Source organism: Pygocentrus nattereri, chromosome 20, assembly GCF_015220715.1.
Source record: "Pygocentrus nattereri isolate fPygNat1 chromosome 20, fPygNat1.pri, whole genome shotgun sequence".
Lineage (NCBI taxonomy): Eukaryota > Metazoa > Chordata > Actinopteri > Characiformes > Serrasalmidae > Pygocentrus > Pygocentrus nattereri.
Genome location: NC_051230.1, coordinates 15,096,749 through 15,385,106, shown reverse-complemented (window position 1 = coordinate 15,385,106; position 288,358 = coordinate 15,096,749). Strand labels below are relative to the sequence as shown.

General features: G+C 38.8%; 5 protein-coding genes across 23 annotated transcripts in view; 1 reads left to right on the top strand and 4 right to left on the bottom strand.

Moving 5' to 3' along the window:
• The window catches only part of LOC108423613 (potassium channel subfamily T member 1-like), a 134,711-nt gene extending 102,718 nt beyond the window's left edge, over positions 1 to 31,993 (bottom strand). For 5 of the 16 annotated variants that reach the window (XR_005129233.1, XR_005129234.1, XM_037531850.1 and 2 more), the window contains exons 1-3: positions 31,870 to 31,993; positions 26,181 to 26,226; positions 24,304 to 24,471 (exon numbers count right to left, since the gene is read on the bottom strand). Coding sequence is in view for 14 of the 16 variants with exons in the window: in XM_037531850.1 (XP_037387747.1) it covers positions 24,304 to 24,471; positions 26,181 to 26,226; positions 31,870 to 31,936 (281 nt within the window). In the remaining 2 variants the exon portion in view is untranslated. Of the gene's footprint in view, positions 1 to 24,303; positions 24,472 to 26,180; positions 26,227 to 28,760; positions 29,241 to 31,869 lie in introns of those variants that run through there. The other 11 variants (XM_037531853.1, XM_017691016.2, XM_017691021.2 and 8 more) reach the window with 4 other exon arrangements.
• A 2,810-nt stretch (positions 31,994 to 34,803) lies between these two features.
• Positions 34,804 to 63,510, bottom strand: LOC108423570 (kelch-like protein 20). Its single transcript, XM_017690964.2, has 8 exons — positions 63,372 to 63,510; positions 61,483 to 61,625; positions 57,743 to 57,926; positions 41,801 to 41,941; positions 37,782 to 37,915; positions 36,516 to 36,727; positions 35,430 to 35,536; positions 34,804 to 35,248 (listed from the first exon to the last, which is right to left on the bottom strand). Exons 1-8 carry the CDS (start codon positions 63,392 to 63,394, stop codon positions 35,188 to 35,190), a joined length of 1,005 nt encoding a protein of 334 aa, XP_017546453.1. The 5' UTR covers positions 63,395 to 63,510; the 3' UTR covers positions 34,804 to 35,187.
• Positions 63,511 to 128,191: 64,681 nt separating this feature from the next.
• col27a1b (collagen, type XXVII, alpha 1b) lies at positions 128,192 to 248,958 on the top strand. The gene is made up of 61 exons (XM_017691028.2): positions 128,192 to 128,688; positions 132,878 to 132,948; positions 140,065 to 141,368; positions 150,936 to 150,989; positions 170,413 to 170,466; positions 176,465 to 176,518; positions 176,694 to 176,747; positions 187,344 to 187,388; positions 190,922 to 190,975; positions 195,018 to 195,062; positions 197,960 to 198,013; positions 200,069 to 200,113; positions 205,272 to 205,325; positions 208,657 to 208,701; positions 209,807 to 209,860; positions 210,411 to 210,455; positions 211,972 to 212,025; positions 212,138 to 212,191; positions 212,315 to 212,368; positions 213,413 to 213,466; positions 213,854 to 213,907; positions 214,537 to 214,581; positions 216,079 to 216,132; positions 217,171 to 217,215; positions 217,307 to 217,360; positions 217,552 to 217,605; positions 219,325 to 219,378; positions 223,192 to 223,245; positions 230,006 to 230,059; positions 231,665 to 231,709; positions 232,125 to 232,169; positions 232,298 to 232,351; positions 232,940 to 232,993; positions 234,151 to 234,204; positions 235,080 to 235,133; positions 235,217 to 235,270; positions 235,379 to 235,486; positions 235,843 to 235,896; positions 236,023 to 236,130; positions 236,233 to 236,286; positions 236,443 to 236,496; positions 236,943 to 236,999; positions 237,134 to 237,187; positions 237,284 to 237,337; positions 237,425 to 237,478; positions 238,501 to 238,554; positions 238,676 to 238,783; positions 238,897 to 239,004; positions 239,658 to 239,765; positions 239,897 to 239,950; positions 241,604 to 241,666; positions 241,760 to 241,813; positions 241,922 to 241,957; positions 243,764 to 243,781; positions 243,910 to 243,945; positions 244,289 to 244,315; positions 244,493 to 244,558; positions 244,684 to 244,852; positions 245,170 to 245,279; positions 246,251 to 246,469; positions 247,476 to 248,958. The coding sequence occupies exons 1-61, from the start codon at positions 128,636 to 128,638 to the stop codon at positions 247,620 to 247,622; spliced, it is 5,103 nt and encodes a 1,700-aa protein (XP_017546517.1). The 5' UTR covers positions 128,192 to 128,635; the 3' UTR covers positions 247,623 to 248,958.
• Positions 248,959 to 257,092: 8,134 nt separating this feature from the next.
• Positions 257,093 to 284,346, bottom strand: LOC108423616 (spermatid perinuclear RNA-binding protein-like). 4 transcript variants are annotated; one of them, XM_037531960.1, is made up of 17 exons: positions 284,175 to 284,344; positions 278,067 to 278,214; positions 277,739 to 277,941; positions 276,210 to 276,369; positions 274,995 to 275,139; positions 272,628 to 272,722; positions 272,179 to 272,274; positions 271,257 to 271,368; positions 271,078 to 271,175; positions 270,878 to 270,977; positions 270,725 to 270,793; positions 270,494 to 270,606; positions 269,047 to 269,181; positions 262,771 to 262,911; positions 262,201 to 262,303; positions 260,488 to 260,532; positions 257,093 to 257,893 (listed from the first exon to the last, which is right to left on the bottom strand). In XM_037531960.1, the coding sequence occupies exons 2-17, from the start codon at positions 278,085 to 278,087 to the stop codon at positions 257,793 to 257,795; spliced, it is 1,737 nt and encodes a 578-aa protein (XP_037387857.1). In that variant the 5' UTR covers positions 278,088 to 278,214; positions 284,175 to 284,344; the 3' UTR covers positions 257,093 to 257,792. The 4 variants fall into 4 exon arrangements, with proteins under 4 accessions (XP_037387857.1, XP_037387856.1, XP_017546523.2 ...); XM_037531959.1 differs by lacking the exon at positions 257,093 to 257,893 and adding an exon at positions 257,907 to 259,672 and having other exon boundaries at positions 270,725 to 270,790; positions 284,175 to 284,346; XM_017691034.2 differs by lacking the exon at positions 257,093 to 257,893 and adding an exon at positions 257,907 to 259,672 and having other exon boundaries at positions 284,175 to 284,345.
• A 1,537-nt stretch (positions 284,347 to 285,883) lies between these two features.
• Positions 285,884 to 288,358, bottom strand: part of cfap157 (cilia and flagella associated protein 157) — a 6,904-nt gene continuing 4,429 nt past the window's right edge. The window contains exons 8-9 of the mRNA XM_017691039.2: positions 286,617 to 286,772; positions 285,884 to 286,089 (exon numbers count right to left, since the gene is read on the bottom strand). Of these exons, the coding sequence (XP_017546528.2) occupies positions 286,029 to 286,089; positions 286,617 to 286,772 (217 nt within the window). The 3' untranslated portion in view covers positions 285,884 to 286,028. The remainder of the gene's footprint in view (positions 286,090 to 286,616; positions 286,773 to 288,358) is intronic.

Sequence of the window (288,358 nt, the reverse complement as noted above, 5' to 3'; positions counted from 1 at the left end):
GAAAGCTTTAAGTGCGTTTTATCTAATGGTGAAAGTTGTTTGGAATGCCATTTTCTCTATGATTCACATTTTCCTTATGCAAGCAGCTTATTTTATATCTCATCTTAACAGAAAAATCTTCTGAAAAAATGAATAACCTGTTTTTATTGGCTTTTTTTTATTGGGAATTAAATGAAGGGTGATCTATAACTTTTGTACAGTACACAGTTCAATCTAATGTGCTTGATATGTATGACAGTAGCCGGTTTGACAAACTTAGAGATTTGTGCCTTTTTCAATCTGTAGTCCTAATACTGGTGAATCCCAGACATGATCAGTAAATGTATTTGCCAAAATGTAGGCAATTTAGCACATGTAGAACCAGAGTATCGGCTTATGTCTACTAACTTGTTCTGGCATGTATTTAACTGATGCAACAGCTTCTTTGACTGCATACCAAACAGTCACTAGGCACCTGAATATGTCCAATATGTAAAACTGTGGACCAGTAAACTCACAAGAAGAGCACAAATGCCCTAGAGCTCAGCATCTCTCTCAGAAGTGCTTGAATCTAGCGTGACAATGCACAGCCCCCATCAGCAGTCACGCTTCACTTCTCCAGTGGAAACGGCAGATGGAAGTGGAGAGCCATGTTATAGCTCTGCTGTCGCTGTGCATTAGTTCAGGGCCCAGAGCCCCGCGGCTGCCCCGAGCAGCTGGCTGAATGGCCAGCAGCCACAGCCTCTCAGGGACAACCGGCTAGTGCCACCAGCAATTGTTCCAAAGAGGAATAGCCATTTGCCTGCCAAAAAGAAGAAGCTCTTTTGCTGTAATCCAAGACCTTCACTACAAAGGACTGCAAAATGGATAGTACTTAGAGTTTCATGTCTGCTAATACACAAGAGCACAGATTCTAGCTTCTGTACTTCTGTACTGGAGCTGAGAGGCTAATGTTGCTAAGAAGTAATGGAAGCATATATCTCACTACTTAGCCCTGTGCAAACTGCATACATAAATCAGACACACTTGCCTCAAACTATGCCAAGTTATTATCCACTATGACTTGCTTATGTGGTTTAGGACACTATATGATATACTATTTGCATAAAAATGGAGAGAGGTACATTGCATAGCTATTTTGAAGCTTGAATTTTGTCTGCACTTGTCCAAACTTTCATTACTTGTTAGGTAAACACCAAGAACATCTTGGCTGACCAACTGCATAGGGATAGAAACTGTGTACATTTAAATTTTCACCAAACTATTCCTTTATTTATATAATAATTATAACCCTGGCATCATAACTATAGTCTCATCTGTGACCTATTCAAAGACTTTTATATTCACAAGGACTTGTTAATGTCAGAAGACAAAGTGCTTCCCTGTCTCACCACAACCCAGATCCTTCTTTTGGGGTTGATTGACAGTTTAGATGGATTTACTTTCTTCTTGAATGCCGTGCTTAGATGGTAGCTGCTATGCCTGTGGTAAACATTGAAAGTGTTTGTGATGGTTCAGCCAACTTTCTCCTTACCCTAAATGTGGTCAATCAGCCAAGACATGTTTGGTGTCTGACGTTTGCTCCTTAAAGCAGCCTTCAAAAGGTTTTTTAACGTGCCAGAAAAGTACATAGATATGCATTACTGGTTTGTTGTCAGAGTGTTTGTGGGTGGAGATTGATGTGAGCGGGAAACTCATGCAAATGTGAAAGTTTGTTTGTGAAAACCTGATGTTTTTTTGTTTTTTTTTCCTAAAATGAAGCCGTATGAGTTTTACTCAAACTGGTTGCTGTTGTACTGGACATTCAGAGCTGGATTTTACAGTCGTGGATCTTAGCTGGCAGCAGTCATTTGTGTCTCTTCCATTTTGTTTAAAATCAACATGACTGACTGAAGCCCCCAGCAGACCATCTCTTACTGGCTGATGAATGTGTACATCAGAGTAAGCTCTGTCAAAAATTCAGCTCTGGTGAACATTTTTAATGGATACAGTAGCATTATTTTCACACTTTGCTGAGCACTGGTGCTTCTTGAAATCAATGGCAAGACATTTCAGATGGGAACTCGTGCAAACATGGCAAGACATACATGTGAGTGAGAAACTGATACTGAAGTGACCTCATGAACACAAGTGAGCCTTTAGCTCTGACCCTTTGAAATCATAAAAATTGATGTTGCTTCAGTTGGGGTGAGCATGTCCATGTTGAGCATTAAAATATATATATCGGCATATGGAATTGGAGCTTTGTGTGTGCTACATTCATTTCATCCATCATAAAGTGCAAATGCATGTTGATCAACTTAGATGGCATTCTAGGCATTTGGGAAATGAGAATCGACTCCAAATCATTTAATAAAAAAATAAAATAAAATAAGACGCATTAAAGTTTGCCTGCACCTGTGCACACAGAGTGTGAGACATTCTGCTGTTACACAAAATGTCTGAAAATGCATCCTTCCACAAGACACACACATCACTTGATTTTGCTTTGGTCAAAGTGGAAAACAAAGTAATATGTAATTTGTAACAAACAAGTGGCTATTCATAAAAGGCAGCAGTGAAATGTCATTGAAATTGACAGAGGAAAATCGGGTGCAGTGTAGCTGTTTCTCAGTGGCCAGCAAGATAATTTGGCTAGGGTTGGCCCTCTAAGCTGCCTTGCTAATGTTAAATAAGATATATAATTAAACTCCCCAAAGAACAAAGCGAATATGTGAAATTCATTCAAATCAAGACTCATAATAGTGTATTATATACTCATTCTTGTACATTTTATGTTGCCAGATCTCCTTTTCTACACTTAGATTTTGGAATTGAGAAAAGTACTATGTGGAATTGAGTCTTGGAATAGATTCCATCAATTCCCATCAACTGGAATCAGAGTCAGTATCAAATTATCTGGAATCAAACAGCCCTACCAGCGAAAGCTCATCCTTTTGGATGTTTGCAGAACTTTTCATAGCATTCTTACAGCCCTAATGATCAGCTTCTTTGACCTAGTATTTAATATAAAGCATTGTCATGCATACATTTTTCTGATATAAATGACCTGATTATAAATAAACTCTACAACAATCACAATTGCACTTAATAAATGTGAAAGTAAATGTGTAGAGAATGTAAAACATGGTAAATAACTTATTCACTGCATTTTTAAAAATAATTCTATGTGATGACATCGCTCTAGTTAATGACACCATGTATACAATGCAATTCTGGTAGCTTTGGAGGGATTCTAGGGGAAATCCTAGAGCAACTGCTGCGAAACGTTCTATCACTAAATAAACGACGCACAATGCTACATTTATTGATGGAAGCCCTGCGATAGGTTCAGATCACTATTTACAAGATTATTCTTCAGAATCGTGGCTAGTGACAAGAAAAAAAACAAATGTATAAATTATTGGCTATTGTAGATCAGGTTCTTCACATAGAACAGCATTGAGAAATCACATTTTTAAGGAGAAGAGCTGCCAAGTTAGTGACTTCATCTACCCATGAAATTAAGTCGTACCACTTTCTTAAACCTTTACTGGTGAGCAGTGTAAACTTATCTTGGTGAGAACTGAACTTCTTCTAACCTCTGAGTTCTAAGCAGCTTCTAAGACTGGAGACCATAATAACCTGAAGTTACCTTGAAGATTAAGTCTTAACACGGTACCATAAAATCCACAGGCATGGTATTACGAGGCGTGATTAATATGCAAATAAAAAGTCAATGTAGCGGTGTAGCGTGATTAGGGCTACAGGGAGAGCCGTGTAATACATACAGTGCTTGGCTCACCAGTTAAGGCCGATTTACATGTTTAACATACCGATCCCAAGGGTGGAAAGAAGAACATTAGATTAGAAGTCTTGCATAAACAAACTGTTCATTTTCAACATACCTAGCAACACTAAAGCACTTACAAAACATCAAGCAACAGGGGACGGAGCTGTCAGCATGAGGTTTTCTGTCCGTACTGCCCACACACAGTGTCCCTGCAGACACAGACTCACTACTTGATTAAAGGAAAGTGAATAGACACAAAATAAGGGCCTCCTAAGGGCAAGCCTGACAAGAATACACAAACTACAAGGTTTGGTGGTGGTGGAAATGGTGGTTGGTGGGTGTGTGTGTGTGTGTGTGGTGGGGGGGGGGGGGGGGGGGGGGGTATTTATCCCTATGCTGTTGTCTTTTCTGCTTCAAATATTTCTGTATCATAGACAACCTCTGTTTTTTCAACAAGATGTAGTAATTAACGATGTAGTATGGACAGTTTCAAAACTTAATTACATAATATTCACTCTCAAGTCCATTTAATCCACATAAAAAATAAGCTTCAAAAACAGTCTGTGCATTTTTGTGATGCCACATATGACCATTCAACCTACAGCACTTTAGCCCCATCCATTCATGCTGAAGATATAAGGAGCGTTTCAGTGTAGACAGCTTTTTAAATGAAACTATGGTTGTCAAAGTTAAACTGATAGCATGATTTTTTAAAGACATTTAATAGTTTGACTTTTCAACCTTCTATAGTACAGGCTGAAGCCCAGCTACAGAGTTCTGTATGTTGCTGGAATCCACGATTACAAATACATCTTCTGGATGACTTTTAAAGCAACCCCTTCAGCACCTAGTGGAAACTACAGTTTCCCACAAGAATCCCCACAGTTACAAGAAGCTATGAGCTCTATGGCGAGTGAGAGTGAGAGGCTGCAATCACAGAGGAGATGAAACCACCGACTGTATCTTTGATAGATAGTCATATATACACTCATTGATTGGAACATGCAGCCACAGTTTCCAACTGGACAACTGGAACCTTACGGAAACCAGATTTTCATGCTCTGGTTCATGTAGACACTGTGTTCACATAATAAATATGATGCAATTGTGTTACTGAGTAACTGAGTAATAACTGCATTTTACTTAAGCTTATTTTGTCCATGCATACAGATTTAACAAAGGGAACTGCTTTTTAAATGGCTGTGCCTTAGGGGCAAACTTGAGCAAATAAGAGAACTAATTAAAATGGATTATTTCAATTGTTTGATAGCCCTAAATGAAGTACAGTACAGGACAGCTAATCAAAACAAATGTTGTAAAAGCACAGCAAAAACAAACAAACAAAAAAAAAAACAGCCTGTTTAATTTTGGACCATGCCCCAAACTAAGTCTGGGACAGAGGAGAAGAACTCTGAGAAAGAGTTATAAATTTATATTAAATTTATAAGAGGTCTGTCTGTCTGTCTGTCTGACCTGCGATGGACTGGCGACCTGTCCAGGGTGTACCCTGCCTTCCGCCCGATAACTGCTGGGATAGGCTCCAGCACCCCCCGCGACCCTGATGGAGAAGCAGCTTGGAAAATGGATGGATGGATGGAATTTATAAGAGCAGGAGTTTTGGGCATGGTCCCTTTCCCGAACAAGCTATTTCATAACTACAATTAAATTTTAAATAGGCTACAAAAATATTCATGTACAACTGAATTTTGAAGTGCATGAAACCACACACAAACATACAATACAAATGTCATGAGTGGACAGTGTAGGTAGGATATGAGCCCCTATAAACCAGGCACAGTATCTGCAGCAAACATTTGCTCAGGTGGTGGCTTCTGTGATTACAGCTTTTAATGAAACGATAGCACTTGAGGCAAAGAGTGAAAAGGAAGCAGACGAATGGAGAATATTAAACAGAAGTGTTGATTGCAGCTAATTATTTTGGCGGGCACTGCTTGGCATGGAATTGTTGAGCAATCAACATAACATTCCAAAAATATCCGGGTGATGTCTGCTCTAAATCAATGGCATTTGCAAATCTATTAGTCTGAGGGCTTTGAACACTGATGATCCCATTTTCTCCCCTCTGCAAGAGGCAGATTTGAAATGGAAAAATATTATGAAAAATTATCATTTGTCCCATTAGCATTCCTGCAGTGATGGTATGGTATAGAGGTTCTCCAGAGGGTACCTCTTATGATTAACAGTACCTGATTATGTTATAGGAACAGAAAGCGCAAAGGACAGGAAGTTGTAATCCCATCTTGAGCTCAAACAGGACATTTTATCCATCATCTTTTCATACAGTACCTAACATTCTGTTTATGTCTGACAAAATCAATAATCTATCAGATAGTTTCCTGCCAGACGTTCAAAATTAGTCACAGGCTGTGCCAGACTGTTTTTCTATTTGATCTGAGAGCCTCTGCTTAAAGCAACAGTCCACACAAAAATCTAAAGTACACAATGTGCCCTTTACCCCAGACGCAGTTGATCAGTCAAGACGTGTTTGGTGTCTTAAGTTGCTTCTTTAGTTTTGCCTTGGAGCTACAAATGTAATGCAGCTAACAAATAATGGAAGCTTATCCCCAGTTAGAACTGTGAAAACTGCAGGCCGAGATCACCACACACTTGCCTTAAATTGCATTTTTTTTGTTAACGACTTACTGCATGATATTACCTTCTGGCAAAGATTAACCCTTTAAAATCCCAGGTTTATTACATAGTTTGTGCTGTCTGTGGACCGCTGTCTGTGGACCGCTGTCTGTGACTATTTAAGGGATTAATTCCTTATAATTACCTGCCTGACTATATAAAAGAATCTTATACAAATGCAATGTACACTGTTATTGCCATATACCAACAAAATATATTTATTTTTAGATTTCTATTCATTATTACCATTTTTAATTAGAAAAATATTAAAACGTTTGTGTTTCATAATTCATGCAGTAAAGGGTTAAGTTATCTCAAATAAACATGTTTATATGGTAATATTCATGTCTGTAAAAAGGTTAGAAGTACATTGCTTATCTACTCAGCCATCTTCAAGTTTAAATTTTATCTGTACTTTTCCCCATTTTCATAGAAAACAATGTGCCATACAGAGTCAGAAACCACTTAAGCAAGCATATTTGAGATTACTGAACAACTTGACATGGTTTAAGAAAGTGAGATTGAAGACTTGCAAAATTTTTGCAGGAAAAGAAAAAACCTGAACAAAACTGATTATAGTGATAATTGGGACCACCAGCTGTAATATGATGAACAAATAAAACCTTTTGTCTCCAACTCTACATGTGTGACTTTGCATGTCAGTCATATGCAGTACAATGTCGTTCTCCTGCAGCTTGGAGCGGCATTGTGTTCAATATGTTGTCTAATAATGTGCTTTTCATGATAGAACAACCTTCAGTCCACTGAACAGTGCTACAAGTAGTAAGTGTGATGTTTAAAGGAAAGTGACACCACAACTTGAATCTGTTGGCTTCGATGTAGCACAGTAGTTAATTTAAGCGAAGTTGTCAGTTTATCTAGCTGAGGTTTTAGTAAGATATAGCCTTTAAAACGTACTAAAACTTTAGCTGGATTAGTTGTGTTGGCTAGGTAGTATACTTGCTACACGATCTACAGACTAACAAAGTGTTGCTTCTTTCCCTTTAAATACTGCATTTACAACATGCACTGCATGACGCTAATAACAAGACTAAACGAAAATTTACTACTAAAGACTTGACACTTAACTTGCATGCAAATCCCATAGACTCAAAATCCAACGCAGACACACGGCCTGGACACTCGAGACTCAACTGAAACTGTCACGAAGCAACCTTTGAACATCTACAGCCTATGCTGATGGACTAAATTTGGAGCAAATTGTATATATTTGCTTTGTTTGTTCCATTTGCGTACTTGTGTGACTTGCATCCTAACTAACATCCTCAGTGCAGCCCAGGGGAACATGGGTTTCTTTTTTGGGGCTTGGTTTCTCTTAATGCTTCTTCTGCATGTTCTTAGGTAGTTTTTTCTACCATTTTTGCCCCCAACTTGCTTGTTAGAAGAGTTCTTGAAAGTATTTCAGTAAAAATTTGTGCAAAATTCCTGCTATAAGGACAAATAAAAATAAATAAAATGGAAGTGAACTGAAGTGAATGTTACATAGTGCTAAAGTAAACTGCATTCTCATATGCATAGACTATAGTGCATGCAGGCGTTTGCTGGAACATCATGTAAATGTACTTCCAATACATTCTTCAGAGTAAATATAAATGAATGTAAATTACATGCAAATAGCTTTGAAAACATTCTGGCAATTGTAATAGCTTCAGCTGCTTTAAGCCACAAATACCTACAGTTTTACAAATACCGCTCAGTGCAAACTAGGATATTAGCTGTTTTTGTAAGCTTTCCATGGAGATTTGCATAGAGTGTATCTGTTTAGTTTCATGAGAGGACGCAATTTCCATCTGCACTCCTCTGCGATCTTCTTCTATCCAACCCCTGAGACACCATCTCTTCACACTGCGTTGAGCACTATGACACACATAATACCTCTCTCTCCTTCATTAAACTAGCTCATTACATCCAACAGCCAGGCCCTCAACAATGTCAGCTAATTTAATTGTCAAGGCAAGGCTTGAGGGCTCATTTGCAACACTGCCAGAAAATATCATACTGAGAAAGTAAAGTTGTACTAAGTGTACCCTACCATTTACATAATGGAGACGCATTGGATATAGCCTATAATAAAAAAATACTGTTGAAGGATTCAAAAGATGATATTCCATACAAGCGGTCACTGCCATTAGATCAAGCAAGTTAAAATGATCCAATTACTAGTCACTCACATGGATAATATGGGCTTATATGAACCTTGGTCAATTTCTGAATCTGCCAGCACCACACAAACGCAATTAAAATGGATTTGCTGTAAAGCATGCTAGGGAAGATCCGCCTTAGGACAGTGGTCATAAACGTGGTGACGCTATGCATTGATTTATTCATTTTTGAGAAAATCTTTGTTACATGATCTTGCTGTAGCCAGTGGCTGTACGGCAGCAGACGGATTTTTTGACAGTGAGCCTGTTGCCCACCCACTCACTGTACAGTACATCAGTGACTAATCTGGCCTTTAGTCTAGACTGCAGTGGATGACGAACCGCCAAAACTGCCATGCACAGCTAGCCGACCACTCAGCTCCCATTAGCCATCCATCGGACTTGCGCACAGGCTCATTAAACACCTCCAGATTCATGCTGGCAGAAAAAGAGGCTCTAAACACTTCTAGACTCATGCAGGTAGAACATGGGAGCAAAACATTTCCAGACTTCTAAAGGTTAAACACTTCTAGATACCTACAGGCTAAATACTTCCAGACTCCTACAGACTAAACACTTCTAGACACCTACAAGTTAAACATTTCCAGATGTCTAAAGGCAAAACACTTTCAGTGTCCTACAGGCTAAACACTTCCAGACTCAAATGCAAGCTGAACACTTCCAGACTCAAATGCAAGCTGAACACTTCCAGACTCAAAAAAAAAAAAAACTCCTACACAGGCTACAGGCTAAAGACTTCTAGACACCCATAGGTTAAACATTTCCAGACTCCTAAAGACTAAATACTTCCAGGCTCCTACAGGCTAAACGCTTCTAGTCTCCTACAGGCTAAACGCTTCCAGACTCACATGCAAGCTAAACACTTCCAGATCCCTACAGGCTAAACACGTCCAGACTAATACATGCAGTGGACTTCAGTGGACTACAGGTTAAACATTTCTAGACTCAAATCCATTCTAAACAGGTCCAGGCTAATACGCAAGAAAACTTGAGGGCTAAACTCTTCCAGACTCATTCAGGCAGGACATAAGGGCTAAATACTTCCAGACATATACTGACAAAACACGATGTTGCCACCTTAGCCCAGTAAAATTCCTGGACGCTTGATCAGTGGCTTGATTTTTTTATTTATTTATTTTTTAAACTAAATTCAGCAGAAATATTACTCCAGCTACAGAAGCTAATTTTCTTAGTGTGTTAAAGTGCCTACACATGTCACTAGCAATGCACCTTTCTTGAACAATTTTCCGTGTTCCTATCAAACCCATTCTTCATATACAAATGATTTGATGGAATAAAAAGAAACAGTTCAAACATCATAAGAAAAATTAACATCCAAGAATGGATTTCTTTCCTGCGAGGCAGGAAAATCATGAATGGGTGCCAACCCTAGCAGAACATGGGGGCATTAGACTTAATATGGGACCATGAGGCCTAAATAATTCTACACTCATAAAGGCAGAACATGGGGACTAAATTGTTTCAGGCTAATCACTTCCAGACTCCTATGGGTTAAACTCTTTCTGAATGTATGTGATGGCTTAAGTCTTCTAGACTCAAGCTTGCTCTAATGCTGCTTGTGGAAGAAGCTAAAGACCGTCAGTAAAGTCAGGTGAACAAAATAGGCACACTTACTGCCTCCAAACTAATACCTGCTGAGTAAGAATAAACACAATTAAAACACTATGGTCATGAGTATGCCTGCAGCTTTTATTAGCCATTAAACAGACTCACAGTGCTAAAGATAAATATCTCCAGAAAGGACAAATGCTTCCAAAACTGTTAGTTACTGAGGGCTACCTCATGATTTAACTACACTGGTCACAAGTGGTTCATAAACTATGGATCACACACATGTTTATGCTTGGTTGCCAAATAATAAGGAGGGATGAAGGAAAGTAAAAAAGTTTAAGAATCTTTGCTGTAAACTGTTTTGTGGCTTGGAACATCACATTAGGCTGATCCTTCTTCAAAGGTGGAAGAACTTGGTGCGACATTCAGTTTGGTTCTACTGAATCTACTCCACCTCCATGTGTCTCCATTAAACCTCTGAGTGAGGACTGTGACTTCTGTTATTGGATTTTCTGCCTCTTTCAGTTTCTCCAAATCATAAAATTTCAACTTCCAGTAAAAGTATAGTCATCTTATGACTAAATCTGCCTGCACGTTTTATGGACACCAGAACAATCGATCTCGTTGGGGTTTAATCAAATGCCCAAATGCCAAATCAATGAAAGTTTTCAATCATATCTGACCTTCGTTGTTCTTTTTTTAATGATTTTGTGAGAAACACACATTAATGTCATAATTATGTAGCTGTCTGAAAACTTTCATCTTGAAACTGCTGACCTTTATTAAGATATGAATATTGCATACCCTGCCCAATATATATATATATATATATATATATATATATATATTTATTATTCTCATCAAGCTTCTGGTTTGCTGACATCTTAAAGTGCTGAAATAGTTTAAACTGAAGCAGAGGGTGCTCCTTATTACAATTGTAAGCTGTATAATCAGTCAGAAGCTGTTATGCTCATAGACATGAGCTATTTTCCCTTTTATTTCTAGTTTCTAAACAAATTACTGTTTCACTTATGTAATGAAACATGGTTGACAAACAGTGTTGCTGTGCATCCCCATAGAGTTATTATAAAATGATTGCAGTGGGTTCCCGAGAGACTAGTCATAAAACAACAACAACTATAATTACACACTTATGATCACATTTACATTTTCACTCTTCTTCTTCTCCTTTCTTAAAGTGAATTTTCTTCTTCAAAACAGTGTTACCCTCACATGGCACGCTTGTTCTATTATGTGTTGTTTCTTCTAGTCTTTTTTGATACAGAACTGAATTGGATTTGGGGGGAAAAAAAACTTTCCCTTTAAATGATGTGTATGTGTACATTTATAGTGATGTGCAAAAATAATTCACTTTCCAAAAGTTGAGATCAAAAATGGTTAAAGGTTGTAGAGAAAACGGACCTCTAGCAACCCTGCAAGACCTGGTAGACCATGAAAACTGTCGGCCTCAATGAAACAGCACTTCAAGCTTTCATCTTTGAGTTATAGGAGAAAAATCCACAGGTGTTCCTGTTGTTCCACTGTGACAAGACAATTCAACACTGAGTCTGAAAGCATGTGTAGCTGACAAGAATTTGTTACTGAAAAACGGAAAACAGAAGAAGAAAATTAGCAAAGAAGCTGTTTGTGTGTTTGTAACAATGAACTGTCAGATTCCAGACGCAACATCACTGATTGGGTTTTGGATTATTTCAATTGTGAGAAGAAGAAAATGTAACCAACTTCTAAGACCGAACTTTGGAGGTGTGAAAAAATACCTCTATTTCTTTGAAAAACTGAAAGTGAGTCTCCTGAAAAGAATGAAAGCAGTAAAAGTCAACGTGTGACACACTAAACAATAAAAAAAGATATTTTATGTAGTTGATGAGGCTTTTGTGTCATTTTCTGTTAAATATATATTTTCTTCTTTTTTTTTGTTTACTGATGCTGAAAAATAAACTAATTGAACAACTGGTACTTAATGGCCATTTTGTAATTGAATACACAAAGGGTGGTCTCTGACTTTGGTATAATACTGTATTTAGGTATATTTCAGTGTTAAAATGGTGTAATAAGTAATCTTTTTCCATGCTGGTCTCAAATGGGACAAATCCCAAAAATATTCAAATGCATAGTGATGCTAAGCTAAATGCTAAGCCAAAGTAACTATATCAAGTTCCCCATAATTGCTACTTATAGGGAATTCATTAAAGTAGAATGATCTCAAAAGACATTTGCAGGAATCACAGTAGGCAAGATCAATTCCTCACTAATGAAGTCTGACTGTGGGCTTAACCTTAATCAATCAAAGCTTGTCCATTGAGCTGGGTCAGGGTAATCTGACAAATTTTATATTCTGAGACAATGTGGAGCACATGCTATCTAATAGTGCATTCAAAATGTTAGCTGAGCATGTATGGCTCTACCAGTGCTGATTTCAATGATTTAACTGTTGTAAAATGTGACAGCTTCAGAGTTTACAGTTATATCTAGAGACAGACCAGACACCTCCATTCAGACAACACAGGCCTATCACAGTAAAAGTGACTAACAGCATCTCACTTAAATAAAAGATGAACCATGACTAACACAGTAAACAAAGTGTAAGTGCATCTAGTCTCAATTCCAGCTGTCTTGAATTGATGCTTGGATTACATCAGTGTGATTTCAGGAGAGAAGATCTAATTGGTGCTCTTCTCGCCTCGTATGGTGGGAGGACTTTTGACTGACAGCAGTAAGTCCTCGCTCGTCACGCCTCCGTGTTCATTTTGAGTTCCTAGATGGATGCGTAGCACTAGAAACATGCTCCTCTTTCCCCAAACCTCGAGGACTGTTTCTGCTTCAGTGGTGCAGGATATTCCAACTACTGACGCTGTCACTTCTAACAATGAGGTTTCTTCAAGAAAGAATATTTTAGCACAATTATATAGCTGCCAGTTTATTACACTCACTGTCATTTTGATCAGAAATAACAACACTATGGGTGCACTTTGTAGATTTAGAAAGGCACTGTAACTAACGTTGCACAATTGATCAGCCTATCCATCAATGGAAAGGGACCACCTAATATGTGTTGGGCTGATACAAGCATATTAGGCACAGTCCACAAATATCCAGCCAATACAGGGCTAGATGATGACTAACACAAATTGTTAATGAAGAAAGATAAGCTATAGTCTTTACTATACATCTGTAGTGTACCACTATGGTAGGTGTTTCTAATGAAGTGGCTGTGCTGTGCTGTGCTGAGAATCAAACAATATCTGGTCAGTGGTGGTATTATACTGGTGTCTTTCCTTTAATGGATGGGTTAGAGGATAGTGATAAATTGTGCAGCAACAGGTGGAAAACAGTGATAAAAGTGATACACAGGGTAAAGTGGGCAATGTGTGGAGACACAAGTTAGGTGTACCTACTAAACTGGTTCGTTATCACAATGCCAAATGACTTCTTGACAGAATGAGCCATTTTAACACAAATTCTAAAGCGTACACACTGTCAAAACAAAGTAAAAGTACCTTTAAACAGCAAACCAAAGAGCAGAAAACATTTGCATCTCTTTGGCATTATGGAGGTGCAGTGACATCTTTGGGAGAGAACTATTGTGTCCTCTCCACTAGAGTGATTCAGTTCAGTAAATAAGGAACATGCCTCAGAAAGAGAAGATTGATATGACTGAGTAGAATAATGTCCCATTCCCTCTGACTTTTTTAAATGATGCGAGAAAGCACAAAAAAGCTGCTGGTGTTCTGGAGTTATTTTGACATGAGTAATTTTCCCTTTCCACTCGTCAGTTATGTGGCTCTCCAACTCCCACACACTTAAACACAGACACACACAGAGACACACACACACTCACATACATCCAAAGACATACACACAGACCACACATACACAAAGAGAGACAGAGAGAGACCGAAAGATCTCTCTCTGCCTCTTGTCTGTGGAACAAAGCCCGGGAGATAACCACAGTGCACAAACCACACACACACACACACACACACACACACACATTTATACAATGTCAGGATGTGGGGTTATGGATATCTTCATATGTATTCTATATATGTAATTACGTTTGTATGCAATAATGTCCTATATGTATCCTATGCTTATATGTATTAATAATAATAATAATGTCCTGTATGCATTATATCTAGTGTAATGTGCAAAAGTCTAAGACCACCCTTTAAAATGGCCATTAAGTATAAGTTATTCATTTTTCAAGGTCAGAAAAAAAATTGAAAACATATTTGACAGAGGGCGGTACGGTGGAGTGGTGGGTAGCGCTGTCGCCTCACAGCGAGGAGGGCCTGGGTTCGATTCCCCTGCCAGGTGACCGGGTTCCTCTCTGTGTGGAGTTTACATGTTCTCCCCGTGTCTGCGGGGGTTTCCACCGGGTTCTCCGGTTTCCTCCCACAGTCCAAAGACATGCAGTAAGGCCGATTGGACATGCTAAATTGCCCCTAGGTGTGAGTGTGTGAGTGACTGTCTGTGTCTGTCTGTCTGCCCTGCGATGGACTGGCGACCTGTCCAGGGTGTATCCTGCCTTTCGCCCGAAGACTGCTGGGATAGGCTCCAGCAGCCCCCCGCGACCCTGACGGAGAAGCGGCTTAGAAAATGGATGGATGGATGGATATTTGACAGAAAATTACACAGAAGCCTCAAAAAGTAAATGTAATTAGTTTTCTCCCCATTTAAAGTATCACCTTTACCCATTTTACGGTTTCTATTCTTTCAAGAGACTTACTTTCAGTTTTTTAAAGAAATCTGCAGTGATGTTGTTCCTCACTTCCAAACTTCAGTCTTAGGCCCAAACCCATTTCTTATTTTTACCCCTTGTTTTTGAGTGTAACCCTCCCTTGAAACTGAGTTACAAGGGGTAGTGGTTGAAATCTTCTGCCTATGAAATGGGACAACCCTTCAAGAACCGGATACATCATCAATTGTCGTCAGCGACTATTACATTAACAGAGGAGACGAGGTTTTCCGGCCATTTCCAACACACACTCCAGCTGTGGTGATCTCGCTTGTGTGTCACATGACAGGACAGGTGAATCATATTCAAAATAGTCTGGAAAAACAATCAGGATGTGTTTTCCTGCTGTGTCTCCTTACTACAGCAATAATGGTATATCACACTGACATTTGTCATTTATCCAAAGGAGACTGAAAAGCGTGGGTTGCGATTCATTCACAACTTCAGTTTTACGCGTCATTTAATCAAACGAGTCACAGAATATAAAAGAGCACAAACAAAAAACTACATTACTTCATTAACAGCTACTAGCGCTGCTCTGTAGGCAAGGTAACGACTGAGACATCAGCGTATTACTAGCCATTTTTATGCATTTTATGAAGGAAATGACCATAAAACACTATTACAATGATTCTCTTACAATACAGCGGCTTTTTAACAGAGAAATACTTACATTAATGTGTCTCTTTGGTCGCTTGTGCAGCCATCTTGCTGATGATTCACATAGGATTCTGGGAATTTTCTCATAACCCTCCGTTTGTAGTGCACCTCTGAAAAATATAAAGGGCCACATAGCCCTAACACTTCACCCTACCCCTCCATCTCAGCAACAATTGGGACAACCCTACCCCTAGACGTGAACACGCAAAATGGAGGGGTAGGGCTAAGTGTTAAGGGCAAGGGGTGAAATGGGATTAGGCCTTAGAAGTAATCACAAACACACTGAGCGCTGTTGAGCTCTAGACTCTGGGTGGTCAGCTCATTTTTGTGATAATACCAGTAGTTTCTTTGTTTGATTTGCAAATTTTCCTGAAAATACACAGACACACACACACACACACACACACACAAACACACACACAGATCATTCCTAGAAGCCAGACATCTCCCACCTCAGTTCACCCACTTCACCTCTTCAGTGCTTAAAATGCGCACATTCACAGAACTCTTGGCATGATGGCTGCAGATTGTGGAGATTCCCTCTCTAAACACCCACGCACTGAGACCAAGCAGAGGTGGAGAGAGCAACCAAACCCTGCTCTCAACAACTTCATAAAAGTACTCAAGAAGAAAAGTGTTCCTCAAAACCAACCTGAGCAGATGCACATCAGAACAAAAAAGTACTGAGTACCAAGTCGGTTCATTTGTTCAGTTCAAGTGATCTTTCAAAAACCTGCAGTACAAATACATGGATCATGGAGCAGCAATTGACATCAAGAGTGAAATCTGTTTGGTGTTGATTTTGACTGTAAGACTGCCAACCTAACACTACACACACACACACACCCATACTGCATTCTTTATTTAGGTCTAAAATTACACACACAATAGCAGTATCTAAAAATCATAATCGTATTGAACCTTTTTATGGATAAACAAAACATCTTTTCCTCTGAATGTGGAAAATTCCCAGTGATCTATCCCTGCCTTCCCTCAAATGCATTCTTTCATAGCAAATACTGTAAGGTTAGACCTAATGAATGTAGGTTGGTGTAAAGACTCATTACATAAAATTGAGTTTTCAGTTTAATTTAAATGAACTGTTATTCAGCTCAGCATTACAGCAAGAATCACTTCCCTCAACAACTGCTGGCTACTTTGGGGGTGTGTTGCTAAAACACAAGCAGGTTAAGGTGCAAAGAAGGAAAAAGTATGACGTTATAGATCAGTTCTGATCCTCAAAGCAGGGAACTATTTTTTACCTTATAAAAAAACAAAGTAATCATGAAGTTTTAATCCAGAAAATGCTCTGCTCTGCGTCCATTTCAGAGATGAACCTCGCCTAACTTAAAATTTCAGCACTTCCAGCTTAAAACATCTTCCCACATCCCAGACTGAAGGTATGCTAGTTGGACACAACAACATATGTACCACCAAGCAAAAGTTAGGTCAGTAAACCTTGACACTCTGAGTGTGATTCACACATGTAATTTATTCAGACATCAGTATTGCAGACAGTGAAAAAGTAACATTTCATTCACTCTGATTTCTGCCAACCTTCTGAGACATGAACTCATTTGACCAATCACTGTTGTCTCTGGCATTGGCTTAGTGACAACCAAGATGACAGATGACTAGATGACTAGAGTTTTTTGTTGCAAGCCAAAAGGATTAGTCTTCTGCTTCACTATGTGCTGTTCTAGCATCTACAAAAGCAGCCCAAACTGAGTTACAGATCTCTGCGATGTGGACAAAAGTGCTAATAAAGATTCAGCCCCTGGATGAAGAAATGAAACTTTCCATGTTCACTTTTCCAAAATGGAGAGTTGCCTACCCAACATCACAGTTTGTCTCTTTTTTAGGGAGTAAATTGTATTGTTTTGCATTTGAAGATGCCTGTTTGCTTGTTTGTTAATGTTGTTGTGTTGATTCGCATCATGTTTGGAGGAAATGGGGAAATATGACAAATTTAATAGCACACTACTTCAAGACATTTTCATGATATTTCACAATATTTATTATTTTCTGATGTCTGAAATGTAGGAACAAACAAAAAATAGGCACAGTAAAGAATAATATCAAAATGTATTACAAATTAATTTTATGTTGGAATCAATTCAAATAAATATTTAAATAAATAAGATAAAATAATCCCTTCCTGGATTGGGGCCTTGTCATGGCGGAAGTGTGATCTAGGGATCTTCAGAGCTAAGTTGTCTGGAGCAATATGCTCCTGGTAGAGCCTCCCAGGGCGAGCAGGTCTGGAGTGAAGACCCAGACTAACGCAATCCAAAAACTCCATGATAAATGGACACAATCATGTTCCCTGCCTAGTAGGGGGTCACCAGGACCTAGCCCTGGAGCCAAGTCTGGGCGTAGCATCCCTCAGCAAGTGCCTGGTGGCTGGGCAGCCTACATAACCCGGCCGGGCTCAGCCCAAAGAGGCAACGTGCGCAAACCATGTGGGCCCACCACCCTGAAGGTCCAGCATGGGGGAGTGGTGCAGTGCCGTATAGGCAGTGGGAGATTGCAGGGAGGCCCTTCGTGGCCTAGGCCCCTGTGGTAGAAACTGGCTCTTGGTACATGGAATGTAACCTTATTGGGGGGAAGGAGCTGGAGCTTGTGCAGGAGGTTGAGAGGTACCAACTAGATATACTTGGGCTCACCTCCACCCACAGTGTCTGCTCTGGAACCAAACTCCTGGATAGGGGTTGATCCCTTTCCTACTCTGGGGTCACACAAGGTGAGAGGCGCAAGGCACTGGGGATGAGATTCGTCCAGAGATGCTTAAGGCTCTGGATATTGTGGTGCTGTCGTGGCTAACACCCCTCTGCAATATTGCATGGACCTCAGGAACAGTACCCTTGGACCAGCAGACTGGGGTGGTGGCTCCTATTTCTAAAACATGAGACTGGATCGGGGTATCACACTACTCAGCCTCCCTGGGAAAGTCTATGCCAAGGTGCTGGAAAGGAGACTTCGACAGATAGTTGAACCTCAGACTGAAGAGGAACAATGTGGATTTCATCCTGGCCATGGGAACAATGGACTAGCTTTTCACCCTCTCACAGGTTTTGTGGACTTGGAGAAGGCTTACGACTGTATTCCCTGAGATATCTTGTGGCAGGTCCTCTGGGAGTATGGGGTGCCAGGGCTACTACTCCGGGCCATTCAATCTCTGTACTCCCAGAGTAAGAGCTGTGTTTGTATACTCTGCATTAAGTCAGACTCATTGAGTGTTAGCGTTGGACTCCGCCGGGGTTGTGTCCTGTCTCCACTCCTGTTTGTGATATTCATGGACAGAGTGTCAGGGCGTACCAAGGGTCAGGAGGGCATTATATGTGGAGGCCGGAGGGTGGCATTACTGCTATTTGCAGATGATGTTCTTTTGGCTGGATCTCATGGATGCCTCCAGTGCTTGCTGGAGTGGTTTGGATGCGGATCAGCACCTCCAAGCCTGAGTCCATGGTCCTAACCCAGAAAAGGATGGCATGCCCACTCCAGGCAAGGGGAAAGGACTTGCCCCAGCTGGAGGAGTATCTTGGGGTCTTGTTCACGAGTGATGGGAAGAGGGATTGTGAGATCGGCCACAGGCTGGGACAGGTGGCAGCAATAATGCATTCACTGTACCGGACTGTAGTGGTGAAGAGGGAACTGAGCCATAAGGCAAAGCTCTATGTTTACCGGGCGGTCTACATACCAACCCTCACCTATGGTCATGAGCTGTGGGTAATGACCGAAAGAACGAGATAAGCTTTTTTCGCAGGGTGGCGGACTACACTCTATTTGACAGGGTGAGGAGCTCAGTCATTGAGAGGAGCCAGCTATGGTAGTTTGGGCATCTGATCCAGATGCCCCTTGGATGCCTTTCAATGTGGGTGTACCAGGCACGGCCTAATGGGACAAGACCCTGGGGTCGTCCTAGGACCCACTGAAGAAATTATATCTCCAAGTTGGCCTGGGAGTGGCTTGGGGTCCCTGGGAATGAGCTGGAGGAAGTTGCGAGGGACAGGATCGTCTGGGATTCTCTGCTCTCTCAAATGCTACTGCAAACCTTTCTGGACTAAGCAGTTAACGATGACGTTATTATGTTGTCTTTTTAATTAAACATGCGGTAGGCCAGTCTTCCGGGAGTAGTGAAAATATCCATAATATACTTTATTTTGACATAATGTAATGTAATTTATCATAGTAACAATAAGTGTTGTCATATTGTCCAGCCCTATGACAGACAAAACTACACCTATGCTTTGCACACACAAGTACCATTTGATATAAATAATATTGGTATAAAATTTAGCAATTTGACAAAAGCTGAGAGATTCCAATGCCTTAGATAAACACTTGTGCCAGCATTGTTTCAAACTTTGTAACAGTGGCTAAGAAAGAATACATTTGTAGGTGAAGCATAGATCATATTTTGAAGACATCAAAGAATTACATGCAAGTTTTTGAGAAGCCAAAGGTTGGGAGACATCTACACACCCACACAAACATTAAAGTATTAATAGCTCTGACGTCAGGAACTTAACTGCGGATAATGTTTGTCAAGTACACTCCACCTTAATGACACTCAAGATCCAGCATGAATACATCTCCTCATAGACTCAGACAATAATGATACTAAACAGCCATAATCACACGACACAATGAGCTACTGATTACACCACACACAAGCAAGCTCTCACTGATGCATATGAGAAAGCCCCGGCTATCAGTTCTTCATTCCGCTTTACATTCTGCAAGGGATTACTCTGAAAATGTCTTGCCATGTCATTTTGCAGTGCTCTACATGCAGAATTCTGAACCAGATTTGGAATCTCTTTGCTGGTCCCTGATGCTGTCCAACCACAGCACAGATTTAAAATGGTTCATATCTCTAGAGAGTAAACACAACCTCTATCTGTCCTGAGTTTGCCTTTTAAGGCCATGCTGGCTGGTCTAAGTAAGACAAGCTGCATTATTTATCCACTTCAAACTGCACGAGTGATAAGAGCAGGTGTGCTCTGGCAGCAATTTCCTCTTTGTGTGGTCATGCAAACAGTAATGACCACAGTGTAGGTTTCATGCCTTTTGGACCCAACATTAAGCACAATGATAAACATTATTAGCCATGCCCATTCACCCTAAAGTGTGTTTTGGTGTCAAATGCTCTTAGCATGAGGTACAATACAGGGCAGCCAAGCAGAACTGTGCTCATTTACATATATCAGTCACACAGGAACAGGTACAAAAACAGCCTGTTAAAGGATAAACACAGGGTAGGCAATATTCCTGTAGAAATGAATGATCACTGTCCTGTGTGGACATGTGGATGGCAAAATGAAATGAAAAAAAAAGTCACATGTAGGCTTTGGGCTCTCTAATATCATACACTTTATATGACTCCACATTTGATAATAAACATCAGCCTAGAGTGAACTGAGCAATTATGCTCCTGGCTGTATGTAACTCACTTAAGCAGCGGCAATAACAGTGCTTGTTAATTAAACCTGGCTAGTAAACCTGCATAATGAATGTCTGCCTTACTTGCAGTCATATGAAATGAAGAGAACACGCTGTTCTGATGCAGTGTAATCTTAGCAGACACTGATGACCAGTGATTTGTGATTTACAACCATAATGATGACATACAGTAATGCCATTTATCATTCATTACACATGAAAAGAAATACCAGGAGACATCCATAAGCATTTAGAACTGACAATATCTGAAGCCAGGGCTCCCATAAAGTATATGTGATATTTTAAAGTTGTTGAGGGCAATTAATCACAGTATAGAACAAATCATACAGTAAAGCTTCACAGACCATATACTATTTGATGCTATGCTAGGTAGGAAATTTGTGTCTGCAAAACAATGTTTTGAGAAGAAAAAAGCTTGGAACCACTTCTATTGGTCCATTTATCATGAAATGTTCACACAGTGTAAGGGGAATTGCAGTGTTCAAATGATACAGAAAAATAAAAATGGAGATTTTTTTCAACAGCAGCAATATTTAACAAAAATATACATAAAGAACTAAAAATTTCTGTATTTGTCCACACTTTGCCTTTATTACAGCTTCTTCATAGTTTTCCACATTTCCGAAATTCATTCTTAGAACTTAGGTACACTTTCTGCTTTTCACCATCCAAATAATCTAAAACACATTCATTAAAGTTGAGATCGGGCTCTGGCCAGTCCATTGTTCTGAGAACATTTTCTCAACATTTTCTTGACAGCTACACATTCTTTCAGACTCATAGTGTTGAGCTGTCTTCTCACAGTGGAAGGATGGACAGAAACACCTGTAGATTTTTTTCAGATCTGAAGCAAGAGTGGAGCTTGATTTTCTCCTCTCCCTCAGAGATGAAAGCTTTAAGTGCTGTTTATGTGATGGTGACAGTTTTCATGGTCTACCAGGTCTTGCAGGGTTATTAGGGGTCCCATTTTTCCAATATTTTTTGTATGTGTATCTTTGTATTTGTATACTTTTTGTATCTCTTTATCTACCAATAATTTTTGACTTTCCCCTTCCTTGTGCAAGTCTAATCCCATCAGAAATATCTCTGAAAAAAGGGAATACTTGTACTTCATAGCCTCTTTGTGTTGAAATAATAAATGAAAGGCAATCTCTGACGTTTGCACAGTCCTGTACTGTAGCCACCATACCGATTTCGCAGATAAAGATTAGGTAAAGTGTCAATTTTATACAAGTGGCAATGTGACACAAGTCAAAATCTGATGCCTATGGGATTAATGAATAAACCAATAGATCATTTCCAACAATGACCAACATTTAAACCATCATGCATCTTCATTCCAACTTCGTTTTACAGTTTTACTTCATGTTTAAATATAAATTTTTATGAATACATTTATTTAAAGCTTTTGTTTGTCTGTGTTTGTGAACTTCTTTGAATTGCCACTGTCTACAAAAGGTGCTGTACAAATATTCTTACCTTGCTTCAAGTTTGCAACACTCAAGTTTCATTTTCACAGCCGTGGACAAGAAATCTTAAATGCAAATTTGAATCAAAACTTTCTTTTCTCTTTGTGTTTTTTAGGTACGTAATCACAGGCAATAGCTTTCAGCCATTTAAATAAGTCGGAAAAAGTCTCTGACGCCCCCGGTGGTTTTGATGGGATGCCATGGCCTTGAATCCATCACAAAGGATTGAGTCATTTAGCAAGACGCTGTAGGTACATTCAGACACTATTCTATTCAGCCCTGCTGCCTTTCAACCTCTTTCTCTCTCACTTTCTCACACATTTCAGCACCACAGCAGAGGACAGCTCCCTCCGAGCACATTTTCACTCTGCACAATGGTCACATTGAACACTGACGCAACTGCATTCTGCGGCGAATAAGTATTCAAGCATTACAGCTGTATAAAAATGTACACACAATGCATGTCTGTTGTTCTAAACATTGCTGAGATATGATCCCTTTCCTGTCCATTTTTGGACAAGCTTTGAAAAATTGGTGGATTGGTGGAACTATTTCTTACATCCAGCACTACATTACAAACAGCTGAGGTTGTCATTCCATGAGTGCTCCTTTAATGAGGTCTTGTACAAGCAGTAAGTAATAAGATGCTTGTTAAACAAACACACCTGGCCCCCTGGTGTATGGGTGTGGCTTAAACCAGAAGTTAGTACGAGTTACCATGTTGCTGTGCTAAGAGCTCCAGTGATGGTAAAAACCTGTTTATCACCAGTTTCAATAAATGTTCTTCGTTTATTGATTTATGTCATGCAAACCACTGCAAGGCTAGTATTCCCATGCACAATTTAACTTGTTGGATGATATGATATACATCAGTAGTACATTTACTGTGCTTAGCATAAAAGTTTGTTCTAGAAAAGTGACATGTTGAACACTGTAAATGTCTGACAGGCAGATATAATGGCATACAATTGCTTGTATAGTATAGTGTTTATTTTAGGACTTCAGACTGCAGCAACATGTTTCAGACATCTGACAAAACAGCTTCAGGTCTCAGGGAAAAACATGAGTAAAATCGTGCCTCAGTTGTGGTATGTTAGGCAAACCGAGCTGTTTCAATCAGCCGCAGGCAAGATGGCTTTGGAGAATAATGCATCAGGCGAAGCAGCTACAAACTCTAGATGATTCAGTTGGTGTGACATTCACAGTTCTGTGGCCAAATTGTAGATGATAATATATTACAACCACAACTTTTACTGAACTGCACTTTTTATGTTGCTTTATAAGTTTCAACTCATGCTATAACTGTATTTGCTCCCACATTCACTTTAAAGGTGGGAACCATCTCAAAATTACTGGATGAAAATTGTTGGAATAATAATAATAATACTTATTATTATTATTATTATTATTGTTATTATTATTATTATTATTATTAGTAGTAGTAGTAGTAGTAGTAGTAGTAGTCTGTGTGTCTGCCCTGTGATGGACTGGCAACCTGTCCATGACATTTTTGGACTTCCACCTAGTGACCCCTGAGATAGGCTCAAGCACAACCCCCCTACCCGTCGCAACCCGGAAGGATAATCGTCTTACATAATGTGTGTGTGCGTGTGTATTTGTGTGTATTAGTAGTAGTACAGTGTTTGTAAAATTTCGCAAAAACATGTACAAAGGAATAGAAGGAAAAATCAAACAGATAGTAAAAATGATGATTTAATTTATAATGATATCATCATATTGGCCTCTGCTCTACCTGAGCGTATTCTGTAGAAGAACAGAACCATCATTTACCTGTCATCATTCTGAAAAGACTGATCTCCCAGCAGCAAGTCTCTGAAACGGTAGCGTGGAGGTAGTGGAGGAACCTCTGAGTCCACATCGGCCATCTTCAGCGTGGAGATGTCCAGGATAACTCCACTGTTACTGATGCTGTTCTTCTGGCTTATCTCTGCAGATGACCTGAGGTGAACCATACAAAACAGTTTATAATGGAGGAGTAAATGTCTGAACTCAATGAGTTATTTATATTTATTTATTTATTTAGGTACAATTTAGAATCACATTTAAAAATACAGCAAGTACACAATCATGAGGAAATCATTAATACAGCAGTGGACTATAGACAATATATTTAGGCTTTTTTGAAGCTTAAGATTTTATAGCTTGTCTTTTGCCAAAAAATAAACTTCTACTTTAGTAAATAATATAAATTTTTAAGCAATGCATTTAAGACTGATGCATTCAATTTTGCATCCCTAGCTGATAAACAAACAGAACTGCTCTGCTTAATTCATTTGATCAATCCAGAAGCCACAGTGTATGCAGGAGGGACAACAAAGCAGAAATTCTGCGTGCGGAACCTGCCTGGAGGCTTTATATTCCCACCCTGAACCATGTTGAGAGCCTGACAGTGACATATGAGGCTAGGTATTTGCACATGAGTTGCTATTGATTCATGTTCTCTGCCTTTGTACTCTGTACTTTGTAATGAAAATTTCATTAACGTGAACATGTGAAAAGTGTATCCTCAAATACACATTACCTAAAATACAGATGCTGAGTGGCGGCTCATAAACAGTTTAATAAAGTGTACTGCAGTGCCCAGCTCTCCTGCTGTCAAGGCTTCAGGAAAAACTGCACCAATGCAAAACAGTGTTCCACAATACAAAGAGAAACTTTATTAGCTTTTACACAAGCTACACTCTTAAAAATAGAGGTGGGGCATACAGTTGTAGGACAAATCTTTAAATGGAACAGATGTGCAAATTAGGACTGCACAAGAAATTGCATTTTTTAATCATTATCATGATAAACACAGCATTAAGGCCTGTGGTGACAGAATGGCTCACATTACCACATAGTGCAATAGTGATATAATTATACTGCCGGGAAGACCGTTAGAACCAGCAAGTGTTTCTCTGCAGTGGGCTTGAGGGCGGTTCTCCCACTTGGAGTTAGCCCCTTAAGAATTGTTCCAACCATTCGCATTGAATCTCTGTAGCTACTGAATAATAAGACTGTAAAAAGCCTGGGATTTTCCCAAAATTCAATCCCAAAACTCACACATGCAAAGCTCAAAAACTACTATATCCTGTTATATATAATGTTAAGCAGTAGTGGCTGCTGTCACAGCAAACCTGCATCACTATAAGGAGTTTGTTAAGGATTTAAAAATGTGCAAACAGTTCTGATATAAGAACTTGCAGTTGTAAGCAAAAGTATACATGCCCTTGGTCTCCTACTGGAGATTTCTCACACTAGCGGATCTCATTCACAAATATGGCTCATTAAATAAACACCTATTTAAAGGTAAAATTTTATTACACACTTCTAAGACATAAGAAGTTTGCCACTGTAGTTGGTGAATAATAAGCCTTAGTATGTAATAAGCCTGGGATTTTAATGGGTTAAGGAGCCAAAAGTGGTTCTTCTATAGCAGCCCAAAATTCCGTTTTGTCACCTTTACTTTAAAATGCATGTGTCAGGGGGCAGCAAGCTGTCAGTTGTAATTATCAGCTGAAATTCCAAAATCAGACAGAATTCTTTTTCCCATTTATCATTAAATAATACATGCGCTAATTATACATTGTGCATCCCTAGCACTGTGCCAGTTGTTACATAGACTACTGCACCTAAACTCTGTTTATAGTAGGAACAGGACTGCATACCTGTCAGCAGGATTTGAGGAACGCCGCGGAGGGGTCATACTCGCCTCTGAGCCGCATGAGAAAAGAAAGAAAAGGAAAGAACCATTACTGTTTATGTGCCATTCACCAACAGGCAGTCCATGCAGACTCCCCTTCACTCATGAAAGAAAAAAAACATGACATTTTGATGAAAGATGAAATATATTCAAGACCTTTTTTATATTTTTGGTCAAAGTGTTAGATCCTAAAATGACAAATCCACTTCCTCAAGTGCAACTGTACTGAAGTCACAGCGTGTGACACGTCAACTCCCATCTCTGCCTATTCGAATATGAAGCCGGTGAATCACCAGCAATTAGCAGGTTGCCTGTTTCTTTCCTGTACATCATGTTCAGAAACGCTTTAAAGGACAGCCTGCCTCTTCAATAATCAAAGGTCATTTCTCAAAGCGTGTTTAATAGACCACTTACAGTGATTTGTTCTAAACTTCACCTTTAAGGCCAAAAACCATGTCCAAAGACTAATTCCCACTGTTCTCCCCCGCCCCTGTGACATTATGTACCGTGCAACACAGCAGCCAGCCTATATCATCTAGAACATTCTCTGTATGGGCTTTGAGTAGCCTCAGGTGTATGTATGTGTGGACTGTGCAGAGCTATTAGTGTGTAAATCAGAGAGGAGTGGGTGTAGGGTAGCTTTAATGGCAAAGACATAAACAAAAGTGAGAAGCGCTGTGTGAATTGTGTTCTTCCTCTGAGGGGACACACTCACAACACTAAACCATCTGAACACAACCAATCCTTATAAGAGAACTTCATAACAACACCTACATAAGGAAAGAAACCTGTGGTGTGGTGAATGGAGAATTTTTGACAGACACTGTGCAACATCTCTGTCAGAAGAAAAATATCAGGGTTTTAACTTTAAAAGGCCCATATTTTAATTTGTCTTGGATTTTATTTCTTTTATTTTATGAAAGTCTGCAGATAACATTTGTGTGAGGTTATGTCCCAAAAAAGTTGTCATTAGTTTTCACATGACCATACTTCATCTTTTCTTTAAACCCCAGAATTAAACAAACTATTTTTGTTGTGTCTTTAGGGCTAATATATGTAAATGACCTCTGCTCTGACCAGCTGTCATAAGCTGTGCATCATGCAGAAAGCAGTCCAGGCTGAAACACTCCTTGAATCTTCAGCGCAAATGGATCGGCAAAGCTGGCGTAGGTTGAATCGGTCAAACACTGTTGCATTTTGTGATATCACAAAGACAATCAGTTAAAAACAGACCATTTTTGTAGCTTAGTTTCTACTTATGGACAATAAGAACCAAAGAGTAAATGATACTTTTACAGCTTTACAATGTTTTCCTGCTACATCAAGCTCTTTCACTAAAATATATAAGCCCTTTCAAGCAGTACATCTGCTGTAGTCTCTTGTAATGGAGAATTCTACCAATTTTTGAAAATATCAGCATAGTTTAATCATTCAGATGTAAATTCAGAGCAGTTTGATGTGAAATGGTTCTTTGTAGAGACACATACTGACTCACATTTCTTTACAGTGGTGGTGATGAGAACCAGGGGTCATGATGTATACAATACAAATATAGCCATTTTATTTAACATCCAAAACAATTGGGCAACCTACATGTCTACTGAGTTTTTATGGTAAAACAGTGATTAATCTGAAGTTTTTTTTTCTTACAGTGCCTCTCACCACAACGAATGTGTGTAAAAAAAATAATACTACATTTTATGCCAAAATCATATTACACAACTATTATGAAGCAATGTCTCAGGCATCAGGCAACAAGTTGACTTCACATAATAACATGTCAGTTCGCTTTCAGAGGCTCTGAACTGCTCAGACGTCTGGTTCCTACCACCACCACTGTGAGCAATTCTGACTCAGTAGGATTATTTCATATCAAGCCCCTTGGAATGTCTTTGTTTACATCTTAACCATATATTATTCACAGATCTTGAAATATCAGCGGAGCTCCCCTTTGATATTTAGTCAGGAGATGAGAAGCTGTGAGAGGAAAGAAAAAGTGAGAGCAGAATAACAAAGTGTTTAGTGCAAAATCACATTATTCAAATTCAATTCTGAGTTGTTTCCTGGAAACCCCCTAATACAGCCAATCATGATCTAATATTCATAATGAGCTGGTTCCTAATGAGTTGATTGGTCAGTCGTTAAGGATTCAAGCGCATATATTTCCAGCCTGTCACTTCAGTTTTTACGGATCAACAAAAATCTTCCACTTTTGTCTTATAATTTAGTTAACCACTGTATGGTTTTGCGAGGGAAAAAATACAAACATTGCAAATGAGCTTTGATTTTAACACTTGTTAGTCAAAGTAAATGCCGTGACCGAACAGTGTAGAAGACTACTCTTTTCTCAGGTGGTCTGATTTTGAATTTCCTCTCACAAGCTCACACATTCAACACACAACACTTACACATACATTGAACGGTTGAACATGGCCACACTGTTTCGTTCGACTCGGTCTTTTCCGAAGGCGAGTAAATGTTATTTTGTACATATACGTGCGCTGGTACTCTGCTAATCCACTCTCAGCCGTGTGTAATGTCTCACCTGGTTGTGACTGGGTGCGCGGTCCCATCATTGTAAATCAACGTCGTGCTGGCGAACCAAGCGCCACACATTTTCTCTAGAAAGCCTGAGTCAAGGGTCCTCTGAGGACTTTCGACGATAATGTCCTCTTGACAGCTCCGTCCTCCATGGACAGTCGTCTCAGAGGGAAGGGCTGCGACCCCGAGCAGAAAGCCCAGAGAGAGATACCGCTGGGAGCAGTCTATTGAGCAGCATCTTCACCCGCGAGCCAGTGAGTGAACTATGAGTCCGGTACACCACCACTACACGCTATGAATGAACGACAGAGACGCATTTTCCCCTCATTTTTTCCCCTCTTGAGCAAGTTCTCGTGATAAATTTGCTCACGGGCATCCAACAGTCTCAGAAAGCTTCCTGTCACTGCTCAGAAATACAAAAAACGGCGCGAAGCGTGTTGAGGAATAAATAGCTGATAACCTCATCTCCTCACTGCGTGTTCTGTCACCTCTGTATGAGTGGCGGTATAATTATTTATTTTTCTTTTTTTTCCACCTGTATTCAGCCAATCCCCGCCCTCATGCGCCTGGAATGGCTAAGCGCTTCATTCTCAGGAGCCACGCGCCGTTCTAGAACGCGCACTGCTAGCCAATCCTGGCGCAGGAGGCGAAACACTGTCAGCCAATCCTAGCGCAGGAGGTCGGCGTTTGGCGAAATACGGGTGGGGAAAAAAACGGAATGAGTCAGGTAGAGCCTAGTCCTTACCGCTCGCAGCCCAGCGTTACTCAGTCAAAGCTTATAGCGCCATCTGCTGGACCACCTTGAAACGTTTTACACCATAATCATGACCTCAGATGAAACCTGCTGTTCACAGAAACACTAGATCACTGTACTGCACCACAAGTCCCATCTTTCATTTAAATACGTTAAGCTTTGTTCCTCCCCACTGTTCCACTGTGTGAGGGAGCAGGCCTTACCATCCAGAAGTGCCTCCAGATTGCGTTAAACTTAAAAAATGCTTGGTTTTATTGCCATCATACTTGCCTGCACCTGAGAAGGCAAACGGCCCTTATTTGTCCTGTCAGGACCATCAGAAATATTAGTACCATTCTACCGTACAACTGCCAACTCTCAGACAATTCCATCAACGCCTGTTCATCGTCACATCTCAGTGTGTAATGTCCCATTTAATACTGCCATTAGCTGCATCACTGATGAATAAGAGAACTAGCTACAGATGGCTTCCTCTTGAGGAATCATCCATACATGTAATGTCCATTTTTCATATGACGCCCATTTAAGCAAGACGTATAGAGTCGTGCCAAGAATACAGGACACGCGTTTACTTTTCTGCATGAACAAAAAATAGATGTTTTGTGATGCTGCTTTATAGTCTTCCATCATTTTACCTTTTTATTTCTACATAATGAAATGTTTAAGATGTAAACAAAGTCATTCAGAGTGAATTGATGTGAAATGCTTTGTTCTAGAGAAATGCCAAATACCGAATTGTTCACAGTGATGGTAGAACCAGATGTCTGCTGAAGGGTTTAATGCAGGGAAGAGACGTGTATATATGTGGTGTTATATTACAAAATAGTGCCCTAGTTCAGATTTACCACTATCATCATCAACACTACAGGTACAGAACTGTGAAAAATCAGAGACCACCTTTATTTATCTCACTTGCAGGCAAGAAAGCCAAGTACAAGTACATCTTTTAGTACTTAGTGTGTCCACCCATTACCTTTATTACAGTTTCCATTCTTTTAAAGACACTTCAGTTTTTGAAAGAAATATGCAGTGATACGTTTCCACACCACTAAAGTTCAGTCTTAGAAGTTGGTTGCAGTTTCTGCTTCTCACCATCCAGGCAAGGTCAAAAACACATTGATGTTGGGGTCTGGAAACCAACGTTAAAGGTGGACGGTCTTATTTGACAGCTACACATCCTTTCAGGCTCATAGTGTTGAGTTGTCTTCTCACACTGGAAGGATGGACAGAAACACATGTGGGTTGTTTCAGATCTGAAGTAAGAGTGGAGCTTGACTTTCTCCTCTCACTCAAAGATGAACTCTTTAAGTGCTGTTTATCGGACAGTGACAGTTTGGGTGGTCCACCAGTTCTTGTCCAATTTTTAAGAGTCTCATTTTTTTTCTGTATCTTTTAATCTATGCTTGAACTCCACTTTTGGAAATGTTCCCTTATTTTCCCATGAATTTAACCCTAACAACCCACGGGCCCACCAGCAGGCCCAAAGTTTTATTACACACTTCTACAATCCAAGAATAGCTCCATTATTTTTTTATTGAAGTGCCTGTAGATTCTGAATAACAAGCTGTAGTATTGAATAAGCCTTGATTGTTAAGAGGTTAACCTTCCTGATGGAGATTGATTATCTTCTATCTAATCTCCTCAAAAATATCTCCTGGAAAAAATGAATAACTTGAACTTTAGGGGCAGTCGTGGGCTGGAGGTTAGGGATCTGGCCCTGTGACCGGAAGGTTGCCGGTTCGATCCCCAGCGTCGACAGTCCATGAGTCCTTGAGCAAGACACCTAACCCCCAATTGCTCCCCGGGCGCCGTGGATAGGGCTGCCCACCGCTCCGGGCAAGTGTGCTCACTGCCCCCTAGTGTGTGTGTTCACTAGTGTGTATGTGGTGTTTCACTTGCATGAATGGGTTAAATGCGGAGATGGAATTTCCCCGGTTGTGGGATCAAAACAGTATCACTTAATCTTAATGACAATTTGGACTGGAAATGAATTAAGTGACAGAGTGGTCTCTGAGACATGTAGGTTTAGTAGTGGTTTTGGATCCTGAATAAAATGTTTATGTTTGGCTTGTAGACATTGCAACGCCACCTCCACTGTGATAGGAACGCTTTTCTACAATGCACCATTTCACTCTGAATGACTGTTTACATAACAACAGCTGAATTATGCACCAAAGTACCAGAATCCCCCTTTAAAAAGAAAGGTGCTGTAAAGAGTTTGTTCGATCGATATCATAGAAGAACTACATTCGGTTCACTCAGTTGAATGGCTCTTTAGAAGATCCACTTTTGCTCCTTTAAGGTGTTGCTCCTAAGAACTCCTCATGGTACATTTATTGTGAGGAGGGTATGAACTTACCTGCTTTCAGTCTGTTGTCAGCTACAGGCAGGGTGAGCCTCCTCCTCGGGATGTAGAAAGTGTTCATGTCCCTGGATTGGAATTACAGTTGCCTGGTCCTCTCCGTGATGCCAGTGCATAATGACCCAGCCGACGTTTACTCAGTGTACTGGGCTGAAATTCTTTGCGCGCTGATGAGACCTGCATTCAGTTTTCAGCTTGGCCTTGTGGGAATATGCGGAAACACGCCAGAACTTTTCCCAAGCTGGACGACATGGTCTTTTTTTTTTATTAAATGCCACCTATTCTCTTTCCCATACATGCAGTTCTATAGAAGCTAGGCTGGAAAAAAGTAGTTTTATTTTTTTGGTGCAGCAGAAAGAACGTGGCTTGTTTTTTTTTTTTTTCTCCTTTTATGAAGGATTGTTTTGATGAATCATGGTAATACGTGGGCACCTGAAACCTGTCGCGCTCTCTCTCTGTCTGTCTGTCACTCGGTCCCTCTTACATAAACAAGGTATATTTTGATCAAAATCATCTAGTATTTACCATCATATTTATGTCCAGTTTCTTGTTTATTGATAATAACATTCAAAATCCACATTTTCCTGTTTCTATCTATCTATCTATCTATCTATCTATCTATCTATCTATCTATCTATCTATCTATCTATCTATCTATCTATCTATCTATCTATCTATCTGGAGCTTTCTACCGGACTTCAGATCAACATACAAATAAACACGTCATGTACTTGTTTATATTTTTGAGGAAGGGGGGGGACAGTATCCACACAAATTATTTCAAAATAGTCATTTTCTGTAAACCACTCCACTTTCCCAGACATTTTGTAGTGCAATACTGTTTAAAATGATTACGTGATGTGTTTATCTGTGTATATTTGATATTTAATTTTAGAACAGATATTCTGAACATGTCACGGAAGTAAATATAAGTTTTGTAATTATTCACCATTTATTTAAAATGTAGAATTTATGCAAAATGTAAAAGAAAAACTACACAAATGGAGCTACAATGTTTTTGCACAACAGTGACAATATATATTATCTATAATCAAATGCCTGAATCTAATTTAATAATGAAAACACTTCATTTTACCACATGGAGTGAGGATTGTTTTTCAGGCAAGCCCAGAAAACATATGAACATATGAAATTTAAAACTTTGGATATGAATATCAAAGGTTAAGACTAGTCCTGCACTTTAACCTTTAGTTAATATGCTACTGTTTAAAAGTTTAGTCCTTGGTCAAAAGTTCAGATTCAGGGATTTTATTCAGGACATTTTCAAAAAATTGTGTAGTATATTTTTATTTGCTTAGAAAAGTGTTAATATTTGAATAATATTTTATATATATATATATATTATATATATATATATATATATATATATATAGTGATTTTATGGATGGTGTGTTTGTTTAACCATTTTCAAACCTCTCCTTGAGGAAGTCCAGTATTATATGTAGTTACAAAGCAGCTCCTGGTTTGACCAGTTAGTGCTTTATTAAATTCTGCTCATGATGTAATTGATGATATTAACAAGTCTCTGATGTGGCCGTGCAGATGTCAAGGAAAAATATGGACCCAAGTTACTTGTTACTTTTTATTGTTTTTATGTTTATTTGAATTATGAATATGACTTTACTCTAATGTATATTGTGATAAACTCACTGCTGAAGTAAATTTTTAAAAATTTGCTTAGATGCCTAAAACTTTCGCACAGTACTATATGTTTCAAACGATTAGTACAAAGCTGTAAAAAAAAAAAAGCAAGACGTGTTGTGGAAGAGATGCACCTAGAATGAACAGAGCTGTAGATTCTATTGAAATAACTATGAAAGCTGTATTAAGCTGTATAGAGAATTCTATGAGAATGAAGATCAAATTAAAGAGGAATTCCTCCCATTTTCAGATTGTCTGCATTATTCAGTTTCTGAAATATAAACTAAGTTATCTGAGGGGTTTGATGTGAAATGCTCTGTCTTAGAGAAATTTACTGACTCTGATTTCTTTATACTGGTAGTGATAGGAGCCAGGTGTCATGATGTCTACAACACATATATTTTATTACTATCCAACATGACTAGTCATCTAACATGTCTTCTGAGTTCTTATGTTTAATGGTCATTGCTATGCCCTGCACCTCTTTGTCATTAATCTATTTGAAATTAGGCTCAAAACTTTCAGAAAGTAATGTCTGACATCTTTCGACATAGTTCTCATTTCATGTAATGACTTTTTGAAGGAGCTTTTACAGAGAGTAAAACCTTCAGATGTCTGGTTCCTATCACCACCACTGTGAACAACTCTGACTCTGTAAGTTTCTCCAGAACAGAGCATTTCATATCAAATCACTCTGAATGACTCTGACCGACTACATCTTAACCATTTAACTGTACATTGTGTAAAATCAGTGGACCACCCCTTTAATGTCAAAAATACCTCATATTTCCAACATGGTGATCAAATCATGATAACTAGACAACTTGATGAAACATACTGGAAGTAGTTCATAACAGTGTATTATATATAATGTATAATATCTCAAAATCATCAAAGTTTTCAATAAAACATCTAAAAATCTCTTTGGTGTTGAGCTTTTAAGATTCACATTAACACTGGATGAGTTACTGTTGCATAGAAAACAGCACTTCCAACTTTTGCTCAGTAGTGTTTGCTGAAATGTTCAGTTTGGGTGCATTTTGCATGTTTTTGATGTTCTCTTGATGATGGTGTTTTGCATTTAGATTTACCAGTTCAGCTTGTAGCAGAAATGTTAGTGCTAACAGTTGGTAAATACTGGCCCCAAGCAGTTTCACAACAGAATGGCAAATATATTTAACCCATTTAAAACTTCAGCAGTGATTAACGCTCGTCTTATCTGGATTTTTATGACTGTATTTAAAAAAAAAATAAGACAATATGCAACTATTGGATATGCAGCCATTTGTTCATTAGTTTATGAAGCAGTGCAGTTAAAATAGTGGAGCTGTTTTACAGACAATGCGTCTCACACAAATAAATATTTCCAGCATAGTGCATTTAAATGAGAGCTTACTGCCAGCTATTTACACTCACTTGCTGAAGAAGTGTGGATTACTGAAAAATAAAGTTATTTAAGCTTGGAACAGAGTTAAGAAACATTTTTATAAGGCAATATATTTGTGTTATGTAATAATTTTAGGACTAAGTTTACAATACAGGCCAATTTCACAGGAGCAATTTAAGAATAATGTACTGAGACATTGCAAAGTATAGACTGACCATCAAAAAGTAGACTGGCAGGAATATTTAAAGGTGTAAAAAGTGATTTTGTTAGGTTTTCACCAAAACACCCTGTCCTCCTGGATGTGAAGCCTTCATGCTTCCAAAGTGTCTGTAAAGAGAGGGCAAAAAAAACAGAAACGTTAGAAGACAGAACTTGAAGACTGGAGGAACAGTAATCTGGATGGATGGAAAGACAAGCGAAACAGATGAGCGACAGATGAATCAACAATTGTTTGGCTGGGTGGCAGTGAAAAGCGACAGCTGAATAAATGGATGGAAAAATCTCTCACCTCCAAGTATTAGTGTCAGGATTATAAGTCTCGATGGTTCGGAGATTGGACGTGCCGTCACAGCCTCCTACAGCCAGCAGCCTTTCACCAAATACCAGCAGTGACACCTAGACAAGGTCAAATTTATCATAGGCCTGCATTTACCGCTGACTCAACATGCCAGCCGAGCGACAACCTGCACTAAACACAGCACTCTGCCTGCAACGTGAGTGCAATACCTCAGGTACACTACTGTTCAGAAGTTTGGAGACGCTTGTCATGTAAATGGCTATTTTATTTACAATGCTAATGCCATATATAATAAAATATAAGTTTAAATATTATTTAAAGCATTTTAGAGGTTCAATTCAATAGTTTGTAACATTGTGAAGGCTGCACAGGCCTCATAATACATGCATAAGCATTGAATAACATAGTTATAAAGCACTACTTAAATATTTATATACAGCTTATGCCAGTAGTCATGGAAAGGTTTTATGAGGTAAATGGCATTGTATTGACATCAGGGATCTTAAACTAACAGACAGATTTCCTTTAGTAGCACTGTAATAAAGCATTATTCCCAAGTAATAGCACTACATACATTAGTTTTGCTTATGTCTATGTGAGTTTATGCACATCAGTACAATTTCATTAAGTAGAGTTGTTTGGCTTCTGCATATCTCCCAAATTGAAATTATAATTCATAATTTTATGATGACTGTAATAATTAGAACACAGTCATATGCAAATTCAGCCAATAAACAGTATTCCTGAAACAAAACATGCAGCGGTGTGTTCTCTGTAGAGCAGAGGTGTCCAGCGTTTTACAAAGAGGGCCATGTCAAAATCCCTGAGGGCCCAAGGATTTTTCACAAATAATTCTGATTGAGAAAAATACAACAACGTAGAGAAATGAATTAAACTGAGCATCTAAATCTTTAGCATATTAGAATAATGTTATTCATGTGTAATTTTCATATACATTTTATACATTTATTTGTAAACAAATTGGCTTAATGTTCTTGACTTGTGAACAGTAGTGCAAGTGTGGACTGTATAGACATGGGAGTTGAAACACTGCCAGACAAGCTGCTGACAACTCACTTGGTGGCGCTTGTTCCTCATGCGTGGGATGGGTGTCCAGTGGAGGGTGTTTGGGTCAAACTTCTCCACAGTGCTGAGCTGCAGCAAAAGCTCATCCCGACCCCCTGCCACGTACAGACAGCCCAGATATACAGCACAGCCTGGCCGCTCTCTGGGGGTCCCCATGGGGACGCAGGTCTGCCACGTCCCATCCAGTGGGTTAAAGCGTTCCACTGGAGATTGGAATTAGAATCAGAATACGTTTGTATTTGCCAAGATGTACTGGATGTATTTTTAATGAAAACACAACATGCATTATTTTCCCAGTGTGGGAAATCTAGGTGTTCCCTAACGTAAGTGGAATTTAAAAAGTGATGACTGAGTGGATGTACAAGAAGATGTTTCTAATAAAGTGGCCAGTGATGGCTGCTGAATGGGTGAACAAGGATAGTGTTTTTAGTTAAGTGGTCTGTAAGTGGAATTACAAGGTGGCTAATAAAGTGGCCAGTGAGTGAATGTAAAAATGTAGTTGTTGTTTCTAATAAACTGGCCAGTAAGTAAATATAAAAGTGGATGGTTCTAATAAAGTGGCCAGTGAGTGAATGCATAAGAGGTTGTTTCGAATAAAGTGGCCAATGAGTGAATGTATAAGGTGGGTGTTTCTAAAAAGGTGGCCAGTGAGTGAAAATAAAAGGTGGGTGTTTCTAATAAGTGGCAAGTGAATGAATGCACATGATAGGTGTTGAGTGGCCAGTGACTGAATTGATCCCGACTACAATATTGGTCAGCGTCCTTCTTTTACAACTTAAAACTCAGAACATAACTATTTTTCTCATCTGTTATATAACCACGCCTGTATAAGAACCTGAAGAAACACTTGCCTCAACCTTGTAAACTTTGGAGAAGGGTCATGGGAGCTTCCTCCAGCCAGCCTTCTCACAGACAGAAATAAATGGCAGCAAAATTATTTTTTTTCCCAAGCTATTCTTGGACGTTCCATTTACGGGAGAACTAATGTCTGTCATTTGTGCATGTTGTGGACTGGAAGAGTATGTGGGCGGATATATACTGTTAAGAGAAGACTTAATATTACTCCTGATGCAGACATTATGAAAGCTGAAGAGCCATTACCGATTGTTGAGCGCTCAGTGATGATATTTTATTCTCAGTTTGAGTAAACAGTGGAAGACAACCGTCCATCACTCGTAGATTGTGGGATAGTGAGATAAGATAAGAATGGGAGTCAGATGTGTTGAGAAACAGATGGCTGGGTTTCTGAGTACTCACCTGAGCTGAGTGGTGTGTCTCCATCTGTGCCACCCATCACATACAGGAAACCGTCCAACACCGCAGCAGCGGCTCCTGTCCGAGACTGCCTCATGGGGGACAGTTTAGTCCAGCTCTTTAGCTCTGGATCAAACCTGTGTGGGGCATTTTAACCATTGCATTTCATGCAGTGTAATTATGATGTGTCTGGATGGGCCACTACATCTCATAAAGTTGTAAAATCACTTGCTTGCATTTTGGTTGTCATTAGCAACTGGTAAATTATAAATTTATCACATTAAATATTTGTTAAGTGTTATTGAAAAACTCTATATGTCCAAAAATGTATAGACACCTGCTTATCCAATGTTTCTTACAACATCAAGGTTATTAACAGTGTTGCTGTAAGGATTTGATTTCATTCAGTTACAAGCGCATCAGATGCTGATGATGGATGATTAGCTGTGGATCACACACACCACTCCACCTCATTCAAAAGGTGCCAGATGTGGCTCCATCATTCTAGAGAACAGAGTTACACTGCTCCTCAACTCAGTGCTGTGCAGTTTTATACCCTTCTAGCTGTGCTTGGAATTTGTCATATATTGTCTTCATAACATGAAAACATACATCTTCCATTTTATTCAAAAAGTGCCTTTATCAGATGCCTTTATATAAACATCTTAGCTGAAAGCAGCACATCAGAACAGAGATGGCAGCGCTAGATATCAAGTCAGAGAGTTGCAGTGGTTGTTAGTGTTTTGCAATTGTCATTGCAACCACCTAGCCACACCCTAACAACCACTTGGGATACCATATCAACTTTTTTGCTTCTGTAGATCAAATCTTCAAAGATGTTTTCACATTAAGATTTTCTACTTATATGTATGTATGTATGTATATATGTCCATCCTTCCATTCATCCATTTTCTAAGCCACTTCTCCCTCAGGGCTTGCAAGGGGGTGCTGGAGCCTATCCCAGCAGTCGAGGCGAAAGGCAGGATACACCCTGGACAGGTCGTCTGTGTGTGTGTGTTTTTATATATATATATATATATATATATATATTTTTTTTTTTTTTTTTTACTACAAACAATAGCCAATGGCTGTTCAAAATGCTCATTACATTATAAATGTTAAAAATAAATCTGTTCATCAAATTATACTGTATTTGATGTGTATTATTTGATTTATTCAAATGCCTTGAGTAATAATTAATGGTTAAGCATTGAAAATCAACTATTGTTGCTGTTCACCTATGCTAGCATGTTTGTATGGACTTTTGTGAGCAAGGAATTTAAAGTGCCTTCATGATTTACTGGAGCAGCCCTGCTCTATAACCTGATTTATCATATTCCACATTTCCCCTGTACAGTAGTGCTGGGCATTGAATATCACAATATTTTCCAAATATATCGCAGTGTTTGAGATTTACTAATTGTGCATTATAAACTAGGAGACGGTGCCTCCTAGTGCTTTATGCTAAAGAATGTTTTACAAATCTAACGTACCTTGCAAAGTGCTGGATACAATATGTAAGACACTCAAAATATAATTTAAAAAATTAAAGTTGCTTGGCAGTTGGATGACTTCTGTTTTATGAAGAATATTTGCATGAATTTAACACACACTATCGATCAGTGTCACTGAAACTTAATAAAAGAATCACAGTCTGACAACAATACACCAGTATAGCCCAGCAATATTTGTATGCTTGCTAAAAGTCTAGTGCACTTGCTTATCTTGTTATGTATGTTGCATGTTATATACGTATATTCACCAGAACAGAGCTCCTTATATGCATAAACATACTTGGTGTACCTGGTCAAAAAAACCTAATTCTGGCAATACTGATACCCAAATATCTGAGATTAGTTGCGTACCATTTTAAAGATCCTCTCACCTGTACTAAAGGATTATCAAACATGTTAAGAAGAAGAGCTTTGTGCTCTCTAATTGTTTAGGTTATCACCAGATGCTCTGCTGCACTGTTGATGTACATGGAGAGGGGGGTGAGCTAGCATGTGGGATTGACTGATTGTTGTGAGGTTGCCAGTTGAATTACTTTTATAGAGGGATAAGATACAATGACAACAGGCAGGGGCTCAATAGCCAGGACAAAAGGCAAGAGAGAAACTGGACAGCATTGCTTGCAGCTTCTTGTCACATGAAATACCCCTGAAAGGAGACCATTAATCAGGATGTGGGCATTTGAAAGAATCAATAAATGTTTTCCCTACACCCACTGTTGCCACAGTTTGAAGGAGAATGCTGCGTTACTGAATGCATTCTATGCATCCACTGACAATCAAGACAGTTGAAGTACCGTGTAGTAATAGATAATATGAAGGACTCTCAAGATGACATCATACTGTTGCTGATTTAACCTTGATTTGCATTGTGCGTCCACTATAATGTGTCTAGATGCCCCCTTTAATTAGTGAATGAAGCTCTGTAAACGAACAGGATGCTCTGGAGCAGCCATGCATGACCTTAAGGTCACCATGACCATTGCTGAATGTCGCTTAGAGGGGAATAAATCCTCCCAAGCATTGGGCTGTGGAGAACTAATCATTCAGTATCAGTACCTGACCGAACAACAGCAATGATAATTTGTTTTTTACAAAACATAACTGAACCTCTACAATCATCTTTGGAATTACCTTTTATTATCATACCAATTCCACAATTTTCTACTCAGCATTGGACAGGGTAAACCCCTTTATGGCTGCGGGCATGCCGGCAGGCCAAAAGTTTTATTATACACATCTGTAAACTAAGAATAGCTCAACCAGTTTTGATTGAAGCATCTGTAGTTACTGAATAATAAGCCTTAGTATGTATCCCTCAGTAGCATCTTCATTCTTTTGCCTTCACGAGGCAGATTTCTGGGAGACGTAGTCCATCAAGATTTTTAAAGAAAGCATTATTACCAATACATTCTGATCAATAAAACACTTTTTTTATATTGGAGTGATCTGGTCAATTAACTATTACATGCTATTTACAAAAGCTACATTAGATTTTGCACTACTGCTGTGAGGATTTGATTGCATTCAACCCCAAGAACTTCAGTAAAGTCAGGTAGTGATTTTGAGTGATTAGTTCTGGATCACAAACTCCTCTCTTGCTCATCCTAAAGGCAATGGATGGAGCTCTAACACTTCAGAGAGAGCAGATCCATGGCCCAACACCATGTACTGCTGCTTCAGAGCATCTCATTTTAAGATTAAGATCAAGATTAAGTGACCCTTATTAGTCCCACAATGGGGAATTTCACCTCCGCATTTAACCCATCCGTGTAGTGAAACACCACATACACACTAGTGAGCACACACACACTAGGCGGCAGTGAGCACATTTGCCCAGAGCGGTGGGCAGCCCAATCCGCAGTTCCCGGGGAGCAGTTGCGGGTTAGGTGTCTTGCTCAAGGACACCTCAGTCATGGACTGTCGGCCCTGGGGATCGAACCGGTGACCTTCCGGTCATGAGGCTGGATCCCTAACTTCCAGCCCACGACTGCCCTAATTGCAGTGCTTTTCTATGGAGACTATACAAACTTTATGTGGGAAATGCAAATGCCTGTATCAGCAATGGGTATACCTTAAAGTAGCTGAATTCAGTAATTAGATGTCTGAATACTTCTGGAAATACTGTGCATCTATGGGGCTATCTGTGTGTCTATTTCTCTATATATGATAATGGTATTTTGGCTTCAGCTACAATTTTCTCCCTTTTCATTTGAAATATGTATGATATTTGCCTTTCCTGATAACAGCTGACAGTTAGATAGCCAGCTGCCTGTCTCTCTCCCTCCCTCTTTCTCTCATTTCACCAAAACACACTCTCTCTATTGTCCATATGGTGCTTTCAAACACCGGATCAAGAATTTCACATTAATGTGCTCACTTTTAATATTCTTATTATAATAATGCTGCTGCGTTCACAATACACAATCTCCATTTGAAACCCCCCGGAGCTTCAGTTGTCACACTAAGTATGTATGAGTGGCAGATGTCAGGTATATTTAGGCAGGTTACCTTTCCACAGTGTTGGTGCAGGCAGTGCCATCATATCCCCCCAGGGTGTACATGTACCCATCCATCTCCAGCACACACACACCACTACGGGGGCTGCTCAGGGATGCCTCTCTGCTCCACTCATTTGTTTCAGGGTCATACCTGAAGGCACAGGCAATATTGTTGACATGCTTTTCCCCCTCATTCCAGTATATATCCCTTAAAATGCCAGACTTGTTACATACTAAGGCTTGTTATTCAGAATCTACAAGGATATCAATGCAAACTGGTTGAGCTACTCTTACATTATAGAAGTGTAATATAACTTTGGGCCCACCAGCAGGTCCTGGCCATTTAAGGGGTCAGTCATTGGTATCAGAAATTTAATTAGAACAGGTAAAAATGTCATTAGTACTAGTAATGATAAGATCATGTCAAAATGATAGCACTTTATTTTGGGAGTCCAGTGTTTTGTAGATGCTCACTTATTAATTAGGATGAATGTGTTTGGGATAGTGTAGTGGTTAACACCTCTGCCTTTTACACTGTAGACTGAGGTTCAATCCCCACCTGGGCAAACACCCTACACTATACCAATAAGAGTCCTTGGGCAAGACTCCTAACACCACCTTGGCCTACCTATGTAAAAAAATAAGCAAATTGTAAGTCGCTCTGTATAAGAGTGTCAACCAAATGCTATAAATGTAAATGTAGTATGTTTTCTTGTAAATTCTTCAACCCCAAACCTAATGCTAAATCTAACACTACACTTTTAAAAATAGTTCAAGAGTTCTTGAGTAAAGGCAATGAATTGTTATAGAGGCATGAACCATTTGAATGTATTTTAATTTGCTAGTGAAATGATTCTTCTCTATGATGGAGAAAGAGTTAAAGAGTTGTACATGGTTCTTCAAAGAGCCTCTTTAAAAATGCCTCTATATAGTACCAAAAAGGGTAAAAAAAACCCTTTCCAGCACTCTTTTTGCTAAGAGTGTAACTCCAGATAAAGATATTATAGACCATGTGTGTTTAGAGCTTGAACATCTGTAGACAATCTATAGGTAATCTATATTATATGTTAACATAACATTTCAGTGTTTACTACCAAGAATTCCTGGCTTTCCTAGTTCTATAATTTGTAACAGAGAGGGAGAGAAAGAGGTAGGATAAAAAAGACTAAAAGGCATGAAATAAACAAACAGGGGGCAACAAAACAGGGCCTAACAAACCGAGACATCAATCGAAGCCAAGACAAACAAAACCAGTAGTACAAATACACAGAGAGGGCGGGGCTACAGATGGGGTTACAGATGACAAGGAGGCAGGACAAGGGAGGAGACAGAGACCAAAACAATAAAACCCCACACGGTGTTAACAGAGTGAAGACTTTTACTAGTGTGAATTACACTGAAACAAACAGAAACAAAGAAAGACAAGGTCAGGGCAGGACAAGATGTTATAATTTTAACAGAGTGAAGACTTTTACTAGTGTGAATTACACTTGGGCTAATTTGAAATCAAATAAATTTGAATTGATTTGACTAGTAAAGTGTTCAATTACTACATGTTCATATTCAATATTGCATATAATGATAGAATGTTTAGCTTTTACATGTAACTGTTAACCTTTCATTTGAAAAATCAATTCAAATATTTGAAATTCATTTCACTTTTCAGTGACTGAATTAGCACATGCTAAAATCTAATTCATGCTGCTGCAACACATGGTGACAGATGACAGATGCATTCCCGAGTTGTTTTTTAAAGGTCCAGGGAAAGCAGAAGGCACAGGGGATTTAGAAAAGCAAAGAAACAATGAAAGACTATACTAGAAAAACATGACAAAGAACAAAGAGACTGAGTAAACAAGAACAAAACAATGAGAGCACTGAGCTAACAAATATAACATCAATACCAATCAACCACTTGAGTGAGACAAAAGGCTACAAATACACAAATACAAACACTCGAGGCATTAATGCCTGGGTGGGCTTACACACAGGTAAACATGAGAAAACAAAGGTGGAGCTAGAGGGACTGGAGACAGCAGAGAGAATACAGCAGGGCTGAGACTGGACATGGAAACCATGACAACCATGACAACACATCTTTTAAAGTGAACTGAGAAAAGCTATGAAATCTTTCATGTGAAATCAAAGTCCTAGTAGTTACTTTTTTTTTTTTTAACAGGAAATCTAATTTTTACATATCAAAATAAGCATTTTCACTGGTATTCCTAACATTTTTGCTGCTAAATTCCCAATTTTAGAAATTGTGGATCAAAAACTAAAACAACTTTCTATAGAAATCCCTCTCAGGATTATTGTGTGCAATGATTTGTGACATGACCACGAGGCCTTAAACCTTAAGACGTCATGTTTATTACTGGAGGTGGCAAAAATATGTAAATCTATTTAACTGTTGCTCACTTGTCACTGATTGCAACAATTGGCAAAGTTTTATTGAAAGTGTAAGTTGCTCCAGAGTGGCACAGCATTCATCTTGTAGTCAGGAGGTCAAGAGTTCAATCCAATTATACTCTCTTGGACATCAGTGGCTGGAGTCCACAAGAGTATAATTGCCCTCACTCTCTCTGGGAAGGGTAGGATGCCCCACCGCCCCCTCACTCAGCACAGTATTAGCCCATGTGGGAGTCTGTTAGCTGATGTAACAGAACTGGCACTTAGTTTTCTTCTCCAAGTGTGTCGAGATGTCCAGTGACATGTGTTATCGACAGTTAGAGGTGAAGGGTCCAGGCCGGAGTGGGATGTGTTTTCAGACCAGGAGTTACATGATGCAGACCGGCCCACCCCAAACTCTGACTATTTCTCCTGCTACACACACACAAACAAAATACGTTGTTCTAAAATTTGTAAATCTTCATCTTCTTCATTTCTAACTCTTGTTTATCATTTATATGCTACACTGAGATAACCAATGCGGTTGGCTAGTGATAAAATGAAAACTGGCGAAAACTTTTATCTCAAATGTGACGTAATCATGACGAGCAATACGCTACAAACTAAAGCTAGCCTTAAGCATTAAGTTAGCCTTAAGCCTAAAGTCAAGGTCAGCTTTTCTCTCTGCCCAGCTGCTTGGATTTGTCCTCATCCTTCATAAGTATCTTTTTTGTCTTTTTGGTGGTAAGTTTTTTTTTTTTTTAGGTTTTTAATGCTGCTGTCCATCTTAACATGATTAATGTAAAATAACTGCTGCATTGGTAATGCTAAAAACAGTAATGAACTCTGTGGAGCCCTGACTGTTGTGTCAGCCAGTACCAGATTCACTCTGTCACGCTGAATTTCATGATTTATATTTCATATGTTAGTGTCTCAAGGCTGAGGTTAGCATCTTATTCAAATTTCTGTTTCACCTGAAATAGTGCAGCAAAATACATCATCAAACCGTTTTGTCTTGTTCGGACGGCCATGAGAAACTAGCCGCATTTGTTTGCTGTCAGAATGAATCATCACGAGAAGCTGGAGAGCAAAATGTAAAGCTTCTGTTGACTCTGTCTGTCTGTATGTCTGCTATCATTGTTCAAACCAGACTAAATAAATATTTTAGATTGATAGCCAGTATTTCTAGAAATCTCATTCTCTACACTCACTTACCTTCCTGTATTCAAAGACCATACATGGTTATTAGCCTCCCCTCCCCCCTTATACCTTCATTATATGGAGTGTTCTACAGCAGTAGAACAATTAAGTGCTTACTCCTTAGATATTCACAAAGATTATGTTAAGTTATGTGTTTAAAAACAAGTCCTGACTAGTAGTAATACAATGAAAAAGTACAAAATTGTCATTTCTAGCATATTTTCTGTTAGACAGTGTCTGTCCCAAAATCTAACCCCTAAATGTGAAATACTTGTGAAAATATTCATTTAAAAATTTTTAAAAATTTAAGTGACCCACAATGGGGAAATTTCACCTCCGCATTTAACCCATTTGTGAAGTGACCACATACACTCTAGTGAGCACACACACACTAGGGGGCAGTGAGCACACTTGCCCAGAGCGGTGGGCAGCCCAGTCCGCAGCGCCTGGGGAGCAGTTGGTTGGGTGTCTTGCTCAAGGACACCTCAGTCATGTGCTGTCGGCTCTGGGGATTGAATTGTTTGGGGATTACTGACATTTGTTTCCTTTTTTCAATGTTGCATTTAAAAGCTATTTTAAAATTCTTTTAGAGGGAAGATTTAGATTTATCAAAAGTATTTATTTATTTATTTTAGAGTTTTAGTCCGTGGGTGGAGCCTTGTTTAGCCACACCCCTGCATTTTAGAGCAGGAAGTGAGACTGTATCCCTGTCCTTTATGGCCACATGGCATAAATGTGCCTCAAACTGTAAAAATCAGTGTGTAACGTCAAAAATTCTCACTACTGAGACAAATTTTCTGCAATTATTTAAACATTTTTTCTGTTTTCATGAAAAATATTGTGGTTTTTGATGTGTGCAACTGCTCAAAGCTGTCTTTGCCAGCTGTGTACTGGCTAACGCTTTTGAGTCCTGCTAAAATTATTGATTATATAAATACATTTCTACACATTTATTTGCACATTTTCTATTTATTTGCTGAGTTTAATATATTTTCTCCAATACGTTAAATTCCGTACTATAAACAGTAATTGTGCATTAAAATGTGTAGAAGTGCGTTCTCTGTAGAGGATGTGTTCACTTACTTTCACAAGAAAACATAAATCAAGGGTGCCAAAACTTCAGCACAAACCTGACCAAACTATCCAGCCTACTGTTCTGCATTTCAGCCCCACTCATTCACAGGACAGGTATAAGGAAGTTTCAGCCTGGACTGTTTCTTGAATTAGGTGCAATACAGGGCAGCCAGTCAGAACAATTACATGGAACTTATTTACATAGAGAAGTCTTAAAGACACTGTAATACAAACAGCCTGTGTGACGGAGACATAGAAGGATGCTAGAAAATGGAAAAATGGTCATGTAAAATTAATTATGATTCATTTGGTGCATAAAACCACACATACTATAAGAGGATCTCAGTGACAACCGTCAAATACAGGACAAATGTAGTATAGGAGCCTTTAGTATCTACTAAATTGAAGATGACATTCTGGTAAATCAGTAAGCATTTTTGTTTATGGACATGCTTTTGTTTTGCTCCACTTTTGCAGTGCCAGAAAAATGATTGGTGAGCAAAGAGCAGAGCAGGACATCATTACTAGATGATTGGATTATTCTCTCATCAGCTACAAGGCCAAGAGGGTCCTGCCTGAGTAGCAGGAAGCCGAGAATGTGTATTTGTGTTCATGTGTGTGTCTGAGAATCTCCCATGGCTGTCATTTACTGTCAGCACTCAACCCAGGGCTTCAGGTTACTAATTGAAAGCCCATTTTGTTTGTGTGTGTGTGTGTGTGTGTGTGTGTGTGTGTGTGTGTGTGTGTGTGTGTGTGTGTGTGTGTGTGTGTGTATTATTCACACAGACACACACACAGACACACACACTGCTGTCTGTCAACTCAGTCTCACCATCAGCCCTTTCAATTTGCTTGCCAACGTGCTCTGAAGAAATGAATGCTGTGACTTTACTTGATGCAAATGGGCACATTAATAATTCCAGTATTAAATGTCATCACTGTCCAAAATAAACCAAGTATCTCCAAAATGACAGCTTTACAGGAGAAGGCAAAAATGTTCTTTACTTTTACTGTAAATTTCAAGAAATATTTCTATTGGTCAATCCATCATGACATGTACACATAATGTAAATGACAGCTGCTGAGTTTGAATGATGTAAAAAATAAATAAATAAATGAATAAAAACTAAAGAAAGCAAAAAATTAGATGCTTAATGTTCTGTTTCTCAGAGTATAACTAATTTCCAAACACTTTAGTGATGCTGAGGTCTGGACTTTGGGCTGGTCAGTCCTTTGATCTGAGAACACCAGCAGATTCTATGATTTGCAGAGTTTCCTTTTCTCAGTAAGGTCTTCTTGACAACTGCACGTCCTTTCAGACTCATATTGTTAAGTTGTCTTCTCACAGTGGAAGGATGGACAGAAACACCTGTGGATTTTTCAGATCTGAAGCAAAAGTAGAACTTGATTTTCTCCCCTCTCTCAGAGATGAAAGTGTTATTACTGTTAATACTTCAAATAAACAGTTAATACTCTTTATTTGATGCTGAATGTTTTGTTGGTCTTCCAGTGCTTGTGAAGAGCGGTTGTGAGGAGTCCCATTTTCTCTGTCATTTTTATTATTTTTTGAACTCCACTTTTGGGAACTCCTGTTTTTTCATTTACTTTCATTCAAGCAGATTATGCTATATCTAAATTGTTGGGTGGTGGAGAGAAAATGCTATGGGGTTTTCCAGGGGTTGGCCCAGTTAGGGAAACCTAACGCTTCAGCATAACAAGACATTTTGGACAATTCAATGCTTCCAACTTTGACCCTTTTCTCTTCCAGCATGACTGCCCTAGTGGATAAAGCAAGGTCCATAAAGGCATGGCTGGGTGAGTTTGGTGGGGAAGAACTTGACTGGTCTGCAGAATGCTGTGACCTCAACCCCGTCAAACGTCTTTGGCATGAACTAGAACATAAATTGTGAGCCAGGCCCTCTTGTCCAACATCAGTGTCTGACCTCACAAATGCTCTTCTGGATAAAATACCCCCACACACACTCCAAAATCTTGTAGAAAGCTTCCCAGAAAAGTGGAAGTTGTTATAGCTGCAAAGGGGTAGCAACTCTGTATTAATGCCTATGGATTTAGAATGGGATGTCATAAACGCTCCTGTAGGTGTTTATATGTCCCAATACTTTTGTCCCTATAGTGTATATTTGTTCACAAAGAACATAAACTACCATTCAGTAGTTAAGAATCTCTTTTCATATTAGTAATTTGAAAAGTTATCTGCCTGAAATTTGATCAGTACATTTAAAACACGAGGCATCCTGGACATTTTAGTCTTTAAATTTTATTCTCAGTGTTATTCAGCGTCCTCATTTTAAATTACTCCTTCTCATCAGTTAAAACCTATTTACAGTAGTGGCATCACAAAAGAATTTTAAACATGTTTCTTAAAATTTTGCACATTCATGTATTTTGGTTTTAACAAAGACGATTTAACATATCAAAAAAAACACTGCTTAGATTGTATAAAGACTGCAAAGCTGAAAGAAAAAACTGTTAAATGACAATTCAGTATTTACATTTAACAATAGTCTGAAAAGACTTTTCTAATTTGATTAAGCTATGCAAAAGTTTGGGAACATTGCATTCAGTTGAAAAAGATGTTGATGGAAGTATGAATTCATGATGCTATTATTATTGTTAAGTGCCGTTAAGTCTGTTCTGACTCCTGTCATCCATATGGACAGTGTTTCTCCAGAATATCCTGTCTTCTGTTTGGGTCTTCAGGTTTCTGAATGGCTGATTCACGATTCCACATTTACCTTCATCTCTTTCACACATAATGGTCTTTCTTAATGACTTAGTTCTCAGAACAGGCTTCATTTGTTTGAGGATCCATAATTTTTTTTTTGCCATTCAAAGAATTCTCCAAAGCCTTCAGCAGCATCAAAGTTCAAAAGCATCTATTTTTTACCTGCCTGGCTTGTTTACTGTCCAGCTTTCACATCCATAAACTGCAGAGAGGAGCAGAGCCAGAACAATTCTCATCTTTGTTTGTGGAGACAAATCGTTGCATTTAAAGATCTTTTCCAGTTCCTTCATCCTTGTTCTGCTGAGTACCAATAATCTGTGCCATATTTCTTGAGTGCTGGATCCTCTGGTGTTAATAATTGGTGCCAGTAGACAACAGTTGTCCACCATTTTCACATCTTCTCCATCAGTGGTAAAGTTAGCATATTGAGCTGCTATGACTCTATAATTTCACATAGTGCAACTCCTTAATAGGAAGCTGTGAAAAATGCTGGGTGTGTTCAGAATGATAAACAGATCTGACTGAGAAATCTGTGTTACACTGAGAATAAAGTTTTAATTGAAATGAATCTCCAGAATGCCTCCAATTTGACAAGTGGTGATCAAATCTGACACAGATAAGTTATCAAAAATGACTGTAAATCAGTGATTGTAGTATGTCATTTATCATTCAGTAACTTTTTGGTGTTCCCAAAAACCTAAAATGTTAAATAAACATCTGAAATTCTGTAAACTATGGTGTGCAGCTAATGATATTGGTATGTATGCTATATACTTAAGTAGTGAATAAAATAACAGCACTTCTTAATATGACAAGTGGGTCCAAACATTTGAGCGCTAGTGAATATGTTTACATCCGGTTCTGCTCCATTTAATTAAACTCATTATGTTAGGAGCAGTTCAGTTTCACAAGAAACAAATGGGTTTCATTAGATCTGCCTTGCTGGCCAGCTTACATGTTTTTCTCATTTTCTAAGTGAAAATAAGTTAAAACATACTCTACAAAAACACATTTAAATATGGGCTCATCATGTTGGGCAAAAAAAAAAGAAATCAGAAAATATGCTCTAACTTTTACAAATACCACATTTTATGTTTTATTTTTATTTCCAGTATGTTCAATTCAGTGAATAAACAATAACTGTGCAGTGAAATGTGGAGAAGTGTGTTCCATGTACAGGATGTGTTCACTTACTTTCACTAAGAAAATCAACAAAACATCATTTGTCCAGGGGTGCCCAAACTTTTGCATACAGCTTTACCTTTGTAGAAATACACTCAGTGAGCATTTTATTAGTAACACAACAGATTCAAGACTCTTTTTTTATTTTATTGGTTTCACTTACATATACGTGCACTTTGTAGTTCTACAATTACAGACTGTAGTCCATCTGTTTCTCTGCCTACATTTTTAAGTATTGTGTCCACTCACTGTCCACTCACTGGACATTCCTACCCGTGGTCCACTTCAAGATGTAAAGTCCATGATGATAGCACATCTGTTGTTGCACAGTTTGTGTTGGTCATCGACTAGATCCTCATCAGTGGTCAAAGGATGCTGCCCACAGGACACTGTTGGCTGGATATATTGGGTTGGCTGACTACTCTCAGTCCAGCAGTGACACTGAGGTGTTTAAAAACAGCAGCACTGATGTGTCTGATCCACTCAGACCAGCCCAACACACACTAACACACCACCACCACATCAGTGTCACTGTAGTGCTGAGAATGATCCGCTACCCAAATAGTACCTGCTCTGTGGTGGTCCTGTGGGGTTCTTGACCATTGAAGAACAGGGTAAAGGGGGCTAACATATGATATGCAGAGAAACAGATGGACTACAGTCTGTAATTGTAGAACTACAAAGTGCATCTATATGTAAGTGGAGCTGATAAAAATGGACAGTGAGTGTAGATAGAAAAAAGTGTTCCTAATAAAGTGCTCAGTGAGTATGTATGTTCATGTGTTTTGTTATTCACGTGGAACCAATGTATGTATTTGAATCATGTCAGACTGAAACACTATTTCTATCCATGCATGTTTACAAAGAGACACATTGTACTGCCAGTTCTTATTAGCTCATAAAACCCAGTCTGGAGCTCTGATGAATAATCTAGACTGACTGTCCCCGTGGCTGGTGTAGTCAAGGCTGCTAAACGTTCAAATTGATATTAAACCTCTTCATAATCATCACAAAGCATAGATGAAGTGGAATATTTTAAGTAAGAGACACATCTGAAATGAAAAGCTGTGAGTTATTGATATATACGGGTGACTGACTGATCTAAAAGACACCATAAAGGGCCTATATCTTATGTTTTTCCTGTCTTGTTCCTGTTCCTTATTACAACTCCAATTCCAAAATAAGTTGTGACGCTGTGCAAAATGTAAATATGAAGTCACGCAATGATGTGCAAATCATATAACCCCTATATTTAATTGAAAATGGTACAAAGACAACATATCAACTGTTGAAATGTGATTGTGTTTTGAAAAATATAGTATAAACCCATTTTGAATTTGATGCCAGCAACACATTCTAAAAAAGTTGGGACAGGGGCAACAAAGTGGTGTTAAAGTTGTGTAATGCTAAAAAAACACTTGGTGGTTGATTGGCAACAGATCAGTAACATGATTGGCTCCCAGAGAGTCTTTCAGACATAAAGATGATGGTTCACTACTCTGAGAAAGACTTCGTGGACAAATAGAATAATGTTTCTCAACATAATATAGCAAAGAACTTTTGCTTTTCATCATCTATGGCACATAATAATGCTAGAAGATTGAGAGAATCTGGAAAAATCTCTGCATGCAAGGAACAAGGCCAAAAAACAGTATTGGCTGGCCATGTTCTTTGGGCCCTCAGGTGGCACTGCATTAAAAACAGACAGGATTCTGCAGTGGAAATCACTGCATGGGCTCAGAAATGCTTCTGAAAACCACTGTGAAAACAGTTCAGCGCTGCATCCACAAATGCAAGATAAAATTCTAAAACACAAAGAAGAAACCAAATACAAACAGGATCCAGAAACACTGCCACCTTCTTTGGGCCCGATTTGTCATTTAAATGTACTAAGAGAATGTGAAAAAGTGTCCTGTGGTCCAACAAATCAATATTTTCTTTTTACAAATCATGGACACTATGCTGAATTATATCTTCACTTTTTGGCAACATATGCTGGCATCCAGATGATGTCTTTTGCACAGAATGCCTTGCTTATTTCAGCAAGACAATGTAAAACCACATTCTGCACGTATTACAGCAGCATGGCTCCATATTAAGAGTCCAGGTGCTAAACTGACCTGCCTGCAGTCCAGACCTGTCACCCACTGATAACATTTGGCACATTATGAAAAGAAAAATACAACAAAGGAGGTGCTAGACTTTCCAAACTCTCTTTATCTCTTAGCTGTTTTTGATTCTGTGCATTTTGGATTGATAAATGTGATGGAACTTATGTACTAATTGATTGCCCTGTATTGTGCCTCATTCAAAAAGAAGTACAGACTGAAACATCCCTTCTAACTTCAGTGGGTGGAGCTAAACTGCAGTGGCTGAGTATGTAAGTGTATTATTCTAACTCAGTTTAATATCTGTATAAGAAGGCAACTCTCAGAGCCTCTGTTTTTCTCCATGGTATCCAGGTAGCTAAGCAAGTTCTCCACTTGGTTAAGGCATGAAGCAATATCATAAATTGACAGAGGAATCAACTGATCACATTTTAATTTCCACTGGGTGGGGCAAATTTCATGAGAAAGAATGTCACTCCAGGCCTTCTGGAAGCCCTACACACGTCACTGACTGTGATTACAAGCATCAGGGGGTTATCAATTAGTTGATAGCACTGGAAAACAGCAGCAGTGGCTCTAAAGACCACTGAAGTCATGTGTAATTCTGTAGTTGCCATTATGCTAATATTTGGAACTCTGGGTCTAAGCTTGAATTTTCTATGGCAAAAATGAATGGGGTTTTCAAAAAGTCACCTCTGTCACGCCCTGTGATAAATACAGTTGTTCAGAACCTGATGCGTTTTGTCTTGTGTACATTTTTCTCCCATATGCCACTGAATCCTCTGAATTCCAAGAGCCTTAATGAGTTGTAATGATAATATAGCTACAAGCAAGCTAATGCTGCTGCACATCTATTTGATGTCACTAAGGTACTCAAAGGTAAGGTGGGTGTTCTGATGAATTGTGCTGAGGTTACCTTCATATTTATAGCGTATTTACAGGTAGCTTCACACAGAAAAATTCACCTATCAAGAAATACTATCTATGAAGCTAAATTCAGGTTCATATTTATCTTTTTTTCTTGTTTTAATGTTTTGAGTTTAAATGGTGCAACATTTGTTATTATAACAACTTAGGCACCAGAATGCAACTGCTGCACCATTTAAGGTGGAACGGGACCATTCAGAAATGAAGCTGGTGAATGCCTATATCATAAAAAGTCACCAGCACCAAAAGGATAATAAGGATATTGTGATAGCCTAAATCAGCTTATCAGGGGATAAGCTGAGTCTGTACTGAATCTACATTAAAAACACACACAAAAAACAATTAAAACACTGTAATAATGATATGCGAATGCTCTGTCGGACCACTCAATGGATAGCATAAATTGCCAGAACATGGACTATGGTGGTCTTATCAGGTGAAAACCACTTTCAGTCTAGTCATGTTGAGCAGTGTAAGCTTATAGGGCTACCATGCTGGTTTGCACAGTTTTAAGGAGGCTGCCAGTCTAATGATGCCAATTCAGTATGCAGTAGCATTAGCTTACATGTAGAAACAATCATATTTCATCTTTTTAATGACCTCATAATTCATAAAATCCAGTGATATTTGAGAGAAAAAAGGTCCATGGGACAGAATGTATCAGCTTTGGGACATTTTTGATTACCACATGATGTGACAGAGACAGTTGTCGAATTAATTTTTCTCACAGACAAATTCCTTTTAGACCCAGAGTTTCTTAGGTGTGCATAAGAGTCACTGTGAAACTGCTACAAGGTAAACTATAGGCTAATACTGCATTTCTGTCACAAACTTCAAGTAATGCATGCAGTACCTTTTAGAACCTTCAAACGTCCATTTAAACCTAGAACTGACAAAAAAGTTGTGAATCACATTTAGCTTGGTGCTAACATACCACTAGAATCCTATAGAGATGCTAGCAGAAGTTAACATTATCATAGAAGTATTTTTTCCTAATGTTTTGGCTGAGTTTTGACTTTTATGGCCTGAAGTGAAGGTCTAGCACTACTAGTCATGGTTTGTCTCAGCTATACAAGAACTGCATGGACTGGGCAGGGAGTGAGTGACATGTCATTAAACTTATATACTACATCTTTTATTTAACAAAAAGTAATGGAAAATCACTTTTCCATGGGCCCATCAACCCCTTAACAGGCCACCAAAGTTTTATTACACACTTCTATAACTTAAGAATAGCTCAGCCTTTTTGCATTGAAGTCCCTGTAGTTAGCTGAATAATACGCTTTTGTATGTGAAAAGCCTGGGATGTAAAGGGGTTAATTTGGCCTGTATTTGGCCTGCTGATGTTTTGTTTATTAGACCGCCTGATTTGATTAATGGAATGCTAATGTATCAAGACAACAAACGAGCCAAGCAGACACGTTATAAACTAATCTCAGAAGAACCAGAGCAACTGCAGTCCTGTCAAACTCGATTTGCCATGTGCTGTAGCCTGAGCCTGACGACACTACAGCAATCTGCTGTTTCTTAGTGGGGAAAATGAGTGGAGGGGGAGCCTAATGAAAAATACAACACAGCAATGCATCACAGCACAGAATTACCATCCCGATATGTGCCACCACATCCAGCTGCTTAATAAAAAGCCTGTCTATTCTTGCTGCTGTGCAAAAACAGAGCAGGTGCTTGATCTGTTACAACAAAGCTATTATAGTCCAATCGATATTCACCATCACTTGATGTCTGACTGCAGTTGTGATTTTAAAGGGCCCATATTGTGGAAAACCACATTTTTTCTCACATTTATAAAGGGCTCTTATCTTACATTTGTCTTGCAAATTTTGTGATTATGCATCAAAACAGTCATAATTCATTTTTACATGACCATTTTCCATCTTCTCTTTATCCCTTACATTTGATCAGGCTGTTTTTGCTACTGCACCTTTAGGACTGTGTATGTAGGTGTATATTAATGGCCTCTGTTCTAATTTCCTGCCCTGTTTTGTACCCAGTGCGTGTGTGAAACACCTCCTGGTTTTTGAGGGGTCCCATGTTGGCTAGCTTCTCCAGCGTTGGTGTCATTGTGGCATTGATTGGTTTAAGAATTCATGTTCTGAATGTTCTTTTTTCTAGTTTGGTAATGTGGTCCTCTGTGCATTAATTGTCTTAAATGTCTACTCTTCTCTCTTTGGTTTGAGAAATAAGTGACAGCCCACCCCAGGACTCCCTGTATTTCATTTCTTGGTTGTGTCATTTAAAAAGCATTTTGGGGTAAAACACTCCTCATAACTTCAGTGTGAATGGGTGGGGCTAAATCGCTGCAGGCTGAACAGGTGGATATATTGGATTTTTGACATCACAAAAAATGCATTCAAAATGAGCTGTTTTTGCAACTATGTATCCAAATGAGGACTGAATAGAGTGAGGAGTGAATGGTACATGTTTAAAGTTGAACTGTGTTTACATACTACAATGATCATGGAAATCTTATCTCTGATTTGAGCCCTTAAAATAGTAGTGCTGAGCAGTTCAGCAGTTTAGCCCCCCATTTCATTTTGAAGTTGTAAGGAGTGCTTTAGCCTAAATTTGAGGCACAATACAGGGCAGCCAATCACAACAGAAGTCATGTATATACATTGATCTTAAAGGCACAGTTACAGAAATAGCCTGTAACATTCTAAAAGATAAAATGGTCATGTAAAAAATAATATTAACTTAAACACACACAAATGTCACAAGTGGCCCTCAAGGAAATAAGCAAATATAAGGAAACTGTAGAATATGGAACTTTAGTGAAGTGGTTGGTGTAGGACTATGCAGGATAAGAGTAAAGGCCATGCAGTCTGATCTGGTTTCTTCTGATGATATCTGTAATTAAACAAGTATGTGTGGTAATTAATCAAGCCATGGGATTTGGATTTCTGTCTAAAGGGGTGGATTTATGCCAGGATGCTTTGGATGCTTCTCTGAGGTTGGAGATTTGTGGGATTGAACAGAGACAGATATGTGGCTCACAGCAGTGAGAAGGTCAGTCTAGCATCCAGCTCTCCAAAGGACATCACTCACCTTAGCAGTGGACTCTATAAATAGAAAAACCTCCAAGTTCCAAGGAAATACACTATCATTTAACAGTGCTTTCGATAATATTAAGGCAGTTTAGTTGCAGAGATATGAATATGCTGATAGTCCTAAACAACTTCACAACTTCAGGCTGTGAAGAGGGCAGATTCTAAAATGACTATGAAACCTGTATAGCATCAAGAAGATTTTACATTATAAATGAAAAAAAGAATATTATGAAAATGACCAAAATCTCTCATTATATAATGATTAAATCTACAAGTAATAATTGTAAGTATATAGTTGATATTTAATAATTGATCATTACAATTATGCATCATATTCTTATGCATCAGTATTCATAACTGAGGGAGCTTTTAGAGGCAATAAACTCATTCAGATGTCTGGTTACTATCACCACCACTGTAAAAAAATTCTGACTCAGTAAGTTTCTCTAGAGTATTTCACATCAAACCACTCTTGATTTAATCAGACTATTATAGAAAAATTTTGAAAAATTACTGGAATTCCCCTTTAAGATGTAAAGAATTGTTCAGAGTGGTTTGATGTGAAATGTTGCATTTTAGAAGAACTAGATTATTTACAAGAATAGTGATAGGAACCAGATGTCTGAACAGTTTAATGCCCCTAAAGGCTCCCTCACAAACACTTAATACATGAAATGGTTATGAACACCATCTGATTCTGAGGCGCTGCTTTATGAGAGAATGTTTCAGACACATTAATGGTGGAGAAGTACATTCAAAGCATTGTAAGGCAAAATAGCATCCAAGGAAAACATACTTCCTCAGATATACCACTATTTTATTATTATCAACATTACATATAAAAACTCAGAAGACTCATGTAGTTCACTGATGGTTTTTGATGGTAAATAAAATGGCTGTATTTGCATTGTAGACACTGCAATGCCTGGTTCCTATTACCACTACTGCATAGAAATCAGCATGTCAGTATATTTCTGTATAATGCACCGTTTCACATCTTCTCTGAATGACTTTGCTCACTTCTCACTTCTGTAAATTCTACAGAAATAGTTCTTCCCAAAATAGTTGAAATATTGAATAAAACATCTAAAATACCCTTTTTAACAAAAATTTTTTAACATGCATATCTACATAGTTTAAGTTAGTGTATATAAACAAATATTCATATGATTACTCATTACATACTTATAAACAGTAATATATAGAGTGTGGTTTACTCGCTTGTCCATTCAGAAGACCACCACCATCGCTAACGTCCTTACTTTTCCACGTTGCTCACACAGGTGACATCATCACGCCCGCCTACAGCATAGATCATCCCAGCCAGGGCGCAGACGGCCACGTCTCCACGGCGACCAGGCATGGGAGCCATCAGCCTCCACTCATTATATAGTGGGCAGAATCGCTCAACCGGGCATGAGGGGTCCTTTGGGGTCCAGCCACCAACTATCATAAAGCCAGAAGAGAGGGGGAGGCAGTTTGGGACTGAAAGCAGAATCATAATACTGACAGAATGACTTTAGATGAGGTCAAGAAAGCCTCAGAGACACAGAGTCAGTAAGGAATGAGGTGAAGAGTGGATCAGCACGTACTTATTAATGGACCTCAACCTTCGTCAAGCAGATCCTGTTGTCAGTTAAGATTGAGAGTCTGATGAAAAATCTGATGTTTGCTTCTTTAGTTTTTCACTGAAGCTGTGAAGCTTATGTAGCTATTTTTCAACCACTGAGTGGAAAATTAGCTAATCAGGAATTGTTTTTCTCTATGGGATCTAGTTAGATATAGATCAAAAAGCTCTCCTATTGGTTAGGACCTCAAGAGCTGATGAGAAGTGCTAACACATAAAATTAACCAGCATAATTATAAAGTGACAGAGGAGTCAAACTGTCTTTAATTTCATTTGGGAAACAGGTCACACTAGGCCTTCTGGAAGTCCTAGATACATCAGTGACTGTAATTACAGGGGGTAGTCTCATCAGTGGGTTCTTAGAAATAGCAGAGCTCACTACTGAAAGAATATCTGTCACAAGCTTCAAGTAAAACAAGGTATGTCTTTTAGAGACTTTAAAGGTCTGTCTAGAATGGCAAAAAGCATGAATCTGTGAAAGCCTAGTACTGAAAACTACTACAGTCCCATAGGGGCGCTAGAAGAAATTCCATTTCTGTTAAAAACATAAGTTTTGACGATTATGGCTCAAATTGGAGCTCAGTCAAGGTTCTACACTTGTAATTAGGTACATATGCATTCATTAAGGCACAGTATCACAAAGTGTTATGAACTCAACTGATTGAGCAAGAGAGAAAGAGAAAAAAATCTTCTGCGCTTTGAGATTTGTAACAAGTTTCAAATCTCAATAAAAATGTAACTAGTAGAAAGTGTTGTTTTTCATAAATATAAAAGTACAAGTATTCTGTATCAATAACAGTAACAGCACAGTAACAAAGTACTTTCATTTAAATAAGTTAATCGCTTCTTCTTGGGATTGCAGGCTAGCACACACATTTAAGATACCAGATGTAAAGTGAACAATTGACAATATAGCACTGCTGTCAGAACAAACCTTGTACCTCCAAAATTTTACAAGAGAAGGAAAAACATACTTTACTTTCAACGTAAGTCAATGGAACCAGACTTCTTTCCAAGTCATTTTGGGCCATTTATTTTGGTCCATTTTACATGAAATCTGCAAACAGTGCCAAAGGCAACAGGCATTTTCAAAGTATGCCCAAAAATTGAGATGAGGTTTCGTTCCAACAGCAGCAATATGAGTTTTCTTCCTTTTCATTTATTAGACAGATATATTAACATGTTACCAGTGCATGTTTACATTTCACAATTAAATATAACCAATGGATATATAATATATAATATAACCAACTTCTTTGTCCTTCCTTGGTTTATTGCCCACTAAAATGGACCAATGTCCTGTTAGTGGACCCTCTGAATTCCTTATTTCAGGTGGAGATCTCTGGGTTTTTACCAGCAGCTTCTCCCTATGTTTCTTAAATAAACATATTACTGTGGAGATTCAATTGTGACTGATAGTTTAACTGATTTCTTGTGTTTATGAAGGATGGTTATTATACTTAACAACTCATTGATGATTTAGGCACAGATGCTGGTGGGATGAAAGATTCCATTCTTCTTCTTTCGGCTGCTCCCTTCAGGGGTCGCCACAGCAGATCATCTGCCTCCAACTTGCCCTATCCATTGCCTGCTCTACTTTCACACCAACCATCTCCATGTCCACCTTCACTACATCCATAAATCTTCTACCTCTTCTCCTTCTACCCGGCAGTTTCATCTCCGACATTCTTTGCCCAAGAAATGGTTTAGGCATAACAGATTAATAAATAACAACATCTAACTTGTCTTAGGTTCATCATTTGCAATATGTTTATAATAATAACTGTAATTTACAATCATAAACCTCAACACTTTCGTCCCCAGATTCCTCCGACAGGTCTGTCAGGACGCTATTGAAAGTGACATCACAGCGGAAATTTACTGTCCATTAAATACTTGGAGCTGGAGCTTTCAGAGTTGAATTAATATGAAACGAGTTCCAAAAATACCAGCGCTCATCTGAGCGCAGCTGCTGAGAATTTATGGCTTTGTTGCTGGGCCTGTCTGCAGTCTGCTCTCTTATACACCCTTTCATACTGATCTAACAGCAGCTTTTAAAGTTCAAATCTTCACCTAACCCTGATGGATCCAGAGTGCATGTCTCATAGCAGCATGGGGGCCACTGTTAAAGATTCTCTGAGCAGGTAACATAAAAAAGCTGAACTAATAGTACAGGATATGAGTTCTGGTTACAAATGCTCAAAATGTGGAAACAGAAATGGCTTTTGAACCTGGATGAAATAATTCATGACATGATTTAAACTACTGACTCAAGTAATAGTCACAGTCAGAATAAAATCCTTTAACTCTCAAATAGTAACTTTACAGGACAAGGACAATGTTGGAACATAATGTAACATTTTTTATGTATGTATAGAAAATATGGAGGTCCATTCCTGCCAGAAAAAGAACTCTAGTATCTTGCAACAATTTTCTCAAAATATTGTGTCTTATTTTCTTGAGATTTTGACTTAAGATGAGATTCTGATGTACTGTGTAATGAGTTATTAAATTTAAATAGAGAAAGTGATTATTTTGGGATAATAAGTCATTATTACAACAATTAGTAAGTCAGATTTTTGAGACAATAAGTAATTATTTTGACATAGAAAGTCATTGTTTTGAAATACTAAGTGATTATTTAGACAAAGTAATCATTATTTTACATTGTAAATTATTATTTCAAGATAATCAGTTGTTATTTTGACATAGAAATATTTTGAGAAAATAATCCATATTTTTAGATAAAAATCTAAACTTTGCCATGCTACTGCTAGAAATAGAGAAAATGTGATTCATAGGCTTCCATAAAGAATAAATAAAAATATCAATTAGCAGAATATTTTTGACAAAGTTCTTCATCAACTGTGCAAGCCAAGTGCTTGTAAAACAATAGGACTTTTTAGTTTTTATTTTCTGTTTTTGACAGATTTTAAATGGAATAAATGATCTAAAATATATAAGGTATTCATTTTTTGTTATTAATGTTATTCTAAAAATAATGCACATATGCTGAGCAATGAGTAAACACTGACAATGGCAAAAAGAGCCACATTTAAAAGTCTTAGGTGGCCATAGAGTCCACCTCTAAATCGTTAACAGTGTAGCTGCCAATAGGATGAGAAATTCAAAGTAAGGTTTACCCGCTGGGAGTACTAAAAAGCAGTGCAATCCATATGCATCCACAAGAGATATGTAAAATAGATCCCAGAGGAATCCTGGGCCTATAAAAAGCCTTGGTGCAGACACGCTTGCATGTGAAGCGGATAGGAGTGCAGCATTACTCTGAGGTAAACAGAATGGGCTTCACAAATCTCAGATTGCGTCTTTTTTATATCTTTGTCTTGACTTTAAGTACACAGTCTGAACACTGACCTATAAACATTGTGCCAGGGAGCTGCTCTCTGAACTGGCCGGGTCGCTGGGAGCCATGATGACCTCTCACTGTCCGAGGGCCATTGAGCTTTTGTTTGTGCTTCTTAAGTGTGACATCACTCTGTTGTTCAAGCAGAGCTGGCCTAAGATGGAGATTCAACACAAGCAATTATGAGTTATGAGTTTTTACTACATATGTACATGTTTTGTTTAGGACACATTGTCACTGTGGTAATGAAAAAACTCAATTTTAGCTTTAATAACTTTAATAACTTATAATGTTGATGCTACAAGTTGTTATTCCAAGTAATTTTGGAACATTTCTATTTGACTCTTCATCATGAAATGTTCACACAACAGCAGCTGGCCTTTTCAAACAGTTTAGAAAAATGAAGCAGAAGAAGAAGAAAATAGAGCTATGAAGTTTTGATTGAGACAGAGAATGGAGTTACAAACAAGATATGAAATACAGGGGGTCCTGATGGGTCTGGGCTCCCCTTATTAATCTTATTACTCTCTTGGTTCCCCCGATTGTCTTAAAACCAAAACAAACTTATTATGAAGTTACTCTGTTGGAGAAAAATCTTTAAAGCTCATTTTTTATCCTACTCCACAACCTGCATTCTCCTTTCTTTAGTCTAACTATGCAGCACCAGTCTGCCTCAGGGTGGCGCTGTAGCAAATTACTTCACCCTGTTGGTTCTACATAGAACCATATAAAACCTGCCCAGTAATGCAAGCGTTTGGTGTAAAGAGTGAATTTTTTTTGTTGTGTTTTGGTGCCATTGAGCTAGCACCACCACCGCTGAGTGTATTAGCAGTTAGCCAATGTTGGAGTAGCCAGCCAACATGGGACCCACCAAATAAAAAAGAGCATTTCACACACTGCTCATAAAGTTTTGTTGAGACATAGAACATCAAAGGCACAATAGCTAAAAAAAAATAATTAAAAATCCAACTAAACAGAATTGTGAATTATTATTTTTACCAAGTTAATTTAGTAAGAACCTTTTAATGTCAGAGTGATAAAAAGTTTTAGAAGCTATATAAAGATTTCTTTATTACAATGAAAAACATAAGAGTTCATTGCATATTCCTCCACCAGCTCATCCTGAGTTGAGTCAGCTGGATGGATTTTTGCAGATTTTTAGATTAGACTAGATAGGTGAAAGGTATCTACCATGATATGTGTGATATTCATGAAATCTGCCTTTGTACAAAAAATCTGGAAGCTATCTTTCCACCATACAAAGGTCAAAAAATGTACAAGATTCAAAAGCGACTTGACCTGTATATCACATCAGTAGCTGTACTCAGCACATGGAGTATAAGGTATACATCCTCCATTAATTGACCCAGAGTCTTATTTGTTTGTATGTTTGTTTGATTATTTTGGCTTTGTAGCTATGGTGTAGCATATTAAGTAAGACTGCTGAATGTGAACAGAGCTTGAATCCCTGATTGGGCAGGAACACCATGCTATCCCAGTAATAGTCCTTGGGCATGACACCAAACATTACATTCCTATATCTCTGAAACAATGATAAAAAAAGCCATGACTTTTATAAGTTACTAGATAGCTATCATAATGTACCATTCACGGCTAGATATGGTACAGATTATGTTACAGTAAAAATATCTCTGTGTACGAATCGAAAAGTCCTCATCAGCCATATAACCCTCAGTAATCTCAGACTGAGAATCAGTTCAATTACTAATAAGCATGCAGTCAATGTCAGAAAGGCACGTTCTGTTCTTGTCTATACTCCACAATGCAATTACTCTGGGCCTAATAACATTATTAGCTTCATCATCAACTGTAAACAGCCACATGTAGCGTTACATTCCCTTCATCAACACCAATCACTTCAGCACATGCTAGTATTTACCCCTGCTCACAGTATATCCCCATCCTTCTGCAACACCACTCTTCAGAAAGATCCAGTCCTGGTTGTCTGGTGCTAAAGGACCAGCGAAGATCAGCTGTTTCTTATATATGTGGGTCAGCAACCCACCCTGTTCAGTGTGGTTACAGCCTGCATCTTCAAGTGTGTGGGAGGTGATCATGTATTAAGCTCTTCATAGAGACCAAATGTCCTTGTGATAGTGGAAAATGTGAAAACCTTGATACTGAGCGAACATTTAGTTGGTCCCCCACAAAGATGATAAGCCATTTTTTATTACAAATATTCCAAATAATGTAGTTTCTAATAAAAAAAATGTCCGAACCAAAAGACATCCTGGGGTTATGTAGTCATTAGTTACAGTCATACAGAAGAAAATGGAAATATCCCACAAAGGCAGGAATACAAATGTATGTGTTTGTAAGTCTGTGTTTGTTCAGATTAACTGATGTTTCCCCTCTGTAACTTCCCCCAGTGATAATTGTGCCTTTCACGCAGCTGAAGAAACATTAGAAGTCCAGAGATGCCTGCCAAGGCTGCTCTATTAATCCAGTATCTCTATAGCTGATGACATTAACTCTGCTTAGTTGGCACTGATACAGTGGATGGTGGATATGATGCGTACAAATAGAATGGAGGGAAATCCTTTAAAAGGTATATACACTCATAGGAAAACAGGTTTGAAATGGCTGCATCGTGTAGTGACGTATTCTTAAAAAGGATTCAAAAACACTGAAGTTGTTGCTAAAGCCTGAGTGGACTGATAAATTATTCGGATGATCAGTTATTATTCTCAGAGTGACTAAACTTTGAGCAGTGATGGAAATGAACAGATCTCCCATATTTTATTCACAATACAACCTAGAACACACTGGATGGAATGGCATAAAGCAGACCACCCCTGAACTCTGGAGCAGTGGAAATGTATTCTGAGTGAGGAATCATGCTTCAGTCTGATGGACAAGTCTAGGATTGGCAAGTGCCAAGAGAACATTACCTGTCTGACTGTGTTTTGCCAACTGTAAAGTTTGGTGGAGGAGGGATACTATGGGGTTGTTTTAAGGGGTTGGTCTGGACCCCTTAGTTCCAGTGAAGGAAAATTTTAATGCTTCAGCATAACAAAAGTTTTTTGTACAATTGTAGCTTCTAACTTTGTGGGAACAGTTTGGGGAAGAGTCTTTTCCAGCCCAGTATGATTGAGCCCCAGTGCACAAAGCAAGGTTGATAAAGGCATGGCTGGGTGAGTTTGGTGTGGAAGAACATCAAACACCTGTGGGATGAACTAAAACAGAGATTGCGAGCCAGGCCCTCTCATCCAACATCAGTGTAGACATATGGGGAAAATGTATGGTTGAATTTGGATTATCTTAAGGAGACTGCAGACATAGCAAACATCCCGAATTCATTTCAGTAGTTTTAAGAACACACAAACATGTTTTAGATCTACAGTGCACAAACCTTCCAAACAGTGTGGGTGCTGGATGTGACACTTTGGTCTTAAAACTGGGTTGAATGAATCAATTTATGGCGTTTATGGCAGGCTCGCTGATTTAACTCATTTGGCTTATTGTCATGCCACCCTTTAAAAATGTAAACATCTGCATATTCATTCCCATGAGGAAGTGCAACTGAAAATGCTCTCTCATTTGGCTTTGTAAGTGACTGTAACTGGACAAGAGTGCTTTAAAACAAAACAAAGGACCTTTGCCACTCCTGCTGAAACTAACTCTCTATTTGGATACTTTCTCTTCAAATAAGCTGACATAGTTTAGCTGGTTATGATACTATTGATTGGGTTGCAGCAACGGAGATATTCAATACTTCAAAACGTATATTCAGATAATAATAACAATAATCACAGTAGTTTTAAGTGCTTTTTCAAACGCATACTTTATGTAACTTCTTCCTCGTCTATTTAGAATCTGGCAGCATCCATGTACAGAACACCATGGCCTTTAGATTGCATAACAAGATCTCCTCCAGCCACAAGCCTGCTGATGAACACTGGACAGCAATAAATCATCCTTTATCTGAATATGTGCAAGGCCTGTTTATTGGTGTCCCAGAGTCAAAGTGTCGTACCTGTTAAACTTTCATACCTGCTGATAAGAGGGAGGAATCCAGTTCACTAAAAATGTTAACAGAGTCAAATCAATCAAAGCTACCAATCTTTAGTTTAAAACGTTTTTCAGTGTGTATTCCGATACTCCTCCACTGCTACGTGAGAAAGAGCTAGTGTACAGTCATTAAAATACTGTGGTCACATACCACCAAAGCCATGGTGGGCACCCCACCCTCAGCTTCTCCATATACTCATTAGTGAGAGGTTAATGGTGATTTGGATATGACACAGTCACTGACACTGTCTGTTCCACACTCTGTTAGGACCTGCATTAAAGGAGAATTAAAACATTAAACTTAGGGATCATTTCATAGTGAATTCTTCACTTAAAAAAAAGAGTTTGATATAGTTTGTAAACTCCTTTATTAAAGTTTGAAACACACTATTCACCTTGAAGTTATAAGGAGCCAATCAAAACAGAGGCAATTTACATGTTTATATATTACATTAAATACATGGGCAGGAAAAACACTAGATTTTGTGGGTGTAGGTGATGGAATCAAATGTGGCTGAAAGGAACAAGTGCATCAGTAATCAGGCCTGTACAGCTATTTTATACACTATCTAAAATCACCAGTGTTTTATATGTAATATTGATAATAGTAAATTAGTGGTAAATCTGAGAAAATACATTTCCTTTGGGACTATTTTTTCCTCACAACACCCTGCACATACCTCCCCTCTATCAATGTACGTAAAAAGAATATATTTAGAATAATTTAGTTTTAGAATATATTTTTAAGAACTATCATAAAACAATGTCTCAGATATCAAGCACTATATTTATATGTAATAGTTTTCTGTGAGGGAGCTTTTAGAAGCAATGAGGCATCCGGTTCCTATCACCAACATGGTAAACAATTCTGCTTCAATTCTGACTCCGTTTCTCTGAGTATTTAACATCAAACAACTCTGAACGACATTGTTTACATTGTATTAACTGAATTATGTGCAATTCATTTTTTAAAAAATGGTTGAATTCATTGGAAAATGGTGTTTGGAACCTCGCACACACATGCCTCAAGCCAAGGCCTCTTCTACACCCTGCCAATAAAAAGTCATCCCAAGAGTTGCTGATCTAGAATCAGTTGCTCTCTGCCTGTATAGTCATGTTAACATGTAAATAATGGACAATAACTAATCATACTTCAGCTACAAAAATATATAAAAGAAAAAAGGAAAAAAATAATGACAGCCTTGGGAAGCTGACTCATTTTTAATACAGAGCAGCGAGAAGGTGGTTTTGTAAGCAAGCTCATGCTGAAACTAGACCTTAGAGGGGAAAGCAACATTAGAGCAGCATTAAAAACTGAGACGAATACCGGCACAATCTGTGAGAGCCGTTAGAGTCAGAGTTCAGGCTGTTGTTGCCAAAACGATGCTCCAGGATGCTTCTTAAAGGCTGACTTGAAAGCAGCGCACAGCAAATAATTACAGAGCAATACTTAGATTCACTGACTCAGCAAATTCAGCACAAGGTCATGATGCAACCACATGACTGATTGCATTTCACCACTGTATAAAATTAACCACAGTGTGTTCTCGTTTTGCCAGTGTAAACTGCCGCTGGTCTTTCAGCAGCTTGTTACAGACCCTGTGAATTACTCCTGCAAGCAGCAACCTTGCTTTAACTTTTTTAATTGTTGTTGCTTGTTTGTTTGTTCACTCACCCATACAGAAGAAAAACATGTGTACATATATTTGCATAAATCAAACCTATGAGCATTAAATGCTAATATACACTCACTGGGCAGTCGTGGGCTGGAGGTTAGGGAGCTGGCCCGGTGACTAGAAGGTTGCCGGTTCGATCCCCAAGGCCGACACTTAATGACTGAGGTGTCCTTGAGCAAGACACCTAACCCCCAACTGCTCCCTGGGCGCCGTGGATAGGGCTGCCCACTGCTCCAGGCAAGTGTGCTCACTGCCCCCTACTGTGTGTGTGTTCACTAGTGTGTATGTGGTATTTCACTTCACGGATGGGGTAAATGCGGAGGTGGAATTTCCCCGGTTGTGGGATCAAAAAAGTATCACTTAACTGAGCAATCTGGATAGGTCCTCCCTTTGCTCTCAAAACAGCCTCAATTCTTCCTGGTGTGGATTCCACAAGATGTTGGAAACGTTTCTTTGAAATTCTAGTCTACATTGACTAGATTTCATCATGTAATTCTTGCAGATTTTTCAGGTGCACTTTCAGATTCAGATCCGGTGCCTGGGAATGCCACTGAAGAACACTGTATTCAATGTCATGTCCACAAAACTGTTTTGAGATGACATTTGCTTTGTGACAAAGTGCAAAGTTTGCATTGTAATGCATCACTTTGTGATGGCTACATTTTAGAGATGCACTGTATATTATGGCAAGATGAATCAGCCAACAGATTTCCTAAATGGACTGACCCTTGGAGACCCTTGGCTCAACTGCGGATTCTCTATGGTACAAGTTGCTCCTTTGGATTAATCTCACATATTAATCGCTCTCTATTTTCCTTATTTTTTCCAGTGCATACTTCTTCAAGAAATGCATTGAAAGGTCCTTAAGCCCCATAGCTCCAAATGCACTTTGTTTTCATTTCTTCATACTGTGCCAAATTAAGTGTCAGTTCAAAGTCATCAACTTGCAATAACTGTCATCCATATTACATCAGTATCACAGATGGAAGGGACCAGACATGTGTAAGTGGAGCTTGCCATTGCAAATTTCGAAATACCCACCAAACAGCAAAGAAAGACAGGAAGTGCTCACCTTAGAGACCAAACTGATGGGCAGGGGGCCATTACATCTTATGGTGAGAGGAAACCATGTCAATCAGTCAGAATTGGGTTAAAGCGGCCAGCAAACCCATAACCGGACCTCAACTTATATATAACTTATATATGTTATTAGATTATTTGTCGTAGACATTCTTGACATTTGACATTTTTCCTTATCACTTACTACTTACTAATCATTTATTAAGTGATTTTGTCAAGGTCATTTACTTCTTTCAGTCATTATTCGTTTAAACAAGCCAAATAATTTTCAGTGCAACAAGATAATTTCACTTAAACCTTAATTCATAAAATTACTTAAAATATCTTGAAAATTTTACAAATGTCTGTAAAAAGTTGAAAAAAAAATCACATTATATTCTTATAACAATGTCATAATGAGAAATATTAAATATGCTGCCTACGCTGAAGACATTTAAGACTTGCCAAGATGTGATTAATCGCAGTAGATTTTAGTTCAGGTCCGGGCAATGAAAAAATTGTTGCATTGAATGCACTTGATTCAAATGTGTACATTGGTTGTTTTTTCTGTACATTGCCTGCAATTACATATTTCCACCAGAGAAGTCTCCCATTCCCCAAATTTTACATGATGCATTCCCAATTCTCCCCAATTTAGATATGTTTGATTCCACCCACTAGTTAGGAACATAATGCAGTTTTAATAAAGAACCAAAGATGTCTTGGCTAATTGTATTATTGGATTATTTATTTATTTATTTATTTATTTTTCTGAATCATTCCTTTAATCAAAGTATTTTTATGGAAGAGTAAGTAACTCATAGTGAGAGCTAGTGAGACTAAAGTATAGCCTCCATATAACGGGGTTAGTTCAAACTAAGCCTCCCCTAATAAACAGCACTAATCCTGTTTAGGTGGGATGGTTCAACTGGCCTGAACAGAATTGTATTGAAGTAATTGCACTTGCATTGATTTACCAGACTCTAGAGAATGTCATTCCCCAGTTATGTGGATGTTGTTTTTAAAACAATGATTAAATTTGCTTGAATACTTTTGAAATTATTAAGCAAAAACTAAAATGTTTTTGTTCTCTGCTCTCTATCAACATTTTCTAAAACTGTTCTTCAAACAGTCCTACATTGCATAGTGGTGCTTTCACTACTGTAGCACACTTAGTTTAAACTCATGAATGGCTCATCTGTTCACGCACAGTTTGTCAGCCACCCTCTACCCCAATTCATCAGTGGTCAGTTTATGACCACATAACTGCTCACGGCTGAATATTTTTGGTGGTGGACCACTTTCAGCCCAGCAGTGACAGTAAAGTGTGTAAAGACCCCAGCAACACCATTGTGCTAGAGAAACTTTACCAGTACCAGCTGTGTTCCTGTGGTCAGAAACTGACCAATGGTGAAATGGGTAGAGGATGGCTGACAAGTTGTGCATGACAACAGATGAGATACAGTTTGTAACTCCACACTTCCAAGGCCCATGGGTCAGTGTAGATGGAGTACTACACTAAAGTATGGGCCTGGTTTTCTAAATATGGTCCTGGACTAGCCCTGCACTGCATATTAACATTTTCCCCACCTGCCTCAACTCATCAACTAATTGACAAATCTGTTGAATTTGAACAAACACAGTAAAAATATTTAAATGTACAGTGATTTTACCTGTATAGTGGACCTAGATCCATGGAGTGTACAGTGAGACAAGTGCACCTAGTTCAAATGCTTTTTAATCTCCATCTCCAGCACACCATTGGTCACTCAGATAAAGAACAGAAAATTGCCTCTGCAGAGTTTCTGTAGTCAGAAACTGGAGACTGAAGAATGGCCTAATTATGCATGACCACAGATGGGTTGCAGTCTTTAACTGTACACAAGAAAGGTGGACCTTTCTAAGACAGTTGAAATCATTGTGCATCAGTGATGAAGCATGATTATTACAGCTAGGCCTTCAGTTCAAGCCATAAATGACAAAAACTCACCTACATATTGCTAGTTTTTGCTAGCACCCCTATGAGATTATAGTAGAATGTTAGCCCTATGCACGTTTTATAGGAAAGACTGTTTACTTTATCTTGCCAATGTCCTCAGGCAGTTATTTCCATTCATGCATGACCAGGCTTCTACCTCTTTGAATGGGTGGAAACCTAAAAACTAAAAAAAGAGGCCAAATTGCCAGTTCACAAACATATTTGAACTTACTGGTGCAATCTGATAAAAACCTCATAAAGAGTTTGTAGCGTTTAGTTCAGTAACTCACAAAAATATTGTTTATTTATTTATTTTTATCTACTGCACTTGTGCACATCTCCAGGTGGAGATTAGCAAACTGCTTGGCTTCTTTTCTTTTTTCTTTTTTTTTTTTTAAATGTGAGACATTCCCATATACAGATGCCATGTTGAATGCTATGTGCTTCCTCATTCCTATTTCCCATGATATTGAATGTTTTTTTTTCTGCCATTCAATATTAAACATTGACATTAAGACATTTAATGTTTTACCTGAAGCTTTTAGCAGACATATTAACACGTTTTAGTTTGTATGTATCTGTTTTACAGTGCCTCAGTAAAGAGCCCAGGTATATAGTGGCCACTATTGTTTTCCACTTCTATCATCTGAATGAAACCTGGTTAGACCAACACTCATATTCACAGTCAATGATGTATGTAGAATTTCCAGTAGATAATGTTAGCGAAATAATGTTTTTTTTTCTAACAAAATTTGTCACATTGATTGGAAATCAAAATGTTGGTGGGTAATATGACAATGAAGCCTTTGGTCCAGCTCTGAGGCTTGACCAATGGGACTTTTTCTGTTGACTGGTTGATTCTATTGAACAAAAATGTTAAATTACAGACACATGTTTTTACTTCCTAGACATGATGAAGGCCTTCTTTGAACACTTAGAGATCCCTGAAGGTTCTCCTCCGATGGAATATTCCTTTAACATAAGTATATGGTAAAGGGCATTGTTTGCATTGCAGTCCTGCCAACACACCTCCTGTGATGGGCAGGAAGTGTCATAGCAGAAGCCTTGCCAGCAACACTCTAGCCCTCGGCAGCTGTCCCGCAGCCTGCCCAGCCAAGCCTGTTCATAACCACACAAACGCGTGCTGAAAGGATCCTGTAGATGGACGAGCCCATGGCTCTTAGCACCTGTATTTTTGGCCAGCCGTTGGGGGGCGTGTCTGTTTGAGAGGAGCAGCAATGATTTCACACCCTCTTGCTGCTTGGAAGTGGCAACAATCGGCGGCAGTGTTACTGACACTCAGGGTGATGTGCGTCGGGGGGGCTTTTTTCAGAGCTGTCAAGGAATCTCACACATTGTTTATTGTGGACGGTAACGAAGGCTGAGGGTGAAAAACATGTCATTGGAGGAAACCGTCGCTATGAGGTTACGTCCTGGCCTGGTGTCAGACAGTGGCACAAAAAAAAGATACTAATTTTATCCAGCTTAGTCACTGGCCTTATTAAGAAATGAAGGTCCATGCTTTCCTGAGGCTATTCTGACAGCATGACTCATAATCAGATTGACTCATGTGAACGCATCGATCATGTCATACCGGGCGCTAATATTCTGCCGAATGTCCAAGGGAACGGATTCTGATAATCTCAGTGGACAGCTGGTGGCTAAAGTGTGTGATTAAACAGTGATATATACATGGAACTTGAAGCACTGAGGAGACCTGAGTAGAACAAATTGCACCATCTTACAGTTTTAATAAAAAATCCTATTTGGTTACTTGGCAGTTCTTTTAAAAGGTTCCTAGCACTCATACATCGCTTTTTAAAAATATGGTATCTTAAGGTTTTTGAGAGAACTAAAAGTAGTTATTTTATGGCATCACTCCAAAGAATTTTTTCAGGCACCTTTACAGCACTGAGCAAAAGTCAGAGACCACCCTTTATTTGAAAATGGCCATTAAGTATAAGTTTAGTAAGTGATCATCTTACAAGATACAACAGAGGTTTCCATACCCAGAGTTCAGGATATTTTTAAAAGGTACAGAGAAAATGGGACTCCTACCAACCATGTAAGACCTCATAGACCACCAAAACCGTCCTTAAGGTGGACTTACAGCTTTCATTTTTGAGAAAAAGGAGAAAATCAAGTTTCTGTCCATCTTTCCTCTGTGAGAAGACAACACTAAGAATTTGAAAGGATGTGCAGCTGTCAAGAAGTTGTTATTGAGAAAAGGAAATAGACAAAAAGAAGAAAATTAGAAAAGTATACAAATAAGCTGCCTGGTGTTGTCAGAACAATGGACTCACCAACCCAGATTCCAGACTTCAACATTGAAGAACTTTCTTTAAAAAGCTGAAAGCAAGTCTCCTGAAAGAAATGGGAGGTGTAATAAAGGCTTGACTTGTATGTAAGTGTATCATCTTAGCTGAATATGTGGTCTTATAGCTATTTTCAATAACAAGTTATAACTGCAAACACCTGGGTCTTGGATTACTTCACATGATAAAGTTTCAGGCATTACTTAGTTCATTATTAAAGGAGATTTCCTCTATTTCTGTTGACAACATCTGAAATGTTTCACATTTTAGCCTCTTCATCTGTATTCGGACTTGTACACTAGGTCCCTTGACATATGATGACCTGAAAATGACACTTCTCCTGCTTTTACAGTCCTGGGGGAAAATGTGCTGAGCTGAGGCAAAGGCCACAGCATGAAGACATCTGAGCCAGAACTGGAGGGACACATCGTAAACCACAACCTTCCCCACACAGGCCTGGTGCATCATGGGTGGACAACAGGGACACTATGCATAGATCCTCAGAGTCCCAGAGTGACTCAGTCAGGTGCTGCAGATTTACGAAGAGAACTGAGCAGGTCTGAAGAGATGGTACATTATCTGCTAGGGGTAGGATGGAAGACAGAGGAGAATATTATTTATTAACAGCCCCAGCGACACCTACTTTCCTTAGCGTCTGCAAGCACACCTAACGTAATCCCACCCTGAGGAGCCAGAAATAACTGTGTAATTAACAAAATAGCGCATATTACTTTCTGTGAGAATTATCCTGAACCCTGAAGTGACAGGCCTTTAGTGCATTTCAGTTCAATACACATGAAATTATTAACAGCTCTTTTTCAGTCTTTGGCCACTTTATTAGAAACCCCTACCTTGTTGGCATGCTATTAGAGGCTGTAGCCAATCTGTGGATGGACTACTGTTAGCCACCATCTATTCCTGATAAACTCATACCAGCACCACACTGCCATGTCAGTGTTACAGAGATGTCAACCCTTAGAGACAGTAACACTTATATTCATAAAGAGAGCAACACATTTTTTTGTTTCAAAGAGCTCACAGGACAAAACATGTGTTTGAAGTGCAAATGTTTCTTTGGTAATGCATCTTTCTGCCTGCTTAAGTGCCAGTTTTAACAAGCCCTCATCCACTTGGCCTCATCATTCCCCCTCAGGGAAATCCTTAGTGCCATTTTAAGGACTGTTCCACTGCTTTAGTAGGTCAAGTGAAGGGTAGAAGAGGAGCCATTGAAGGGGTGAGGCACTGAGCGAACACCAGTGTCAACTTCAGCAGTAGAACTAGCCCACAATCATTTCTGCCTTATGCATTTCCATTGTACAAGCCCCAAAATAACAGTGAACAAAACTGTTATAAGCCTCATCAGTAAACTACTTTAAATGCTTAACATTTCAAAACCACAACATGCGATTTTCTGGGCTTTAGGTTAAAAAAAAATACTCTATTATTTAATACATTACAGCTTACACAACTCCATCAGTTTCCTGTTAGCTGCCTAGTTAACATTCTAAAAGTTACCTGGCTAACAACAACAAGAAGAAAGACATCGCTGTTTGCTCAGCAGTTACCTACACATATGATGTTTCAACTTCTCAAAAAGTACTTTAGGAGTAGATCACATGTGGCTTTAAACTTACACAGAGAAAGGCAGTCAGATAAACAGACAAATGCTAACAGCAAGTTAGCTAATGTTACTAGCCTAGCCTTTTTCAGCTCATGTTTTTCAGTTTGTGAGGAGCTAGTAAACTGATTCCATGAGTGACAAGCGATGCTAAATGGTTTATCGCATTTAATTTATACCAGTAGAGTGTAAAAATGACTTTGAACCTAACCTTTATCATCTCTCCCTGCCGGCATTCCATAACAGAGTTCTGCTACATGGCGATAGGTGGTGTTTATAGGTGTGCAATGACCTTAACACTTGTTTTTCCAATAATGTTGATGCTTTAGATAATTTTTAATGTGTTATAAAGCTGGTGAACATAATAATTCATAAATAATAATTCTCAGCGTTGTTTCTGTTGTTTTTATTGTGTACAAATCAGTCAGTACACCACCACCCACAATCTGAGTTTAATAATGCACGAAGTAAGAAACATTGCTGATTGATGTTCCCTGGCTTTATAACACTGTTTCATAGTGAATAGGTAACTATGCAGTAGAGGTGGGAATCTTTAGGCACCTCACGATTTGATTCGATTACGATTCAGAGGGCTGCGATGCGATTATAAAACAATTATTGATGCATCTTTTTTTCTATACAGGATTTCTATTTTCTCAATGTGTGAGGAATTGGTAGTTTTAAACCAAAGCATATGTAATCATCCATAATGCATTTACTTCCCATATCTTTTATTAATAAATCAAATGAAAGTGATCTAGAAGGCACTCATTCACTGCTCCTGTTTGAGATGCTGCTGCCACTTATCTGTGATAAAATGCACTATTACTGTGAAATAAGATCCAGTGAAATGGATTTCCCCACAGCACATGTTACAGCTGCCCTACCCGTTTAATTCAGTGATTTTACAAGCTCGGTTTTGGTCTCCTTGTAGAGTCAGAGGTCACTGTGTCAGTAAAATATTTTAGAGACTGGACGCTGAATCTCGGCTCCAAAGTGTGCAACGTAGCATGAAAGACCTGGTTCTCAACGACTGAGAAGACTGCAGGTCACATAGCAATGAAGTCTCTCCTCGCTGGGAGCTACGAAAAGGCAAAGAGATTTAAGACGAATATTTGGAGACGAATGGACTTATTCACATTAATAAGCTGTGCAGTTGGTTTCCTGGAATGTTAAGTCTGCAAAGAAAGACTGTCAAACACTAAAAAGTTGCGAAGATAAAGTCGCTTCTCTTTTGAATTTTCCCATTCCACCTTAAATGGTGCAGCAACTACATTCGGCCCTGCAGGCAGAATTTAAGGTCGAACAGGAAAATTAAAACTAGAAGCTGGCGAAGGAGAAGTGACTTCAGCCTTGTAAATCAGCCGGACGTTGAGAGGCATTTTACAATAAGCTGCTCTACTTCTGAGGAAAAGTTTCCTGATGGAAAGGGGAGGAAAGCTAGGAAATACTAGGACATTAGCACACACTGAGACATGCTAGACATTAAATATTGTGGCTCCCAAGGTGGTTTGAGTTTTGTTGAAATGACAAAATGAATCTTCTTAACATTTGGGCTGTGACTCCTGACTGAATAGCTTTAACGCGCAGTGTGCTGGACTGGATGAGTTCTTATTTAGTTCAGTTATGTGCTGCCACATACTGTCCGGGACTACACTTACTCACTTCCAAGTTCTGCTTTTTACATTCTGTCAACATTACAGTATAAATTAAATATTTCAAAAATTGATTTTTGACATTTATGAATCAATTCAGAATTGTTCACGTCTGCATCGCAATGCATCTAAGAATTGAGTTTTTCCACTACCCCTACTATGCAGGGACTAAGCAGGCACAAATGAATAGTACTCCTTTAATAGTTAAGTCACAGCAATGAACTTCCAAGGGACACTGGTGAATTTCTCAGTAGGTAACAATGATTAGTAGTTCAATAATTAGACAGTGAAGTGTTGGAATACTCAACTTTCCATCAGCTACTAGTTCTCCAGGAAGCATGTAAGACTCAGCAATTAAGCAGTTAATCAGCAGTGATCAGGAATTAAACAGTAGTTTTTTATAAAGAAGCCATAGTCAGTAAGTAGTTCTCTGGTAGATATAAGTACTGAATAGTTTACTACCCTAACTAAAGTTTGAGAATTTTTTCCTAATCATTAGTTCACTATTACCTACTGTGTAATTAACCAGTGCCTATTGGTATAAACAGAAACAGTGACCTAAGTGTTAAGGAAGCACTGTTCATTAGTCCCTGCTTACAAGGCTAGAGCTTTTAGAATGGGGTGGAGAGGTTAGACCCAGATCATTTTTAGAGTGGGAAAACAACTAAATAATACAGCACGAAAACAACTAAATGACACAGCCCTGCTGTATTAAATTGACATAAGAAGCCAATCACAGCAAGATACAATAATTATCAAGTGCAGCATCACATCATTATTATATTACACCATTATTATTATATTATAACCACACAATTATATTTGATCTGTAACTACCTTGATGGCAGATTTTCACCTTATAGCATAATTGATGAATTATTGATGATGTCTGACTTACTTTGCATTACTGGAGAGGACAGAAGAGTGGCCGTGCTTTGTTCTAGAGTGGCTCTGTCCATTCCGTGGCTATGCCTCTGCCTGCTTAGTTCCTTACATAATTGCCTATTAATTATAAAATAGTATTAAAAAATGTTTCTGGACAAAATTCTCCCATATCTCAGCCGTTTATAGCTGTATTGCTTTATCACAGTGAAATATGCTTCATTATTTGGTACAGGTTTTATATGGACAAATTGTATGGGTTGATACCCAGGTGTCACTGAATTGTTGAGAATGGTCTAGTACTCAAATAATATCTGACCATCAGTGATACTGTATTCAGGAACTGGCCAGTGATACATGAAATAGAGGGTCCAAATGGTGCGTTAGAACATAGGAGCTTCATACACCCCCCTTTATTAGGATCACCTGTACACCTACTCATGCATGCAATTATCTAATCAGTGCAGCACATTGCAGTGCATAAAATCATGCAGATATGAGCCAGTAGCTTCAGGAAATGTTCACAGTAAGCATCAGGATGGGGAAAATGTGATCTCGGTTATTTTGACTGTGGCATGATTGTTGGTGCCAGATAAGCTGGTCTGAGCATTTCTATCTGCTGATCTCCTGGGTTTTCATGCACAATACACTCTCAGAAAAAAAGGTATGACACTGTCACTGGGGCAGTACCCCTTGTGTCACTGTGGTGGTACCCTCAGGGGTATATCCAAGTACCTTTAGTCAGGGAGCATAATTGTACCAGAATCCATTGATATAATATTTTCTAAACTGTGCTGACTCCACACCCCCTGCCTTGTCTCCAGGCTTTTCATTGTATTGTTCTGATTTAAAACATTAGGTTATGAAAAGGTACAAATATCTACTTTTCCACTAGGAAAAACTCATGTAAGGTACACCATTGGACCTTAAAACCACTGTTGTACCTTTGAGGGTACACTTACATTGTTTGTACCTTGATGAAGGAATCATGTACCTGCATAGTATGTTTATTTCTAACAGTGTAGTCTCTAGAGTTTACTCAGAATGGTGCAATAAAGAAAAAAAAAACAGAAAATCCCCTTCTGTCAACGAAAAAGAGCATGTTGAGACTGCAATGAGCACAGGCTCACCAAAACTGGACAGATAAAGACTGAAATAACATAGCCTGGTTTGGTATATCTACAACAACATGAATCCATGGACTCAATCTGCCTGGTGTCAACAGTCCAGGCTGGTGGAGGTGGTGTAATTGTGTGGGGAATGATTTCTTGGTACACTTCTGGCTCATTAATACCAAGCAATACCAAGATTCACAGCATGGAAAATCTAATTGAAAAAGGAATTACATGATGCAATCATGTCAACATGAGCCAGAATCTCAAAGGAATGGTTCCAATATTGCCATTAAGAATTGAATCTGTTTTGAGAGCAAAGAGAGGCCCTAGCCTGAATTAGTATACTGTTCTTAATAAAGTGATTGATGAATGCAGGTACATTTTATATGTTTATAATTGACTCATCTATTGCTGTACAAGTTTTCAGCCCCAGCCCATCCATCAATGGATCTATCATAGGGCCACCATTAACTGGTGGTAGTATGTTAGTGTTTTACTGGAATGAATTTATCAGACACAGCAGTGTTTTACTTTTTAAAACCCTGTGTGCACTCATATTTACTGATAGCTCATCTTTTTCAATAAACAAATTGTGTTAGTTATCCTTTAGGCCTTCATCAGTATTCAGTTTCTGGCCACAGGACCACTCTTGGCTGGATGTATTTGATAGGTGGACTGTTCTTAACCCTGCAGTGAAAATGAGATGTTTATATACCCCAGCAGCACTGCTGTGTCTGTACCAGCTCAACAAACACTAACATATCACTACATGTCACCACTGTGCTGAGAATGATCCACCATCCAAATAATATCTGGTCAATGGTGGACCTTCTTTGTTAATGAAGGGGGTACAGTGGGGTTGATAAATTGTGCAGCAGCAGATGAACCACAGTTGGTAACTATAAACCTAACAAAGTGCACCTATATGGTAGGTGTTTGTGAATGAGCAGGTATTTCATGTGGTGAGTCCATCTGTTTGCTTTGATTTTTTGTGCCTAGCTTTGTTAACCCCTTTAAACTCCTGGTCTTATTACATAGAGGCTTATTATTCAGCAACTACATGCACTTTAATACAAACTGGCTGAGCTATTTTTAGGTTATAGAAGAGTATAATAAAACTTTGGTCCTGCCGGTGGGCACTGGCCATTTAAGGAGTTAAAATACAGGAATTAGCATGAAAAAATACATTATGTAAACGAATTAACTAAATTAGCTAAATAATAAATCCTAGATTATTGATATCACTACAGTGCATTATATGTAGTCTGAGCATTGTGTCACTCCATTGTGCAGTGCCATAGGCCACAACACAGACTGACATTTATTGAAAAGAACGTCATTGTCTTGAGGATACTGAGCTGGGGGACCGGTGTTACGTTTCAATCTTGATGTCTGCTTGGAAACTGAATCCAGGAACCAATGTAATGCAATAACTCTGAGGCTCACTATTCATAGACCTTTTGATTATCCCAGGCAGGTCAAAGCAACACATAATCACTGAGGTGACAGAACTGACCATTTGTACTGTACATTATTAAGCTAAATCTGGTTGGAACCATGTGGAGGTGCTGCCGGATGAAAAATGATTTGTACCTGACCTGTGACATCCAAAATTATTTATTTTATTTTAGAAATATTTTGGATGATGAACAGTTGTTTCCAGAGGTCTCCCTTCAGTCTGTTAAAATCTAGATTTATTACTTTTTTGTTGTACTATATTTACATTTACGGCATTTGGCTGACGCTCTTATTTGATCATTTTACACAGGTAGGCGAAGGTAGTGTTAGGAGTCTTGCCCAAGGACCCTTATTGGTATAGTGTAGGGTGCTTACCCAGGTGGAGGATTGAACCACAGTCTGCAGCGTAGAAGGCAGAGGTGTTAACCACTACACTACACCAACCACTATATAGACATACTTACATAAATATACAATTATTTGTATAGTTTGTTACACAATTACACTTACATTTGATTTACATCCAGTACCAGTAGCTGCCGATGTCATGAAACGACAAAAGTTTTGGCAAAGATGTAAAGGATCATTTTATATCTACAAAACAATAATGTACACATAACAATAATTTATCTTGAAATTCAAATATTGATAAATGCATTTCCATTTATACTAAATTTAGCTTCAGATAATCCGCCCATGGATGTATGTGGACCATACAGGGACTGTTTGGAATTTATCATACACTAAGATGGCCATAATCATCTGAACTTTGCTAACTGACGAGATACTCTTGCATGTTCGTCAAAGCATACCACTTTGTTTCACATGGATGTGGTTTTGTTGCACTGTTTTTGACAATTTCCTTCCCCTAAACAAAATATAATTTTGCATATTATCTAATGCTTTTTCAAAGTAGACGTTTCTTGGCCACGTTGAGAGACCAAACCTGCCAGACTAAAAATAGACAGAAGTTTGGCTTCCGCGACAGCTCTTCTGCTGCTGTGTACTGATTGAAAGTTTAGACTTTTGGCAGATTTGGTGCCTTTGTTTCAGTGAATTATAAGTGAGAAATATCCAGTTGCACCTTGCACCTTTGTTATTGCCAGTGATGACACAACTTCTAAAGGTTAATATATAGTTCTGGCAAGCAGGGTGCTTGTCACAGTTGAGTCATGGCTGGAAATGTGACTTGTTGTGTTAATAATAAGCCATTATTTCCTGAAATGGTGCGGCACTCTGAGGAGGGCAGGCAGGTGAGCTGTGAGACATGTGTTAGGAGCAGCAGGAGGATGATAATCGGTGCTTTTTCCTCTTGCAGGAAATTGCCCACAGCGCATGAAGGCCAGCCGTGCTCCCTCTTATCAGAGAACACACTCTGCTGGAGTCCACCGTCACCTCCAAGTCTCAAGGTAGCATTTTTGCAGTGAAAATCAGACACTTAAGATTAGACTTAACACTGAAAAACTTTTCCTCCAGCTCAATATCCTCAAGATGGTGTTGCTCTTTTCAATGTCAATCTGACGGTCTTTATCAATTAAAGTCAGACAGCGATGATTTCATAAGATTATAATTACCACTTGTTTCCATTTGGCATCTCGTAAAATGTATAGCTTGATCAATATCTGCTAAAATGCAATAATGTGAGCTTGATCTACTATGTTCAGAAAATATTCTTGCTGGACTTATAAACCCAGCTAAAAAGGAACTTGCTTGAGTTTACCATTATTTATAACTGTATCCCTGTCTAAATTGGTGTCCTTGCGTTTTGTGAACCAAATTTGCATGTGCCCATGAGGCCTATATGAGGCCTCTTCATATTTTTGGTGTTTAAATGGGTGCTCGTGAACAGCTTTATTGGGACCTCTGGACTGTGCAGATCCAGCAGTGCCTGCTAACCCAAATTTCCTTGAGATACAGGATTTGACCAGTCAGAGCCTACAGGTTTGTTTAGAGCTTAGAGTTTTAAATGAGAAAATTAGCTAATTAAAAGACATAATAGTATGATTGACATAATTTCCCTCATCTAGTACATGCATTTCATGAGTTTATCCCAAATACAGGCCTCAATGTTTTTTTTCCTATATATATGTACATATCCATGTGCAAAGAAGAACCACAGGGCTTATAAGTTCACAAGGACTGATCAGACATACCATTAGGTGCAAGAATGGCTTATTAACTGGGCCAATGGGGCCAGTGCCCAGGGGCTTCTGACTGCCAAGGGCATCAGGGATGGATTGGAGTTTGCCCATGCACTGCTGATGCATAAGTTAGATAAACAACCCTTGAATGTGAAATGACTTAGCAAATATCCTGCTGTTTTATTTACAATAATTCAAAGCCCTCTACCACCAAAAATGTGCAGAAATATAACTGTAAGGCAGCACATTGATCGTGAAAGAATTATTTTGTTTACATTACATTATTTTCCCAGAGCTGTTTAGAGTGCACACAAACAAACATAAGCTGTTTATTGGAGTTATTTTTCAGGATTGTTTCCTTAGTTATTTGTATGTTTGTTTGTGTATGTGTTAGGACAGTCACATCTTGTGGTAAGATGAATTGGCGGAGTTGTGGCATCAACATTGTTTTCAAAAAAGCATTTTAACAGAAAGAAATCAAATAACACTGTACTAATGGCAATAGTCAAGTACTTTTATAAATGTATAATTAGCCCAGAATAACCTGCCCATTTCTGCTACATTTGTGAACAAAAACCTTTAGAGTCCTAAAGAAAAAGAGATGCCGGCTGTTTGCTAAAGTAAAACCTCCATGTTCTTTGCTTACATACTTATGCCACATGGACACAACTGTGTCAAGTGAACAATGTCTTCCTTTGCATGAAAAAGCAGCATTACATTCACATAACATTACATTAACACCTCATGTTATCTGGATCTAATCTGATTGCAAAAACCATGAACTTGTAATTGACAGCGGCGGACATTCGGAAGTTTAGTTGCCAGTATCTTGGGAAATGATGGGAGGGTGGGGAGGGGAGAAGGTGACAATAAAACACAGCAGCATATTGTAACTTGATGTGTTATGCATTGCATGTACGACCGGCCACTTCATTAAATACACCTATTTGTTTTTCTTTATTTCATTGTCAAATTTATCAACTCCAATTACCATATAGATACACTTTGTAGTTCCACAATTACAGACTGTAGTCCAACTTAGCATGTCCAATTGATCTTTGGACTGTAGGAGGAAAAGAGAGCAGCTGGAGGAAACCCACCAGACACTGGGAGAACATGCAAACTCCACACAGAAAGGACCCTGGTCACAAAAAAAAAAACCTACTAGGGTGCTACATGCTGGTGCTTAGCATCAGTGACACTTCATGTTCTCATGTTCTTGTTAGCAGTGTAGGTGGCTGCACCGTTGGCCACTGCTTTGTGGACACCTCCTCATCCAAAGTTTCTTTCAAAATTATTAAGCATTAAAAATATTTTTTGTTGAAAGACAGCAACAGTGTTGAAACACAGCAGCCATGAAAATTTGATTGCATTCAGCCACAAGAGCAGTAGTGACTTCAGGTACTGATGTTGGGTGATTACTTTGTGATCACAAAGGTCACTTTAAAAAGGTCCTTCAATCCAGAATATTTGGGTTAACTGCTCCACAATTCAATTTTGGGGTTTTGTACCCTTTAAGGCCACATTTGGTGTTAAGCATGATGACTTTAGCCTCATGTTCGGCTTCTCCAGTGTATTTCATTATATTGGTAAGTGCTTTTCTGTTTAATGTATGCAAGCTTTGTGTGTCAGCAGTGGGTGCACTTTAATGCAGCTGAAGTTGCATTCGGAAGGCCTCATTCCTGTCTTTGGCCCCAGAATGACTAAATCCAGCACCAAATCCACTGGCAATCAGAGTAAGATACCTTTGAAAATAGGTGTAATCATAGTACACTTGCTCTATTATGGATTACTATTTTTAAGGATCACCTTTTTAATTAGATAGCATCAATAAACCAGCTTAATTCTTAATGTACTGAGTGTGCCAGAACATAATAGGTTTGTCACTATGATTAATAATATGCTTTCAGGAGAAAGAAAGAAGAAGGGCTATTATGGCTGTTTCTTTATTTGAAAGGTATTTCAAATATATTACAGTTGTCGTAAGAAAGCCACATATCTTCAAAATAATAATTTTTACAGAAGAATTTAAAAACCTACTTTACTTTTTCTGTAAGTTAATGGACGCTTGAAATTAGCACACAATGTAAAGGGCAATAGGCAGTTTTGAATTATGTCAAAAACTGAAAAAAAAAAGTTTTTCTTTTTTTTCCATGCGGGTCGTTTGCATTGAAAATGAATTGCATCACCAATAATCTAAAAGGATAGCAGAGTAAAGCCTGGAACCTCTCTTCAGCTTGATGATACTGGCTGAATTCATGCTGGATCATGGTGCATGGTGGTGTTTTACCCAGAGGTTTGGCAAAAGATACAAGTCGCAATAAAATATAGTGGTGTTCACCAAAGGCCGTACCACCATGAGGAGCTTAGGGGTGTGGCTGTACACAGTGGCTCTGGTGGTGCACCATGCTCCCAGATAAAAAACAGACTGTTACTGATGTTGTTGTTGTGGGATAGTTATAGTGTGTAGTTGTGTTATTAGTGTAATTATGACCAAGGAGCTTGGGTTACAGGGTGTTGGAAGTGTCTACCCTCCTCATGTCTACCCTACTCCCATGTTACTCCTCCCTGTGTCGCTGTTGCAGACACTAATAAAAAAAATTAAAGAGCGTTTGTCTGTACGTTCAATCTTGTCTATGTCTTCTTCTGCACCAGCGGTACAATATAAAAGTTTTGTAAACAGCTTCAGGGTTTAGCTGTGTGCTGCAGTGCCTCTAGCATTAATGAGCTTTGATTTGGAGAAGTATGGAGGGGAGACTACCGACAGTGCAGTAAGAGCAGGGCAGGACAAACACACTACATCATAGCGCCTATGATAGAAATGTTCCCAGTAACCCTGTCTAATTTATAGCTTTTGACAGAGATGGAAAGAAGATGCTGAACAACACAAGCACAAGGGAGGGAAGAGAGAGCATTTCAGGCCAGCAAGGTGGGCCTTGAGTAAAGCTACATCTCTAGCATCACCTGCTGGTCCAAGCTGGTAATAGCATTGCATCAGAAGGGGTGCTCACTTGGTCTCTCCTTCTGCCATGAGTTATGCGATCATAATAGCATTAGCCATGATATTGAACCTTTGTGGTGTATAGTTAGAGACTCCAGCCCATCAACTGCACAGTTTGTATTAGGCATGTTCAAGCCCTTCATCAAAGAGCTGGTCTGCATGTAATATGTTTTGGAACTAAACCTTTCAATTTTGCACATGTCTATTGATCTTGGAAGGTACAACTTGACCTCTAAAAGGATGGAAGTACAAAGTATAAGGATTACAAGTTTGTTTGTTTTTTTAAATAGGTGCATGTGTGGAATTATTCTGCACATTCATTCTAACATTAAATATTGTTGCTATTACATGTGGTTGCTTTCATATGAATGGACCATTACAGATTATTATCAAATAAATGTAAAATGACTTGTTGCCATCATATACATTGAACTTTCCATATAGTTGCTATCACATAAATGTAATTTTACATGTTATTGCTATCTTATAAATGTAACACTACACATTGTTGAATATTGTGAAAATCTTTTGACTTAGTTACATTTTTTTCAATATCATTTGAAGTTGCCAGCTGCCCTTAACATCCTATATTTCAAGATAAATGGACCAGTATAAAAGGCCCAAAATTTGTTGGCCCTTCTTTAGAGTTGCCTTTTCTGTCAAAAGACCTTTAAATACATTTTTTGGTTTCTGGTGTACTTCTTGTCTGTCACTACCAACAAATGCATTACCGCTACCAATCAAAAGTGAATCCACTTTTCCAGAGTGAATCAGAAAGCTGCAAAAACATCCACAGAGACATGGGTAGACTGTATGACTATGATTAGCAGTCCTGTAGTGAATCAGCACACTCTGCTGCTCCACTGACTGACGTACACTTTAAGTGCGAGTGGCAGGAAGCAGGGTCGTCTCCGCCAAGCACAATAAGAAGCCAAGGCTGTTTGGATGGATGCAGCGAGTGCAGCTCCAGACGCTTTCCCTGAGCTAACAGAGCGCATCCATTCAAACCAGGCAGAGTTGATACAGAGTGCATGAAAGAGGCCCAGAAGCGAGTCTACAGTAGCAGCATTTAGAGAATTCACTACAGGGCATGGAGTGAGGGGGGGTGAGGGCGACTGGGGCAGTGCAGCTGTGAAGAGAGTGATGGGTATGAATGCCCCCTGAAAGTACTTGAAGCAGAGCAGAGCTAAAAGTTACTGTTTAGGTGTCAATGTCATAAACAGATTTTAAATGTTGTAAAAAATGAAAAAATTGTCATTTTGATACTGTAGTGATGATGTTACAACTGTCATAACTGCCTTTGTTTCTGTGAAGTGGTAAAGTTATAGGAAAACTATTCTTAAATTTAATGTGTATTCATGTGTGTAGTGTAGAAAAGAGGTGAAGAAGAGGGTGCAGGCAGGATGGAGTGGGTGGAGACGGGTGTCAGGGCTGATGTGTGACAGAAGGATAGCAGCAAGAGTGAAAGGGAAGGTTTACAAGACAGTAGTGCGTCCTGCTATGATGTATGGTTTGGAGACTGTGGCTCTGTCTAAAAGACAGGAGGCTGAGCTGGAGGTGGCGGAGATGAAGATGCTTGGGAGTGACAAGGATGGACAAGATTAGAAATGAGCAGATCAGAGGGACAGTGAAGGTGGAGCAGTTTGGAGATAAAGCCAGAGAGGCCAGGTTGAGATGGTTTGGACATGTGTTGAGGAGGAATAGTGGATATATTGGTCAAAGACTGTTGGAGATGGAGCTGCCGGGTAGAAGGAGAAAAGGTAGACCTCAGAGAAGGTTTATGGATGTAGTGAAGGTGGACATGGAGATGGTTGGTGTAAAAGTAGAGGAGGCAGTGGATAGGGAAAGATGGAGGCAGATGATCCGCTGTGGCGACCCACAAAGGGCGCAGCCGAAAGAAGAAGAAGAAGAAGAAGAAGAAGAAGAAGAAGAAGAAGTATTCATGTGTGTATATTCTTTACAGAGTTTAGTCATGTCAAATTTGTAGCTGCTAGTTAGGTCTCTCACTATTACACAATGCTAACAAGCTGTGAAGGTGAAGACTGGCATGTACTTTATACTTAGTAATATGGGGGGGTGGGGTCCTGTTCATTCAGAAAGAGCGACTCCAATCAAGGGAGTGTGGCTGCACCCCCAGATTTCAGGGATGGTTAACTGCAACTGCTAAAAATGATTTAAAAATAAAAAATCTGACCTACAGTATATCTATTTGTTCTAGAGTAGAGTTTGATTTTCTGTGTTTTATTCATATGTTTTAAAACCTACAAGGACCACTCACTGTTTACCATAACAATTTATTTCCTTCACTTGCTCACTGCTGGCTGCTTTGGGGGGTCCCATTTTGGCTGGCAGCATTTACTGCATTTACCCCCCATAACCCCAGTGGCCTTGTTTTTTAAACTTAAGAACAAGGTACTGATGTCCTGCCCTTTAAACACATTCTTCTTTTATAAACTATTGTATCTCCAGCTCAGTGCACATAAGAGTGTGTGGATGAGACATAAATGGTCACCTCATCACATATCAACAATCTGATAGGACATCACTCATTTGCATGAAAGTTCATTCAAAAGGAGAGAGAGCAGAGAAATCAAGGTGGATTAATGTGTCAGTTATGTGGGTGTATTGTCATGACACTCTGTTTGATGTTATAAAAAAAATCAATAAAAAGAAGGCAAATCAATTTGCCTGATGTGACCGTTTACTTCAAATTTCAACAACCCCTACATATAAACACCTTCCCACATCCCCTACTCCAGTTATGCTCTCTTAAACTTCGACATCATTAGGGGATTGAACTTGCAATCACCTGATAATACACTGCTCAAAAAAATAAAGGGAACACTTAAACAACACAATATAACTCCAAGTAAATCAAACTTCTATGAAATCAAACTGCCCACTTAGGAAGCAACACTGATTGACAATCAATTTCATAGCTGTTGTGCAAATGGAAAAGACAACAGGTGGAAATTATTGGCAATTAGCAAGACACACTCAATAAAGGAGTGGTTCTGCAGGTGGGGACCACAGACCACTTCTCAGTACCTTTCTGCTTTCTGGCTGATGTTTTGGTCACTTTTGAATGTTGGTGGTGCTTTCACACTCGTGGTAGCATGAGACGGACTCTACAACCCACACAAGTGGCTCAGGTAGTGCAGCTCATCCAGGATGGCACATCAATGCGAGCTGTGGCAAGAAGGTTTGCTGTGTCTGTCAGCGTAGTGTCCAGAGGCTGGAGGCGCTACCAGGAGACAGGCCAGTACACCAGGAGACATGGAGGAGGCCGTAGGAGGGCAACAACCCAGCAGCAGGACCGCTACCTCTGCATTTATGCAAGGAGGAACAGGAGGAGCACTGCCAGAGCCCTGCAAAATGAACTCCAGCAGGCCACAAATGTGCATGTGTCTACACAAACGGTTAGAAACCGACTCCATGAGGATGCTATGAGGGCCCGACGTCCACAGATGGGGGTTGTGGTCACAGCCCAACACCATGCAGGACGCTTGGCATTTGCCAGAGAACACCAAGATTGGCAAATTCGCCACTGGCGCCCTGTGCTCTTCACAGATGAAAGCAGGTTCACACTGAGCACATGTGACAGACATGACAGAGTCTGGAGATGCCATGGAGAATGATCTGCTGCCTGCAACATCCTTCAGCATGACCGGTTTGGCAGTGCGTCAGTAATGGTGTGGGGTGGAATTCCTTTGGAGCGCCGCACAGCCCTCCATGTGCTCGCCAGAGGTAGCCTGACTGCCATTAGGTACCGAGATGAGATCCTCAGACCAATTGTGAGACCATATGCTGGTGCGGTTAGCCCTGGGTTCCTCCTAATGCAGGACAATGCTAGACCTCATGTGGCTGGAGTGTGTCAGCAGTTCCTGCAAGATGAAGCCATTGAAGCTATGGACTGGCCCGCCCGTTCCCCAGACCTGAATCTGATTGAGCACATCTGGGACATCATGTCTCGCTCCATCCACCAACGTCACGTTGCACCACAGCTGTCCATGAGTTGGCAGATGCTTTAGTCCAGGTCTGGGAGGAGATCACTCAGGAGACCATCCGCCACCTCATCAGGAGCATGCCCAGGTGTTGTAGGGAGGTCATACAGGCATGTGGAGGCCACACACAATACTGAGCCTCATTTTGACTTGTTTTAAGGACATTACATCAAAGTTGGATCAGCCTGTAGTGTGTTTTTCCACTTTTGTGTGTGACTCCAAATCCAGGCCTCCATTGGTTAATAAATTTGATTTCCATTGATGATTTTTGTGTGATTTTGTTGTCAGCACATTCAACTTTGTACAGAACAAAGTATTCACTGACAATATTTCATTCATTCAGATCTGGGATGTGTTATTTGAGTGTTCCCTTTATTTTTTTGAGCAGTGTATATATGACATATGATGTGTTGTGAAGGACATGGCACTACTCTGTTTGGAAAATGAGTGTTGCTGAAGATGTTTATTATTTTCCCTGCTCTAAGTAAGCACAGCCAAACACATTTACTTGAAAGGAAATTCTATTGATTTATGAAAATTTCTGCATAATTTTCTGGTTTATATGTACAAAGAAAGTCATTCAGCTTGTTTGATTTAAAATGGTGTGTTGTAGAGAAACCTGTTGTGAATAATTCTGACTCACTAAGTTTCTCCAGAATGGAGCTTTTTACATCCAGCCACTCTCAATGACTTTCTTTACATATTGACCATTTGAGAATGCAGAAATTGTGAAAACTTGGTGGAATTCCCCTTTAAAACAAGTCTTAAATAAGCTGTTTCATAAAACAAAGCTCAAACAGCCTTTATGAAGAATACAAGAAGCTGCAATCTCAAAAATAAGTTGTATGGTTTTTATGTACGGTTCTAGGAAAAGACTTTTAGTTGATATGGCACCTTGACATTAGAATTAAAACGTTCACATTCACATTTTTATAGGAGTGTCTTTAAAGGACCACCCACTGGATGTTTTCTTATGAAACCAATAGATGTTCTATGGTGGTACGGCTGCAAAAAAACCTTTTTGGCACATTTATTTCAAGAACAAGCAGGAGCATTCCTCTTTGAGATGGCCTGTGTGAGCCGGTTAGAGACGGAAGGTTGAGGCCCATTATGCATTAATGAGAGATCAGGGTATCGTGCCAAAAGCAGGCGTCAAAGCCGTCAGGCTTGCAGTTATCGCCTTGGCTTGGGACTAGAGCAACGAGGGAGGGATCAACAAGGAGATGAAAGATCACATCACTAAGAGGCCATCTGAGTGACTTACACTGGCCTGAAGAGAATAGCAGGTAGGACATCCCTTTCCTTCTGCAATTTAAGGCATCACATCTCCAGATTACTTACAGTTTGAATCTGATATTGGGTGATTAGAGTATTAGCTGCTTGATATCAGTTCGTTTTTCCAGGGGAACACATTCATTTAGTCCAAATTGAAGGCATGGTTTGGTCAATTCATCACCTGTTTGCTACAAAATTAGGGGAAAAGGTGTCTAAAGCTCAGTCACAGGCTGAACTGAAATAGCAATATATACTGTAAAGTGGTAAATAAAGTGTAACTTGGAAAAGGAACACATTTTCAGTTTTATACTGAGTTGAATAAACTTTAACTACAATCAGATTACCTTCATTTGTTTCTCAACAGGGAAGGAACAGGGCACAGTAGTTGTGCATGCATTATTTAATGCATTTCTCTGGTACGCAGGCCATTTCCCTACCCTCTGCTGCCGAAGCTCTCTGGGTACCAGATGACATGATCCCAGGCTGTGAACGCTATTGCATTACACACACGTCTTATTCATTAGTCATGGAACAACAGAACTGGAGCACAATGGCTTGGAATCTTCCAGAGCGCCTGCCACCTATTTGATCTTTTAATTAAATGGGATGAAAGAACATCAGAGAATTTTTTATTTTCCTGGGTTGTGCAGATCTTCAGATGTGTGACAGCAGCTATGGAGGACTATCAGAAAGATTCTACTAGACACAGCCATGGTGTCCTGCAGGAACTGTTTAACAAAGGCTTGAGGACTGGAGGAAAGGATATCACTGTGAGTGAAAAGAATAAAGAGAAGTAGTTGGAGAGATTTTCTTGATGTTCCTAAAGCACTTAAAGATATACAGTGAAAATGAAATTAAAGGTAATTTGCTCTCTTCTTGTGTTGGGCTACAGACTCGTCCCCAGGTTAGAAGGGGTGAGAGGAATGGGACACCTATATATTTCCACCCTCTGGCCCTGGACAGCATCATCACCCGCCGAGGCAGCCTGGTCCTACTGAATGGGCCCAACACTCTAGAGATCTACAAGGTACAGTCCAGTCATTTTGGGTTTATACTCACAGTTGACCAAGATGAAAATTAGGAAATATATGAAAAAGACCCTTTCATGATCTAAATCATCACTGCCCATTTCATAAGTTTTTTTTTCCCTTTAGAATTTGTACATTGCTTGACAATTTCTTGATGAATGGATTAATAGAAATCCAAAATTGCTTGGAATAAAACATCTTTACATTTACTTACTTTAAAAGTAAATCATGTTTTTACCCTCTCCTATAAAGTTACCATTTTGGAAATTTCATATACACAGATGACAACACATCTGCATAAACACAACTTCACGTGTTTAAAAGTCTAACTAAAGGGGAAAAAGCTTTAAAAGGACTGAAAAACAGCTGTTTCAAGACTGAATAAGCAGCAGAAAAGAGGACAGAGAGAAACTGAGAGAGAAAGAGAAAGAGAGAGAGAGGGATGGAGAGAACAAAGAGAAAGAGAAACAGAAAGAGAGAAAGACAGGAGGAGAGAATGAGAGAGTAAATAGGGAGAAGAGAAAGAGAACGGTAAAGAGAGGTAAAGAGAGAGAGACAGAAAGACAGATAAGACAGCAGGGAGACAGCAAGTAGGGACAAGAAAGAAAGAGAGGGAGAGGGAGAAGGTGAGAGTGAGAGGGAAAAAATGGGAGAGTAAATAAGGAGAAGAGGAAAGGAGAGAGAGGGAGAGCGTGAGAGACACAGAAAGAAAGAGCTGGAGAGAGTGAGAGGGGCACAGCGAGTATGGAGAAGAAAAAGAGATAGAAAGGGAGTGAGATGGCAAGAGGAGGGAGAAGAGAGAGAAAACAGATGAGATGGAGGGAGAAGAGAGAGGAAGGGAGAGAGAGAAGCAAGAAGTCAGAGAAAGTAAGAGGGGTTGAGAGAATAATAGTGAATAGGGTAAGGAGGAAGAGAAAAACAGAGAAGGGATATAGAGAGAGGGAAGGAGTGGGAGAAAAGTAAAGAGAGGAGGAGAGAGAGAGAGAGAGAGATACAGACAGACAGAGATAGCAGTGATCATCCACTGCGGGTGCAGCGTCTGAGACTGAAAAGAGGAATAAGCAAGTCCTTATCTCAATCACAAAAACCCCCGCCTAGAAAAATCAACCTGCAGACACCACAGTGTTCAGTAAGACAGAGAAGCTGAGGAAATATCTTCTTAGGTATTGAAATGTAATAATATGAGAGCTAATAAAATGTTTTTTTGCTCATAACTACAAAGAGTCTTCTGAGTTTGAAGAACATCCACATAATGTAGAATATTAGCATTCTTATGGGAAGGTTCTTTAAAGAATGTAAGTATGTAAAGTATGTAAGATGATGCAACCTGTTGAATTCATACCTCACACTCCAAAGAAAATAGGGGGCAGCATATTAGAAAGTTGTGGTGTCCACCCCATCACAAAAAATGCACAGTCCTTCCTCCAACTTGGCAAACATACTAACTCTTTCAGCAACCTTATACAACTTGCTTTCCTTTGTAACGTATTGCTTAATAGCCAATTTTGACATTAAAAGCTGTTTACTTACCAGTTTAGGAGAAACGTTGCGGGTTCAGCATCAAACGTAAACCCTTTACTTAACAAACTTTGTCACTGGCAACAGAAAGCAATGCCAATGGTAATTCTTGCTTTGCTTCTATTCATGTCACTTCTTTTCTTTACTGTTGAACTTGATTTCTTGCCGGGAGCAGGTGGCAGTGGTGATGATGTTTGCTTGTCAAGAGCTCCAGCCATCATTGCATTTGCTTTTTTTCATTGGCTATCTGTCATTAAATGCTATAATAAGTCTATAATAAGTTACTATGATTGGCTGGTTCGCATGCTAACTGCAGTAGACATCTCTACGGCACAATACAAAGATGTCTTTGACATCATTTAAAAACTGTTATTTTTTTCACATCCTGTTCATCCTTATAGTCAATTTTGGAGACTGCAGGCCCCCTGGTGGTCCAAATCTTCTAATTAAATTCAGTACTTTTCGTGTTTCCCTGTTGTCTTGACTAGGACCCTTTGGGCTCTCTATGCCTGAAATGTTGTAATTCTATGTTGAGCTGCCAATGAGCAATGAGGAATGAAACGCTTTTCTGATATGAAAAGGTAATGCACAAATGTGAGTTCAAAAATAGTAGCAAAAACCCAGTAAAACACTTGACTTCCTTGCTTATTTATCCATTTCACATTTTTTTTAAAATACACATCAAAACACACAAATATACATTTCCATCAAAATATATTCCATCTGAAAAAAATTGTAAAGTGCAAAAACTGAGGGACCTCCAAAGCAGAGGGAAATTGCATTTTACAGTTACTGTGAAAGAGAATTAAACTTTAAAAAGGTTCTTCACATTCACACATCTCATTTCCACAAATGAAAAGAACTACCCATTGCAATGTTCTTTAGGGAACTGAAAGTCATTCTTCTATGGGCCTTTTTGGCACCTTCAAAAATCACTGCATTTATTCACTCCAGTCTGTTCTATCACTCCCTCCTGTTTAGATGACCATTTCCATACAGCCAGTCGAAAACAATAGACTGGCTAGCTTTGCAGAGCTGTATGTGGTATAGATGCTGCATTCAGCTTCCTGACAAAGTTGCCTTTCTCTGTCTCTCAGCCAAGCTCATTGCCTTTTCATCACAGTTTGCCTCTGCCTGCTTTCTGCGGCCTCTCAGCATTTCATTTCTCACAATCTCCACAGCCCGGCAAGATGAGCCAAGTGGCAAACGGGGCACGGATGACTGATGTTTACCTGCCTGCGATCACAGGGAAGATGTCAAACCTGCAGGCGGCCCGGGCCAATCTGAGTCATTCCTGTCCCTATCTGTACAGCAGCAGACGCCGCGGGTCCGCCTCCTCTGTCATCTCACAAAGAGGCTCAGACTTCAACGGCAAACAGGTGAACAAACCTAGCCAACTGCATTCAGCTTCAGGGTCGACACTGTTGCGGTGCTCCATCGCTGAGGCAACATGCGGAAAGTCAGTTGTGAGATATAATGTTTCTCTGAGTTTGTGTATTTCCGGCAGGGCTGTCTGTTTTGCGTCACTGTACAGAGTGGGAGCACTCATAAGATTCACTGTTACAGAACTCTTTTCATTACTCACTGACTTGTTCATTCAAGCCAGTCCATCTGTACAAGAAACATTACATTTATGAAGTCATATCCTCTCCTAATTAAAGGGGAATTTCAAGGATTTTACAAACCTATTTTACATAAGTAATTTGAAAAAATGTAACATCTGAATGCTTAATACCACTCATAGGTATATCGCAGAAAGTTATTACATTTATTATATATAACAGTTATATGTACATTGCCTGATGCATGAGACATTGTTTTGCTTTATGATAGTTTTGAGAAAAGGTAAAAAAAAAAAAGTATCCTACAGAATTAGTTCAAACTTTAGTTCAGAGTACTCAGATACATATAGAAGAGTATACAGATTACAAGTACGTATGCAAGGATATGCTAGGATCTATTTAAGCCCAAAGCGTTAATAGGTGGTAATAAGCTAAATATATATAATATACAAAATCATCCTTTATAGGACATTTTTATTAGGAGGTGACTATCCCAAACCCTAATTTTCAATAAATCCCTAAATTTCCAATTTGTGAAAATAATGCTACATTTTAGACCAAGAGGTTAGGCTGCATCTCTGTCCCTCATAGCTAATGTTGATTAGTTAGTAAACGTTTTTTTGTGTTTTGATGAAAAATATTATGGCTTTGTGTGTGTACAGCTTTGCACTGTTCACGGCTGTGTTTGCTAGTCATATACTGGCTAGCGCTTTTGAGTTCTGCTCAAAATTAGCCAAGAAGTCACTACTGAAACATTTGGCAAAATGTAGTAGTGTTATGATTGTTTTGGTAGTAACAATATGGAACGTTCAGACATCTGTTTTAATAAAATAAGCATATTTAAATCGTAGAGTTATTAAAAGCAAAATGATTATAGTCTGAAGTCCAAGACAATTCAGAAGACACATGTAGGTTCACAGGTGGTTTTGGAAAGATTTGTCGCCTCTGGTTTCTATAACCACCACTGTGATTAAATCTGAGTCAGCACTTTTCTCTCCAGCACACCATTATTACATGTAGAAATATTGGTAATAAAAGCCTTTTAAGCCCTTAATTATCTAAGAACTTCCAACAGATCTTAACCTTTATTGCATATTTTTATAACTAAGGAATAACTTGGCAAATTTAGTCCATGTACTTGCCAAATAATAAGCATAATTATAATAAGCCTGGCAATAGAAGGGGTTAAAAATTCATATGTCCCATCAAAATCCCTTTAAAGAAACTTCTTTTTATGAGCGTGTGAGTAGACACACTAGCCAGTTTTTGCCCATTTCTGAGTTTAATGTTTAATGCATTTGAAAAAATAAGAAAAAATATTATTACGCATTTAAAAAAGGATAATGGCTTTTGTCTTGAACATACAGTTCTGTACTTAAAAAAAGGGAGGGGGGGCAAAAAGAGTTCTTTATGTGAAGCCATAAAAGAACCATTTTTGTTTCTCTAAAGATCCACATGTGAAAAGAGATTTGTCAGTGTAAGATGCCTTTTTGGCATAAAACCTTTGCATTTTTTAAAGGTTTTAGGGGTTCTTTATAGAAAATGTCCACTATGTGGAGGTTCTTTAAAGGGCCCATATCATAGAGAACTTACTTTTAAATAAAATAGTTTGATGTAGTATGTAAACATTGTTTAGATTTCAAAATGTTTTGTTCACTCCTCAGTCCATATAGTTCATATTTATAAACTAAGCTGCAAAAGCAGCTTGATTTGAGTTTTAATCCTGTCATAAAAAACAACATATTTACATATTTCTACCTGTTCAGCCTACAGCAGTTTAGCTCCACCCATTATCAATGCGATTGTGAGGAGTGTTTCATCCTTGATATGCACCATTACCAGAAGTGATTCTTCACTGGCATCACTCAAAGAACCTTTTTTTTGCACCTTCATTTTCAAAAGTGTACATTAAACCTCTAATTGGTATATCTAGGTTTATATTACTTGAAGGCTGTTGAAACTTCAAAAGGGTTCTTCACACTCACACATTTCATTGACAACAATGGTCCTTTGAGGGCCTACTGGAAAGTTCATTCAGGGAACAAAAACTGTTGTTATATGGTTATACAAGATTTTTAATCTTGCACAAACATTTCACCTCCTCAGAGTTACCTAAAAGAACAGAAAGACTCGAGGAGGTCTAATGTGGCAGTGACAATGTTGTACCTCGGCCAGGGAAAGACTGGAGCCACCCAGGATGAGATGAAGGTGCTCCAACAGATCTGTGGAGGGGAGAACATCTGCGTCTTTAAAGGATCTGTCGTGCCTGGAGGTAATAATTACCACAGATGCCACACACCATGAAGCCATAGAAGAGGAAATCCAATAATTCAAGCAGTTTTGAAACATGGTTTTCCAACTCAGTAGGAAATGATTGTGGTAAGTCTACTGGCCTGCTGGTAAGCATAACTGGAATCCCTGCTGACTTCTGCAGAGCAGTTCCAGTTCACCTCCCAGAGACACCTTGGCTACCCTTTCAGTGCCACCTTCTACGTCAATGGCATAATGGCAGGCAGAATCAGTTCATGCTGTGAATACCGCTACACCCCCGGCTTCCAGCAAGGCCGCAAGAGCTGCTTCAGGCTGATGCGACTGAGTGGGGGGAAACCGTGCTACAAGTGAGTGTTGCTGGTTGATGGCAAGAGATATGGAACATATTGTGATATCTTTACTGTCTAAGCATGATCTGTCTTTTGTTTTAGATGTGTGAATTCAAGGCACGGTATTGGCCAAGAAGTGAAAGCTCACAACAATCACCAAGCCATCAAACCTTGTGAAGGTTAGAATAAACTGCATATAATTCAGAATGACTCAATGGATGATCTATGGCCTGCTAAACATGAGTGAGTGAGTTGTTGAGTCAGTCAGTCAGTCATTTGGTGAGTCAGTGAGTGAGTGAGACAATCAGTCATTCAGTCAGTCAATCAGTCAGTCAGAAAAAGAGTGAGTCAGTCAGTCCTTTAGTTAGTTAATCAGTTACAAGCCAGCAGCCGTATTTCAGAAGCTTTTTATCTTCTTGATTTCCATTAAGATCTGCCACATCAATATTCATATTACAGAAACAAATCTGATCTTAATGAGTGAACCTTATCTTACAGCATCTTATCTCAAGGCAAGAAATCAACATACTGGATCAAAGTCAACTTTACTGATGCAAAGAAAATCAAACAAAACTAAAGCATGATAAACTGTTAGCTAAGAATATTATGATAGCACTTTTGTGCTGTTTATCAGTGCATCGCTGCTCTGTAGTTTCAGCTTTAGCTGACTGTGCTAACATTATTCCTCCTAAAAACAGGCCTTCCTAATGGTATGCTGCTTGTCACTGTATAATATGACAGAAATAGTCAAAACAGAAGTCAAGACCCCTCTGAGGTTGTTTTAAAGTTAGGATTAGTATTTAGGACACTTTTTCTTGTTAGCATGTTTCTGTAATACTGTTTTGTTAGTTTTGACAAGATAATGAACTTACTGCTGTTCTGTGATAGCTTCTGTCCTAAATTCAGTCCTTACTGAAGTTGTCATGATGACTAAGCAGATAAGATTTCAGACTTGGGCAGTTTATGTGATACAGCCCCAGGTCCATAATATGCATCACATCTAATAAAATTACCCCCTTGAACTCTAATATACATTTCAGTTCCTCACTATCCTTGCTATAGAGCTTGCATAATAGATTACACCTTTAAACAAAGATGCTTAGATTAGTGCCATCTTTGGTTCCATAAAGAACCTTTCAATGGCTGTTTTTTCTATGGAACTGATCCAGGTTTGTGTAGTGGTTCTTGAAGCAGTGCTACAGAAGAAACATCTTTGGTTCCATTAAGAACCTTTCAATGTAGGGTTTTATATCCAGAATGCCACATGTTTTAAAAGAGCTGATGTTGAGGCAGGTAGCATGACAAAAATGGGTAATTAGATCATTACAGTGTATTATTTACCATGTAATAGTAAATAACTTTAGCTTCAGAGCACAATCTTATATATAAAATAATAAAATCAAAACAACAGGTGATTCCAAACTTTTGAATGCTAGTGTAAATGTAACAGCTGATTAATTGCTTGTTTTCCTTACAAATGAATAAATGTGTCTAGGAGTGATGGAGCCTTGCCCTTCATCCCCTTTATTCATCCCCCTGGGAATGGAGAGATCTGTACGGAGGACAAAAAAGCTTCCTAAAGAGGGCAGCGGTATATCTACAGATAGCGATGAAATGAACAACAGCATGAAAGACAGGAAACGACACAAGCGGCATAAAGGACGTTGCAGCCAGCAGGGAGACGTCAAGGCCTCCGATGAATCCCAGAATAAAAAAGGAGACACGAAAGAAGGAGAGAGCAAACCATCAGCTGTAAATCAACCCAGACCTCCTGTGAAAAATTCAAGCAACGCCAAGGAACACAGCAGAGACAATCCAGGACCTGACAGCGGAGTCAAAGCGCCAGGTGAATACTGTTTTTTTCTGTTATATCTGTTTAATGCATTTGAGGCAGAGCTCACTTGGCTGCACATTGTACGGCTTTGAAGTCACAAACATCCTCTCTCCTTATAAATCTCAATGCTGTATTTCATTTTATAAGAACCTACAAAAAATAGGAGCTAAAGACAGTTGTATTTCTCGAAGATTCATTGCAGGATGGCAAAGCCCTGAGTGAGCAAAATGGAAAGAAAAGGCTGGCTGCTCTGCAATCGAATGGCAAAAGCAGAAACGGGGAAAGACTGAGAGACTTCTATGAAGAATGTGTTGAAATGAGCACTGGTCTGGAATCAGGCCTAGACCAACAGAAGTGGTTCAAAGCAAACAGTGAGTAAAGAAGTGCGGCTCATTGCTCACAGACAGGGTTCCCCTTGAGCCTTTTAAAGCCATTCCCACTCAGTCAATCATTTGAACATAAAAGTTTGATACTGCAAAAAAGTAGCTTAGTTAATGCAGGGGCATGCTTCAACTACATGGAGAGTAAAAGCAACCATATTCGCTGATCTCCACATAATTCAAACTCAGAAAGAAGTCATCAATTTTAAGCTACTGTAATCTCTGGCACTCTTTTCTGGTCCTTAGAGGTCGAGAGTTATTAGTTTCAGTTTGCTGTGGTTTTCAAATGTAATTTTGTAACATAATTTATTCCACAGGAACCAAAAACATTGATATTTGACGTTTATTCTGTATTGACAGACTTCTGACTCTTTTTCTGTTTGTTTCGATTTCAAACAAAGACAAGAAAGACAAAAATCCAATAGTTTTTTTTTGTTGTTTGTTTGTTTCTGCAAAACAAGGTTCCAGGCACAACAATGACCTTTCAACTTTCCATCAAATTCAAATAAAAATAAAATATCTCCTCTTCTACTAGTAGTACTGTCCAGAACATAGAGACCTTATTACATACTAAAGTGCAAACTAATGAAGCTTTTTTAGGTTTGCCACTGGCGGCCCACAGCTAGAGGTTAGTTAGTTTAGAGGCAAGAGGTTAATTTCCAACCAAAAGTTCTGTTAATAACAAATTATTTATATTTCAGGCGATATGTCTGAGGAGATTAGACATAGAATAATCAACTTACATACAAAAGAGAAAAGGAAAAAACAGGGGGTTCCAAAACTGAAGTTTTAACAACTGGGCAACGCCTGGTAGACCACCAAAACTGTCACCATCAGATAAACAGGATTTAAAGATCCCAAGATGCACTTACAGAAAAAAGACAATAGACCAATAAAGAAGAAACCTGTAAATCTCAAAACAATAGGAGAGTCCAGACCTTCACATCACTGTTTTTGTGATTATATGGATCTTGAGAAATAGAAAACACAACCAATGTCTAAGACTGAACTTTGGAGGTGTGGAAAAATATCCCTGCAGATTTTTTTGAAAGACTGAAGCAAGTTTCCTGAAAAGAATGGAAGCTGTAACAAAGGCAAAATCGTGGACACATTAAATACTGACTAATGTGATAATGTATTTAGTTGTTATATTATAAATGTTTCCTGCTTTTTTCTGACACTGAAAAATGACGTACTTGGCTATGGCTGTTTGACTGGAAATGAACTAGCTAAAAGGTGGTTTCTGACATTTGTTCAGTATTTTACAAACTCAAATGTGTTAACAAATGGGTTAAATGTGTGTGAAAGTTTAGAGTCAGCTGAATTATTTCACTTGTTTCAATGAATTTTTCTTACTCCTTAAAATCCCAGACTTATTACATCCAAAATAGTATAACTGAGTCACCACACTGTGAAAATGCCCATCTTTTTTACAGGTTATCTCTATATATAATTTGGACATAATTTTTTGGTTTCTGCATTTTTCTGTAACTTTTTGTTCAAATGAGCTAGTACAATACAAGTCTTGCTGTTATTCAATTAAACAAGTGGTGACGAAGCTTAGCAGTTGCTAACTGGGCTTTGAGAAGGCAACCTTGGTTTTGTTCAAGATTTTGCTCTTGCCACAGCCGAAAAAAGTCCCTAATTGTTATCAAATTATCAACAATATTTTCATTAATACAGCTAAATCTATAGGTCATCAGAGATGGCTGATATTAGCAGCCAACTGATATATTAGCTTTCTCTTTTGAGTTACGGAAAGCATATGATTTTTGCACATAAACCTGTAAATCTTCTAATGTTTCACAAATGAAGTGCAGGGATTTTCCTGTACATACACAAAATATGTAATTTAACAGAAAATTCCATTAAAGAAGTGATGGAATTGTCTGTAAACTTTATGGAAAATGGTAATTTTTTGCCAGTACATTTTCTGTTTTTTGTATAGTTTTTTTTACACTGTACATGGACTAGAATGCAAATTGGTCAAGTCATTTTAAGTTATAGAAGTATGTATTAAAGCTTTGGAGAATATCTTAGATATTTAAAGGATCTATAAATCACTATAATTAACATGGAATTCCACCCTGCATTTATTTCCACTGATGACTTTGATTTCTAACAGATTTCTAACAGAGTTCTCCTCTTAATGAAAAGAATTAGGCAACAGCAGCATAACAGACTGGAATGTTTCACTATCATGGTATCCAGAGGATGTAAGATTAGATTAGAATGTAGAGATGAAACAGTAGTTGTGTTTCATGTTGTTTCTAGAGTACGAGAGGAATAAGATTAAGGAGCAGATCACCTTGGGTCCCCGTCCTAATGGCTCTTCTTCTGAGGTGGAACTCAGTGAAGAAAGTGACAGCAGTGTCCTCCATTCAAATGCAGGGAAGCTCAGGATGAACACAAAGCAGCCTGACACACCTCACCAAGGTTGGTACAAAAGACTTTAACAGCATTAGTGAAAATAGTTCCGGTTCTAGTATTGGTTTTGCACAACACTTTCAAAAAAAAAAAAGATTCCTAAATGTTCCTTGGCTTGACTGTACGATTTTAGAGAGAAATATTTCATTAGTATACAGCTTTTACATCACGTAGACATTCTCTTTAGTGTTGTAGCTCTAGAATCTGATCTTCGTCTCAAGAGCGTAAATTAATGGTCTCAGCCTTGTCTCAGTCTTGAGATCATATTAACTCTGTCTCGTCTCAGGTTAAGGTGAACTCCACTGAGTGCAATGCTTTCACCTGAGGTAACTAGAAACCATGGAAATTAGAAATTATTACTGAATATCGGAAATACCTTCAAACACAATAAACAGTCCTTTCTCCACATCAGTGGTCATCAGCCATCCTCCTGGAGATCTACTTTCCTGCAGAGTTTAATTCCACCCTGCGTCTAACATTCTGTCCCTCCCGTACCAAACACTAATGCATCTGATCCAGCCAGTGAAGGACTTCTGAAGACGTAAATTAACTGAACAGGTGTGGCAGATTGTAGCTGGAACTACATTCAATAGCAAAGTAGTGGACCAGGACCAGGGTAGGTGACCACAGCTCTGTGGGCTTAAATAAATTCTATTTGCTGCCAATTGAGGATCTTATGGATCCTTTCCATGCTGACTTAAATGAGTGTTACTTGTGCAAAATCTCCTGAGCCCGGATAAGAACGTTATGTTTTCATTTAATATTAAAAAAGCAGCACACAAAATAAAATATAAATAAAAAACTGTTGGTTAGTTTGTATTCAGTTCACTGTAGGGGGTGATTCTGAATAAGTTCTAGACAAAAAGAGACAGAGACTAACCTCACCATCATTTGCTTTCAAAAGTTACAATATTTTACTATACTATAACAATAATGAATAATTAATGTATATCATGATTAATGTATATAATGGACTATATAATGTATATAATGAATGAACAACAAACAACAAATTCATTTCAGTTTTTCCTTTTATTTTTACTGTTCTGAAAAACAGTCTTAATATGGTCTTGGTCTTATCTCAGCCATTCCATGCCTCAGTCTTGACTTGGACTCACTTCTAGTGGTCTTGACTACAACATTACTTTAAGATTTAAGACCTCTATTTTGAAGAGTGAGCATGTGCTCTTTAAAAGTGCCTTCGTTCAGCCATGAATGAACTCTCATTGTCTGTTTTCAGACGCTCCTGAGAACGATGCATCTGATAAAGAACAAGAACTGCAAAAGAAGGTTGGTTAAATCTCTAAAGTGTATAGTCGCTCACATAAAGTTGCTGATGTAACAAATCTTTTACATCTTACAGGGAAAAGAGCAAAAACAGTCTTTGATGTTAGTGTGATGAGATTTCATTGCAAATCATTTTGAAGCATTGCTATCAGTCCACTCATCATAAAATGTTCATGTGGTGGAAAAGAGAACAAAGTTCTGCACAATTTAAAGCACAATTACTGTTTATTTGCTTAATTTAACACAAAAATCTGTAAACTGTGGCATGTGTTATGAGTTATAAAAAATTTATATTTTATGGGTTTTTCTGAATGTGATACACTAAGCAAATAAATAGAAATTGTACACTAAAATTTGCACAAAAATACCATATTTCAGTTTATATTTAAGTTTATTGTTGAAAATCAACAAAACGTGTACAGTGTTTTCACTAGGGAAGTTCAAACGTTTGTATGTGACTGCATATCATACACTGCAATCTGATGTGTGTAGCAATTTTAATACATTATCCAAAAAAAAAACAACTTTCAAATAGTGTTGAAATTTTAAAAATTACTGCGAATCTCTCATTTGCCATCTTTCATAGAAGCCACTGTCCGTGTTTGGAACTAGGCATCTGAGTGCATCCTATGAGAGACTTGTGGGCATTGTGTGGGGGTGGGGGGCTTATGCTACACTATACTTTACATACACAGGGATTTTCAGGCTTATTTTGTTATATACTTTCAACAGCAGACACTGAAAATGTTCTATTTGAGAGCGTATCTGAGTCAAACTAATCCATGTAGTATACAGGTAGAGCTCTGTAAAATCAAAATATTTCTTTTTCTGTTTTTTCTGACTAGCATCTCATTAAATAATGGGGGGTGGGAGGTTGCGGGAGGGAAATCTACCCATCCAAAGAGAGCAAGACCTCTGTTAGACAACTGGCCACAGGTGGCTGCAGCATGTCAAGATGTTTTTAACACATAAAATGTCCAGAATAAAGTCGAATGTTGAGCTTAGGATTATGAATTATAAAGAACCTGAAAATATATTTGTTGTTGCATCTTTACAATCTCTAAGACATTTTAGAGTAATTTTACTGCATAGCAGTAAACTATTATAAACTGCATGTTCCTTATAGATCATCAAAGATATGCTAATCAACTTTATGGATAATATCTTACTTTTTTTTATATCGAATACATTTGAAGCTTGTGGAGTTTGAAACAATGGCCTTAGTTTGCCATTTCACTTTAATAGATATCTCAAAGAGTTCTAGGATTGTTTGCTTTTGCAGGCACTGTAAATCAGAAGTCACTAATAGGTGGACTGTGGTCTGAGTCCGGACCAAGATGCTATTCTATGTGGACCTGGACCTATAACTGATAAACTATGGAGAATTATTTCATTTTGATGGGGTGGTCTCATTTTAATAGGCATACCTTTTCTTACAGTACCACTTTAGTGGCCCAGGAAACTCACAGACCAAGTTGATTCACATGACATGCCCTAAAAAGAGAAAAATGTCAATAAACGTTGTTGAAATATGATTGAATTGTACTTTATTTGATTTGACATTCAGTTGTCGACTACATAGGGTGTTGATATATAAGCAGAATATGGCACCGAATTTTACAAATAATTTTTTATAATTCCTCTGGTCTTTCTACTTTCCCATGTCAGCACTGGCATTCAGCCAGAGCTTGCTAACCAAGATGTATAGAGGGAGGATCCAGTGTCCACTAATCACTCACAAACGGGAGCTGAAAAATTCCACACAGTGTAGTAGAGGAAGCCAGTGTGTGTTCACACAGAGAGAAAGATCAGTGCATGCCTACAGGGCCTTCTTAGCTATCTGTCCATCTACTTACTGAAGGCATTCCTTCAGCTGTCTTGCAGCTGCACTTTGATTTATTCAGAGATTAAATTACCAAATCTGCCCGAAATCAAATTTATTTTAGGTTACTAGCATCCTGACAAAAGACTTAACGTAGGATCACATCCAAAATCCATTATATAAATGTTCCATACCATAAAGACAGATTGCAGGAACTTAGCCAGCATTCACTGAGCCTTGTGTATCCAGAGAATGCGAATGAGATAGCAATGAATCATTGTGACTCAGTGATTTTGATATGAGAAACCCAGTAACCCCAATGAGATTTCAGTACACAATGGTTTTGACTGCAAAACTGTGTTTCTCATTTAAACGCTCTGGACTTTCATATAAATATATATATATATATATATATGTGTGTGTGTGTGTGTGTGTGTGTGTGTGTGTGTGTGTGTGTGTGTGTGTGTGTTCATATATAACAATAGCATTCTTGCTGAGAATTCTAGGTTTTATAAGCGAGTTCCTCAGAGCATGTTTTATTATTTTTATTATATTGTTTAAACAGATATGCCCAAATATAAAGTCAGTGCATGTATTTGAATATAATTAAATGGACAGAGATCTTTTATGACCCAGATGTTGTCCAAGAGTTTTTCATACTTTTAGTCCATAAAGCATAAATTGTTTTAAAAAGTTGGCAATAAATTGGAAGTCTTTATTACTTAAACTGAATGTCACAAAAGAACATGCTATTTAGATCTCTGTATGAGGGAGTTTCACTGCACTGTGTGTGTATGTATGTGTGTGTGTATATATATATATATATATATATATATATATATATATATATATATATATATATTTATTTATTTATTTATTTATTTTTTTTTTTTTGGACATAAATTCTATAAGGGGGCTACACACCTAAGATTTTCATTCACTTTCCACCTGTGTAAATGTGATGTGACAATAAATGTGATTTTTATTTTGATTTCTGGTTTGGAAATCTTTAGGCCTTCTTTGAATTTAAAGTAAAAGTAAAGTCAAACACAATATGCCGTTTTGTAAAGAATTCATCAAAAAAATCTTTTGATAACAAGATCCTATCCTAATAGATAGTGATGACATTCAGCATCTGCTGTTGCTGTACTATATAATAGCCTACACCCAGAGCACAAATCTATACTAGGTGATCTGCATAGAATTGTCTCCCCAATAATTTGCTATGAACACATCCAGGTATTGCTGTCCAGAAACTGAATAGCAGAGGTGGGTAGAGCAGATATGACCATAGTGGATGAAAAGAACAAATGGAAAACAAACAGAAAACAAAACTAAACAAAGGACGACAAGTATTAAGTAGAAAAAGGCAACAACAAAGGGATCACATAGGTAATGCAAGACAAGCAGACGGAGCAAACACTGAGTGTATGAATACACTGAGAGGAAACAAGAGATGCCTGGGACTAATGAGAGGGTGGGGCAACAGACAACACACAGGTGAGACAGATAACAAGGAGGCAGGACAGGGGAGGAAACAGGAACGAAAACAAAAGCACGTTCCTAGACACAAACAGTAACAGAGCAAGTATGTTACGTGTGATCTCTTTTTATTATGGATTAACCCATAGCTATGTATCTTTACATTCCTGTGCACACAGATTCATGGGAAATGAAGTCCGTGCACAGTCATCTTTCAAATTCCTTGTGCAGACTATGCCAGCTCCACTCCACTAATTGTCTTGTTTTCGCCTGAGCAGTTAGTAGTAGCCTAGTCACATATTCACAATTGTGTAAAGTGTTAGCTGAAATCAAACATGGTAAATTCACTAAACCATGTTCAAAGTTTTATCTGTACAAGTAGAGCATAAAATAAGCTTAAACAGTGCCTTTCTACACATCTTATGTATAGCTGTTACTCAGTGCCAGAGGCTGTTCAAATATTAGAAAATTGTAACTGTAATTTTAATTTTGGATGTTATGTTGAATTTTAGAAACTTGATCTCTTGACAAGTTCGTCTCATTGCCTTCAGCTGGACGCTATGACGGAGGTGCTGAATTCATCAGATGAGGTGGAGCAGCTGGTTCTGAGGAACACAGGGCTGAACGATGACATGCTGAATGGTTTAGCCACAGCACTGAAGAGCAGCTTATCTGAAGTCACCATGATCAACCTCAATCTCAACCATGTCGGACCTCCTGGAGTTCATGTTCTGCTTGACCTTCTGAAGGCCAAACCAGAGATCAGGGGACTACTGTAAGCCACCATAGATGCTAACATAGCCTGTCAAATTCACAGCTGAGGTTCAGAATCAAATTGATGACTTAATTTTGGTCACAGATATGGTCATGTGATTCAACATAGGCTGTCATGATTACTCAGTTAAAAACAACATTGTTTAGTTTGCCTTCTCTATGAATTGGCAATGACAAGTCTGCAACTTAATTAATAATGCACATTTTACATTCTCCTGTTAGTCTTACAGTAAGAAACAGAACCTGATGGGCAAACCCATGTATATGCATTTATTTGGATAAATTCACATCAATTATTTTCCCTAACCTTTAACTCTATGTCTAACCTCAAACTGAAACCTAAACTTGATCTTCCACTCTATCCTTATACTGAACCCTCTTACTAATCCTAATCCTAACATTAGACCTAATGCTATCTGAAGAGGTGGTTTGATAATGATACACACACAGAATAACAACCTCTGCTCACTCGCTGCACAGTATGCTGTGAGCCTTACCTTTTTGAAGTGCGGACTGACCCATAAAACTGCAGCAATATCAGGGTTAGCTCAGTTTTTGCTAGAGTCAGTCAATTTTTGCTGGATCAATATTAATGTTGTTTTGTTCCAGCCAGTCTGTAAAGCATCTTACAGCCCATTTTGTTTGGCGAATGGTACTCAGTTCATTTTTGACAAATTCCAGGTTGTTTAGCTGTTCTTCTGTCACAGCTGCCGACTGAAAAGCTGGTAATTACTCAGTGGTAATGAGTTTGGGAATTTAGTGTAGTCTCATCTTCAGAGTCCAAATCAGCTGTTGGTCAAATATGATCTTAAAAGTATCAATTTTCTGTTTGTGCACAAAGTAAGAAGTAAAAACCTTCAAGTGGTTTAAGCATCTCCCACAGCTGGGGCAGTCATGGGCTGGAGGTTAGGGATCCAGCCTCGTGACTGGAAGGTCGCCGGTTCGATCCCCAGAGCCGACAGCACATGAGTGAGGTGTCCTTGAGCACCTAACCCCCAACTGCTCCCCGTGCGCTGCGGATTGGGCTGCCCACCGCTCCGGGCAAGTGTGCTCACTGCCCCCTAGTGTGTGTGTGCTCACTAGTGTGTATGTGGTGTTTCACTTCACGGATGGGTTAAATGTGGAGGTGAAATTTCCCCATTGTGGGACTAAAGGGTCTCTTAATCTTAAAAGAGTTGCTCAGCAGCGGCGTCTCAGTAGAATAATATAGTGTTTGTGGAAAAAAGAACACTTTTCAACCAATCAGCTTGCATGACCGGAACTAACTGGTGGGTGTGGGTGTGTGTGTATAAATATGTATATAGAGAGATATCTATAGAAAATCTATCTTTTATTGTTTTTTCTATGAATCATTAAAAATATCTTTAGATAAGATCAGTAGTTCTAAAGCAGGCTCTGTCATTGGTAGAACCCTATTTTTGCTCTATTACTAGTATAATTAATAGTGCCAGGAATACACAGGAGAATTATTGTTCATGGGGTCCTGGCTAAATAACCATGAAAAACTCTTTATTCCTTATCTAGATTGTTTGGAAACCAGTTAGGAGATCCTGGAGTTAAGACTCTGCTTAGTGGAGTGGCTGATCTTCAAGAGAAAACAGCAGCTTCACCAAGAATGTCAGCATATCCAGGACAGTTTTACTTTTCTGCTCCGAGCTTCACCCTCATAGAGCTGGACCTGGGTGGGAATGGAATGGGAAGTGAAGGATTAAGAGTGCTGGGCACCTACATGAGGTATCACTCACAGCTGCAATATTTAGGCCTGGCCCAAACACCTTGCTCTGACATGGAGGCCTGGAATGTCTTGTTCGAAAGCCTAAAGGTGAACGTTAAACTAACCCACATTATTCTGGACGAGAACCATCTGGGAGACCAAGGAGTCAAGCTGTTCGCAGAGGCCCTGAAAGTGAACGAAGGCTTACGGAAAGTGGACTTGGACAGTAATGGTTTTGGTGAGGTTGGAGGAAACGCTATCCTTGAGGCACTTCTTGGCAGAAAGCAGTGTTCTCTTGAGCACTTAAGCTTGCAAGAGAATTACATCAGTACAACATTGATGAGCAAGATACAGCAGGTGGTCCCCACTTTGTAAAACTGTGGACTTTCGCTTATACCAGTTAATGCAGGAAACATGGAGGAACCTGACCCCCAGCACTGACCAAAGAGGAAGAAGAGGAACTCTGTGAGCTGCACATTTGGATGGCTTCCAGTAATTCCAAATGAATTGCTTTATTCATGCTTCCATCTGCTTGGAAGTTCAGCATAAACTTGGCCAGTAGAGGACAGGGTTCAGAGAAATATTTGCCTCAGTTCTTGACCTGGTCTTTCAACTACAAGCCAGTTGGTTTGCCTGCTCAGCTGCACACCTCCATTACCATAGCTTTGAAGTCAATGGCTTTCCTGTGCATCTTACAATACTTGTTAAATTTAGTGAAGGCCACTGAACATATAATTCTAAGACCCCCTTTATTGTAATGTTTCTTGGTTGAGGGCCACCTAGAGCGCACAAATATTTATCTTCTAGCCCACGCTAACTTGAGTACAGACACTGCCCTTATAGCCTGTGGCTATCTTGTTCTTGATGTTTTTGTTCACGGCTGAGGTACAGTGTGTGTTATTTACATTGGTTCTTAATCTTCAACGTACAAAAGTGCGCCAGTTTAAAGCTGATATAAGTTGAGATGTGTACATATTCTGTAAAGCTCAAAGACCCCAACAAAGACCTTCATTCATTTAATTTCAAGTCAAATGGCCATTAGGTAAAGTAAATGCACAGAAGGAAATGGACAGTAAAATAAGGGAATAAACAGAAGTTTCCAAAACGTATTGAGAAAACAAAATTTATCTCAAAAACATGAGATAAACAATATTTGAAGATTTTCATGTGCGAGAGAGGAGAAAATCAAGCTACACTCTTGCTTTAGGTCTGAAAAAATCCACAGATGTTTCTGTCCATCCTTCCACTGTGAGAAAACAACTCAATACTATGAGACTGAAAGGATGTGTTGCTGTCAAGAAGCTGTTATTGAGAAAAAGAAAATGGAACAATTATAAGAAAATTTGCAAATCAACTAAAAAGACCTCAACATCACCAAATGTGTTTGGGGTTACTTAGATGATGAGAAGCAGAAAGTGCAACCAACTTCTAAGACTGAACTGTGGAAGTGTGAAAAATATTTCACCTGATTTCGTTGAAAAACTGAAAGTAAAAGAAAAAGTGGACATACTAAATACTTGCAAAAAGATGTTGAGGGTTCTGTGTAATTTTCTGTTATATATGTGTTTTCTGATATTTTTCCAGACAATGAAAATTGAATTACTTGTAATACCTATACACTGAATAATCAGTTTTGTATAGTGAGTGATTGTAAAGGTGTCCTCCACAAACTAGCAAAGTTAAATACATTTTATTAGTCAACAGTGCAGATATAACAGTAAAATATTTGCATTGCATATCCATTAATTCTCGTTTAGCAGAGTAAACTCTATTTGTTACTACATTCCACTTACCATTTACATGCCTATTCATTACAGCTTACATCAGACAGGCTGATTTGAAGAACCAGCATTCAAACAAAAAGAGGAGAGATGGATGTGAGCTTGTTGAAGAAAGTGTTAAACAGGAGTGGACAGAATCACAGAAATACTACATGAAAAAGGCTTCAGTAAAGGCATCTGAGAGTTAACAGCACCAGCAGTAAAGTATACAAGCCAATCAGATTGCAAGAGGGGAAACTCCAACCTATAAGAGTATCAGAAAGAATTCATCAGGCCAATGAGGTTGTGGAAGGGGAAAGCTACTAGACAGTCAGATTGCAGAAGAACCTGTACTGGACAGGTAGATTGTTGAAGCAAAAATTCCACTAGCTAATCAGATGCTGAAGGAAAATCTCACACACCCAATATGATTGCATAAAAAACTTTGACTAGCCTTTCAAATTTGGGCGAGAGGAGGGTGAGATGATGCACCTCCATCTGTCCTGCATCTGTGTTTAAAATCCATGTTACCAGCTTAGGTATGTAGTTACTGATGCCCATGTTGTTATCACAGCAACTGATGCAGACAGGTTGGTGATGTCTGGACTCACAAATCCAATCTGCTCACTTGCAAAAAACGCGAACAGTCGTCTCAAAAGATCTGATCCGATTTGCCTCCAGTCTGAAGTGTAGGAAAGAAAGCTCAACTAATCAGAAGGCAGGAAATAAAATCCAACCAGCCAATGAGATCACGAGATTGAAAAAGTACCCAAAATGATCGCAAGAGGAAAACAATCCAATTAGAGTGCAGGAGAGAATAAGGAGACTTTGTCCGCTGAATTTAAACATCAGTAATCATGTTAATTAGTTCATTCGAGACTGTACTGCTTTTTTTTAGCCCAGTTGGCTAAAAGACAGTAATTCAGCAGGTTTATACAAAGAGACTATTCTAATAGGCAAAATGTGAATATTGTAAGAGGATCTTGAGTCCAGATTTCTCCCAAAAAGCAGGCTTTTCCTGTAATGCTTTTCTCTTTAGGCTCACACTGATGCTATTCTTTGTTGCTTTTGCTGAAGTTGGGAAATGAAGGGAATTCTGAATTGGGTAAGACGTGAAAATATTGAACATAAACATAAGGACATTGTTGCCTTATCCACTATGAACGGGTCTTCATGTAGATCCAATTTCAGGCCTCTTAAGGCCACTTCAGAGTGTAAAATAACATTTTTCACATGCATTATTTGTCAATTAAATATAAACCATGTACTTCCACTTGTTTCCATAAGATGAATTGAAAAGGGGAAACAGTGCTCTTTTCCAAAAATCACAAATACAATTCTGCACCATGCAAACAGATTGGTGCACAATCCACAGTACTCAGGCTGAAGTCAACTGAAGAGACAGCCACATGACCAGAGCATAGAATACATCATGATAAACCAAAGATTTTGCTATCTGAAAATCAATAACTGTGATTTGGAAGTCACTTCTAGGCTGCAGGCTGTGAATACACAGTACAATGCTTTCATTCACAGAGCGGCAATTTGTTCCCCAACATCCATGTTAGAGCAGGGCATAGCGTCGTTCCATCAGCGCTGACATTTGGTAAAAACGCTGATCAAAGCTTTTCACAGAAATCATTTCTGCTGCAGGCTGTAATTGAGCCAGCCTAAATCCCTGCTGCATACCCTCTTTAGTCTGTCAGGTTGATCTTTCCCCCCTTTGTCCCCTGACAAGGATCAACACAGGACTCTGAGGGTTGAGAGATGATGGATGATGATGAATTACAATGTTTTTTGCGTATTCAGGCATTGGTTCTGTTTGTGGTGAGTCCTAGACTGTATTCAGAAACTGTGTTGGGGTAAGTACTCATAACAAGTAATCAATTACAGATTACTGATTACTTTTCTCAAACTGTAATGTAATTACTTTACTTATTACTTCCTAAAACAAGTAACCTCACTACTTATTGCTTAACTTTTAATTAAACCATATTATTAAAAGTAAATGGCCCATAGTCCAGAAAATCTGATTTGATATATTACAAACCTGTTTCCAAAACTGTTGGGATGATGTGCAAAAAAAAAAAAAACAAATAAAAAAACAGAATGTAATGTGTAAATAGTTCAAAGACTATATTTAATTGAAAATAGGAGATTTTATTGTTTTTTGAAAAATATATACCCATTTTGAATTTGATGCCAGCAACACACTTCAAAGAAGTTGGGGCAGGGGCAACAAAACTCTGGTAATGTTGTGTAATGATAAAAAAAATAGCCAACAGCTTGATAACATGACATAAAAAGGGCATCTCAGAGAGGCTGAAAAGTGAAGATGTGGAGGGGTTTGGCACTCTATGTAAGACTGTGCAGGCAAATAGTGCAACAATTCAAGAATAACTTCTCTCAACGTAAAATAGTAAAGATGTTTTGCTTTTCATCATTTACATACAACATATCATTAAAAGATTCAGAGAATCTGGAGAATTTTCTGTATGCAAAGGAAAAGATTGAAAACTAGTATTGGCTGGCCGTGATCTTCAGGCTCTCAGTCAGCACTGCATAAAAACAGACATAATTCTGTAGTTGAAATCACTGCGCAAGCTCAGGAACACATCCAAAAACCATTGTCTTTCAACACAGTTCATCACTGCATCCACAAATGCACATTGAAACAAATGGAAAAGTGATCTGGGGTGTGACGAATCAACATTTGAAATTCTTTTGGAAATCATGGATACTATGTCCTCCGGGCTAAAGACCATCTTGTTTTCAGTGCACAATTTAAAAGCCAGCATCTGTGTTGGTATGGGGGTGCATTAGTGTGCATGGCATGGGTGACTTGCACATCTGTGAAGGCACCATTAATTTTGAATGATATATACAGATTTTGGCGACATATGCTGCCATACAGATAACATCTTTTTCAGGGAAGGCCTTGATTATTTCAGCAAGACCGTGTCAAACCACATTCTGCATGTATTACAACAGTATGGCACTGGAGTACAAGTTAGCATGCTAAACTGGCTTGGCTGCAGTCCAGACCCGCCACCCACTGAAAACATTTAGTGCATTACGACGAAAAATACAACAAAGGAGGCCCTGAACTGTTGAGTAACTGACATCCAACATCAGTCAAGAACAGGAAAACATTTCACTTTCAGAACAGTAATTAGTCCCCTCAGTTCCAACAATCCCCAAAATTTTTGTTAACAAAAGAGGTGATGAAATACCAAATTCATATTTTCAAAAAACAAGAACATTTCTCATTTTGAACATTTGATATATCTTCCTTTTATTTTATAAGTATAGGGTTTACATGTTTTGTGTCATTGCATTGTGTTTTTATTTACATTTTGCCATGCTTTCCAACGTCTTGGAAATGGGGCTGCATGTAATCATTATTAAAATTTCAAAATTTACGGTTCACTTCCCAGTCCATACAGTCCATGTACAAAAACTGAAAAACAGCACGTTGTGAATTTGTGTTTTCTTTAATGTCATAAAAACCCATTTCTCCACCTTCACTATGAAGTTATAGACTGTTTTCTTGAATGAGCCATAATATGGGACAACCATTCAGGACAGAGTTTTACATATGTCAATCTTAAAGACACAGTAACAGAAACAGCAAACGTTAAAGGGATAAAGGGAGCCTGGAAAAGTTTTTTTAGTACATCAACCCACACAAATGTCATAAGTGGACATAAGGGGACAAAATAAAAAGTAAGTAATAATAAGCTGTCCTAATATGTGTGCAAACCTGTTGCTGAGACATATTTATCCAGCTAAAAAACAAGAGACAAACAAGCCACAAGACAAACAAGATCATCAAAACATTTTGCCAAAGGACAGCCAAAAAAAAATCTTTTCCACAGGGTAAATAAGTTTGGGTAACAAGGTTGACCACATTATGTGCTAAAGCTTAAGTTTATTGTTATTATTATTATAACTTCACATAAACCACTTAAGGACACATGCCAACCAAACCACACAAATTAGACATAAAACTTTGTTTTATTCACCAGTTCTGTATGTTACAGGCCTGTGTAGGCATTGCATATATTGCATGTTATGGCAATGACAGGTTGTCTATTGCTGTCTATGGAATTAAATTTTGAATCACAAAAATGTTACAAATTGTGCGTGTGTAAGACTGGAGATGAAATGCAGTGAAAGGCCCTGTAGTCCTCTGAGGTATTCCTGGACTCGGATCAGTGATCCTTTATGTCACAAATGAGATTTCAATCTTTCCTGAATAGAAGACTGTTGCAAGACGCTTTCAACCTCCCTGCCAGGAGCCACCTGATCATAGACCTGGCATTCTCAATGAGCTCCCAGATATGCTTGAGAAAAAAATGGGTTACTCAAAGAAAAAGTTTAGAGTTTCATATCAGAGTTTTGGAGGTTCTGTACAAAAAAGACTGTTACCTGAAATGAATCCAAATGTGGACTCAATGAGCAAAAAACACAGACGTCCAAGGATTTCGTATCTAAAAAAGGAGGAGTTTGGTGGAAAATCAAATGTACACAACATAACACCAGCTAATGACTCAAAGTGTGTTTCGTATCTGAAGTTTAGTTCTGCAGTGGAGCTACAAAGCCAATGTACAGGTAATAGAAACTTATAGCAACTAGCATCATACTGCCCTCACTTGCCTCAAACCATTCCAAAATATCTGCATTATTAAATGGTTAGGATGTAAACAAAGCCATTCAGAGTGGTTTGATGTGAAATTTTCCATTCTAGAGAATATTTGCAAGTCAGAACTGTGATGACATAAAGTGGTGACAAATACAGTGCTTGATGCATGACACCTTGTTTTAGGATAGTTTGGCTCTAAGCTGTTGACCTAAGATAAGACCTTACCGCCAACAACAAATGTACAGCAGATCTGTCCAACAAGGTCTTGCATTCAGGAGAGAATGAGCAGGAGAGGTAAAGGCCAATGAGGTGTAACACTTTAGGAAACCTGTCTGCTAACTAAATTTGAACACCCCTGGTAAAATTATGTGTTGTGGCTTTTCTAAGTGAAAATACTTCAATGCATCCTCTACAGAGAACACCCTTGTCATTTTTGGCAAACTGTAGTTCACAACTTTTATTAGGTATTACACACACATCTTCTAAGCCGCTTCTGTGCTGGAGCCTATCCCAGCGGTCATCGGGCAAAAGGCAGGATACACCCTAGACAGGTCGCCAGTCCATCGCAGGGCAGACAGACACATTCACTTACACCTAGGGGCAATTTATCATGTCCAATTGGCCTGTCTGCATGTCTTTGGACTGTAGGCAGAGAACCCAGAGGAAACCCACGCAGACACCATGCAAACTCCACACAGAAAGGACTCTGGTCACCTGGCCAGAGAATCGAACCCAGGCCCTTCTTGCTGTGAGGCGACAGCGCTACCCACCACTCACCATCCCATTTTTAGTTGCACTGTAATTGTGCATGGGTATGTGCAGAGGTGTGTTCGCTATAGAGAATGTGCTAACTTACTTTCTCTTAGAAAAATCTAAACTTTTTTGATTAGGACTGCCCTCACTTTTGCATACAATTGTATCATCCCACAGAATACAGTGTATCTCTGAAAAGCAGCCAATACAAAGTGATGCCTAAAAAGTCTTTGATGTCAGTTGATACCTGTAACACTCCAGCCACTCGCCAAAATAGATGCATTTACAAAATAGTAGGTTTAGATGATTGGTTGGTGGCACATTGCCCCATTAAATGATCCCCTGCTGTTAGGCCTGAAGAAATTTCAAACAGACTTTGGTAAAATTGGATAAACACACTTTGAGTGAAACAGTAGTAGCAGCCATCTTTCAGCCTGAATTTTGTCTGTCATTTTTTGTCTATTTTTTATAAATTGCAGTTTGTCATACAGTGTCAGAAACCACTCACGTGAGTCTAATTAAGGTCGCTTAATAACTTAACAGGGTTTGTGGCAAATGTCTGTACACTCTTAAAAAACACGTTCTTCAAGGGTTTTTTAGCAATGGAAATGCTCAGTATACAGCCACTGAGAAATGGCAAGCTAAACACTTGGATAAAACTAAGACGCTTGACTGGAAAAGACATTTAGCTCATAACTGTTTCTCCCTCAATAGACGAGAATTCATGGTTCATGTGAAATGAGTTTGAATACCCAAACTTTGAATGAAATTTAGAACCTCTAGAACCTTAGAACATTTTCTTTAGAAAAGGAATCTTGAAGAACCATCTTTTAAGAGTGTATATTAGGCTGGTATACTTTTAAAAAGTTGTTTTTTCAAGGGTTTTTTTAGTAAAGACAATGACCTTCTATAGAACCATGAACACTCAAAGAACCATTTGCTGCGTAAGTGGTTCTTTGCATCGTGAAATAGTTCTTCCGATTGATGGAGAACATGTTGTAAATAGTTCGCAACAGACCTTTTTTGAAAATGGTTCTCTATGGCACCAAAAAGGGTTCTTCTATTGTTGCAAACTTGACATCATAACAATAGCAGAACCTTTTTTGGGGCTATAGAGAGCCATTTTCCAAAGCTTGCCATGTACAACACATTCTCCATCAATCTGAAGAACCATAACACCAGACAAAGAACCATTTGAGAATGCAGATGGTTCCTTAAGTGTTCATGGTTCTACATAGTATTAAAGAAGCACACTTCAGACACCGTACAGGTTTGTTTGATCAAGTATATTTGGGTTGGGGGAAACTGTAAATTTGAGTATTTGCTAAGTTTTCTCACATGTCCACACAGATACCTGAACACACTGAGCTGCGTCAAAGCCCTCAAACCAGACAAAAAGCTTTCTGTGTCCAAAAACACAAACTGCTCTCCGTCACCGTCTCCTAACAGCAGAGTGTGATCGCATGGAAAGTGAATCCACCCAATTTGTCAATGGCCAGTTGTCTGGGTGAGGAGTCTGAAGAGCTTGGTAGACCAAATTCCCCAAAGACAGCAGCACATAGCAGACAACAAAAATGTCCTAGTAGCATGAGGCAGGGTGCTTTAGGTGGGTGTGTTTGTGTAGTTTGGTGGAGCAGTGTATTTACAGAGACCACAACTAGTGGACTAGTGTCAGGACAGCGGAGCTTGTGTTTGGCCCCTTTTGAGCTAACGCTGAGCTTTTAGCCTAGGTAAAAGCTAATTTGTTTTTGTCGCTATGAGTTAGATGCTGTCAGAAAGGCTGCTCTGAATAAGGCTACAGTTCTCATGCTTAGCTCTAAATATTTACCTCACAAGTGTGATAAATAGTGCAGGTGCCAGCAGCCACAGCCATGCTTAATCAGCTATGACAGGTTAGATTGCCTGAGCTTGAGTTCTTTAAAAACTCAACTTTAAACTCAGGCCTAAAGCTGCACTTGCTCACTTTGCCTTGACGTTTAAACATCTGTACAGGACAGAACAGGACACAGCCTAATACAGTCTGTTTTTTATGCTTGAGAAATTGTAATAATTTAATATACAAGCAATCTACACATATTAGTTAAGCTGTTCACTTACTGTGAACAGTTCTGACAAAAGTGAAATGTTACAACCTACCGGACCAGGGCTAGCTGAACAAAGTCCATGCAGACGCAGTTAATTCAATGTAATTCTAGGTTGTTTTGAACCAAATGTAAATATATGAAAATGTGTGTCAAAATAAATATGAAAAATGACAGCTACACCATGTAAGTTTTGGGCATTTGGAGACCCCTCTGGTTGATATGGGTAACTGCACAAAACATGCAGAAGAACATTTTATAATGTCAGCTGCGCTATGAACCTCCTCCCCAAGCAGATGAATCTGGTGATTGCCAGCACATTGAAAGAGCATTCAAAGACAACTTCATCAAAATTTAGTGAAGGATTTGTCTTCCAGATTTCCTGGAAGAAATGAGTTCTTGAAATGAAATAACAAAAATGCCAAGGAATTCATGTTGGCAAATGAATATAACCAGGGAAATGAATAGAAGAGGTGAATAGTGGGGCAGCCAATGTGAGCAACTGGAACTGCTTTTACCTCAGCACAATACATGATATCATTCTGCAACACATGACCAAATGCAGGGCTGTGTGAATTCCTAAACACACAGATGCGCAGAAGGGTAACTTGGCAGAGAAGCTAAGCTTTTGTACTTGGAAAATCAAAACAGTGCCCAGTTATGATTTTGACGGCCATCATTTTAGCACAAATGAGCCGTATGTGTTTGAATCTGAGTATACGCACGAATAAATGTGTCAGCTGGATGCTGGACCCACGAGACTCGCCAAACACGCTTGTACCTCCTTGTACAACAGGAATCGGGTGCCCTTGTGGAAATGCCAGGTGATGCCAAACGAGTGTCTCTACTGTGAGGAGTGGAAACTATTGACGCTTGCACAAATCAGCATTGGTAAAAAGATGGTAAAAAAGATGTTTCTATAGACAAACTATGTAAAGCAATGTTTATTAAGCAGCTTAGCTGGTTAGAGGTTGGACAGCTTTTCCATTGATTGTGGAATAACTCTTCCTCTTAAAGCACAAATACGTAACCCACAGCAAGGTGGAAACCAATGACAGAAATTTGGGGTGGCATCTGGGATAGCCAGTCAGATTTTCAGGAAGGGGGCTGGCTGCCCCGGCACTGCACGTGCTTTGAACAGCTGCAGATTGTCCCTTGTATCCCTTGTAATCATCACGCGAAAAGTGATCCCTACATACACAATGGAAGCCACAGTTGGCATGTATCTGCATCATCAAGGAATTGGTGGCTGATATCCAAGATTACATGTGGATTTCTTTGTTTTGTTGACAGTTTAAACAAAACACAACACCATTTTTGTAGCTTTATTGTTGTTTGAAGAACTTCTAACTAACTGTCTCGCAGTTGTGAAGCCTTAGCTATGCTAGCAAACACAGTGCGATACCAACATAGTGACGTTTTGACATACAACACGCTGGTAGCGGTGTGAAAGTTGGAGAAGTACTACAAAGCAGGATGTTATATGGATGATAATGCAGTTCCAGTTCTATCTATTCTGTTTGTAAATATTTTTTTTAAGTAAATGAGTTGGGGGCATGTACTTACGGAGCCTTGTGGGACTTCGGTGATAGTGTTAGCAATGCTAGCACAGCATCTCCCATTGTAAACTAAAGAAGCACACATCAGATGTCTTGGCTGATCGACTGAATCTGCGGTAAGTGTTAAATCATGTTTTTTTTAACATTCTTTATGCTGTGCTCACTCTTTGTCCTTTTTTTTCAGGTCCAGTAAGTGTGCAGTTTCAAGAGAACTAACAAATATGATTTTCTAAAAAAAAAAAAAAAAAAATTTCTTAGGAAGTAAACGTTCCACAGAAACATTTCGCAAGTTTACTTCAGAAGACAGGATATTCCAGAGAAACACTTTCCATGTGTGTCACCAGGAATTTAGCCAGCATTTCGCTGTCCGCAAGTTCTAGAAATTTTCATATTGTGGTTTCCAAAAAAGGCAAACCATGGAAACATTAAAAGATAAAAATTTCCTTTACCTGTAATGTAAGTAATGTAAGCAGTTCTGGAACATTTCCATTGCTGTGTTCATTATGACATTTTTGTACATTAGTGCTGCGGTGCACAAAGATTTTTTTTTTTTTTTTTTGGACAGCAACAATGCAAAATCACATATTCCATTGAAATGCTGGGAAAATAATCTTCTGAAGCTATCATCTTCATAACTATTGGTCTACAAGATTTTTAGTTTGGCAAGTTTCTAAAATTTTAATTTGGCCTGAAAATGGTCTCACCATTGCATTTCTGGAACACTGTATACTTATAAAAATAAAGATTTCTAAATGGCTCTAGGCTCGGATGTATGTTTTAAGAAAAAATAAATAATTTGGCATAGACCCTTTACATTATGTTACCTTTACATTACATTACACTCATACATTTCATGGTCCTTGTTTTTATACTATTCTTCTAAAGTGATTTGACTATGATGTTGCTCCAAAGAACAACTTTTGGCACCTTTATTTTGAAGAGTCTACCCAAAATCTGTTATGATGTACTTTTTAGCTGGCAACTTTATCATTTTCCCACTGCACATCATTTTCAGGCCCAGAAGCCGGTAGAAAGACACAGGCCAGTGTGTTCACCTGAAGCAAGTGCAGGCTTCACCAGAGCCAAGAGAAATTTCTGGACTAAATGGTTTGCTGAGAAAGTTTAATGCCAAATACAAACAAGACACTTGCTGTTTAAGGCAGGTCACTTCCACATTGGTGCTGATGCCTAAACAAGCTATAACTTTTTTAAGGAACATGGTTAAAAACTAAAAGGAATAACTGTCTGATACAGCTGGTCTTTGTGTTGTTTGTGTGTAATGTGTTATGAATCTGCCATCTGCTTCTTTCAACCAGTGCATAAAAGTTAACAGAGCAACAACTTCCAAAAAGAAAGTGATAAGGTCTGAGACATTTAGAGATAAACATTTTCCTCTTGCTTCTATAAACTGATTATAGGTCACTTGTGATCTCAAATAGCTTTCTGTAAGCCCAGGAAAGGCATCCAAAGATAGTAAATGGAGTCACACCTCTCAAAAGGGATTTAACGTGGACCTGGGCAGAGATGAGAGCAGATCTGGCTAGCAGTGGCATGTATCAGTTCAGTGAGATTCCCAAAGGATTCTGAGACTTCTGAAGGGGGAAGCAGTGAGAAGGCTTGAATTATTGAGCTGTCAAATAGTTTGAAGAAGCCAGATATCATATCTGCCTCAATGTGTGTCCATTTATTCCAAGCCAAGAGTTTGAGAAACACCAATGCAAAATGATGTTTCTTAATATGCCTTAAAACCCAAACTTTTTGTCTTGCAGAGCCAAAGTGTAATATGTGTGAGGCAAAAAAACACAAGATAGTATACAATATATGGGCAGTCGTGGGCTGGAGGTTAGGGAACTGGCACTGTGACCGGAAGGTCGCCGGTTCAATCCCCAGCACCAACAGTCTATGACTGAGGTGTCCTTGAGCATGACACCTAACCCCCAATTGCTCCCCGGGTGTCATGGATAGGGCTGCCCACTGCTCTGGGCAAGTGCGCTCATTGCCCCCTAGTGTGTGTGTGTTCACTAGTGTGTATGTGGTGTTTTACTGCACAGATGGGTTAAATGCAGAGGTGAAATTTCCCCGTTTGTGGGAATAAAGTGTCACTCAAAAAAACTAGAAGCTATAGGTGAATGCTTTATTGAGCATGAGGGCTAGCTGGTACTTTGTTAGCCTATGAGGCATACTGATTAGCTTTTAAATTCACTTGTGGGTCAAATCAGATGCCCTCACAGGCTACAGTTGGCCCACAGGCCTCACTTTGGGCTGCCTTGCTCTAACCCTTCAACTACAGACTTACTCAGTTAGAACTCAATTTTAAACCTAACCAGCCTAGATTGGTTGGAGTGTGAGGAGTCAAAGGAATAGACTAACCAAACATACTAATGTGGTTAACTGTAAATGGAAGCTCCTGGCAACCACCAGTTAGCATGATGTCATTTGTATAATCCTGCCTGGCAGTTGTGGGATTTTATTTACTGTTAACACCATTAGTTTTTTAGAATGTCTTTATTTATTACCACAAATACCACAAATCTGCCCAGGTTTAACTGCTCTGAAGATGTGGTTTTAAACTTTTTTTTAAAAAGACTGATGAGAGAAAGGGTGAGATGAACCCAGTGCCTGTGCACAACAAAGCCTCTTGGGCATTTGCCTGCTGTCTGACATTTTGCAGCAAGTCTTTTCCATCTGAATCATTTTGTTTGGTTGGTGTGGTTTGAACTCTGTAAAATGTCAAAACAGTAATTCATATCTGAGAAGTCACTGAACGGCTTGTCTCTGCTTCTGCCCCAGAAAGACTGAGTGACTAACAGGAAAAAAACAATATTTTGCATTTATAGATGTCAGATGTTATAACAATCTAATTTGAATAGAATTATGTGAATACTCTAGTAATTACATTGTTAGTCACTAATGAATTAAGTCTATATGACAGTTCAGTTTGAGTATGCATTTCCGACATTTTTTGCTGCTACTTCTAAGAGTTAACTGAAATATGATTGTGTAGCGATTGCTGAGGAAGATCATATTCAATTCCAATGTTCCAACATTAGAATAGCCAAAGAAAGCTACCATCCATTCATTAGTAATAAAGAGAATAGTCAAGCTTTCAATATTGGCAATATGTTTTTCCTTGGGACTGTTTGAGTTTTGTAAGAATTTTCAAAGAACTTCATATGTAACACTGCTCAATTCATCCATACCACAAAAACATAAGGAGTTCATGTGAATGGTTTATTTTAATATACACTATTTTCAGTTACCTGTTTGAACACATAGAGGTGGAGTCCATGAAAGACGCCTGTCAGATTTGGCCATACAGCTCACTAGGGCACTGTCTTACACACATAAAAGCCAGGAAGTAGAATACATTTCAAAACAACCAGCTTTGGGAGTGAATGTACTCAAACATAGCAAATGTACAAGGGACTATTCTACTGCCGTCACTAAAAATACACCTAAGTACAAGCTTTATAAATGAGATGTTTGGACATTTTCTGCTGACGTGATCAGGTTTCTTCTACCTGTACAGGCTTTCTTTACCAGAGCGAGATACTTCCAGTCATATATCCAGTTCAAATTTGCACACATGTCTTTTGACCTTGTCCTTAAAAATACAAACAAAAAGTATATATTCATAAGCATAATCAAAGATATGTTTAAAAAATTAAAAGTGATAGTGAAAAAGAATTTAGGCACCACAGCAAAATATTGAATTCAAATTTCAATTCAAGTTTATGTGTATAGCGCTTTTTACAACAATGTTGTCACAAAGCAGCTTTACAGAAGTTTGAACACACAGTTACAACATATATCCCCCAGTGAGCAAGCCAGAGGCGACGGTGGCAAGGAAAAACTCCCTCAGTCTGGAGGAAGAAACCTTGGGAGGAATCAAGATTCACAAGGGGAGACCCATCCTCCTCTGGTCAAACAGTGTTTACAGTTTAATAAGCTAAATACCAAATAAAAGCTAAGAGGATCTCTGTTTGAAGACTGGATGGTATAGCTTTAGAAACTGCACTGGTAGAGGCAGTTTCTGACTCAGGCAGTTTCTGACTCAGGCAGTCTCAGACTCAGTCTTTATGAAAAGTGGGAGTGAGCTGAAATGGTCCCATCCTATTTCAATGCTGGTACATCTGAATGGCACAGTGATGTGTACAAATATACCTGTATGTAAAGGTTTTATTTAAAATATATTAAGTTCTACATATTAATGCTGCAAAACATTAAATCAATAAAAATGCTCTCATGAAATTGGAATATGGTGTCATTATAAAAGATGGTGCCATTGGTTAAGAGGATTTCACACAACAAGTAGCCATAACAGGGAAGGTGAAGGAGCTTCATAAAGTCCTCAGTGACAACATTGTTGAATAACACTCGAACTGAAAAAGCTACAGAGCCCCAGCCACAAAAAATAGCCTTAAACAATCCTGTCAGAACAGTTGGGATGATTACACTCATCAGGCATGAGCACCTCCTTGTTTCTATGCTTATTGTCCATTTTATCAGCTCCACTCACTATATAGGTGCACTTTGAAGTTCAACAGTTACAGACTGTAGTTCATCTGTTTCTCTGATACTTTGTTAGCCCCCTTTTACCCTGTTCTTCAGTGGTCAGGACCACCATGGAGAGCAAGTACTATTTAAGTGGTGGATCATTCTCAGCACTGCAGTAACACTGATATGGTGGTGGTGGTGGTGGTATGTTAGTTTGTGTTGTGCTGGTCTGGGTGGATCAGACATAGCAGAGCTGCTGGAGTTTTTAAACACCTCAGTGTCACTGCTGGACTAAGAATAGTCCACCAACCAAAAATATCCAGCCAACAGCGTCCTGTGGGCAGTGTCCTGTGACCACTGATGAAGGACTAGAGAATGACCAACACAAACTGTGCAGCAGCAAATGAGCTATCATCTCTGACTTTACATCTACAAGGTGGACTGACAAGGTAGGAGGGTCTAATAGAGTGGACAGTGAGTGGACACAGTGTTTAAAAGCTCCAGCAGCACTACTGTGTCTGATCCACTCAGAGCAGTGCAACACAAGAACATCACAGTGAAGTACATTTAAAGGATGTTGCATCATGATATGGGGCTGCTTCTCTAAAAATGGTCCTGGCACACAAACATTGTTGAAGGAAACATTGAGCTTGTGCGTAATTCTCTGCCCAATTGCCCCGAGACTGTGCAAGTCTGGTCGGTATGTACAAAAATTGATTCTAAGAGCTTTGTTGCTCTTGGGTGCCCCCGTCTGGTGCAGTACCAAGGACCTATTGAGATCATTTGATTATTTGTCTGTAATACAATCTCATCAGCATTTGTTTGATATTGTATATTTATTGTGAATATAGGATGGGATGAAGACACATAGAGACATAAAAATTGTACTGTAATTTGTATTACTTTGCCACCAGCATAGAAAATTAGTTAATTACTTTAAAGGGCTCATGTAATGACTTATCCCTATAGTGGAGTATTAGAAACTATAATTCAGTGGTAATACTTTACAACTAAGCATTCAAAAATGGATAGTAAAAAAGGACACTAAATGCTCTAATGACCACAACTAAACATACATTTTCATAGTTATTTTACTCTAAGTGAACTTATGGCTACAGAAAGGTCCATGATACAGTGTATATAATAACATAAGTAAAATATTTGTGCACTGGTATTTCCGTTTCTTTAAAAGAGCAGCCTCACACTAACCTCTCCAATACCAGCCCAATGCTGCACCTTCAGTATCTCACAAGTAGGATCTATACAAATATCTCACACCCCCTCATGCTCCAAATGCTTCACTTGTAAATAGACTCACCAGGTCAGCCCAGTAAAATGCATTCATTTATGATGGACCTGATAGGTTGCTGTCATAACAAAACCTCTCAGAAACGGAAGCTTTCGAACATATCATACTGTGCAGATGTCAGGGACTGCACTTATTAAATTTCCTGTCAAAACAGCCGTTACAAATGTGTTGTTTAATTTTCAGTGTTGGGGAAAAAAGCAGAAAACACATGTTTTCTGTGCCATTATTGCAGCTTTCATACTTTTTGGAAACTTTGTTTCTCAAAGAAATATCTGCAGGCACATTTTTCCACAACTCTAAAGTTCAGTTGTAGAAATCGGCTCCATTTTCTCCTTCCCATGATCCAAAATCCCAAACAAATTCAGCTTTAGGGTGGCCTGTCCATTGTTCGGAGAGCATCAACAGCTTCTTTGTTTAATAAATACGTCTTAATCTGATCAGCAGTTTGCTTGAGGTTGTTATCTTGTGGTATAATGAATTTCACCTCAGTCAAACATTTTCCAAAAGGTCTTACATGATTTGTTCAATTTTGTTTGTACTTATCAGCTTTCATGATGTTTTTCATCACTTCAGAAGCGTATAAACTGCCTTTTTTTACCTCCAAAAACCTGAAATTAAGGAGTAATTTTGGAAATGTGTGGGGAGAACTTTGTGTTGGGGGTCTGGGGTTCGCATGTGTGACATGTTTAGTGCTTAACTATATGTTAAAATAATGAAAAGTTTTTCTATATGTCCATTCAGCATGTTCACACCACATGAAGGGCAGCTGGTGCGTCATATATGATTAAAGTAAGTTTTGTGTAAAAATACACAAAATATGGTAATACATTGTTTTATATAACAACAATCATATGCTAATTAACACTTCAGTATATTCCAACCAATAGCTCATTGATAGAGCCTCTAAAGTAGATGCTATAGTACACAGGAAAGCATCCATGCTATCCATCATAAACTACTGGATAATATGTGGAATGTGGCCTTTCCTGGCATGACCAAAGCGGAGCAAGCAAAAAAGGGGTTATTTGTGAGGAGCTGGTTGATATTTCCTCTAAATTTCCTGTTTAAATATGGATAAGGATAATGTCTCTAACTCAAACAGATGCTGAGCCCATCTGGAGTGGAGATACGCACCTCAGCGCTGTGGGGATACTGTGCATACAGCCTTTTTATTAAAGCCCAAGTTCTTCTCAAGGCCAGTAACCCAAGAGGGAGCTCGGTTTTCCAAGAAAACATCTGCGATCGGACATCACATGAGGTTTACTAATGACAGAAGACCCCACACGGCTAATTCCTGTTTTACAATGTCGCAGCTTCTTACATAGGAGCAAGCACCCACTGGTCACTCCACTGGTGGACAGCTTTGAGGGGTTTTGATTCATTTGATTGAGTTTCCGGCCACATCACGACGTGTCCGCAGGAAAATCCTCTCATTTCCGGAAGACATTAAAGCGACGATATCCACTGTGATACCAGGTCATAAAGAGCATCTGACTTTCATTACCATCCACCAGGCTGGAATAAGAAACACTCTGGCCCAACTGCACACCTGTAAGTGGTTAAAGTGACTTCTGTAGTGGCTGTTGTTTGACTGGTATGTACGTTTTGCACTGGTTTAATAGATATAGAGCTGCAGCTTTTTTTTTTTATATTGCCAGTGCCATCCACTGTATTAGGCCCATATGCTAAATTTTTCTTAAACTTTACTTTTTCCTCTGCAATTACATTTGTGTAATTTTATCTACCAAAAACTGTCATAAATCATGTTTACATGAGCATTTGTCAACCTCTCTTTATCAAATAATGTTACTTTGACTTTAAGGATCATGTATGTAAATGACCCCTGTTCTGATTGGTATTGTGCCTTAATGAAAAAGCAGAAAATGGGGAGAGGTAAAATGCTTTAGGCTGAGTAGGTGGGACTATGTAAATATGTAAAAGTGTCTGTTTTAGTTGTATGCAGAAGTTTCACTACCCCCAGTCAAATAACGTGTTGGTGACTTTTTAAGTAATAATAAGTGCACACATCCTCCACAACTTGACCATGGCATTTTAGTGCACTTTAATCAATTTATTTAACATGTTAATAAAACATACCATAATAAATACCTTGGGCATAGACCAAATTTTATATTTTAGTTTTATTCTAATACATTATATCCAGCAAAAAAACAGAAATTGTGCATTAAAATGTGAAGATGTATGTAGACAGTGTTTTTATTTTCACACAGAAAATCAATGTCCTTTGATGAGGCGTGCCCAGACTGTATGGACTGAAGAGTGAATTATGTAATTTAAAAGTTTTACATCTATATCAAAGTCTTTTTCCACAAGTTCATAGGTTCTCATAGGCCCTTGCTTGCTCAAGGTTACTTATATGTATTTTATAAGGTTATACAGAAAATATTACCTGTACACCACATAATAGTGAAAAGCCAAAACACCTATAACTCCACTAAAAAATTCAAAGAATGTAGGCCTAATATTAACCTGAACACTGTGCCAACTAGAAATGAGCCACAGATGCATACAGAAGCAAGTCATACATCCTGTAATAGTGATCACAATGTGAGAGAGCATTGATTCCAAGCGGAGGTGAGATAGAAGTGGTCTTCCAAAGTTTGCTGTGCACCCCGCTCAGGTTCAGGACAGGGCTGTGAGGGCCCTCTGTGCACAGTAGAGGGATCCAGTTGCACTAGGCTGAATTGGTGCTCTGTTGGGGCTCTGCTGGACACTGTCACTCGGTGTTTGTAGAGGGTGGGTCAATGAGGGTACTATTTGGAGGAGGAATTTCACAGTGCAGGACAGCGCCAGCATAACCGCGTAAGAATCCAGTGAGCATCGTTCAGCAAGCTCAGGATAAAACTAGTTGAACTCACTTTTTTGGGGGGTACATTAATTTACTATGATCCTCCCCCAACTGTGGTATCTCATTTTGGCTCATTCTCATAATTATGTGGAAATTTTGGAAAATTGGTGGAATTCCCCTTTGGATAAAACATTGTACACTATGTGAAAACTTAGTGAAAACACTGAATCTGAATAATTTAGAAATGAGGTGCCTGGTTTCTATCACAACCACTGTAAAGAAATTAGAGTCCGTACGTTTCTCTACAGTGAAATAGTTTATAAAAAAACACTTTCAATGACTTTGTTTACGTCTCAACAATTGAATTATGCGGAATTTTTGAAAAGTCGGTGGAGCTCCCCTTTCAGTCAATTCTGACAGGGTTAGAGCCGTTTAAGGATAAAATCCACCTTGTGCTGGCATTTTAAGTCTTGACACAGCTGAATTTATATGAAAAGGTTGTTTTTATGACACTTTCCATTGTGAAAGGTGCGGATAAGCTGCTGCTGGATATATAAGTGAGCAGGGGGGAGTTGAATGGCTGGCTGTAGTAAGACACACCTTCATAGGAATGGCTTCTTGTCACACTAACTCAGCGGTGTCTCTTTCTCTCAGAGTCAGTTGAGGGCGACAGAGGGAGGTGTGCTTCACCGTGTCCTGAAATTTCCTCAGCATTCCTCCTCAACTTAGACTGCTGTTAGTCGCAGCGGCTCTCTCGCAAGGCGCTTGTCTTACAGCTCGGCGAGTCATGGCCGGACCGACCTGGACTTAACTTTCCAGAGTTTTTCTGCAGCGGCTACTGGCTACACTTCCTCTCAGATGGAGTCATTCGTATCGCGGCTTGTTGTAGGTCCTCCTCTCCTGAAGGAACAAGGTTTTGATTTGGCAATTGGAAAGCAGCACGACTCGTAGTAGCTCTACTACACTTCACTCTTTCTTTCTTCTTTTTTTGCTTCGACACCTTCACCAAGTATTTTCGGGCTGTTTTATTTTTCTTTTTTTTTGGAATGGAAATAGTCCACATAAGCCTGTCATGTCCTGACAAACACTCTCAAGAAAGAATGAAGTAGCCGCGATGGAGACGGACAATGCCCCGTACTCCAAACTCAAACCAGCTGGAGTCGGGGGGTGAGTAACCTCAAAAATGACCAGAATTACCAGGGTCTTCTCAGTATCTTGAGTTGTGCGGGTTATAATGTCTGCATAGGTCCAGTTTCCTGCCAATGCCTTTTTATAACCTAGTTTCCAGACATGTTTCGCTTTGAGCCTCTGAATGAGAAAAGTAGAGCGGTTTTATCCGCTGACAAGTCCTGGAAAGTTTGCAATGAATGAATGAATGGGGATGTAGCTTAGCCTAGTTAGCTCAACTGCCAGAGCGGGGCTCACACATTCTGTCAGAGCCAATTTAACTCACTAATACAAGCTCGGACCTTTAAGTCTGAAGCGTTTTTCTCTGTTTTTTTTTTATTAACTAGTCGTTTCACAGATGTTTCATTCATTTATAATTAACTAATGAATCGAAATGCGCCGTGAAGTAAACCATTCCCTTCAGCTTTTAGGCACTTGATGTAACCTGTAACTGTTGAATATTGTAGGGATGCACCGATATTGGAATCGTGGGCCGATATTTTATGGCAGATATTTTTTCACGTACGTATCTGCCGATGCTGATACAACATTTCTAAAACGTGCAAATTTAAACATGATCTACCTGGATTAGCCTTACAGCATAATACAATTTAATTTCTGAAGGGTTAATGAATAAAATGCGGGCATTTTATTCACAGCGTACAATAAATACCATGTCAAATATTGTTTTTAAATGTCAAAAAATATGCATTTGTCTGCTATCAGTCTTTTTTTTCCAGCAATTATTTGCTAAAAGCAATATAATTCCAATACCGTCGTGTATCCCTAGAATAGTTTCTACGCAGTTGCATAATGTGCCGTTGTGTGTTAAGGCTAATGGCAATGGAAATGCTTGAAACCTTCATACGTTTATCCATATTTTCCAGAGTTGGAAATTGGCATGCCATTTAGTTCACACTTAAAATTTCTCACTGAGATAGAATGGAAAGGCTGAATGGAATATTAGTAGCAACAGATGCTGCTCTTCTTCCCATTTAGGAGTCAAACAGCCCAACTTGGAAATGAAGCATAGTTACATGTGGTTGAAAAGAAACAACTCTGAAATTGTAGCACGCTGAAGTGTTTATGTCTTCCTTTTGGCTGTCAGGAGAGGGCTGTCAGGATGGGGAGGTTGTATGAAGACAGATATTGAGAATGGAAGGGAAATGCATGCAGCATGCATGAGGATTCACATCCTCAACGCTGTGCTACATACCAACAGAGCACGACCAAATTGGACGTGTAATACGGAATACGGAAAAGGCACACACCATTAGAGTTTTTTATACGCTTGTGCTTTTGAGATTAAAATGGAGTGAAGATATGGAAACTTACTCCAACTAAATTGATGCTTAAGATCTCTAAGTAAACCGAAAAGCAGTAGCCCAATCTTGATCATTTACTAGGTCACTAACACTTGAAGTGCATGTCCTCAGGTTGTGTCCTCTTGGCTTCGTAGCGGATAGGGTAGGAAGCATTAACCTTCTGAATTGAGGATCGTGAGGTTTTGGATTCCCAGCAGCTGATGAGTATCTGGCTGACCTGTGAGCAGGAACAGCTGTAAGGGCTTTAGAGGAAGAGCTGCTCCTTTTGCTTCTGCTGCTGAAGCTGCTGCTGCTTGTGGCGCCATATGCTCCGAGCCCTGAAGGCAGGTGGATCAGTATTCTTGGAGAGTGCTCCTGGAGAGTGACTGGGTTTGTAATTCGGATGAATGCGTCCCACTGCTGTGCAGACTGGAACAGTGTGTGCTCAGGACACTCAGGAAAAATCGGCGGCTAGGTAGCGCTTCTTGGTTCCTCTTGCACAGTTTGACCTCTGCGACTTTCCATGGGTTTTATGAGGCTCTTTTTCAAGGCATTGTTTCCAGAGATGCCTGCTGCTAGCATCCTAGTGCCCTGCTGTGGGCTGTCCTGGCTGAGTAGGGCTAAGTGTTCATTTGGGTTGTGCAATATATTGTTTGTATTTTGTTATTGTGACAGTAGCCTTTGCAGTGCAGGAATATGCAAACGAGTCGGTCTGACCATTCACAATTCGTGCAGCTGAGCAATATGACCAGTTCCAGAAGAGTGTTTATGTAGGTGCTTTGATGAATCAAGATATTCATGTTCAAGATTCAAAATTCACCAGTACCTTTTAATGTACTGCAAGATATGTCCCATTCATATTATAACAACAAAACTAACAGTAATATAAAATCCATAGTTTACCTGTATTTGTTTTATTCAGTTTAATCCATCACCTTCAGTTTACCCCGTTGATTCTAAAGCTCTCTTGTGGTCACATTTATGTATTTTGAATGACGTTTGTGCATCGACATTGTGCACAAAGTATGAAATACACTATATGGACAGAAGTTTGTGGACATCTGCTCATCCAGTGCTTCTTCCAAATGAAGTGTATAGGAAAGAAGTTTGTCTCCCTCCCCTGCAGTAACTGTCTCTACCCTATGGGGAAGGCTTTACACTAAATGTTGGAACATTGCTGTGAGGATCCGCTTGCATTCAGCAACTGGAGCACTAGTGAGATCAGGTATAGATGTTGGATGATTACTTCTGGATCACAAATGACACTCCAACACATCCCAAAGGTATTGGTTGGCGCTCCATCACTCTACAGAATGCAATTCCACAGGTCAATGCTTGGGGACTTAATACCTCTTTAGCCTTTTAGCCTTTAGCGTTTAGCATTGGACGTGGTGACATTAGGCTCATGTGCTCAGAGAGAAGCCGCAAACTTTTGGACATATACTGTATGTTTCTTAGACTGATTTCATATAAGTAGACTTACTAGTTTTAGTGGTTACCAGTTTTGACAACCTGGTTGTTGTTTCCAATAGGACAGTTATATTATATGGCCAGAACTATTGGGCCATATAACTTCTACACTTTAAGATTAATTCAGTCAGTTTGCACTGTAACCCATGTAGTTACTGAATAATAAGCCTTTAGATGTGTTAAGTCTAAGATGTTAAAAGATCAGAATTGACCTTTTTTTAACCTTTTTAGTCCAGGTCCCTGGTCTTCTTAAGCATGATTATAATTTTAAAGTAAAAATTCATGTGATCTTTGATCAGAATATCATGCTTTTTGCCTCCTCTGGAAGGGCCTCTGGTTTTTGATTATGTTACAATGCACCAGCAGGCAGGGACAAATAATATTAACCGCTAATAATATTTCCCCTCCCTCCACCCCCACCTGTCATAAAGTGAAAAAGCTCAGCTAGCTCAGAGTCACTCCTGATACAGCATTTCATCCAGAAACATGTGTTATGAATTATGATTCACATTGACTTTAACCTGCATATGACCTCCCCATATGATTCTACAGTCACTTTTCTGTTGGTCGTCCAGCCTCGCACTACTGTGACAGCAGCAACTGGGTTGGGTGTAAATGTGTTTCTGAATGCTAGGCCCCTGAATGAATGTAGTGGAAACTAAAGCAAAATGGCTGAAACCAGGTGATTTGTACTGTTTAGAAGTTCCTGGGTTGTTTTCCTGAAGCCAGAGCTGATTACTGGTTTGACTGTAGTAGTTTATCTCTACATGCACTGTATTTGTGCTGCGCTGCATTTGAGTTGTGCTTTGTACTGTATGTGGATTTTGCAGTTACTGGTGTGGACAGGAATTGGACGATATTCCTAAACACAAAGGTTCCTAAACAGGTCTTGACTTGGATGTATGGTGCTAGGAAAAAAATACAGGTTCTTTAAACTTTAAAAAGGTTTTTCACACTCACACATCTCTTTTACAAGAATGGCACTTTAAAGAACCATCAATGGAAAGGTTCTTTAGGGAACCAAAGTTGTTCTTCCAAAGAACGCTATTTGGCACTTTTATTTTTAAGAGTTTAAAGTTCACTGATATGAAGCACAGAAAGTGTGAACTGTTGGAAAAAGATCATATTATATTTTAGTTTCATTTCCAGTTTGTGGACGCAGAGGAACCGCAATCTGGGTCTTCTGCTCGAAGTCTCAGACAGTTGTTGAAATCAAAGAATCTATAGTGGTTTAGAGTGTGCATATTCAGCATTTTTTTATTTAAAGTTATACGTCTGCAAGACAAGGGAAAGAAATGTTTATCAGATTCAGAATGACCAAAGCAGATGGAATGTTAATTTAGTGTTTAAAAAGTGTCAGAGTTTATCCAGAATCATTCCTGGTCGATGAATAACTGGCTTATTTGTTTTCACAGGAGAACTTTATTTCTCTGCACGGTCCTCTACTGTACTTGCTATCTGGGGTTGGCACAAGTACAGTTTGAAGGTGAGATTTTTTTTTTGTCTCTCTATTTTAGAGTGTCTTCTCATGTGTTATATTTCTATCCTATCATCTTATGTAACCCTTATCAAATTTGTGTTAACAAAAGACTTCCAGTCGGCTTCCCAGACAAGGATTAAGACTAGTCTTGAACTAAATTTCTCATTTGATGGGGAATCTCCATTCAGAATTCTGTGTAGTCAAGGACTAGGCTTAATCCAACCCATTGTGATTTAGAGTCAGTTTGCATTTAATGAAGTAATGTTGCCATAATCTGGTAATGGTCAATTGGATACAGTTTGGAGGTCTTTTGTGAATATAGGATGGGTGTCAAAGATCTATTTACCATGTTGTAGAGCACATTTAATATACATTCAAACCTTTGAACTCTGAGTTTTATTCAGTTATTAATCCTTAAGGTTTACTGTTCAGATCTACTGTGAATTATCCTATATCTACTCTGGGAATAATATGTAGGTTAAGAGTTATTAGGGTTTTAAGGTGTTAAGGTACCAAAAGCCAAATGAAAACTTCATTATTAACCTCTGAAGCTGGCCAGTCTTCTTTATAACAAGGTAAAAAAAAAGAAACTGGCTGGACAGCGATGAGATCATTTAAATAAGCCTACCTCTAATATTACAAGATTATTGAACTTTTCCATAAATCGGAGGTCAGAAAGACAGCCAGCACTACAGCCAGAGCTAACAGTTGTTTGATTTATGCTGAATCCTCAGATCACTGAGACAGGTCTGCTCTGAGTCTATTTGCTTAGCTCTGGAGCTTGAAAAGCCCTCGCTTTAGCATGGATACGCTATCCATCTATCGTTAGCTCATCTGAAAGTAGTCTTGTGCTTAAATTCAGATGGCAAAAGGGAGAGTGAATAGATATTTCTGTGTTTTGTAATGAGTGAATATATTTGGACAAATTTTTCTGTGGTTGGTTTGGAATGTGATTGCACGATATACCCCTTAGTATTCAATAGCACAGTATTGGCTTATACAATACCGCAGATACCGCAGAAGTCTGCAAAATGCAGTGAGCCATCTAACTTTTATCATTGTCATGATGTAGTTTTCTACAAAAAAGATATCGTTAAGGGCTGTGATGATGGAGCAGATTGAATTTCGTGTGCACACGGTGCCAATGTTCCATAAGTAGATTTCCGAGAACGTTGAAACCCAACAAGTGCTTTCTTGCCCTGGGCTTGAACCCTGCTCTCCCACAGTCACAAAGCATATACGTGCACATCTCAAAACTATTCTGAAGTTAGTAGCCTGTAAAAGTGTTAAAGTTAATGGTTCTCACTCTTAGTATTGAATGCATAAACTGTGTGGTAAAATGTATGAAGCAGTAATGGCTACTGTCACAACAAATCTGCATCATCATAAAGAGATATTTAAAGAATTTTATATATATTTGTCTATACTTGCAGCACATCCAGTCTACATTATTTTAATAATATTTGTCGCTTCTCATATCATTATGATATACATAGCTTTATCAAACATCCCATTTTATGTCCATATTGTGTAGTACCTCCGATCTAACCAATCACAGAACTTATTTATTGTGAGCATCCTGACCAAATCTCATTTGCTTGGTGAGTGTTCTGTGGCTGTTTTGACTAATCGAGGCATGAAAATGCTCCAACAAATGTAGATAATTATGGTCAACAATATAGATCAGTCCTAAAAGGTGTGAAATGGAGGGCCCCCCACTATTTTATGGCATATAGAAGTCACAGTACTGAGCAATAGAAACACAATGTGATATTCTGTATATGCTGTGTAGCACTAGTCTGACATAAAGATGGTCATGTTTTTTTAACTTTGAAATTTAATAGAGCAGATCTGATCTTTCTAACCGGAAGCTCCCCCCTATTTGATCACCCAGAGAGTCCATCCCATCCCAGAAAATCCCCTATAGTGAAAGCCATTAGCTTTAGTTAAGATATCAAGACATATACTATGCGTTAGTAACATGCTAAATTTATTGGGTATAAATGCTGTAGATGTTAAATGATGTTAAAAAGAACAGTTGTCCTTTCAGAAGTATGACATTCATTGAATGTATTAATTTAGACCGTTTAGCAAATAATATGAATTCAGTGCCCTGCGATGGACTGGCGACCTGTCCAGGGTGTATCCTGCCTCTGTCCGATGATCGCTGGGATAGGCTCCAGCACCCCACTGCAACCCTGAGGGAGAAGCGGCTTAGAAAGTGTGTGTGTGTGTGTGTGAATTCAGTTTGATTCTGCCCCAGAACCTTTGTGGCTGTGCTTTGTGAAAAAAAAACAACAACAAATGATTTCAAAGCTGTGCCTATGACCTTGTTCAGTGCTAGCATTAACATACATCCTGGATGATCTGATCTTACAGCACTGCCAAGGTGTCCTGATGTGTCCTCGACAGCAACAAAGGACTGCCTATTCAACTGTGTCAGCAACTGCATAGCTTCTTTCTTTGTTTTTCTTTCCCTGTTAGTTTATGTTACGTTAGCAGTCTATGGGATCTAAACATTTGTAACAGCTTGCACATGTTCATAAGCAAGGACCTGCTGTACGTTTCTGTCTGACAACAAATTCAGCCTCCTCCAGTCATAAAATCCAATCGAAAGTGTTGAATGAAGATGCACAGAAGTGCCAGGTGTCTTGTAGTCAGATCATTCGAAATGGTTGTTAATACCAGGTATGATGAGCAGGGCCTATATGAATCCAGTTATGAAGTCACAGGCTACATAATGATAGAAAGTAAACAGAAAAGCTATAAATAAATAAATGTCAGTGTCTTTATTTCTTTTCCAAATGTGCAAGTATTAGCAAGGTTAAGCAGTATGCTGGTAATTTGCCTCTAACTGAACTTAGTTACTGCATGTAGGTAGCAAGTAGCATACTATACTGTACAAGCATGTGTTGTGACTACATGTTTTGGCTAATCATGATTGATGAGGCCTACTTAGGCGTTTGACTGATATATTTGCTGTGCTCTTATTTATTTTTGCCAAGTACTTCAGGCTACCTGATGGACTTTCATCCACCCACTGAGGTTCTGTCTTCTCCAAAACCTGTATCCCCTGTGGAGTCAAATCACCTATTAGAGTCAGTGTTGAACAACTCTTAGTCCTCTCCATCTCACACATGTTCATTCATATACTTTACAATTGCAGCTAACAAAGGAACAATGCCTTTTCTTGTCAGCTGCATATTGCTAGTTCAGCTGGTCACATGACTGACCACATGAAAAGAAAGACACTTCCCAGCTCACAGAGCTCTGTGAGCCTTGCCTTGTCATCATCATGTAACATTCCATGCCAGCTACTGTTAAGTTCAGGTCATCTTTCAAATATCGCCTTAAGCTGTAGTGGAAAATTCAGCTCATTGCTCCCTTTAGGCAATTAACAGAATTAGAAAGCTTTCACTGTAAGCGATTGTGTTTTAAGCAGCACTTCAGCTCATGAAAGATGCTTTTGTTCTGCTTGGAGTGCACATTTGATGGTTTTTCCATCTGTGGGACAGTTCATAGAGAAGGCTGTCCCATTCCAGACCAGGATTTCTCCAAGTAACCCTCACCCCCCCCGAACCTTGCATGACTTATGATCAGACCATCTTTGTAAGCCACAGCCAGGGAGTTTCTGGAATTTTTATCTCATTGTTGGCCTTAGGTTTGGTTTAATATACAGTTAACAGTTTATGGCATTCCACCCTCAACTTATGAAAGGTTCAAGAGCAAAGAGTTCACAGCTTTGAAAAAAAAACCCTTAAGGGTCAGCTACAGAAAGATTTCTTTCTGTTTTGGGTTTGATTTCTGGGCCTTGGAGAGGCTAAGCAGTTCAGATGCTGTATTGTCTTCTTTCAAGCGCATCTACCGTCTAGTCTCTGTGGAACATCAACGTCTGCAACTGGACCTGCAACCCAGATGCTCTCCATTCTCCTGCTTTGTCTTCACAGAGTTTCCCAACATTTCATGTTGCCATGACTCATTCAGACAGAACTCTCACAGTAATGTTCTGAATGTAGCATGACTGGCGGCTTTCCAATCGTGTTCCATCACTAAGTGAGGTGGAACTCCCGAGCCGTAAGTTTTAGTTTCACAAACTCGACTGATTTATTTGATATCTGGGTCATTTCATTTCCTAAATGGACATCAGGTGTTGCTCTCCAACAGATGATGATTTGTCATCCGTCTCAGAAGTTATTTTCTAATAGATCAGAAACATTAGTAACTCATTTAGTCTTTGTTGTAGTGCTTCTAAAATTACTGCAATATGAAGGCATGTATCCATTCTTTCTTTCTTTCTTTCTTTCTTTCTTTCTTTCTTTCTTTCTTTCTTTCTTTCTTTCTTTCTTTCTTTCATAACTAACTTTCTTTCTTTCTTTCTTTCTTTCTTCCCTAACTTTATTTCTTTCATAACTTTCTTTCTTTCTTTCCTGGCTTCCTGCCTTCTTTCTTTTCTTTCCTGTCTTACTTCCTTTCTTCCTTCTTTTCCTGCCTTCCTTTCTTCCTTCCTTTCTTTATAGATTGATGGCCATTGTCAGGTGGCTACCAGCATTCTTGTGATGTTGATGTAATCGGACTACTTATTTCTGTCTGGAAAACGTAATCTCACTACTTATTAATTTATTTCTCACTAAAAGCAATAAAAATTTGTACCAACTATGTGGCTTAGAAAGTGGATGGATGGGTGGATGGAAAATACAACTTAAAAACTTTAGAAAGAAAGAAAGACAATCAGTGGCCAGTGCTGTTTGAAAACCCAGAAACTAGTCAGTACAGACTTTTTCAGCATAAAGATCCATTAGTTTTATATTAGTTAGATTAGATTGCTTTGACAGATTGCTCAGAGTTTACACATCATGTTACACTGATTATTGTCCCAATCAAAGTTGCACAGTCAGCTGTTGCAGGTGGCACATATGCACACAACTATGCACCTAGATAGTGCATGTAGAAGAAATTGTGTTAAATGCATCACACATAATTAATATTGTTCTCTTTGAGACCTATTCTTAGAGCAACACTGTTAGACAATCACCAATGCTTTGGGACATAAATTGTGGGATATATACTTAAGCTAGTATTCTTCTTTCTTTCTTTATTTCTTTTCTGATTCTTCTTTCCATAAACATTGTTCCATGTCACCAGTTTATGAATGGCCTTTGTCTCCCAGGGTGGGAAGCTGTGGTAGGCTTTATTTGAATCTGTCTCAGTTTCCTTTTTCACACACTCAGCACTCAGCTAAGCTCTATTCTTTTCCATGAACATGATTACTGTCTCCCCTGGGAAACTTTTTCAAAAGGTTTTCAAATAAAGATGCATATATCTGTTACATAATCTCCTGACCATCTTCTGCCTGTTAAGGTTGGACTGTGATGTATGGCCTAAAGCCCACTGAGTAAGATTTGGCCTGCCCACTGACTGTATTTTCCCATGTGCTTTTCATTTAGTCTCTCGGTGGGTAATCTGCAGCTGCCAATCTTTAGCTAGATTGTGTTTAACCGTGGTACTCGTGGCTAGGTATCAGCTCTGATTAGGTATAATGACATATTTATTTCGTATTTTAAATGGGTAACTTGCTACTGGACTCCTAGAAGTGCCAAACCTGAGATGAATGATGTTGGATTTTCCCCTGTGCTGATTATGCAGACAGGTTTTGGTACATGTGCATGAGGGAACGGTGCTGGGAAAGTAAGAACAAACATATTATTGCTTTCTCCCTGCATATGGCATAGCACTGTCTCAAAAACTGTTCTAGATATAAGTCTTGGTGTCTCACATTTAAATGTATTTTTTGCTGTTGAGAACATGTGGGATTCGTCTTGATACATTTTATTGCAGCATTGTAAAACAAATGCTGTGAATAAAGTAGATATATTTCAGACACTTATGTTCTCCCAAATAAGCTTATTAGGGAGCCTAGTCTGTCCTTGTGAATGTGTAAATCTCATTGAAATACCTTTGGTGTGAAAGTGACACACTCATTAATTAATGCTTTTTTGTATTGGTCATTAGCTACACTTTTGAAAGTAAAGGTGCCAAAAAGATTCATTAGAATTATGCAGTTACATCTGGCCCAGATAACTCAAGTACTTTATTTATTATTTGAAGCTCTGTCTTTTTTCCAGCCACAAAAATTGGAGCCTAAATTACAAATTTTAATCATGCAAGAATAGTGATATTTATCCAAGCACCACTAAGCTTTGGTGAGGGCAACCAAGGGGAGGGCACCAGAGTTGCCACTGTCAGGGGTGCTACCAGACTGCCATAAGGATAAATTTCACTTTAGCCGCTGTAAGCAGTGTCCATTCAGGCAGAGGTCCAAGAGTCGCATTATGGTATATGGAAATGATCAGCTGTCCTGTTGACTTGCAGCCTCTGTCTTCTGAGTTTGGTCTAGGAAATCAGGTTGCACTAGCTGAGTGGTGTACCTGCCCACTTCTAGGGTGGTGCTCCTCACTTTTAGATGGGCCTGGAGTTCCAGAAGCTCTTTAATCCTCCACTTCACTCTTTGTATTTTGTCTGTGACTGCGCTCGACTGGCTGAACTAGTATATAAATAAAATAAATAAAATAATTAACTAAAACTAGACTGACAGCAACAATTGGTGCATGAGCAGCTGGGCTTCAGACGGATATATTTTGAGCTGCAAACAGACATACTTAAAATTATGGTTAATTATGCAGTGTAGATATGATTGTTTTTAAGGGTATTTAAAAAAAAGCATATGAGAATGTGTTTGGAAATACCAATGAGTATTCAAATTTGTAAAATATTTTTTTGGGCTCTACATGCCGTAGAGGAAGCTCATTTGGTTAAAAGAGAGAGGCTTTAGATAGATGGTCCTTCTTGTAAAAGATGTGTTTGAACTGTAAAGAACTTCTACATAGTATAAAGGCTATATACCAATAAAACAAATCTTGGAACCAGATGCCCAAGCAAAGAACCATTACTTTACTTTCAAGGGCTTGTGAGTCCATATATGTATACTGCAGCTGCAATTCTTTCACAATTGATTTGGCACAGTGATTGGAGTGTTATGCTATATAAATCTTTCAGGTTTTTAATGTAATGTCTGGCCCCTTCTGTTTTTTTTTTTGTTTTTTTTTTTTTTTTTTTTACCCCCAGATGTGGACATCCTCCAGAAGCTGGGTCTGGTTGGGAAGAAACCTACCACTGGGACACGCTCCACTCCACAGGGCGTCATCCCCTTCAAGTCAGGAGTCATCCTTACACAGCGGGCACGAATTGAAGTGCCTGTGAGCTCTGTGGTGCCACTTGCTCTGGGCACAGAGTTCACCCTCATCCTCAGTGTTTGCTCACATCGCATAAACAATGCCTTCCTCTTTACTGTCGTGTCAAGGAGGAAGAGACTGCAGCTAGGGGTGCAGTTCATCCCTGGGAAAATTGTAGTCTATGTGGGCCAAAAGAACTCTGTAAATTTTGATTATGACATCCACAATGGCCAGTGGCACAACCTGGCTTTGGACGTCCAACCTCAAAGGGTTACTTTATATACTTCTTGTGGGAAGACAAGTGTACATGCAAATTTGCATTTAAAAAATGAAGAAACTCTGGATCCAGAAGGCTCCTTTCTTTTGGGCAAAATGAGCCACAACTCAGTGCAGTTTGAAGGAGCAATCTGCCAGTTTGACATTCATCCTTCTGCTAAGGCAGCTCACAACTATTGTAAGTACATTAAAAAACAGTGCAGGGAAGCTGACACCTATCGACCAAATCTTCCGCCCATTTTACCACTGTTACCCTTGGATCCTAATATCTCCATCACCGTTCGGACACCTGTTGCCGTAACTGAGCTAATCAACAAAGGTTTTACCCCTAGTCTGTCACTAACACAAGGTAAGATGAGGACTAACTCTGAAAGCCATGGAGGTCTTAACTCTTCCATCCTAACAACATTACGGTCTGGTTCCTTGTCCCTGGCTGTACAAGGAACAGTGCCTCCGAGGACAGCCAAACCAACTCTACAACTTCCGGTACTGGCCAAAACATCCACCGTTACTGTCCCTCTTAGGACCAGTGGGTCACCAACACTTCCCAAACCTACTCAACCAAGCATCCCCAACAAGAACGGTCATGAGATAACTAATAAATCCCAGAAATCCAAAGGGAACAGCATGTCTGTGTCAGCCAGGCCAACCAGAACAAGGCCAAGTGTTCCTCCTTCTGCAGCCACCAAACTAAGGCCTTCTAGCAGTTACAGCCTTTTGCCTTCCTTAAAGAGGCAGGTTACCACTGTAGTTGTGAAGAGATCTGTGCCAGAGGCGACCACCTTTCTGTCTTCCAAGCACACCTCGTTTGTCCCTGTCACTCCTGCTGCCACTGATGGTTTTCAAACCTTCGACCTGGAGCCAACACAGTTTTCCCTCCTGGCTGGTCCACCTGGATTGAAAGGAGAACCAGGACCACCGGTAAGATATTATGATAAACAGCTTTAGAAATTACATTAACACAAATGTAACAAATGGCCTTAGCATAAATTATTGAATACATTTGGTTTTCATTTAAGACAACCACACTACACAAGCATGCATGTATGAAAGACATCTTATAGCTCGTATTCCTTGCCAGTTAAAGTCTTCAGCCTCATGGAAGCATCATATTCATTATATGAGGAGCTATTATATATATATATTAACTCATTTTGAAACCATTTCTGTTGAGCTGAGTAAAATTCTTCCTAGATGGCCATATTTTGGAATGTGTGTCAGCAGTTAAGCCTGTTTTGTTCTGTTCCCAATCCCAATTTCTAACCCTTTTCCAAGTGCTTAGTCAGTTGATTGATTTTTAAAATGTAGATGTATTCTTTCGTCTCATTTGTTCCTCAGAATGAAAGGAAAAGTTTTCCCCAGACAGCAGTGCGTGCTATGAAGTTTCTTTTTTTTAGCATTCTGGTTAGAAGTAGTCTGGCACATAGAAAGTCTTTGTCAGCCTTTGAATGTCTTTGCTGGGGGATTGGCGTCCAGGCGACAGATTTTTTTCAGAGAGAAACTAACAGTTCTAAGAGAATGGAGTGGATTTAGGACAGGGTCAAAGGTAGAAGAAAAGGAGGTAGCATTAAACCATTGAGAGTGAAGACATTAGCAAACCAACTTCCAAAAATAAAATCTTTGTTTTCAGCCATTGGTTAACTCTTGGAACACAAGTGCTGTGATATTAGGATCTGATAGGTATGAAAATTCTGTGGCTGTTACTGATTTTAAGGTGCTAAAACTCCAGTGGCGTACCATGACTTTTGAGCTAGGCCTTTAGTTCAGGCCATAAATGTCAAAACACCCTTTATGAAAATACTAAATTCCAAAAATGTCCAGCTATCAAGCTACTATTGGATTGTAGTAGCTTGTTAGCAATAAACTAATGGTGATTTGCATGAACACTTTTTGGCAGCTCTAGATTACACACAGACATTTGACATTTTTAAAAGATTCTGTTTTTTTCAATTCCATTTTTCCTTGGAGCTTATGATGGGCACGTTAGCATATCTTTTATCTTGGAGCAGTTTCACAGTCATTCTTTCAGTAGACAGCCCTGGAAAAGAGATGCCGCTGCTGTTTTCCATTCCTAACAATCCACTTATTATGCTGCCACTCATAATCGCTGTCGCTGATGTATCTAAGACTTCCAGAAGGCCTAAAGTGTTGTTTATTCACATACAATTGGTCGCCTGTTGTAAAACAAAATATGATTGGTTGATTTCTGTGTCACTTCGTAATTATGCTGTTGGTTAATCTCTTCAGCTCTTGAAGTCCTGACCAATAAATGTGCCTTTCTAGCTATGTCTGCATAGATCCTTGCTCAAAGTTTAATTACAAGCATGCTTCTATTGAATAAAAATGAAATTAAAATTACAGACTGGCATTTTAGTTTCCAGAAACCACTATGCCTTATAAAATTCTATATGTATATTGTACATTTTAATTTTATTCTGCAGTAGTTTTAGTATGACATTGTTTTATTGACAGGCCTGACAACTACTTTTATCTACAAAGGATTCACCAGTAAGTGAAATGTGAGCCGATGCCAATATCTGACATTTCTTTTGTGCAGATCTGGCAGTGCCAATACATGAATATTTATAAAATGTAGAAATTGGGACTAAATCTACCAGGATTACCATGGGATGGGATTACCATAACAGACAATTGAAACCTTTATATGTAGAAGTTTAAAATTGCAGTAAAATGAAAAAAAAAAGGTATTTTAGCACAGTAGCACAGAGTTGCATAAACATGAAGCTACTCTGTAGTACAGTAAATACTTCATGAAATGATGATTAGAAAAATTGGTCTAAAATAAACACACAGTGTTGATACATTTTTAAAAACAAATATCCTCATACATCAATATGAATCTAATATCACTGTGTATCCCTTATTTGTTATGTTATACTGATAGCTAATTCCTTGACAATATTATTTTGTTGAGTGTATTTAATCTCTGAGTTCATTCGGATGATGTTTTGGCTGACTTTAAAGGGAAGTTTCACTGATTTTTTTTATTTTTTAAAAACATATTTCTGCATAGTTCAAGTCCTGAGATGTAAATAAAGTCATTCAGACTGGTTTGCTGTGAAATGGTTCATTGTAGGAAAAACTACAATGACTTCTTTACAGTGGTGGTAAACTATGAATTCTACTATGAATGTGTTTTCGTAAATGAGTTTGAAGCCAAAAACATGTTGTGAAACTATTGCAAAACAATGTCTCGGGCATCAGGCAAAGTATCCATAGCCATTTTATGTAATAACATTATGTGAGGACGTTAAATACTTTGTTGTCTTGTTCCTATCATCACCACTATGACGAATTCTGACTTGGAAATGGAGCATTTCACATCAAAACACTTTAAATGACTATGTGTATGTCTGTGTATATCTATATGTATAATAGAATTATGGAGAAGTTTTGAAAAATCCGTGTAATTTTCCTTCCAAAAAAATTGATGCTGTGCAAAATGTAAATAAGAACAATGCAATAATGAGTAAATCATTTAAATAATATATTTAATTGAAAAGAGTACAAAGACAACATATCAAATGTTGAAATTGAGAAATGTTATTTTTTGATGAATTTGATGTGTTGCATCACCTCTTCTTTTGAAAAAACTCTGTAAGCATTTGGGAACTGAGAAGACAAGTTGCTTTAGTTTTGAAAGTTAAAATGTTTTCCTATTCTTGCTTATTATAGGATTTCAGCTGCTCAGCAGTTCTTACTAAAGAGCTATGCTGTTGTGTACAGAATGCAGTTTGCCATTGTCTTGCTGAAATAATCAAGGCCTTCCCTGATAAAGACGTCATCTGGATGGCAGCTCCAAAACTTAAGTTTTGTTCAGCATTAATGGTGCCTTCAAAGATGTGCAAGTCACTCATACCGTGTGCACTAATGCACCTCATACCATCACATATGCTGCACTGACCACTGATAACAAGCTGGTCCCTCTTCTCTTTAACGCGGAGGACGAGACATCCATGATTTCCAAAAAATAAAAATAAAAAAATATCACACCAGAGGACTCCTTTCGCTTCGACCCAGTCCATCTTAAATGAGCTCAGGCCCATAGAAGTCAGTGGCGTTTCTGTATCCTGTTTATATATGGTTTGCATGGTAGAGCTTTAACTTGCATTTGTAGATGCAGCTATGAACTGTGTGGACAGACAGTGGTTTTCAGAAGTGTTCCTGAGCCCATGCAGTGATTTCCACTGCAGAATTATGTCTGTTTTTAATGCAGTGCTACCTGAAGACCTGAAGATCACAGTCATCCAATATAGTTTTTCTGTCTTGTCCCTTGCATGCAGAGATTTCTTCAGATTCTCAGAATGTCTTAATGGTATTACATACTGTAGATGATGCACAAATCCACAAATTCTTTTCTATTTTACATTGAGAAACATTATTCATGAATTGCACTATTTGCCTTTGCAGTCTTTTAGAGTGGTGAACCCCTCCTCATCTTTACTTTTGAAAGACTCAGCCTCTCTGTGATGCTCTTTTTATACCTAGTCTTGTTACTGAACTGTTGTCAATTAATCTAGTTAGTTAGTTGTGAGACATTCTACAAGGTGTTTTTTTTTAGCCTTACACAAATGTACCAGTCTTTTGTTGCCCTTGTCCTCTAACTCCTTTAAAACATGTTCAAACAATTCAAAATGGACATATATTAAATATTTAATGTTTTCTTTATTGTACTTTCAAATAAATATAGGGCTTAAATGATTTGCACATCATTGCATTCTGTTTTTTATGAACATTTTGCACAGTGTTTTTGGAAAAGGGCTTATACATTGTACTGGACACTTAATAAGTGCGGATGAAAAGAAGCCTTAAATCCTACAAGTTTACATAGAGCTGTAGGGTTTCTCCCTTCATGCTCATAAAATGACCAGCTAAATGTCGAACACCTGTTGTTGCAGTTACTCTTGAAAGTGTATGACCGTTAAATGTTCAAATATTGAATTTCTCTTACAGTGCAAAATGTTGAAACAGTTTTCAAAACTATAACAAGCTATGTCCAACATGTGACAGAACACCGACAGTGGTATGAAGATCATTTTTTCCTACCCAAACTGTGTCTTATGGTAGCCAGATGGCAGACCTAGCACTTTGCTTATTTTTAAGAACCTGTTAAATGTGAGTTATTGGCCATGGCCATGTGCTCCCAGACTCCATGGAGCACTCTAACTCTGATATTTTCTTTTTTGGATCATATTAAGTGCTGAGTAGAGCAAAACATTGATGCAGCGTGTGTTCATTCGGTTTTGTTTACTCGTTCAGTCTTTAATACCATGCATTAATCATGGTTTTAAGGAGTCGAAAAATGCTTGTCTGGATGAAAACAGCAGTCCTGGAATGGATGGAAACTCCAGCAGTGTCATCGGTGGTGTGTCTGAACATTTGGTGGTCTTGGTTCTCAGCCCATTTATGTAATCCTTTGAAAAATGGGCAATGCGGGCTGGTGCTGTTTCTGGCTATAGAATACTTACACTCATTTTCCCATTGTTAAATGCTTAGGTCATTGGGCAGAGGGTCAGGGAGCTTTGTGAGCCATGATGACCACCTGATGTTGCACAGCCTATCCCACCACATATATACTCTAACTCTTGTTACTCTCTGTACTCATAACATTGCCATGGGGTACATTTCAGGCTGTGAAACCCTTTAAGAAAGAAACACAAGAGAATTTGACTTTTATAGGACAGGGTGTATAATGCTGTAAAAGCTTGTTCTCCCATAAGCTTACACTAAGTTTGTAAATTATAGCTGTCCTGAGACCGTTGAGTGCCTCATAGCCTTTATGAGCACTATCAGCTGTCCAACAGGGCACACCACAGGGTGGATCTCAGAACTCTAATTGATACCTGAGGGTTTACTTTAAGTTTGAGTCAGTTTCTAAGAAAAGCAGATAGATTTGTACCTGGTGGCACTAAATAATATAATAAAGGGAATCATGATGACTACACTGTGTCATGCTCTCTGCTTGCCACAGCACAGTTTGTGTGTGTGTATATATATATTCACATTCTGTACTGTGCAAAGGTTTTAGGTACTTGCAAAATTAGAATTAAAAAGCTTTTCATCTGGGCAGTAAATATTTATTCTCTCTGAAAAGCACTAATACAATAAACAGTTAAAATACTACAGTAAGTAGCTATATTTGTTTGTTAATTCATTTCCAAAACTCTCCTCGAGTTAATTTTGTTAAATTAAGTATGTTGGTGTAAGAATTTAACAAATCCATGAGGAGGCTGTTTTAAAACAGGCTTGTTACATTAGTTTGACATAAGACAATAGAATCTGCAGAAGGTGACGGTGTTGAGCTAGCACTCAACACAGACGTTTGAGGAAACACCGTGTCTGAAAAAAACTGCTTTTATGGCCTTGCTCAATACTGGAGTGGATGATTGGGAGGACTCCCGGTGGGCCTGTAGTGTTTTTGGCCGGTTACTGTGAGCTACTGAATAAACTTACAGCACAAGGACACTCAAACTGTAAATGTTACATCCAAGTGTATATGTAGTAATTTAGGGGTTAAACCAGCAGCCCCATTGGAAGTGTTACAGTCCCACTTTACTGACTGTAATGGAGACTCGTACAGTGGATAGAGATTAGATGATTAGTTAAAGCTGAAGTTAGTGCATCGAGTCCTCATAGGTAAGACATAAACAGACAATAAACATGTTTCATCCACACCGTGGCAATGTGTTTTTATTTAAAATGATTAGGTTTTGGTTTTTAAAAATTAGTTACCCGCTGTGGCAGTAATTTGTGTTTTTGACTTTGGTAATTATTAGGTTGTAATTTGTACATCTTTAACTTTCTAGGTTTAATTTTGTGTAAATCTCAGTTGTCTGCTTTTAACTTAGTGTAGTCATCGTCTCTGGTCAGATGTTGTGTCTGTAGTGAGTAAACGCATGCTTTATGGGGAAGGTGCCGCAGTGTTGGATGTGTTTGTGTGAGTCCAGCTTTCTGATTGGTTGCTATTGTTGTGCATCAGGATGGAAGTGTTAGAATATGCAGGATGATGACTGCACTGGTGTTAGGAGTTGCCTATAGATTGATGAAGTGACATTGCATAGGTGGATTTTGTGTGTGTTTAACTCCTGTTTTGAAAACGAGTCCCACTCTGGTCCTGGCCTTATTTAAACAAATTATTTGGTCTGATGTTCAGTATTGGCTGCTAAAATAAAAAGCTTCTTTTTTTTGGTAGAGGTTCCAACAATGTCCATCCCAAATTATTGTAAAGGAAGCCAAACATATAAGCATGTTTGCACACTCTAGACAAGTGGATTTTTGTGGATAAGACTGTTCTGGTTGTGTACTTCCAACCCTCAATAAAAAGAATTTGATTTACTGTAAATACATTTATGATCATGCACTTTTATACTACTTCTTCAGTAAAAAAGTCAACTTTCAACTTTTACTTGAATTTTTTTTTTCTTTTACTAAATTAGTAGTACTTTTATGTAAGTAAGGGACTTGTGTTCTTCTGCCACCTCTGGTGAAAGTATCTCATCCTACTGTGTGAACTGTAGGCATGTTAGGCCAAATGTTCTTGTCAGTATGACTCGCACATACATATAACATTGAGCACATACCACTGCAGGAAAAAGAAGCTCAGAAGAAGTGGCTACTTTAGGCTCCGTTTCCTTCTGCCCTAATCTCTGCATTCTTTTATGGAGAGAGAGAGATCTCATAATGCTGTTCTTTAACTCTAGAGAGGAAATGTGCCACGTGGAAGAGGTTGGGGGCTCTGAGGGGCTGTTCTCTCTCTCTCTCTCTCTCTCTCTCTCTCTCTCTCTCTCCTCTCTGCAGATCCTACTACATGGAGTTTGTTAAGCAAACCTGCAGCATATCCAAGCATTTTTTAGAGTAGCTCTAAGCTTTCTGTGGAAACTGGCCTACACATGCTTTATATAGTATTTGTTAAAGACTTACAAGGAAGTCAATCTTTCCATTCATGTAGCATGTGTGCATTTAAGACTTTATGAAAATGTGCCTGAAATCTTTTATAGGCTTCTACTTTGTAGTGTATCTGAGGGAATTGTTTTAAACCCAAACGGAAACCAGAAAATCTGTGAACACTGTAAACTTTCTCCAATCTCTTTGGGTGGATATGTGCACATGTGCACCAGAGTCTTGCTAGTGCCACAGGTGTTAAGAAATGTTTCCAGGTATTGTTTTGTTCTGCAGGTGACATGAAAGTAGAGATGGCACACATAGCAGACATCAGTTTTGTGCTGATGATCAGCAGAAAATGCTGAATCATATATATCAGAGTGAAAAAAAGAAGGAATCCAAGTCCAATCCTGTAACAAATCTAGTCTGAAATAGCACACACTCACAGTAGCTACAGTCCTATGCAAAAGTTTGGGGGTCTTGGTCAAATTACATGTTTTGTTCATTTTCTAAGTGAAAAAAATTAAGACATCCTCTACAGAGAACATGCTTCTGCACATTTTAATGCACAATTACTGTTCATTTACTTACTTTATATTGCCTGTGTTATTGCTTATTTTATCTTTTATGCTTTTTTGGAATATGGTAAAACTTAGCAAGTAAATAGAAATTGTGCACTAAAATTGGCAGAAAAAGGTCATTAAAGTTCAATCGTTATAAGTCAGTTAAAAGCAGCTGAGCTTCAAAAATCACAGATGTTCATTTTCATTTTATCACTTGGAATTTGCACACAGTCAGTGCTGTATAAAAGCTATGTGAGGTGATGATGTTAGTTGTATATTTCTCTCTGTGGACTAGTAGATTGACTGGTTTGGTTGGGTATGATAGCCAACTTTTAGATGCTCATCTTAAATGAAGTACTTTGATTAAAATTACCTCATTTTAGAGCTTACTAGTTTTGAAGGAAACCATATTAGGTCGGTATCTGCCTGATAATATTAGAGAGAAGATAGATAGAACTTTATCGATCCCGGAGGGAAATTGTGGAAAGAAAAGAAAAAGTGTTATCGTACCATCTCTAGAAGAAAGATATACATTTCAGAGCCTTATAGGACATTGCCTAAAAGAAACATGTCTTTACAACTTCACAGTCGCACACATTATCCACAACTGCATGTACATTCACTCCAGTTAGACATTCACCATTATGTCTCACTCTGCTTAAAGTATCAGGACTGCAGGAAAATAATTCAGCTGAAACTTCACTAAAGCCAGCAATGTGGCGTTCAGGTGCCGTTAGCCCGGAGTGTAATCTCTCCCCTGCTTTTTTGTATCTTTTCTAACAGAGGAAATGAAAACAAAACACCAGCCTTTAGACCAAACCAACCGCTTGGTGTTTGAAAGGTGACCTCTTGTTAAATGTGACCCCTCAGTGCTCAGTTAATCCATGTGTGTAATTGGTTTAAAGCTAGATGATGCCCATAATTAACAAGGGTGCCTATGCCTGGAGCCTGCGCAGAGATTTTGTGCCAGTAAAATGAGTCAGACTTCAGTAAAACTTAAGTGGTTTGTGCTCATTTTACTGGATACAAAGGACGTCACATGTTGGCTGTATGTAGCAATGTGTTAAATCTACCAATGACTTGGTCTAAAGACAGTTCCACCTCTTGTGTACTAGTGTTCAAAAAGCAATGTATATTATGCAGCTTGAAAGGCCTGTTTCACATGTGCTTGTTGCTAGAATTCATTTGTTTTGTCCTGAGTGTTGACATATGGACAGATCCATAGGCTGATGCATGATGTTATAACCTTTTGAGCCAGAAAGTACACTCTTAAAAATAAAATGCCTCAGTGGTTCTTGACTTGAACACACCTTTAATTGGTATATAATTCTAATATATTATTCTAATAATAAGTTTAAACTGTAAAAAAGGTTCCTCACACACGTCTCACCTTCAAAGCTGCATTGTTCAAAAGGTTCTTCTATTGGATCCCTACAGGAATTTACTATTAAAAATAAAAATTCATAAGTGTTTTCCTGGCATGGTGGTTCTAGGGAAACACTTTAATTATTATAGAACATTAACATTATGTGGAGATTTTACATTCTTCTACAAAAAAGAATTATTTTAATATCCATCCATTGCTCTGCAGAGATCCGAGAGATGTTTTTTATGGGCTTGCTCCAAAGAAGCCTTTTTGGCACAGTTATTTAATATTGAAAATAAAGGTTCCTGAAAGGTTCTTGGTTTAGACATGTGGTTCTAAGAAAACTTTTTAATTGATATAAAAATGTGGAGGTTCTTCGCATTCACACATCTGATCTCCAAAAATTGTTTTTTTAAAGAACCGTCAATTGAAAGGTTCTCCTGTGGCGTTGCTCCACTGAACCTTTTTTGGCACATTTAATTTTAAGAGTGTAGCCAATAGCAGCTTGGAAGCAGCTCCTCGCTGGATATGGTTCATTGCTTTTATCCCATTGCAGGGATTACTGTGATGTTGGAGGCTTTATTGAATGTCAGCAGGTAGACATACAACACTAAATGGTCTTACTCCTCATCACATTATTCTCCTTCTCTGTTTCAGGGACCTCCAGGGCCTCCTGGCAAGCCAGGATTACCAGGGAAACGAGGGCCCCGGGTAAGTCTTAAAGAACTCCTGCTGATGTGTGTTTCCCAGCTCTGCCCCAGGGACACATATTCTCAATGTTCTATCAACATGCCCCAACTAATTAGTCCGATTAAGTAAATGGTTTTGTCGACTTGGTATTTCTTGGGGCGCTATGATGATTAGAGTACAGTTGCCAAGGCAGATTTAAAAGGTGATGAAGTTGGCATTTTAAAACCCTCTAAGTGGTTTCTGACACTGATCAAGCTAAAATCAACACCTTGCTTAGCAAGTCCCAAAGGTTAGTGTCATTATTTGGTTTGAGTAATCGTCCTGTTTCCTTGGAAGACTGACTCAGACTTAGTGAGAACACTGTTAAACAGTCATAGTTCTATAAATCAATATTTTATACCTATTAGAAAAGCAGACATTATATTATGTCTGACTTGGACTTTTATTTTCTCTTTGTTGGAAATTACCTTATTTTATTGCCTTGGAGATTCCCTTTTGTACCTGAGGAATGTGTTGCAGAAGATCAGTAAATAATTTCTCGTATTCTGTGAAATGTATTTTCTTGTCCATAATGCTTACTTCATCTGTAAGAGACTTGAAAGACATGATTACAGATTCTTCCAGAGAAAGAAACATATTTGTTATGAAGTCATTTAGACTTTTCATAAGCTCTTTTGACTCAGCCGTTGCTGTTTTCTCAAGGCCATTTTCCTTTGACTAATAGGGTCATGGAATGCCAGTTGAAACTGAATGCTTGCCATCAGAAAGCAGAACTCTGGCAAATCCAAATCTATCTCCACTTGTGCTGCAGAAAATGTTTGTATTAGAGAATCAGCAGAGATTGGGATAAGAGAAAGGCTGTACTCTGTAGTCTTCTAATCCAGATAACAGCAGACTTTCTTTTTTATATTGTTTTTCACATTCCAACTGTCCTTAAATAGTGTGTGAACATTTCATGATGAACTATCCCAAACCCAGTATTATTTGGAAAAAAACCTTGTTACATTAACCTTCAGCACTGGGCAAAAGTCAGAGACCACCCTTCATTTATTTAATTTTCAGTCAGAATGGCTTTTAATTTCAGTGTATTCCTTTTTCAGGAGGTATTTCTGAGGAAATGAGGTGTAAGATAATCCATTTGCATATGGAAGAAAATTGTGAAAGAAAAAATAAATGAAACCTTACAAAATTGAAGTTTAGAAAATCATTTAAAGACATGAAACAGGGACTTTGCAAGACCAAGTAGACCACCGGTGTCTAAAGCTTTCACTTTTTTAGAAATGCCAGAAAATCAAGCTCCACTTTTGCTTTAGATTTGGAGAAAAAAACTCTACTGGTGTTTCTGTCTATCTTTGACTGCGAGAAGACAACACAGAGCAATGGACTGCCACCCAGAGTCCAGACCTCAACATCATTGAATGTTTGGGAATACTTGGAGAGAAACAGAAAATGCAGCAAACTTCTACGGCTGAACTTTTGAGGTGTGGAAAAATACCACTGCAGATTTACAACTGAAGGAGATCTCCTTGAAGGAGTGGAAGCTATTATAAAGGCAAAGGGTGGACGCACTAACTAATGAAAGCAATGATGTTAAGTGTAGTTGATGAGGCTGATGCTGAAAAATGAATACCACTATAATTGGATGTTATGACTACAGATTAAATATATGAAGAGTAGTCTCAATTGTACATTCTTATAGACTCGATCTGTGTAACTGCTGAATAGAATAGAGTAGGCAAACACATTAATTTCTCAGGAGTTCAAAGAGGCTTTCCTGTGTGTAAGTCTAAAGGTTGTGTGAGATACCTGTTGTAGGCTGCCCTTTAGCAGGGCCTCTAAGGACTGCACTGTGGGAACCCAATCTGTAGAACTAAAGAAAGAGGCCTTTGTAGCCGTCTTATTAAAGGCATTTACAGCCTTGGTGGCGTTCGCCTGCTCTTTAGCAGCTCAGAGAACCTAGCAAGGGGCTTTGGGGATCCAGGACCATAAGCCAGTGGGTGAGAGTGTATAAGAACATTGTACATTCCATTTTCTGATGCAAAGAGTATTGGTTAAATTTAAGGACCTCTAAAGCCCTGAAAATGGGTGCTGACAGAAGAAGCAGCACTGATGCTTACGTACCACTGATTTGATCCAGTATTGGTACTGGGCTGTTACTTTTGGCTAGACTGGCTGACAAAGTAAAAAAAAAAAGAATGAATCCCATCTGATTCTGTAAGAAATCTAGCCTGACATTTCACAAACTTGGCCTGAGTAATATTAAAATGTTTTTATTCAAGACCTATATTGTTTACTTTGTGGGGAATTCTGACCTTTTTCATTACTGTCATTTAATTTGCAAAACAAAAGTGGGGGTGGCTTAAACTAGGATTTGCTGTGAGGTGTTGCAGTGGGTATATTTACTGACCGCCACAGATTACAGCCTAATCAAGAAGTAGAGACCTGAAGTTTTGATACCCAGCCTACACATAAAGAAGAAGTAAGAGTAAAGAAAGAGTAAATAAGGTCCCATAGTCTAATATTAACATAAGAAGTAGCTAGCTATTGAGCAAAGCATTTGTACAAGTAGCTATTGTGGCTGGTGTGTGGATATACTTTACTGAGATGTGGTCTTTTGGACCACTTCATATATCTTCACTTATTAGTGTGACATGCACTGGATCAAAGGTCCTGCTTGGTATTTAAATGTTAAATTTAGAGGTAAAGTGTTGTACCCCATGGCTCTATTTTGGACCCACTTCTTTTTAGTATTCTTCTATCTCCTGACCATATTTTCAGGAAATTCAGTTCCACTGCTATGGACATGACATCCAGGTCTACCTGTCTACCAGGCCTAATTCCACTCTGACTGATTACTGGAAATTAACTCAAGGTTTCTTGATAACTCCATAGTTCCTCCTTCCTCCCAGGTTAAGTGTCTGGGCACATTATACTTCGAAGCACACATCAATAATATCATTCAGTCTGCATATTTCCTCTTATGTAATATGTTTATGTCCGACTCTTACATCTAACAGCACTGCCATTCTCATACATGCCCTGATTACATCCTGCATTGATTATTGTCCTCTCTGATCTCCCTCTTGAGCTCCTCCATAAACTTCAACTGGTCCAGCTCAGCTGCCCACATCATTACCAGAACACCTTCCATAAAACAAATCACCCCTTTCCTTTGCCAACTCCACTGGCACCCTGTTAAACACCATATTGATTTTAAACCTTTAAATGGCCAGAGTCTGCTAGCAGGCCCAAAGTACTCAAATTAAGTTTTGCGCTTATAATTTTATGCCTACTTTTATTATGTCACTGTTATTGGAAGTGAAACTTGTATTTCCAAAATGGAGGTTGTAATAAGTAATCCCATTACAGTTAGGGAGAAGTGATTTGTAATGGATTACTTTTTTGAGTAATTACCTCAGCTAGGGCTGGGCGATAAAACGATAACAATAATTATCGCAATATAACTTTTCCTTGATAGAGCGATAAGAAAGGTTTGATAAATTTTTGATATAATACAACATTCTCAAACTTCCATGTTCTAGTGAAAGCTCAGGTGGCATTTTCTACTACAAGGAAAGTCACACTACTCACCAGGAGAGGGCACAGTTATGAGTTTTCAACATGATTAGAGAGGGAGACAAACTTTTTTAGTTTTTAGCAACGGCTGAAACGTGGAGTTATACATTCTCTGTTTGAGTGGAGCAACCGGCGATCTGTTCTCCTGTGACCAAGTGTGAGTGAAGAGATTAGTGGCATAGCTGTGCTGACCTACAGTGAACTCAACTCTTTCTGTATATCCCAACAAGCTTTAGCAGCATTAAATCACGTCTGATCCTCTCAACTAAAGTGCTGTTACAGTGCTCAAACTGTTATATTTAAGTATTAGCGCATTCCCAAGCAACGAAGGTGAAGGAAAAAGTGGGTTCATGTGAGTTACAGCCCTGATTTAAACAAAAGTAAACTGAGGAAGGTGTGAGACATTGGAGAGCGGGAGAACACTATCTTTCCAGGCTAGCTGTTTTTAGCAGTTGGCTAACTTGAAGCAGCGCTCAGACACTCGCACAACATGGTGAACTGATGATACTGTAGATCAAACAAGACACAAAAGCACCGCTTTGAGTTTAAACAGACCTACATGGAGGACACTGTTTGTCTGGTGTTAGATATATTGCAGTTCACACCTTAAACTACTATGATAGAATAGAGAAATCCAGTCGTCTGCTAGCTGGTGTTTGAATACTGTGATATGCTCTGACATGGATGTGGTAGCAGTGACGGCAGTACAATGTCCCATGACAGATTTGTGAGACGTTCCACTGTTTGGCAAGTATTTGTTATGTTCCGACCATAATTGGTAGTTTAAAACAGATATTAACCAGCCAGGAGCAAAAGTCAAGAAATAATTATTTTGCATTTATTGCAATATGTATCGATATCAAACGATATGAATCTTATTTAATTGTGATAACATTTTTGGCCATATTGCCCAGCTCTAACCCCAGCATTGAATATCAGTATATTTGATCAGTATCGTTATCAGCCGATACTCAAGGTTCTGGTATCAGTATTGGAAAAACAATAAGCGGCATTAAGCCATCTAGCAAATTTATTTATCAGGTAAAATTCATGATGTAGTAAGAACCAGCAGAAATGATGTCACTGAGTCAGAATGAATCAATTCACTATCTGTTGTTCTCTCTGTATGTTGAGTTTAAAGTGCATTTTGAGCTTCAGTACAACAATATGTGGATCACACGCACATGGCAGCACCCGACTGATTTCGGGTGCTTTAATTAAAAACAGTTTGTTTAAATGAAGCAATCTCTCTTTGAGAGTTCATGCTAATGTTAAAGCCAATTTGAAAGCCTTCCTGAATGTAGTTCACATATTTTCTTTTGTAGACTCTTCATCATAAAAGCAACTAATGAAGTAGGGCTGTTGTTTTGGAGCTGATCTGTGTGTCACATTGAAAGTGGGGAAGAAAGGATTGCACAAATGCTGAAAGGAGGAAAAGTTGCCAGTGTGTTTGTGTTCTGCTAATGACACAGTATGGTTAATGTCACATTTGACAGATGTGGGAGGAAAATTGTACCCTCAGGACTCGTTGCCTGTCTTGACAATTGACCTTTGACCTTCATACTTTTGGCCACGCATCGACATGACTGGTTAAATTTTAATTGACAAACCATTCGATCACAAGGATGCAGAGAAAATGGTTTGTGTTTTTAATATTTTTATTGCTTTAATTGTGATAGAGATGTTAGACATATTTTATTATGAAGCAAGTATAGGATAGTACATTTATATGGCTAATATATATGAGGGGTCTAGATTTTGTACAGTGATAGGCTAGTGAAAATGTTCATGTTGGCTCTAATGTAAAAGTAACTGTGCTCATGTTCCAGCAAATTTTGTGACCAGTCAGTTACACAAACTACTGTATATGTAATTTAGTGCAGTGTGCAGTGTTGCTAAGTAAACAAAACCAAATGAAAAAGACAATGGCCCTATTCATAAAAGTTGTGGCACAGATTTGAGCACCTTTAATGATGTACAAACTACTCTGCATGTGATTCATCAAACTTTCATATGATATAGAAACTTGATTTGAATTAGAATCTTTCTTTACATAAATGATGAATCAGCTTCAGTGCGTGAAATCAAGTGCCAGCCCAGCAGTACCTCAATTACATATCATTTGTATGAAACACGGCCATGCGTGCAACTCATACAGGTAGTTTTTGGTAGGGTATCAATAATAGGACAGTATTTATTGGCTTGTGAGCCAATGGCTGTGCTCGTAAGCAGAGTTTGAGGTTGAGCAGTGAGTGCACTGCTCTCTCCACTGACCAACATGTGTAGTGTTTAAATTACGACAGCTTGAAAGAATAAAATGTGTAATCTTACCAAGTGTATTAGTATCTTTAACACATTATAATGATGTGATTGTGTAGTGTGATTATTCTCCCAGTTTAACCTATTTAGGTGCTTTATTATTGCAGTGTATCAGCAGTCTTAGTGCAATTAGTGCAATGTTCTATTTTTATTCTTATTGTTGGCATATGATATTGATAAATAGTTTGTTAGTTATCCACAAATCAGGCTGTTAAACTGTTACTCTCAAATTCACACACACTCCTTCCAGACATGAGTTTGATCATGCAGATACTTTTTTGAGGAAATTTGTGTGCGTCCATTTTACGATCAGGTTTGATGATACACAGCTTTAAAGAATAAGGACCAATGTAACAAAACCCGAGCTCTGGTTCAAACTAGGTGTGAAGGCACCCGAGACCAGCATTGGTGTTCTGCTCACAGTTTAACTTGATATCGAACCGGCTACCAACCAGCCTCGTGACCAGAAGGTCGCTGGTTCGATCCCAGGAGCTGACAGCACATGACTGAGGTGTCCTTGAGCAAGACACCTAACCCCCAACTGCTCCCCGGGCGCTGCGGAGTGGGCTGCCCACCGCTCCGAGCAAGTGTGCTCACTTACCCCGTAGTGTGTGTGTGCTCGATAGAGTGTATGTGGTGTTTCACTTCATGGATGGGTTAAATGCGGAGGTGAAATTTCCCTGTTGTGGGACTAATAAGGGTCACTTAATCTTAATTAATCTTAATCTTAACTTGAGGATCCTCATAATTCTAGATCAGTGCAAATGGGAGCAATCCTCTGCAGTAACTGCCAACACAGCTTGTAAAATGTTTAGTCTCTTATAACTTAACTTTATGGCTTAAGTCAGACTGGTCCAGTGAGTTGTTTACAAACATTTAGAATATCCCTGGTGTGGACTAAAAATGGAAAATGTTGGCTGTTTCACTTCCTCGTCTTTGTGTTTCTGGAGATGTATGTCCGAGGACCTCCATAATTCTTCCTTTGGGACAGTTCAGGGTCAGAAGTCTAGGCCAATGCAGCTCATGGGACCCGACCAACATGCTTCGGTCACGTGGATGTGCACACAAGACGTCTTTAAAAACACAACTAACTCGTAAAAAGCATTAGTTCAAATGAGAACTTGTGTTTCTGTGATTTTTCACAAATTTGGCAGGCACTGCTTCCCCCTGAACGGTGATATTTTCCTATGCTGTGTCAGCATATCATTTGCCATTTACTACTTTTCATCTTTTATGGTCAGATTCACTGTTTTTTCTGTTCCTCTTGAACTGATTGTTTATGAGTAGAGCAGAGTTGTAAGAGAAATGCGAAGGGATTGCATGAATGTGGTCAGGCACTCTGTCTTTTTCTGACCACTCTTACAGCCTCAAACCCAAGCACTTTGAATAACCAAGCATCAACTGTGAAGGGCCAAGGCTTTGTGCTTTGTCATTTTGGCATGGTCACTTGAGAATATTGCCTGTAAATCACAGTGGTGGAAAAAGTTTCCTTCCGTCGTCATTCTACATGAGTCTTTCTGCCAGGACCCCATATGTTAGATGCATTGTTAATGTTTATAGAATTTTTTCCTAATACATCGTCCGTTCTGAATGAGCATATGCAAGTCAAAGAAAACTATAAACCAAACTGTTTCCTAATGTGGCTGAAGTCATGGTTTGTGTTTCTGGGTCATGTGGTTTGTCTGTTCTCAGTAGCTTGTAAAGGACAGTGCTCCACACGTCAGCCCTGTAAAAGTCAGTGATCTTCAGTGTAAATCTGACCTCTGCTCCTTTTTCCTGTGATGCTGGAGTCTGCTCAAGACCACAAATCTGATTGGACTTCAGAAGACTTTCTCAAAAATAGACCACTAACCATTACACAAAGTGTGTGAAGGTATTAGATCCACACAAAACGAAAGGACAATTTACCCCATTCCCAAATGTACTCAGTTCATCAAGGCATGTTTGGTGTCCAAAGGCCTGCTTATGTGGTTTCTATAGTTATCAGTGTGGTAAATTAAGCCACAATCTACATTTCTGAATATATTTTGGATATGGTTATTACTTAAAGAACACTGACCCACTGTATGCTTTGTTACCAAGAGACCATAATTAGTCCTATTTAATTGGATGGAGTACAGTAGCTGTCACAGTACCTAACTGTTGTTAGAAATGTAATGATTATTGGGACCAGTTCAACACAGCAAAAGCAGAAATGCATTTAAGCACAATCCATTAATTAGAAACTATATTATTAAAGTCCACAACATCTAGTCATTCCAGTGCTAAACCAGTAAGCTTGAAGTCAGAGTACATTGACTAGTCATTCTAACAGTTACCATTATAGTGTTTGGCAAGACCAGTGAACCATCATGAATGGAGCACAGCATTCTTCTACCAGCAATTATACAAGTTTGGGTTCATTCAACTTCATGACATTGGTTCATATGCAACATGATGAAGATTAGCATTCTCAAACAGACAAAAATGCAATACATGTTTCTTTTTTTGAATACGAACTCTGACAATATCATATAACTAATTTGTGAAATATTCAACAATGTCATTTGTAGATTGGGGTTTTGGGGTCAATTATATTACAAAAAGTATTTTGATTTTGCTTTGAAGTGTCCGATTTGTTGGAAGTGCATAGGTGGTTCATGACATCTGTAGAGCATAGTATGTAAAACATTAAATAAAAGTTTATATTCATAGTGATATTATTTATTGAACATGACACTATTTGTTATTGTTTAATCTATCAAACCACAAAAATCACCTGCGTATCATGTATTCAGATAATGGCATGAAGTATTGTGATATTATGTTTTCTGCCTTAACGGTCACCCCTAATGGCTACTGCTGTTGGTTTTAGCTGTTTGATATACTCTTGTTCATTTGTACAGATAACAGTGTGTCATACAGTGTCAGAAACCACATAAGCAAGTATCTTTCAGACTAAATTTAAACTCAGCATGGTTAGAGGCAAATGTATGATAATTTATGCATCGCCCTCATTGGTGAGGTCTAAGCTTCTTTGACCTCTTAGCTATGTTGGCGTTATAGTCCCAGTACAAGATTGCTTTTTATGTTGAAATCAAAGAGGCCAGACCAGCAGACCCCCTGAGGTTCTTTAGCAGCTACCAGCAGGGGATTTTCCCTACAGACAGCAGTTCAGCACTCATATAAAAGAAGTAAAGGAACCTGACCACACGCCAATCAGCCCGAGATATATGAGGTGGAATGAGACGCCTGCCACCCACGTGCTCCTAGACATCAGCCCACACTGACACAGGCCTGGGCTGTATTTACAAAGCTGGATTTCTGAGTTAATATCACCCTAAAGTCAAACCTATGAAATGTGTACATCTTCTCCAAATTAATAACATATCAAAACTTTGTAACAACATTTTAGACCATGTTAAAACATCAGCTCCCCTTTAAATTATGAAAATTTTATGATAAATAGACCAATAGAAATGGTTCAGATTTACTTGTAGTAAAATCTTGTTACATTAACAAAGTTTTTTTTTTTTTTTTTTTTTTTTTTTTTACTTTTTTTCTGTTAAGTTACTATAAAGTTAAACATTTACTATAAGGCAGCTATTCTCATTGTAAACATTCTTTCAGCACATGTCTAAGGTCAGTGACAGTGAGACCTGGAGGGGTGTGATTGGGAGGAATGGCCTCTCTGATCTGAACCCGAGTGGTGTTCAGTTTTTGGACTTCTGCGCAAACCACAGTTTGTCCATCACGAACACCATGTTTGAACACAAGGATGTCCATAAGTGCACATGGCACCAGGACACCCTAGGCCGCAGTTCAATGATTGACTTTGTAGTCGTGTCATCGGACTTGCGGCCATGTGTTTTGGACACTCGGGTAAAGAGAGGAGCTGAGCTGTCAACTGATCACCACCTGGTGGTGAGTTGGATCAGGTGGTGGGGGAAGATGCCGGTCAGACCAGGCAAGCCCAAACGCATAGTGAGGGTTTGCTGGGAACGTCTAGCAGAAGAACCTGTCAGATTGATCTTCAACTCACACCTCTGTCAGAACTTTGACCAGATATCGGGGGAGGTGGGGGACATTGACTCAGAATGGGCCATGTTCCTCCATTGCTGAAGCGGCTGACTGTAGCTGTGGCCGTAAGGTAGTTGGTGCCTGTCGGGGCGGTAATCCTCGAACCCGGTGGTGGAACCCCAGGTGAGAGATGCCGTCAAGCTGAAGAAGGAGTCCTACCGGGCATGGTTGGCCTGTGGGACACCAGAGGCAGCTGGCAGCTATCGACAGGCCAAGCGATCTGCGGCTTCAGTTGTTGCCAAGGCAAAAACCCGTGTATGGGAGGAGTTTGGTGAGGCCTTGGAAAGTGAATTTAAGTCGGCTCCGAAAAGATTCTGGCAAACCGTCAGGCGACTCAGAAGGGGAAAGCAGTGTGCCACTAGCACTGTATATAGTGGAGATGGTGTGCTGCTGACTTCGACTGAAGACGTCATTGGGCGGTGGAAGGAATACTTTGAGGACCTTCTCAATCCCACCCACACGTTCTCCAGTGAGGAGGCTGAGTCTGGGGACATGGGAATAGGCTTGTCCATTACTGAGGCCGAAGTCACTAAGGTAGTTAAGAAGCTCCTTGGTGGCAAGGCTCCAGGGGTGGATGAGATCCGCCCTGAGTTCCTCAAGGCTCTGGATGTTGTGGGGCTGTCTTGGCTGACACGCCTTTTCAACATTGCGTGGACATCGGGGGCGGTGCCACTGGATTGGCAGACTGGGGTGGTGGTGCCTCTTTTTAAAAAAGGGGACCGGAGGGTGTGTTCCAACTACAGGGGAATCACACTCCTCAGCCTCCCTGGCAAGGTCTATGCAGGGGTACTGGAGAAGAGAGTCCGGCTTATAGTCGAACCTCGGATCCAGGAGGAACAGTGCGGGTTCCGCCCTGGTCGTGGAACACTGGACCAACTCTTCACCCTCTCCAGGATTCTGGAGGGTTCATGGGAGTTTGCCCAACCAGTCCACATGTGCTTTGTGGATCTGGAGAAGGCATTCGACTGTGTTCCCCGGGGTATTCTGTGGGAGGTGCTTCGGGAGTACGGGGTACATGGCTCTTTGCTACGAGCCATTCAGGCCCTGTACAAACAAAGCTGGAGTTTGGTTCGCATAGCCGGCAGTAAGTCAGACTCATTCCCAGTGAGAGTTGGACTCCGTCAGGGCTGCCCTTTGTCACCGATTCTATTCATAATTTTTATGGATAGAATTTCTAGGCGCAGTCAAGGGATGGAGGGTGTCCGGTTTGGTGACCTCAGGGTCACATCACTGCTGTTTGCAGATGATGTGGTCCTATTGGGGACATCAGGCCGCGAACTTCAGCTTTCGCTGGATCGGTTTGCAGCCGAGTGTGAAGCGGCTGGGATGAGAATCAGTACCTCTAAATCCGAGACCATGGTTCTCAGGCGGAAAAGGGTGGAGAGCCCTCTCTGGGTCGGGGATAGGCTCTTGCCTCAAGTGGAGGAGTTCAAGTATCTCGGGGTCTTGTTCACGAGTGATGGTACAAGAGAGCGGGAGATTGACAGGCGGATTGGTGCTGGGTCAGCAGTGATGCGGGCTCTTTACAGGTCTGTTGTGGTAAAGAAAGAGCTGAGCCATAAGGCAAGGCTCTCGATTTACCGGTCGATCTACGTTCCCACCCTCACCTATGGTCATGAGCTTTGGGTAATGACCGAAAGAATAAGATTGCGAATACAAGCGGCCGAAATGAGTTTCCTCCGCAGGGTGTCTGGACTCTCCCTTAGAGATAGGGTGAGAAGTTCAGTCATCCGGGAGGGACTCGGAGTAGAGCCGCTACTTTTTCACATCGAGAGGAGCCAGCTGAGGTGGTTCGGGCATCTGGTTAGGATGCCTCCTGGACGCCTCCCTCGGGAGGTGTCACAGGCGAGTCCACCTGGGAGGAGACCCCGGGGAAGACCCAGGACACGCTGGCGCGACTATATCGCCCAGCTGGCCTGGGAGCGCCTCGGAATCCCCCTTGGAGAGCTGGTGGAAGTGGCTGGGGAAAGGGAGGTCTGGGCTTCATTGCTTAGGGTGCTGCCCCCGCGACCCGAACCCCGGACAAGCGGAAGATAATGGATGGATGGATGGATGGATGGATGTCTAAGGTTTGGGCCTCTGTCTAGCCGCTGTATCTTCTGCCACTGTTAACGGAAGTCTCACAACAACACATTTCAACAACGAATTCACGCCTCATTTTAAAAAATGGAGGAAAACCGATGCAAAAATGGCCACCATTAGTTGCTCGAACTGTAGTAAGTCTAGCAGAATATGTAATCAGCCGCATGTCCTACTTTTTGCATAATCCTTCTTCAAATGTGTATGTACAGTACTGTGTGAAAGTTTTAGGCATCTAAGCAAATTTTTAAATAATTTACCTCAGCAGTGAGTTTATCCCAATATACATTAGAATAAAGTCATATTCATAATTCAAATAAACATAAAAACAATAAAAAGTAACAAGAATTTCTTGGGTCCATATTTTTCCTTGACATCTGCACAGCCACCACAGAGAATTGTTAATATCATCAGTTACATCATGAGCACAATTTATTGAGGCACTTATTGGTCAAACCAGGAGTTGCTGTTAAACCACATATAATACTGGGCTTCCCCGAGGAGAGGTTTGAAAATGGTTAAACAAACACACAAACATCCATAAAATCATAATATATATAGTACTGTATGTGAAATATGTATATAATGTGTGTGTGTGTATATATATGTATATATATATATATATATATATATATATATATATATATATATATATATATATACATATATTAATATTCCATAAATTTTGTTTATTCAAATATTAACACTTTTCAGCAAATAAACACATACTACACAAATAAAATGTGTCTTGGGTGCCTAAGACTTTAGCACAGTACTGTATGTGAAAGAGAAGTGCATTGTGTGTTGTACCGTGCACAGCCTTGTTGTTGTTTTTTTACATACTTCAACATATATGCAAGCAGAATGGTGTAAGAAAAGTACATCAGGGCCTCGCTGTATATCACTCCAGCACAGATATTGCCAAAATGTAAAAACATTAAAGACAAATTTGTGTGGCATTTTTGATGTACTTCATTCCTGTGAAATGTATGTATAAATTTCAGTCAAGTAAATACATTCACTTCTCAGATCATTAGGCTTGTGAGATTGTGTACGATATACAGAATAATTCAAAAGGATTCATCTGATTTCAAAGTAATTTATTTACCGTGTAAATCATTATAAAACAACCCTGTAGATTGTAGTTTATTATGTAATTTTACAAGTGTTCAGTATGAACCTCCTCCAGCAGTACAGACAACATCAATGCAATAGTCAAATCCGTCCCATGCTCAGTTGAGCATATCGGATGTCACTGCACTCACTGCACTTTCAGTGTGATTTCAGAGATCATCCAGTGTAGTGGAACCAAAGACGAACGCTCTGAGCTGTTGGAGGTTCACTGCTGATGAAAATCACTTAGCACAGTTATGACAGGTTCACTTTTATGGAAGTGGAGAATGCAAAACGCTTTCTGCTCACCATCTCTTCTCGGACTAAAGGGAGCCAACTTTCAGTGACAGTCAGGAACTCTATGACCTCCTCGTTCAATTGATATGTGATTGGTTCCAAGGCGCCTAACTATTGTAAAAATATGGCGCTTTGAAATTGGATGAATCTTTTTGAATCACCCTGCATAATTGTCCGATCTCATCTTGTAACCATCCCTGATAAACGATAGTATCGTGGGTGTGGCTGGCAAGTGAGATTCACATTTTGTGTGAGCAAGTTTTCTGAAAAAGGGCTGTGAATACATGAGAGAGTGAATACATGCTCCTTTCTGCAGCTTCAAACAGTAACCTGTTTCAGCATGGCTGGTTATGTGGTAATTCAACAGTGAAGCTTAGCTTATGCTATGTAAAAGACAGCCTTAAAAACAGCTGTGTCTGTGAATCATTTTTAAATAAAGCTGTTTCATTTAAAATAACACACTGTGAAGCACGTTCAGTGATAGCCTGTTACAGCTGTGCTGTGTTAAACAGCAGTATGTAAGATCTTTCTTACCCACTGCGAAATTTAGATACTAGGAGCTACTATTAGGTGTACCTAATAAAGTGCTGAGCGAGTATATATTTTAGTCATTTGTGCTGTATTGTATTGTACTGTTGGATAGTTAGAATGGTGTTAATGTCTACCATGGAAAGAAGGTGTATGGCTAGAAATGACTTGCTATCTGTGTACAGTTGTGCTAAGCTGGGTACTTCTTACTGTCTATACAGTAAAAGAGCATTTGCCTGTATACTGAAGCCACTGTATCATTTAAGTCAAAATGCTGGTGGTTTTCTAAATCGTCCATCAAAATGTAATGACTTTTGTTTGCTTTCAAAGCATTTTCAGATTTTTTTTTATTTTGTCAGACACAAGTAATGATAGCCAGTAGTATCATGTTGACCCCACACCTTGCTCATTTAAAATAACATGCTGTGCATCCAAGTACTGAGGAGAAAAACTAAGAAACTGAGCTACAGCAACTTTGTTAACCTGTGTGACACTGCACTGAAACTGAACGCAGGCAGTAATGTAGAGAGGTGGGACGCTGTGGTCTCTCTACAGCCGTTTTTATACAAAGACATCATAAAAACACCAACGTATTAATGATTATACCTTGCAATTACTATTCAGTCATTCTATGACTTTATTTCCAGAAATGTCCACTATGTTGCCTCTGTTTTATGTGTTTAAAAGGTGGCTGATAGCCTTTCACTCAGTGTATGTGTCTGGTGGAAATATGCCAAAGCAGAATGACTTATGACTTTGCTTCCAACTGCTACAGCATCAGAACCACTTGTTGTAGTTTGTTCATTAGCGCAGCAGTGAACACTAGGCTTACGTCACGTAGAATCATGGGATGTTGGAATAGGTGCATTTTTATGAGTAAATGAGCACGGTATTGAACCGATACGAGACACCAGTATCCGTATTGATGCATTCCTAATTATTATGCTTTTAGATGTTGTAAAAGGCTTTATCCTTTTTGGTTTTATTCATTTTAATGTAACCACAACAAACCCTGTGTGCAAGTCTCCAGCACGTGTTTTACAAGCATGACCACATAAAAAAAAATAGACATGAGCTACACATTTAATCTGTACACAGCACATTTTCTGATGTTTAAATTGACCAACTTCATGGGCGTCAACTTCATGAGTGATTCATAAGATGAGGGCCTCCTACCAGGCAGCCCCTCTCATTTGCCCGTTATGTTTTCTCTAGCACTGTGACGCTCTATATGGTGTGTAACTTAATAAGTTTACCCTCAATATTGCTCCCTGGCTCTGTCTGGTGGCTAAACCACTGCCACATGTGCAGCATAGAGGCAAATTGCAGTATGCAGAGCAATGCACTGAATTGTTGAATAAGGAGGCGGAAATCTGTAGATGAGCTTCTGGTAAGTGTCTCCATCTGCCCAGTATGTGCAGAGTCAGCAGGGAGATCTGTGGAAAAGAGCCCCACTCACGGCTGGTCCAGCACAGATCACAACACACTGCAGCTATGACAGGGGGTTAGTAATAGCCTGCAGTAGGACTGCACAGTATGAACAAAGTGCCAGCATTGTGCTTATTTTGATGTTAGGGCTGCAACTATCAGACATTTTCATTTTCAAATGTAGAATATTATCTGGAATATTGGAATATTGTAGATTGTTAAACTTTAATGACAAACATAAACAAATCTGAAAGCTTGTTGCTTGTTGAATCAATAATATGACATGGTTAAAGATTTGCCTGCATTGTTTTGACCCGAATAATAGGCTGTTGTAATTGGATTAAATGAATTACTTGATTTACACCAATTACTTGATTGGTGTACCTAGTGCTCAGTGAAAAAGAGCATGCAGTAAATTTGTGGCTGGTTAAAAGGAAATTCTACCTATTTTTCAATTCACATTCAATTGAATTCAATCATTAAGATACAAACAAAGCCATTCAGGGTGATTTGATGTGAAATGCTCAGTCAGAATTGTTCACCACAGTAGTGATAAGAACCAGATGTCCAGAGAGATCAGTGTTTTTTGAAAGTTTATACCTTGCCTTCAACTTATGGTGGTTGCATGAGGGAAGACCTCCTTTCTCCAGAATGGAGAAAGCTCTGAGTACTTGGTCTGGAGTTCTGGCTGGCTTGGAGCAAGAAGACCAGACCCCCCTCCTTTTAGATGGTGGTAGGACTGATAAAAAGAATTGAGGAACAGGGAGGAGGTGAGTGATGGTGGCAATTGTGAAAGCTTGGGAAACTAAAAGACTGGCCGTTCCTCTCCCCAAATTTCTGTTGTTCCATAGCTCCATTAAAAGCTACTTCACAGAAAGTTATTACATGAAATAGTTGAATGAATGAATGAATGAATGAATGAATGAATGAATGAATGAATGAATACACTGCCTGATGTCTCAGGTGTTGGTTAACTATAATTTTGAGATGAGATTTTGGTCCAGAACCATTTTTTTAATCCTTTCATGGTGGATATATAGAGAGTGTTTCGAGGCAAAAAATAGATTTGCCACTGTTCTACCATGATCAACATGATGTTTTGGGATAGTTTTGAAATAAAATAAAATGGCAATATGTGCGTTGCAGACATTGTGACGCTTGTAAGTAAGTCTGAGTTGTTTTTTCCGCAGTGACATTTTATATAAGAAACATCTAAATGATGTTAACGTTGCAAATATTGAATTCTACAGAATTTTGGAATAATCAGTGGGATTCCCCTTTAAATGGCTCTTGTCCATATTGTGCCTTCTGTGATATCCCTGTTGTTTAGGACAATATGAAAATCAAGAGTAACAAACAACATATTGTCAGGCCTAGCCTGTAAAATCTGTTTTTCGTCTATGGGTCTCCTCACGCTGATGCTAATCTCTGCTTTCTGTTGGGTTCTACTGGCTGTTAAACCCCTCTAGCACATAGCTAGCATGATAGCATTCTGGACTCAAGTGTTTTGGCCTGTGTTTTAAGCTGCCTTGTTGAGTTTAACTGTGAGTGGTAGTTATTGCTGAACTCATTTGTTCTCATTATCATTTCTCACCTGTGACATCTGGACAGAGTGTGTAGGTCAGCTGACTTTCAGCTGGTCTTTGAGAACTTTTTTTGGTATCTCTTTTTCTTACTCACTATTTCTATGTCTCTCTTTATCCCCTCCCTCCCTCCCTCCCTCCCTCCCTGCGGGCCTCGTGTGTGTGGGTGAAGTGACAGGATGAAGAAAATCACATCCATATGCCATAACTCAAACAGAGAGTCATTTTCCATATGGTCCAAAGAAAAAAAAGATTTTGTGCACACACACAGGCACTAAGCTCAGGTCAAGCTTGACCTCCTCTAAAGCTAGAGCTGAGAACAATGTGAGCTCTGACATAATGCAGATAGACAAGGGAATTTCTGAAAGCAGCGCTTAAAACTTCTTGCGTGTTATTTATAGCTGCAACTTCTGAAGCTGTGAGTTCTTGGAAGACATCACTTATTGGAGCATTCTAGGGTAATTAATAAAGCATATGACTGCTATAACTGTACAGTCTTAAAATAGGTCTTTGGCTAAATTCCTGAAAATTTCAGGTGGGGTGGCTGATATGATGGCAAACTGTTGTTGTCATGATACATTTATCAACTTTTCTGAGCATATCATGTGTTGTTTGTATTTCAACTCAGTGTTTATCAAAGAGCTGATATCCTACATTTTTCTTGTACTTACATATTTCTTATCGTGACATTTGTTTAAGTACCATAAAATGATCATAATGAAGACATTTTTATGTGATAGTTTTCTTCCCTCTCTTTATCTGCAAGAATTAGATGCTGTTTTTGTTAGTCCATTTAAATCTGACATGTGTAAATGGTCTCTGTTGTGATTGGCCTCGTACTGTGGTTCTTTCAGAAAGCAATTCTCGTTATACTCCTTATAACTTTAATATGAATGAGTTGAGCTCAACTCCTGTAGGCTGAATAGGTAGATTATGTAAAGGCATTGGGTTTTGTGACATGGCTAAACCTATGAATTCAGTAACGGCTGTTTGAGCGGCCTAGTTTCCATATATGGATTGTTTTGAGTGGGACTGAATAACACATTTTGAAACTTTAACAGTGTTTACATACTCTTTCGTTTAATGTAGTATGTAAACAAATAGCCTGTTTCTACAATCAGACAACACTGCTTGTGCCAAAATCTGTCTGAAGTAGCTGGTAAAGGAGAATTAAGTAATACTTAGCCAGACCCTGTTAGTCGCTAAGCTAATGTACCTAGCGAAAGCTCAACAAATTTATTTGTTAAGATAAAATCTAATTAATATTTCACTCTTACAGATTTGTAAGGTCTTTTCATTGTTTTTTTTCTAAAATGTCTGAAATTAAATGGTCCCACTTAATATTGTTCAAACAGAAGCAGCAACCTGACCAGGGTATTTTATTACTTTAATGCAACTTACTATGAAGTAATTACATAGCAGGGATGTTTTTTTCATTACTTTTGTAGTATTTCAGTTAAAAACAGTAAAGTAAAATATGTTATGATCTTTTCTTATTTTAATAGAATGTTTGGACTTTCAATATCATTTTTGATAGAATATTCACAAAATTCAAATATTTGGTACTTAGCCTTAGTTTATATAGCATGAAAGCGCTTACCAGTGTTTTGCCGTGCAGCTCAGCCTTTGTTTCGAGTTGCTGTCAGGGTTTAACGTGAAAGAAGCTTCCTGCTATTTAAATTTTGGATGGAACCGTTTAAACATCAAAGCTTTTTTGTTCCTGGTGATAGTTTTCTTGTGGTTCTTTGCATTCTGAAGAACCGTGCTAATGTTGCAGTGATAACAATAATATGAAAAAAGCTGCTAGCTGTGCTTTGAGCTTTGAAAGTAGTATACTGGTGGAATGATTCACAAGCCTAACCACAAGTTTGCAGATTAAAGCTGCATGAAAGAACCCAGATCAGATGTGAGCGACATACAGGTTCTAATGTTTCTGAACTTCCATTGTGTTCTGTTGTTGCATCTTTAAATGAGGCAAATCACCAACTTGATACTACACTAGGACCGACACTATGGGCCATTCTTCAGTGTTTAACTTAAAACCCAAAGAGTTTGGTTATGAAGAATGGTTCCGAGGAATCTATAAAATCATGTTCTAAGAGAGCTATAAATCTGAATCTTTAACCCTTCACCTTGTAAGGCTCAAATCATGAGGGCTTTACAAGACACAAAAAGCAGCGGCATTTACAATCAACACATTGTAGCTGCAGCGTGCAAAGTACTGGACAGATTCATGCAGTCTAAGGACATGTCCCAGCTAAACAAACTGCCCCACCATTAACCACTGCCAGAGACTGTTTACACTTTTTACGTCCCTCTCTCCCCCTTTCTTTTCTCCTGCAGCTCTTCGTAAGGGAAAAAACAAGGCCCGCGACCCAGGCCTAAGTGCCCTGTAGCGATTGCATTGTAAATATGGAAAAGACGGCACACAAATAAAACCTATCCATGTGCTTGTGTTGCAGGGTCCTCCAGGTCCACATGGAAATCCCGGTCGTCCAGGGCCTCACGGGCTCAAGGTCTGTACTTCTGCATGTCCACAGTGTCACACAAATGTCAGTTGCTTATTGCTGTTTTAACCTCATATGAATAAAAAGCTCTTCTAATAACTTCCACTAAACCTCAGGCAAGATTCACCCAAGTTTCCCTAAGAAGAAACTTACAGTGGATCCTCAGACAAACACTAAAATAAGAATTCATAAGAATGCTCTTAAATGCCGTTCTCAAAAAAAAATCCTAACTTACGAGGTTCTCACAACTTTTTAAAGACTGTTGTGCTTGTTCTTGTGTATCAATGTCAAGTTCATCACCATAAACAGCTGTTGAGCTGTTTAAAAAATTATTACCAAAATAGAACTAATGAAGTGAAGGAAAATATAAGATGTGGAAAAAAATATAACACTGGGGTGATGAACTTTAAAAAATATAGTTTTATCTAAATTTTCTCTTTAGATGTTACAGTTTAAGAGGTTTACCACTCACTTCTTACTGTCTTAAGACAAGTGGGAGGCTTCTCAGAAGGTTAAGAAAACATTTACTAACATTTTATTTTTGAGAATTCTACTTGTTCTTAGAACTGTTCTTAAAAGTACAGTAAAGAAAACATTAAGACAATTCTTGAAGTTTTTTTTTTTTAGCAAATGTGTTTAAGTCTTTCATGAGTTACAAAAAACTGTCATTAATTAATTGTCAGTAATATCTGGAGCACTACTTAATTGAGCTAGGTTATTTGTACCGGGAGAGGTCATGTATTGTAATTTGTAAAAGGTCTGACTGTGTGATTCATATGAGATAAAGTGTCTGTGTAATTGCAACAGCCAGCCCGGATTAAATTGTTATATATCATGTTCACATCAAAATCATGTGACTCAATAACAATAATAACATGGTTGTGTCTGTTATCAGGTTTGTGTTACATTATCATGAGATTGATTTGAGCAGGACTACTATTGTCTTCATTATCTTCTTCCTGAATTACGGTTGACTTGTGGACTTTGCACATTCCTACTGAGTCAAATCATGAATCTCACTGGTGGTCACTGAAATTACAAATTTGTACCTCTTTGAATTTAGCTTTATAAGACAAAAGCACAATTTTTGTGTCATCGCTTTTGATCTCCAGTTTGGGTTTGCAGTCATGTATCACGTAACAGTGAATCAGTGTGGGAAAGCAAAGGCTACCCTTCTTTTGAGGTTTGCAAGGTCAGCAGCTGCATCTTTCTGAGTTAGGAGCCAAAGTAACTCGATGTACTTTTTGAGGGGAATTTTAATGGCTTGCTGATGCCCAACTGAGTCATAGAGTCACTTCTCGTAGAACAAAAGCTCTCACTCACTCCTTACTGCCACTGGCCTCTTTTGTGCCATGTGTATTTCCAGCCATGGATGTCAAATGGCACAGTTCAGGCCGGTTCCAAGTCACTGGATGCATCTCCGCTTTGTAGGCAGGAATTTTACTGGTGTGCTACTGAGGATGGAGCTTAACAACAGCAGTGATGACTTTAAGCATACTGTAGGTAAACCTTAAATCGTTTAAGAGCTCATTAGTAGTAATCTGGACCTCATTTGTGGATAACTTTTATCACACACTAATAAGCGATCATCAAATATGTGCATGGGCTTTGATCTATTCTGTAGCTCTACATTATGAACCAATAAATGCAGAGAGCAGCACCTACTTAACTAGACATTTGTGTCACTTAAAACAATGATGCCAGTTTTAGAAAGACAGGAAATGCCCAAGGCTCCTTCATTATTAACCCAGCATTGTAATCCAGCATTTCTTTTTAGGTTACTGGCTATAGCCTTCTGCTCTGTGTGTTTATAAAAGAAAGAAGGCCAAACAGTTTGACATTAATAGACAAGCTTATTGTAGCTAACCTCATTCATGGCGTGATGCAAAGGAAATTAGCTCATTTCTGCTTTTTATTAATGTGATCGCTATGTTCACTAATGTTTCCCGTTCCAGTTGAGTACCTCTCGCTCTGTAATACCGCTACAATAGGCTGGTGGTGTTGGGTGATGAGAAGGAGGAAGGTTTTGTAAGGTTGGACAGTAAGATGAAGAAAAGTGATGTCTTAGTGTGCTTTTCTGAGTATGTCATGGGTATCGGCTCTTCTGGAACACCTTCATTTATCATTAAGACCGAGTTAGGTCAGTTAGAGAGCCACAAACAACAACAACCAGTGTAAAGTAGCTACATTACAGCATAGTGACATGCAGCTGATGGATGGCAACCCATTATGATATTATTTCATTTCATTATTTTAATTAATAGTCTTGTTAGTTTTAACAGTAATTTTCTTTCTCCCCCAAATGACTTATCGTCATGCTGGTGTATTTTATGCTAAATAAAAGTAGATATTATGATATATATACAGTCGCATGCATATGCTCTGAGTGCAGATGGATAACTTATGGATAACCCTGGTCCTGGGGAGCTACCTTCCTGCAGTTTAGTTCCAACTAGTATTAGTATTTAACTCTTAATTAGTATTAGTTAGTATTTAACTCTTAATACATCTGATCCAGCCAATCAGGGACTTGGGAAGAGTAAGTTAAAAGTGATTAGCTGGAGGAGGCGTGGCAAATTTTGGTTGGACTCTACAGGAAGGTAGCTCTCCAGGACCAGGGTTGGAGACCACTGCTCTACAGAGAACACACTTCTGCACATTTTAATGGACAATTACTGTTCATTTTCTTAATAAAAAAAAAGAAAATGTGTCCGATGTAATAGTCATGGCACATTTCGTATTCTATTTTTTTTAACATGTTAAACTAAAAATTGAGTAAAAATTGAGAAAAGAAATTTTGCTAAAATTTAAAACAAAACATTAATTTTGCTGGGGGTATTCAGACCTTTGCATGTGACTGTATTATGTGTTCAGAAGTGCACGGCTAGTGTTCCACATCACCCATTCATAGATCTTTTCCAAGCTTTTTGAAGCTTAGGTTCACTATATATATTTTGGTTAAAGCTAGAGCAGAAAGATCTTGGGGGAATTTTATTCTGTCTTTTTTTTGTTTGCTTTCCATGTGAGGTGCTCTGTTTTAAGAGCAAGTGATGTGCTGACTTTGCTGAACTGTCACATTCAACAGAAATAATCCCTGAAGTAGCCAGACATTCTGTTGGACAGGGTTAATGTTGGCAAAACAAACATGTGAGCATGACTCTTTAATTAAAACCAATGGAGTCCTGGTTTTGTGATGGGTTTGACTGAATTAAATGTGACCGCTATGAGTGATCACCATCTCTGGATTAAAAATGAGGTATGTTTTCAGTTAGAATGGCAGTAGCCTTTGAGGTACAACCACAAATCCGGACTGTCTCCCATTGCCTGAAAAGGCAGAAGAATGTGCCTGGTGATCCCCAGTGTCTTTGGAGTGGCCTACTGTAAACTTATTCTTGCAGGCATACACGGGCCACTCTCTTGTGTAAATAACTGCACTCGGGTCCAAGAGCATTTATTAGCCTCATTCCTGTAAACTGCCCTGGAAAGTCTCAGTGCTAATGCTAATAAAGTGGCATTGCATTATTCTGTAACTGGAGAAAGTAGTGCAGATTGGTGCTGTGCTGTGTCCTGCAGCCTCAAAATGCAAGTTACTGGAGTATAAATTAGACAGAAGCACTTACTCAGGGCTAGGGCTGCACAGTATGGACAAAATGTTAGTATCGTGTTCGTACTGCTGTGATATATTAAAAATGCACTGGGGAATGAATACACTGACAAAAGGGATACATGTAATTCACTTGAAGTGCACAGTATTTCTACATTAATTAGATATTTAACATCAACACAGTTATGTCTTTCAGTTTACTTCTGATGCTACAGCAAGTAAAAGTGCTGAAACGTTAGCAGGACAAACATTAATGTCTCTTTCCTTTACATAGATTAGCATTTTGGACTCTTTTTATTACCAAGAGACATTGTTTTTACATTCAGTTCAATTTTCAGTTCAAAGTATAATTCATAGTATTGATAAGTCATAATATAGCTAGAATTATATACTTTTGAATATGATTTCAACAATGCATTAACAAATTAAATAATTCTAAAAACAATGATACAAGTGGCCAAAACTACTTTTTAGCACTATGCACACTTAAAAATATGGTTCTTTAGTTAAGGTGTATGTAAATGGTTCTGTATAAAATCACGTACACTCAAAGATCCCCTTGCATGATTAACACGTTCCTTACCTTATGAAAGCATTCTTCAGACTGATGGAGAATGAGTTCTATATAGGGTTTTATACAGTACCAAAAATGGTTTTGCTGTTGTTACAAGCTTGATATTGCAATATTAGTAGAACCATTTTTGGTGCTATGTTGAACTCTTTTCACAATGTCAAGAACCCATTAATAATGCAAAGGGTTTTTTTAAGTGTTCAAGGTTCTATATAGAACTATGGTTTTCTCTGCTAAGGAACCGTTGAAGAACCATCGTTTTTAAGAGTGCATGTTTGGCAGAAATTGTGTTGATACATTCTGTACATGTGAAAATGGTGTCCACCTTCACACCAAAGAAAGTCAGTGAATGACTTTTTCAGTATAATGTGACCAAGGTGCCGAAGCTAAGTAAGACGTGAATCGATTTCCAAATCAGTGTTTTATTCTATTGCTGCATTCAATGGCAAAAGTTGGGAAAATGTACCTCTTGACAGAATGTTCCATTGACTGTGGTGGTTTGCTGCCATCACTGCTGGCAGTGGCAGAATTTTTTTGTTTTTGTTCTTACACTCCAACATAACATTCCCAAACCAGTTAATTCTGTTCCTTTTACATCAGCCGTTCATCAGTGGTCACCAGCCCTGATGCTGGAAATTTACCTTCCTATCAAGTGTAGTTTGAACCACCACCTGCCACACCTGCTCTAGCTAATTAACATACTCAGACTCTTGACTGGCTGGATGAGATGCATTAGTGCTAGATAAGTGGGGGGGGCTGCATGTTGGAAACAGACTGGAGCTGAAGACTACAGGAAAGTAAATCTCCAGAGGAGGGTTGGTAACCACTGTAGTACGTAGACCTTTTGTTTGTATTGACATGTTCACAGAACAAAAGGAGGTGACTTTTACTGGTTGTAATCAGTAAGATACTCTAAAATATAAGGTAGCCCATAATTATTTACCACAGGTTGTTGTGACATAGGCAGAAGGTGAAATATGCTTTGTCATTTTGACATGGTAAAAGGGTATTATACCAATACCACAGACCACTGAAAACAATGATGAAGCAAGTTTTTATTCAAACAGAAGCTGACTTTGTATTTGTGGCTTTGGAAGTGAGTAGGCACGTTCTACTCTTTTGGAACATTGAATCTTGCTTCTGCAGGTCCCCAAGTTCATCTTTGGATTTTTTTCAGAACCTGTAAGTTTAAAATATATCCATGGGAAATGCTGTTGCACTACTAATAAACTAATGTTAACAGTTGTTTAGCAGTATATATAGGACAATAAGGTGAGGCTTGAAATAGGTCAAACTGCAAATTAAAACATTCTGATTAAAGACATCAGTAATAAGCTCTTACTAAAATAAACTGTACTCTAAGCTCACATTTTTTGCTAGGAAAAAATCACAGTGCATCAAACAATATAGAAAGCCACACGCATATTTTATACAGTGACAGAGAACACAGTATCACACAGAAGGCTCTGTTTGTACACGCTGTTACATTTCACTCTGGCCAGCGTATATGTAAATGAGTTAAATGGGCCATCACAAATTCTCAAAATGGATCATGACTAATTTCCGCATTTTTCAAAATCAGTATTATATGACAGTAATGATTGAAAAACAGTATATTGTGTAGGCCTGTTCAGAAAGGAGTTCTCTATTTGAGGTAAAGTCTTTTAATAACGCACAGTATGCTGTATTTGTGAAGTCAGTTTATGTACACATGTGAAATGGAGCGCCATATGGTGCACTCAGTGCAGGCTCTTTCATTCTGCAGCTGGAGTTCAGTGCCTCAGCATGATGTTCTGTGTGAGAATCAGTTGTTTCCTCTCTGTGTGTGACAGGGAAGAAAGGGAGACCCTGGACTTTCACCTGGCAGGGCGCCAAATGGAGCAAAAGTATGCATTTCCTTTTTCACCCTTTCTTGATTTTGCAGCTCTTATATTCATGGGTAGCTGCTGATTTAAGGATTTTGTATAGATGTTGTTGTTTTGTTTTTTTTTTAAATATGTGTAAATGTTATGTAACCTAAATGTGCCATGGTGGAATGACTTTTAATGGTCGCTTCTACAGGGGGACCCTGGCATATTGGGCCTGCACGGACCACCTGGCCAAGCTGGTCGAAAGGTAAGAAATATGATAATAGCTGCACTGTTGTAATCTAATGTAACACATCATAATGTAATTGATCGGTTTTCTGTAAAGATATTTAACAGATCTAAGGGATGTATTCCCAGGTGTTGGAAAGTGTAGATTAATTTCAGAATGTGGTCACATTTGTCTGTAACCTCACACATTGCACCATAGCTGTTTCTGAAATGTAGCATCTTGAAGGTTTCTACATGGAGCTGTAAGTCTAAGTCTGCAAATGTGCTCCAGGTTTGTGGGTGAGTGATTGCATGCTAGACTGTGTTTGGGTTTTCCACAAAGAGAGGCCCCTATTTAACCCCTTAAACTCCAGGCTTGTTAACATAACCCTTCAAGGCAGACACAAAAAAAGAGGTTATTTCTGACATTTTATCCACTCTTTTCTGTGGGCCTGATACAGGACCCATCGGGTTCATGTGGTTAGGACGTTTTGTCCAGTGGCCATTAGTCGTTTACAGTAACTACATAAAACATATAAAATTATAATATCACGATACTTAGATGTTTTCACAATACACAAGAAATTTCTCAATATCTAGTGTTTTTCTGGTTTCAACTAACAATGCATGAGTAATGGCACATTTATAAACTATTATCAAAATAACAAGAGCAATGATTTTTATCCAACATTTCATATATTGTGCTATATGGAAGGCCACCTCAAAGTATTGACTTGGTATCTCACAATAATGACCCTTTTTTGGGGTAATATTGACTTTGTATCTCAGAATAATTATTTATTTTCTCAAAATATTGCCTTATGTTGAAATAAAGGCATATCTCATAATTACTACATCAGAATAATGAATTTCTTTGTCAATGTAACGAGGAGCGAGGAGGTGGATGCACATGCTGAGATGAGCGAGATTTATTAGAGGCAAATCCAAAATCAGGGTTGAGACAGTCCAGGGTGATAGAGCCAATACGGATTGATCGGGGGGCAGACATGACAAATCAGAATCAAACAGAACATCCAACATAGCATACAACACAAACAAAGCAAACAAAGATTCAAACAAAGACCAGCAAACACAAGGGGCAAACACAGGGCTTAAGTACACAGAGAAAATGAGAGACAGGTGGAAAACAGGTGGAGACAATCAGGGGCAGAGACATGAAACAAGGGGGCTAAACCAAAACAAAACGGACATGGACTAAACCAAAACATGAACACATGGACAGGACTGGGAGGGGCCAATCGTGACAGTCAAAGTAATGGCTTAATATCTCATAACTTAGTAACTCATAATAATGGCTTATTCTAAATAATCACCCACTATAAATGCTATATTATTATAACTACTCTAAATTATTCAGTAACTACTATGCAACTAATGTTTTCCGTAAGTTATGCAGTTATGAGAATGAGGATTTGCAGTGTGGACCCATATGGGAGAGCAGAAAGGGTTAAATCAGTGCAGAGTGAGATCCCGCTAGCATGGACTCTTCTCAGGGCAAGATCACAGCATAGGGCCTCACTCAAATTATGTTTCTTCTCACTTGTTTGGAGCGAAGCCTAACAGGCTCCAGACACGCCGACTCAAACCTGGTGTCCTCAGCTATGTTCTCTGACGAACCGGCCAGTTGGTGACATCATCCCCACTCGTTTTCCAAAAGAAGTGTGGGGGAAAATGCCTGTGAAGTAGTGTGGTTAGTTTCAATGGCTGTTCCAGTTCTGCCAAAAAGGTAATTCATTACTTCAACAAAAGTGTGTTGAAGTTACTTGATACATATGTGCACATCATTTCCTCAAGAATAAATATATTACATCAACACAGTTTCATCTTTCAGTTGACTTGTGTTGTTGTAAGATATTTTATTCATGTGGAAATGGTGTATACATGTAAAGTAAATTCAAAGCGTTGCTTCTTTCAGTTGAGGTATGTTCACTCACTGATTTGAAGAATGCTTTCCTCTGGACCTGAAGTAGGTCATCATTGCTTACGAGTAAATGAGCCAAATCAGCTAATTCAGCGCATTTTGGCATTGATGACTGATGATGTCATTATCTGTTCGCAGCTGTGGGCCCTTGAGTCAAACCGCTTTGTAATACAAAAGGCTCAATAAATGGCATCGTTTTACATGATTAGTCTTGCAGTGCAAACTGCAATGTGTCATTTACCCACTATTAAGAGAACTTTCAGTGGTATCAGATAGGAGGCTTGGGCTCATGCCAGCAGCGAAGGCTGTTTAAAAGGGATCGGCCGTGTTTTCAGAGAGCATATTTACAGGCCCCTACAGAACAGATTGAGAGGAAGCGATTGGTTCTGCCAGAGCTTTTTTGACAGCTGGCCTGAATGCTAAAAGGCTCAGTTTGGCCTCATTCCTGTTGCTCCTACTCAAGTCAAATCTAAGAAAGCGCATACTCACTCTGCAAAAATGGGCTGTTCTTTTTCTTAGAATTTTATAATTTCGTAGTCAAAGAACCATTTCACATCCAATTTTTTTAAAGCCTGATGCCTGTCCAATGGCATTTTATAATTATTCTTTTGTGTGTTGTTAATGCTAAGAAGCACACGATGACGCACATCACATTCAGATCCATATACACACTTACTTTTCTTCATTTAAGTATGAATAGGTAAAACGTATTTGCTCAAAGTTTTGGAGGTGAAATGACTCCCTGAAACATTGTAAAGTAATGGAATTACCTGGCTCCCCTCGCTGCTCCCATGTGTTTTTAATCACAAAGTTGTGGTTGAAGAAATATATTAAGCGCTTGCTGGTGGAAAAATACTTGGAGACGCACTTCTGCTAAATTACTGCTGGAAACAAACCACAAGGTTGTTCCATACATGGTCCACGTCCAGAAAGGCCTTATAACAAGAAAAAAAAATTAACAAAAGCTAAACATACTGTACATTATAACAAATGAATGGAGCACAAATGTATTTGGCTATATTTCCAGGTGTCATTTAGCTGAAAAACGAAAGGTCTTCGTTAGCGTTTGTGATTTGCTACGCACAATCCTTCAGGCCTTTTCACAAACTTTTCTCATTGGAAAAGCAGATGTCGTCTCTGGCAGTGAGAGACAGTGTTGTGTAATAGGACAAGCGCAGGCTACTATTGTCTGCTATAGCACATCCAAGAGTACAGTGATGCACACTTTCTTTCATAAAAGAATTGACTGAAGTGTGAATGGCTAAGGTCGTGTGGCGCCAAACGTGACGTAGGGTTGTTGTCTAATTATTTCAGCAGCTTGTGCCATTATTAGTAATGAAAATGGCTTGCTGACATTTGCTTGTGAACATGCAGTAACTTAATGTCAAACTGCTGCAGCATAAAGTTTCATTTGCTACTGAAAGTTCAGGAGCAGCACTGATGTGTCATAACCTCTAAGTTCTTGAAGCAGGATTAGGGAAGGGTGGCAATAGTTTCCTACTGATCATTAGTCAGTGCTAATGCAGAACCAGCTCATTAATCATTAAGATATAATGCAGTTCCATTTTCAAACTTGAAAAAGGTAACACTGTACTTGAACCTTGCTTCATATGTCATCATGACATCAAACGTCATGACATATGGCAATACGGTAATAACGGTAATGTGACTTATATTACTGAGCAAATTCTGTGACACATGACAGTATATGACATTTGCCATGACATCTTTGTGGAATGGAAATGCCAGTGTTATGTAGGAGGTTTCATGTAAAACGTTACCAAAAGAAAAATTGAAATTTAGTTGCCATCTCCGTCATTAATACTGAGATTTCTTATCCTACACGGATTAGTTATAAACAGGCATCCTGTGGTAAACTGACATCACCCCACCTCCCCATGTAAAACCAATTGCGTCGTTGTATGTAAGGCAGCAACAACACAAAAAGAAGGGTAGTACAGTTTTTATTTTGAGCTTGAAGCTTGGGCCAGAAAAGTACTTATTCACAAAGTATATATACAGCTTTGCATTACATGGTTTTCTTAGCCAGCTTATAAACTCACTGCACCTAGCCTAGCTGAGGACAGGTGTATTTCTACAAAAAAAGCCCTCTCCCCTTTGTCTCGTGAGTGACCTTTGTGAAATGTAAGTGCTGCACTGAAGAAGAAAAAAAAACTTCAAATAAAAAGTTAACAGAGCATAAGACACATTCTTGTTCTGTTAATGTACTAATAGTTTAAGACAAGACAATTTTTCCATATTACTGCTTGTGGTTCTTCAAGCTGATCGAAGTCCAACAGCCAAAGCAGTAATAGGTGATCTTGGAGCAGTTGACCAAGCAGCTCCTGCCCCACTGACGCTCTGGCCTTTGGTGGGAGTGATCCGGCAGTCCGGGCTCATGGCCAGAGACGTCCTCAGGCTGTGCTGAAAATGGGTAAACACTGTAATGAAGCAGGGTTGGGGCCTTGTCACTGACTAAAATTGTTCAAGCAGAGGAGACAAGAGAAGAGGGCAAGCTGACATGCTGCCCAGTTTCTAAGCGGACAGAGTTAGTGGCCAAGACTCAATGGAAAACATGTAAAAATAGCAAGTGAACCTGGGAGTTGGAGTGGTCTTTGGGTTGGAAAATCTTAGAGGAGGGCCAGTCCAATGAACAAATTCTAGAACATTTTTCAGGGGAGAAAAATGCTAGTTTTTGGGATGATCGTGAGCCAATAATTAACACCCTGTTGTGGCTGAATCGAGTTCCAGGTTAAAAAGTGAAAAATTATCGTTTTTTTATAGCCAGGACATCTTATCCAGAGTCACTGTACCATTAATTTCTGTTACTGTTTAAAGAGTAAAACTGTCCACAAGTAGTCACACAAGTAGGCATCAATAACGGGGAAATCATTGCAATTTCCTATTTATTGGTGACTAATAGATTGGCCAGAAATGCATTATGCATTCTCCAGAAAAAACATAGTTTTACTTTAAAAAAAAACATATTATGAAAAACCTTTTCTTTTAAATGAGTTTCATGTAGTATCAAAAATTCTTGAGCTTGAGTCCAAAATATACCATTTACACTTCAATATATATGGTTCATAATATGGTTCATAATAAGGTTCATACTTTGAAACTAAGCTGCAACAGTCTGGTTTTAAATGTATTCATATTTACCCATAGCCACATATTTACCCATGTGCACATTTACACATAAATTCAGCCTACAACAGTTTAGCCCTGCCTGTTCATGAATGAGTTGTAAGGAGTGCTTTAGCCTGAAAGGCTTTTTGAAAGAGACAGGCAATCAAAACAGACATCATTTATATAAATCCATCTTAAATAAGCAGTCATTTTAAGGGGTAATTTATCGCTTTTTTGCTGAATAAAACCTCACATGTATATGGAACTTTGGAGGGTGTACATGTGAATATAAAAGTGTAGAACATGCCCTTTGTACATTTGGAACCCTTTTCTTTCCAGATATGACAATGGTTCCTTCCCTGTGGCTGTATAATTATTGCAGCTATGCTGTCAGCCACTCTGAACAGAGTCAGCAACATGTGTTGGAGACCTCCATAGGTGTCTGTCTAAACAGATGGGACACAGTTGTCTGCCACTGGCAGCCAACTCACTCCAGCTTCACTCTGCCTGTCACCTGCCTTCAAACTCAGCTTTGTTGCTTTCCCGCGCTGTTTACCCAATCATATAATTATCCTCAATCTTTGTCCTTTCTTACTCCAGTGATTTAATCCCTTCCCTAATGCATGAGGGAAAGCTTTTAGTTTCTGGATGCAAAAAAAAAAAAATCAAGCAATGGAAAGCCCCTGGCTGAGTCAGCAAGTCAGAGGCGAATGACCATTTGGGAGGAAGGAGATACCTCCCCTTTGGCACTGGAGTGCGATGGAACCAGAACAAGATGCTATTTTGGAATTGGAGACATCCATTCAGAGAAAGAAGCTAAAATGCCTGCAAAGAATTAGAGAAGAGTAAGAAAATATAGAAAAATAAGTTTGTTCACAAAATCTCTAGAATATTGAACCCAGTTTCCAGAAAGAACCCTGCATATACTAATGAATAGTAAGTATTGAGTTTGGCAGTGGAGGCTGAGCTCACTTCATGTTTTCAAATGGCCTGTTGTGAGATTTATGATTTTTATCTTCTTTCATTGGTGCTATTATTCATAGTTGCTGTAACAAAGTCCTTGACACTAAAATGACTTCAGAACTAATTATAGACTGGGAGTATCAGCCAACGTTTTCAAAGATATTGACCATTCAGATCAGTGTGAGAGACTACAGCTCATTAGAAGGAGACATTTTGTTTAGATTTCAGTGCAGACTATATCTCAGGTCAGTTTTACGGTGCAGCTTATAAGCAGCAGATTGTTTAAAGCATTGTCAGTTTTAGCAGTTCATATCACTGCTGATAAAAGTGCAGATGTCAAAGGCAGCTAAGTGCATGTAGCTGGGGCACCATGTTGTTTCTGTCAGCTGCACTCAAGGCTGTGGTGCTCAGGGCGATCCAAGTCATTAACAGCATCGATTAATCTCTCCATAAGAAAAAACAAAGTGCCAAGAGCTTCAACGGTGTGCTGGGTTTCATTATCCCACACCAGGCATGAAAGTATATAAAAATTTTATATCACAGTAATTACTTGGTCTTTCATCACAGTTTATAATGTTTTGTAAATATATGTTATTAACCCCTTAAAATCCCAGACTTTTTACATTCTATGGCTTATTCAGTATCTACAGGGACTTCAGTGCTATTCTTAGGTTATAGAAGCGTGCAATAAAACTTTGGGCTATGATCTGTTAAGGGGTTAAGTAAACTTCAAAACACCAGTACTATGCTGGTAGTTAGGAACCCGTGCCATATAATGTTGTGGCCGTCTGAGAGCTGTGAAGGTGCTCCAACATAAAACAAAGCCTGAGCTGTACCAGTCGGTTCTTAAACTCCCTCAAATAAGCTCACATACAGACACTTGCAGTTTAAAGGGTTCACCACATACATGTGTATGAGCGCATACACACAAATACTTACATAAACACTCAATTGCTTCCTCAGACCACGGTTGCTCCAGATTGTAACGCTAGGGGGCTTTTTTCCCCTTGATTGTATGCAAGACAAAAATTGGCTCCAAAGACCAGACACATTGGGACGCTCTTTTCCATGGCTGTGCAGTCTGGCCGGCCTGACTCCTTTTTCACTTAACTCTTCTCATGGGACCTTGTTTTCCTTATATAATATATTTCCATTCGTAAGGGCTGGACTCGGCATTGTTCTTTGTCCTCCTGCAATCAGTTCCAGTGTAGGGATCACAGACTGGTGTGTTTTGCTTTTAAACGGCATTTAGCACAGTGTGTTCTCTTGCTTTGATCCTCGTGCCCCCAGTTGTGCCAGTCAATTATTTATGTTGTTATTTATGTTGAAGAGAGGTCACTGTAATTGTGCAGCCTTTTATAACCTGTATAAAAGCGATGTTTAGCAAAGAGATCTCGCCTCCTGGCCTGTTGTCAAATACAGTAAATTGCTGTTGATGGAACAGCTGGCATTGGCATAGTAGCTGCTACGTGGAGTGTGTTTTTGCAGATGCTAATCGTCATCGCTGATGGAATGCTGTGACTTGATATAGCAGTCGTGGCTATGGAGGTCACACTGGCCCGCTGCACTGTTGGGAATTTAAATAACGTTGACCAGTAGGCAGTAGATTGACTATGTGATACCGTTATTATAAGTTGCATTACGATAAGCTTTTTTCATCTTTGTAAAATAGAATTATTTTCATATCAAAATAACATTTTTTGATTTTTTAAAAATCACATCAAATTTTTGATATTTTAAAATACCAGCTGCCTTTTAAATTGGTGAATGTCATGAACAAACTAATGAACTAATAGAAGTAGTCCTAAAAAGTACAGTTGTAAAAAAGTTGTTTGTTTATTGATTTATTGTAAGGTACTCAGCAAGAAACTAAGATTACCACATGTAAGCCTAACTGAAGTTATAAAAAATGACTTCTGCTGAACGTAGCAGAAATGAGGTTGCTTTGTAAACATGGCTATTGAGTTGTGCTGGTTGAATGCACTGTGCTGATGGCAGATATCATGCCTGTACAAAATGCCACTTGTGGTATGGCGTATTTTTAGGATGTCCTCACACCACTGAGTCAAAACCAAACGGTTTTTGCTCTTGTACAGTCAGGATTAGCTAAGCAGCTACATACTCCATATACAAAGTACAAGGTAAACTTTGGGCGATGTTCACAGTTCTGTTTTTTCAGTTCTAGATTAATCATAATGACCAAATTAAATATGGCAATGTACTACTTCCAAAACTTAATTTCAACTTTTGAAATTAATAATTAATTCCAAGCTCCAGTTTAGAGTTAGGAACTGCCTGAAATTAGCAGAAATAGAAATGGTCTAGTAGTGGTAGTAGTATCTTTGTTAATGCTTGAGTTGGCACATCATTGTTATGAAATCAAAGTTAAAATAAACCCAATTTTCCACACAATTATGCAAATTTCAGCCCATCTACAATAAATTCTCATTACATTAACTAATGTGAAGGCTAAGAATGTTGTCTCCACACCTGTAAAGTAGTCTTTGGAGGGTTTGTACAGCAGAGACATTCTTCTGAATGTCAGTACTAAGAACACTTGTCAGTTGCATTCATAAGAGGTACAGCGAGTATACCTCTTTATGCGTACGTTCAGTCGCCCCAGCACTCTTGTCGGTTTACTTAAGGCTGCTCTTGTTGTTGTGTGTGACAAGTGTCTATTATGTATGTATTGCTGTTTTGTCTGAAATATAAAGAATGCTTATCAGCTCATAAGGTTTTTTTTTCCATTTTCTGCACATTACTTTTAGGAATAGAAGTGCCAGGTCAAAGAGCAGAGTCTTTGGGACCTCAGACCCCCATGTCTGCGACTGGTCTGAGGAATTTGTTGGACCCAATCATTTAGATTGTTGCTTCAACGCATTTCATTTGCATTATAAGTATCATAAGCATTTGAATGTATCACCACCAGTATGTTAGGTTTTTAAGGGTGTAGCAATGCACAGTACAAAAATGATGAATCTAGCTGAATAGTGTTTTTAATTATGGGAGTACTGTTCTTCTCAAATCAAATCAAATATGATTGTTATCAAATCATATACTGTGAAGAACTAATTATCATGACCTGTCATGTAACATGAAAATATTTATCCAAGCTTTGTATTGCATTTTTACCATATTGTTTTCCAGTTTTGTAGACTGGCATTTTTTCCCTGGCAGTGTAAGTATAGTCCCTAATATATTACTTCTTTAGGATCATTAATCTGGGAGTACAGTGACTTCATATAGCTCCATTAAGTTTATCGTTGTCAGAAACTGCATGGAAAAATCTAGGTGTTAAGTCATTTTTAAAGGCTGCCTTGCTGTTTAAGAAGTAGGAAAAAAATAAGACTCACTACCAGTGAAGAAATCCCATCAGCCAGTAGTTTTATTCCTAACAACTCAAAATGATGCCCTAAGTAACTTTTCTCGTCAGTCTGATTAAAGGCAGGCTTTTTGGCACTACAAGAAAAAACAGAAACCTTGTGCAAAAGCCATCACACCAGCACATAAACCCACTCTCCATTACCATTAGCAGGAAGGTGATTGCCACTCATTCTGCCAAGACACATACTGCTGCCTTGCTTGTAAACAGAGATGGAGTAGTTGAGTGTGTTAACCTTCCACTTGTTCCATCAACTAGGCTTGCCAATAGTGGCTCACTTGATCTACAGTTTTAAGGTGAAAATTTACTACTACTTTTTTGGGGTTGTGTAGTGACATTTTCGCAAGTTCTTCTCCACTTTCTGTGAGAACCATCAGCTGTGTTGTTTGAAATGCTCCAAAATCACATGTTTTTTTTTGGCGGTGCATAATTTTTATTAACTGTTTCTTGTTATTCCTAATTTAATAACCACAACACATTTGTCTGGTATTTTGTGCACTGCAACAAGCCTACATGATTCAGTAATGCAATAAATCAATGGCATTAAAAGATGATGACCTCCAGAAGCTCTGAGAACATATGGTGAACCAATTTCAATTCGCAAGCTCTGGATGACATAACATGAGACTGGCCTCCTGGAAGGTATAAGGGCCCACTCACCAGCTATTGTGGTTGGAAAGTGGTGATAGCTGTGCTTGTAAGAGAGGAATCTGCTGCTCTGTGCTTTAAGAGCTATTAGATTCTTCACCACTTATTACTTTTCCACTGCTGGTTGTCTCCCTACTGGAAACATTTGTAATGTCCTAGGCCTTGTTCAGGTCTGTTTTGCTGTTCCTAATGGAAGCCACACACTGAGCTCTACAGGAGTTCTTGTTAAAAGAAGCATGGTTGTTGATTGTCTGGGACTAAGTTACCAGTAAATGACTGAAGTCATTTAGTGGGCTTTGTGGTGATAACTGATATTCCTGCAATGTGAAAAAGGTCTCACAATACAAAGCAGTAGTAGCTCCCTGTGTGGACTGTTGCTTTGCACAGAAATGCCTGTGGTGTTTTTGATGATGTGTGTTATTAGATCATGTCCTGTGTAAAAATTGCTGTTGCTTAAACGGTCCTTCACCATCACCATGGTTTCTACTGGGCCCATTGTTAGCATCCAGTGCAGGGTGTTGGAATGGTCTCTCTTGCTCCTTCATCATCTGATTTTCTCTTTCTCTTTCCAGGGACAGAAAGGTCATCCTGGACCACCTGGCCATCCTGGAGAGCCTGTGAGTTTTTTTGCTGGTTTTTCACCTTTCTAACTACAGTTTCTAAGTACAGTTCATTGCTCCTTTCAGTAGAAAGACCGGATCTAACTATCTACACCTTCCATAACTACAGTGACCGTTTTGAAAAAAAAAAAGAACAGAAAGGACCCAACCTTGTGTTGATAGTGCTATAGGTTAACTGCTTGAAGATATATGAGCAAATATCTTTAAATTAAATAATTAAGTGAAAAATTCCTTTTCTGCTGTCAGGCTGTCTCTCTTAACATGTCCTTTCTTATTGTATGAATTAGATACTGCTTACATATTCGTTGATAAACCCTTCAATACCTCTTTTAATACTGTTAAAAGGCCACTTATTTTGTCCACTTATTTTGTTAATCTGTTAATGCTTAGAATCATGCATGAAGATAACATTGCTATGTAAAGAGCAATATTTGTCATTTCAGTTGGGAGATTAACAGTTAAGTTTGAGGTGGGCAGGTCTATATTGGAAAATCCCTTGAACCAATTGGAATTAGGGCACATTTTTGTCAGCAGCTCCTTTCCACAGCTTCATCCCACACAAACCAAACTGGCCTTGTGCCTGACCGACTACCCATGAGAGAACTAGTGAGCTATCATTTGAAAAAGAAACCTTAATAAATAAAACATGTCTTTAATGGCTACTTTATGAATGATCAGTTCCACAGTTTCACACAAGTGAAACAGGGCTTTGGAGAGCATATTGTTGATAGAGCTTTTTCTTTTTTTCATGTCTTTCTCCCTGCTATCACTGGATGTCTAAGCTGATGGGCTTAGACATCCAGTGTGCAAGTCAATTGATTAACAATGTTTTCTCTGCATAATCTGTTGGCTGGTGTAACTTAGCTGACACATTTAGTTTAGCTGACACATTTAGCAAATGCTAAAAATACTCAAAGTCTTACATTGGCCACTAGCACTCATTTCCATGATTACTATAGTAACTCCTAGGTGAATGTAATCTCACACAGATTCTGCACCCAAAATGAGAAAATTGAGAAAGCCTGCTGCCATGGAGTTGTTTACATTTTCATGGCTATGCCATGTCAAATTTGGTAAAGTCTGAAACACCCAAACAGTCTTGATCATCTAGATGATATAGAGGAGCTCATCTTCTAGATCATCTAGAGAAGCTAAGTTTTTGTAGCTTTTGACTCAGTTTAAAATATTGCTTAGGATTTATTGTTTTAAATATTACCTGGTTATAATTATCAAGTCAGAAATCTTTTGTCTCATTGAGCTTAATTATTTGCAATGAAGTTGGCAGCTCATGTAAAAGGTACATCTTGGCTCCTTTTGCAAGATCCCAGTTTATATTTACCTACTCTATTTGAACTCACATTCATCTCAACCATTTTTACTCAGCAACAGCTGGCCATAACTACCAATGTCTAAACATTTCAACCAGAATGATTCAGAATGGTTACTCAGCATGCGCAGTAATACACACTGGTACATAAATTCCTTCCTTATGTGCCTAAATGGAATTAGGTCCATACATAGTGGTTTATACTTTTAGCCATTTCATAGTAATTGTGGGTGTCTCTAAAGACCTGACCCTGTTTCTCATATTAATAGAAATGAAGGCCCTTAAACCAGCAACAAATCATAAAAAGAAAATCATATGACTCTAGCTTGCATTAATTATTTCCATCCATTCAGGTTGTAAAGGCTGTCGTGCTGAAAAGAATGAGCCCTTGTTTGTGGTTTGATTTTTTTTTTATATATATATACAGCTTATGCATACATACCAATGCCATTTATGGTCAGTCAGAAATAAGAAAAATATGGTCAGGAGTGTTAATGTTATATTGCATAATAAAACCCAATAATTTTGAATTGTAATTATTCCAATAACCACGTACATTTACTGTCTTTTTAAAGTCACAGTGGCAGTAAGAAGCCAACTGCTGTAGCGTCGCTGCAAAGTACACACCAGGACAATGAATGTTTGCACACTTATAATCTCAACAGTAAAACAGTAGTAGAGCTGTTGATGATTTCAAGCTTGTTTTAAATGTTGTTTTGGTGTTATAAAGAAATAAGAGGTTCAATATAAGAAAGGTCTATCAATATAATCTGTTTGTTAGACATTGTCACTATATTTTATGCCACAGTTTTGATAACTACTGTCAGTGAACCCTGCTGCATAACATTGAGCTAACACTACCTTATATATATAGATATATCGTGGGAGATATTTCATGCTGTCATGAGTTGATTAATTCATTCAAATGCTCTTCAGTGAAATGTTACTTGTCATTCACAGTTGCAAAATAATAATAATAATGAAGATAACCAGGTTAACTAGCTACATTAGCTATTCACCAACCCAACTATACTCCGAAGTTCCTCCGAACTGTACTTGTCCATACTTCTCTCATTTCCTCTCTCTCATCAAAAATGGATTGACCCAACATATAAATTGCATAATAAATGGTTATACCTGAGAATTTAATATTTACGTTTTTAACCCTGAAAGCTCCTTTGTATATAAACATTTTCAAATATTTTGGCCCTACTTTAAGGCCATAGTCTGTCTTTCACAAAACTTCTATTAGCCAACCAGCTGTTGAAACGCTGCTAATTTCATAGAGCTGACTATAGTGGCATTTGACGTGTTTAAACTTACAGTCTTCAAAGATGACTTGGAGCACTGTAGACTGTAGATTTGAGAAGCAACTGAAATAATACCCAGTTGTTTTCTCGTCATTTGCAAGTTTTATTCCACAGATTGAATCAGCAATAAAACATTCCACTGCCTTTTTCTTAACTTGCTCATAAAAAAATCTGTGTGGTACCCCTGGTGCTCACCTGTGGTTCTTTGGCACTGCCATATATGCACCTGTGCTCATTATAGGCCTCTCACTGTCTGAATTAAATCATTGCACGCATTGAAAATAAAGTGCAGTAGTATTATCAACCAGCATGTCACACTGATATTGATCAGAATCAGAATTTGCAGCAGATGTAAAAACACATTGTTTCCATTTTTACCACAAATCATATCAACATGTTTGTAACTGACTGCAATAGACTGTCCTGTGGTGGTTTGTGTGTGATCCCAGGCAAAAAAAACACAAAAGTGAACCATATATATCATATTTGTTGATCATGAAAATGACCAGTCACATTGAAACTTGCATGTGATGTTTTTCTTAGAATAAGAAATGTAAGTAGAACATCTTTAGAAGTTAGTATACAGAAACAGCCTGGTAAAATTCACTGTATATTGTGTATATCTGTGTACGTCCAACCACACCAATGCTTCAAGCGTTATGATATTTGTCATAGCAATTACTGTAAATGGTCACATTATACTCTTATACTATCGGACATAATCTGTCATTATAACTCATGACAGCATATGATATCTTCCCTGACATGTTTATGGCAGGCTTATGACAATCCTAAATGGGAGACATTAATACTGATGATACAGTAATTGTGATGAATGTTTCCTTTCTTCTTTCTCTCCACCATCTTCCCTTCTTTCTCCACAATTTCCATAGGGGGAGCGAGGGTCTGATGGAAGTCCAGGTGCCAAAGGTTATCCTGGCAGGCAGGTGCAGTAAATCTCCTGTTGTGCTGCTGCCTCGTATAGTAGTCCTAGAAATGTATGTGCTAAGAAATTCAGTAGGCAGTCTATCAGGGAGTCTACAGGAGGCCCAAAAAAGCCTTCAGTCTGCTAAAGTCTCTAGCTCTTTTGACAGGCTCAGTCCTTAGAAGCCTTGGAAGCCTCCTGGGAACATAAAACTAGAAAAACACATAAAATACAAAACACTGTTGTATTTGTAGGTTTAGCGCTGCCCACAATGGTATAATCTTCTTTTAGGGGAGCCTAAGGCATGAATAACATTCTGCATGCTGGAAAACTTCGTTTGGCACATGACGGATGTCTTGCACACACAGCTGAGCATAATTGCAACGGCTGGGCATTATAAATCCCACTCTGCTTCTTCCTCTCTGTCTCCAAACTCCACACATCTGGCAGAGCAGCTCGGACTTGGCCACTGCTGAAATGTTTATAATAGTGGGGAATCACAAATCTGGACCTTTCTGCTGCCTTCATCATTAAAGCCTGCTTTAGAGAGCCCAGCTGGAACTTTGAAGGCTGATGGTAGTTTGAGTACCCCCATACTATCTGCAGAATAAGGCTGTCACTGTTCATTACATTATTAACAAGAGTAATCGGCTGATTATTTTGGTGATTAATAAGGTAATCAGAGTTTAAGGTATGTAAACACTGTCAGATTTAAATCCACTACACAGTTCATACAGTTAATATATGGAAATTAAGCTGCCCATTTGAAGTGCATTTGTTTATGTGATGTCACAAAAAACGGTGCATTTACCTGCATATTCAGCCTACAGAGTTTGGCTCCAACCATTTAAATTGAAGTTAAAAGGAGTGTTTCAGCCCAGACTGCTTTTTGAATGAGGCAAAATAGAGGACAGATAATGAGAACACAAGCCACATACATATATAATGTACAAGTCAGAAAGGCAAAGGTGGCGTCTTTACAAAAGACCTTTTTAAAAATATAACAAAAATACATTTTGGAAAAAAATATATATAAACGGTTGTTTCTCTCAAGCTCTGTTTTCAGTGTAAGACAGACCAGTAAGCATTATCATCACTCAAATTGCCAAATAATCATTGCTGACTTGTTGAGGATGTAAGTTTCCTTTTTTTTAAATCTTTAAATGTGAAAGCCCTACAGCACTGCAAGTGTAGATGCACTGTAAAACAAGCTGGAGTTTGGTAAAGGTAGTGCCAACACACCTTATCAGCAAAGTTGAAATAAAGAACAGATGCGGTGATGTCTTCTTCACTTCAGCCAGAGTTCAGTCATTCCCTATAGGCAGCAATCAGTGATTTCAGCTCTAGTTGGCAATTACAAAAGATTCATCATGGTTGCTATTAACTACAGCATTTCACAACCTTTCAGAGCTCCAGTTATTTACATTATGGCATGCTTAGAGTGCTCTGAATCGGCCCCATTACTGGGCCATTTCAATATTTGCTTCTTCTAAATATTTGAAAGGATGTTGTAGGGAACTTTGAGTGCTGTTGATAGGAAGTTAGGGAGATGTTTCACCCAGAATGAGTCCAGCTGAAACAGAGCACGTTGTTTTCTACTACAGCAGAGCTCAGAGACAGGGACTTCGGCATGGCTCATTGCTTCATCAGCACAGCCATTCTGTTCCTCATTATAACATGCTTGGATTGTCACTGGCACTGTCATGCTTCATTTGTTCTCAGCCAGCACCCTTATAGGCTTCATATGTCTAAACATCTGATAGATATGATTAAAATATAGTTTTGGAAGATGTACATAGTTTTCTGCAGTATATGTGCAAAAGTTTATATATATCTACTCATCTAAAATTTCTTCTGAATGTTTCTTTCAACATTCCCACTTTGCTGCAGAAATACTTTGCTGGGAAGACTTTACACTAGAGTCCATGACAGAAGTTCTGTCGCTTATCCATGTTGTGACTCATATGAAAGCTGAAACCCTCCCATATGAGGTTTAATTTACAAAAATAAATTTGCTTCACTGCAGAAATATTGATCATTTAATGAACACAGAAAGGTCAGATTTTGGCAAGACAAAAGTTTTGTCGCCTTGTCATATAATGCACCCAATCCTAGTGTACAGCCTCAGCTGTGCTCACTAATTGATCGGTTAATTAGTGAGTGTGTATAAAAAGAGCCCCAGCACCTCAGACCTTCACTTGAACTGCAACTTGACCTCTGACAACATGCCAAAAATCCACCCTGCGACCAAAGCCTTGATTATCAAGAGGCTGAAAACCAGATCAACTGCAGAGGTGGCTGGCACCTTTAATGTGTCTCAGCATCAAGTACAAAGAATTAAAAAAAGATTTGAAGAGACGTTTTTGACAAGCCCAGGTCCGGCAGACCCCGCAAGACAACTGCTCAGGTGTAACGTTTGTTGGTTAGAAAATCCAAAGCCAGCCCCTCTTCCACTTCCACTGAAATGGCCTTCATGGTCGATTTAAAAACCGTGTGGCATTTGCCTGCTAAACAGATGGACGCTTGAAAAATGGTAGAAGGTGGATTTCTCAGATGAATCTTCAGTTGAATTACACCACAGCCACCGCAAATACTGCAGGAGACCTACTGGATCCAAGATTCACCCAGAAAACAGTTAAGTTTGGTGGTGGAAAGATCATGGTCTGGGGTTACATTCAGAATGGGGGTGTGCGAAACTTTTGCAAGATGGAAGGCAATATCAATAGCCTAATATATCAAGAAGTATTAGCTACCACTTACATTCCCAATCATAAAAGGGGTCAAATTTTGCAGCTGGTTGGTGCTCCATCTCATACATCCATCTCTACATCAAAGTTCCTCAAGACGAAGAAGATCAAGGTGCTCCAGGACTGGCCAGCCCAGTCACCAGACATGAACATCATTGAGCATGTTTGGGGTAGGATGAAAGAGGAAGCTTGGAAGACAAAACCAAAGAATCTTGATGAACTCTGGGAGGCATGCAAGACTGCATTCTTTGCTATTCCTGATGACTTCATCAATAAATTGTATGAATCATTGTCGAACCGCATGGATGCAGTCCTTCAAGCTCATGGAAGTAACACAAAATACTAAATATGGCTCTAATAGCAGCACAACTTCATTCACCAATGTTATTAAAAACATATCTTTGTATTTGAAGTAAATTGTTTGTTTGATTTTCACATTACTTTCTGTGGGTGACAAAACTTTTGTCTTGCCAAAATCTGACCTTTCTGTGTTCATTAAATGATCAATATTTCTGCAGTGAAGCGAATTTATTTTCGTAAATTAAACCTCTTTTGAGAGGGTTTCAGCTTTCATACGAGTCATTTCTAAAACCAATGGATGAATTTAAAGTCAGGTTATAAGCTTTTGTTTCCACAACATGGATAAGCGACAGAACTTCTGTCAGGGACTGTAAATGCTGGAACATTGCTGTGAGGATTTGATTACATTCAGCTACAAGAGCATTGGATGTTACACAAGATTACTAGTTTTAGATCACTCCACTCCACATCCACTCCACTCCAGAGATAGAGTGCCATCATTTCAGAGCGCGCAGTTCCACTGCTCTACAGCTTAATGCTGGGGGACTTTTGCACCCGTCTAACTGATGCTTGACATCAGACATGGTAATCTTAGGCTCAAGTGTGCCTGCTCCCCAGTGTCCCAATTTAGTGACAATGCTTTTCTCTGGAGATTATACAAACTATGTAGAAAGTTAGTAAATTCATTATTAGAAGGGGTGTCTGGATACTTTTGGACACTGTATAAATCTATTGCTTTAACTTCACTTCCAGTGGCCTTTATTGTAACAATATCTGTCACTATCAAATAGGGAAAATAAGGGTATGTTTTGCAAGTTGTGTTTTCCCTCCATGACCTTATTCACAAATTATATGACTTAATCAAATATGATGTAACATGGAAGACATTAAATTCAGATGTGGATTCCATAACATTAGCTGCATTGTTCCCTTTTCATATCATGCAAACCCAGAGCTGTTATTATTGATCTGTTCTGCAAGAACAAAAATGCTACTTCACAGTCTTGTGTTTTATAGGGTTTGCCTGGGCCTATAGGAAATCCAGGACCCAAAGGAGTTAGGGTGAGTGATGTTCATTTTTATGTTATATTTGCCTTCAGCTCTGGGTAAAACCTCCCTGCAATCTTACATATAAAGATGCAGAAAAGGGTTCTTTTGAGTGATGCCATAGAAGAACCACTTTTGGTTTCCTAAAGAACTTTCAGTGGATGATTCTTTGAATGTGAAGAACATTTTTAAAGATTGGAGAACCTGTACATAATGAAAAGGTTTTTACTGGAGCCATGCATCCAGAAACAGTTTAGGTTATTTCAAGAGTGTAATTTGTGAATTACATGTTTTTACAATGTGATTGAATGTTCTAGATTCTGTGTCCTTTAATATCTGAAACTCAACGAAACTGCCCAGACTTGCAGACAAATAACTCAACCAGTTTGTGTTGTATTGTCTTTACTGATTAATAATCCTAAAGATGTAAAGAAAGGCACAGAATTAAAGAGGTTACATTTTTAAAATGTGTTATAGTCAGTCACCAGTTGCACATTGTTGCTGTCATCAAACCACATAAGTCCATTGTTTTAGGGTTTTATTTTGATATCACTTAAAATGCTGGTCTTTGCACTTTTTGAACATTTCATAATTAATTGACCAACAGAAAAAATGATCAAAAATTATTTGAAATAAAATCTTTTTCATAAATATACACTATCTTGCCAAAAGTATTCTGCCTTCACACGCATATGAACTTGAGTGACATCCCATATTAAACCATATTGTTTAATATGATGTTGGCCCACCTTTTGCAGCTGTAACAGTTTCAACTCTTCAGGGAAGGCTGTCCACAAGGAGTGTGTTTATGGGAATTTTTGACCAACAAACAACCTTGTTCTGAAAAACAACCCCACACCATAATCCCCCCTCTACCAAACCTTACACTGGGGACATTGCAGTCAGACAAGTACTATTCTCCTAGCAACCGCCAAACCCTGACTCGTCCATCAGATTGCCAGATGGAGAAGTGTGATTCATCACACCAGAGAACACGTCTCTACTGCTCTAGAGTTCAGTGGCGACGCTTTACACCACTGCATTAGACACTTGGCATTGCGCTTGGTGATGTAAGGCTTGGATGCAGCTGCTCGGCCATGGAAACCCATTCCATGAAGCTCTCTATGCTGTTCTTGAGCTGATCTGAGGGCCACATGAGGTTTGGAGGTCTGTAGTGATTGACTCTGCAGAAAGTTGACGACCTCTGCACACTATGCGCCTCAGCTTCTGCTGACCCCGCTCTGTCATTATATGTGGCCTACCACTGCGTAGCTGAGTTGCTATCATTCCCAAACGCTTCCACTTTGTTATAATACCACTGACAGTTGACTGTGGAATATTTATTAGTGAGAAAATTTCATGACTGGACTTGTTGCACAGGTAGCATCCTGTCACGGTACCACGCTGGAGTTCACTGAGGTCCTGAGAGCGACCCATTCTTTCACTAATGTTTGTAGAAGCAGTCTGCAGGCCTAGGTGCTTGGTTTTATACACTTGTGGCCATGGAAGTGATAGGAACACCTGAATTCAATGATTTGGATGGGTGAGTGAATACTTTTGGAAATATAATGTACATCACCATTTGTACCTTCTCCTGAAATATTACCATTTGGTAGATGCAAGGTTTTGTTGTGACAGCAACAGTATGTTTGCTGTTATCTGATCTGTACTGTCTGCTGACAGCCATCCTGTTTAATATGAACACTGCAGATAAAGAATGTGGAGGCATTAAGTAAAAAGTGTATAAGGACATCAACAGTGTTTGTTATGACTAAATGTCTAGGGTTAATAATTACAAATCACAACAGCTGTATGCTACATTATACTTGTATTTTCGCAGCCTTTAGCTGGACATTAAATGTGCATTTACTCTAAAATAAACTCAAGCTGTACAAAATTTCGTCCATAACTGCATTATTTAATCTGCAAAACCTGATGTTCCACTAATAAGAAGACGGCTGTGGTCTTATAAAGAAGCCTAGCCCTGTAAACACCATAAATCTGCTCTTTCTATGGTCAGAGAAATTTCCTCTAATAATGGTTTATTGTTTCATTAGACAGAAAAAGGAAAAAACTGCATTTAAGGTTTTCATGGAAATTACTTTGTACAAAGACTTGTTTTAAAGTGAGGCTGCTCTTTTGTATGGTGTTGGTACAGTTGCTTTTGTTGTACTAAAATTGAAATGAAATGTTGTGTCCATTTTATTCAAATTTCTATATCTTCTCATTCAAAGTCTTGCTAACCCTCGGAAGTTGAAGTTATCACCAGCAATAAGCAAAGCATGATGGATTTGGATGTTACTTATTTCTCACTTGTAGGTGAATTTGTGTCAGATAAAATGTTGCTGTTCATGTGTAAAGAAAAAGCATTCTTCACGTTTTGCCACATTAGCACATTGAAGCACATTGAATGGAACATGTCAGATGTGCAGAGCTGAACCTGCCAATGCAGAAAGTAAATCTAATGTAAATGCAACTGACTACATAGTCACGTATATAGCTATGTTATTACATTCAAATGGTGTTGCAATCTGACTGTAATAACTCTCAGCTTCTAAGGGTTAATTGTTGTTGTCTTCATTTACAACATAATCATAACCACAATTCCTTTGTGTTTAGCCCAGTGTCGTCAGCTTTAGCCACCCAGCCGGACGCCTCAGTGATCCCTGGCGTGAGGGTATGTGCCCTTGGACTACATCGTGGAAGCCAGCACCATGCAGTCCATGGGCATATACACTTGCCTCAAGGTCTTGCTCTTCATGGAGACTTCCCTCATCCACTGAGGCTATCTGCTGGACTTCTGTAGACTTCACCTGAAGCTTTAGATTTAGCTTTAGCGGACCAGCTCAGAGAGATAGGACCACATATTGTAACATGTCTCTCTTTTGCTTACTCATTCTCTCCTCTTGTAGGGCTTCATTGGAATGCCTGGTCTCTTTGGTCTCCCAGGACCTGATGGAGAAAGAGTGAGTCTAGCTGTCGATCCTGACCTTTTAGAAAGCACATGACTCTATCAGCACGGTTAGCTCTTAAATATGTTCCACTGCCATTTTACTCTGGGGAGTCAATGAAACTCTGAGTCATCGAGGCTCAAGTTCATGCTGAGACCTTTTTTTATCACCAACATAACGTAACAAGAAACATGACCTTCCTAAATCTGGGGAAGGTTTTAGTGGAGTCCCCTGAAGGATGAGTGGCAAGTTCTGCTGATGAAAGCCTCCATTCCTTGGTTCGTAACAATCCCACAGGCATTTCCACACAGTATATTGTCTATGTTAGTGTATTGGTATTGGTGTCACATGGTTTCCGTAGTTAATATTTGTAGCAATATTGATAGATAATAATCTAACTGTTAACTGCACTGTGTGTCTGTGCTTCAAAGTGTTTTGAACGAACAGTTGAAATTACATAAAAACTAAATAACCTGTAAGTTTCCTCTCTGGTGAATAATTTAGTTTACAAGAACCTGATGTTCTCTTTAGTGCTATTTTCTGAGGTGAAGGTGGAACAAAACAGTTATGTCAGTTGTATAAGACATTGTAGACATTCTCCATTAGACATTAGCACAGAGTAGCAGTACTCAGAAAGAAAAGGTACATTGGCTTTATTAATGCAGACCTAGATAACATCTAGATATTGTACGTCACTCTGAATAAGAGTGTCTGTCAAATGCTATTTGATTCTGTGATATACAGTACTGTAAAAATGTGAGAGACCAGCCTTCAATTATTAAATTTACAATTAAAACATAAATAAAAAATAATAATTCAGCATCAGAAAAAAGCAGAAAACATGTATTTAACCGAAGTAATTACACGAAAGTCTTAACAACATTTATAGAAGTACTTAGTGTGACCAACTTTTTCCTTTATTGCAGCATCTATTTTTTTCTAGACATTTGCTTCAGTCTTAGAGATTGGTTGCATTTTCTGCATTTTCCAATACAAGTAGTACCAAACACATTCATTGATGTTGAGATCTGGACTCTAAGGTGGTCAGTCCATTGTTTTGAGAACACCAGCAGCTTCTTTGTTTGCAAAGAAGCTCCAATTTTTCTTTTGTTCTCTATTTTCTTCTCTCAGTAAGAGCTTCTTGACAGCTAGACACTTTCAGACTCATAGCGCTGAGTTGTCTTCCCGCAGTGGAAGGACTGACAGAAACACCTGTGGATTTTTTTTGTATCTGAAGCAAGAGTGGAGCTTGATTTTCTCCTCTCCCTCAAAAATGAAAACTTTAAGTGTTGTTTATCTGATGGACAGTTTTCATTGTCTTTTAGGTTTTACACAGTTGTAGTTGTTAGTAGTTCCATTTGCATGGTTGTCCAGAGCTTCTCTATATCTTTTAATCATTTTTTGAACTCAGTTTTAGAAATCCTTGTTTTTTCACTTATTTTTTGTTTTTCTGTCTAATCTACCCAGAAATATCTCCTCAATTTACTTAATGGCTGTTTTGACTGCAAATGGGGTGAATGAGGGTTGGTCTTTAACTTTTGTGCAGTACTGCTTTAAGAAAATAATATGATGTAGAATTGATATTGAATTTGATTAATACTTCCCACAAGCCACTGTACTCGCTTTATCATGGTAAACCAAAGTGCTCGTGCTGTATGCAATGTGTGTTGAATAGGGGCACGCTCCACTAAAACCACAAGGATCTCACGGGCAGCGTGGGCTGTCACTGCTATATCAATATTTGCACAGGGTCTTTCAGTTGGTGGAATTCCAGCCTGTCCTACTGTGTGGGAATAGTATTATAAGCTGCTCAGGAGCTGGAAGAAGGTCTTCTGTGGATTAGCAAGATCAGGTCGCTCGTTTTCAGGCTCCGGAGGGAGGGAATTTGTTGTGCTATGATAGAGTCTCTTTTGTGCGAGAGAGAAGAAAGGAAAATGTGCATTTCAACACGGACACAATACAATACATACCTCCATGATTGCTTATAAATTGACTCTCTTTGCTTTTTTTCTCTGTCTGTCTCTTCTCTGTTTCTCTCTTTTCTTTCCTGTGTTTCTCTCTTCTATGCAGGGTATTCCTGGTGTTCCTGGGAAGAAGGGCAAGATGGGTAGGCCGGTAAAGTTTTCTCTCACCATCCTCTCTCTCTACAAGCCTCTGTGAATGGCATGTGTTTTGGTGTTTGTACTAGAGGTCTGCTACCCGTCCCGAGCCTGACACAGGCTGATAGAATATAGTGTTTTGAGCCTGGCTCAGGCCGATTTTTCACGTACAACATTGGACTTGGGTCGGGCTTTGGTGTGTTTTCTAAAGAACTGATTTTCTTTTAAGGAATATTTCAACATACATTTAGTACACCCTTATACATTTTTCTCTTGCGCATGCCCTGTTTACAATAGTCTAGTATGCATACAAAAAATCAGTCTTGCTACCTGTTCACTACTGGTGAAAAGAAAGAGCAGCTGTTTGCAATTCTGAATAAGTCAGGGACGCCTTTGTTGTGGAAATATGTATGATTGTTGTATCAGCTGAAAAGCACATGTGTCACATACATAGTGTAGAAACTGTGAAGGTGGACCAGCACGTCATCTCTTAAGCTAATGTTTACCTCCTCACACCAAATCAATGATGGCTACAGCTCAGCCTTTCTGTCAGTCAGCAAAGCAAAACACTGTAACAAGTGCATCTTCAACAATGCATCATTATTTAGTGCAAGCAGGTTTGGGTCAGTTTCAGGTTTAAAATAGAGCAGCGTTAGTTGGACTTGGTTTGTGTCTCACAGTTGCAGTTAGTCCTCGATTTTGGGTTTCAATTTTAAGCCTGTTTAGACCATTAATGTGTACCAGGATCTGATTGATATGAAAATATTGTGAGCAATACTAATTTTAAGGGACTAAAATCTGTACATACATATACACAGTTTTGCATGTGACTGTATAATATATTTTAATTATAGATTATAGTTTTAGTTAAAAGTGTTTACTGAATTGATGCAGTTGTTGGTTATGAACTGTGAATTATATTTGGCAATTTTTAGCTGTAATTTACAATAGATTGTAACAGGGTGGAGCTTCCCAACAATCATTGTAGTTTTGGTTACTGTTTATTAGGCCTACCTTTTATTTTTGTTATTGTTCATCAGTTTTCTATATTTAAAAAAGGCAATTTGTGATGTAACGTGTTACCTCCCTCCTAAAGTTTGATTTCCTTACGTTTTTGGATGCTTTTCTGTTATTATTTTCAGCCCTGATTGGGTTGTGTTCATATTGGTCACTTTGGCCTCTGTTGCTGTGATAAAACTGAGTAGGTGATGACTGTCCACTTTAAGAGTCTCTGTAAAAATTGCAGGCAAAAAAAGAAAAAAGAACATTTTTCCTTCATCAAATTTCAGTTCAATACAAGACAAGCCGCTAATTATTGGTGCTCTATTGGTGGGCGTTTTGCAGATAGTGATAAACCTCAACATCAGTCAATGCTTTCAGCCAATCGATATTCAGTCAAGCCCTTATATGCCCTGCTGCTGCTGTGCCTTGTTCGATGGTAGTGCTACAAATCACAGCAGCGTGGAGTTCTGAGATTGATCTCAGAGCTGGGATTTTATGGGGCCTCATTCAAAGAACAATCTGGAGAGTTTTCACTGCATGAAATGCGTACCCTGTGTTTAACTATAGCCCGCATGTCTCCACAAGGCATCACTGTAAATCAGTCATTGTGCTACTGCGCTGCTGACACAGTTGAGGCTCAGTGAGCTAAGTGCTTTCACGGGGCTGTTCTACACTCTCTGTGTCAGAGGTGGAAGTGAGTGTTTTCTAAGAATCTTAGCCGTCAGACTCATTCCCTGATACTGCACTAATCTGTCTGTCCACAGCAGAAAAAAAGCTAAACTGACCTCTGTGAGAACCTGCTGAACTCACTATAAACATTTCAGCTCAAATTAAGAACACCACGCTCACGACTGTTACTGTTTTCTGTACATGTCAGTTTAGTGGAGCACTGTTAATAGGAGTGTGAGAAAGAATGAAGAAGGAAAGACAGAAGAAGTTATGAAAGAAAAAAAGGAAGATGGAATGAAAAGAGAGGGATATTATTAAGTAAGGAAATTAATGAAGAAAAAAGAAGGAAAGAGAAAAGAAAGAACGACAGGGTGCAAGAAAGAAGGAATGCAAGTAATGAGGAAGAAAAGAAGAAAAGGAAGGAACAGAGGAAGTAAAGGTCAACAAAGAATGATATTAAGAAAGAAAATAGGCAAGAAAGAAGCAACGAAAATGAATTGAGAAAAAAAAGCAATGAAGGACAACCTGAAATGAGGGAAGGAGGAAAAGAAGGAGAGAAAGAAAAAAAGAACAATAAGATGTAAGAAAGAAGGAAGTAAAGAAGGAAAGGAAGGAGCAGAGGTAGGGGAAGTAAATGAAAGACAGCAAAAAATGATATATAGAAAGAAAGAAGCAAAGAGAAGGAATTAAGAAAAAGAAAGGAAGGATAAACAAACAGGAGGGAAGGATGAAAGGGAAGAAAGGAGAAAAGAAGATAACAAATGAAGGGAAGCAAATGAAATTAGGTAGATGAAGAGCAACCCAGAATGATGGAAAGAAGGAATGGAAAGGAAAAAGAAAGGAAAGGAAGAAAGAAGAATGGAATGGAATGGAAAAAGTAGGGAATTAAAGGAAAAATGAAGGAAAGAAATGGAAATGAATGAAGAAACAAACGACAAGGAATGAAAGAAATGAAGAAGGAAGGATAGGAATGAAAGAGTGTCTAATCTGACTCATAGCTTCATAGTGAGTCATGCATGCGGTTACATCCTCCTTATTCTTTATCACCCTGCCGCGCGTCTCTCTCTTATCTGTTGCGCTGTGCCTTTGGCAGAGGACCGGAGGATGAACAGTACTTCCTCCATTGCGTATCAGCACTCAGTCTAGGCTTAGAGCAATGACTACCATACTGTGAAACTGCATGTTTTACTTCAGATCAGTGGAAGGAACTGATTACTTTTTTGGGGGTGTGTTTTCTCCATGATTACTTACAAATTTTAGCCCAAAAGCAGTGCTAGACAAGCAGTCGCCTGTTACATATAAACAGTTCTCTTCAGGGCTATGATGCCTTCTGATATATTACCACCACAGTGTAACAAGTCTGGGATATTTCTGTTGCCATAGGAAGATATTTGGGTTGCGTCCATGGAGGCAGAAAGTGTTCCACATGGATTTGAGTGTTGAGTTTGGCTGCCTCACTCACACACGTCCAGCGCACGACAGCATACGACGTCACGGCCCTGTGTTCGCTTATATAATGAAATAGAAGACGGAGGAGAAAAGAAACAGCACTGTCAGCAGATCCCTGGCGGTCTCCCCCTCACTCTCTTTCTCTCTTGCTCTTTCTGTCTCTCTCTTTTGTGCGCTCGGCTTTTGCCAGCACAAGGAAACACTCAGCCTTGGAATTTCCTGTGTGGCTGATAGAAATGAGCATCGCACTCATTACCGTGACTTTATATGAGCCTCAGTTTTTCAAAAACTCAAAACAGAGTACCTAGTCCTGTTGTAGTTATTAATTAAGCAGCCCTCGGATTGCTGCCATGCAGCATGTTGACACTTTATAGCAGCACATAAAAGTTTGTGAAAGAAATAATACTTCATTTTAGCTTCTGCGAAGCATTGGTTTCCTTCACCTTTCACCAGGGGTGATGCTTTGTGTAGTCTCACTGCAGCTATATTTGCTTGAACATGACTCCTTTGACTATTTCAAGCTGCCGAAAAACTGTTAAAAGTTCAAGATTTAGTATTTCTCCTATGCTGTGGTTACACCTTGGAAAGCGTACCAGTTCTGCTGAAGCCATTTCAGTCATCACTTTTTACTACAAGTGTTTTCAAAGGCAAGGACAATTTGTTCTGCACTGCAGTCATTGTGACTTAAAGAAACAACTTCTGCATGTGTATTATTTAGAGATGCTGACAACTTTACTGGCCCATCACGCCTGATAACAACATTTTAAGCACCTCCATTACTCTGCCTGCTTGAGTCCCATTACCGGTTTGGCCTAAAGAAGTTGTAGACCTACTCATTGACTTTTTATGCTTCACTTTCCTCTTTGCTACTCGTCTGTGGTGTGCTAACCTATAGGAAGTGCTATGTGAGGATTTCCTTTTTTGTTGATTTTATTTGAATTTTATTCCGTTTTCTGTCAGAATCACTACATAGATCAATAGTTGAGATGTAAACAAAGTTAATCAAAGTGGTTTGAAGTGATGCATTCTAGAAAAAACTTGTGGACTTCTTAACAGTGGTGATAGGAACGAGGGATCGCTTTGTCTACAATGAAAATATAACCCTTTTTATTCACTAACCTTCAAGAAAAATCAGTCACATGCAGTTCAAGTGATTAATCAACAGCTGGCGTGTTCGTATATCATATTGTTTTGGCCTCTGGTACTGTCCCCACTATCTCTGTGAATATAACACTCTTGTAATCACACACACGTCCATTAATCCATTAACGATAACAAGGTATGAGACAACAACGTACACAGTTGGTTTCCCAGACAGGGCCTAGTCCTGGACTACGCAACATGCGAAATGGACATTCTCCACTGAAATGTTTATGTAGTCCAGGACGGGGCTTAATAAATGTCGAGCCAAGAACCTAATGTATCAAAAAACAACATAGATATTCAACACAAGCCACAAATCTTTGCATTATTTAACAACACATATTAAACAGTGGTGAAATTTCCAATCTGTCCAGCATAAAGTGTGAAAGGGTCTCAGTTGAGGCATAGCCTATTTTTTGTGGTGCTCTGGGATCCTGCAAATTTGGGAATGCTGCCTTAAGAATGCTGGGAGCATGTCCTGTTCATTCATCACATAGATATCTAAACTGAACTAATGTTAGCTCTTTAGCTAAGAACTTTTTAAGAAACTTTTTTTGTTTCTGTTTACTATATTTATGTTTGTGTCCATTCTATTGATATATGGTGTTTCTACTAGCAAAAACAGTTATTTTTAAAAGGTTTTCAATAATGTGCTTTGGTATTTTTGCTCAGTAGCTTACTGTATACATTTGTTTTTGTTTCTTTTGGTTTCATTGGGTGCCCTGGGAACCCATGTAATAAAGAAATGATATTGATTGATGTAATTGCACGGTACATTATCAGCATTTTAGATGTTTCATTAAACACAGTAAATAGGGTCAGTGCTACCACATTTGTGCTCAGATGCAAGTATGATGCAGTAGCACTGTGGTTTGCTCTGCTAAGCTGTGGTATCTCTTGTCTGTGTTTAGGGCTTTCCTGGAGATTTTGGCGAGAGAGGACCTCCAGGGCCTGACGGAAACCCAGTGAGTATTAACACTGTGGCCATGTGGCCAGCAACCATCTTTAGCTCTGGAAACAGTTGAAGCTTACCTTTCTGTCGCACATTTCATTTCACATAAATGTTTAGATGTGTAGAAAAGGTTAATATTGGGATCAGACTTTGAAGCCAGGGTTTGATTTAAACGTATATTCTGAACTGCAGAGACATATGTGTGCACATATGTCTCATAGAAATGATGCAGTTTTATAGAATTTGTGAGTATTTTTAGTAATAAGTAATAAGCCTGCAGTTTAAACAGTTTAAAGAGTTAATTTGAAAGAAAACTTCTGTGCTTTTAACCTCTGTCTAATGCAACTGAAGGACTCCATTGACTGAAATCATTTTTGTGCAACTTGTTCATTGATGAAAACGTTGAGTAAACAGATTTTCTGTTCTTTTCTAAATAAATGGAAATTATTAAACGTACTGTCTGTGGTAATTGGCTGTACAATACAGATCTACACATATAGAGATTAGGGTGAAAGGTGCTGGTGTATTCTTTAAGGTTGAGTTTTATAGGCACTCTGTGAGTTTAGTTATAAGTAATAGTATCATCAAAACCTTTCAGTCTTGGACTAGGCCTAATCTAAGTCCAGAAGACCCGTGAAGTCTTCTAGAACTTTACTTATACTCCTTTTGCCCTCCTGCTGCCCTCTTCCTGCTCGTCCTGCACCACTTATTACACGAGCTGCCTTGGCCACAAGAATCACCAATGGCCAATAAATACCGCTACTAACTGCCACCGCCAGCAGGTCGCCCAGCAACCACAGTGTCCGCCACTGTAGACCTAGAGACGCTTGTAATGAGGAAGTCAGCTGTCACTGCTGGAGCGCGCTGCAGAAAGCTGGGTTTGCCATCAGACAGATTTCTTCACTTCTAATAGTTTTCCCGTATTCTGGTTTTACACCCAGCATGTCTACTTTACCATCAGTTACATGTTTCAGTCCATGTTTTTGACAGCTCATGTTACGAATTTCAGAAGTTCTCTGGAGAATCTAGTCATTCTCTAAATAAACTCACTGCTTCTTACCTAAATTCTACCATTCTTAAATAATTTGTTTACAGTTTAACAATAATAGTATATGTAGTAATGACAGCAAGTGACAAAGTAGGTTAAACAAAGTTTGCAGACAAGCAGATGTGAAATGTTTTCATCTTGTTTGACTGTACTTAGAGGTCTGCAGTTATTATTGTCTTTTTACTTCATTGCACAATTACATACTTAAGTACTTTCACTTTCAGTTTACATTCTGTGTTGAGAGATTCAAATCTGCAATTTCTTTATTTTTTGTTTGTGTCCAGTGCAAGAAATTGCAAAAATCAGGAAAATTATAAAGCATAGTTTAATGTCATGAACATGACAGGTTTTTTCAATCCCAGCTTGAAAAAATTTAAATGTCTAAAACTTAATGTTTCTGTCTTTTTTGGATATGCAATGATACTAAAACATTGATATACAAACAATGATGCTAAAAGTAAAACCGAATCATTTAATTTATTTAAATTGATTTTGAAGAACAGATTCCAATTGTAGTCATGCAATCTTCTCATCACTGCAGCTGCAAAGTTTTGAGATAAAAAATATTTTCACAATCTGTATACTGATGTCAGACTAAGTAGTTTAAAGCTAATTATTAAAATATGTGTATTTTGCAAAATACAGTGTTTTGCAAATTTATCTCATTACTACAATGCACTGACAGCGATTAGGGTTTTTTCTTTTTACTTGTGCTGCATAACATTTTGCTGTTTTGGTTCACATCCTTAGAGTTTACAAGGAGAACTTCCAGGATTCAAATACAAATGCTTTTCTCAGTAAAATAAGCCAAAAATTATGCATTTCAATACTGAGAAACTGAATGTGGAAAGAGTGCAGTAATGAGAATTAGGATAAAAATGTCAAAAAGCTTAAAATAGAAAACTGAACTCCAATTTTTGCTGGAGCATATAGAGCTCTAGTTAATCTACTAAATTATGTTAATATTTATATATGCATTATGCTTATGACACACATTTTTTATGAACATGTTTTAAGATGGTTCTGTGAGAATGACCCAGAAGTGCTTCATTACAACTGACATAGACCTACATAAACATAAATGAACACTTATTCCAGTAGGATTCATTTGTCATAAAGATTGCATTTGTGAACTTCAGTGTCAGGTGACAATGATTTTTTTCTGACATTAGTTTGTGTTCTGAGTCTGTCAGGGGTGAACTGACAGAGTTTGTAGCTCGGTGTATGTCACAGTGACATAATGCTGATAATATGGCATAACATGCCAACTCAGGTGCATTTTACTTGAGTTTCATTTGACTGTTTATTTTGTAAGATTTAAGCCATGTTATATCATCTGTATGTTGTAACTGTGATATACACTGAACTACAAAGTCAGTTGTTTTTACATACCATTTCATTTCATATACTAATTTGTCTTGGCACAACTCAGTATCAGAAGAAATCACCTGACATAGGTGTTAAGTCAACTTGATGTCAAAAGCAAATGACAACTATTGGAATACGCGTTTATAAAATGTTTATGTAGGTTTATGTTACATTTTCGAAGGAATTTCTCTTGTTTTAATGAGCTATGAGCAAGAAATAATTGAACAAAATGAAACGAAGCAAATAGAGGACATATGGGACCTAGGCAAAACACTATTGTCAACTTAAAATGATATAAGTGCTGCAGACTCGAAGCAACTTTACCTGCATGTCAAATACTCAGCCCAGTGTTGGCAGTGCTACAGTAATATCCTGACTGGCTGACCCTCTGAACCCCTCTTCCACCCTGTAACCCTAACCGTTCCCACAGGACAAGAAGTTCCTCTTTCCTATTTCCTCTCGATCTCGCCCCTTCATTCACAACTCATTCGACAAGGGGCTGCCAACCCTGCGACATCTATCTGCCCTCTTTCAGCTCACATAAAAAAGAGAGGGAAAAAAGAGAGTGAGCAAACACACAGGGGATGTTTTCGCGCTGCTGGCGGCTGGCGAGGGAGGAAGTGGCCATGGCAGTGAGCAGCAGGCCTAGGCCCAGGCACAACAAGCCCCTTTCTGTGCTCTACAGTAGGCCTCTGTCACGGCCCCGCCGGGGGGAGATGCGAGCCGCAGATTAGCCTGCTATCAGGGGACAGAGACTGAGCTAGTTTCACCTTCACTACAGAACGCCCCCCCCGCCCCCTTTCCGCCCCACTCACTTTCCCCTGCTCTCCACCTCTCAACTCTGGCCGGCCTTGGGAAAACTGAGCAGTCTCTTCAGAAAAGTAGAGTTTACAATAGAAGCTAATAAGCTAATTCTGCTGTCTCCTAGGGGGAACTGGGTGCACCTGGTCCTACTGGAGTACCTGGCCTTATTGTGAGTATATCTGTGTTTGTAGTTTTAGTGTAAAAATACATCTGAACATCTTTTTAAAACAGAGTTAATTATGATGAATTGTATTAATGTTCAGTCATGTACACTGTTCAAAATAAGAGAGGATCGTTGGAGTGATGACGTAGAAGAACCACTTTTTATTCCCTGAAGAACCTTTCAACTGTGTTTTTTTCTACAGGAAGATACTTTAGGGAACTAAAAGTTCCACAGCATCTCTCCAAAGAACCCTTTTCAGAACCTTTATTTTGAAGAGTGTAGAGGAATTTTTTGCCCAAAATAAACTTCTTTGGCTTTTTCATTCCAAGAAAAACGTGCATTGCTTTTATTGTCAGTTTTACATTACTGTGTCACTAGCTCCTCCAGTCACATTTATATATTCAGTGCATTTTTAAGTCTGTATCATGTCAAAATAATCAAATGGAATCAAACTGAAGTTTGGTGGCATTTGGGATTTCATGGTACACTGAATCATATTGTAAAGAATCCAAATCAAATCAAACAGTTGTGAGGTCAGATGTTATTGCTTGTGTCAAAATGGCATTGGCTGAGTGGTCATGTTCCTGAAGGCTATCTAGGTGATTCCTCAATCAGGGTGCCATTTCTGTGTCAGTCATTGATAAATATTTATGCAGGTAAAGTGTCCTTTACAACAACCTGTGTGCATTTTTCAGATAAATAACTTAAAATATACCTTTGTGCAGCACTTAGAAAACAGTATTTTTAGCTATTTCAGCCCACTATAACTACACATTACATTAAAATAACCAGTAAAGTCCTTTAAAATCATGTTTTTGTGCCTTCATGTGTTAATCCTTCTACCATCCCATGAAACATCCTTTTTATTGAGCCATCCATGATAGATTATTAAAAAATGTCCCTCAGTGTTCACTCATTTAATCATGTTTAATCATTAAATGCTTAAATTGTTAAGAGCTACCCTGGCTAAATCGCCCCCAGTTGTGGAATCACCCATTTGTCTATAATTGTTGAAATGGAATTGTACATGAAAACAATCTTTATATATCTGCATAACTCCCTGGAAAGTTTACTAAAGCCATATTTTGGATGTGTCTGTGTTTGTTGGCAGGGTGACATGGGGCCTGTTGGGATCATAGGTCTTCCAGGACCTATTGGACTCAAGGTAACTAAACATCTTAACTGCTTTTGAAAAAAAAATGCCCAGTGAAGCTCAAATATGCCCTATATTAGTACAATATATTGCAGATGTACTCTATGCCTGTTTTGTGCTTTTCCAGTATGAACAATACAGTAATGTTCCTCTGTTAATATCTGACTTTGAGAATTGTTTCAGTTTACATTAGGCCTGAGTAAACACAAGCACACAAATGGCTCCTGCTGAGGTGAAAGCGATCCACCTCCAGGAGAGCACGGTCTAATCACAAAATTGTTTTTGGACTTCAAACTAGCATTGGGCACCTCTCTCAGTCTTCACCCTCAGCATCAGTGTAATCAAGCCTGCATCCAACAGATTCAGAGCAGGGGGCTAAATATTTCATGCAAAGTAATGTTTACTTAGGAACCCATTCTATTTGTTCCCATAGACCACCGTTTGCTTACTAAGCAACTCTGTCTCCAAACCAGCAAACAAGCATTCAGAGTATTTAAAGATCAGCGGCCCTGAGCTGACTGGATGCGAGAGGTGTTCATGTGTCACTTTTGATGTTTTACAGGGGGTGCTGGGGAATCCAGGAGAGCCTGGACTGAAAGGTGATAAGGTGATTTGAATATATTTTATTAGCTTATATTTATATTTTATTCAGTATATCAGTGTAGTCATGGCAGCAGCTTGTATCTCTGAAAGGTTTACTTTATAGAAGAATGAAAACTGTTCTTTATCTACAGTACTGTGTGAAATTCAGTGACCACTTCTTATTTCCAGTCAGAATGGCCATTGAGTGTATTTTATTTATTTTTAAGGACATAGGATATAAAATAATCCACTTGTACTAGGAAGAGGAAAATCAAAAGAAAAGAAGTGGAAAAGCAGGAGTTTCCAAAACTGGAGTTTATGAATGATAAGAAATCAGATAAACAGTACTCAAAGTTTTCCCCTTTTGAGAGGGAAGATTTTTTCCATAAGGTCCATTTTAGCTTCAAATCTGAAAAAATCCGCAGGTGTTTCTGTCTATCCTTCTAAAAACACATGTAAACAGACAAAAGAGAAGATTGTTTGCAAATTAAACAAAAAAGCTGCTGGTGTTCTCCAAACAATCAAATGACCCCAGAGTCTGGACCCCAGAGTCCAGACCTCAACATCACTGAATGTGTTTGGAGATACTTTGATTGTTGGAAACGGAAATTGCAACCAACTTCTAAGACTTTGGAAATGTGGAAAATATCTCTGCAGATTTCTCTGAAAAACTGAAAGCAAGTCTCCTGAAAAGAGTTAAAGCAGCACTAAAGGCAAGACTGGACACACTAAATCCTGAAAAAAATTGTGCAATATTTAGTTGTTGAGGCTTCTGTATAATTTTTTTGATGCTGACTGAAATGAATAACTTAATGGCCATTTTGACTAGAAATTCGAAAAATGAGGGTTGCCCTTTGATTTTTATGCGTAAAATGTAGTAGCCAGCTGGCATGTGACAATATCATTGTAACTGTTGCGTTTAAATAAAGCTTTAAATAAAACTCAGCATTCTGCATTTTTGGCATGATACCATAAAGGAACCACCTTTTGGTCCTTGAAAAACCTTTTAAAGGATGTTTTGTTTTAAAAAAGCACTCAGCATAAGCCACTCAATTGTAATATTCTTTAGGTAACCAAAAGTGACAATCTAACAACTGTGGAACACTATGCACAGTTTAGAGCATGTTTCGAGCTAGCTCAGGCTATTTAAAGGGACATTTGTTGTCACTTTGAGAAAGCACAACCCTGATGGCCACTTCCCCGAAGCTTTTTTGCATATTAATGTGGAACGGCACAGACAGCAGCATGGCAGCAGTCCTCTTGCTGTTTCCTATGTCTGTTGCACCATTGCTATGCAACATCCAGCTGGCAGCATTTCTGTCTGCCCCTGAAATGTTTCATAACAGTGTCCTGTTGACACTTAAGCATGGTCGTTCCCAGCTCTGTCGTGTTATTTTTGGTGGTTTTGGGGATAGATCACTTTTTGGCCTTCAGGGTGTGTGAGGCATAGTTGTGCATAATGTGTCCATTGGTTTTAAATAGGTCCCAAATGGCTACTATTAGAGGAGTTGAAAATGACTTCAGGCTCTTTGTTTTGTCAGGGTGAAGTTGGTTTGCCAGGAGAGCCCGGAGAGCCTGGTTTCCAAGGTGACAAGGTATTTCACTTTAACCACATTGTTTACATATGTTTGTTTTCTGCTCAACACTGTATATGTGTGTTTGTGTCCTTTCAATGAGGGCGTACTAATATTCAGATTAATTCTTCAGGGTATTCAGGGTTTACCAGGTATGCCAGGCATCCGAGGGAAGTCGGGGCCACAGGTAAGTCGAAACATTTGTCATAGCCAGACATCAGCTAGCTGTTAGGCTTGTTACAGGGCTAGCTGGCAGGGAAAAGCAGACGTAAATCCTGTTTTTTGGGGGGGAATTTTTTGTTTCTTTCAGGGGAAGTCTGGAGATCACGGCCCAGACGGTTTGCCCGGCCCCCCTGGCCCAGAGGTAACTGTGCCATTCATTCACTCATTCTGTCTCTGACCATTTTTATCAGGAAAGAGCAGAAAACATATATCAACTAGACATTCATACAGAAGCATCGCCATATCAATATAATTTTTGCTGTATTTAGTTTGTACACCCTTTGCTGTTATTACAGCTTCCATTAATGTTTTTCATCAAAATTTGCCCCCATGTGACCAGATGAGATTTTACTTTTTCTGTGAAAAAAGCACATGGACACATTCATTGTTTCATACACTTTATTTTTTACTCTTTAATGCGTCTACAACCTTGGCTTTCATCAGCCTGGAGTGCAAGAAGGCACTAATTTCACGGCTAACTTCAGTGTCATGTTTTTTATGTATTTTGTTTCCTTGTTTATCCCCTCACACACTGGGCAGACTCATTTCCGCTCATGTAAGCAATTGATGAGATTATAATCTGCTCCCAGTACATCCTGAGGGTATTTACACTTGGCTTGTCTTGTGGACAATTGAAATACAAATGGGATCCAATTACTAAAAGTGCATGTTAATGCAAGGTGTAAACATGCTTTATATGTCCAAAACGAATCAAACACCCCTTCTAATTATTTAATTAATCTACTTTAAGGTGAGTACATTGCTCAGAGGTATTGAAGTGCACACACACACAGCTTGTATAATCTCCATAGAAAAGCATGTCTAATAGAATAGAATGCTCTGGAGCAGCCAGCAGCCTACAGCTGGATGAGCTGGAGGGGTGTTTGTGATCCAGAACTAATCATCCAAAATCAGTACCTGGTCTCACTAATGCTTTTGTGCCTGAATGCAATCAAATCCTCACAGCAGTGTTCCAACACCTAGTGTAAAGCCTTCCCAGATGAGTGGAGGCTGCGACTGCTCGTCCCTATTAATACCCTTGATTTCAGGAGAAAGTGTCTAAAAACTTTGACATATAGTGCATGTCAAAATTCATGACATCACCAAAATTCTTACTCTCTCTGACTCAGAAAACATTATATGGAACTGAATGAAAGTTCTTGACATATTGTTTTTTCTTTTCCAGGGCTTTCCAGGTGATATTGGACCACCAGGACAGAATGGCCCAGAAGGCCCAAAGGTCTGTCACTTTCTTGTCACAAACATTTCTCCCGGTTACATTTCTGTAACATTATGAACTTCCACATTTTGGGAGCTTTAGTGTAATTAAATTGTAGAAGTATGCAAAATGTACCAGCATCTGCTGGAAATGATTAAGATATGTGATACTTTAAGCTTTGTTGGCTTTACAAAAGTATAATAGCAATCTGTACCTGACATGTGCCTTAAATGTAATTGTGATGTGTTGAACTGTGTCTAACATGAATCATATAAAGCTGTCTGGGCAGCCCATTGCTTGGTTTGCTATTACTTGCCACATTGTAACTGTATATAGCTGGCAGTGCTGTCAGTGAGAGTAAGACATGCTTTAAAGAAAGTTATAGTAAATGGATAATGTATTCTCCAGGGGAAGCCAGGAGCACGAGGTATACCTGGTCCAAGTGGAGCTGCCGGACTTGAGGTTAGAACTTCAACACATATATAATCATATGCACATAGGTGTTTTGTTCCGCTCTTAATCTGATATCACCAGAAAGTTTGTCGAGTGTTTATACAAAATTTCTTAGTGTTGATACCAGTTGGACTTGTGCTCTGAAACTTGTGGGTGGGTTTAGCATGTGTCGAAAATGATTAACTAATGCATTTTTAAGATAAAAGACTTAATTCAATTTAGTCGTTGCCTAAACTAACATGTTATTGACTTCATAAACTCTAAGGACCCGTTGGCATTTCCAGACTTCTTGGAACTGCCAAGCTTCCTGAATAAGTCATAGTAGTTATTGTATAGGAAGGCTTAAAGGAATACTCCAGCTTTTGCTGCTTCTCTAGCACACAGTCTAGCACCCCTGCATTAGAAGCATGAAATACCTTTGTCTTCTGGTTCCTATCACCACCGCTGTGAGCAATTCTGACTGTTAGTAACTTAAGGACAAAGCTTTTTTCACAATAAACCACTCTGAATGGCTTTATTTACATGTAAATGATTGAATTAAGTTGAAAAATTGTTAGAATTTAATAATAATTAAATAACTTTAATACTTATGACTTCAGTAAATCAGGTAATTGATTGGTTCCATTGTGGTTTCTCAGGGTGATGAAGGGCCAGTTGGACCAGCCGGGTCACCAGGACTGGAGGTGAGTGCACTCTAGATACTGTTAGTGGCCCTTAACCACAAAACAGGACCATAAATCCAAGGTGTAGCAGTAGCATGAAATTGCCATGACTACGCACTCATGCTGTTTAAGTTTGTGAAGAAAAAACTCAAAGCCAAGTTATTAGATCCTGGTATTGCATTTTATTGCCTTGTTGCTCTGTAACACATGCATTTTTTTCTCAGTGTTTATGATGCTTAACCAATAGAGGAACATGAATCATGGTATTGGATGTTAATGATGGTTCCAAAATGTATTGATTCCATGTGGGTGCTTGAAAAAAATACCTGTATGATGCAAGTTGAAAACACATGTAAAACATAGGAGAAGCAAGAGGAGGAAAAAATAAACAGCACTTTGTTTGATAGTCGTTTGCTGTTGTTGTGCAGATTCATTTTGCATGGTCCAAATTAAGCCCAGTCATTGTGCGTGCTATCTTCTGCACAGCATGTAGTCAAGGAACAATTCAGCCCATTGTGTTAAAGGTTTTTTATGCTCAGAGTATTGTCATTATGAGTGTGACATCAGATCAGTTAAGTAATTGTTATGGTGACAGTGGGCCTTCTTTCTATAAAAATGTACTACATGAGGCTGTGGTTATGCTGTTGTTAAGCTCAGTTTTCAAGTTGGAGTAAACGACATGTCTTTGCTGGACAATAATGCAGGTATTAAAAAGCAGTATTATTAGTTCTATTACTTCCTGTACAGTGTTTCATTTATAAGAAATGTTTTTAGAACATTTACAGTGTGAGACTTTAAATGATGTAATTGTCGAGTCATTCTGAGCTAAATGTTTATATTCCCAGTTCTTTTTCCATTCTGTAGTGCCCAGTCGGAAAGTAGATAGAGAGTCCCTGGTGCCCTGTTAGCCCTGTTGCTATTTTTACATGGTACTACATATTCAGAAAAATTTAACCCTAGATTTGGTTCAGCCTCTCCTTAGTATCTGCAGTTTTCCTTTTCTGAGAGCAGTGTCTTTAATTTGGATCAGCACATGCCTAAGAATAGCCCGGCCTTGTTCCAGACCTGGTCACTTCCACATCCTCTCATGACAGCAAGACATCCTGAACATGACTAATAGTGATTTATTGAAGTTAACACTGTCATTATTCACAGCTCTATGTTCAATCCCCAAAACTGACCACAGCTTGCGGATGGAGCGGAGACCTGGATGGCACGGCTAATTTAGCTAATGAGGAAGGAAAATTCAACATTAGCCATTAGCTGTCAAGGCAGAATTCATCCATGCTCCAACATAAGCACAGCTGACTTGCATCCAATGAAGGCCGCTTAACAGCATAAAGCCACAGCTCTATTCCTGTGTGGCTATTTCATTAAACCCCATCTCCTGAGGGAGCTGATAGGGCGGTGGATGGTGGAGACTGGTGCAAATGAGCAGCTAATGAGATGCCATAGAGCCCCAAGAGGCTTAGAGAGGCGAGAGTCCAGTACTATGGGTCATTTCTGCTTTCTGTTCAGGGCAGGCCTGGGAGGAAGGGATTCTCTGGAAAGCCAGGAGCGGATGGGCCCAAGGTGAGGTCAACATGCTAGAAAATGTTACCAGAATTAATATTAATTTTTATAGATGACCAGAAATCCTTTGATAATGTGTGGAACACTAGACTGACCTATGCATGCTCTGCCCACTGATATGTTCTTTTGTAGCAACTGTTGCTACACTGCATATGTAAAGGTTTGTAGACACCTGCTCATCCAATTTACTAATGAAATCAAAGAAATTAATAGGGAGTTTGTTTACTGCAGTAACAGCCTCTACTCTTCTGGGAAGCCTACACTAGATGTTGGAACATTGCTGCGAGGACAAGAGCATTAGTAAGGTTAGGTACTGATGTTGGATGACAAACCTCATCTCCATTCATCCCAAGCAAGCCTCTCCATTCCTAGGTTGTTCATCACTCACAGAGCACAATGCTTACTGATGCTTGGCATTGGGCATGGTGACTTTAGGCTCATATGTCGCTGCCCCAGAGCATCCCATTGTATTTCCAATGCTTTACTCTGGAGATTATACATGTGCACAGTCAAATACCTGTGTAAGCAGTGTAACTGAATTCTCTAATTAGAAGGGCTGTCTGGATACATTTGGACATATAGTATAAGCTGGACAAATTTTACTAACCATTAACAAGATTCTATACAAGCATAGCAGATTTAACTACATCATTAATAATGATGTGCATGTGGTAGACCAGGTTCTCATTATGTGAACAAGCTAATGCATAGAGGCAAAATCTTGTCAAGTGCATGACCATGTTGTTGTAGCAAATTGGAAATGGGTAGATTTCCAATAGTGCAGCTGTGCTATGTGGCAATTTGATCAGAGCTGAGCTGTGTGCTAGTGTGTTTTCTTTAGATTGATTTTGGTTTTTGCCAACATTTTGCAAAGCTTGTCCAAACATTTGCTGAGAGCAAATGCGTCTGTGGGTAGAGCATGAGTAGGTCAATTGCTATTGCTATCATTGTAGCTACAGTCTTTCATTCTGGTTAAAGATGAGCCTTCATGATAAAGCTTAAAACAATGTGACATGCTAACTAGGCCCTCTGCTGTAGGGTGAGCCTGGAATAACTGGAAAAGTTGGAATGGTTGGGGAAAGGGTAAACATTTTTTTTCTACACATTTGCTCAAAATATTTTTGGCTTCTTCATTATGTTTGCTCTACATTTATGATGTATTTATGCTGTATAGGGACTTGTGGGGTTTATTGGGCCTGTTGGTGAGACTGGACTTCCGGGGGAGAAGGTCAGTAAGTTGTTTACTGTGCTTATTCAGAATTCTGCAAATTTTGAAGCATTCTTGTGATGTTGCTCAACTTTGTATTATTTGAATGGCATGTTTGCTTAGACTCGCTGTATCATTTGTGTTGTCTTGTAGCGGTTTTGCACTTTGTCTTCTACTGTGATATTAGCTCATTGTTTTGTTTTTGCTGTCAGGGTGACCGTGGAGAGATGGGTCTACCAGGGCCGCCGGGAGAAAAGGGAGCGATGGTAAGGAGTAAGTCTGGATCTCATCTCTGCTCTCAGGGGTATCTTTTTACCAACTCAAAAACCTGCTCAGGTATGATAGTGCAGCAACAACTCAGCAAGCTAAAGTGGAAAAGGTTAGAGAACCGTTCAGTGTGGGAAAATGCTGCGTCAGCCACATTCCATTTTAAAGTTCACCAACAAGATCGCTGAATCATTTCCTTTCTATGCCATAAAGAAATCATAGCCATTCCCTACATGCTGTGAGGATAAGTGGTTTGGGATCAAAGTCAAAGTCCAAACCAAGGGCAGCAGTCAAGGAGCTCCAACGACAAACCCTAGGGCAAAATCTGAAGTGCTCCAAGAAAGTTTGACATCATCTACATGTCATATTTCAAGGATCACCTCTTAATGTTTGGTGCCCATAGCAATCAGAAAACATTGGCTTGAATTTGCCTGTTCTGACACCAAACTGCCTGGTCTGTCACCACTGGTACATTCAGTGTTTTTGGTTTTTGGTTCATTTTTCATGCATAATAGACAGTACAGACAGTCTAACAGCTTTACTTTATATGCTTTATTTATGGACAACCTTCAAAATAGTATTTTGTCATTTGAAACTAGCTGATCATCAGTTTTCTGAGATCTTATGACTCAACACCTCTTTTTTGGCCATTCTGCTGGTATTCCACCCTTCGTTTCTGCTTGAATAGCCTTATGCAGCATGCCTCATTACCCAGTGATGAAGGTGGAACAGACTGTGCACAGATCACAAAGACAGCTAGACCAAAGTATTAATCAAGAAATGTGTTATTCAGGTTGAAAGGAAATACTTTATTACAAATTGGCTTAATTTGAAGATCTCAATTAAGGATCAGGTACCATATTACCGAAATGACATAACTTTAAAATTAAAACTAAAATTAATCTGTTTAGTCACCATGACACCTTCAATTAAGACTGAATTTATTAAAATACAGAATAGTATTACACATTCATCCTAACTAGACCTAATTTTCTAAGTACTGTCCTAAATTTAGAACCCTAACTGACAACCCTCCTGATGTCCTTACTTCTGTTCTAACCTTCCTTTTCTATTGTATTTGTTATTAACTATAACTAGCATATTGACATTATATACACAATAGTGGTGACTTTTTTCCTAGCTTTTCATTTAAAAAATCCCAGAAACTGCAGACATATTCTCCACTGTCCCCTTTTATTATTATTATTATTATTTTTATTTATTATGTTTACATTTCAACTGTGTGCCTGTTGCTTAGTAACAGACATAACAATTGATTATTAACTTCAAGTGAGTAGTTTAGGATTTCCTACCTTGAGAAGTGTTTGTAAGAAAAAAATCCTAAATTTAGATCAGATTTGCTTCTGTAGTACAAATTTATGAAAAATCTAACCTTGACCTTGTCAGCCCTTAACTTCGGACTAGAAATAGGAAGTTTCTGTAGTATGGCCCCAGGGTTTTTACTTGAGATTGTGCCCTCTTAGTGTCTTTTTCTAAATCACCAGTTTGGTTTGAAAGCTGTGCATGTGAGAATGTACCTGTTCTTCCATGTAGACATAAACTTTGTGTAATATTCTCATTAACAATATGGTTATAAAGGACAACTGGATGAAGAATAAATTAATTTCTTAACTTTTTCGTTCAGTCATTGTGAATGAAGGTGTCAAAAAGAAACTGCTATATTATGTCAATCTTGTTCTTATTATTATTGTTATTAGGGACACCCAGGAACACCGGGCGAGCAAGGGGCACCTGGACCTCCAGGAATACCTGTAAGTTCTTCAGACTTTATCAAATGATTGCAAATTGATAATATAAAGCTGAAGTGTTATTATTTATGTACATTTAATATAGAAATTATATAATTGTGTATTTTTTTTAATTGTTGGAGCTGTGAGATAACACACTTTCATAATACACAAATTATGTGTGTATTGTGTGTACAAACATGCAGCTGTATCCATTGTCAATGTGTTGCTAAAGACATGACGTGATGCTTGTTTTGCCATCATAGCTTAAAATGCTAGCACACACTTTACAGATGTGACCTGTGTGAATAAATGAAGATGTCCCTGACTCATTTGGAATTTTAAACAGTTCCCTCTTATTTTTTCCTCCTTGGTCAATAGAGTGTGGCTTTTTACACATATGGCAGGAGCGCCCAATCCTGGTTCTGAAGGTCGACTGCCCTGGAGAGTTTCGATCAAACACATCTGGCTCTTACATTGAGATGCCATTGAGATTGGGCACTCCTGAGAACCCCTCAGAATGACCTGAGGACAATAGAAGAAATATTAGTACCTAATGAGGACCCAGGAGCTTATGAAGTACACACTCACTGAGCACTTTTATTAGGAACACTTCCTTGTCTCTATACTCTTTGAGCATTTTATCAGCAACAGTTAACTTATAGGTTCACTTTGTAGTTTCTCAATTACAGAGTGTAGTCCATCTGTTTTTCTACATTCTTTGTTAGCACCTTTTCGTCCTTTTCTTCAATGGTCAGAACTCCCACAAGACCACCACAGCGCAAGTACTATTTGAGTGGCGGATTATTCTCAGCACTGCAGTGACACTGATGTGGTGGTGTTGCATTAGTGTGCATTGCATTGATATGACTGGACCATACACAGCAGTGCTGCTGGGTATAGCAGTGACAGCTGGACTAAGAATAGTCCACCAAACAAAAATATCCAGCCAACAGCATGGGCAGCATCCTGTGACCACTGATGAAGGTCTAGAAGATGGCCAACACAAACTGTGCAGCAACAGATGAGCTACTGTCTCTGACTTTACATCTACAACCTGGACCAACATGGTATATTTATTAGAGTGGACAGTGAGTGGACACAGTGTTTAAAAACTTAAGCGGCACTGCTGTGTCTGATCCACTCATACTAGCACCACACACTAACACACCACCACCACATCAGTGTCATTGCAGTACTGAGAATGATCCAAATACTACCCCAGTTCCAATGAAGTTGGGACGTTGTGTAAAACATAAAAACAGAATACGATGATTTACAAATCCTTTTAACGTATATTCAATTGAATACACTACAAAGACAAGATATTTAATGTTCAAACGGATAAACTTTTTTTTTCCAAATATTCACTTATTTTGAGTTTGATGCCTGCAACACATTCCAAAGAAGTTGGGACAGGAGCATGTTTACCACTGTGTTACATCACCTTTCCTTTTAACAACACTCAATAAGCGTTTGGGAACTGAGGACACTAATTGTTGAAGCTTTGTAGGTGGGATTCTATTTTCAATGGGAGACAGGTCTGGATTGCAGGCAGGCCAGTCTAGTACCTGCACTCTTTTACTACGAAGCCATGCTGTTGTAACACGTGCAGAATGTGGCTTGGCATTGTCTTGCTGAAATAAGCAGGGATGTTCTTGAAAAAGACGTTGCTTGGATGACAGCATATGTTGCTCCAAAACCTGTATGTACCTTTCAGCATTAATGGTGCCTTCACAGATGTGCAAGTTACCCATGCCATGGGCACTAACACACCCCCACACCATCAGAGATGCTGGCTTTTGAACTTTGCGCTAATAACAATCCGGACAGTCCTTTTCCTCTTTGGCCCGGAGGACACGACGTTCCATGATTTCCAAAAACAATCTGAAATGTGGACTCGTCACACCACAGGACACTTTTCCACTTTGCATCAGTCCATCTCAGATGAGCTCAGGTCCAGAGAAGCCAGCTGCATTTCTGGGTGTTGTTGATATATGGCTTTCGCTTTGCATGGCAGAGTTTTAATTTGCACTTGTAGATGGAGCGACGAGCTGTCTTCACTGACAGTGGTTTTCTGAAGCCCATGTGGTAATATCCATTACAGAATGATGTCAGTTTTTAATGCAGTGCCGCCTGAGAGATCAAAGGTCATGGGCACTCAGTGTTGGTTTTCTGCTTACTTGCAGAGGTTTCTCCAGATTCTCTGAATCTTTTGATGATATTATGGACTACAAAGTTAAGATAAAGATAAGATAAACAACAAAGTTTATCCGTTTGAACAAAAAATATCTTATCTTTGTAGTGTATTCAATTGAATATAGGTTGAAAAGGATTTGCAAATCATCGTATTCTGTTTTTATTTATGTTTTACACGATGTCCCAACTTCATTGGAATTGGGGTTGTAATACCTGACAGGGTGAAAAGGGGCTAACAAAGTATGCAGAGAAACTGATGGACTACAGTCTGTAATTGTCGAACTACAAAGTACTCCTATGTGGTAAGTGGGGTGGATGAAATAGACAATGAGTATATTTACAAATAGGTTTCCTAATAAAGTTCTCAGTTAATGCAGTCAACTTTACAAAGCTTTTCACAGGCTCTTTAAAGATAATGCGATTATTAATGCATTTGAATTTCAATGTACTATGCTTTGCAAGCACGGAGAGACGGCCCTTTTTCAGCTTGGAGCTGCAAGCACTAAAATTAAGCAAATAAACCACAAAAGCGACCATGACAGAGTAGCTCTGGTCACCACCACATTCTGCAACATGTACAGATAATCCATCTGCCTCTAGTTAAAATTTTACACAGCGTCCATCAGAATGGACCTTGATAAATCATGAAAGATCGATTCAAACTCATTCCGTTTTCAGCTCAGCTCACAATTCACACCTGGGCAAACTTGCTGGGACACAATGTGACAATCCATAGTTTATGAACCACTGCATTAAACTAAAGTGAGAGAGAGCAAACAAATCTACATAAAAAAATAACCTCAGTAGAAAACATTGAAACTCAATGTTTTTGGGGCCCTGCCAGGCTCGGTCAGTTAGCAAACCACTACAACATATCAGTCAGGCCCTAATTATCAAACAGTGCTCTGAGTTCTTCAAATTTAAAAGCAAATTTTGTTGTATTTTTTTACAAAGCTAGCATACATGCCCTTGAACAAGGCCACTGAAGTTTGTACTTCAAGTGCATCAGAATCTTTCATCACTGACAGTCATCTGCTTTGTGTCTTGTGAGGTAAACCAAGATAAAAGTGGTCCCCATAAGGGTCCAGTCTCTCTCATTAAATACAACAATTAAAGCCACATTCTGGTTCTGGTCACAGCTCTGTTTATGTCCATTAGGGGTCAAAGACTGCAGAGAAGTTCACACTAGAGGATCTGGCACATGGCCTGCTGCGCATACCTCAGCTCATACTGACAGCAGCTGACGGCTCTGAACAGTAGTGTGATTGCCGGGCTTTTTAAATCAAAACGGCAGACACCTCTGCTGAAGCCCCCCCAACCCCTCCGCTGTTTTACACTTCCCTGCTCAAACTGTCCAAAACCTTGACATCATGCTAGCCATGACAGGAAATGCCTTTTGGAGGCACTCCTGGGGAGCCTCGGTGGAGGGCAGTGAGTGCAGCGCGGCCGAGCATAAACATAAACACAGGCCTTTGAAGGACAGGGTTTTCTCTCTGCTGCTTTAATCAGGTCAAGCGATGTTTGTGAAGGTGCCAGAGGGAGTCTCGCTGAGCCTAGCTGCTGTGTTCTTAAGACAAGGTTCTTATTCTGTTGTCTGCCTCATTGTGCCATTCCTTTTCTCTCTCCTCACTTCTCCAGGGACCTTCCGGTTCGAGAGGACTCAGTGGCAACAGAGGACCTAAAGGAATGAGGGTAAGAACTACAGATTTTCTTTTCTGGTGCTGATGCTGAAGCAAAAATATCAGCTCGTACCAATGTGCTCTTAAGCATTGGCCCTGTTGTCAGGAGCGAGCAAGTTTGATCACTGGCAGTGCTGCAGCCATCTGTGACTGGGAGTCCAAGACAGTATAATTGGCCTCACTCTCTCTGGGTGGTTGAATGGTCCTCACCTTGTTCCTCACCGTGATGCTAGTCAAGGCATCTTTTAGCTGACGTAACATAATTGGTAGTTAGCGTTCTGTTTCAAGCTCATCAAGCCATTTAATGATGTTGCAGCAATGCCAGTTTGAAAAGATATGGCAGCACTTTATGTGTCTCAGAGAATGCCCAAGCTGGCCTTCATCCTACTAGGACTGTAGTGTTTGGGGAGACCTAGCTAGCTGGCTGGTGGAATTGTCTCAGTTGGAAGGGAAAATTGGGTAAAAATAAGAAAACAAATAAATAAACAAACATTCCAAAAGGAGTTGTTTGGAGAGGTTTCAGTTTAAAACCTCAGTTAAAGCCATTCAGTGTAGAGGTTCTAGGACATCTCTTCATATAACCCTTTTTGGCACATTTGTCTTTAAAACCAAACCCAACTTTTATTTTGCCTTTAAAAAGTACTTAGTTTTAAACTGTTTTATCTGTTTTATCAGTCTTAAACTGCCTAAATGAATGCTCTAAAACTTAATAGGAAGTAATACAACATGATTTGCACAAAACAGCAGCTTTCTTTCAAAACTAGAAGTCGGCATTTACAATGCAAACGTTTGCAAAACATGAGCGTTTAAGAGAAAGTAAGTGTAATTTTTGTGGTCTGTTTGTTCATTATGTTAATATTAGGCTACTGTTAGTATGATCTGACCTACTTTACTGTGATTTATATTATACTGCTCTACAGGAATTTTTGTGATATTTCTGGCAACATTTTTTAGAGAATCTGACTGGGTTCCTTTTTTTTAACTCTGATATCTGATCTGCTTTTTTCTGCTAGCATTGGCCTGATAGAGATAGAAGTAATCGCATATCTATTAAGAACCATTCTGGTTCATCCTACATCAACACACAAAATGCATGTGCCCTAAGAGCTTTCCAGTTGCTCAGGGTATCACAAACACAACACCGTAAACAAGGGGGTATTGCAATGATTGTCCAGGATGTAGTAAATATTTTAAATCAAGCAAGACACCACTGATGTTAATGTTTATTTTTAAAGACCCTTGGAGAAAACTGTTCTGCTACACAACATGTAAATAAGCCATTTTTGGAGGTGTTTTATGGAGTTGAGGTCATCCAGCTGAGTTGTAGTGTTTGAAGCACTAAGAGTGAAGTCTGATCATGCAGCACAGAGTAAGCAGTTGATTTTATTTCCTTTTGAGTTGTATTTCCTCTGCATTTTCTAGGGGACATTTCAACAACTTAATGTTCTGACTAGTGTTGCGGTCGTAACTCTGATCTCATTCCATCTGTGGAATGAAGTATTGTACTCTTTTACAAAAAATATTTTTGAAGTTTTTCAATTGCAACAACTGTTAAAATTCCTAACTGTTCACATTACGTCACCAGCATTAACAACAGCAGTTCAATAATGGCATGAAAGGAGTCTACTCACTTAAGCGTCATCCTATTAATTGTGGAAAGTACTACTTTGCCGTTAGGTATACAGCCAAAAGTACTGCAGACCCATTTATAGACAACTGAAAGTAATTATTTCCAGCTGCAGTGTGAAACAGAGATTCCTTAGAAGTGAAACAGTGTAATTGTGTTGAACGGGACAATACCACCAACAAGGATCTGCACAGAATCAGTAGGAGCAGCAGCAGTCAAGGGCAGGGAGAGGTCAATCTGACAGAGTCCTTATGGAGGTGATGTTATCAATGTACTTCTAATGCAGCAGCTTTAGAACTAGTGTATCTCTCATATGTTAGCAATTTTGATGTATGACTTGCTGGTGGTGTCGTAAGCATGTGAACATCTGCATTCTTGAAAGGAACATGTTATCTTCAACAAGGATCAGAAAGGGATACTGATATGAAGCGTATGTGATAAGGAAACAGGATTGTAAGGAATCAATTTCCTGGGAAAAATTCACATATGCTTCAATCACATATGCTTTGAACAAAACCTTATATATGACAAAATCCCTATGAAAGCAAATTGGCGGTGCAGAGACTTTGTCCATTTTAGCTCAGTAAAATCTGCCCCCCAGAGTAGTTGGGCTCTATGCATGTCCTTGTTGGCCAGAGTGAAATATCATCACTGTCAAGCCCACGCTTCTATTTTTTATCTCTATTTTGCATCCATTATAAGGTAGGAAGGTTTTTTACTACTCCTGAAAAGTTACCAGTTTCGAGATACTAGATTTTGTTCCAACAGTGGTAAAGTATTGTAGGCCATTTGTAGATGGTTAATAAACTCTTAACAGAGTATCAGTAACACAAACACAACATGTCATTGAAGTATCAGTAATGCAGAATCTGAATACACTGAAGTAAATATTGTAGCTGTACTGTTGATATATTACTTACATTAAGTAGATTTATTCTTAATATTTTACTTCCATTACACAAAACTTAAACGTACACAACCTTACACAAAACCTAACACTAACCCTGGCCTAATCCTAAACCAGGGCCTCACACAATATCATATGTTTTTGATACGTTACTAAGAGTCCATTGAGTGTTCGTTTCATGTGAAAAGGACCACTGAAAATAGTGTCACCAATTACTTAGTTTATTGTTGTTCATAAACACATTAAAAATATTTGATAGTTTGACAAATAAATAAAAATGGCAGCAATGATCAGTTGCTTGCCAACTAGTGGGCCCACATTCATCTATACTTTTAACCTTAGATCCTGCTGGTTGCTTAGCTTCTTTGTCTTCTCCATCAGTTAGCATTATACCAGATCACTATTGCCCTTTGTATTTATGTTTTATAGCTGCTTATTAATGTTTATTATTGTAAATGTACCACCTCATCTGTGAAAGGTGGTATTAATATGCTTCAAGAAAAGGACCTTCAGACCTCTCACTTTCATTGATTGTGAGTACCACTTTACAAAAAGATTACTCTTATAAAGGATTCAGGAATGGTTTACAATTGGTTTATTAATGTGTTTATGACAAAATTAATAAGCCTTACTACACTACATTAAAAGTAGATTTAGTGTAAAGCGATGCCAGTATGTCACAATATATGATGAAATCCATCAGAATACTTAGCTTTTCTGAGGTTTGATGAGCTGAGCAGAGAAACAAGGGCACACTGTCATTGATACAAAGAATTGGTCCTATGAAACATCAAAAGCTATTTAATTTTAATTTTCCTTGTGGAAAATTTTCAGCCTGCCAAACCTGAAGGAATCTGTGACTAATAAACCAGTTTAAAAAGGTGATTCACATCTAAAAATAACTAGTAATTGTAACTACAGTGATTTTATTAATTGTTTCACGTACACCTCACTAAAGCCTGGTCGCTTTGTAATGAAACATGCAGGTGGTCAGTGTTCTTTAAAAGAAAAAGTTTGGCAAAAAATCTAATACAACCAGTTTTCCACCTGCACCAGATATGGTAAATGAGAAAAGACAATTTTACTTCTTTAGTTCAGAATTGGAGCTAAGAGGTTAACGTTGCTAACAAACACTAGAACGCAGTCGCCACCCAAATAACCTAAATTGTTTCTGTTAAAATACCCCAAAATTGCATTTTTTTCACTCTTTATCACAGTTTAAAACTGAACTGAGCAGAAAATAGTATGTTACAACAGTACACTATCAGTTACATAGAACCAAAGTTTAAACATAAATACAAAAACTGGAGAAGCTGAACTAGCTAAGGACGTCAAAAGATAAAAGAGGTACTAAAATACTATGACAATGTTCTAGCTATTATACATAAGTCATCGAATATTCATTGATTAACTGGATAGCTGATTGGTTTAAAAGGTAATAATTGTAGCCAATGTAATGAATATAATCATATTGCCCACCCCTAATCTGATAAGGCATTTATTCACATAAATTGTTCAATAATTATATTATAATTAATTAAATTATTAATAAGATGTCCATATGCTCTCATACACATATTTATACCATCAAATATCTCTCATATTGCACCATGCATTGCATTTGTTTGTCATATAAGCTTCTACAACAAGAGTTCTGCTGCTATCCTGACATACAGTTGTCTGTTTACTGTGTACTATTTGTCTATTTACTTCTAACTGTAGTAAGAAGTCAAAAGGTCTGTATTTCCATCTAGCATTTGAAAGAGGAACTACAGGGTCCTGTGGCCAGAAAGCCTCATACAGGTCTGCAGCAATCCTCATACATTTTACGTCACTGATCAGTTTTCAGGATCGGCTAAGTTAGAGAAATATCAGCCGATTACATATTTGTGCACTGAAAAAGTGGCTGATCAATCGTTCTGTCTCTACTTTCTTCAATAGCAGTATGCCCTGTTTAAATTACTTCAGACAACTGATGGCCTGATGATTTCCAATCAGCTTTCATCACTTGCTTCATCACCATCCACATAAGGCAAAAACCAGTTTGTGAATGGAAATCGCTGCAATGAAACAGGGCATTCATATGCTGTGGAAGTGAGGCTGAACAACTGCTACCTTTGCTGCCAGATATGCGGGTTAGATGTAAGCGTATCATCTCCTTCCAAGAGCACTGGTAGCGCTGCTCATTTCCCATGAAGCTCAAAAGAGAATCTGCCTCAGCTTGTCATGGGTATTTGCTCCATCCTTTAATTGTGTGCTTCTAAAGCTAGTGCTGTCTTTAAAGGAATACTCCAGCGCATTCAACTTAATCTCTGGCTGCAGCATCTGTAGCATATGGTCGGTTACCACAGACAATTTCAGCATGTTTCCCTGAGCTTAGAAAAGAACAGTACCTATTGACTCAGAACACACTAACAGTAGAAGCCACTGGGCAGGGGCTGAATTTCATCAGTAAACATTTACGCACAATATGTTAAGTTGCTTGCAAAAGTTTGAACACCCCAAGTTTTGTTGATTTTCTAAGTGAAAATAATTTAGCACATCCTATCAAGGGAACACACTTATGGCATCTTTTTGCAAATGTTAGTAGAGTTTACCATATTGGAACAAAATACAATATAAATGTGCTGTAACTTTTGCACAGGTCACATTTTATGCTTTATTTTTTTATCAGTTTATTAAATTCTATGAATAAACAGTAATGGTGCATTAAAATGTGCAGAGGTGTGTTCTCTGTAGAGGATGTGTTCAGTTTCTCAATTAGAAATGTCACTTTTTGACCTTTTGCATGCAACTATACATTTATAATGGTTTCATGAATTCTTAGGTTCTAAATCTGTATAATCCATTGTTTCAGCAATACAATGAGTTTGCCAGAGGAAAGAATTTGTGGTAATTTGTTGTCATGGTAGTGATATAGGCAGAGTTTTCACAGGCTTCTGCCTGATCACCATGGATACCAGAAAAACATGAAAAGCGAAAGTAGCTAGAAATTTTACTGTTACTCCACTGTTAAAAAGTTGGATATGACTTCATAAGATTAGCTTTGGTAAGACATTCTCTTATGTCTGTCTCATCTTAAGACCTGTATTGTGTAGTGGTTGCAGTTTTGTCGTATTTGCGTTATATAGACACGTTTATTCATGGAGTATTGTACTTCTGTATAATTTTGTCTGTGATAACTGATGATGTGATGTGGTTGTGGCAGACAGAGTTTAGACTTTTACAACTGAGTGTGTCAAATTTCACTATACAGTATTTACCATTGGTGATCTCTCTGACATCCATTATGCTTCAAAAACACAACTTAATGTATACACAGCACATCCTACATACATTTTCAGAATCACTCTTGCTTTAGTGTTTGTTTCTTTGTAGAACATTTATTGTACTTGCCAACTAGAAACCATTGCTTTCAAAACTGAGAGTACTCTTTCTGGATAAAAAAGAGATTCCTTGAAGAAAGCCCATCCCTTTTCTTGGCCCGATTTGGATCAGTGCAAATGTTGTGATTGGCCCCCTGAAAGGTCAGAGGTCCGTCTCTGACATCAGATCACAGAGAACCACAGAGAACAGAGACGGCAGTGTGCGCCGGGCCGCAGAACCCACAACCTTCAAGAGAGCACCACATGGCTGATCTTCAGCGGGAACCACAGTGGCTGCAGCCTTAATAATGTCTCCATTCATCACTCTTTCCACCTCACAGAGCAAAGCAAGTCCTTCAGAGTCATGAGAAGTTTCCCGGGCTGTCTATTGGTTTCATAATGCTTCTGAATCACTACAATGGAAATAGAATGGCAACCGTCCACTGTAACCAAACTTCCATGATGTCAAAAAGTGCTAATGTTTCAAAGTTCTCGAAAGCTGCATTCATTCATGTCTCGTGTCTGTGCGCTTGGACAGAAATCCAAGTACTTTCAAGAACACAAATGCTGTGTAATGCTGTAGGCGCACTAATACACTCTGTGTGCTTAGGTGTGTCAAGCTTTGTCAGATAGCCATAACAACACTAAGTATTTCTCTAAATAATTACATCCAGCAGTTCCATTAGACGTACAGAGTAGTGGTGCGTTTTTCTTGACCCAGTGCCCTCAGTAACCTCGAATGGCTGGCTTACTGTCCCTCCATATTTGCACAAAGTGAGCCCTCTGCTGTTCATCTAATTATTTGGCCATCTTTTCTTTCTCTCTCTCTCTCTCTTGTTCTCTTTTGCTTGTCCTCCCACCTATTCTCTCACAGGGGGCACAGGGGCCTGATGGACCAGCTGGGGAGAAAGGGTCAGTGGGAAGCAAGGTAAACATTAGCTTTATGTGGACATTTAGTCAATTTTTTAGAACCGAGGGTCCAGGAAAGACATTGTCAATTACATTTTTATCTGTAAATGAAACCAAACACTAAGGCTGCTTAAATACAAGACCTGTATTTGTGTCCAACTTATACCATTTTTCCACTGAAAACAAAAAGCAATTTGTGAGATGCCAATTAGTAGCTTAGTTTCATAAATCATGAATAAGCTTGAACTTACCGCAGCTAAGTATACTAAAATATACTAATAAAAGTATTATGATGTGGCAGTAGCAAACATGCATTCACTGTAGTAACTGACTTGTTTTAAACATTTGGACTGAGTAGTGAGCAGTTAGCTGAAATAGATGAATGATGTTTGTGTCTAAAATCACAATGATGTCAAATTTATGTTTGAACACCACAGCACAGGTTTGATTCTTGTTCACTTTAAGCCCCACGGACATCAGTTTAGGCGATAAAGACGTTTGGGAATGGCGATAAAGAGTGAACTTATGTTTTTGTGTGTGGAACCATTGGCTAAGCTATTCTTGCCCTACTGTACCATCCTTCCAGTTTGGAAACAGATAGGCTTGTTTACAGTTTGAATAGCTGTACATTCTTAGTAGACCTATTAAGTTGTGTCATCATTCTGTAGTCGACATCATGTTTATATTAGCAAGTTGGAATTTTCTAAAATCGATGCCTTAACAACCTGTGGTATGTGTTTTATCCTATATCAATTTTTCCACCAAATGTCACTGAATTCTCTGAATTATGAAGTCGTTAAGGAGACAAATATGAATTTTGCGAAATCTGTGGTAATAGAAAGCTACCACATCTAAACAATGAAATGATATCACATGAAAGTAAGTCTACTATTAAACTTAATCATTGTTGCATAATAACAACACCAGCTGCTCCAAATGTTCTGCTACTGCCAAAATAATTTAATTACCACATTTGATAAAGCTTACTGGTTTGCCTGGGGTATTTTTTATCCTTGCCCATATTATGATGTCAGTTCAGTGTACAGCAGTGTAGCTCTAGCTCTTCATATTTCAGCTCCTTAATAACCTCGTAATTCAGAGAATTCAGTGACATTCAGTGGAAATATTTATATGGGACAACACATATTGAGTTTGCAACCATTTTGTCAATGACATGAAATGGGTGGCTTTTTAAAATGCCATTCTTTTCTGTTGTTGAGAAATCTAGCTTTGACCCTGTTTCTAATATGTGGATAAAACTGACTACTGAAAAATGACTTCAGTGGTCTGTGAATCTTAGGGTTGAAGGATGCTCATCTTTTTCTTGTCATAAAAGTAACACATAAATTACTTAACTATTTTTTATTCTATTATTTTCTATAGTTTAAAGGAATACATCAAGCTGTTGGTACCTTCTTGAATCTATAGTCCTGGCACTGAAACCCAACCAAGAAAGATTGAAATCTGTTTATAGGCTTCAGTTCCATCACTTTAAGTTGTTTAGAAATCTGTCACAGTTAAGATGAAACTCTGAGAGGAACTGTCTTTCTTAATTATCATAATTGAAAGCTGATGAACGGCTGTCACTGTTGAGAACCGTTTGTAAAATGTTTCTCCTCTCCAGGGTCCGGATGGTCCGCCAGGAAAGTTGGGTTTTCCAGGGCTGATGGTATAACAACACATTTTACTTTTGTTTGTTGTGTTGCTTTGCTGGTGCCGCATTTCCTCAGAAGACTATTTTAAATTATCTGATTAAAGCCACAGATACTTCTAATCTTCGAAGTCACCTAAGGCAACTGCAGCTTCACAGGCCTTGAGGGGCTGCCAAGGTTTTGCGGCTAACATTAGCATTCCTTTTGTTATATCCAAATAAGCTAGTTTGCCCTGATAGAATATTTAAACTCTTACACTCAAATATAGACAATGAGAGACATTATTGAGAAGAAGCAGTTCTAGCCCTGGGAGGTTGCATATTAACAAGCGAGGTAGTCATCTAAATGTAGATCTTACTGAAAGACCGTTGTGTGTTTCTCCTCTGCATTGTAAATGGATTGGCTGATCCCCATATCTATGTCTTGTATCAGGGAAAGATCGGTGCAACAGGGGAATCTGGAGCGCCAGGATTTCCAGTAAGTAACTAACTCAATTAATCTCTTTGGAACCATGCACATAGTCTTAGAATGGTATTAGCTTTTGAAATACATGAATGCTAAGATTGAGAAATCCATAAATCCTTCAAGAATTTTTACATTTCAAGGGCATTCAAGGACCCTCTGGACCTCCTGGAGCAAAGGGAATCCCAGGAGAGCCTGTAAGTTTCTTGGGTAGTTTGTGTACAAAACACTCTTACAACAAAAATTCTGACAAATGAATAACCTATTGAAACTTAATGAAATATATGAAAGGATGGTCTAGGAAAAATACATAATCTTTACATTATGTGAAGGTGCTTTAAAGTTTAAAAACATTCTTCAAACTTGCACATCTTTTGACAGAAATGGCTTATTTAAAGATCCTTCAGTTGAAAGGTGGAAAATACTTTTTACTGTTGCAAAACCTTGAATTATTGGATCTATATTGGGCAATATGACAGTATAGTCAGTACTCATAATACTGCTAAACTGCACAACTTTTCAGTTCTGTACCAAACCTCAGGAAAAAATGTATATTGTCATGTATATCATGAGTATGTTTTGAAGCACTGTGATGTTATATTTTGACATATTTACCACTCATATGGAACTGTCTCAAATAGACTTATGAAATCAAAGCTATGCCACTACAGTATTCCCTTATAGGGAACTGGGAAGAGGGAATATGACTGCTATTACTGTGATGCTCAGCACTAATTATCAGTGTTTGGATTATCAGACCTTTCTATTTGTTGGCCTGTTTACAGGGACCTTCAGGACCAGCAGGAGCAATGGGCCCTCTGGGAGAGATTGGAATGAAGGTAACACTGGTTACATCACATTTTACTGTTTGTTTCAACCAAACTTTTGTCTTCAGGGAAGCATACAGTTTTTTGGTGTTTTAGAAGCCCTTTTGTTCACAGTGTTCATTTTCACTATTTTAAAAATATATTCTATACTATAATTTGTTGTTGAATTACTTCAACACTACACCACTACTACAATTTATAAGGGAAAAAAATAAAATGTTACAGTCATTTACAAAGGTTTGGGTGCCCATGGACAAATGACAAATGAATGGGGCTTAACAAATGACTTATTTTCTAAGTGAAAATAAGTGAACACATCCTCTACAGAGAACACGCTTCTGCACACTTTAAGATTAAGATTAAGTGACCCTTATTAGTCCCACAACGTACTAGGGGGCAGTGAGCACACTTGCCTGGAGCAGTAGGCAGCCCTATCCGCAGCACCCAGGGAGCAGTTAATGCTCAATTACTGAATTTAACATATTGGGATAAAGTAAAACTATCACCCAAGTGAAAGTTTTATTTTATTCTAATGTGTCATATTCAACACAAGAAAAACAGAAATTATGCTGTAAAATGTACAGAAAAAATACATATTTAAGTTTTCTCATTCGGTGAGCTTTGGGTAACTTTCTTGGGGGCCCAATCAAAAATCCACACATACAATTACATTGTACAATATACATATGTACAAGGAATTCATTTTGATGGACTTGCAAGTGATTTTACAAAAATGTGTGTAAAAATATTGCATTTATGTTATCTCAAGAAATTCATGCAATGAAATTCAGCTGCTTATTTCTAGTATGCACCATTTTAAAATCCTCAGCAAGACCCATCTCTGCTCAGCTAACTGCTTCAAGTCTTACAATAATTATTACTGTCTTTATATAGAAGACTCAATCAACACTGTACAATAGCATACTTTCAACCAGGACTAGATGCTGTACCACAGGCTTTTCAAATTGGAATAATGGACCTAATTAAAAAAAGATGACATGCAGGCCTTTGGTCATATTGTCCTTCTGCTTCCAATTACCCACCCTGTCCAATACTCTCACACAGTGGTGGACTAGAAGACTTTTAGATGTGATTAAATGATGACTGCTAGATCCCACTAAGGTTTAAAATGATGCTGTTTTAATTTTGTTTCTTGCTCTTTGCAACAGGGCCCACCAGGAAAAGTTGGGGAATTGGGCTTACCAGGAGAACCAGGAGAGAAGGTGAACCATCTGCTTGCGTTTTTTGCCGTTCAAGGTCAATCATTGCTGATTATTCATATGGTCTTCTATTAATGTGATGTGAGAGACCATATGCACCTCTGAAGAGTTCACTGGTTTGCTGATAGACAGGATTATTATCAGCAATTGTTCCACTTTGGGAGTTTGGTTTAGTGGACCTGCATCTGGTCCACTAATGCAAATATATTGTAAATCAAATGATCAGTGTTAAGCAATAACTAATTGTACAAATTGTCAGAAGACCAAGTGATGATACAAATCCACAAAATTCTTTCATAGCAGGTTGGGCAAACAAAAATCCTGTTCAACCTAATGAGAAATGTAGCTCATACCCTTTTTGTCATTTTTGTCAAATTATGCAAATTTAGAGCACATTATTAATGTATAGCATTTAAACTTTTTATCTGCGTGAAAGTCGTGTTGTTAGGATTAGGGTCAACTTATAACAAGTACCAATTCTAGGAGGCTAAAATTTCAGTGACTGATAAAATCAGCCATAGATCACAAATTTGAATCCTGAACCAAAGAGGTTTCAGTTATTAGTACATTTTTAGAAATATTTTCATCAATACCGATAAAACCACAAGTTGCCAGAATCAGTCGAAGTTATCAGTCATGCCTTTGTTGGGATTTTTTTCCTCATGATTCAGCTAACATTAACAATTTGTTGTTATCAGCCTGCCTAAATTTGACTACTTACCACAACATAGTCCAGACTGGTAGCATAGCATTTTAAAATTAATTTTTTAGTGACTAAATGAAGTGTGCTACAATTTCTCTTTATGTTGAATGGGATTTAAACTTTAATTGTACAAATTGTACAGATGGTAAAATGATCATTTATACACATCTTCTAGGGTGCTGTCGGGCCTCCTGGGAACATTGGTGAACCCGGCTTGATTGGACCAAGAGTAGGTCAATTGTTCATTAATAACTCAGTCTATGCTCACTCATCCATGCCCATCACTGATGTTTAATAAGCCTCTCATTTCAGGGTGAGCCTGGGCTTGATGGCGAAGCTGGACCAAGCGGCCCTGACGGTGCCAAGGTCAGAAAAAGCCATTTAGTACACCAGCATGTGTTCAGTAGAAGCTTGGCTGCATTCATCTTTACACTGACATATCTTATCAAATCTGCACTGTGGCATTGCGTACAGGGTGAAAAGGGGGATATGGGAGTAGAGGGTGATCAAGGAGAAAAAGGAGAAATAGGACTGAAAGGAAAGGAGGGGCACCCCGGAGATCCTGGCTTAGTTGGCGTCAGGGTGAGTGCTTTTCACTGTTATATTGCTGTTTCTCTGCTGCCTTTTTGCTTGTTCCAGCTTATTGTAAGTAATTCAAGTCAGTTTAAAGATTTCATTCAGTGTTTTAAACTGCTTTTTGTTCAGTTATGAATTTAAAATATAATATATATAGACTTGTATAGTAACCTGTGTGTATTTCTGGGTATGAAATGTGGGAAACTAATATGGATTTTATGGATATTTAAATAACATGCTAGTATGGATGTAAATACAGGCACTGGCAGTTATTTTTTAAGATGTCTACAATGAGTTGAGGAATTTTAAAATGTTTGCATGTTTGTAATACTGTGCTTCTGTAATCTGATCTCTTTTTTCAGGGTCCTGAAGGCAAACCTGGAAAAATTGGAGAGCGGGGTAAACCAGGAGAGAGAGTAGGTTCTTATTCCCATATGTGTTATATTGGCACAGTAATCCTTAATCCCTATAGTGAACTCTAAAATACACGTTAAAAGACTTAAAAAGACTTTGAAAATGGTAGTATTTTTGTTTTATTCCAGGGTAGCAAGGGTCACCAAGGTCACCTCGGTGAGACTGGGGAAGTTGGCGACCAGGGACCTGTGGGTTTCCCTGGGCCAAAAGGAAGCAGAGGAACCATCGGATTTGTGGTAATGTCCAAGCTTCATGGTCTGATTTACAAGCAGAGAGATGCAGAAGTTCTTTTTTTTTAAGTGAATAGAACCATGTTTTCATAGTGTGATGGTTTTTAGGGTGCACCTGGAAAAATGGGCATACAAGGAGAGCCAGGCCTGTCTGGATATGAAGTGAGTGTCGTAAAGCACAATACAAACTCTATTCTTATATTTTAGTACTATATTAGATTTGTATTATTTGAAATATATGCTTAGAGTTAATGACATTTTTTTAATTATAATGCTTCATATAGATTCCTCACTTCATATTTTTCAACTTGATTTTAGGGTCACCAAGGACCTCAAGGTCCAATTGGCCCCCCAGGACCAAAAGGCACAAAGGTGAAATTAAACCCAAATCTGTCTATATTATTAATTTTCATCTTGAAATTATAAATACTCATAGTATATACTGAAGAATCACAAACATCAATATTATTGTTAAATTTGTTTCTCTTGTTTTTTCATACAAAATATTCACAGATTTGAAGATGTTTCTTTCACTAACAACTTTATAGCAGCACATAATTTCTGATTCATTTGATCTGCTTTTTATAGCTGGCCATATGCTGAACACATGAAAAGAAAATAAGGCCACTCCACTAAGCTCATTATGGTTGGAATGAGCTTATAAATGTTCTTTCTTGCTTATTGTCTTTAATTGAGGCCATATTCAGTCACATTGTCCCTGTTTTACAATGTCGTTGTTGCTGTGCCGTCCTGAAGCTTTGTCTCTGTGACCATTTTGCTTTCACGCCACCTTGTTTATTGTTGTGGTCCCTCTGCAGGGTGAGCAAGGGGATGATGGGAAGACTGAAGGTCCCGCTGGTCCTCCAGGTGACATCGTGAGTCAGTCTGCTGGGTTTTGTTTTTGTTGTTGCTGACGATTATGATGATGAGGACAATGTACTGGTGCTGGTGCTGGTGCTGGTGGTGCTGGATGGCCTGTTTAATGTGTTGTATTTCCATTTGGACTCAGGGCCCTGTTGGACATAGAGGAGACAGAGGAGAACCAGGTGACCCTGGCTACCCAGTAAGCATTGCACCCACAGTGGCCCTTCAAGATGAGCCCCAAAAGTGTTACTTAATTTTAATGTTCATGGGATAAATTATTCTTGTTTAATTTCAGGGTCAGCCAGGTGTAGACGGCGAAAGAGGAAAACCTGGGGCTCCAGGATTACCTGTAAGTGCATCTGCACCATGTGCAAACAGAATATCACCTGTTACTTCATTACATGTATCTCTAAAGATGGTGGTGGTATTGTTACAGGGAAGTCCTGGTCCAAGTGGCGTACAAGGGCCCAAAGGATCCAAAGGCAGCCAAGTAAGAATTTAGGCAATTAAAGGGGAATTTGACTGGTTTTTCAAATGCTGATTGAATTGATTTTTCATGTAGAGTTAACTTTACCTTTTATTGTTTAAATAATAATGTTCTCTCACCTTGGTCAATGTTTAAATAGCTATTTTCACTGCACTACTGTTATGCACCGACTGGCCACTTCGTGTAATACACCTCTTTGTATCTACACGGTTTGTCCATTTTATCAGCTCCACTTACCATGCAGGTGCACTTTGTGTAGACTACACCTGTTGGACTTTTTAAACACGGTGGCCCCTTGCTCTCCTCTCTATTAGACAATCCTACCTTTTTGGTCCACCTTGTAGCTGTAAACTTAGAGACAGTAGCTCATCTGTTGCTGCACAGTTTCTGTTCGTCATCCGTTTGTCTTTCATTAGTGGTCATTAGGATGCTGGATGTGAGTTCTGACCATTGAAGAAAAGGACAAAAAGGTGCTAACAAAGAATGTAGAGAAACAGATGGACTACACTCTGTAATTGTGAACCTGTATGGTAACTGGTGCTGATAAAATGCAAAAAGAGTGTAGAAGCAAGGAAGTGTTCCTAATAAAAGTGCTCAGTGAGTCTCAGTACTCATTGGGTACTGATATTCCCTCTTTTTGGTTGGTGGATAATTCTCCGTCCAGCAGTGACACTGAGGTATTAAAAAGTTCACAGCACTGCTGTGTCTGATCCACTCATACCAGCGCAACACACACTAACACATCACCACCACATCAGTGTCACTGCAGTTCTAAGAATGATCTACCACCCATAATACCTGCTCTGTGTTAGTCCTGACCATTAAAGTACAGGGTAAGAGGGGGGCTAACACAGTATGCAGAGCAACAGATGGACAGTGTGCCTATATGATAAATAGAGCTGATAAATGGACAATAAGTGTAGATACCTGAAAGTGTATTTAATGATGTGGCTGTTCAGTGTATGTGTTTGGCCTATTGTATCCATCTAATAATTTGTTAATTTATTTATTCATTTATTTATCAGGGTTTGAAAGGCAAAAAGGGTGTTCAAGGTGAATCTGGCAGCAGAGGGTCCTCTGTAAGTGCCTGATTTCTGAATTCTACAGTGAAACAACAACTTGTGTGTTCCCTCTAGGCTTATGGTTTGTCCAGTGGCTTTGACTCATTTGATGATCAATCAAGTTTTCCTGTGTCTCTAGGGTACTGTCGGTCTCCCTGGTCCCAGAGGAGTTGTCGGCCGAGAGGGACTTGAGGGCATGCCTGGCATGGATGGACCTCCTGGAAAAGATGGGAGCAAAGGAATGCCAGTGAGAAAGTTGAAGTAGTCTCTACATTTACATTAGTGTAGGTCTGATTCTTGAACATTTTAGTTAGATTGACATATTTCAACTCTGCCTCTTCCCTTGTGTCTATATGTTAGGGGGAGCAGGGAAGCGATGGAGAAATTGGTTTACCTGGAAACGCAGGTCCCCGTGGCAACACAGGACCACCAGGCTTGCGAGGCAGTCAAGGCTCCTTTGGACCAAAGGTATTTCACTACAGTGATACTCTCTCTGTCTTAATACTTCACCTTACACCTTGGAAGTGCATAGTACCTACCTACTGCACATTTGGGCACTCGCAAGGACAAGTAAAGGAGGAGGCAATGAGGAGAGTTGTTTTCAACAGAAATGCACATAGGCTAGCCACAGTGAGCTGTTCTGCTAGCTAGACAAACATCATAATGTAAACAGGTTTTTGAGAGTTAGAATCTTACCCTACCTAAACTTTTATAGCAAATATATAACAAGCATGATAATTATACTAATTTAAAATAATAATACATCACACTAGAGCAAAGACATTAATGGAACAGCCCCTAACCTCTTTTTACAGTAGCCATGAAATGCAATTTCCATTAGTTTTGGAGGTCCCTTAGTTGAACTGTGCATTTTTTTTCCATTACAATGATGGACTGGATTTTTATTATGGAAATGTGTATGATACACAAATCCAGCAAAAAGAGATTACAATGATGTCAAGGGTTTCCTCAAGTGGTAAAAGAGTATAAAATGGAGAGACAGCAGTTAAGTTAGTAGTAATTAGTTGAATAGTATATTTAGGAAATTCTGACAAGAGCAGAGTCACGTATAGGTGTTCTATGGTTTACATCGGGATATGTCCTCCTTATATTTTGTACAGGGTGAGAGAGGTCTTCCAGGTGAGACTGGACCCATAGGCAAGCGTGGAATCCCCGGAGGCATGGGCATGCAAGGGAAGCAGGGTGACCCTGGGGTTAAAGGACAACCTGTGAGAAATCATCTATAATAGCTTTGCAACCATTAAAACATAATCTCTACCAGAATTCTAGAGTTTAATATACATGTGAGTTTTGGTCTGTTTAATATGTTTGCTTACAGAAACTTTTCTTGTTTACTTAGGGGGATCCTGGTGCACAGGGATTCCCTGGAATTCTTGGAATGTTTGGACCTAAGGTGAACCCTCCTATGATCTTTATGCAAACATACTGTGGGTACTAAAAGACATATCTAGGACTTGCAGAAGGCCAAGAGTGATGCTTTCTCACATAATTGGTCCCACTCATTGAAAGTTGAAATGTGATTTGTTGATTCCGCTGCCAGCTCTTGTAAGTATGTTGGTGGTTAATCTGACACATTAGAACTAAAGTCCCAGTCTTGAAGCCCCAACCAATAGGAGAGCTCACTTGGCTGTGTCTATCAAGATATCACAGAGAAAGAATCCAGATTGGATCATTTTTCATTGGACATTTCAAGAATTTAACCCTTTTGTTTTCAACCAAAAATTAGCCTTGAAATAAGGATAGTGAGTAGTATTATAATAATTGCATAATTTAAATATAACAAGCATGAAAATGTATTACTTAAAAGTGAAATAAAATGGACATGCATTTGTTTATTTCACAGAAATTAATAGGTCTTCTTTGAAGGCATAGAAGACCCCTCTTCAAACCACATAAGCTTGTTAGCTCTTTAGTAAAGACATTTTACATACTACTTTAAAAGCTGTGTTGATTATTGCTCTTATTTCCTGGGAGGTTGTTATTAATATTAGAGTTTTCCGTTCATGTGGGCCATTTGCTAAAATCCATACGCAAAACCTGTGCTCTTAGTAGTAAATCAGGTCAGATTGATGCAGCATGCTTAATTTTAATTGTAATTAAATAATCTATTTTAGCTAAAAGACTTTAAATTGTGTTTTAGTCTGGAAAATCAGTATCTGACAAGGCCTGTAGAGTCGTTTGAATGTACAGATGAAGCCCAGATGAGCAAAGACAGTCTTGCACATGGGCATGGTGCACCTGCACACAATTAATCAAGTTCCTCTGTAGCAGACAAACACTGTGATGATGATTTCATCATTGCATGCTGCAGTTTTCTGCCAATAGTTTCTTTCATGTATTTACATTACATGGAAGTATATTTGACCACTGTCTGTATAATAATTTACCTCAAGGATAGATTTATCCAAACACTGCTAGAGAGCCTAGCAACCTATAAAAAGTTAATGTTGACATCAGGCTAACTGGCAAAAGTACATTTCATTTGTTATTAGACACATTAACATTTAGTCAAAGCTTTTAAAAGTTATGTGACAGTAAAAATAATACAAAGAATACAATATAGTAACCATGATTGTTTGTAATAGTGTAAGAAGTTAAAATATAATAATGAAATATTATTTTAGCATAATCAACTGTTACAACTAACTTGTATTTTGTCATCATTTTTCTTGTATTTTTGTCACTCCAGCTAGACTAGAAAAGCCCCCTTCTGATGACATATCTAGAAGGTGGAAGGAGTTTTGGAAAGGTGGAAAGGAGAAAAACTGCTTTTGAGTGGATTTTTGGGTGCAGGCTGTTTATATTTTGGGAATACAGATGGACATCTGATAGCTACTGCTAGTTCTGTGAAGCTAGAAAGCATGTCTCAGACAGGCTGCCCCCTAAAAATCTACCTTAAAGCAGTTGTAATTTTTCAGAGGTTCTTCCCACCTTCAGGATATGTCGTCAGAAGGGGATTATCCTAGCCTGAGTGTAGCTTTAATGTCTTGTTTGTTGTGCTCATTGTAATAAGAAATTAAATTAAATTAGAAAATATGTCTTATAGGGTCCACCAGGTGATATTGGCCCTTCTGGCATCCAGGGGCCAAAAGGACCACAAGGCTTGATGGTAAGTAGTACTTTGAGCACAGCTGTTACAGATCTTAATGAGATGGCCTAAGATTACAGGATCAGCAACTACTGTAGGTGTTTCTTTTTTCAGGGAAGGGAAGGCACCATTGGACCAGTCGGGATCATTGGCCCCAGTGGATATCCAGTATGTGCTACATAATCTTTTCTGGGTCTAAACCATTTCCAGAGCCTAGCTATCTGACCACTTTAATCTGTAGACTGTAGTCTGAAATAATCCATCTCTCTCCATCAGGGACCACAGGGGGACAAAGGAAGTCGAGGGGAAACGGTGAGTGATTAGTTCTTATGTGGTTTCCTGTGCATGCAGACGTGTTATGTTTTATTTATGAAGAAATATTTTAAATTCAGAATGTACTCAGTCAGTGTGGCACTGTGTCACTGTGAGTCACTTTTGCCAGGTAGATGGCATTTATGCAATAGGCGATAGATCCATCAGTACATGAAAATCATTTCATTGCACAGCATATGCAGCAGGGGTGCAGGAAAAACTTGATTCTTAGATGCGTCGCGATGCGGACGTGAACGATTCTGAATCGATTCATAAATGTCAAAAAACAATTTTCAAAGTATTTAATGTATAACGTAATGTTGACGGAACGTAAAAGGTGGAACTTGGAAGTTGGTAAGGGCAGTGCTCGGACACTCTGTGAGGTGCACATAACAACAACACAACTGAATGAGCGAGATCTCCGAACCGCTCCCTCTGCATTAGAGCCAAGTTAGGTCAGGAGTCACAACCCAAATGTTAAGAAGAGCCATTTTGTCCTTTCAACAAAGTCAAGCCACCTTGAAAGCCACAATGTTTAATGTTCAGTATGAAGAAAGCCTTTCCTCAAAACCGGAACAGTTTCTTGTACAATGTCTCTCAACATTCGACTGATTTATGAGGCTGAAGTCTCTTCTCGTTCGAATTTTCACGTTCCACCTTAAATTCTGCCTGAGGCACCAAATGTAACTGCTGCACCATTTTAGGTGAAACAGGAAAATTCGAAAGAGAAGCGACTTCATCTTTGCAACTTTTTAGAGGGAGACAGTGTCTCGTTGAAGATTTAAGCCAGAAAACCAGCTGCGGTGGTTATATATGCCAGTAAGTTCATTCATCTATAAATGTTCGCCTTAAATCTCTGTCTTTTTGTAGCTACTTGCTCGGCGAGACTTCGTTATGTGACCTGCAATCTGCACGGCGGTTCTCAGTCGTTGAGAGCCAGGGCTTTCGCGCTTCATTACCACAGGACTTTATGTCACCCTAACAGCGCATTTTATTGCAGATGAGTGGCAGCGTGCGTTTAATGTGCTCCAAACAAGAGCAGGAAATGAGAGCCTTCTGGTTCACTTGCCACATCACTTCCATTTGATTTATTAATAAAATATATCTTAGATATTTAAAACAAAGTATTTGTAATCATGGATCATTACAAATACTTCGCTTTAAAACTACCAAGTCCTCAGACAATAGCAAAATAGAAATCCTGTATAGGAAAAAAAAAGATGCATCAAGATGCATCGATAATCATTTTATAATCGCATCGCAGCCCTCTGAATCGTAATCGAATCGAATCATGAGGTGCCTAAAGATTCCCACCCCTAATATGCAGTGATAATTTAATGGTCCTTTTTAAGGTTCATCATGATCTCTGATTTTGTGGTCAAGATTGATTTTCATAGTGTGTTAAAAAGGCCTTGATTCTACAGAGATGTGCTTCATTTGGCTCAGATTAATACAATTTCTGAAACATGACTACATCGGTTCTCAAACACAATACACCCCAAAAATCACGACCTGTAAAAACATAGCCCAGTCATGTGAACATGCATAGCAAGCCCCTGCCCTTTTCCACCCACATCTGATAGGATGCACCCAGATGTCTAGTTTTAATCACTTACAGTGTTTTTTGGCAACATGGCAAATGAGGAAGCCTCGGAAGAGACCAAGTGTCATACAATGCATGACTTTAAATTTCACTACACTGTTTCATACCTTTCATTTTAATTGTTATATCTTCAACATGAAATGCATTATAAAATTCTGTTTAACCTCTTATACTCATTGTTCTCATGCTCTTGCTTTGAATAGGGTGTACCAGGACCAAGGGTATGTTTTTTTCTGTCCAAAACACCTCACTGCTGTCTAATAAAAACATCATAGAAAATGGTATTCTTATTATTATACCTAAAGAAATAAAACAAATGCTGTTTTTTGTTGTTGTTGTTCTTATTTAGGGACCTCCAGGTCCTCAAGGACCACCGGGACCCCCAGTAAGTACTTTTGACATTTCTAAATTTAAATACTATATGTTGGAGGATGAATATCATTGCTGTCATATTAAAGCTCTTTACATCATTTTTTTTCTTTTTCTTTTTATATGATTTGACTGCAGTTGCTGTCCTTTACATTGTGTGAACATTTCATGATGAATGGACCAATAGAAATGTTTGAAAATGATTCAGAATAAAATCTTGTTACAAAGCTTTACATTAAATACGTTTTTGCACTGTTTTGCCTTCTCCTGTTAAGTTGCTGTTTTGTTAAGATGGCTCCAACAACAATGTAACTGCACAGTCAGTGACTGAAACGTATTCTGTTCTTATTGGTTTCTAGGGCCCACCTGGTGTTCCTCTGTCACTTGTAAGTAATTTCAGTGTGTTGTAAATCTGTAAGCATTAGGAACAGCTCTGTACTGTAGAGGAAAAACATGTTGGCCCAGGTCCAGCATGTTAAAAGAGATGTGTCAGATAATTAGCAGGGTAAGCAAAGATATCCATTCATCACAATCTGCTCTGCATTGTCATCATTCTGATATAGAAAAATGAGGCGCTTGGTGCGGCTTTTCAAGTTATAATTGATTCCTACTCTGCACTGAGTTCTGAGGTGAGTGCTTCAATAAAGAGAAGAATGCTCAAATTGAATAACTGAGGGCTAATTAAAGAGTATCTAAGAAAAAAAAACATGGACAATGAAAAAATATCCTGTTCCCCTGTCTCTCTCGTGTTCAGACATACTCAGACGTGGACCTCCCCATGCTGGACCAGGGAACAGAGATCTTTAAGACCCTTCACTACCTCAGTAACCTGATCTACAGCATCAAGAACCCACTGGGAACCCAGGAGAATCCAGCCAGGATGTGCAGGGACCTGCTGAACTGTGAGCAAAGGATGAACGATGGTGAGGAAACACACCAGCACCTGCAGAAAACTGGGTGGGAGCAAAAATGTGGACTGTATGGGGGTCTCTAAGGACCAGTAAGAACATCAGTATGTAACTCTGTCAACATCAGTGACATCAGAACTGGTAGTGCTTGTATAGTTAATGTTGAAAGAACCATTTCTTTTTTATTTATATTTTTATGATTGTCATAAATTCTACTGTCACTACAGCTGTATCATAATGGTTTTAGCTTTTTAGTTTTGTTGCAGCTGTTGGTTATGATGAAATCCCTAATGTACCATCATCCCTTTTCCCTTTCTTTAATTTGTTGACAGGCACTTACTGGATTGACCCAAACTTGGGCTGCTCATCTGACACAATTGAAGTGACCTGCAACTTCACCGGAGGAGGCCAGACCTGCCTGAGGCCAGTTACTGTGTCCAAGGTCAACATGCATTACTGTTTTAAGTCTATTCTAGACCCATCTTATGAGTTTTTATCTTAGTGTTTAGGCCTGTCACAATTATTACATAATCACCTAATTGCAATTATTTAAGATAATTACAGTTATTTAGACTGATTGCGGTCATTTTCAACAGTCATTAGATTTCACAATAATTTTAAGCTACAACAAACAAAATGTGAATTGGGTTTGTTGGGTTGAGGCAAATAAATTAATTAATGGAAGCAGTAAAAGCATTTATTAATTCATCATGGATCTTATGAATATAAAAAACGTTCTAGCTTCTTGGTTCTCTAACATATTTAGAGGGCAGTGCTGAGTAATTTTGTTTATTTGTTATCAATGTAAATAATTCTAATTCTAATGTTTTTAGCAAGTATGCGTTCAGAATGAGTGTTGTTTTTGCTTATATTTTCACTAGTGTAGCTTTACTTAGCTCTGCACTGTATTCTGTGTAACTGTTGACATTTCTATGAAAGTGCAACCATATTGATTCCACTGTACAAACAGTGTTAGCTGCTAAAGTAAGCTGATCAGCCAGTTTGGCTGCTTGGGTTTGTATTGTATTAATGGCAATCAATGAACAAGAAAAAGACAATTAAAATTTTAATCAAAATTATTTTAATGATCATCACAGGCCACAAAGCACTCTTTTCCAACCCTTAGCTGGCTAAAAATTTACATCCTATTTATTAGTAACTGAACAACTGTAACAACAACTCTGTAACTAACACATTACCACAAGCAACTTATTGTTTTTGTTAGATCTGTATTTTCTGTTGAATATGTTGATTGTGATTAAATCATTGAGCCAGCTCCCTTTGTAAAGCATTAAGTCAAACAAGTCCATATCTATATCTGATAGTCCGTATTTGTAGTCCGCATACATGTAATCAATAGATATAACGTGTAGATATTTTTGTCCTGAAAGTCCTTTGTATTTTGCTGTATAGTTGGAGATGGGTGTGGGTCTCATCCAGATGAACTTCATCCACCTGCTGAGCTCTGAGGCTGTACAGCTCCTCACCATCCACTGCCTGAATGTACCTGTATGGGCTACAGCAGCCTCCAGACCTCCTTCCCCAAACGCTGTGCTGTTCAAAGCCTGGAATGGACAGATGATTCAGGCTGGAGGGCTCATTCAGCCTGAGCTGCTGAAGGATGACTGTTGGGTAAGTGCAGGGCGCAAGGGTGCATTCACTTGTTTCCAGGGGAACTGGAGTTTTCCCACATGGCTATTGCTTCTGTTACTTTTCTGCGAGTTGATTCACCCATGGTTCTCCTGCAAGCACTGGCCAGTGTAGTCGTCTGAAGGCACTCTCCAGTGCTAATGTTACTGATATTACTAATATTCTAATGTTATTACTATTATGGTTTTATCAAGAGAGATCAATGGAGCCGACCATGAAAAAGCAGCATTTGAACAAGGGATCTACAGCAGGGGAGACAAGTTTCAATGCACATGGGTTTTGGGCTGTTTAGGCTGGAACTATGGATACTTTGGAGGATCAAACAAGAGAAATGTGTTAACAGCATTTAAAAAAACAGTAATGTTAATGATTTATCATGTTAATGTGTTAATATTGGGGGCAGTCGTGGGCTGGAGGTTAGGGATCTGGCCCTGTGACCGGAAGGTTGCCGGTTCGATCCCCAGTGCCGACAGTCCATGACTGAGGTGTCCTTGAGCAAGACACCTAACCCCCAACTGCTCCCCGGGCGCCGTGGATAGGGCTGCCCACCGCTCCGGGCAAGTGTGCTCACTGCCCCCTAGTGTGTGTGTTCACTAGTGTGTATGTGGTGTTTCACTTCACGGATGGGTTAAATGCGGAGGTGGAATTTCCCCAGTTGTGGGATCAAAAAAGTATCACTTAATCTTAAACTTAATCTTAATCTTAATAATGTGTTAACTTAGTTAATCAATAAAGAAAGAAAGATTTTTTTGTTTATTGACATCATCAGCTTTACACTGTGTTTAAAATATAAAAGGGTTTGGAGTAAGTTCTCACTACATTAACTTACATTCAAAGTTAATAATGTACACTAGTTAAAATATAAGCTACCATATTGGAAATTTTAAATCTGAAATTTGAATTTGAATCTGAATCTGAAATTTGACGTAGATGGTGCACCTTTACTTGTGCAGTACATAATGCCGGGTGCCACTCTACATTTTCTTAGATGACAGATGGACGGTGGCATCAGACCCAGTTCCAGTTTCGGACACAGGACCCAAACCTACTGCCGATAGTGGATGTGCTCAACCTTCCCAGCGCCAAACCTGGATCTAACTACCACCTGGAAGTGGGGCCCGTGTGCTTCTTATAGAGAGCAGAGGAACAGGCTGTGAACCTTTTTACTCAGCAGAGAGAGACACAGAGACATATGGAGGACTATGGTCCAGAAATCTCTGCTCCAGTTTAGACTGCAAACCCGAGACACGTGGAAGACAAGATCCAGAGCGTTTTGGGGGAGAACAGGACTTCTCACCCCAACAGCTCTGTGGACAAAATGCTCTTTTTCTTTGAAGGGCTACTTCCTTTCTTCTGTTTTTGTACCTGAGACTTGGAAAACTGAGCAATGCTCTCGTCTCGAACTGTAAGAAAAGTTAATTTATTCACACGGTTTTGCAAAAGTCCCGTCTCCTATTGCAAACAGGTGAAGAAAAGGAAGCTACACATGTATTTGCATTTACAGTACTTTTGTATCATTTTGTAACACATATGTATTTATACATGTATGTATATTTTCTGTAAAGTGCAATAGAAACCAGAGAGATTTTGTTGTATAAAGATGAATCCTATATTTGGCTGTTCTAGGGAATCTAGGTTTACTGTCAAACTGTTCAGGTTTGGTGGCTGAGTCAAGTGAGTGCACACAAACACGCTCCAGCGCGTATCTAAGTCAGGTTTCGTTCACAATTCCGGGAGGTGGATTCAGACTTGAAAGTGTCATTAAATGTCTACCTCCAATCTCACATTTTTATGGTGCTTTAGGAAAATCAGCTTCAAACAAATACATAGATATGTCTCCTGTGGTTGAACTGCATATGAAAAGCAAGGTTGTGCTTACATCCATCAAATGTCTATAAATTAAGTGCCTTTTGTACTTTGAAAGGGAATATTTTTGTATAAACAGAAAAAAGAAAAAACAGTGTCCTTTTATGCAGCCATATTTTCACAGACGTTCTTGTGCCTCATCTGTACATTTCTTTGGACTCTATAAAGGTGTTAACAAAAAAGTGTTTTATAAATTCTGGCTTTGTTGAGTCTGAAAGCTGCCACCTTTGCCAGGACAAGCTAAGCTACAGTGTTTTAATATTCCTCGTTTAAACAGGCAGTTTGTGGTACCTCTAAGCATAGTCCACGTACATGATAGATAAAATCACCAGAAACGCAAACACTCCTGTTAGCACTTCATTCAGTTCCACAAGCCCTGTCTGACTGCACATATGATCATTTGCCCTTGACAAAGTGGCTGTTCTTCTTGCTCTGAGAACATCTTTCGTACTGTGTAAAAGTCAGAGACCACCCTTAATGGATTTCATTTCAACACAAAAATAGCCATGAAGTGCACGTTATTCATTTTTCATCATCAGGGAAAAAAGCAGGAAGCAAATGTTTAACAGAAAATGACAGAAGCCTCAACAAGTAAGTATAATAGTGTTTTTTTAGTATTTAGTGTTTCCACTCTTTGCCTTTATTACATCTTCCAGTCTTGCCAGAAGATTTGCTTTCAGTTTTTCAAAGAAATCGCCAGGGATATTTTTCAACACCTCCAAAGTTGAGAAGCTGGTTGCATTTCCGGCCTCTCACAATCCAAGTAATCCCAAACACATTCAGTGGTGCTGAGGTCTGGACTGGTCAGTCCATTTTTCTGAGAACGCCAGCAAAGAGTGGAGCGTAAATTTTCTCCTCTCAAAGATGAATGCCAAAGGACTGTTTATCTGTTGGGAACAGTCTTGGTGGTCTACCAGATTCTAACATGATAACATGGTTGTTAGTAGGCCCATTTTTAAATCTTTTAATCATTTTTGAACTCTACTTTTGGAAACTCCTGTTTTTTTTTGTTTTTGTTTTTTTTTTTAACTTACTTTCCTTTGAATTTCCTATTCCTTTTGTATTTGAATTGTCTAATATCTAACCTCCTCAGAAATATCTTCCTGAAAAATTAAAATCTTGTACGAAATGGTCATTTCCACTGTAAATGAAATCAATAGATGGTGGTCCCTGACTTTCGCACCGTACCTGTAGTGTTTGCTAAGGTGATTGCATGAAGCAACATGCCACAAAGTGCAGGTGCAACAGTTACACTTAGCTGTGGCTCTTTTTCTTTAAAAACAAGGGCACTAAAACTTTCCACTAGCAGCAGCTGGTCAAGCTGCAACCACAGCCCTGAGTAGAATATTGTTATTTGTTATTCAGTTCCATTTTCTCTTCTTTTCTTTTCTGTTCTTTTCCATGAGGTGACCAGCTCACAGATACATAAAGACATGTTGTGGGGCGAATACCTTTGTGTGAAACTGTCAAGAGCCATCTTATCTGATCAAGAGAAGGTGTTCAATGCATTTTTTGTGTGCACATTTTAGCTTTCAAAAAGAGTTTATTTGTACTTTTAGGATAACGAGTGTATTGAGTGTACTGTGCTGTGATTGTGTTACATCCCATTATTCTCCAACATGAAGTCGTCTGTCAATGTTCTGCATTTGCGTTGGACATTTCTGTCAGGTCAGAATACCTCACATTTCCATCAGAAAGCTAGGAACGTTTCTGTCTGTCCTCCTCCAATTTGTTAACAGATGGTTGAAAATGGTGGATGGCTGCTCCGTCCAGAATGTTTCTCGGTCATTTCGCCCTCTCAATTACCTCTGAATAAACAGCTGGGTGTTCATCAAGTGTCAGAGCTTGAATTGAATTGTATGTTGATCGTCTGGCTGCTGAGGTTGGGTTTCTTATTGCATATGAACGCGGTATAGTTTCCGAGAGCAGCAGCACTTTTCAGGTGTATTTGTACTTAGCAGCCAGCAGAGGGCGCTGCTGTATCATGTTCATAATATGCGCAGTGCAGTCATCGCTTCATTCCATTAGTCTGGCTTAAAGGGCCCAAATCCTGTGGCATTTTGGGTTTTCTCAGAAGTCCACTTATGACCTTTGTGGGGTTTTATGTGCCAAAAAACGTCATCTTTATATGACCTTTTGCAACCTCTGTCCATCTCTTTCACGCTTTCACTTACACTACAGATGTGTGACATTATCAATGCATCTGTAAGAAACCTCCAGCACTGGTGCTGTGGAACAGTACAGCAAGCTTTTACTGGACTCTAATTCTTTTATTTACAAAAATAAGGGAAATGTGGTTTTCCATGATACAGGCCATTACACATACTCTATGTGGACAAAAGTATTGGGACACCTACACATTCCACCCATATGAGCTTTAATGATATTTCATTCTAAATCCATTGACATATATATGGAGTTGGTGCTCCCTACACAGTTATAACAGCTTTCACTCTTCTGGGAAGCTTTCTACAAGATTTTGGAGTGTGTCTGAGAATTTTTGCCCATTTATCCAGAGGCGCATTTGTGGGATCAGACACTGATGTTTTTGCTGTTGTAAGCTGTTGTTGCTCCTAGATGTTTCCATTTCTCAGTAATAGCACTTACAGCTGACAGGGGCAGATCTAGCAGCACAGAAATTTCACAAACTGACTTGGGGCAGATGTGGCATCCGATGACAGAGCCATGTTCATAGTCACTGAGCTCATCAGTATGACCCATTCTACTGCAGTCTATTGAGACTGCAAGGCTATGTGCTTAATTTTATCCGACTGTTAGCAATGGGTGTGGTTAAAACAGCTGAACTCAATCATTTGGAGGGGTGTCCCAATACCTTTGTCTATATAGTGTGCATTATATAGATAGATTTGGGTTCAAATTGTTTATATGGCATTTTAAAGCAATCAGGGTCATTGAATTTATGACTTCAAAAAACTTCATAAGGCAGTACACTGATGATTTTCTACACCAATTGAAGATGTTAGATTAACCACATTTTTAATGATGTAGTTTTTCCACTGATGAATAAATGATTAGGTGGCATAATCTTTTATGGTGTTTTATTAAAACAGTTACAATGAGAATGGATGCATTTTCAAACAGTTTATGTCTGTTGATTTCTGCACCCTTTTACAGAATACCAGCCGCTTTATTTGACACTGCTGTGATAAAAGAGTGTGCTAAATGGGTGTGTGGCACTCTGCGGCTGTGTTTAGTCTCATCTCCCGCAGGATTATAGAGATCAAGTGCTTAAGGAAAGCTGGGGAGGTCACTGCAGTGCTACACTAATCAGGACAGGACTAATTGAGCCTCCTTAACAGCCTGCAGTGAGATTGATTAACAACGTGTGATCTGAGATTGTGCCAGTTAAAGAGAACGCCAGCTGTTAAAGCCAGACATGGTAGTCGACATGCAGCAGACATTTACAGCAGCATTCCAGTGGAGATCTGATATCAATGTTGAGTTACTAAACAGGTGTAGCAGGGCGACAGCCTGCAGCAGCGCACCCCAAAAGATTTTATTTTGCATTAAATATGGTTTAGTAATTTGCTTATTTTGTTTATTTTGTTTGATACTTTTTCAACCTAAGACTATGTCTGACCACAAATTGCAGAAAGTCTATCAAGGGAGTGCTGTTCTAAGCTGATTTAAGAGCGTTGATACAAACAACCTCAGCTTCCCCATCTGCCTATAGCATTGTTCCTGTGGGCTCTGACCACTTAGGACAGGTAGTCACAGTGGATGAATGGGTCAGTTTCTCAGTCAGGGCACTTAACATTGGCATTGAGGTGTATACACTATTGAGAAGCCATATTTTAACAAGGTAGATTGAAATGTACACAAAATCCATCGTCATGTTATCAGAGGTGGAATCTGATCTGATCTAGCCTCCTCTGTGTCATCAGACTTTGCTGTATTTTCCAGTTGTCTGATCTAAACTCTAGGAGAATTGATTATCTGAATATCATTGCTTTCCAAAGAAAAACAAGTACAAGTTTACGCAAGAGGGCAGAAACATTCTCGGCTTTTAGTGCAGGTTAACGCAAAGAGATTTTATTCCAAGCAATTTTGGAGCATTTCCATCAGTCCAATCATCAGGAACTTTTTAATACATTGTAAATGACATCGAAAAAGTATAAATACATGTTTTTCTTTGGACAGCAACAACATGTAGCCTCTTTCTGCAGGCCCCCTAGTGCCAGTGGAATAAAAATCAACTGAGGTATTTTTAATTAATAAGATCTAAAATAAATACTCTCCCCTGTAATCAGTTGAACTAGGACATTGTTGACTGCGTGTAGAATATTGTGTTGAGTTGCTAGTGAGCAATGAAGGGTAAAAGGGTAAAAACAACTTGCATAGCTCCACAAAAAAGGCTGTGCCAAAAACTGCAGCTTCCTTGATATTAAAAATTGTGTAAACCACCAAATTAAAAACTTTTTGATTTGTTTGCACACCTAGTTCACCTCCAGTTTTCTAAATCATACACATTTCCATTGAAATATATTTCATCAGTGTTGCTGAAGAAAAACACAAGTTCAGTGAATAATGACAATCACTTATCACAGAAACAATCCTATCATACTATCAGTGTCTCGTGACAGATGATCTTGCCAAATGCTGGTACGAGTGTCTTTAAATACGCTTTTTGGCAGACTCTTATTATAGATTCTTAGGGTTGTTTTCCTTTCTGTTCAGTTTTTCTTTTAACCCACTCAAGCCAAATTTCAGACCAGTTTTAGGCTAGTTTTAGAATGAATTTAGACCAGTCCAGTACAGTTCAAGTCCAGATCCACTGCAGCATTCAGCCACGCGTTTATGTAAGGATGAGGGATGTTTTAGGTACAGCGTAAACTCACTAAAACCTCATCCTTAACCCTTTTTTTACAAGAGCCATAAAAATGTCACCTGTTTTGGAGGAGCTCACTCAGTTGAACTATGCAATTATTTTCAATAATACTGATATATACTTTCATACATTTACAAAGTTGGGTTTTCATCTCTGTAGCTGAGCAAGTCAACATTTATAAAAGTGGTTTTATTGTGTTTGAACTGTATTCCTTGCATCAGTTGTGCGTGATTTTATGGTATCAAGAAAGCTGTAGTGCTGTTTGTTATTTTGGCACAGCCATCTCTGCAGAGAGGTGTGAGTAGCTTTCACTGCAGGGGGTTTTCACCCCTCTGATGGAGAGCCAGCAGTGTCCTAGTCCATCTGATAGAAAAAAGTACCCTATTTAATTATATTGATAAAAATATACAAGTTAATTTTGCTAGGTGGCCTGCAGTAAGAGGTTACATGGTGTGCACCATCCCAAGTGACTGATTTTACCACTACCGTACATTCCGGCCTCCTGTGTTTGGTGCATGTGTGATGAGGTGCGGGCCATCTGTGCTTTGCCCCCAGTGCTGCAGAATATGAGGGGATTGAGCAGAGCCCTAAAGCTAAAGTAAAGGTAACCAGAGAGCAGCCGTGATGCTGCTCTACTATTACAGAATCACAGCCTGCTCCTATTAATGAGTCCTCCTTCAAACCATTTTAATGAGCCTTCATAATATGCTGTGTTTATGGCTACTGCAAAGGGCAGTTGTGTTTACAAGTCATTAAAAGCCACAAAACACTGCTAGGACCATTATGTTGAATGTAAATCTATGGGCTTTTTTAGAAAATGCATCGTGAGCAGATATTCCAGCAGGAGGCACACACACACACACACACACACACACACACACAGGACAGTACAGGAAGTGCTGTGCTGGCCAGTTCAGCTCTCATCATGGCTGCATTCCAATTTAGAGTGACATTTACTCCTTCTATACCAGCATTAGGCCTAATCAGCGCAATTACTGAATAAGTGTAGTGATTTTGCACAGGCTTGGCTGCAGCTGGTAAGACAAGAGAATCCAGTCAATGGAGCAAATTCACCACCATAATTAGCACCTTCTCACTGACTTTCAATGACATACAGGTGAAATTTGATGGTCCCCATCACCCTGGGAATTTTGCATGCCCTAAAAACATCCCTAAAAACATCAAGTTTTTTTTATGCATCTAGAATCTGATCTTGTGCATGAGTTACATCCACCTTCACAAGGACAGTGATATTGATGTGAAATCAATATTCAATCTGCTCTATATTATTGGCAAAGAAAAAAAGTAATAGAAAAAAGTCTTTATGGTCCATTAGTTTAATCGCAAGCTGATGATATGAAGGCGATGTAACCTTTTATTTATAAAAACCCTTTTTAAAACTTTTTTTTTAACAAAACCACCTTTGTCATAATCATTGGCACCCCAAGAAATTCTTATGAATGTGAAAATACAACTGAAGCATGTTCCCATTTGTATTTTACTTTTACAGTCCATCTGAGTGTTAAGAAATGCTTAAGTGGTCGTCCTTGACTTCCTGTTTCAATGAGGCACAAGTATGAGGTGACATTCCCTTAATCGTTCACCAGTACAGGGACCATTACAAAATACTCAATTAAAATGAGACAAAAATGCAATAACCGTCATAAATCAGGCAAGCAGGCAAACTGCCTGGAAGTCTATAGGCATCCACTGATAGTTATTATTAAGTTAAAACAACCAGAGCTATAGTGAACCAACCTGGATGAGAACACATGCTCACCCCCACCACTCCACCTCCCTGCCCCGCCGCCTCCAAACAGTGAGGAGGATGGTTGGAGAGGCACAATTTTCAGTCAAAGATGAAACACATTAGCCAACTCCCTGCCAACTATTTGAAAGGCATGTTTGAATGAAGTCATTTCTTTCATCTGACCACAAACATAAGTGCCCAGATTACACTAGACACTACTGGAACTGTGAGTGTAACCAGGTGTTTTGGTCAGACGAGACAAAAGTAGCTTTGTGGTAACAAACACTCAAGGTGAATAAAAAAAGTATGTAAGTATGGTGCAGGATCAGTGAAGTTTTGGGGCTGTTTTTTTCTCCAAAGCCCCAGATAAGCTTGTTAGGATGGCATTGTGCTTGTTTAATAGTTACATCTGTCATAATTTTAGCAAGACACTTAAAACAGCCAAAGCAATTTGTTTTATTTGTCATATCTTTTTAATTAACTTGTATCAATCTTACACAGGGCTGCTGATTAGTTTCTGCAAAAGAATGAAAACAATTCATTGATATTTTAGATAAAGGCATATTAAGAAAGGTTTGTTGCCGTTAACCATTTAATTACTCAGAAATTTTGAAAAATCAGTGGAGAATCTATGACAATATGTTGAGCAGCAAACATATATTTGAAACTGCTGGTGTCTGTGGAGTCTCAAGAACCTCTCTATGCAGGAACCTCTACAACCTGCCAGCCATGCATAAAGCTATATTTCAGCAACCCTTAACCAAAGCTCACACAGAGAAATGTTTTCAGTGGGCTCACAAATACATGACGATTATTTTTTGGGCAGTTTTATTCACCGATGAATGCTATGCTGGACGGATGGATGGAGTTCTGAATATGGTTGGTAAATAGACACCCAGTTCCAACAAGACTGCAACGTCAGTGAGGTGGCAGAGAGATAATCTGGGCTGCAATATTGGGAAGTGAGATGGTTGGTCCCTTTAGGATCCCTGAGGATGTTAAAATGACCTCTGCAAGATACCCTTTTCTGTCACGGTGTAAAAAGAAGAATCAGGCCTTCTGAAAAAAATGCTGTTCAGGCAGGACAGCGCCCCATCCCATGCTGCGAAAACACCAGTGACTCCTTGGCTGCAATGGGCATAAAAGAAGAAAAAAATCATGGTGTGGCCACCATCACTCCCTGACCTCAATCCTATTGAAAACCTGCAGAGCAGCCTTAAAAGGATGATCTTTGAGGGTGGGTGGTAGTGTACCTGGAAAACACTTGTTCTGGGAAGCAATACTGGCCTCCTCATATGAAAGTACACATGGACTTACTGTGGACTAAGTTCAATGAGAGAGTTGTTAAAGTCATCTCAAAAAGGGGCTCTACTTTGATCTGTGAATGGTTTTTTTTTTTGCTTTAAACTGTTTATTTTTTGAAAGGTCATCTGTCCACAGCACATAAAACACATTTCTATTTTGAGCTATAATAAATATCATGATGACTCACTGAATGTTTAAAGAAATGCATTCTGCATAATAATTAGAACATGAGGATAAAAAATCCACTGACTGGGCAAAACGAAACAAAATGAAGTGTGCCTAGTTTTTAACACTGTATATAGTAGGCGTTTCTAAATAAATGGACAATGAGGTACAAGACAGGTGTATCTAATAAACTGGTAAATCAGCAAATAAATAAATAAATAAAACACTTCAGTGGGCTTTTGGACGCCATACATTTTAAAGCAGTTCCTGTGCTGAGTTGCTTAGCCCCTGTGTGGTAAATCCCATCTTCAATCTCTCAAAACCCTCCATCTTTAACTCGATCTCAACACTGAAGGTCAGCACAGTAGGAAGCAGGGGTATCTGATAAAGGTTTCATTCAGCCCTGAGGTTTATTTCTATGCTGCCCGCCTTACGTAATCTTACACTACCTCAGCTGTCCACTCCCACACTGCCATGTGAAAATAGAAGACCTCACACACCCAGCAAAGCTCATAAATCACTCAGGAGTCTGAAGAGAGAACACAGCTCTGGAGCTTTCAGCCAGTGCGCCGAAACAGCGCCTCTGTCTCCAAAAGCAACCCTGCAACGTCATGCGAGGGTAACAGCAGAGCCACTGGTCATAACTCACTCAGGACAAAAACATCAAGACTGATGTTGAGACTGGATATTTAATTGCATGGAATAATCTGGTATCATTTATACAGCTTACAGTTATTCTGCACACACAAACGGGTACGAACAGCAAATCACAAAGCCACAACTCATGTTCCAAACATCGTAACGTCATAAAAAAGATTGTATGGTTACCATAAAATGCTGTAATATGTATACAATTATTTTGTTTTATAATACCCTAATGCTTATACTGTAGTATTGGCTTTTCTAACAGGTCTAGGTGTAGCAGTATGTCACGAATAAGATCAAAGACTGAATATACAGTTTCTTAGAAACAAATCATATTGCAGCTCAATCTTATGTGCATTTACTCCTAGTATAAATACAGTAATTCTAAAAACATTTCAAATACAAATATACATTCCACGGTGGACATCTGTGGACTTCAAAACCAGCAGCATCATGAAATACCACCTCTATTCTATCATTAGCACACACAGTCCATTATTGCTAATAACAGTCCTGACAATATTGCTTGCTGTGCATCTACTATGAGAAATGCATCTGTTTGCAGACCATGTAGGTTTGGTGTGAATGCAAACTACATTCTTGCTCAACAGATGACAAACTAAACTTGTAATGCTGTATCGGTCAGTGACAGTTTCCTCAGCACCAGAGGATGACCCTGTTCTAAGTTGCCCAGTCAGATCCAATGGGCCAGATTGGACAGGACATTAAATGTAAAAATCAGGGTAGAAATCTTGTGGTCCCAGGTGAATAAAAACAGGAGCGAGGGTCTGCGGAGGGCAAACAGCATTGTCGAAATACAGACCACCTAAAGAAGAGAGATAACGGACAGAGAGAGCAGTTAAAATATTTCATCATAGTCGGAAAAAAAACATTATTTCTCCCAAAAGCGAGAAGAAGAAAAAAAAAGCATCCTTAACTTTGAATACAAGTTACTGGAATAAGATCTTATTCTAAATCTTTTGTATTGGTGCAATGAGCATGACATTGAGACACAAAAGGCAATTGGCAATCAAAAATGATGTGAATAAATAAAAAGAAACAAAAGTGGAGACATGCTGACACATTTGCCTGTTGATGTCGTTGTACAATATATTAAAATGTAGGTGATCCACTGAGTTTAAAGACTATAGGGTCTGTTTTATATGAACAATTTGTGTGAGTGATCTACTCCTCCATCAGTAGACAACTTCCAAACACAAAACTACTGTTGGCTGGATACTTTTGGTAAGTTGACTGTTCTCAACCATACAGCAACGTTGCTGGGCCTGACACACCAATGCACATAATGTATTGATATCACTGTCTTACTGAGAATGGCTTACCATTCGAATAATACCTTGTCAGCGGTGGTCCTATGATGGTCATTTTCCATTGATGGATGTATGGCTGATACATTGTGCAGCAACTAATGGGCTACAGTCAGTAACTGTAAAACTACACAGTGCACCTATATGGTAGGTGTGTTCAGGAACAAGAAGGGTGTATACAAATAAACTTACCACTACACATTGAAAGCCAAATTTCCTTGTTTTTTGTTGTTTTTTTTTAATCTACACAGAATGTAAAAATTGTTAGTCAAAACGTACCATTTACTCTCCACTCCATATAGTCTATATGGAAACTAAGCTGTAAAAACAGCACATTTTGAATTCATTTGAATTCAAGTCACAGCCAATTCATTTACATGCATCTGCCTATTCAGCCTACAGCAGTGTAGCCACACCCATTCACACTAAAGGAGTGCTTTATCCCAGACTGCTTTTTGAATGAAGTACAATGCATGGCAACCAATCAGAATAGAGATCATTTACATATATCAGTTCAAAGGGATGTGATCATATAAAATAAATGATTACTGTTTTGATACATAAACTAGAACCCAACTAATCTGCGTGGACTGATAACCTTCTAAAAGGCTAAGACTAGGGAGGGAGAGAACATTCTAGAACAGTGTGAATGAAGGAGAACCTTCTAAAAGACTATGACTAGGGGTGGAGAAAACACTTCAGAATGCTGCAAAAGGGGAGAAAATTCTAAAACGAGATGAATGGAGAGAGGACATTTTAGAAAACAGAATGGGGAGAACATTCTAGAACAGTGTGAATGGAAGAATATGTGGTAGAAGAGAATGAATTGGAGAGAACATTGTGCTCAGTGTGCACTGGGCTTATGAGTAAAAGCTTACAATACAAAGAGTATAGATTTTTTTTTTTCGACAGTGTTGCAGGCAGGAGAGGGTGGTGCTGCACTCAGCTCAGTACTCTCTACATTCAACACACAAACTTGAACTCTCCATCTCCCTATAGTGCATCCTTGTGTAGTGCAAATGAATCAGTACAAAGACATGAAAAATAAACACTTTTATTCACGTCTTTGAAACAGTGCAAATTGCCAAGAAAAATGGGGAACATACAAAAAAGCATCAAACAAATGAATATTATCTTACACCATTTTTAAGATAATCTTTATAGAAAGGGGCGAGGATGGTGGAAGGGGGGATGGAAAACAGGAGGAGGGATGAAAGGACGTGAACATGGAGGGATGAAGGGGCGAACAGGGAACATGCAAGGCAGAATTCTACCCCCTACAAGGAAAACAGAAATGGAACACTATGAAGCGTGGTGCACAGAACAGGGAAATTGCAATGAGCCATAGACAATGAGAGAATGACTCGGAAGGGATTGAGAAAGGATTGTTCAATATTTTGGGAAGGAATTCCTTTTTTTCTAACTTACAAAGAGTCAGATGAACAGTAATTTCTTTGTATTTCAATATATAACAGCATTCCTCCATCATTAAATAGCTACCCGGCCAAACTCTTTGTTTAAAAGAGTAAAGTTTTACTTTACTCAAAACGTGCGCTCATGTCTTGGCTAAAGTAAAAATCCTTATTTATTTTCAAATGCAAACACCCACTAAATTCAGATCCCAAGTCCAGTACAGATCCAATCCTTGATATAGCAGTGCGTGCCGAGCAGGTTTGTACTCTAGGAACTGCGTCTCGCTCAGTTCTTTTAGCATCTCGTCTAGGTGTCTTTGATCACTGAATTTACCCGTCCTTAAAGAAACAGTGTGGAGAGTTTATACATTGCTGTAGAAATATATGCCAATTATTCTCTGGCCCTTTATGAAATGTATTGCATTCAATCAAACATGAACCGTATGGAATTATGAATGCAGTGTACAAAATCTGAAAATCCTGAAAGGTCTCTTCATCATTTCCTTTAGCTGTTTCTACAGCCTTCAATTCAATTGCATTTGGGCTGAACAAATCAGTCCTGTGGGTAGAAAGGTAATTAAAATGGTGCTGATGAACTCATCTGACTCTGGGTAAGAGAGTGCAAAGGGGTTAACTGCCTTAGACTAAGACTCTAATGGGTGAATGGATTATGGGCCTACCGTACGGCTGGGGGATAACTGGTCCATAAGCATAAGGAGCATAGCCTGTAAGTGAGTAGATATATATTCTTAATATATGCTTATACTGAAGTTTCCATTTAATCACTTATATGTTTCAAAGATGGCGACTCGAGTGACTCAAGACTTGAATCGCAGTCAAGCCGAATGTTGACCTGACTCATGACTCGACCCGACTCATGACTTGACCCAGACGCACTCTTAACTGACTTGTGACTCCAGACTCCAAATTTTACAGAGGGAAAAAACTGATCAAATTAGGATCCACTAATCTTAATGCTGTAAACTAATACAACTTTTCCAACCTGTTTCTTGCCTTTGTACTGTCATGTGAAGATGTTGGGGTTTGAGGGTATTGTGGGTATTTTAGTGAATGTACATTATTAACTGTAGTCACTACCACAGTGTAAAATGTTTTTCCTTTACCTTGATGATACTCTCAGTCTTGGTTTTTGATGTTTGTTTGTCTAGCCCCTCAACATCCCAGATTTATCACATACTTATTATTCAGTAACAACAAGGGCTTCAATATAAACTTATTGAGCTATTCTTAGGTTATAAAAGGTTTGTAAAATAAAAAGTGATTAATATGTCAACTATCTGCAATAAAAGCCTTCACTGCCACTCCAATCCACCTCATCCTTTTGGAAAATGGGAAAATTATTACTCCAGAGCAGCAGAAAAGTTAAACTTGCTATGGCCCTGGAGCTTGTTATGGGAAAAGCTTCCCTGACTTGTCATGACCACGACCTGAAAGCAGAAATCAGGAAAGGTAAACAGCAGTAATTACTGTGACGCCATTTTCCTCACAGCTCGCAGACATGTCAGATTCAATACAGCTTCAAATAACAAGCTTTTCATTATAGAAATACTTTGTCTGAAGGACAGAATTAATCATTATATACAGTGAATGTAGTGTTTAAAGGAAAGAGGCAAAACTAGCACTAAATAATTTAGCTGCATTTATAATGTAATCTAGCTGAAGGTTTAGTGAGTTACAGTTCACATTCCTATAAATATTCAGCTGAATTAACGACTACAATGGCTAGCAAGCATACTTATATAAACTACAGACTAACAACAGTTTCAAGTGGTTTTGTCCCTTTATTTTAAGCTCTGTGTATTGCTGGAGCTCCATCCATCAGATTGGAAGTTTTTCTGTAAAGAAGGGCTCATATTTATGACCATGCAAACGTGGCAGGTGCAGCTGAAATTGTCTACTAAAGACTCGACTTTGACTCACACCTCAGAGACTCAAGACTCTATTCGTACTTTCATGAAGCAACTTGTGAGCATCTTTGCTATGTATGTATAATGTGTTTATGTCCCCAGCTTTAAAGACTTAACAACAAACAACAACAAATCATTGCTGTCCAAATATACATTATATATAGTATTTCAAAATAAGTAACTTTACAGGAGAGGTCAAAAACTTCACTTTTACCATTTTATTCAAAGTGGCCTTCAAGGAGAGGTCACATCACATTTTCACACAATGTAAAGGACAGCTGCAGTGCTCAACTGATGTGGAGAAATAAATATTTTATATATATATATATATATATATATATATATATATATATATATATATATATATATATATATATATAAATTATTTATTTGTTTGTTTGTTTGTTTTTTGTTTTTTTGTGCAGCGACAAAATGTTTCAGTAGAAGTAGACTGAGAAAATATACCTGGGGTAAAGTATGCAGGGGCTGGAGGAGGGAGAGGAAGCACTGGCCTGGGCATTGTAACACCCCTTTTCCCTCGATGAAAGCCATTTGTGGCTGGATTCACCTAATAAGAGTATGCATATGAACATGTAGTGCTGCACAGTCAAAGATCAAATTTACACAATTTTACCCTTTACCTTTAATGTAGTCAACCAGCCAAGACATGATTGGTGTCCAAAATGCTTTAGTTTTGCACTGGAGTTACAAGGCTAATAATGCTTAGCACTGTAAAAACTGCCACAAACTGTCAAGTGGTTAAGGAAACTCACTTGCTTATGTGATTTCTAACACAGTTTTATATACTGTTATCTTAAAAAACACAAAAGTACAGAGAGAAATTCAGGCTTCAAATTTAAAGAAGTAGCACAGCTTCAGACATCAAGTATAAGACACATTCAATGTTTGAAGTTGTGCTACTTCTGCTACTGGTTTATTATCTGTTCTAAGAGGCAAACTATGCACATTTGATTTGAAATGGTAACTTTAATATAAATTATGTGCATGTTTCAGGCTGAGCGTTGGGCCAGTTACCTTTGTGTAGGACCTCTTCTTCTTGTTGCTGTTTGTATTGTGTGCTGAGAAGAGTCTTTCTATTGCTGCCAGCGCTGCATTTGCCTTTGCCACTTTTTTATTTGGCCCACATCCTCTAAACCTCAGTCCATCGACTTGCACCTTACAAAGAGGAGATAAAAAAGATTTTGGGTTCAATACCTGAGACTATGCTTTCCTTTGGTACATATAATCACAATCATAAAGAAAAAGTATGATCTTCTAAGTAACATCACTTTAAGGCTTGAGTAAAATTAAATCTCCCTCAGACCACCAAGACCCACCACTTGGATAGTGAATGTTTTATTTGAGAATCAGAGGTGCTTGAGAATCAGAGGCGCAGATCAAACCTACACAGAATACTGCTGCAGCCCATCAAGCTAGTCCAATATTTTTGTTATGCATCTTGTCCACCATAGCCTTACAGTCTCAATAGACAAATGCTAGCAGTAGAATGGGTCGTACTGAAGAACGCAGTGACTTTAAATATGGCCCTGGCATAGGAGGGCACTCTGTTGAGAGTGCATTCTGTGGAGTGATGAATCACACTTCTTTATTTGCCAGTCTGATGGACAAGTATGGGTTTGGCGAAGACCAGGAGAACATTACATGCCTGACTGCACTGTGTCAACTGTAAAGTTTGGTGGAGTAGGGATAATGCTATGCGGTTGTTTTTCAGGGGTTGGCCTAGGCCCCTTAGTTCCAGTGAAGGGAAATCTTATTTTGGACAACATTTTGGACAACTGTATGCTTCCAAAACTGTGGGAACAGTTTGGGGAAGGGTCTTTTCTGTTCCAGTATGACTGAACACCAGTGCACAAAGCAAGGTTAATAAAAGCATGGGTGGGTGGGTTTGTTGTGGAAGAACTTGACTGGCCTGCATAGAGCTCTGACCTCAACCCCATCAAACACCTTTGGAATGAAGCACAATGGAGATTGCGCACCAGACCCTCTCATCCAACATCAGTGTATGATCGAGCTCACAAATGCTCTGCTGAATGCATGGGCAAAAATTCCCCACAGACACACTCCAAAATCTTGCAGAAAGCTTCCCAGAAGAGGGGACGTTGTTATAGCTGCAAAAGGGCATCAACCCCATATTAATGAAGAAGAAGAAGAAGAAGAAGAAGAAGAAGAAGAAGAAGAAGAAGAAGAAGAAGGTTACATTTATACATGGTCGTTTCACATAGCATGAGCAAAAAAAGAAAAAAAAAAAAAAAACTAAGCAGTGGAGGAGGAAGAAAAATGTGCATTAAAGAGAAAAGTCTTTAAGTCAGATTTGAAGGGAAAAAGAAGAGCAGTCCCAGAGGAATTGAGGAACAGAATTCCAGAGTTTGGAGGCCATGGTATTGAAGGACCCCCCTCCCAAAGTGGAGAGTCTGGTGCGTGGGACAGCAAGTAAGTTATTACAAGAAGACCTGAGAGAGCGATGGGGAAGTGTAAGAGGTCAGCAGTTCTCTGAGTCAGGGGGGAGCAAGGTTATGCAAGGCTTTGAAAGAGAGTAGTAAAATTTTAAACTTTATACAGGACAGGACCAGTAGCCAGTGTAGCTGAGAGTGAATGGGGGTGATGTGAGCTGAATGCTTAGTATGGGTGAGAACTCTAGCTGCAGAGTTCTGAATGTACTGTAGCTTTTGTATAGACTTTACAGGGAGACCAACAAAGAGGGAGTTACAGTAGTCAATATGAGTCATAATGAAAGCATGAACCCAAATACTTGCATCTTTATCAGTCAGGGGCAGTCGAAGATGAGCAATGTTACGTAGATAGAATGCAGTCTTAGTGAGGAACTTGATATGCAGATCAAAATTAAGTAATGGGTTGAGTAAAACACCAAGATTTCTAACAACAGGTGCAGGCTTAACGAGCAGGCCATCAATACTAACTGAAAAACTGGATGAATTTGATAGTAAATGTTTAGGGCCAACCAGTAAGGATTTTTGCTACTTCGCGGGTTTTCTGCGGAACTCGATCTGTGAAAAAAATATATATTTGATTAATTTTTACATTTAAAAAATCCCAAAATGTATACAAATATATTAAAAATATTAATTCTAACAATAATGTTATAATGTTAAGAATATTATAAATCATAAAATATTACGATTTACAGCAGCATTTACAGCAGCATGTCAGCGTACAAAAACATGTTGACCCAGCTAAAAAAAAAACAGCATCAGCAACTCCCCATAACGATGTTCCTAACTCGCGAAAAAAGGCCGTTACGCCAGCGCCTTTAGCGGAAGTTATACCTGTACCTGATGACAAAATTAGTACAGGTACGTCCCAGGCCGATGATGCACCACCTGACGAAGTGGTGCCTCAAGAAGGCCAGTAAGCTCTTCTTGCCATTCATCATCATTGTCGGCAATCATCGTCATTGTCGGCATTCATCGTCATCATCATCAGTGTACATATTCATCATCATCGATCTTCAATGAGTAATTACTACAGGCAACACGTACAGGCTGGAGCTGTACAATGGTGAGTACCATTGTAAAATGTTTTACTTTGTTTGTGTGTGTGGGGGGGGGGTTTCGTCGCTTTATTGTCTACTATTATTATTATTATTATGTGATTGTATTATATTATTATTACAGTATTATTATTATTATTACTGTATTATTATTATTACTGTCCTGTATGCATTATCATTTAACCAGACCACTGAGGTGATTATTTGTCTACTGTACATATGTACCTATGTAGGTTTAGGAATTCAAAACATTTTACAGTAATTGTAAAGGTACAATACATGCACAGAACAGTGTGGTAATGGTTATTAAGGGAATGGGAAAGATTTATGTAGCGTAAAAGTATTGGGGGAGGGTTTATAAAGCCTTAAAATAGTGTATAAATACTTAAATAAATATAGCATCCCTACTTCACGGATTTTCGTTTATCGTGGGTGGTCCTGGAAAGTAACACCCGCGATAAACGAGGGAACACAGTACAATCAATTAGTGTACTGGGAGGGAAATCTGAGGGTGCGTGTGTCCTGAGATATAACTGAATATCATCAGCATAACAATCAAAGTTTAGGCCAAGGCTACGAATGATCTGGCCAAGGGGTGAAATGTAAATTAAGAAAAGTAGGGGTCCAAGAACGGAGCCATGCGGGACACCACATGTAACAGGAGAGGTGAAAAACTTCTGTCTGTCTGTAAGACACGACCTGAACCACTGTAAGGCTGTGTCTGTGATACCAATAGAGAAAAGACGAGAAACGAGAGCATCATGATTAACAGTATCAAATGCTGCACTTAAGTCAAGGAGAAGGAGAATATTGAAAGAACCACCATCAGCAGACTGGAGAAGATCATTAACTACTCGCAGAAGAGCTGTCTCACTGCTGTGGTGAGCACGGAAACCAGACTGAAATGGTTCATAGAGGGCATTATCACTGAGAGATGTCTTGAGTTGGGAAGCAACCACTCTTTCCATTACTTTAACTAAAAATGGAAGGTGTGAGATTGGTCTGTGATTAGTAAGAGAAGTCGGGTCCAATTCAGGTTTCTTAAGTATCAGAGTAACTGCAGCAGTTTTGAGGGCAGTAGGAATCAAACCAGAAGAGAGACATGAATTTATCACTGTAGCAATTGGGGTGATGATTACAGATGAACAGGCCTTGAGTAGAGGGGTGGGAGCAGGGTCAAGCTGACAGGAGGAAGCATTAGACTTAGTGATTCGTTCAGAGACAGAAAAGGAGTCAACAGGTGTGAAACAAGTTAACTTTGTATTCAAAGTAGGAAAATCAATAAAGGCAAATGACTCAGAAGTAGAAGGAAACACCTGATTAAATTTCTTTTCAACGGAATGTAGAAAAGCCTGACATTGCTCAGATGAATGGGGGCACGCTGATACAGGAGGACGGAGGAGTTTGTTAACAGTTCGAAAGAGTGTTTTCGGCCTAGACTTAGCACTATTTATGATGGAGGAGTAGTAGTTGGAGTGGGCAGTATTAAGGGCATCCCTATGTGTTTGTGGGTGTGTTGACTGTAAAGTAGAGAGTGGACGTAAGGCCAGTTTTTTTATAAATGCGGTCAAGCCGCCGACCGATGGTCTTCAATACTTCTTGGGTGAACCAAGAACATGAGCGGGTGGCAGGGAGAAGTCTATTCTTAAAAGGAGCTAAATCATTAAGCAATCCAGAGATAGTGTCATTATAAAAGGAAACCATACTCTCAGGGGATGATAGGTTATGTAGGTCAGACAGGGCTGAAGACTGAAGAGAAGCAGCAAACAGATTGAGATTGACAGACTTAATATCACAATAGACAACAGATTTTTTCATAGGGGTGAGGAGTAGAAATATGAAAACTACATTCAATGAGTTTATGGTTAGAGATACCAGAAACTGAACCAGATACAGAGATTTCATTCAAACCAGTAGAACAGAGTAAATCAAGAGTATGACCATGAGTGTGAGTTGGAAAATCAACATGTTGCATCAAGTTAAAACACTCTAAAACTGAAATGAACTCGGATGTAAGAGAGCATTTAGAATCAACATGGATATTAAAGTCACCAAGCACAATTATGGCAGAGCAAAGAGATGAAGTGATTGTGAGGAGTTCATTAAATTCAGACAAGCTTGCAGCAGGTTTGGGAGGGCAATAAACTAACAGCCACTGTAGAGGTGAGGAGGAAACAAACTTCAAAGCAATATATTCAAAGGTTGTAGTACTGAATAGTGAAAGTTCTTTGACCATTAAGCCAAAATCATGAACCACAGCCAGACCATCTCCTTTTTTGATAGATAACTGTAGCCTGGGGGTGTCAGCATGTTTAAATGTAAGTAGTCACCAGGTTGTTACCAAGTTTCCGAAAGAAAAAACATATCCACTTTTTTCTGAGTGATGAGGTCATTGATTAATGAGGCTTTATTGGTTATGGATTGTGCGTTAAGATGGGCGAGGTTAAAGCAGAGATGGCTGGGAAGGGAAGTCTCAACCAGTTTTGAAAGTGGACGGAGATGACCATGATTTACTCCATGAATAGCTTTAGTGTCACTCCAGCGAGCAAGATATGTCCATATAGTTGGGATCCGCACATCAGAGCCATCACAACCATAATTAAATGAGGGTCCTCTTTTTGAACGGTGGATGTAACGTGTACGTTGAGCAATTCCAAGTGTCCGGCAGAGATTATATGACATAGAATCCAGGCACACATGGCAGTCGAGGTGTTTGGGTTCAGTCCGTGAGTATTTAAACATTGCCAGAGTGTAAAAAACAAAAATGCACAGCACGACTCGAGGCCAAAAACAAAAACTCTGGATACCGGCCATGGACATGACAGAAGAGACAGTGAAAATGCCAGAGCTCTGGTGCCCACTACACCACCCAGCTAAGACTGTGAGAAGCACAAGCAGAAATGCTGCAGCTTACCACAGAACAAACTCAACAGCAACGAAGCAAGGGAGTAGAAACACACTTACCACAGATGCAGTCACTGTGCAGGAGAAGAGGAAGAGGGCTCACGCAGGTGAGAAGCACGTATGTCATAGACATTATCACAAAGCAAGATTCAACTTGTGAGTAGAGAGACAAGTCCATCGATACTGGAGAGTACATGTACCAAAAGTCCCGCAAAGGGAAAGAAAAAGCAACCACAAGAAAAACAAAACACAGATGAGTAGCGGCAGCCAAACACTCACAGTGTACACTCAAACCGGGACCCCATATAAACTCAAAATAGTTATTTTTTGGAAGTGTTTATGCACAGACTTACCAGAAATGTACTACAGCTGTCAATTTTATTGGGGTGATATTTGGTGTTCTATTTTGTGGACAAAAGTACATTTGCCATGTTTGATAGCCTCTTGTCACTGCTAAAACTTATATTAATTAATATATTTTAATGTGTTTAGGATGGATAGCTCATTTGGTTCAATAGTTCTTGCTATGTGAAGATATATTTCATGTCTAGAACAGCAGTAATCCCTTCTTATATAAGTGAAAGCCAGTACTGTATACATATGATTTTCTACACTCAGCGACTGATACAACTAGTCCCTAAGCCTGTTACAATTAACCATGTACACCTGTACTACCGTATGTAGTAAATGGTAGGTGCTGGAAAAGTTTGTCTTCATTCCTAGCAGATATATAGGTTGCTTGTATAAAAAAATATATGAATATTGTTCAAACACTTTTGGGTTGTGTCCTGCTTTTCCATACTGTGCTTAGGGATATGAGGGGGGGGGGGGGGGGGGGGGGTCAATCAATCAATCAATCAAGTTAATGATGCTCCCACCTCAATGATGAAGCGCTGTTGTTGGTTCTCTCCATTCTCAGTGATTAAGTCGTATGAAAGCCCTCTCCTCTTCTCATTCAGCTCCATTACTGGGTTTTTGCCCCTAGATGTGAGGACAGGACCCTGACTTTTACCCTGAAAATCAAAGCAGACCACAGAGGATTCATAGCACACTAGTAACACCTGACACCCTTGTTTAAATATGTGTGGACATTGTTTACAGAACATCCACAAATTCGTCAGGTATCATATTCTTGTGGAATTGTGTTTCCAATAGATTATACATACTGCTGACAGGTCAGAATCAAGCTAGTTCACCTTTCAGTTAATTTTCCACTCAGATTTATTTAGGGCTGGCCCATACAGCACTTGAGGCTTTGAATACTCAGCGCCATTTTAGAACAAGTATTCGAGTACTTGTTCTCAATACTACCCCTATATCCAATTATATTTACCTATTTCATTATTAACCATAATTTAAACATCCATTTCAGTCATTTTAAACTGAAACATTACAGCTTTCATTTGTAATGAATAGTTGTAATGAACATGTTTTAATAGTCAGTTTAGCTGATTTACAGAATGGATAGCCATTTTAATTGTGCGCTTCAAGTTCAATTCATTGAAAACAAAACTTTGATAGGCAAACATAAATCTCATTAAGAAGTCCCTGAGTACTTATTTTCAATAGTACCCCTAAAATGCTTACATTTTTACATTGAGCACATTATTTCAGTGTATTACTCTCATTACAGAAATTGCTTCATTATAGAAATACTTTCAGTCTGAAGGACAGAATGAAGAGCTATATGCAGTGAATGCTGTGTTTAAGGGTGAGAGGCAAAACTAGCAATAATAAATTTAGCTTTTGTTTGCTTTCAGTTTGTCTCTCAGCTTGACAGCAATGTAATTCAACCACTGAAACTACACCAAAACTAATGTGTGTTTGGCTAATTGTCTGTCTAAATATTGCCTGCCACTTTAATATTTTGCCTTAATTTATCTTCCTTCACTCTTTCAAAAAAAGTGCCATTGTGCAAAATCACAGAGGAGAGTATTGCTCTGTTTAGCCTTTATCTTTAACTTTATCTGGGTATGACATGATTTCTTGTAATCTACTATTAAGTTCATTGTTAAGTAATTGCTATGTTTCTTCTGGATTCATGATAAAATGTTTTGTTTACAACCGTCAAAAGCCTCTTCCTATGATAATTATTATTGATCTAGAACTCTGGGTCTGAAGGGTTAGCAAAAGGTGAAGCTTCCAAACACTAATTAAGGAAATAACTTCCAAAATCATGAACAAATATTTGAGTATTCAAGTTATTCAGGCAACCACTAGATTTATAGCATTTCCTTCAGATTCCTAACGACAGGAACAATAATTACACACATACTATACCAGCCATGCTAATGAATCTAAAATGAATGGAATCTAACCCTTTACCTTGGCTGAGGAAGAGCTCTTTGTGTGATTGTTGCAGGAGCTTTTGGAGAGAGTTTCTACTTTCCTCTTACCATCTGATTTGTCCTCAGCAGACAACGAGCCTACATTAGTACCTTCAAAACATCAGTGCAGAACTGTTAGGCAAGTTTTAGAGGAACAGTTTAATCAGTCTTCTTCATAAGTCCTGACAGATCATTAAAAAAAAAGGGATGAAGAATTAATAATGCATACTGTTTGTCCTCTTGCTCCTTGGTTCCTCCAGCGTTTCATCCTCACTAAGTCTTTTCTGAGACATCCCTGCTGAAATCACAAATATAATTTCAAAACCTTATGGAAAGACCATATTAAATAAATCATAGACTTAACACACATGAAAGTACCAACCTTCTGCTAATTTTGGTTCCACAGCAGGTTTAGCTGAAGGAAGAGGGTCCATCTGGAGGAACTTGTGAATCTGGCCGAAAGCTAAGAGCCGTAACGCGTGCTAAAAAAGTAGATACATTAGGTCATTTGTCAAACTTACTTTACATCCTGTTCAGTTTCATTTTTCAAATAATTTTGAATCTGACCGAGGGAGCTCTAACCTGTGCAGTGTGCGTAAGAAGCTCAGCTTGATCGCTTGACATGGCTGATAAAGTGTCTACTTGTTCTTTTTCACATGGATCACGCAATCCAGGCCCACCTCCAAAAAGAAAAAAAACTTATTCCTGCCATTAATAATATACACAATTTACTCACCAGACAGTAGCTTAATGCCACTTACCTGGCAGCAGTATGCCTGAAGAAATGCAACCCAAGACCCTTTGGAGAGCCTCACTGGGCCCCAGTGGCCTATAACTTGTGGCAACAGCCTTCTCACAGATTAGCTCCAAAGGCTGAGGTGAAACAGAATACAAATTTAGTGCAGTGATAAATAAGGTAACTGATACAAGAAACAAAACAAAGGCCTAATATTGAACCTTGAGGTATCCACATATCAAAGCGAAGAGTAATTCAGAGAAACTGAAACCAGGAAAAGCAAGTCTTGAGTAGCATCTATATTTAACCCATACAAGTTTAATTAATTGCCCCATTTGATTAACTGCTCATTCCATGTCAAAGTCAAATCACTGCGACATCACACCACTCATTACAAATGTCGGAGCTTTGCAGTTGCAAGATGTGGCTAAAGAGATATTCTACTTTTGTTTTTTTTGTTTGTTTTTTTATGTGAAAATGCACTAGAGAATTACACTTGTCATGGCCATAGACTCTACAAATTAAGATGCTGTATAGGATGGAGAAGCTTCACAGTGATACTTGAACTGCTGTTTTGGATTGCTCTCACTTGTAAAAAATACTGTTAGTGAGGAGAAATCACTGCAATGTATTAACAAATTGTTCAAAACTGTGTTTTTTATATGTCATGTCATTATTCCTATTCTGATGTAATCATTCTAGGGCATGAAAAGAAGGGTAATGAAACTGCACTGCAGGTGATTTCTTATGATCTCTTAACAGCCTGAATGAGCCATGGGTTGGCCAAGGTGATGAAATTGTTTGCAGTCTTTTTCACTCCCATTTTGCTGCTCTTCTGAAAAGCTGCTGCTTTTTGAAGCTATTTTTACTGTAGAACTCCATAACAGTCAAAAAACCTTGACAACATTGTAGTAATGTCTTCCAGCTTCCAACTCCCACAAACTTACCCATCCTTTGAGAGGTTCCCAGGCTGGTCTCTTGATACATATGTCCCTGAGGATCCTCAGAACTGTGAGACAGGACTTCTTACCACTTACCCTGACCTGAAGAAGTCAAACCACATCTTAGCAGAAAGATTTTGCATTTATGAAGCAAAAAACAAAAAAAAACAAAACAAAAAAAAAAAAACAATTTTCTAATGTTAGATGTCATGCAGCTCAGAAAGGTGAGGCAAGGAGGAAAGGTGAGCGCCAGAGAACTAGTACACAGTGTTTGGGTCAGTTTGGGTCATTCAAAGGTGGGATGATAGTTTCTGATTTTGCAGCCCAACCGGACAGTGTTGGAGTTACACTTTCAAATTGAAAACCAAATTGTTCTGAGCTGTGAATGAGTATGAAATTTCTATTTGTCCGTGCCAAAGGCTACAAAAACCACATAGTGCAAACTGATGGCCAACCTGGAACCATTTGGCATGTCGCAGAGAGGCCAGAGCAAGGAGGCATCTCTGCTGGTCCAGCAGATCAGACGAATCTTTTGCTTTTGTGTTTTCCACTGGTGAGAAGAACAGAACAGGACAGACACACAAACAGTAGATTCACCATGAGCTTTTCTGTCAGAACACACTGGCAGAAAAGTAGAATACTACAATTAGGATCCCACTGATCTGACTGAGTGCATAGCAAGTCAAGAGAAGTTATTTCATGCAAGCTAGTTTGTTCTAAAAAAAAAAAAAAAAAAAAAAAGCATTAAGGCAAGTTATTTTTGCTAACTCAAGATGCAGATCAGCAGCTTAGGCAGCAGGCAGACCAATGTGATAATATGAGGAAAACTAAAAATACCAGCATGGGGCCTGGGCCAAAAACCAGGGAGCAGAACACTAACGTGTGAAACATCTCTTGACCTGTGTCTGTAACAGAATTCTCTTATTGGGATTAACAAAATTTTCATGGCCTAATTAAACATGAACATAAGCTACAACCACAACTACTGAACTCCACCGTTATTATGTTTTTACAAGATAAAGATTAAGCTTCAACTCGCATGCTATCACTCTTTGCTCCCATTTCTGCTTCAGAGTCAGTGCCCATCTCAAAATAGTGGGATGCACAGAAATATTTTGGCCAAAAATAATATACAATGGAGAGTCAAAATCTAAGGAACTAAAAAAAAAACATGAATTATGGTAAAAATGAGAAACAGTGATTAAACTGCTGTTTGTTTTCTTCACTCTCCTGTTCTGGTAAGCACAGATGCATTCAATTAGTTAAATAACAATAAACAATGAAATACACAAACACAGTCCCCCACAACGGTGGTTCTATACAATCTTTAGTTTACATACCTTTTCAGCATTAACTGATTTAGTAAAATTCTTCAACGGAAGTCACATATATAATACTAAGTAGCTCAATATGTTTTATTGCTCAATTTTCTTCCCTCCTGGTTTGAGTTTGCATTTGTTAGATCACACTGAGGTTTATGGCTGTTTCTTCTCTAAATGACGATCACTGAAGTGACATGCTAATAGCGTCCCCTACTGGAGAACCTCAGACTGCTAGACTTGAGTTCTAAAGCCATGTACTTTACATATTAAAAAACAAGATGACTATTATTATCTATGTACACCCTGCTGTTGCTCCCAAACAGCACTGATGACGTATCCCGAGGCATCATCAAATGTACTCACAGAGATGATAACAATAAAAATAATAACAGCAAAATGTATTATTCTGGTCATTTTTAGATCCTAACTCACAAAAAAAAGCTATAGCTTGAGAATTGAAGCTGAAACTTTGTCAAATAAAAGAACATAAAGTTTTAATATATTGCCATCAATTAATCCACTAATAAAGAACAGTCACATTTCTATAACAGCCTCAATTACATTAGGTGATAAATAGGATATCACATCACTTAACAAGTTTAAAAGTTCTCTTATGTTCACATGTGGGAATATTAGTTCCATGCTATGGTTTGCATTAAATAAATCAATAATAAACAAAATATTTTAAAATGCTGGTAAATGAGTTTTACAGTCACTGGGTGCTTTTACCATCGAAAACAGTCACTAGGCACAGGCCTAAACATCACCAAATATGGCCTAATTCTTTGCTCATTTGAAACCTCCATGCTGGTGTTTTTATCATGTTGGTCATATGTTTATCATCCCAGGAACTCCACCTGAGAGAACCAACATTCCTACCAGCCTGCCTGTGATCTCATTGTTGCAGAGGAAAGTGGCAATGCTGCTATGGCATTTTGACTATGGCCAACAACATGGCAATACAATATCAGGGGCCATACCACCCGCCCACCATTCAAAACACCAATGCCTTCTGTAGCCACATCAAATAGTAAAGAGGTTTCACATAGCATTTTACAATTTACAAGATTAGAATGCTGCAAGCAAGAGGAGAGGTCAATCAGTGGCTAAAGGGTCACATTTCTTGTTAGCTTCTATATGACAGCAATTCCAAGGCGTGCAGCGAATGCAAGGGGAAAGAATAAAACGAAAGACACGCAGAAGGCCAAAAATCCCAGGGCTTTTTCTCCACACATCAACTGCTGCGTCAAAGTGTCAAAGAAAGAACCTGGTGGCATTGGGCAAGGTGCCAGCAAAGAGCTCAGATGTTGAGTTGATGTGACCAGAAGCTATGTGAATATTTCTTTCCCACTTCATAAAAAAATTAACTACATGATGCAATTTATGCACTTTCGATCAGAGAGAAATTCCACTTGGTGATGATTTCACACGCAGAACTGCATGTGGTCTTTTTTGCATCCCAGAGAAGAGGACATTTTGTGATGTGTTAACGGCCGTTACCTTGGCCTCTTTCTGACTCTTTGCTTTTCATCTCCATTGAGGTGAGGGTGACCCTGAGAGGCAGATCAGGTCTGCTGCTTTTGAATACCAGAATAGCTGCCTCTGGAATGCATGGCTGCACTGTGTAGCTGTCCTCTGTCAATTTCTGCAGAAGGAGAAAGAAGAGATACAGGTACGTATAGCATGTAAAAATAAAGCACTTGCCAAAGCTTTGGTGTTGCTTCTGCAGCATGTACACTGACCGAACACTTCATTGGTCACCTTTTACCTGGTTCTTCAACAAATCAACACATCAGTGCTGCTAAAGTTTTTAATCACTGTGTCCACTTACTACCCACTCTACTAGACACATCTACTTTGTTGGTCCACCTTGCAGACATGAAGTCAAAGACAATAGCTCATCTGTTGCTGCACCATTTGTGCTGCTTATCCTCTAGTTCTTCATCAGTGGTCACAGGACGCTGTTGGCTGGATATTTTTGGTTGGTGGATTATTCTCAGTCCAGCAGTAGTACTACAGAGTATTTCCAGCATCACTGCTATGTCTGGTCGTACCAGCTGCAACACATCACTACCAGATAAACGTCACTGCAGTGCTGAGAAACTCCAGTTTTTTCCTAACATTTTTTCCTTTGACTTCCCCTTCCCTACATATCTTATATTCCACTTTATCTCCTCAGAAATACCTCCTGAAACTAAGCTTAACTTGCACGGACCATAATGAAATTAAATACATTAAAGGCGATATCTAAATTCTGAACAGTTCTGTACCTTGTATGAATAATATAGACTTTACTATGAACCATTTCTGGTAGTTGGCCATTTAGCTATATTTATCAACAAGATTTTAGAAGTTGCCTCAGCATCTAAAACAGACCAAACCAGGATAACTCATTTTAAGGTACTTTCAGCTACCAGGTTGCAGAATAGCTTAATCAAAGCAAATTGTTGTCTTCTGCCTGGTTAAATGGGCTTGCAGCCCTGTAATTAAGTTCACTGTGCTTTAGCTTAACTACTTCCAGTGCAGAGCAGCTGACAGATTAGTTAATTGCATTTCTGGAGCTGCACCCCCAACACTGACTATGAAAATGATTACTGAAGCGTTTCAGACATGTAGGCTATTTCGAGAATGGCCACACAAACAGCAGTTTCAGTCCAGTTTTAAAGTAACCAAAGGTTTGTGGAGGTGGGAAAGCTCTGAGTAATACTAGCTAACCTTCATCTGCAGCGGCAGGTTTGTGCAGATTGTGAGAAGCAGCTTTCTGGTGGGTTTCTCTCGGCACAGCAAGACCAGCTCCAAGTCCATTACCCCCTTGATCAGGAGGCCCTTGGCCACTGATCCAACACGCACCACACCAACCAACAGCCCACCACACCTGAACAGAACCAATTGATTTCCACAGAAATTCTTTTTAATTAAATCATTATGATATAAACAGGCATTCATTTTATTAAACACTCTTTTACAGAAAATTACAGAAAATGTTGACAGAGGTACGAACCAGATGTCTGAAGCATTTAATGCCTCCAAAAACTCACTTACAGAAAGACATTACAAGAAATGGTTATGACTACACTGCCTGATGCTTCAGACTTTTTACAGGTACATGCAAGACACTGTAAGACAAAACAAAAACATTTCTCAATACTCAAGATTACATATACTCAATAACAATACTCATTTTTATTTCAGATGTTCCTGTTATTTTACTATTTTCAACAATATAAATAAAAACTCAGAAAACACATTCTCACAGTCCACTATTCATTTTGGATACCAAACAAAATGGATACATTTACATTGTTGCCACTGTGACCCCTGGCTCTTTACGAGAGGCAAATCCTGCCAAAAAGGAAATGAAAATGAAAAAAATGTACCCTATACCCTAGCCCTGCCTAGTGCTAATAAACATATATTTGCATGTTGGTCAGATAGAAAAAGAAAAGGAAAACTGCAAAATGAAAATTGAGTCTCCAGCAGGTGGCACGGATGTTTGTTTTCAGTTTCCTTTTCATTCTGACAGTTAAAGCATGTCAGCACTGAAAACGGAATCACAGACAGTCACTTTGCTGTTGATTTATTCATTTTGCATTTTCACTTTAGTTTTGGCAGATTTGCAGCCAATCACTATGAAAAAGAAATAAGAAAGTAAACTTTGTATTTTGATTTTAGTTTTGACACGTATTCTGCGTTTTATGAAGAAAAGCCAAAGTGAAGTTTGTGTTTTCTTTTATCTGTTATTTTTGTCAAAAAACGGCTCGTGCTCATGAGAAAAATTAAATTGCAAATGAAGGCATTTCATTTCATTTTCAAATTTTGGCAGGATATTGGCACAGATTTTTGGAAAAGAAACGGCAAAAAGAAGTTGGCATTTACATTTTATTGCTTTCATTTTCAATTCCTTTTTGACAGGATTTGCCTCGCATAGGTTCTTATCATCACCAATCTAAAGAAATTGGTAGGTTTCTCTACAAAGCACTTTGTAAACTTTAAAAAAGAAAGCTTTCTTTACATCTTAACCACTGAGTTATACAGGAATTTTGGAGAACTTGGTGGAACACTCCTTTAAGACATGGCTAATGTTGAAGTATGTACAGACAGTGAAACCTTCTGAAGTGCTATTGTTTCAGAAACTGCAAACTGCTGGTGAACACAACAACTGCTTAAATTGTCGCTAAATATGAACATGCCACTGAAACATGAGTTTAAACATAGAAACCTGTTAGAGTCTTAAAGAAACTTACTTTGTGCTGGGTTCTGCCTGGTCCTTACATATGACAACACTAGCCTTTGCAGAATTAGCTAGCCAGTCTGAGACCTGCTTTAGGCCTCCCTCTGCAACTGACACCAGAGACTGGACAGCCTCCAGCTCTTCGGCTGATGGGTAAATGGCTGAGTGTTTGGCCATCACGTAAGAGTCATCACTGGCCAGCGATCCAAGAGAATTCTGAAAGAGAGACCCAGGCCATGTGGCACAGGACTATGTAAAATGATAAACAAATGTGTTTCTATGAATGTGTGTATACTCATGCACATTCACAACACAAACTGCAAATGTCCCCAGCAGCTTACATCAGTGGTCTCCTCCATCATGGATTAGAGAATGGTGACCAGGATAGCGCCACAGTAAAACTGACCCAAAGTCTTCATTTATCGACCGTTCTTCTCCACTTCAAATCTCTTTTATGCTCTACTGAGAGGACTGAAAGGTGAAATAGTACTGAAAAACAAAATATTTCAATGCATAGTTAAAAATATAATAATAATGATAATGATAATAATAATAATAATAATAATAATAATAATAAGATAAATGCTATTAGCATCTTGGTATAAATAACACAATATTTAATATGGTATTTATACCTGAGAATATATAGCAGTGTATTCTACACCCTGGTCTTCACCACTGCATGAAAATGCCAATATTTCCATTTTTTTATATAAGAACCTCAAATCCTGTTCTTGACCTTGGCCTGATATATTATTCTATACTGCCAAAATCCATATTCTTCCTCCAGATCACCAAAATGATGCCTTCTTGGACTTCTTGGATGTTATTATTGTTCTTAAATAATTATCTAGCAAATTCCCACTCATTCGCCTAAATTAGCCAGATTTCATGAGGTTATTCTAAACGTGTAGCCAGCTAACTAGCTCAGTTTGCCAGAGCCATCACTGCAAAGCCATAACTGGCAAGCAAGTTAGCGAACAGCTGAAGCAAAGTCCTTATAGGAAAGTCTGTTCACTTGGCAGCCACCTTGGTAAGGTAGCCAGGTAGTTATTTCCAACCAAACAAGACCACACTCCTATATCTTTGAATGGGCAGAGACCAAAATACTCAAACACGAGGCTAAATTACTGTTTCAAAAACATATTTTATTGAACCGATAAAACCTCATAACTGGTTTGCAGCCTTTATGCAAATCTCCACAAAGAGGGAGGCTTTCCCCAGTTGTGGTGTAACCAGCAAGCTGACTGGTTGTCTATCATGAAGGGCATGACTTTCCCCACAAACAGATGCCATGAACATTTCAAACTTTCCCCATTCATATTTCAACCAGTGACCAGTCTCCTCCTTTATAATGTCTCTGGTGAAACAAATTTCACACAGCTAGTTCAGTTCACCAACATGACTGCAGAGACACAACTAACAAACTTCTAGCTGGGTTAGCTAGTACTAGCTTAAACGTAGGTTTTAGACAACCAGCTCAGTTTGCCAGAACCAGTACTGCAAATACATAGTGCAAAGACTATTAAACTAATTTGTTTGCAAGCAGCTAGTTGACACCTATGTTTCACACAGACGAATACAAATGCTTTCATATGGTCACATACTTAAGCAACTTCCAACTTGTTTTAATTAGCTAAATGTGCTAGCCAGATAATGTTGTTTGTTCATAATGTATCGATGAGAATTGGCACAGACATCAGCTACAGGACTACGGTATTACTAGTCTTTCTAATTTTGGCCAGTTTATGCCATCTAGTTAGCTAACACTGTTAATCGGTCTCATAAACTGCCTGAACCCAAATGTAGACAGACACTCCGCAAGCCCAGAGAAAGGAAAATGTAACACAAAGCAGGATTTCTCCTGACTCAAGACTTGGGATACTGAAGTATTCGGACACAGCAGTTTAATAATATGAAAATACTGTCATTCTGTCATTACTGAAATAGTAAACATAAAGTTATAGTTGATGTCAAGACTCACAGTTTGCACATATTTTATTTCTACTTTCATAACTGTTGTTAATCTGGTGATACTTTGTTTTATGTTCACAAAACAATTTATAAGAGGCAGCTCAGGTGTTTGCATTGTTTAATAATAATAATACATTTTATTTGACGGCGCCTTTCTGACACTCAAGGTCACCTTACATAAAATGAGACAATAATAATAGTAAATAAAACAATTAAAACAATAAAACACAGTAAAAAACACAGATTGCGTTTATAACTCAGTTCACCGTTTTGCACAGTGACATGTTATTCTGCAACCATTTGGCTTGGAATAAACTGTTTTTCTGAGCCAAACCAATCTGTGTAATATATACTTAAAGCTCTTTACAATCATTAAGTGTTTTTGCAACACATTTCAAAACAGTTGGTACAACAGCATGTTTACCACAGAGTTATACACCTGTTTTCTTAATAATTAAAAAACAAACTTTTAGTAATCATTTGAGGACTGAAGACATCACTTGGTCCATTTTCGAGCAGATTTTTCCAAGTATGCAAGTGTTTATCTGCACAACTGTACAGGACCTCCGTCATTACGTTCTGTGCCTCATAATGTTGTCAATGGAAGTGTGCCTTGGTGTTTTCACACTGAAATAAGGACACCCATGAAAAAGCTTTTTATAAGTACTCCTAAGCCCATGTGATGATATTCACCACATAATCATGCTGTTTTTTCTTTTTTATGCAGTGCTTTCTGAGGGACAGAAGGTCATAGGCATTCATTTGTGGTTTCTGGCCTGACCTTTTTTTATTCCTGGAGTCTTTTGATGACATGAATCAATTCATTGCAATCGCTCGTTGAAGAATGGGTCATTGACATAAGGATTCTCAATAGGAGAATTTTAAAATACAAAAAATAAGTATATCAATTGCAATTTTTTGAACACTGAGAATGCTGTGAACCCATAAATTCATATTTAAATTTTAGATTGTAAATTTAGCAATTTTGATCTACATGAAACGGCTGAGGCCGTTTGGTAGTATAAAGTGTTTAGAGTTTGCATCACTTTTGAGTTTTATAAATAATGATATCATATTTTTGTTCCTTATTGTCTCCAATTAAAAATAAATAAATAAATAAATAAATAAATAAATAAAAATAAAAATTACATTTCATTTCTCTTCTCCTAGCAAGGTACTCCACTCTTGCTACAGAGTCAGAATTAATACACTGCCAATGATGAGAGATACTTACAATGGTATCCGATAAAATAAATTACAACAGTTATAGATATATAAATAAAAGTTAATTGAAATTACATGCGCTTTATTTTTTGCACTTTTCTTATTATATTTTACAAAATAATAGGAAAAAAAAATCAGTCAAATTGTTATCATTTGAATATAAAGCACAAAAATTGCCAGTCTATGATGTATATCTGTTAAAGAAAACAATGCGTAGGTCGCATTACATGACATTTTTAAGTTCAGTCAAAATCTACCAGCACAGAATTGGCCACCGAAAGAAAATAAGCTAGCTTTCCACAAAAGATCATTTTGAAACTTATAATCAAAATATACACTGCTCAAAAAAATAAAGGGAACACTTAAACAACACAATATAACTCCAGGTAAATCAAACTTCTGTGAAATCAAACTGTCCACTTAGCAAGCAACACTGATTGACAATCAATTTCACAGCTGTTGTGCAAATGGAATAAACAACAGGTGGAAGTTATTGGCAATTAGCAAGACACACTCAATAAAGGAGTGGCTCTGCAGGTGGGGACCACAGACCACTTCTCAGTACCTTTCTGTTTTCTGGCTGATGTTTTGGTACTTTTGAATGTTGGTGGTGCTTTCACACTCGTGGTAGCATGAGACGGACTCTACAACCCACGCAAGTGGCTCAGGTAGTGCAGCTCATCCAGGATGGCACATCAATGCGAGCTGTGGCAAGAAGGTTTGCTGTGTCTGTCAGCGTAGTGTCCAGAGGCTGGAGGCGCTGCCAGGAGACAGGCCAGTACACCAGGAGACGTGGAGGAGGCCGAAGGAGGGCAATAACCCAGCAGCAGGACCACTACCTCCGCCTTTGTGCAAGGAGGAACAGGAAGAGCACTGCCAGAGCCCTGCAAAATGACCTCCAGCGGGCCACAAATGTGCATGTGTCTGCACAAACGGTTAGAAACCGACTCCATGAGGATGGTATGAGGGCCCGACGTCCACAGATGGGGGTTGTGCTCACAGCCCAACACCGTGCAGGATGCTTTGCATTTGCCAGAGAACACCAGGATTGGCAAATTCGCCACTGGCGCCCTGTGCTCTTCACAGATGAAAGCAGGTTCACACTGAGCACATGTGACAGACGTGACAGAGTCTGGAGACGCCGTGGAGAGCAATCTGCTGCCTACAACATCCTTCAGCATGACCGGTTTGGCAGTGGGTCAGTAATGGTGTGGGGTGGCATTTCTTTGGAGGGCCGCACAGCCCTCCATGTGTTCGCCAGAGGTAGCCTGACTGCCATTAGGTACCGAGATGAGATCCTCAGACCCCTTGTGAGACCATATGCTGGTGCGTTTGGCCCTGGGTTCCTCCTAATGCAGGACAATGCTATACCTCATGTGGCTGGAGTGTGTCAGCAGTTCCTGCAAGATGAAGGCATTGAAGGTATGGACTTGCCCGCCCGTTCCCCAGGCCTGAATCCGATTGAGCACATCTGGGACATCATGTCTCGCTCCATCCACCAACACCACGTTGCACCACAGACTGTCCAGGAGTTGGCAGATGCTTTAGTCCAGGTCTGTGAAGAGATCCCTCAGGAGACCATCTCATCAGGAGCACGCCCAGGCATTGTAGGGAGGTCATACAGGCACGTGGAGGCCACACACACAATACTGAGCCTCATTTTGACTTGTTTTAAGGACATTACATCAAAGTTGGATCAGCCTGTAGTGTGTTTTTCCACTTTAATTTTGTGTGTGACTCCAAATCCAGGCCTCCATTGGTTAATACATTTGATTTCCATTGATTTTTGTGTGATTTTGTTGTCAGCACATTCAACTTTGTACAGAACAAAGTATTCAATGACAATATTTCATTCATTCAGATCTGGGATGTGTTATTTGAGTGTCCCCTTTATTTTTTTGGAGGTGTGTGTGTAATTATATATATATATATATATATATATATATATATATATATATATATATATATATATATATATATATATATATATATATATATATATATATATAAATTAAACACTTTCATGCATTTTACCCTTTTTCAAACTGAAAAGAATGCTGTCAGATAGAAAATTTAAGCATCACTTCATTGACCCGAATACTGGTATTAAACTGTTGGATAGTACGCTGACGCATTTCTTGTGAGCCTCGACCCATCCCTTGCCTTTCCTGGATTCTCCTTTTACACCCATGCATGACTGTATCACCTGTCTTTCACCATTCCTAGTCTTAAATTTAAAAAGTCTTATTATTTTGAAACCACTGCAGGCACCAGTTTCAGAATAAGCAGGCATTTACAAAAGAAAAGGTAGGTTTAAAGACCTGGTCTTATAACTGTTTCCAATTAATCACAGGTCAAAGTGGAGTTACAAATAACTACTTTGTTTTTATTTGCATTTCACACACTGTCCCAACTTTTTTAGAATTGTCAGGGTCATTGATATAGCTTGCTTTCTCCTCAGAGGATACTTCATTTGCCATCTTTCACAGAAACCATGAAATAAAAAAACTAAAATAGCAGCGAAAAACTAGTTAAACTGTGACATTATTTTACAAGTGCACATGACAATTTACAAGAGGCAGTTCAGGTATTTGTAATTGTATACTGTTTTCTGTTTCTACTTTGCAGTCTTTCGGTCTGAAATTTCTTTTCTTTCTGAGCCAAAAAACTATGTGTAAGCTTTGTAGATTCAGGACATTCAAAACATAAAATACCGAAAACCGAATCGAATCTGAGCCTCAGAACCAACCATTTGAACCTGAACACGGGTGTATCGTTACACCCATAAACAAACGTGGACTTCAGTGATTTTTCTCTACAAACGAATACAGAAATCATCGCCATGTGTACAGGGGAAAAGTTTGGCTCCCATTCCTGTGGTGATTTTAGGAGCATTAGCCACATTCTGCCTCCGCATGTATCCCTCTTATCGTGCTAACCCGTCTAGCTGCTGTATTTACTGATGTCCCTTAGGGGACAAGCTGTAGCTGAGACACCGAGGAGGGAAGGAGATTAGAAATTGAATAAAATGAAAGAAAAATGTTTGTCCTGGTTCACTAGGACCCTGCTGAAAATCGTCAACACTGGCGGCTGCTCGTTTTCATCAAAATCCACTGCAGTAGCAGCAGCAGCAGCCGCGTTCATTCACTCACTGCAATTAGGAGTTCATAAGTGGACTAGCCAGCTTTGACAAAGCGCTAACAAACTACAGGAGAGCGGGAGCTCTGTTTATAACTCTGTTTGGCACTTACCGGTTTAGGACAGAGACGAAAATGCTGGGAACGTCCTGTTTATGGAGCCAGGTGTTTATGGTGTCTTTTCTCCGTGAACGCGTGGATGGTGTAGTTGCTTCTCTCTCTCTCTCTCTCTCTCTCTCAGGCTGCTGGTGCAGCACCGTGGCGCAGGCGTGCTGGAGCAGCAAGTGCCTCATCTTTGCACCACTACTTCACATTTTTCAGTCGCCTAAACTGTCGTTTCATGTTCCAGCTAGGATGTACACATATATAAATATGATATGACTCGAATCACCGTTACTGTAAAATGCATACTGATATGAGTTCGACAGGTTTTCGTGTATTAGTTCGTGGGCTGGCTAACTTGAGAAAGCTGTTTATTTTTAGAGGAATCTGAGGGAGCGAACAAGTTAAACACGGGCATGTTTTATCAAGCAGGATTTCACAGTTAGCCACTATAACATAAGACAAAAGCCAAGTCCGTACAATAAGAGAAGATATTTGTAATGGACAGACCTCATTTTTTGGTCTTAAATTATTCAGCTTTACTGAGAAATCCTGTTTTATGAATTGCATCACAGTTCTGGCTTCTCTTACAGAAACATGTAGTAGTACCACAAAATACTCCAAGGCCTGGTTTCATGGACATGGACTATACGTAATCTTGGATTAAATCACAATGCCAATGGCGTTTCACCATTACAAATACTACATAGTCTAGGTTTAGACTTAATCTGGGACTAGGAAACTATTAATATAGTAATCTATACAGTCTAAGAATCTTGTGTAAATGTCTGTAATATTGCTCTAGATCTTTATCATAATGTCAAGGTAGAAGTAATATTTTTGGATATTTGGTTTTTATTTATTTGCTGTCTGATATAAAACAAAATTATACAGCTACCATCTTGTCAAGAGGCTCGGTGCCTCTTGGCAGTTCCCACCAAAAGCTGATGAAAAGGGGAAATCTAATGGCCTACCAAATATAGCTTTGCTCATACATTTTTGATGACTTTTCCAGTGAGTTGGACATGCAGAAAGAATTGATTTTGGTTTGAGACAAGGTCGAGGAGGGCAGGCCCACATGATGGACTGATAATACAGTCAGAATGGTCTACAAATAAACTGTCACAGAACGTCACTCTTAATAACTTAAACCATGCAAATCATGCTTTCCTCTGAATACTGTCATCTTTTGGGGATTATTTCTATTCCAAGATGTTTGGCAGGTTTATACACAGCTGTAAAAATCATCAGTTGGCAAACAGATAATGGCAAGGATTTACTTAGAGTGAGAAGCACCATACAGTATGGCCATCAGAGGGGGAAAAAAACGTAATGCTCTTTTCTGCCTGTGTGTAATCTCTCCATCAGGAAAGGGCACATTGGACTATATGTACATGTTGCATAATTCTCTTCAGTGTGGCACACAGTGAGAGGAAATGATGGAGTGCAAGGTGGTGCTTTTATGCTAAATTGTAGATTTAGGCATTTATTTTCTTTGCTTAACCCTACATATGTTGGACACATTGAAATGACACTGACCGCTGCCATCTTAATGCCAAATTGCCAAGTTCATCAGCAAATTTTGAAAAGCTGAATGCTCTATAAAGGATGCCATGCTGCCATCTAGTGGGAGAAAATCAAAAGCCTGGTTTACTGTTAGAAGTGACCAAAGAATAATTAAAGCACAATATGATGTCAGGAGGAAATGGTTTCAAAAGAAATAGCATTAGGTGGTGTTTATTGAGTGGGTTTTCCCTTTCAAACAGATAAAGAGTCAAACAGTAGAGCAGTAGTGGACCCACAGGAGGTTCTCTTGATTATTTGAGGGATGTTGTAGGACCGCCGCTGAAAGGTTCAGGCTGCAGTTTACACGTCCTCCTCAGCTAGTGGTTTGGAGAGGTTATTCCGTTTTTGGCTCTGCAGTTTCCTTTAGAAATGAGAAAAAACAACTTAGAGTAAATAATAGCTGCACTGTGAGAAAAAGGGTTTCGATCAGGTAAATCTTAGTCCCCCAAAATTGTTTTTAAGGTTCAACTGTGAACTTTAATTGAGTTTTAAGGTACACCCTGTTCACTTTCGTAACTTAAAAAGTCTGGAGTCAGGTTGGTGTATGAAGTCAGTGCTACTTAAAACATGACAGCAGCACAATGTGTTCCCAAAGATTAGGTACTGAAAGTACTCTTGATGGTACCACCTAAGTGACAGTGATATATAAAGTATAATAAAGTTCCTGTTATGTTTTCCATTGTGAATTAATCATATTTTGTGCCTGTGATAACAAAACTTTTCATCTCTAAAATGGTAACTTTGTAAGAGAAACAATAAACATTCTTGATGAAATGTTCACACCATGTAAAGGGTAGTTGCCATTTTTGATCACTATAAAAGAATAAAAAAATAAGATTTTGATATGACAAGGAAGGTTATGTAAGTGATCAAATACATATATTCTACCTCTGCAGGTGAATCTGTGTGCTTTTGGAGAGGGGTCCTATCTTGGACAGGACAGAGTTGCACATGTTTATTTGTCGTGGGACCAGCCCCAGGTCTCCCGTCTTGAAATGAGAGAGGCGCGAGGTAGTCTTCTGCCCTGGGGCACGAAGGCCCGGTCTTCAACAAGAAAGTAAATATGAGAAATATGACAGCACATCTTTTTTTTTCAAATGCAAGTCATATTCATTTGCTGCTTTATTTAAACCACCCTTTCTATCTTAAAGCCCACCTATTTATCACAAGAAAGCATGGAAATATATTTTATTTCTGAACAATAGCTTAAAGATCAGATTGTTCATTACTGTCCAATCACAAAAACCATTTCATTTGAAAAATATGAAAAGAAATTATTTTTGTTTATAGCTTTACATCTAACTTTTCTGCCATTGCCCAAGTTGTCAGGAGAACCAGTCAAGCCAGAGACCATATTATGATTTTTTTCAGAACATAATAAAAGGAAAAACAGAATTGCAGTTAGTATGTTGTTCATTTTACATGATAGATGTACTTTTACTATATAATATAATATAATATAATATAATATAATATAATATAATATAATATAATATAGATTAGGCTAACTTAAGTTTGTTTATACTAGAAGCCAAGTAGAATGGTGGCAAATTAAGCAGAATGTTTCTGCAACTTATTTTTGTACCAGTAACTCACAATTGGACATGTGAAACATTATGCAAGGCAGAAAATATATTAAGCTGTTTCGTGCATCGTTGTTGCAGGTGTTGTTTGTGATAAGATTTATTTGTTGTTATTAAGTCAGTTATTTTTTGGCTGATGTATTTCACAAAGTGTCATCACTGGCCCACTACAGACCACTGGTTTCCACTTAATATTGGTCCATGGACCACCAGTAGGGGCTTTGTTGCACATTTGCCCACAGCCTAGTGGTTGAGAAACTGTGGTTTAGGCAATGCAAGAAATGTTTAGTAGGGGAGTAACACATATTGATACATTGATCTGAAGGTGGTAATTAAAAATTAGATGCAATAAAACTGCATCTAATTTTGGAATGTCAGAATTGATTATAATTGATAATAATAATAATACAAAAAGTGTGCGCTCATTGTTTGGTAAAAATAAAATTCTGGGCAATTTTTAAATTTCTAAGTTAAGTGACCCTTATTAGATCCAAAATAGGAAAATTTCACCTCCACATTTTAACCCATTCATTCAGTGAAACATACACGCACGTACTGTCAGCTCAGGGCATCGAATTGGCAACCTTCCAATCACAATGCTGGTTCCCTAGCCTCTGTTCCACAACTGACCCCATTCTTTAAAAATTGAATATTTCTTTTTTATTTTCTATATTTCATTACTGTGTAAATCACATTTGCCTTGTGAGCTGTGTGTGTAGCTCTTCTGCATGTCCTATTTTACTGTCCCTTGAGACTAGAACTGTTTTAGCCACCGTTAGCTGTAGTTGCACTATGCACTACTGTTTATATGTGTGATGTTAGAGCAAACTAGTGATTCTGCTTATTTACAATGTAATTGTTTACATTATTGTTCACCACCAAGCGTTAACACCTTATGCTGTAAGTGTGAGTTGCCAACATTTCCACAATGGGTTAAAAATCCTTCCTGGTCATGCCTCTTCTGATGCCATATCGTTTTAAAAGTAATCCTGAATCATAGCAAACTACTCAAATTGTGTGAAATTTGAGACAATGCATCGAATCATT

Excerpts from the sequence above, each read along its gene's own strand:
- LOC108423616 (XM_017691034.2), bottom strand. The coding sequence starts at position 278,087 with ATGATGGAGGAGACCACTGAT. Across the intron at positions 277,942-278,066 it reads TGATGGAGGAGACCACTGAT|AATTCTCTTGGATCGCTGGC; the intron begins GTAAGCTGCTGG and ends TCTCTCTTTCAG. Across the intron at positions 270,607-270,724 it reads AAGGAGCAAGAGGACAAACA|GTACTAATGTAGGCTCGTTG; the intron begins GTATGCATTATT and ends GATGTTTTGAAG.
- LOC108423570 (XM_017690964.2), bottom strand. The coding sequence starts at position 63,394 with ATGGGGATATACTGTGAGCAGGG. Across the intron at positions 37,916-41,800 it reads TGCACCAACACTGTGGAAAG|GTTTGATCCAGAGCTAAAGA; the intron begins GTAACCTGCCTA and ends TGCCCCACACAG. Across the intron at positions 36,728-37,781 it reads AGACACACCACTCAGCTCAG|TGGAACGCTTTAACCCACTG; the intron begins GTGAGTACTCAG and ends TCCAATCTCCAG.
- col27a1b (XM_017691028.2), top strand. The coding sequence starts at position 128,636 with ATGGAGACGGACAATGCCCCGTACTCCAAACTCAAACCAGCTGGAGTC. Across the intron at positions 212,026-212,137 it reads CTGGTTTCCAAGGTGACAAG|GGTATTCAGGGTTTACCAGG; the intron begins GTATTTCACTTT and ends TTAATTCTTCAG. Across the intron at positions 244,853-245,169 it reads TGAGCAAAGGATGAACGATG|GCACTTACTGGATTGACCCA; the intron begins GTGAGGAAACAC and ends ATTTGTTGACAG.